General features: G+C 41.6%; 7 protein-coding genes across 22 annotated transcripts; 4 read left to right on the top strand and 3 right to left on the bottom strand.

Annotated features, from left to right (window-relative positions):
• The first annotated feature begins 4,719 nt into the window (after positions 1-4,719).
• On the top strand, positions 4,720-31,527 carry jakmip1 (janus kinase and microtubule interacting protein 1). 10 transcript variants are annotated; one of them, XM_049754743.2, is made up of 25 exons: positions 4,721-4,951; positions 10,264-10,569; positions 11,771-12,103; positions 12,320-12,481; positions 12,919-13,131; positions 13,365-13,478; positions 13,682-13,828; positions 14,046-14,210; positions 14,396-14,455; positions 15,223-15,351; positions 15,479-15,607; positions 15,956-16,039; positions 16,923-16,985; positions 18,074-18,172; positions 18,931-19,032; positions 19,111-19,164; positions 19,248-19,313; positions 19,442-19,510; positions 19,795-19,872; positions 20,478-20,687; positions 21,525-21,590; positions 21,724-21,800; positions 21,876-22,361; positions 22,660-22,861; positions 23,146-23,276. In XM_049754743.2, the coding sequence occupies exons 2-22, from the start codon at positions 10,483-10,485 to the stop codon at positions 21,772-21,774; spliced, it is 2,481 nt and encodes an 826-aa protein (XP_049610700.1). In that variant the 5' UTR covers positions 4,721-4,951; positions 10,264-10,482; the 3' UTR covers positions 21,775-21,800; positions 21,876-22,361; positions 22,660-22,861; positions 23,146-23,276. The 10 variants fall into 10 exon arrangements, with proteins under 10 accessions (XP_049610673.1, XP_049610694.1, XP_049610664.1 ...); XM_049754716.2 differs by lacking the exons at positions 21,724-21,800; positions 23,146-23,276 and adding an exon at positions 24,755-24,903 and having other exon boundaries at positions 4,720-4,951; XM_049754737.2 differs by lacking the exon at positions 21,724-21,800 and having other exon boundaries at positions 4,720-4,951; positions 10,379-10,569.
• LOC137840441 (uncharacterized) lies at positions 14,463-15,215 on the top strand. Its single transcript, XM_068651313.1, has one exon. It carries the CDS (start codon positions 14,953-14,955, stop codon positions 15,076-15,078), a length of 126 nt encoding a protein of 41 aa, XP_068507414.1. The 5' UTR covers positions 14,463-14,952; the 3' UTR covers positions 15,079-15,215.
• Positions 31,528-38,588: 7,061 nt separating the features above from the next.
• On the top strand, positions 38,589-72,345 carry LOC125988951 (A-type potassium channel modulatory protein KCNIP1). 5 transcript variants are annotated; one of them, XM_049754878.2, is made up of 9 exons: positions 38,610-38,815; positions 57,007-57,062; positions 67,297-67,421; positions 68,076-68,145; positions 68,232-68,302; positions 68,367-68,474; positions 69,238-69,342; positions 69,612-69,674; positions 70,935-72,345. In XM_049754878.2, the coding sequence occupies exons 3-9, from the start codon at positions 67,320-67,322 to the stop codon at positions 70,980-70,982; spliced, it is 567 nt and encodes a 188-aa protein (XP_049610835.1). In that variant the 5' UTR covers positions 38,610-38,815; positions 57,007-57,062; positions 67,297-67,319; the 3' UTR covers positions 70,983-72,345. The 5 variants fall into 5 exon arrangements, with proteins under 5 accessions (XP_049610820.1, XP_049610807.1, XP_049610835.1 ...); XM_049754872.2 differs by lacking the exon at positions 38,610-38,815 and adding an exon at positions 48,371-48,866; XM_049754850.2 differs by lacking the exon at positions 57,007-57,062 and having other exon boundaries at positions 38,592-38,815.
• Positions 72,346-72,540: 195 nt separating this feature from the next.
• Positions 72,541-75,951, bottom strand: tlx3b (T cell leukemia homeobox 3b). Its single transcript, XM_049754849.1, has 3 exons — positions 75,273-75,951; positions 74,228-74,465; positions 72,541-73,536 (listed from the first exon to the last, which is right to left on the bottom strand). Exons 1-3 carry the CDS (start codon positions 75,676-75,678, stop codon positions 73,353-73,355), a joined length of 828 nt encoding a protein of 275 aa, XP_049610806.1. The 5' UTR covers positions 75,679-75,951; the 3' UTR covers positions 72,541-73,352.
• A 12,657-nt stretch (positions 75,952-88,608) lies between these two features.
• On the bottom strand, positions 88,609-103,103 carry hrh2a (histamine receptor H2a). The gene is made up of 4 exons (XM_049754847.2): positions 102,978-103,103; positions 91,011-92,314; positions 90,106-90,278; positions 88,609-89,736 (listed from the first exon to the last, which is right to left on the bottom strand). Exons 2-3 carry the CDS (start codon positions 92,011-92,013, stop codon positions 90,109-90,111), a joined length of 1,173 nt encoding a protein of 390 aa, XP_049610804.1. The 5' UTR covers positions 92,014-92,314; positions 102,978-103,103; the 3' UTR covers positions 88,609-89,736; positions 90,106-90,108.
• Positions 103,104-108,485: 5,382 nt separating this feature from the next.
• On the top strand, positions 108,486-211,932 carry dock2-like (dedicator of cytokinesis protein 2). 3 transcript variants are annotated; one of them, XM_049754647.2, is made up of 51 exons: positions 108,486-108,670; positions 109,549-109,632; positions 109,860-109,900; positions 110,028-110,083; positions 111,029-111,125; positions 111,207-111,355; positions 112,599-112,734; positions 113,067-113,224; positions 114,677-114,758; positions 115,063-115,195; positions 116,042-116,117; positions 116,295-116,371; positions 117,921-118,171; positions 118,963-119,061; positions 119,191-119,263; positions 119,512-119,615; positions 121,914-122,115; positions 125,588-125,685; positions 125,935-126,024; positions 126,107-126,207; positions 129,577-129,711; positions 132,682-132,790; positions 133,700-133,770; positions 142,885-142,991; positions 160,342-160,484; positions 164,573-164,668; positions 191,679-191,777; positions 191,851-191,945; positions 192,117-192,195; positions 192,286-192,386; positions 192,637-192,695; positions 193,030-193,178; positions 193,415-193,500; positions 194,003-194,159; positions 196,451-196,491; positions 197,384-197,474; positions 198,303-198,410; positions 198,888-198,977; positions 199,501-199,605; positions 199,922-200,063; positions 200,797-200,878; positions 200,969-201,053; positions 201,218-201,304; positions 201,483-201,659; positions 208,604-208,687; positions 208,872-209,009; positions 209,240-209,367; positions 209,632-209,833; positions 209,912-210,017; positions 210,103-210,251; positions 211,389-211,932. In XM_049754647.2, exons 1-51 carry the CDS (start codon positions 108,613-108,615, stop codon positions 211,449-211,451), a joined length of 5,529 nt encoding a protein of 1,842 aa, XP_049610604.1. In that variant the 5' UTR covers positions 108,486-108,612; the 3' UTR covers positions 211,452-211,932. The 3 variants fall into 3 exon arrangements, with proteins under 3 accessions (XP_049610604.1, XP_049610614.1, XP_049610622.1); XM_049754657.2 differs by having other exon boundaries at positions 210,103-210,277; XM_049754665.2 differs by lacking the exons at positions 108,486-108,670; positions 109,549-109,632; positions 109,860-109,900; ... (3 more) ...; positions 112,599-112,734; positions 113,067-113,224 and having other exon boundaries at positions 114,691-114,758; positions 115,070-115,195.
• LOC125988933 (INSYN2B protein) lies at positions 166,010-186,868 on the bottom strand. Its single transcript, XM_049754789.1, has 4 exons — positions 186,704-186,868; positions 175,854-177,604; positions 172,648-172,722; positions 166,010-168,927 (listed from the first exon to the last, which is right to left on the bottom strand). The coding sequence occupies exons 2-4, from the start codon at positions 177,317-177,319 to the stop codon at positions 168,744-168,746; spliced, it is 1,725 nt and encodes a 574-aa protein (XP_049610746.1). The 5' UTR covers positions 177,320-177,604; positions 186,704-186,868; the 3' UTR covers positions 166,010-168,743.
• Positions 211,933-245,014: the final 33,082 nt, after the last annotated feature.

The following is a 245,014-nucleotide window of genomic DNA, read 5'->3' as shown; positions in this document are numbered from 1 at the left end:
TATGAAGGTCAGGGAGGCCTTCACTATTTTTTCTCAACAGAGGGGACGGTTTTATGGCAAGATTCTGTGTACTCGTGATGCATCCCAAAAGGCTCTATTAAGACACAAAATGAGCAAAGTTCCTGCAATATCACTTTACTGGCCCCAGAAGTGTGTTGTTTGTGCACATGTCAATGATCATGCAATATCATAATGAATCTTTTTTTTGTATTTGTATTATCTCCATGATTCAATAAATAGTATTTTATACGTATCTTAATCTTAATTGTATTACATTATGAAGTAATATTGCATTCAGTAGGTAAACAAACCTGGTTGTGAACTGAATAAATGCTGAAATTGTGACTCCCTTGAACTTTTGACATGACTAAAATCGTGGACCTATTGGCTTTATTTTTTTGAGTTTAGTCTACTCAAATCGGGAAACAAAACTGTAATTTGTTCCCGCTGAAGCTCGTTTGGACTTGACCCGGAGGACGTGTTGCAGCGGCGTCTTGCTGCTCTCTAGCGTCTATTTCGAGGCCTGCATTGAGTCGGTAAACAAAACTAATTTGTTCCCGCTGAAGCTCGTTTGGCCGTGACCCGGAGGACGTGTTGCAGCAGCGTCTTGCTGCCCTCTAGCGTCTATTTCGAGGCCTGCATTGGAGTAAAAAATAAAATAAAAAATAAGGTACTAACATGACATGGGTAGGCAACCGCCTGATGCAACTCACCTGATCAGGATTGTTATCCAGGTTCTGCAGACCTTGCTGGTTATCTGACCATTTGAATCAGGCGTGTTGCAACAGGGAGACATAGAAAACATGCAGGAATGATAGGTGCTCAACTTTTCTGGCCATGTTTTCTTCTTCTTAGCATTCTACAGCTTTTGCTAAGCATCCATTTGTTATTTTTGCAATTTCTTTGTGTGATTTTCTTTCTCCTTATGGAGTCAATGATCTTTCTTTCTGCACAACCGTAGTCTCTTCTTTCTGATTCTGAAACCTACTCAACCAGACTGAGACCATTTAAGGATGAGAAAACCCACCGCAGTTGTTTTGCGTTAATTAGCAATTAAAATTTGCTCAATGTCAAACTTTGTTATATGTATTCTAATTTTGTGAAACACTGGATTTTATTTTTTTTTGTAATTTTTATGTCATTCTACTACAATCAAAATTGAAAAAAAAAGATTGAACATTTTAAATATTTCAATTTGAGTGTGGTGACCAAATATAATATACAAGTTATACTTTTTTAAACAAACAACAACTGAAAAGAAGAACTTTCCCTTAGGAGCCAATTTAATTTTGGGGGAGCAAGCACCTGCATACATCACTAGGAATTAAACTAATGGGGGGGGGGTTAAGCAGAAATGAAAAGAAGGCAGAGAATTCCTTTAACAAACTGTGGACTCTGGGGAAAGAGAAAGATTAAAATCTCAAGATTTAAGTGTCAGTGGCATGCATAAAAATGAATTAGGGGCAGGCTTAACTGCAGCTGCCATGAGGCAGTTATGTAAATGTATATCCTTGATTAGTAGATTAGCACGATCCAGTTGAGAGGATAAGGAGAGTCCTTATACTGTTTGTTGGTCACACAGAGTCACTAAGGCAACCTAGCTTTCAAATGGACAATGCACTCCCCTCTAAAATGATTTAAAACTGAATATTTGTGACCATGATCTTATTCACAGTCCAAATATTGTGAATGTGATGATGCAAATATTGCTCACTGTGGCTCACACCTTCTTGTGTGTTTTTCTTCCCATCTACCGCTCACATTCCCAAAACATGCATGTTGGGCTATTATCTAATCTTCAATAAGTTTGATATGTGGTCATTGTCTCTCCATGGCTCTGAGTTTGTTTTTTTTTTTTTCTTTGCTTGTCCGCATTCTCATGTCTGTGTGTACATCTTGTGGTTATTGACAGACTCAATGTAATTATTGACAACAGATCATTGAAACTAAATTTGGCTCTTGACTGAGCATGACACTTGCTTTTGGTTTTTACTGTTATTGATTTTTGTGAATCATGTATGGTTTTGACTGTAGTATGATGTAATTCTTGCTCCATGTACAGCACTTTGTATGCTGTGGTGGTTGTTTTACGGTGCTCTACACAGTTGAGTTGAGTTGAGTTGGGAAACTAAGTTACATTTGGGATCCTTATACAGAGTGTACCTAAAGTCACTATACAGTATATACTTGGATTTTTCTGTTATATCACTACTTCAATGCATATTGCGTAACACAACTTACTCTGAAGGTCACTCAAAACTGGGTCTGTTCTCAAGACACCAAGCAACGGAAAGCATTCGACTACCACCACTGATTGAGACAAAAAAACTCCTGGAGCAGGTGTTTGCGCAAAGCCAGGAAGAGTCTACATGCAAAGGGCTGCTCTGGATTGCAGCATCAACAAAAGTTCAATTTAGTGAATGCTTTGGAGAGTAATAAAGCTTCACTCATATTGTCAAGGTGAAGATGATAGTACTTAAAAACCCAACCCTGGAATTGTTTTACCCTTTAGAGAAGTGCCATAAACCATCTCAAAATACCACTGAAATGCAGTCAGAACCTCATGCAACGCATCGATTATCCAATGCTGTTCAATCTGTGTATTCTGTTGAAATGAGTATTGAGGAAACATGTCACTTATATTTCTCTAAATTTACTTCACAAAAATGACTACACAGGAAATTAGACTCAAATAGGAAGAGGCATGGTCAGACAGTAACCATAGCAACCAGGGCTGTGTGAAATCAGACATACAGCACTGAATATGCTTGCAGCACTATGCTTAATCAATACATCTTCAGAGAGACCCTGAAGTTAGCACTTGGTCTTTTTTATGGTACAATTTCCAATTTTCATTGGCATGTGTCGGTTCTGATTTCAAGAGAAGTGTACAAAAATGAAAAGCAAGTGGAGCATTCGGCAGATTGTCATGCAGCTTTGTTTATATAATGCTTTCGGGAATGGACATGGAACATACTACTCAACGTTTTTGAGACTCACAGTCGTGACTCATGCACTGGATAATTATCCTCAGCTGTACAAGAATGTGGGTTTACACAGTAAACAAATGCATCTCTTTTAAATAATTTATGGGAGAAAGTCTTTTTTCAAGTTCCAAGTGTGTATGTTTTTCCTCCACTACGTGGTATGGATGACAGTATATATCATAATGCCTTCCTCGTTTGGTTTCCTGGTCCCCTCTGACTACCAAATGTCATTATGATACCTTTAATCTTCCAGACGTCATGAATATGTTAAGCTTATTATGGCCAGCTCTTATGGAATCGGTCCTCACAATCCAAGGAGCTGGAAAATAGGCTTAGTGACATTATACCAAAGAGAGAATCCAATTTTTTTTCCGCTGGCGACGTGTGTGTTCAAGGCCATCAATTTGATACTTGCTCCACATTTGGTTATTCTTTGCTTAATGACTGTGACACGCATGAATCGTAAAATGCCACAAAAGTGTTTGAAAGGGCAGGTTTGGCCGAGCCACAAAATAGCAGGAAACCGTAAAAATACCTTAGGCAAAACAATCAAGTGAGTTACTCATTACCGCTCTGACATACATTTGCTCTCTGAGTCAATACTTCACCAAAATTAAACCACCCCTCTCTGCTTTCCACCTCAGTGATTTTCACATCAGGTCTTCATGTGGGTTGACCTCAGCATGCATGAAAACAAAAACAAAACCCTCCAAGGTAACACGGTGATGCCAATTTATGAATGACACAAGTTGTGCAACCACGATGTCCCGCAGTTGATTAATCATCTTCCCCTCATTGGGCTCTTGCACTTTGTTTTCTGCCCAGCAGCCATCGGCCTCATATGCTTGTGAATGGTAGACATGTAGACACAGTGTTAGGGGAGGTGAGCAGCTGTGCGGAAGTAATGCAACCACCGGAATCTGGGTCACTCTCACTGCATGCATTTTCACGTTGTTACATTATTTCTACTATGCTACTTTCTACTCTTTTCAGTCATATGGTCTCGTAAAGAGAGGGTCTACTGGCTCTTGAAGTGCTGTCTTAGTGGGTGTATCATTGTCATGGTGAAGATGGTCTTAAAACCTTATGTCTGATGCTTAAAGCAATGTCTGATCTTATGTGATGACGATGATGATTATGTCTGATGTGATGCTGATTATGTCTGATGGCCACTTAGATGTCTGCCTAGATGTCTTACAACAGTCATCATAGAAATACAAAGTAGGAGTAGGAATGTGCACAATCTAATGAAAGTCAATAAAATAGACTGCATCAAATGTTGCTGTAAAGTGAATATGTATCAATTTTCTGATTTATGTAACTGGCACAGGCACAGAATCGGAGGATAAATTATTATTATTATTATTATATTATTATTGTTATTGTTATTGTTATTATTATTATTATTATTATTAGTAGTAGTAGTAGTATGAGTAGTAGTGATAGTAGTATTAGTAGAAGTGGTAGCTAGCAGTAGTTGTACTGCTATTAAAGTGTTGAAATAGACAAAATAAAGCGAGTTCTTGTCACGTGGTAGGGGAGGGTCAGGTTGGACACGGTGGTTTGAAACAAAGAAATTAAAATAGCTTTTTGACACACACAAACACAACAAACACGGCACGAACAGGATAGTGCATAGTTAATAATTTCAAAGTAAATCTAAAAATAATTACATCTTGGCCAAATCTGATGACGTCACCGTCTTCACCGGCGGTGTCATTCTTGAACACGCAGTCAGGTGTCGCGCTTCTATCGCGCGAGCGGCGACGCCCGCCCCGCTTCCCTTGCGCATCTTCTTCGCTGAGACACTTTTATTTTAATATCTCATGTACACGCGTGGATGTGGAAACGCACACTGGAGACTGCTGGCATTGCGTGTACTCTCTTCCGCCCGTAGTTGCAATCTCGATCCCCTTGTGGACGTGAAGCCTATGTACATCAGTGGACGTCTGTTTCAAATTCAGGTGAGCGTAGCCGCTGTGATGCTTGACAACTTGTTTGTGGACGCCGTATTGGTTTTTAGCTGCTAGCGGGCGCCGGTTTATAGTTGCCAAGGGAGGCTGCAGTTGGGGGCTCGCATAGCCGCCAAAGAGTGAACTTGACATGGACAGCCTATCAAATGCACACCGTTGCACCCTGGAGCTGCTGTTGTCCCGAGGCGGAAGAATCATGCTTGATGATGTTTCATTTTTAATATCCTGTCTGTCTACCGCTCTTTTCCTCGTCCACTTCCTGTGCGGTGCAGTGCAGTCATGCCACCCCCACGCATAGCGAGGGCACCATAAGACATGACGAGGTTCACGCAAAGGATTGCATGCATTTCATCAAAAGGAGACCTTGCAGGCTGCAACTGCAAGGACAGCCGACCTGTATAAAGGCTGTTTGGTTGATGCTGCAATTGCTGCAGACTCATGCATGTGTCTCCATGGGGTGTGGTTGATGTCAGCGACAGACTTTAATCCCCTAGTTTCACTGCCTTTCTGTCCTTTGCTATAGGAAGCCATTGAAAGAATGCATTTCATATCCTTGATATACATTTCAAGGTTTGTTTCCTAGTACCGCTTGTCCGTACTAGTAAAATGATCAAAGTTGTCCTGCTCATAAGGACAAGGAGCATTTGAGTATGTGAACCTTGAGATGGATATCAAGAATACAGGTGGAATAAAATCAATATATTTGTGTTGTCCATCTTGGGTCCATGTACATGTAGTAGTATGCTCTTATTGTGCAATAGGAGAATGAATGTTTCTTTCAGGTAATGTTTTTTTCCCCATGACTAGTGATACTTTTGGCTTACTAGTATGAGTACCTATAGTATAGTTACCTACTGAACTGCACTAGGAATATTACTAAGAACCTGCTTGAGCCTACGAGCACAAAATGTCCACTAGTTATTTTTCCTTACAAGTAAAATGTAGTTAGCATGCCAAAGTTGTCATACTACAAGTAGGCACTTTGTCATCATTGAACGCACCAGCAGAATGACTAGGGTAGACTAGTAGAATTTCAGTTTCTACACACTAACAGGAAAATTTGGCATTCTTGTAGCATGATGTTAAATGCTCTAACAGGCTTTATAGAAAGTGCGCCAAATTAATGCTTGATACCCATCTTAAGGTCCAGGTACGAGTATGGTCAAGTAATCCAACAAAAAATGAGTGCAAAACATTACTAGTTAAACACAGTCACTCTACTAGTGAGCCCCATTGTTCTACTAATGGACTGAACTGTCTCATTTGTGAGGTCAAACAGTAAGACCTTAAGATGTCCAAATTGCTTTGCATACTCTGAAATGCCTGGAGTCAGCCTGTCGTAGTGCTCCGGAGTGTTAGAACCTAGCCTAGCAGACAGTTAACATGTGCTCCACATCCATTTCCTGCTCAGGGCAATGCACTTGTTCTATCTGATCTGACAGCAAAGGCCACAATGAGCTAGGACGTGATTTTAGAAAGCAGCAGTGTCTAATTTTTGATATCATAGTTATGATTATGATGAGGAGACCTGTTGTAAGACGCAGATTCAGGCTGTCACTATTGAATATAGAATCAATTGTTCTATCAATTATCCCATCCATCCATCCATCCATCCATCCATCCATCCATCCATCCATCCATCCATCCATCCATCCATCCATCCATCCATCCATCCATCCATCCATCCATCCATCCATCCATCCATCCATCCATCCATCCATCCATCCATCCATCCATCCATCCATTCATTCATTATTTAGTAATTAAACAACTAAACAACAGTTAAGCAGGATTGATGGTGATTGACTTCTTTTAAAAATGAGATTATCATTAAAGTGAGTTTTTCATTGAGTTTAACAGTGGCTAATACTCAGAAGTTCCACTGTATACCTGCATAGGCTAAATGCAGACGTGATAAAAAATATTGATATTTCATTTTCTTTGATTGCAACCACACAGCTGAATAAGAGATACTTTGTGTTTACATCTTTAGGTTCACTTGTCATTGAGGTCACCGACATGCATCTTTCTCCTGGTAGAGTACTTTTAGACCTCATGCTCCACGAGCGTTGCACTCAGCTGTAGTACAGACTCTCAATGGGATTCAAATCATGTCTTTGGAATATCGCTGCATCAGTGTGTGTGTTCGTGTGTGTTTGTATATATGTGTGTGCACGAGTGCGTGTGTGTAGCTGGGTGGCTCTCTACTGGAGAGAGGCCAGACCTGTTCTGGCAGTCTCCACTATGCTGATAGGATTACAGTGACAACGCGTGTTCATGTGTGTCATGCTTGTAAGGAACGTGCAATATAAACAGGACTTCATCCTTGTCTATTATACACACCTCCCTATTGATTATATGACTCATTCAAACAATTTTCAGTTTTATCATTTTTATTATTTATTATTTTTATCAATTATCAAGATGATCATTTTAGCATTTTATATTTATACCTTATTATAATATACAATATAAAGATGTGATACACAGTACATTGTTCTTTGATTTGCAGCAAAATATGTATTAGGTTATTTGTCTGCATGTGCCACCCCTGCACTCGGTTAGTAATGAAGTCAGTGAGGGCTGAGTGTGCATAGTGGAGGTTGAAACAATGGTGACCTGAGTTGTTCAAATATGAAAGTATATATAAAAAAGAAAAACAAATGCCTTTAAGATTATTTTGTTGAAAAATCTAGTCTTTTCTGTTTTTCTGACCTTTACTTAGCAACATAGTGGTGCCTGGTACTATTTGTATTATTATTATGTCATCAGTATTCCGCAGAAGAAGTTAAATGATTTCAGTCAGCATAAGAAGGGTGCATTTTATCCATTCTGAATCCTGAGCTTGCCCTTTTCTGTGAGCAACTGATTACATTTAAAGGCTTTCTGGCTCTTCGTATTCTGGATAAGGTAATTGAAGCTTTGTGATGCTGCACTTTTTGTTTGTTTCCATGAACGTTGGATGTTTTTGTGGTGTGCCCCTATAAAATGTTCCAGTTTGCCTCATAACATTCCTGGATGTCCTTAAACCTCAACATTGTCAGTGTAAGCCTCTGGCTGTCATCTAGGCAGCATGTGGCTCTAGAAGTCTTTGATAAAGACCCTTGTTTTTTTAGTTTTGTGGTTTCCAACTTGAAAAAAATGTGAAAATGATACGTATTCTAGGATGGAAATCTGTGCCTCTTCCCCAATGTAGATTAAGCAGTGTTACCATCTGGCAGTCATTTCAACTAGCGTACCCTCTCTTTGCAGTTATTAGCAGTTTCCCCTGCACATGCTTGTAAGTCACATCTAACGAATCACTGTAAGTACTTTTAATGAGGATTAGTGCACAGAGCCGCTTCTGGTGCTGGAGTGAATGTGTGTTGCGCACCGATAATTCGCTGTAAAGATTCAAAGAATGTGCACTTGTGTCGTTGCCCGCTGTGTGACTGAATGAACGAACGCTCCACATCTCTGTGAACAAGCGTGAGATCCCCGGTTGTCTCTGCTTGCCTCTATTTGCCATGGCAGCGTGTGGGGGTCGCCGGAGATGCTTGAAGGTTTGTTTCTCTGCAGGCTTTTTCCACGTCTCTCTATTATTGATTTAAGGCATAACCTTTGTCTGTCTTGCTTCCATCTTGTATTGCTTGCCAAGGTTTGACCGTGCATACAGCGTGTGTAGACTTTCTCGCCCTCTAGCATCAGCACATTTTTGCCTCTCAGTCAACCTCAGCTCAGAGATTTGACAAGATAACAGCGCTTGGATGATTGGTCCTTAGATTTGCGCCCCGTGTTCTGTTTGTTTAAGAGTTTCACATCCAATCCGAAACTGTTTCGGCGAGTCACCCCCTGCTGTGAGAGCAAAGGACTTTGAAGGAGCAAGGGTTTCCGCGGCAACTGTTGCAGCCATCTGTTTGTGTTGTGCTCATGTTTGGCAATGCCAACATAGCTTAAAGATGGCGCCGCGTGTGGTTGTAAATGCTCACTTAGCTTAGATTTTTTTGCAAGGAAGGTATTAGAGAAGTCCACATTCAGCTTGGCAAGTCGACTGTTCTCATTAACATCCTGGAATCAACTTGGAATTGCCTCTGACTTTTCAACACCTTCTTAGACTGTCCTACTTGGTGATTTGCTTTATCAATTATTTATATGACTTTTACTCCAGATGAATTATTTCTCAACATTTGAGTCAAAGGTAACATTTTACATTAGAACAATCTCACGCAGTACTCAGTACTGTAAAACTTTGGCCTGTTTTGTGGAACACTGAAGTGTTAAGTTGCATGAATAGGCCAACAGGTGGGAAAGACGAGGTTAATTCTTTCTTCTGCCATTGAATGGAAGTAGCCTGACACTATAGGTCATGGGCATAGATACAGTAGATGAACAAAAATTCATTCTTTTCAGTTGGAAATGAACAAACCAACAAATCATCCATCCATCCATTTTCTGAACCGCTTAGTCCCCACGGGGGTCGCGGGCGTGCTGGAGCCTATCCCAGCCGTCATCGGGCAGTAGGCGGGGGACACCCTGAACTGGTTGCCAGCCAATCGCAGGGCACACAGAGACAGACAACCAATCGCACTCACACTCACACCTAGGGACAATTTGGAGTCTTCAATCGGCCTACCAAGCATGTTTTTGGAATGTGGGAGGAAACCGGAGTGCCCGGAGAAAACCCACGCGGGCCCGGGGAGAACATGCAAACTCCACACAGGGAGGGCCGGAGGTGGAATCGAACCCGCACCCTCCTAACTGTGAGGCGGACGTGCTACCCAGTGCGCCACCGAGCCGCCACCAACAAATCATTACATTGTAATTAACTAAGCATACGGAAATCAAAAAAACAATATGCATGCATGGTTAAAGGTGCAGCAAGTTCAAATTTCACAGTACAGCTCAGCTCACTTCTTAATCAGTTGTAATGCCTATAGTCCATGAAAGGGCCTTGTGGGGTAGCTTACTAGTACTTCAAGTATCTAAATCTTAATGTTTGGGGACTTTTTCCACTGCACTGGTAGGCAGATGTGTTTGTGGGGAGGAAACAAATAGGGTATATTACGTCCACCCATGATAGAAGATAAAAAACCAAGTAAATTAGGTCACCTAAATAGAAATGGTACAAATAAACTGCTCCTCTGCAAAAGCCTTTTTGAAATGTACACCAGGTACTATTTGAGTATCAGTACATCCTTTTAGTGAATTTAAATGCTTTTGGATTTACATTTTACCAACTTCTTACTTTAGTGCATATGAGTAGGTTAACTTACTGATAATATTATAATGCTTGTCTTTTTTGTGTTTTGTTTGCTCTTCAATAGACTCTCTTCCTCTGCATCCCCCTGCAATGATGTAGAGTCGCTGTAAAGATTATCATCATCATCGTCGTTGTCAGCAGCAGCAGCAGCAGCATCTGATTCTCTTCCGCTATTACAGCACGCCTGCCTCTCCATGTCTTCCCCGATTGGTTGGAAGTACTATGTTGTCCGCCACACCCCTCGTGGCCCCGCCCCTTAAGAACATTTGAGAAATTATAGGGGATGGCTGACCCGGTTCAGGCCACCAACGAGGAGCTTAGGAGCAAAATGATGGACATCCAGATTGAGCTGCAGCAGGAGCGTGGCAAGGTACGGAAGCACAGAGATGAATATTGAAAGGTTTTGGAATAAATATCATTGACTGGCAACTAGTCTAGTATTTGGTCTGCCTTTTGCCCAAAGTCAGATGGCTAGATGTTTAAATGATCTTTTATTAGATATTGCATGAACAATACTGTATGAATTCTTCTCTTGGCCACACAGAAGAAACCCAAATTATAAGGAAGTTCATCCTCGGAAACGAATACCAAGATGATACTGACAGAGCATAATAACATAATTTCTTTTCCTCATTACTGCTCATAAAATCAGAAGCTTAAGTCATTATTGACTGTTTGAGTTATTGTAATTGTGCAATAATGGTATTCTTTTGCACCCCATTTTATAGCCACACTGTCTCAAACCTTGCCTTTGCTTTGCAATATGAAAACGTATTGGTGAGTTTTCTTTTAAGAATACTCACCAAAATTTAATGGGTTCGTCATTACAAGGATTTGTAAAGTCGCAAAAAAGGGATAACTTTATACTAAATGCTGTCAACGGTGAGATGGAATTATTAAAAAGTGAATCGACTACAATTTTATTTCTGACATGGGAGAAAATATAATGGCTCAAAGGGCAATTATAATATATTCCACATTTATACTGATTCTCACAGAATGTAAACTAGTACATTGGCCGTATCTTCACAAATTTAGTGAATAATGGGCTTGTACTTTTTTCATAATCTTGCTAAAAAAATAACATTTGAATGTTTTTTTAAGCCAAAATTAATATTTTGAAGTTGCCAAGTCAGATCCAATTGAGATGTTGTGGTTTGACTTAGGCACAGTTTATACTCGGAAAAACACCTATATGATGTAATTTAAAATACTTCTGCAAAGATCCAGCCAAAATTCCTCCACAGCAATGTGAAAGACATGACACTAGTAGTCATTGCAAAACCTTCAAATCAGTTATTGCTGCCAAGGGTGGCACAACCACTTATTAGGTTCCGGGGGCAATTACTCTTTTATGTAGGGTCAGAAAAGTTAATAACTGAATAATCTTTAAGAAACTGCATTTTATATTAACTTAGGTTGTCTTGTGACATATTCAAATTGATGTTATGATCTGAAAGATTCAAGTGTGATAAATATGGAAATGCAAATAGCTTTTGCTGGGTCTGTATTGTGTACTAATGTTGTGGTGTATCTAGAATAATGGCTGACAGACTACGTTTGTTCTTTAGGTGTGTAAGCTGCGTGAGCGGCTCCAGGAGCAGCGTCAGGCTCGGGAGCTGGAGCAGCACAAGCATGCTGTGGCGCTCACTGATCTGCGCGCCAAACTCCATGAGGAGAAGCTCCGCGAGACCGCAGCCGCACGCGAAGCTCTGGCACGGCAGCATGAAGCGGAGCTGGCTAGAACTATTAAGATCCGCGACAATGAAGTACAGAGGCTCCAGGGACTTGTGCACGCCCTGAGAGACGGAGCCGCCGACAAGCTCAAAAATGCTCTTCTCGGCGAGGCCCGAGAAGAGGCCAGGAGAGCCTTTGATGGAGAGAGGCTAAAGCTACAACAAGAGGTACATTTCAGCACGTATACATGGCTACAAGTGCTCAGCTTTGTTGATGAGGAATGTGGCTTTCTATGCGTGCAATAAAAACAGGATGCTGCATGGAAAAGCCTGTTGCCAAGCTATTGTTTCACAGGTCGCCTTCCCAGAGAAACTATGCATGACAAAACATCAGTCAAATTGACCTGCTCTTTACAAATTTGTGACTCTTGACCTCCCTTTTAGATTCAGGAATTAAAGGCAGCCAAGAAGCAGGCTGACGAGGCCCTGGCCACTGCATTGCAAGCTGATAAAGCCAAAGCAGCTGATCTGAGGACAGCTTACCAGCAGCACCAGGATGAAGTGCACCGCATCAAACGTGACTGTGAGAAAGACATCCGACGACTGGTAAGGCCACAGTTGGCTGGAAAAAATAATAAAACTGCAATCGCTTGACAAATGCAACATGATAGTTTAATTTTTGTTGGAACATCACCAGTTGATGCTCTCTTTACCAACCAGCATCTGTTTTCCTGGTTCTGATTCAATTCAGGGCTTATCTCACTGATGAAGGTCAGAGGCCAAGTATTGCTGTCTGCCATGCTTTTGATTTTGCATCACTGTGTGGACTGTGTGGTTATATTCAGTCACAAAAGCTGCTGTGTCTCATTAACACAATAATATAGTCTTTGGTATAGAAAACATGTGTGGAAAAAGAATGGTTGAAGTTGTTGAGCCTTAATGTTCTTTTTTTAACAAATTAAAAATTCTGATTTTATTGAAGCTTATCATTCTGACTGATGAATATAAATCATTACCCTTTTCCTTCCCATCTTCTCCCATAGATGGATGAGCTCAAGGCCAAGGACCGTGTGGCATGTGCCTTGGAGAGAGAGCTGGGGATGCAGGCTGGCTATGCCCAGAAGCTCCAGCTCCAGAAGGAAGCCCTGGATGAGCAACTGGTTCACGTACGGGAGGCTGAAAGACACAACCATGGCAGCCCCAAGAGAGAGGTGGTGCCTGGCCTTGGGGACAACTCAGACCTCCTCAACAACCAGGTACCAACTCAATTCACATGTCCTTCAGGCAGTATTTGAAAGGGATGCATCTGTGCGACATTTCTAGTACCACAACTATACAAAGACTAAGTCTTGGTGACAGCTCTCATCTTCTATTTGGTCACGTCCTCCTTCCCGTGAACCTTCACCTGCCTGTCTGCCTGCATGCATGTTTTCCCCTTGTTCAGTTTTTGTACTCCTCCTCCTCCTCCCCTCTACCCCCTGCCTCCCAGGAGACAGAGGAGCGTGACACTAGGAGGTTCCAGCTGAAGATAGCAGAGCTCCACTCCATCATCAGGAAGCTGGAGGACAGAAATGCACTGCTGGCTGATGAGAGGAATGAACTTGTGAGGACTACTCATTCACATAGAGCCATTCTTAATACTCATACAGACACAGTGAGAGCAAAAAAAAAAAAAAAAGACAAACGGCTGACAATTAGGAATGAAGTACCAGTTTCAACATTTTATCTTGTGCTATGCATTTTGGAACACGCATGTCGTTGAGAGAACAACCATGAGTGTGTGTTTCGTTTCTGTTCACTTTCCAGCTGAAAAGAGTTCGAGAGGCAGAGAGCCAGATGAAGCCCATGTTTGAAAAGAACAAACGTCTGTCCAAGAAGAATGATGATGTCCTGCAAACATTGCAGCGAATGGAGGAGAAACTGAAAAACTTGAGTCGAGAGAACGCTGAGATGGTTAGAATCAAATTTGCCTTTTTTCCCCTCATTAGAAAAGATGAATTGGATGTTTATGCAACTGAATGGATCGTTATTTTTTTTGCCCTTAACAGGCGAAAGTTTGTAAGTTTTTTTGTGGTACATTTAGGGCACATAGATGGCCTCTAGTGGGCATTTTAGGAAACACATGAACTATTTGGTGAGCTTTCATTTTGCTGCCGTTTGCCTCTCTTAGAAAGAAAAAGCTTCCCGTCCTCCATTGCAGCACCAGACCCATCAAAACCAACTAAAGCGCCCCAGTTCCCTGACAGACTTAAGCCACGCCCACGAGGAGCAGGAAGTAGAGTTTCTCAAACTCCAGATTGCAGAACAACGCAGTATCATTGATGAACTCACGCAGGTCCACTTTTTTTTCTTTTTTACATAAATGAATAACCTGTTATCAAACCAAACCAAATATGTTTTTTTGATTTAAAGTAACAAATCAAAAAATTTTTAGATTTATTCGGCGAGCTCCGACTGTACAAGTGCAAACGACATGGCTTGAAAATGAACTCATATGTTCAACTACATGTTTGCCTTTAGGAACGTGAGCGTTTGGTGATGGGCAAAAAGACGAGGCGAAAACCTCTCAAACTAACCAAAGTAAGTACAGGCTGTCGATCAAGTCACCTCATCTGTGCCTACACCCGAGTACTGCTGTGTGCGTCTGTGTTTGCTTAATTGGGCTCAAGAGACATGATGACAATGCAAGCGTGTCATGTTTAAGAGTCAGAGCAAAATTATATACACTGAAAGTCTTTTTTGACATATTTGTTGTTGTCTTTAGTGTTAATACAGACTGGATGAATAAATGAGTGTTAACAAGTGTGCATGGTTGAGGAGATGAAGATGCTTGACTGGATGAATTGTTGTGATCGCACCCGACATGTTGATGCTAATGCATCGGGGATGTTGCTAGGAGGAGGAGTTAGTTGACGCAAAGGCTGTCCCAAACTCCCACCTGGAAATAATTGCTGCCTTGGCAATGTTTATATGGTATTGGGTGCTGTGACTTGGCTCTTTGACTTTCTTGGAAGAGACATATTTTGACGCAATCTCTAGTAACGTTCTGTGCAGTCTGTTTTTGATCCAATGGCAACATGACGGAGTACTTTCTTCTCATCCTCTACTTCTCCGCCTTTATTTGTCTTTGCGCACTGGTCTGCCTTTATTTCTCCGGTTGCCAGGAGATGACTTATAAACACGATGGTAAGGTCTCACTCTGAGCTTGACAGAACAAACAAAAAAATCCACAGACACAGTGACATAGCCTGATTTTGATAGTTTTTTGAAAGGTCAGCAAAAATAGAAGGGCATTTGTGGTAACATTTTAATGTATTTGATCTTTTTCTTCCATTTTCCTCCCATAGAGGCATGTTGTGGAGACATATTTTGGATTTGATGAGGAATCCGTTGAGTCTGAAACCTCCTCTCTGACCTCCTTTAACACGGACCTCACTGACCGTACGCCAGCCACTCCAGAGGAGGAATTAGAGGAGGTAATGAATTTGCTAAATTTCTTGATATTGCAAGAAATGGGGCTACTCCAGAGAGCTTTTGGTAATGGTGAACTGAGGGGAGATTATCTTTGTCAATTACGCTGAAGTAAATGCTCTTATTTCACAGAGCGTCTCTCGTGAGGAGTCGGAGCTTCGCTTTCGTCAGCTCACCAGAGAATACCAGGCTCTCCAGCGGGCCTATGCCCTCCTTCAAGAGCAGACTGGAGGTTCTCTCGATGCAGAGAGGGAAGCCAGGGTGTGTAATGTCAATTATCTGTTCAGTATATTAAATGTTTGGAATGTGGATGTTTGAAAATCAAAATCTGTGCTTAAGTAAAATGTATTACAAGTATTGTAAGTTAAATAAATGTTTAGACACAGAGTTAGGCAAAGTTAAATACAACTAACATATCCTTAACAAATGTACTGCACGAGATTAAAAAATGTCTAGGCCACTGTAACATTTAATTCAGTGTTTTTTCCCCACACCACAAGAGACAGCTCTTTGAGGGTCACTCATGTACTCAACACCCCAAAATAATCAGAAGATGTATTTTGAGCTCATACCTTTGTATCCTGTTCTAATTGGATCTTCAACTCTTAGACGCGTGAGCAGCTGCAGGCAGAGCTCAGCGGATGCCAGGCCAAGATCGTGGACCTAGAGAAGGTCCTGGTGGAGCGGGGGCAGGTAAAAAAGACAAGAAAGGGCGAGCGCAGCTCTTGGGTTCTTCTCTCACTGGCCCTCCTGCATGTTTGTCTGGCCGCCGTTCTCCTGGGCTGGCGCTATGCCGACCAGGTTTGCCGCATGTTCCTCTGATGTCACTTTTGTGCATGCGTTGTATCACAACTTGGCACCTGCATGCTGTCTGCTAGCCTTCCAGTTGTGGGTTCTCTTTTCTGTCAGTGTTGCACCCTGGAAAATTATTGGTTATAATTTTGAGTTGAATTATATTTTTGTCTTAATCGAAAGACTGCTTTTAGACATTTTAGTACTTGCAAAAAGTAAGACTGCTTTTATATGTTATTTCAAAACCAAAAGCATGTATAGTAAAGTTTTGGTTGTAATGTTGATGATTTTAGTGTGGACCTTTCATTTTGAATGAAATTCTCAAAGAACATTATCACAGGATTTTTTTTTTTTTTTTTTTGGGGGGGGGGGGTCATTATGCACTATTAGTAAAAGTCATCTCTTCTGTGTAATCTGTTTTGTGTTGCTGCATGCGTGGATGAGCCAGCTCTGTGTTGTGGTTTGATGCTCTGCTGTATTTCTCCTCCGATTGCCTTCTGTCACTGTAAATATCTTTACAAGTGTGGCTTTATCGGCATGCTTTCCCTCATTACCTGAGTAGAAGTCTTCCTTTCTCTGGATCAATAAACGTTTGCTACTGCCTCTCTGTTCTTTTGTCTTTCTGTCTATGTTGCCTTTGCATGGGTCATTAGGAATCGGAAGCCCCAGCCACTATCTGGGAGCTTTTTCTGATTCCTCTACATAATCTTACTTGGCCCAATTTCTCTGCTTACTCTGCCTGTGAGTGCCATTTATTTCTCATGTTGTCTGGTTGCTGTGGCAGGATTCAAAGTGGGTGGGAGAGAAGCAGCACTTGCTCAGGACGAACCAGGAACTTCACGAAAAGGTAGTTTAAATGCTGCTGTGGCATTTACACTTACCAGCCACGGTATTTTGCGCATCATAATGTAGTAATTGATGAAATGCGTTTGCTCTAGTTCAAGTGCTACATTATATCAGTAATTAAGCATTTACAAAGCTTTGTCTCTTTGCAAAGTATTTCAACAGCATCTTGATTATAATGTAGAATTGGAATGTGTAGTACAGTGCGACAATGTGTTGCTCAATTCCATCTGTCCATCAATCAATTTTTTTGTACATTGGCTGGTGTCTGTGCATATAGGACATCATACGCTGGTGATGAAACCTCACTTTGTACCGGTCCCTTTGTTTATTGTTGCATTGAAGCATTGGGATTGAACCTCTTACATCAGGGGTGTCAAACTCATTTTTTTCGCGGGCCGCATTGTTGTCATAGCTTCTTTCGGAGGGCCATTATGACGGTCAACCCAAATAAATGTATGAACACCTCATATTATATACAGTAAAAGCTGCAAACCAAACTGACAAATAACTTGTTTTCAAATCAGACGAGTAAAAACTGGTCAAATATTTAAAAAAAAAAAGATATTATTAAAAGTGAAGACAATTTGCAATTCTAGTAATGACACATGAATTTGATGCACAATTTGTCTTCGCGGTCCACATAAAATGATGTGGCGGGCTGTATCTGGCCCCCGGGCCTTGAGTTTGACACCTGTGTCTTACATCATTCAGCAGAGACTTGGAACCCTTAACAGGACAGTAGCGAGACCAACATTGGTGTATTTGCTGATATCGGACAGATATTAGTGACGTCATTATTCCCAAGCATTGGGCCGATAATTATCGGTCCCATAGTCATCTGGATTTCTTAGTATTAGGCTTATGCAATACTCTTCTAGACTATTACAAACTGATACCTTTCTGTCAGTGTGGTAGAAGTTTATGAAAATAAGGTAACGTGCTGTACTACTGTTGCATTTTTGTTGTTGTAACATCACTGTACCTGTGCTTCAACTAAACAGTTAAGAATGAATGAAATCTCGACTTGTACATTGAAAACATGACAAAAACACTTAGCAGCCTATACTAATGACCTACTCTTGTGTGCAGATGTGTGCAATGCAGCAGGCGGAGTCGCGGCTGCAGGCCGAGGTTCAGGATGCTCGAGACCAAAACGAGCTGCTGGAATTTCGGGTGCTGGAACTGGAAGTAAGAGAGTGCACCATCGTCAAACTGTCACCAGGAGGCGACAACAACAATCTCAGCTCCAGATATTTACATGCTTACATACAGTGACTCACCAGATTGATTGATGTACCACAGGAAATACTCCACACTTTGAAAGCCATGTTTTGTCCAAGTATGCACCCATGTCTCCTTGTTTTGCATGTCGGTTTTGTGCATCCGGAATATTTGATAAAGGATTGTTATAGACTGACTATAATTTTACTTGAATAAATTTTTTTAAGTGTCACCATCCAAACACCATCTTTGTTCACTTTTTCCTCTCGTTTGTGCATGTTTGTCTTAAATTTTCCTTACATATGTTCCTTGAAGCAGAGGTCAATGGATTATATCAATAATCTCAGATGGTTGGTATATTTCATTGAGAGTAATATTGCTTGTACCAACATTCATTTGTTGAGTGTGCAACTGTTTATGTTCCAGGTATTTTTCACTGAAAGCAGAGAGCCAGATGTCATTGTCAGTTTTGAGTTTCAGCATGCGTTTATACACTCCTTGTTGGTTTTATTTTTTATTTTTATTTTTTTTTGTCCCACCTCCCTCATTTTGGCCTCTCTAGATCATGTTTCAGTATCGTAAGTAAACCCGTCATACAGTCGACATACTATAGTCATAAGGTTCATGATTGTTTTTTTTTTTCCACAACATCACAAACAAAAATATGATGATGTCAATAATGCAATTTTATTATGCAAGTGTTGACCTTGAATGTACATCTGTAGGAAAGAGAGCGAAGGTCTCCGGCCCTCAATCTTCACATGTCTGCATTCCCTGAGAACAGTAGCAGTTCCCTGCAGGTCTATTGCCGCCAGGAGGGAGTCAAGGTCAGCCATACCCACTTAAACATCTACTAAGACCCACTAACGCACTCTAAATGTAACGTCTGGTTTTAATCTGCTCAGGATGTAGTCATTCCCGAACTAATGAAGAAACTGGATATCCTTGGAGATAACGGGGTGTGTGAGCATACTGTTGATTGAAGTGTGCTCCGGGGCTTGACCTTTTATGAATGAGTCATCCTTATTATTTGCCTTTACAGAACCTCCGAAATGAGGAGCAGGTTGCAGTGATCCAAGCTGGCACAGTTATATCTCTGTGTGAAAAGGTGAGAACAGGAAAAGCTGACAATTAAGTGTACTGTATGTACAGTTATTCTATACTGTTTTCATACAATTAAAATGCATTCATCAGCACCCAAGAAACTATTTTCCCTCACACTTCCTTGCTTTCCAGTGGTTAAAACAGGTTGACAACACAGAGGCAGCTCTCACGCAGAAAATGATTGACTTGGAAAACGACAAGGTGAAAAATGGTCCCATTGATTTTACTGGATAGTCTGTAGAATGGTTCTTTTAATTATTAAAAGTTTATTTGGAAGACTTAAGAATACTGCAATACTTAATTTATGAGGGCAAATATAATGCTGAAGGATCTTTAGGACAGATGGTTGAATGAATTATACCTAATTTATACTTTACACATATGTATATGAAATTAATTTGCAGTTGTCGTTTTTTTTTTTTTTGCAACATATTGTGTAAATGGCTCAATCAAACAATCAGTCATTCCGTGGCATTCTACCACAGGAGCTGTTTAGCAAGCAGAAGGGTTTCCTTGAGGAGGAGTTGGACTACAGAAAGCAGGCCTTGGACCAAGCCTACATGGTACGGAACCAGATCAGATATTTACGTGCAGCATATCTTGCATTTAGATTAAACATAGCAGATAGTTGACATTAATATTGAACATTTTCCCTGTTTAAGGTAGTAGTAATTCATTCAGGAATCCAGGGGTGCACCATTTTCATTTCAGCATGAGACATTTGAATGCAACGCTTTCCATGAAGGTTAAATTTATCACAATGTGTTGGGATACTGCATCTTTTACCACTGAATTCAAAATGATTGCAATAGCACAGAATTAGCTTAAGTTTCCTATCTAAGGTAAACAATTGTTTACCCTTTAACACTTTTGACATAAGTCATCCAAATATGAGTGTGACTGTGAGGTTGTACACATTGAAAATCAATAACACTGTTCAACAGCAAACAATTAGATATAGAATGTATTTTGTTGTTATTCATTACAGTTACTGTACATCAAGCATAACAAGTTATGGAAAACTTAGCCATATCTGTCATGATCACATTGGTGTATGTTTGTGTGCCTCATGTTGATTTCTTTCGCATGCCTTTGTGGGTTTTTTCATCTGCATGTGCATGCCGATATGTTTGCGTGCACGTGTGTTTGCGTGTGGCTGGCTGTGCAGAGGATCGAGGAGTTGGAGGCTACGCTGTATAGCGCTCTGCAGCAGGAGCAGCCGTCATGCCAGGCGGTGGCCGAGTCGCTGACAGACAGGCAGAGGGAGGAGCTGAGGCTTGCTGTGGACAAGCTGCGGCGTCACATTCTCCGGCAGAGCCGGCAGTATGACAGTCAGATCTTACAGGAGCGTATGGAGCTCCTACAGCAGGCCCAACAGGTAAGGCTGAAAACAAACTCCAGTGAGGTTACGGCCCTCCCTCAATCTGAACCATGTGACCTCTCAGACCACCAAACGTCTGGTGCTATGAAAAGATGCAGTATCCCTGTGCGTACGCAACCTGTAAATGTGTCCACAGTGAAACGGTGTCACAGAATGACTGCGTCTGTGGGTGTGAGTGTGTTTGTTCCATTGTGATGATCCCCCCCCCCTCCCCTTACAGTGTCGTCCGCCTCCTTCAGCATCTGTCCACTCGACAACTCACACAGTACTTTTACTCTGTTGCTCATCAAACACCACAGCACCTTAGACTTCATTTGAATCACTAACAGCAATCACCCTCCAATCACAAAACACATTAATAATTACCTTCTCATAATTAATCTGATGCATTTTGACTAACATTTAATAAGTCCACAATCAGCAGGTAAAACCTTAGTAAAAGGAGAGTAGCCTGAATGGAAGCGGTATTCACAATAAGAAAAGCAACTTTCACCTAAACTTTTTAAGCCAGCCGTTGAAAATTTGTAACAAAACATGCTAAATGTTAATCTTCATGTCTAATGAGTCATATAAGGTCAAAGGTAACTTCCATGGCTGTCCGATTACTGTATATTAATATTATATATACTGGACTTTGTCTGTTTTACATTATTTCACAGACCAGTGTGGGTTATATTATTTTATTTTTTTACATAAGACTACACACAATTTTTCCTAATAAATAGTTTTTTCATAATTCCATATTGTGAACTCACTCTGGAAAAACGTCAGTGGTTGTTGTGGTCAGTGCTAAAATGTTGACTATCTAACTATACATGTATTTTTGCCATGCAGAGAATTAGAGAACTGGAGGACAGGATCGACTTGCAAAAGAGGCAAATAAAGGAAATAGAAGAAAAGGTATTTCTTATGTCATAGTGAGGCAAACTGTATCGCCTCCAAAAGTACCATCTATTCAACATTTGTTCCTGACAGCTGCTTTTCTTCTCTCTCTTTCCTGACACGTTAATGTGCTCTCCTTTTGTTCTTTTAGTTTTTGTTCCTCTTTTTGTTCTTCTCTTTAGCCTTTATTCTTTGGCCTTAATGAACATGATAGTGGAACCACATCAGGTAGACATATTAATTGTCATATTATTTTTCACCCATGGCCTGTTATTTAAATCATCTTTTTGTTTTCATTTTCAGGAGTTAAGCTGTTGCAGAAGCAAGAAAGGACAAAATGACACAATTGTTTTTTATGCATTTGTAGTACAGCTCATGTTTACGCAATGGCCTTTTTGATAAATGCACTTTTTACAGAAGAAATTATCTGCAAAGACATGAAAAACTATTTATCCACAAGATTTATTTATGAATGACTACAAAATGACTGCTATGCTGATATTTGGACCTGGAACAAAAACATTAACGCTGCTGTCTGACACACACAACTTGGATTTATGGAGAAACACTATGGATCAGAATTCCTTCCAGAGGGGTTAAGAACAACGGGAGGAGAAGATTAAAGTGCAGTGACGGAGGGGGCAGCAAGGTAATGATTCTGGCAAAGTCTCACTTCAGTGGTGTTGCTAAGGAAACAGCAGGGCAACACACGTTTACAAATTCGCTCCAATGAATTTACTGGCTCAAACCCGCATGGAGAAGAGGAAACAGTACAGCGAGGCAAACAAGGTTAATACAGTTTCTTTACACTGAGTATAATTCTTGTGATATTTGGTGATTGTGCTATTTTTGTTTGCCTTTAGCTGCAGTTAGGGATGACTGGTGAAAAAAAATGTGTTAAGCCTAAAAGAGGAGAGTTGGAGTAACTTGATAGCGGTCCTGTCCAACTTGCTAGCAAGCTGTTAACAATATCAATAATAGATGAGTGTAATCAATATCCAAAGATGCACAACTGTCTACATTTCGTGAAGAGAATTTATTTTATGTTGTCTACATGGCATACATACTATTATCCCTTCTTTTACAGGGGAAAAAGATATTAAGGAAACACAAGCAAGCCAAAAGACTGTCACGTGAACCTGCGAGCTCTTGGTATAGAAGTGAAGAGAGTCTGTTACCATGTATACAGCTGGACGCAACTAGGACATGGACGTTATTAAGCGTTTGGCAAAGTCTCTGAGGAAGCTCCCAAGTTCAACCATCCAGTCAGAAGGCAACCTGAGTAACAGGTGAGAGGGGATCTGGTGACGTGGCACACGCACGTGCACACACACGCATACACACGCTGTCTCTTCGTATTTGAATGTTGGCACTCTGCCATTTACATCTCCCGAGGAACTAATGTGTCGGTTTAATTCACAGTCGCGCAATTTACATCTCCCGAGGAACTAATGTGTCGGTTTAATTCACAGTCGCGCAACCAATTTGCTCCCTTTTGCTAAGTACCAAAGGGAAAGGCTGGGGAGTTAGACGACAGACCCACTGACCTTTTCTGTGCCTTTGTGATGGTTAGATCAGAGAGTAAAAGAGTACAGGGAGGAGCCTTCAGCTAGAATCGCCTGGCTGTGACTCTAACCCAGCATGTAATACTCTCAGAGGCTTGGTCAGAAACACTTCACGCTGAGCTAAGAGCTTAGGACCATGGTGAGTCTGAGCTCTGCTTGTGTGTCATTTTCTTCTATTTTTACTGGTAGTTTTAGAATGTGGCAGATAAAATACAACAATCTCTAACATAAGATATTCCGTCCAGACTTGTTGTGACGAAGTGGAACGTGTATGGCGAGAGCGACTGCAGCGTTGTCAGAGGCAGCTGAAGTCCAAAGAGGATGAGATGGGTCGACAGTCCCACTACTTTGATAACTTGAAACACCAACTCCACCACAAGCTTAACCTGGCAAGGGACAGAGAGGAAAGCCTGCAGAGGCGCATTTACACTTTAGAGAAGCAGCTACTGGACATGACTGTGAGTGCGGCCACTGATGTCACAGCATTGAGCGCGGTCCGAATTGCGCCCAAGACCGAAAGTCACTGGCAGGAGCCAGGTGCTAGAGAAGAGTGTGAAGGAGAAGAAGAGAAAAATGAATGCAGAAGGAGGCAATGGCATTCAAACAATGGAGGAGAACAAGATGGAAGGCAGGAAGAGGACGAGGGAACTACTGAAAATAAAAGGAGTACAGACAACAAACAGAACTCAAATGGGGTCAGGTTGCAAAGTTTCATCGTGACCCTGCAGGAGGATCTCAGGGTGCTGCTGGAGAGAGAGGAAAGTGGCATGACAGAACATCGGAGGCTGGTAGAGCAGCTCCAGGAGGCAGAGGAGAACAGCCTTTTCCTATGCTGCAAGGTGGAGGAGATGAAGGTCGAGCTACAACAGCTGAATTTGTCTGAAAGTGTCCTGACTAAGGAGGTGGAAGACCTCAGAGTGGAAAACCACAGACTCAAACACGACCTGAAGGATTCCGCTCAACAAACTCCCAGCCAGTCATCTGCAATCTCTGCTGATGTTTGCTCTGATACCTCTGACGCTAGTACAATTGTACATTGTGCCAAGAGAAGCTCTGAAAAGGTGGGGTTTTTTTTGGGGTACGATTTTCTTTTTCATTACATGGGGGTTGAATGTTGTTATGGACAGTAAATACTTAATTGCCACGTTACATCTGTCCTTTGAGAGTCGCGGTACACCCGTGACTGGTCACCAGCCAATCAGGGCAGACACTGTATAAGCAACCAAGCATTCACACTCGCGCTGGACAACATAGTCAAACAAACATTTATGTTGACAGCTAAGGGCAATTTTGAGTCTTCGCAAAAATGCATGTTTTTGTTATGTACCAATAGTGGAGCAAGCACACTGAGATATATTCCGGATCTGAGTGTGAAGAGTTGTTAGTCTACTGTGTACCATGATTGAGCGGCGCCCAGTGCAGGGGTTCGCCACCTCACCCTAAGTCAATAGGCTCCAGTTCAATGGCAACCCTAAAGAAGACAAACACTATAGGAAGGATGGTTATTTAGAACAAACTTTTTTATTTTTTTTTATTTTATTTAGATCAAAGATTTTCATGTGATCATATTAAAGCAAATATTGCTCCACTAATTCTGTGCTCTTTTTGCCCTCCAAGGTATTGGGCTTGCATGATGCAGTTTCAGTTACCCACCACCTAGCTGCAGCAGCGACCTCCAAGAGTGCCACCAAAGCTCCTGCGATTACTGCCAAACATGGGCCTTTGTATACAGCTGAAAACCACACTCCAAGCATTTTTCCTCACCTGAGCCTCCAAACCCTCAAATTGGCTTCAGAGACCATTGGAGAGTGGGGCTCTCCTGGGGGCTTCAATGTGGAGGACACCCACAGCGAAGAATCTGAAGCCTTGCGGGAGGCATACAGGAGCTTAGGTTTAGGTGAGGACCTTGAGGGTCTCAGAGAGCAATGTGAACACCTGGAGGTCGCCCTTCAGCAATCAAAGCAGCAGCTGCAGGTAATGGCTCAGGAGAATGCACAACTGAAACTACAACTCAGAAACCAAAGAGAGGAGAAGCAAAAGGTATTATAGTGTGATATATTCCATGGATTGATTAAATGAACTGACATAAGTAACCGTGCGGATTTTTTTGTGTTCAGTTTGGCGCAACTTTAACCATTACTGAGGCTGAAGCTTGCCAATCTCCTGGTCAAGATGATGTCACCAACCACAACAGCCTTCTCCACGCCCTCAATCAGGAGAACCGAGCCTTGGCTCTCCGCATTGAGGAGCTGCTGGCTCACATTGAGCTCAATCAGGACGAAATGGAGAGAGAGCAATCTCAACTGAGGGCAAGTATTTTGCGTCTGCAGGAAGACAAAGCCAAGCTGGAGCAGGAGAAGCAAGAACACGGCTGTCTTATCAATGAACTCACCAGAAAAACGGAGGATGATCTCAATACAATCATGGAGCTGCAGCAAAAGTTAGAAGAGCGTGTGGATTGTTGTAAACAAAACCACGTGGGAAGGTTTCCAGAAAACCACCCAGAAGAGAGAGTGGCAATAGAGCAAGACGGAGCACAAAGTCATCTCCTGGTGAAGTCACTTAGTGATCAAGTGAAGCAGCTCAACAAGTCCATCCAGAGCCTAAAAGCTGAGCAAGGGCAGATACATGGCTGTGTGGTAACTCTTAGAAAGGAACATGGGGAAGTCTCTCTGTCAGTCCAAACACAGACTCAGGAGAAACAGCACTTAACTCGGACAATATGGGCACTCAAAGGGGAGAAGGACGGGATCGCTCGCTCTCTGGATGGTCTTAAGCAGGAGCGAGACCAAATAATCAGGGTGCTCAGCGGGCTGAAGGATGTGCAAGTTCGTCTTTCAAAGTCTGTGAGAGATTTGGAGGAAAAGAAAGCAAAGCTCGCCGAGTCTTGTTTGGTCCTTGAAAGAGAAAAAGAAAAACTGTTCGAGTCGCTGTCAGGTGGAAAAGACGAGGTCAAACAAATTGCACAGACAGTGCAAGATTTGGGGCGAGAGAAGGACCAATTAAGTCAGACAGCAAGCAAACAAAGAGATTCTCTTCAAGAGTCAACAGATAAGAATCAACCTCGCCAACATTTACAAGGGGACTATGACAGTCTGCTAAAGTCAATTAGCAGTTTGAAGAACGAAAAAGTAAAAACTGAACATTCAGTCCGATGTTTGAAAGAAGAGGAAGCGCAGATAATGAAATTACTTCAGTTTCGAAGAGAACAAATGAGTGGCCAACAAACTGATCCTCACAGTCAGACGCAATACAACAAGATGGAGACTGAAATAGAAAACAAACAAAATGTTGGAACCACTATACAGGTATGACACGGGAAGACTGCCTTGCATCTAACTATGATAACAGTAATTTATTCTCCCCAAAAATGTTGTTTAATGGATTAACAGGAATATAGTGAGCTGGTGAGAGTTGTTGAAGTTGTCAGAGAAGAACTAAAAATGTCACAGCAAGAACTGGACAAAAGACATGCAGAGGTCAGTTTAAACATTTTTTTTTGCCTTTACACACTTCTATATGACTATTAACTTGTGTTTTTGTGTACATTACATATGGGCAGAACACGGCGCTACAAATGCAGTTGAGTCAGTCGGAAGCCAGGAAGCAAATTGCAGAGAAGCAAGCATCCCAAGCAGGTGATGAGGTTAAGAGGCTGACAGATCTCATCAACCAAACAGATACAATCTGTAAGAAAAATGGATACCTTACCACGCAGGTAATTTCTGATCCTCAATAAGATAATTTCCTTCACAGCGTGTGGTGAACCTGATGCCCTGTCAGGCTCGCTTGGAGTGCAGTATTGTTTTTGGTTATTGAAAAGCATCTCCATTTACAAAGTTCTGTCAGCTGAAACTTGTGGTTGTGTCTGTTGCAGGTCAACGAGTTGCAAAGCAAAATCTCTGTCCTCATCAAGGAAAAGACTGCCACTCTGTCACTGAAGTCACAAATTGAAGACCAATACAACATGCTCACAGCTCAGCTTAAAGCCAAGGTGACCACGTGTTTGCTTTGAAGATTCATATTTGTGTACATTTGACAAAGCTGATGTGCGGCTGACCCCATAGACGGTGGCGCTAGAGGAGCTGAACTTTGAGTATATTACTCTGAAAAAAGAGCGGGACAACAACGATGACCTCAGCGCTCTCATGTCTCTCCGCACACGTTACAATGACGTCAAAGCCAAGGTGGGCAAATGTGTCTCATGACTTTAGTCTCAAACTACTGTCCGATTCAGTGTGCGACATACACGTTATAGTTTTTGCTTTTGTTTGTAGTATGACGCACTGCAGAAAACAAGGAGCCAGTCCAATGTGGATCTAGTAGTTCCCTTAAAGGTGAGGAAAATCGCACGAGGCTTTAACAGAATATGCGTCTGTCGTTACGCGATAGTGACTGACAGATGTATCATGATAGGCCAAGGTTTCCTGCCTGGTGCTAAAATGTCAAGAGAGAAACAACTTATTGGCACAGATGATGAGAGCCTTGCATAGGCACAACATTGTGGATTCCACGCTGACACGGCGGGCTGATGAGCTGCTCAGAGATACGGTACTGCTCGAGTACACTGCTGCATTCGCACCTGGAAGCTTTGCAAAGGAGCAAGAATGTGGGCTCACGCCGGGATTTGTCTCCAAATTCCACAACTACATAAATGGACACACTCGGACCGAATGCAGAGAACAGAAAGGAACAAAACACCCTTCTTTGGAGGAGTCGACGACAAACGTTCCCGATCGCAGTCGTGATGTCCTGTGTACGCCAATTGTGCAAAGGAAGCAAAATGCCAACTCACATGTGCCAAGTATGCAAGCGGACCACCAGGTGCCACCATCAGCTGAACCGCAGAATGCCGAACAAACCTTTGTAAGAAAGCTATGTCTTGTATAACAATATATCTTTGACTCCATCTTGTTGGGAACTTAGGAAAAATGTTTCGTTTCGTCAGTCATAACATTTGATGCTGACCTACGAACTCCATAGACAATTCTAAACACTTTTGGGTGGGTGTCAATTACTCGCCGATTTTTGCTATTTGTATTAAGAAACCAATGACATTTTATTTATTGTTACTCCACTCTGAGAAATAATATTACTGACCATTTTCTTTTAAGAAAATTATAATGTGTTTTCTTTTGTTTTTTACCACACAGCTTTCTCCCTCTGCCACTGGACACCAAAAAAGATCGCTGGATATTAGACCCAAGTCATGCCCTGGTCCATCTAACACGTGCGACTCAACACCTCCACTCTTTTTCGGTGTGAGCAGGAGGCTGAGCAGTCCTGAGAAGATCATCAACCTCCAAGAGCAGCTTCAACAGACTCTGCTGAGTAGCTGTAAGGTAAGTAAGTGGTCAAGCCAGTCGTCATCAGACTGAATTGACAAATATTGTCACTGTATGTCTAATATGTCTGTTTCATTCAAAGGCTGTGGTGGGCGGAGGAAGAGTAGACCATTCCAGAAGAATGTCATTCTCAGCTCCTGCATCCCCAAACCCGTCTTCTCAGAAAAAGTCGCAAAGGCTCTGTGTCCTTGCTCCATCTAGTGGTCCACTCCCTCTCTGCTCTCCAACAAGCATGGCCAAGCACCTTCCACCAGTGACAACCTCAGCAGTCACAAAAACTCAGCCAACAAAACTTTTCAATGCAGTCACCGCGAGATGTGCTGCTAATGTGTCATCCGCACCTCATTTGTTGGTGAATCGTCATTTTAAAGGAGCTATGTCTTCCTCAAGCTCTGTTACCAAGTCATCGGTTAGCACTGCTGCCTCAAGCAAAACCAACTCGACCTCAAGCAGTGACTCCAATGTACCAGCGCCCTTAAAACCGAAAAGCCAATTTTCTCCTGACGTGGCTGATGCTGAACATTCAGCTTCCTCTCCTTTGATGGCCTCTAAAACTCCTGACTCCGGTGTCTTCATGTGTTCTGACACAAATCTCCAAATCACTGCCTCGGACACAACTGCCCCGAGTAAAGCGACTGTCCACAAAGCTGATGTTTTCAGCGGGGTAATAAAACCCAATGGTGCTGATCATCCTGTGTGCGACGGCCTAGAATTCACTACATTCAATTCGCGTTTTTCTCAACACTCTCCCGAGGGATCGTCAAATAAGTTCCACGTTGATCCAGAGCAGATGAGACCTTCAAGACCCAAGCCAGGTAATATGACAATGCACGCAGAAGTAAAATAGAGTGTGCAGAGGGCTATATTTGTTCGGTGTTATGCTGTCGTTGACTGTGCAACGTGTGATCATCCTTGCTAGGCGCCCCAGCAGAGGTGTGCTCTGTGGAGGTCATCAAACAAGTGGGTCACAGTAGCCTCCTGATTGGCTGGGAAAGGCCTCCTCTGGATGAGCTGGGCTGCAGTCATGGCACCTTTGTGTATGGTTACAGGGTAGGCACAATATATTTAATTCTGACAATCAGATTTATCTTATGCAGTTTACACTGAAGTGTGTGCGGGCCCCCATTTGTTTTTTTAATCAAGGGCAGTTTCAGTTGTTATTACCTTTTAAAGTATCGCCGTGCAGGTGTATTTGTCTCTTAGAAGTCAGCTCTCAAATTCTTGTACTTTCAGGTGTTTGTGGATGGGGAATTCTACAAGTCTGTGATGAGCTCAGCATGCACCAAGGTACCTTTATTAAAGTGATGGCTACTGTCTTAGTGTTCTAAATTTTGCTACATCATCACTCTGTGTGTCAAAAACATCTCAGTAACATATAAGTAAATATTTGAACTGTATGTTTTACAGTGTGTCCTGGAAAACGTGGAACTGACTTACCCAGTTGAGATCGGCATCCAAACACTGGGCTCCAATGGGCTGAGATCAAACAGAGTACACACTGTGTATATGCCATCAGCTTTTGCAGGTCACCGCTGAATTGCATCAATTCATTTCAAATACTTCATTTCTGGACAATTTAAAATAAGTTTAAATGTAACTAAATACATCACGATAAAAAATAAGTGTCACAACTAATTAGCACGCAATGGGATATTCTAATTGAAACTTTAGTTAGCTGAACTGAATCAAATTAGAATATTACATAAATATTTAAAATTATCTTCATTTTCCATCCATTTTCTGAACCGTGTAGTCCCCACGGGGGTCGCGGGTGTGCTGGAGCCTATCCCAGCGGTCATCGGGCAGTAGGCGGGGGACACCCTGAACTGGTTGCCAGCCAATCACACAGGGATGAACAACAATCCACACTCGCATGCACACCTAGGGACAATTTGGAGTCTTCAATCGACCTACCAAGCATGTCTTTGGGATGTGGGAGGAAACCAGAGTGCCCGGAGAAAACCCACCCGGGCCCGGGGAGAACATGCAAACTCCACACAGGGAGGGCCGGAGGTAGAATCGAACCCTCACCCTCCTAACTGTGAGGCGGACGTGCTACCCAGTGCGCCACCGAGCTGCCAAAAATTTTAATATAGAAATTAGTCAGAAATTGGCCTTGTTGAATGTGTGGAATATTAGTTTTCCTTTCTGAGGTTTGAACATATACCAATTTATTGAGACTCACCTGTATTAGTTATTGTGGTGTGGAACTACAGAATGACTGTTTTATGGTTTCTCTACCTGCAGCCCTCTAACAGCATCCTCGCATCATAAGGATGATTGTCATCACGAGTGGACCAACTAAGGTCAACTCACCGCCAAGAAACATGCTCTTGACCATCCGTTGAGGATTTTGGGGACTTGTGCTAAACACTGGACCTTTAGGATTCCTGACATGGTTTGCGTAAACGCAGGTGACAGATGTCAGAAAAGTGTCTTTTTGCACGGCAGTGCCACTTACTGGATTTAACATCTTTTACAGCCAATTAGTTAAATCCTCAGAAAATGGATCCGTCCTTGTAAATTCTAAACGTGATCAGCTACCGGGAGATGTTGTTGTCTCCCGCGGATGTTTACACTGTGGTCAACACAGACGGGCATCGTGTGTCTTACTAATTCACAGAAGAGCTCTGCTGCTGCTGCCGCCTCTGGATGCTGTGACGCTCATGATGCATTTTTTTGTTTTCACTCGTAAGAAAGCAACACAATGCATCATGTGCCGCCGACAAGCTTCGACCAGAGGCTCTTACTTTCAAGCCAAATATGAGCTAGGAGGACATTGAACTACAAAGACTGTGTTCTGGTGGATATGAAACAATCTATTTGAGTTTTTCAGCATTTTGCACAGAATCCCGTAGAAAAGATTAATCATGTTTGCCCACTATCTTCTTTGTTTCCTAAAATTGACTTAACATGTTTTTAATATTTCTATACGGGTGTAGAGTAACAACGGTGCAACAAATGTATTTTTCTATAAGTGAATGATAATATTGATTAGCCATTGACACCTCACAGCTGTACAGAGAATAAATGTTTGTCACTCAAGTGTGTGCAGCTTTATGCGAAACCAACATTTATTGGACTGTGAACTCTACTCATCGCATAACGAAGCAATTTGGCAGATAGTGAATAATTAAAAAAAAAAAAACTGTTGAGATACACAGACAGTATTGCCATACTGACAGTCATCTAGTCTTTATCCAATGGACAGAACACCTAATCTTAGTGCAGTTTACTGAGATGCTGTGACCATCTTCACGTATATCCGACCAATTCATTTATTTTATATATAAATTTGTACCCACTTTCCACACTGCCTCCCTCCCTTGCCAAATGCTATTATGCTGATAAACAAAAGAGTGGACTGGTCTTAAATTGTTCCCCAGGTTTTAGTTTGGAAACCTAGATTAAGATTTTAGATATTAGCTCATTTGTGCAGTTACTATAGCAAAACACTGGATGGCAGTCCTGCAAAATCATGCGTGGGTTGCGCAGCAAACAATGGTGCAAATTTAGAATGGAAGAAAACAACAAAGAATTGTGGCTTCAGAATTGAGTGTAAAATTGGTCCAACATCATGAAAAGGGACAGAACCACCACCTTTGGAAAACAAAAAGCAAAAAAAACAAAAAACAAGGGAAAAGCCTGCTTATGAATCACCCGCTGTGCTCGACACTTTTGGCATGGTCAATGCTGATGCTCAGCAGGAATTGCTCTACTGGGTTTACTAAGTCAAGTTGAGGAGAAAGGTGCTTAGCTCATCTAAACTTCTTCTACCTGTGTGACCTTTCTCTTTCGCTGATGCTCTTTATCATTCCAATAATGTCTTGATTTTTATGATTTGGAAGCTTCATTTTAAAGCCTCAAAAAAAAAAAAAATCCATCATTCAAATGTGGCAGTGTTAACAAGTTTAGTTTGAGGTGTGTCAACATTTCAAGAGATTTTTATTTTCCCTTTAAAGGAATTGATGGAAGCTCCCTTTGCTGGCTACATACAGATTTAATGGTGTTATTAACAATGTAGAAACATTTCATTTTTGGAGTTGTTTTACGACATGCATATTTTGCAAGCAAACAGGAATTTGAATGTGTAAAAATATAAAAAAATAAATAGATATTTTATCATCACAAGAACAGATTTTTAGTTATACAGTAAAAGAAGGTAACGTTTCAAAAATAATCTTACAGACTGTGGCCATGAACAAAATGAAAGTAGTAACAAAATAACCAAGGTAGGTTCATTCTTGATCTGATAATCTAAAAATATGTAACTTGATGTTGTGGCCATTTGTCCTGTATCAGGCCAGAGTGGGTATTCGTCTGTTCGTCCTGCACTGTGCTAATTCAATAGGAGACTACAAATCTACTATACAGCTTCTCATCAGAACGTGGGCCCTTAAAACTCAGCTGAACCCTGCAGGACTCCTATTACACTCACCAGGGACACTCACTATCCATCCATCCATCCATCCATTTTCTGAACCGCTTAGTCCCCACAGGGGTCGCGGGCGTGCTGGAGCCTATCCCAGCCGTCATCGGGCAGTAGGCGGGGGACACCCTGAACTGGTTGCCAGCCAATCGCAGGGCACACAGAGACAGACAACCAATCGCACTCACACTCACACCTAGGGACAATTTGGAGTCTTCAATCGGCCTACCAAGCATGTTTTTGGAATGTGGGAGGAAACCGGAGTGCCCGGAGAAAACCCACGCTGGCCCGGGGAGAACATGCAAACTCCACACAGGGAGGGCCGGAGGTGGAATCGAACCCGCACCCTCCTAACTGTGAGGCGGACGTGCTACCCAGTGCGCCACCGAACCGCCACTCACTATCCTGCCCTCCAAATATGTTGAATATCCGAAGACAGTAAGCTCAACCACTTTCACTCATCAAGACTCTGAAGGCCAGGTGGAAGGTTGACTCCAGGTTTAATAACAAGGGAAAGGGTGAAACTGGGAGAACACAAACCTCATTGTATAATCATTCATACAAACCAAATGAACCAAATCGACACGAAATCTCAATCATGCTTTTATCCTATCGTCTAACATCACAGAAAACTATAATTTCAGAACTCAAAAGATCTATTTCGACCCATAATAACAAAAACACCAACGATGCCTTGTATAACACAAAATGTAGGTAGAGGTAGGTAGAGAATAGAACAAGCAGCGTTCTCTTTCAACACTGCAGAAACATGCCCTTACTTCCTGATTCTCGTCACGTAACCTACTCAATCTTAACACTGATCACAGACTACAATGACAATCACCTTCATTATAACACACACTCCATGCAATTCATGACACATGGCTCCGCCCTGCATGTGTGTGTGTGTGTGTGTTTACATAAATTTATGCCTGCGGGCAATTAAGCTTTCATACTGGGTGTTAATAATGCCATCATGGGAGACGAAGAGTAGTGCAGGCAAGATCTTGATGATGGAAGGAAAACAGGTCATGATAAAGTGTGCATGTGTATGTGTGTATGTGTCGAGATGTTTGATGGACAGTTGTAATCAGCAGGGTTCGTCTAGGGTGGGTAAAATGATGTTCTGGAAAAGCACAAGAGAAAGAGGAGACGAGAGGTAAACAAAGAGAGAGGAGGTTTTAATTTCGGCTAAAGAGGATGTTAGCAGTCCTCCACTCCCGCTGACACCTACAGCTCGTAGGTCAGGAGGCATATGGAGTGGACTCCCCGGACCCCTCCAGGGCACAGCCTCACTTCTATAAGTGGATTTTCGCCAATGTACCCGAGCAGTGGATTTCTGTATGCTCCTGAAAAGCTTCAAACATTAAAGAATAGCCTACTGCATGTACACACCGTGAGACCCTTGGGCTTCCACCTCAGGAGACCAAACAATGTATGTTGCAGAGATTTGTGCTTGACTGCCAGTGTAAACAAGAATGTCAGCTGCACTACTTCGCATTAATTACAAGACATTGGTGAAAAATCATATAGAAAGAAATGAAAAGCAATACTGCTGAAACTTACAAGTAAGTGGAGTTACCTACAACAGTTTCATTCGACTCACAAACAGATGCAAATTAGTTCCAAGTGAGAAAAGAGCAATTTCGTCAAGAAAATATCACTTTAAAGTTGTGGCTTGCTAATGTTCCCTACATATTAAGTTTATGAAGTCATCGCTGAGATTTATGCAGTTTTGAATGTTTGCAGAGCTCCTTGATCTCTGTCAGTAAACGTTATGTTAATACAGGTATGCGTCCCCAAAGAACAATCTCTTTTCTGACAATCCTCTTTGTGTATATTCTCTTACAAATGATAATTAAAGTCCGGTGCGGCTTATATGGACAAAACAAGATTTTCCCCTAATTTTAGCTGGTGCGGTTTATAATCAGGTGCGGTAGTTCACCACTATAGATGGCAAGTGGATTTTACATGCAGAATCCAGACATTTCTTTTAATGCTGTATTGTTAACAAGAGTAAAAAAAATGCTAGCAGCGACCCAACATTTCTGCAAAGTGCAATATTTTCAGGCTACGTTTTAAATTCACATGGTGATAAGTGGTTGTTATCTTCCCTGCAACGATAAAGTGGCACCAATTTATATTCCCCCTATCTTTGCATGGCGTAGCTATATCAATCCATCTTGAGGAGAGCGCCTTCTATTTAGGGGCAAAGCACTATCTAAGCTTACAGCTGGTCGCCTGGTGATTTAAGTCTGACATCTCCACAGTGTTACCACCATATTTCTCTCTCCACGTCTCCCCAATCCCTCCTCCTCATCCATATATCTCCCTCATTGTTAAATGCCCCCCCCCCCCTTTTTTGCAGCATTGCTATTATTTGAACAGCTTTAACCTAATCGCAAGCAATGCACTGCATTCAACATGTTTTTTTTTATGTGACATTCATTACAAACACTACTTTTACAAAAATAACAATGTTCACTTTTATCAGAGGTACCCATTTAACAATTTTAAAGCTTTGCAGTGGTGTCATACTCCACTTCATCACCCTGATATTTGTAACGTTTGTGTTATTTTCTATATTTATTGCAAAAAACAGTCATTCAGTATAATGAGCTCAGTTCTACACCATTTAAACTGCATCACTACCACATTGATGGGCATATTGTTTAATGAATGCCTTGTATTTAATATCATTAACAGGTGTCCCTAATGTTTCGCTTTAATTATTTTCCCATTTTACCTTGTGCATTGATGGCTTGAGTAACCCAAATTACACCTCACATTTTTTTAGATGTGATTATTTTTGCTTTGATTTGAAAAAAAAAAACAACAACAATCCTCACTTAACTACATGCAACACTTTGGTAGATTTGATGAATTCTTTGTAAAGAGGCTCCAAGCTGTCTATTTGCATTCCTAGTTACGTAACTGTCTAAATAAGTGAAGAGAATTTCGCCATATCCCAAAAAAACCCCCACACAAAGTTGTTTGTTAAGTCCATTAAACGTGATGCTAACAAACGTTGCAAAGCACCATTACACGCATCTGTGTCACGACTCAATTATCATTTAAACAAGGATATTTCAACACAAACTGGAGCAGCACATGTCAACAGACACTGTAACACTTGCAGGCATATATACTTTATCATCTAGGAAGAACATTACGAAGCACCAATCAGTTTAATGGGGAAGTATGATTTTACAGTGCTTTGACTTATGAACGTGGCCACGGAGCAAATTAAATGTGTTTTTTCAAGGCACCGGTCCTGCTCAAAATAATGAAAATAAAAGAGTAATTGATGCCTCGCCAAATATTTAAAATAAGCACTAAATGCCACAAGAAGGTGGTGAAGCATTTCTTATATTTATTAAGCTCCCCAACTCACGTCGCCATAATTCATTGGCACCAAGATGCCATTGAGTTCCTATCCACCTCTCACACATGTCCTAAGCAAATGTACTTGAAACCAACTGTGAGACGTTTCTAATTTAAGAGGACCCTAGCGATTAGCAGTTACAGCTTTGAATCCACGCGCCTAGGCGACCCTAATCTCATTAATCATAAACAATAGGGGGGTGATAGAGTTGCATGTTTATGCAAATCACTTACATACAGACACACACACACACGCACGCACACACACACACGCACACACACACACACACACACACACACACACACACACACACACACACACACACGCACACACACACACACACACACACACACACACGCTCATATCATCATCTATTCTGTGAAAGCAATCTTTTCCACCACTTTTTCCTCCTCCACTTCTTTCATGTGCTGTTTTGGCCCCACTCTAATGATTGTCCACATGAAGTGTGAGCGTTCACAAGTATTGATCCCAGTTCCTTGCCAAGCCTCATTCTTACAACCAAACGCCGTGTCAAATTGTATTGGACAGTGGGTTTACTTTCCCTCCTCACCTCTACCAACTCTGTGTTTTTAGGGTTTGTTCTCTCCACTTTCATCTGCATTCATATTGTTTCATTGCTTCTTCCCAGCCCTCGAGTGCCTGTGTTAATCTACAGCTCCATTCTTCTTTCTATTACCTTTAGCTGCTCTTTTTTCTTGCATTTTTCTGCTTCAGGAAAGGCGGTGATTTCCGAACTAAGAATAGAATGGAAGAACATTATGAGATGATCTTACTTTTCTGTCCCTCATCACATGGCCTCCTCTCATTTTGTCTTTCTCCTTTCGATGTCACCTCTCTCGAGTTATGTGCCACTTTCCCCTGAATGAGTGCTCTGGTCAAGGTCAATGGCATGCGAGCCATTGCAAGATGCATCTAATGTGTGAAGATGCATTGATTGGTATCCTCACTACAGCGTGTTGTTATATTGATGAGCTGGGATGAAGGCCAATGCAATCAATGTGTCACGTCTCGTCCCCAACTGCTCCACTATGTGTCTGTTGTCTTGGTTTCTGTCTGTGTGCTCGCCCCTCCCCTCCTGTGTGCCCATGATCAGTGTGATTATTCCCACCTGCCTCTCGTTACCTGTCGTGTATATAAGTCCTGTCTGCCCCTCACTCCCGGTCAGATCATTGGTTGTGGTCGTTCGGTGTTGGATTTATGTTATGTGTTAACGTCATGATGTCATTGGTAATGTCACCCTGTCATTTTGTTTCACGTCTTTTTCGGTCAGTCTTGTTGTTAGGTTTTGTTAATGAGTTATGTCAGTTGCCGAGTCTGTTAGTTTGCCTTTTTTGAGTTCACCAATAAACCCTGGTCCAAGCTGCACTTGGTCGTCCTGCTCCATGCTCCACCCGACCGTGACACATTGAGGTCAAGATGTCGAATGAACATTAACGTGTATAGTAAATAGCTGCATTTTGTTGAGCACTTACTATTTGAGGTGAGCGTACCTACATTTTTCCTCTGCTTTTAGTCTTAAAAATAAAAAAAATTCTGAAATATGGAGCCTGATAACTGCAACTTCAGGGGAGTCCAAACTTGGACCTCAAGGGGCACGTCTTGCTTGTTTTCCATGTCTCCTTTCTAAAATAAACCTGATTCAAGTGATCAGCCTCTTCATTAAATTTCATCAAAGTTTGCTGATGTGCTTTATCATTTCAATCAAGTGTGTTAGTTTAGGGAAATATCTAAAACATGCAAGATGGTGGTCCTCGAGGACCAGAGCTGAACATGCCCTGCCAACCATCTCATACATTTTGATTTCAATTATGTTCTGACTACATATTTGTGTGTTCACCATTGGGAATCACAGGATAAAACATGTGATTTTCCCGTGCTGTGCCTTGTGCGGAGCTGTCCATTTCCACTGGTGCTGAAAGTAGATAATTGCCTTGTTTTCAAGGGGGTGGCAGCAGAAGGAGGAAAAAATGCGAAAAGAGAGCAAGAAAACATTTTATGACTTCACCCTGAAGCAGACTGCAGGCTGACTATTGTAAGTTTCTAACAGTACTTTTATCTCCCCTAATCGTACTGCTCTTATGTTTCTGTGGCACACTCACTTACTCTGCATTTAAATTCCTGCATTTTTTGATCACTTTTTTTTTTTCTCTCACCACTGACATACAGTTTCTCTAATGTTATCACATTCATGCTAGAGGAGGAGTGGAGGGGAGGAGGCAGGGAAACAGAGGAAGATCACTCTCTCTTTTTCTTTTTTTAACTTCCATTCAGTAGTGCGGTAGGACTCATACAGAGAAGAACACCATCCTCTTTATATTCTTCATCCTCCACAATAAGTTAATTTCTATATACCACGACTACTTTTACTACTTTTCCACTGCAAGGTGAGGCTGGTTCTGCTCCGATCAGCATGTCTGGATGTGCCAAGCGCTGCAAACGGGCTGTTGTCAAGTTTGTTTTGTCCCTTCACAAACTGCTCACGGGGACACTCATCAAAGGTAAGTGCTTAAATTATTTTTTTTTTGAACCAATGTTTTATGACCTGTGCACATAGTTTCAAACTGTGAAAAATGTTAAACGTGGCTTGGTTGCATGGCATTAGAGAACTGGGCTATTTAAAAGCTGGACTCCTGCAATCCTTTTATCCTTTTTTTCCATGCACACCACATGTAAAAAAATTTTTTTTGGGGGGAGGGGGGGGGGGGGCGTGCTTGACGTCAACCTCCTCTTGTGCATGGTTGACCTTCTTTCTTCCTTTGTACGTTGTTCAGTGATGAAAGCGGCCAACTAATAGAGGAGCAGCGATACGATAAAGTTGATATAGGACACACTTTTGATAAATGTGTGTAATAAAAAAGGAGCCGCACATACGAGATGCTAAGGAAGATGTGAGGCTGCTTTTATTCATTAGTGTGTGGCTTGCGCAGTTGTACATATGTATGTGTGCGCACGCGTGTAGTGTGTGTCGTTAACAGTGGGCTTTCATTTATCGCATTATGGGGTTTTTATTGTGGAAGCAGCAAAAGAGCACACAAAAAGAGTTGCCTTGAGGCACACACACACACACACACACACACACACACACACACACACACACACACACGCACACACACACACACACACACACACACACACACACACACAGGCGCACACACACACACACACACTGGACAATGTGGGGATGGGAACATCAAAGATGTGGCACACATGGTATACACGTGCACATATACACAAACGTGATATTTCGACAAGCCGTATTGAAAGCAGCTCTGCTGTTACTTACATTACATTGCATAGACATGCAGTTGCCCTCAAGCTCTCTTGACATCTGTTACTCTCAAGTATGCACGCATGTAAGCACATACAGTGGATATGAAAAGTCTACACATGCTGGTCCAAATTCCAGTGTTATAAAGAAATGAGAACAAGATAAATCATTAAAAAAGAATTTTATCTGGGGCCTATTTAAGGCAGAAAGAACTATGAAGTTTCAGTAACAGTTAGTGTTAGTACAAAACATTCAGGTTGTGCTAGAAGAAAATATATAAAATATACATAAAAGTCTCTATTTTTTATTTGTATTTTTTAGAGGTTACTAGATAGCTGACCTCCATTTTGTAATGAACAGAGGAAATTTAAAGGTTGGCCGGAGTGTGGTGACTAGCATGTAACATCACTTTGAAAGTGATTAGTTAATTCTGAGCACAGCCAAGTTCTAAGAGAGTGTGCACACTCTATTGTTCATTGTCACCACCCTTTACAAAAAGATTAAAAATAATATATCAGGTTAAGCCTGGTGGAACATGTTTTGTCATGATTAACCATGACATGACCAAAATATTACTTGGCATGTATTCAACCTTTTAATGCCAGTGGTGAGAAGATTGTGCTTTTTAAAGGCAGTGTTACAGTGATTTACTTTGAGATGTCGTCTCCGGAGGGACTAATGAAAGGAGTTAGGTCACATACAATTGATAGATGTGAAGACATCCCCAAAGAAAAGTTCTAACTTGAGTCACACGTTTAAAAAGATGAACAGCTTTCTAACACGACCCTGCGGTCTTCTCAAGCCAATCAATCAAGCCAGTATGAGTAAATTACTTAAAATAGTTAACATTTCTGTAAAGTAAAAATGTCGGCAAAAAAAATATTCCACGGAATGCGTTTCACAGTAATCGACAACAGCAAGAGCTAGTGTGTGATTTGAAAGTGGCTTTGAATTGTCAAAAAAATCCAATGTATGCAAATTAGATGCACTGTTATGTTACAATCAGGCAAATTCTGGATGGCTCGCGCACTTGTTTTCTACATGGGAACATAATTTAACAAGATTAACTTGGTTGCTTGATTTCATAAGTGAAGGGTGGGCAGGTACTATTGAGACCCAAGTATTTGTATACAAACAATTCAAGTCAGTTTTTCATCATATGTCCCCCTTCGAATTCATTTATTTTTTAGTGCCCCCCCTAGTTGCTGAGTCTTGTCTTCACACAAGGCACCCAAACAGTTGGTTGATTAAACAATGCTGACCTCTGCTGTTTCTTTTTAGAACATGCAGTTATTTGCAAGAAAAATCATAGCAATTCTTCATTTGAGGAAAAATCTTCTTGAGGATTATTTTCTAACAAGTGAAATATCTCAACTACATATGACGGAGTTTACCATTTCAAACACTTTAATACTCACATCCGAGCATTAACGGTGTCACTCACACTTCATTCCTTCTGCATTCTCCTCGATTCGTTGAAACCTTTGCAAGTTTTGATAGAAATGTTTTTTTGGCCCTTCTCCTCTTCTTTGGTCCACTGGCACAAGTCTGCTTTCTTTTGCCCACAGTGAGTTTGTTTTGCTACCCGCTTCCTGAATCAAGTTAAAAAAGAAGGCAATAATTTTCATCTTTTGGTAAAGTAAAGAGTGTAAAGAGCAAAGAAAGTACGATAAAATATTCTGTTCTTTCGATTTCATATACTATACATGTCTGTTCAATTGCATATCCTACAAAGCTCAACATAATATATACTGTAGATTTACATAGAAGCTAAAAACAGAATGTTACCAACTCTTAAGGCCCAAACCAACCAAGAAATTAAATTTCAAACCTCCTAGATAGATAGACCAACCAAGCGTTGACACATTATTACAATTTCCACTTCATTTATAGAGTTTTTTAAAAAAAAAAAAAACAGTTTTGAACAAAGAAAGGGAACCACATGTTTTCATTTTAGTTTCATAATTATTCCATTGATGAACACCTCTAAAGAAGGTAAAATAGCCATGAGAATAGAGGGAAGCGCTCAAAACGATCATGATTAAATGATGATTTTAATGTTTTCAAGCATGTGGCTAAAACAATAATAATCAAAGAAAACTTAATTAGTGAGGTTTTCATGAGCCATTTGCAAGTCCCTGAAAATCGCGAGGCCTGAGGCAATTGCTTAATACTAAGTCCGCCCCTTGGTTATTAGACGCATTATACATATTCCTCTCATTATATTCAACATATTATCATGACCCATTTTTCTCCTTGGACACCGCACCCATGTGGGGAATTTGTCGAACTATTGCGGTTATCCAGTTTGTGTCTTCTTATAAATGTCATCGATACATTACCTCCAATTGATTCTGTTCCAGAGATGACCTCCACTATATTACTTGGCCCACCCTTTTTATAAGAGCCGTCAAAACCAGAAAACACCATATTGCAGCAGAAACCGCTTAGGTTGACTTTAGAGCATGGAGGGTATTTTTTTTCCTTAACTTTGCTCATGGTTTCATCAAGCTGCAAGCACCAATTAGACCTAATCCCCATCAACACCCGCTCGGCTTTTTAGTGTCTGTCACACTCCTCATTTCTCTCCCCAAAACCTTTCAGCCCTGAGTGTGTCAACTTCCAGCCTGTTCTCCCATCTGAAAACACTCTTCTTCAATCCTCCGGTCTGGCTGTTATCACTCAACACTTATTTTTTCTACAAAAATGCATCATTTTTGTCTGCAGGTGGCTTCAGAATGTCCTTGAAATTATTTTGTCATTCTCCTACAAGGATTGCCAATTCCAATTGATCATTTTATCAGCAAGTTATGCAGACATTGGATAATGAGCCTGATCATTTGAATCAGATTGGTGGAGTCTCAAAGCTCTCTCTCTCTCTCTCTCTCTCTCTCTCTCTCTCTCTCTCTCTCTCTCACTCTCACACTCACACTCACACTCACACCCACACCCACACCCACACCCACACCCACACCCACACCCACACCCACACCCACACCCACACCCACACCCACACCGACACCGACACCGACACCGACACTCACACTCACACTCACACTCACACTCACACTCACACTCACACTCACACTCACACTCACATGCACGCACGCACGCACACACACAAACATACACACACACAAAACAGTTCACCCTTATCTGTTGGAAAGCAGTGTAAACACTCATGGAGGTTCTTGAGACGTGATTAAAAACCGGTCCATGATCGAGATATCCTATCCTGAAAGTCATCAAAGGGCTTTTTCATGGAATAAGCCGGAGCCGACGAGTCACTGCCTGGACGATAACAGGATAGCGGCCGGCGGCGCGGACTTGTGGGTCTAACTGACAAGACGTGTGTCTCATAAGTGCCACATCAAATATTCATCAGTGTCTTTCTTCATCATTTATTCTCTTGCGCTCCCCCCAGTCCTGTGGGACTGAATTGCACTTTTCGTATTCGGCTAAGAAGGGAAAGTGTGATGAATGTGGCTAAATGAGCATGCGGAGGCAAACAAAGACAAATGAGAGGATTTAAACTGTGTGTTGCATTGCTAATGTGTGTTGTTGCTTTTATGTGGCTATTAGTATGCATGTGTGTACATCTACTGGCGTGTGCTTGGTTTAGGAATGCTGTCATATCACTTAACAGGCTCATGCTCATGTTAAAACCTAACGCGCAATAATGCATTCAGAAAAGCCAGCGAGGTCAAGATGCGTATAAACTAGTACAACTACCGTAATTTTCGGACTATAAGTCGCACCGGAGTATAAGTCGCACCAGCCATAAAATGCACAATACAGTGAAAAAAAACATATATAAGTCGCACCGGAGTATAAGCTGCACTTTTGGGGCAAATTTATTTGTCAAAATCCAACACCAAGAACAGACATGAACCAGCAACAACAGGCTAAACGATACGGTATGCTAACGTGACATACACACAAATGAGGAGCTGAGAACGGGCCTGAGTAACATTCAGAGTTATTCAAACAAGTATTACATAAATAACACGTTTATCAAACCATCTGTGTCACTCCAATTCATTAAATCCATCGATCGTCCTTTATGTAAACAATGCCGGGTATGCGCCACATATGCGCCGCTGACGTCGGACTCGTAAGTTGCATTTCAAACTATTCCACAGACCCATATAACGATATATAAAGTATATTTCAAATAACTATCATATAACAACAATATTATCAAACCATCTGTGTCACTCCTAATCATTAAATCCATCGATCAAATTCCTCGTCCCTTATGTCAACAACGCCGCGTGCCCGCCGCACAGATCTAGTATACAACTATATTGTAGCGTTAACAAAGTACCAGGAAACACGTGGGTTTGGTAAACGGCTCGTTATTTAATAAAACAAGAGTTCAACGAGCCAACAACTACTGAACTGTAACGATAAAAACATATACAAGTTGCTACACGAAATAAAATATATCAAATAACTATAACATAAATACGTTTTTCAAACCTTGTGTCACTCCAAATCATTAAATCCTTCAAACGTGGGGCCCTTCGTCATCTTCGTCATCCCGTGATAGAATCCGTTGTCCTTATGTAAACAACCACCGCGCTGCTGACGTCACTTGCAGGTCAAATGACAGTAATCCCTTGCTAGATCGTGGTTCGTTTATCGCGGTTTCACTACATCACGGATTTTTTAATTTTGAAAATTTGCGAAAAAATTCACATATAAGTCGCTCCTGAGAATAAGTCGCCCCCACATGCAGCCCAGAACCAACACCCGAGTGGCCCAGCCTGTGGTCCAGCTTGTCGCCTGAATTGAATTGCATTCAAGAGATGTAGAGGCTTTCTTGGTTTGCAAGATTTCCATAATTCCGACAGTGTTTGATAGCGTGAATGCAAAACTCGTAGTTATTTTGAAGCAGCGTGCATTTTTGTATTAGTATTACCCGTGCACAACATTTGTTTACTAGTAAATAATAAAAAAACAAGAATAGTTTGACAATGTGTTTCATTCTTGTACGAGTGCACTAGTGTGTACTATAGTGAGGAGAAAGCGTGAACTCGTTCCTGAAGTTCAGGCTGGATGGCTTCCCATCTATGCAGTGATTATCACCTCCATCACTCAGCAAGCGACACGGCCACCAGTCAATGGCGGTGTTTATATTCGCTCCACAGAACACAACACAATACTTCACCTGGAAGGATAATGACTTTGTGCCACCTTAACTAAATTGAGCATTTGTTGAAACAGCGGGACTGCAGGAATAACACAAGCAAGGTGATGCTGTGTTTAAATCATTGAGAGCAGGAAACCAAGTGTCACATAAATACGTAAATATTCGTCTGCAACAGGTTCAACTTCTTCCTTTTTTGCTAGTGATGTTGTTGTACCCTCAGCAAAATGACCTTAAATCAACTTCTAAACTCACACTTTTACGGCGATACTTGATGGTGCGCATGAAGTTGAGTTATTTTTTTTCTTTTTCCATTTCCCTGACAGGCGGCATAAAGTATGTAGAAAGTTAATCTGTGTGAAGATTCATTGCCGGACAAAGAGACAGCAGCTGTAGCCTTGATGAGACGAATGAGGCGTTGTTAGCGACGGAGCCCTCAATCAATTTAATAATGTTGGAACCTGTTAAAAGGCTGCTTGCATGCCACTTGTTTTAGTTGATCACGGGGAATGCAGATATTTTCCTTAATTTAATTTTATTTTTTACTAATAATTCCCAACACTAAAGTACAGTCAAATAATAATAATAATAATGGCGGCTCGGTGGGGCACTGGGTAGCACGTCCGCCTCACAGTTAGGAGGGTGCGGGTTCGATTCCACCTCCGGCCCTCCCTGTGCGGAGTTTGCATGTTCTCCCCGAGCCCGCGTGGGTTTTCTCCGGGCACTCCGGTTTCCTCCCACATCCCGAAAACATGCTTGGTAGGCCGATTGATCACTCCAAATTGTCCCTAGGTGTGAGTGCGAGTGCGAATGGTTGTTTGTCTCTGTGTGCCCTGCAATTGGCTGGCAACCGGTTCAGGGTGTCCCCCGCCTACTGCCCGATGACGGCTGGGATAGGCTCCAGCACGCCCGCGACCCCCGTGGGGACTAAGCGGTTCAGAAAATGGATGGATAATAATAATAATAAGACAAAGACTTACGTAAATTGTCTCCCAAGGCGGGAATTTGACTTTGAGCTTACATTTTTACATTGATTGCGGTCTCTCTACTGGGAGCTTGTGCAGGAGGCATGAGATGGATTCTTTGCAGACTTGGCAGGTCTCCGAGTCACCTTCTTCCTGAGTCGTGTCAGGATCACTAAGCTCGCTCCCTCCTCCGTCAACGAATCAATCTGCTGGTTATGATGACTCAGACGACACAGCAGATTCTTGTTCTTGTCTCTGGATGTTCTCCATCTTCATCTCCTTCCTTTTATCTTTCCCCTCCATTCTCTTCACTCATCCCCCACCTTCAATTTGCCCCCCACGCCTTCCTTGTCTCACCCCTCCCATCATTTCTCTCCTCACCTCTATGTGCTCATCAATATGACTGATTACATCCCCACCTTCGTTTGATAGAATTTGGCAGCAACTAAGCAGACAGATTTATTATTCACTGCCTCCTCTGCATTTCCCCCTCTAGTCATCCACCTACCACACTCTCACATGTTCTCCTACATTTAAAGTTTATTGTGTTGTAAGTATGATGAAAGTGCAAAAGCAAAAACTTCACTCAACGTAGCAAAGATGTGCAGTAAATCAAGAAAGCTAAAGTGAATTGTGGTTGAGATTTTAAATTAAACCAGGAAGCATTGACACTGACGAAGCAACATATTTGGAAAAGCAAGCTATACCCCATCCGTGGCCTTATTATAGAATTGTTGTCGGCTCCAACAATAGTTTGTGACAAAATGTTGCTTCTGCCGTTAAAAATCATTGTTTAGTCTGAAAAGAAAGGCTTTTCACAGTAATGTTAGCACAAATTATAGGAACATTTTGTTTGGATGGCAGAAAAAAACGCTCGCTAGTTTTTTTCTTCTCAGCATGAACACTGAAATTTAATAAAACCAGTAAACTATTTCTGTACAGAGATTTGTTTGGTTGCACCAAGTTGTCAAAATGGATAGTGTATATTCACTTTTACTATTTCCCCACCTCTGGACATGCCTCATCCGACAGTCGCAAAACATTTCCGTCGTTCATCCGTGCTGGTGGATAGCATGAAATTATTGATTCAGCATGTCAGAAGATGAATACGTTTTCCCTTTATAAAGCAACTGTGATCTCTTGCTCACCCTAATGAAACCCCAGGCCATCAGAACCTTCCATTGAACTCAACTGTGGATGTGCAAGACTTGAGTCACATGAGATTATACTCAATTTATATTTAAGTCAAATTTAGGATTTTGGACATTCTTGGCTAAAACCTAAGGAAAATTGGATTTGACTTTAATTTAGTATTCATGAGACTTGGCTTGACCTAGTTTTGAACGACATGCCTTATATTTAAAAATATGCACTTTTAGCAACAACGGCATTTAACTTCAGATGTATGTATAGTACCAACTTAGAAGGATAACTTTACACATTAGCAAATTGATACCTGCTCAAACATTAACTATGAATCATGTCGGTTATACATTTATGAGAATTAAACAAAGCGAGAGAGACTAGTTTGTGCATGTTAGTACGGATTCTGGTATGTACTTGCTTGAGACTTGTCTATGTGACTTTCTTCCACCTCTTGGTGTCTGTATGGAGGACTTCAGAGGAGAAGCTTTGACGTGTTTGCAATCTTCAGTGACTCTCAGAGAACAATGATTTGGACATCCCAAGTAAAGTTTTAGTACAGTATAAAATAAATGCTACAAGAAGGAGTCTGATGAAAGGGATCCGCCTGCAATGACTGTTACACAAGTTTCCTTATCTCAATTCTTCAGCTTATATTTGGAATTGAATCTGTTTATCTGTGTCTCTGCAAGAGTGCAGAAAAGTAGCAAAGTGAATTAAAAAAAGGGTGCGTTTGCAATGACCTGCTGCAAATGGCTGTCGATATGAAGGCTTTCACTTGTTTATCTCCTTGCTTTCCTGCATGCCTTTTTCTCATTTGCATGTAGATGGTCAGCAGCAGCAGCTGCAGCCAATAACGTCTCATATATGGCCCCGGGACGTTATGGCTCCATTACTGGCCTTGATGACCCCTACCTGAATTGGATTTTTAACGACAGCCACGTACGTGATTGAGTTTTGATTGTGGGCTGCGTCCGAGTGTTAGTTTTTCTTTAGGGTGGGGATATTGTTTGCTTGTGCATACAAGGTTTGTTTCTTCATCGTAGTGAAAGGTCCATCAAATGTGTCTTATTTCCTCAACTCCATGAGATTTTATAGAGTTATGGGCAAAATACTTGTTGGACAGTGACAAAGAAGAGATTGTCTGGTGTGGAACAGCACGTCGACCAGGTGCGTCCATGTCATCCTTGCTTTGTTATCATCTACAAAGGAGCAATTTTAGTAGAACAACTTGATCCCCCATTCCACCTCTTTGCTGCCTGTGCAGTCATTCAAACCTTGACCCTTCCCAAGTCCTTACAGATGAGCTGCTTGTGCCTTTTGTAATTCCAAAACACTGTCACTCTGCCACCTTATTATCTCCATTTTTTGGCACACTTAACATTTGAATCCTCCTTTCTGCCTTCCTCTTATTTAAAAAGCCCCCCACCTGCACGCGCACACACACCTTTCGACTAGTCCCCCACCATGTCTCAGTCTGTGCAACAGTGTGCAATGCTTCGTTTTTCACCAGACAGAGCGACTGAGAGCAATAGGAGAGCGAAACGCAGACAGGGAGGGGAAGATGCATAAAGAGGCACTGAGGAATTGAAGATGAATGACAGAGAGAGAGGGAAAGCGAGTGAGCGGGGCATGTAAAAGAGGCAGCTTCAGTCACAGCATAGACAAAGGTAGCTTCAGAGTGCATGTGCGGGTGCGCCTCCCATATATTTGACCATCTTACTCACACAAACTCTCATATGCACACGCACGCACGGAGCCCGGAGCGGAAGATCCCAAGCTGTGTGGGTGCGAGGAGGCGGTATGAGAAGTGATAGCTGTACTTACACACATGCAGCTGGCTAATGGACTAACTTAATTAGAGCGCACACAACCACTGTAGATTCACACTTTGATTACAGACACACAAACACACACTCTTGCAGACACACACAGCGCAACCTCTCTGTGACCAGCTGTCACCATGGGTCTTGTGATGGGGACCTTCTCCATGCAGTCCAAGCAAGTCAGCTACCACAGAGGTAAGATTCGATTGGAAGATTTCAATGTCCCATCGAGCTTGTGTTTGTATTAAATGTGCCAGGTTGTGTATTTGTGGCTGTATGCTTAAAGTTGTTATGTGTCTTTGTGCTCATGCATTTTGCACAAGCGGTGCATTATGGGGAATGACTTAGATGTGTCGTGGTAAAGTTGGCATAAAATAGTCATTTATTATTGGTTTATGACGAACCCCTCATGAGACCATCTGTCCTCTGTTTGAACTGTGGATTTGGGAGTCTGCGCCTGTGTGTTTTTCAGTGTATGTGTGTGAAGTGGAAGAGCCATGCCATTGGGCATGTCTATAAAAGGTGATAGTATTTACTTCCGTCTGCTCTCCAAGCCAACCTGTTTCCTATCGCCTTTGCTTCTGTTTGACAAGTGAAAACTGGCAGTGGCTCTTGCTACATTTCAATGCGGTGACTTCATACTCTGATGATGTGAAAATATTTTAAAAGCGTGGCAGTTTTAGTTGGTGTGCTGTGAATGCGCACGTGATCGGCTGGCATTTGTTGACCTTGAACCTCATGTTTGTCACTTGGCAGTTTATGTTTCATCAAGCGTATCCTAAAATGCAGTTCAGGAACACGGCTGTGTGACAGGCTGTGAATGTTATGGAAGTCCCTTATGAGATTTCTTTTCATGTGATCCATATTTACTGTTGTGACTGTCAAACAGTGGAAGACCACATGCACACAAAGTGAGACAGAAGGGGGGAAAGACACTTTTATAGACCTTATAAATGCTTGAGTGAAATACAGGCATGTATACTAGCTTCCTGCGTGGGTTGTTTATTTTAATTTCCATCCTGCGCCTCATTTCATTGCATGGCAACAGCTCTCAGCAGATGCTTCAGATGGCTGTCGAATGAGCCACTCGAGGCTCATTTTCAAGGTGGATGTTTTCTCTCCGAAAAAAAATAAAAATAAGCGAGAGCCACAAGAAGATAAATGAAGCAACACGGCAGTTGGATGGAAAGTGGGCCGTGTTTTTCCGTGCTGCACTCATGCTTGCAAAGTAAAATAGAGATGTATTTTGGGTGTTTGTGTGTGCATTTGCGGGGAATCTCTCCACTGGCTGTGTCAACCTCCAAACAGCATGTACTTTGAAGTTGCCACTGTGTGCTGGATCAAGGCAATGGATGAGTCAAGGAGGCAAAAATGGAGAAAAGTTGAGAGAGGAAGGTTGCTTCTCGGGGGCTGTGCGTGTGTGTATGTATCTGTGTGTATGTGTGTGTTTCACCATCTGCTGCGCTGTTACAAAAAAAGGAGGCCAACACTCATTTTGCATGCCTGGACCCTTCTTGATCAGAACCCAACAACCAGCTGGGATAGACACAAAAGTAAACTTTTAAACTTATTTCTGGGCGTTAAGAATAATAATTGTGACACATGTGTGTACTCGCATGATCTGCATTGCTCTAAAACCCAATGGAATGACATCCCTTTACTCGTGTTGAGATGCATTGTGAGTTTAATAAACCATTTATTCCTACTGGCATGGCATGCTTTGTCTCACAGTCGAAAGTCTCTGGGTTCGGATATTGAGTTTGCAAATTCCCCCTGCGCGTGTGTGCGTGGGTTTTTCCAGGTGCTGTAGCTTCCTCCCACATACCAAAATATGCACGATAGGTTAACTAAAGGTTCTAAATAGCCCATAGATGTGAGTGTGAGTCTGGAAGCTTGTTTATCTATGGTATATGTGCCCTGTGGTCGCCTGGTAACCAGTCCGGGGTGTAACTTGCCTCTTGCCCAAACAATCTGTGATGGGCTCTCGCCCTCTTGCAAGACTAAAAGGGAAAATAGATGGGTGTATAATAAATGAGTGTACAGGTAAAGTAACCGGGAATGTACAACTGGAGGCAAAGCTGCTAATGACAAATTTGAATGCTCTTAGAACCCACTGCACTGATTTATAGATGTCATGTTGTCAACCAGGGATTCCAATGTGGCCATTGCCTTTCATTAGCCTTGGTCAGTTTTGCTTTTCTCAGTGTTTATTTGGGGTGATTTTTGACAAAATTCTTGATACGCTGCTGGCTGTTAACTTATCACAGAAAAGGTGTGCAGACGCATCATCTCCCCCAAAATCCAGAAAGATGACACTTGCCGGAGGGAACCTGTATTTTAATCAAATTAAGCAAAATTTGCATTAGTATAAACAGATAATTTTTTATGTAAAAAAATAATGCTTTTGAAAAGCAAAGTACGATCGCCACTGCATGTGTCATAAAGTTTTTGGTCTTGTTCTTTTGTGGTTTATTAATTTACCATGGTGAAAACCTCAGATTAACATACCAGTTATTTAGTGTGAGGTTTCTGTGGGGAAATAACATAACAGTAAATTTTGAAATACATAGTCAGTTGTGTTGTATTGCATACTGATGAGCTCGGTGACAATTTGGTGCCAGCACAAGCCATGTCAGCACACACAAACACATTTCTCAACACGTAGCTGTGCTGTAAACAATAAAATCTGCTGCTAGTCGACACCTTCGCCCCCTGCCCCTTTGTTCCTTTTTTCGTAACCATCCTCTCTTGTTTCCATCTGTCTGTCAAGTGGATTTTTCATGCTCTCACTTTGTCTCGCTTACACTCACAAGAGACTCTTCCCTACAAGGTTTTGCATTTATCTTCCCTGAGCTGCTCCTGGCTTGATCTTTGATGATTCCATTTTCTTTTGGGCTCTGTTTATCTCATGTCTCATTCTCTCGGATTCCTCTCTCGCTCAAGTGCAGAGAATCTAATCTAGGATCTTTCTGTTTGAAGCCTCAGCCTGAACGTAATCATGTGCAGTTTGCGACTCATATTTTGGGTGAGTGTTGGAGTGTATTGGACTGCTGCAGGGCTAAAGAGTTGAAATTATGTATTGTTAATGGTGCTTTATAGTATCTGCCCTTCTCTCTCACCCCTGAACATCAAAAGAAGTGCACCAAAAGGACCAATTAAGGCAGCAAAGGACTTTTAGTAGATGCATGACAACATTAGAAGCGTGTCTCTTTGGATAATCCCATCAGCACTGCGCGTGTGTGCGCGTTTGTGTCATGCTTTCGGAAGCATCGATTGGATTTAATTATTCGAGATCAAATGTCAGTATTTCATCTTTTATCCGTTACCAATGCAATATGGAACTCACATTTAAATTTAACGGGGTGAAGAAAAAAAAAATCAATTCTCAACCCACTCCATGTTTGCGTAACATTTTCAGACAAAAATCTTTGCTCTGTTTAAATAAACAGCATTTTTCACTTGATTTATTTCTGTAGACAGCTGAGCCCGCGCTTTCCTTCAGGCTCCTTTGTTCAACTGGAGCTGATGACAGAAAAGCAGATGAGTTTCGGCTTTTTTTTTGTTTGCTTAAAACCTGTGTGCACATTAAGAGAACTGCCAACAAATCCAGTAGGACAGTTGAAGTGAGTCATACACTGCAATGTATTGCATGCGTTCACGGAAAAAGCAACTGAAAATTTTGGGAGTTGAGGGGTGGAAAGATTTCAAGCAAATAGGGGAACCAGTAATTTAATGAAATATTTTTTAGCCACACTTAAAGGGGCAGTCCAGAAATGCTGGTCAGTTTTCCACCAACACCACAAAATATGATGGAAGAAAACAAATGCGTGGTTTCGTAAACATACATACAGAAATATATTGAGATGTTCCGATCGAACCTGTGCTCGGTGCTTTTATCTTTCATGCTCGCTATATTATACTCACAGCTATTCCATGGAAACCAGACAGATCGAGCGAGACACATTTGTGGAATAGTGTTCCAAGCGTATCATCAATAAGAAGATGCCGAGCCAGGAGGAAAGGTCACAGCGACACGTCTAATTATTGAGAGGCCCAATCTGACAATATGACAAAACAGGCCATGTAAATGAAACATCTTATCTAGAGAAATAAAGGAGTGGGAAGTAGGGAGACAGCAACCTAAGATGAGCAGATTCAAATCCTCATTCTAGTTGTATAATTGCACTCATTCAGCTTATTATGAGGTTAAAAAAAACAACAACAACTGTGTTATCCAATTGGCAGTCCACATTAGTTTGCGCACAGCAAGCCTCCCAGTGGGGAACATCACTCCACTTATTTTTCTGTGTTTTCTCAAGCTGCTGCGTGTCCCCCGGAATCCCCGGAAGCCCCTGAGGGTTGGCAAACCTTTTATAGCTGTCAGATTTCTAGCTGGTGGGTAATGAGAAAGAGGAGGATGATTTCCTTTGTCCTATAATGTAGCTTGTATAACACACTCACTCCTATCACAAGCTCCACTCTTACACATCACCCTTTATGATTTCCATTTCATGCTAATCATATTTTATAAAAACTTATACTGAGTCTACAAATTTACGTTTCTCAGTAATGTGAAGGATTTTCAAACGAATCCCTGCTCCAGAATGGAATGAGTCCACAGAAACAGTTTAGCTGAAAATGTTACAGTTATAGTGAGCCCAAAAGACTCAGTAATTTCCATATTCCAATCGCCGTCTGTGGCTTGGGCTGTATTTATTCATAATACTCAATAATTAAAACCGTACCATTGGTGTGGGTTTTTTTTTTTTGGTACTGATTGGACTTTAGTGCAAGCTTTTTAAATGGAAAGATAGCAGTCACTCGTCTGCTCAGACATAAGTTTTCACCGCCTTCATGTCTGTCTCGCCATTCTCCCACTACACTTTTTTGTGTGATGAAAGATCAATAGCGGCGCTGCCATTAATTATTCCCTTTTTAATATGATGGGTGCAAGAAGCACATCCTAATAAAGATAGAGACGTGAGGAAGGAGTCATTTGAAGCAGAGCGGATATTGATATTCCTGCCAGAGACAGATGAGTGACTGATTATATGGGCACGAATGGAAGCGAAACATGTACAAGTGTTAGCTCCACATGTTAGCTGAGAGGTGCTTAGAAGCTAATAAATCTGTGTAAAGCGTTTTTAAACTTTAATTTTCTCGCTCTCCCACTTTCCCTCATTCTGTATGTGCTCTTACCCTAGAGATCCAATAATGACATGTCCCACTTGCTCTCTATTTTGACTTCATTCTGGCTCTTTTCATACATTTCTTTTTCATCATCACACTCTAATCTCCCCCTGGAAGCTTTCCTGGCCTCTTTCCTCCTCCTTTCTTCTTGCGCTTCTTCTTTTGCCAAAAAAAAGACTTTCCTCATCCTCCATATGTTCCACGTGTCTTCCCACTCTCCTCGTTGTCCCATTTTCTGATTCTTTCCTTAAATCTGCCGTTCACACTTCTACACCAACGCCTCTCAACAACCAGATTATTAAAGAGGAGCGACATGGACACAGGCCTGTCACCGAGTGACGATACCACGACAGAAATGGATTAAGACGTGAGATTGGCTCGCGGATTTCAAACGGCAGTAACATCGTGCGGCATGATTTATAGGTGGAGATGGTGAAAATATAAGGGGCTAGCAGTGCTGGAATGCCTGAAGACAAATTCCCAGTTAAGGGAGTGGGGAGAGAGATGGATGGAGGCTCAGGATGAAGTCAGGAACATTGACGATGGGTTACAAATCACTTTGATGGCCTGTAAATTCCTTGAGGTATAATTCTTTTCTATAGAAAGAAGAAACGCGTGTCCACGTGTTTGTGCATGCATGTGTAAGCTGCTCAGATAATGAGCCTAAGCATTCTCCTCCTACTTTGTAGGTAAATGTACAATAACAGACCTCCACATTAGGTATGTCTTCCAGTGCAAGAGTTCGATGGAACGTTCTACCTTTACAAAGACAGTAACGCTTACTTTTGATTGACAATCTATAAGTGTCTTTATCATTATGATTTTATTGTACAGTGGCATTGAACAGCGAAGTGAAACACTTGGTCTAATATCTTAGTGAGTGTTCATCTATTTAAGGGCCAGAATGTTATTGCAAAGTCCAACCACATTAATGATAAGGTCAGTATCACCGTTAAAAGTGCCTTTGGTGTTCTCGTCAGAATCAGTCGCACAGTCAGTCGTCATGAAAATGGAGCAGAATGATGAAACCCTGAGGTCTCATTGGAAGTGGCTAAGCATTTTTCCCACATAATCCACTAGTACAATAACGAGCTTCTTGAAATGTGTTCCCATGATTTTAAACATAATTTAATGCTACCATTAGATGAAAGAAGTCAACTCTGTTCACGACCACAAAGTTTAATTTAAAAAATAAAAATAAAGAGTCAATTTAATACAATGACGATTCAATTCAATGATACATCTTGTAGAGTTGCGATCTAACCACCTACTTATTGATATATGAATTCGTGGGTCGAACCGGCGGCAAAATCTCCCTTTATGCTTCCTGGTCAGCTGCTACGTCACCCCTTCCAAATATGGGCATGCTGGAAACCGTCAATTTTGCATTGCTGCACGATTCCTTCACACTGAGCAACTTTGATGTGTTGTTAATCTGTTTACATAGATTAATAATGTTCCTGGTCTTTTGGTTTTTCCTGTCTCGATGTGAATGTCATTCCAATGATGTCATTTTATTGCATTAAGTATTATTACTACCTCAATTTGACGACTGTATTCATTTCAGTGTAAACCTTTCATGCCGCTTGGTGTCCATATCAACCACTATTCAGTCAGCATTGAGTTTTGATAAAAGCTACTCGTAAAAAAAGTGGCAAAATAGGCATTGACATCATATCAAATCCCTGTTTATTTATATATGTATGCAATGAAATGCCGACCAGTCCAAGGTATAGACCAGGGGCGTCAAACAAATTTTTTTCGTGGGCCACAGTGTAGTAATGGTTTCCCTTGTGGGGCCAATAATGACTTAAATAGAAATGGATGGCCCCTCATACTATCACATATACACAACAGAATCCAGTGATAAACCGTTCAACAATTGGAAGTGGAATTGTGACAAAAAATATTGCAATATCTCACAGTTATGAAAAGGAAGACAATTTACAGTTTTGATAGTTTAATAACAAACATTGAGTTCACACAGACTTTGCGGGCCACATAAAATAATGTGACGGGCCGGATTTGGCCCCCGAGCCTTGGGTTTGACACCAGTGGTACAGACAGACAGATCGCCCCGACGTGAATTTATAACATTCATACTTGTCCTTATTTATACCAACAGTAAAAACGTCAGATTGGATATTATTTTTTGATTATTATGGACACAGGTGGCTTGACATTAACAGCACACTCTTCTCCTAATCTCGTCAATCTTTGGAGCGGCATAGCCGACATTTTGCTTACCAAAGCTGTTCCGAGTCTATTAAACTGTCCATTTTGTTGCAGAGTGTTGAGGGATGCTTCAACATGTTTACTTCCTGTGGTTGATTTGAACCAGATGATTCCTATTTGCTACCTGTTGTAAATTGGATCATGTCTGCAGGCTGCCTGATACAGAAAATGCCAGCAAGTCACTTTCAACATAGATTCCATACCGCTCAGCAAGTCTTGAGACTTTAGCTCACAGAATACCAAACTGTTAAGTGTGCATGCATTTTGCTTTGCTTTTCCTTTTTTTTTTTTAGGAAGGGGTGTGTGTGGGGTGTGTGTGTGTGTGTGTGGGGGGGGGGGGGGGGGTTTGATGATATTGTTGAATTACGTATTCTTAACAGTTTCATGACAAACAAAAAGGTACACACATTCCTTTTTCAGTAAACCTTTGCCTTTCCATCAGTAAATTTAGGATGTATGTTTTCTGTTTTTACATACCTTTTTACCAGCTTTTCCATTTTTAGAGTGAGACAACTTTTAAGATACAAGTGTGCGTTAGTTGCCCAAAGCTCGCAGGTAGCATCAAGCTTCATCATATTGGTTTGTGGCGGCAATAAACTTTTATGCTGGTTTGCAACGAGTACTTCGCTTTATATCACAGTTTGTCATCATGATGGTAATTGGATAGCAAAATGTTTATGAGGTAGTTCTTGATGAAAAAATCTTGCAACTCCAACCCTCCCTTATTTGTTTTGCGTCGGACCTGCAGTGATTTAAGTTGTCTTGCCCCACTAGACGATATTAGCATTAGCTTTGATATTAACACTTTTTATTCATACAAAACTTTATGGATGTAAACATTTGAAACATACAGTATAGTTAATATTGTCAATATTCTAATGAATACTTTCTTTGACCTGTTTAAATTAAGGTTGAAATGAGAGGGGGAATTCCGAATCGGACCTGCAGAGGTTCCACGATTCAAAGGTGAGCCCGAGTATGATTTTGAAACTGCTATGGAAGTTCTGCATTTTATGCCCGTTGTATTGGAGTGGTTCTGTATCATTTAACCACCCTCCCTCCACCCAATTTATCTCCCTCAATGTAGGACCTTGTTTGTATTGATTTGGTTGTAAATGACTTGCACTTTCATCTGCACAGAGAGGAGCACACCCCTTCCGCACACTTTACACTTTTATCTGACACTTGTCTTCATGCCTCTATTACTACTCCATTAAATATTTCACTCCTTCTCAATCTTAATCTCTCCCAGTCGCCTTTCCTTGACTCAAAGCTGCCGTCTTTATGCTCTCTTATACTGGCTGACAATCTTCCATCCGTCCTTTATTCCTACCATGAGGGCTAATCTTGAAAACTCTCCATTTCTTTTTTTCCACTATGGGTGTGTGATGGATGGCTCGAAGGGACATGTTGATGGATGCACGTGGCTTTTCCTTGAAGAAAAAGTGTTGTTGAGACGAAACAGGAAGTGATGCATGGGGCTGTTCCTACTTATTGTCACTGACACGCACTGCATAATTCATGTGTTCTTTTAAGTCATTACTCAAGTCTTTACTCATCTGCATATTTGTCGTATTAGAGTGAAACTAAACTTTTTCCCTTCCGGTGATTCATGGAGTGTTATCTTCCAAGCACCAAATACACTGCAATTAAATAATTCAGTGAATACAAATCCTGATGATTTCAGTCTGAATCACCAATGCTGTGCTCTGGCTTGTTGTGATGGGAGCGGAGTGAGGGGAGAGACCCCCAAATAGGGGTGCATGAGAATGAGGGGGGGGGGGGGGGGGCGGCAAAGTGGTGAGAGAGGAAAAAGAGGAGGAGCGTGGGGAAATGGAGTGAGAAAGCATGATGGGAAGGAGGAGTTTGAAAAGAGGAAAGAGATTTGTGCCGAGAGCAACCAACAACGGAGAGATACTGTATGAAGAAAGCGCAAAGGGGGAGATAAGATGAGAGCATGAGGGACTGCGTGTGTTTTGTCTGTGCATGTGATGCGCGCGTGCTCTAGTCGTCCAAACACGTGACGAAACACATCCAGACTTCGGCACAGGGACAGACACACTTGTTTCCACGACGACGTTGCAAACATGGGGGCTGTGGTGGGCACGCTGACCATGCAGCAGACCAAGACGAGGAGGCCATCCAGAGGTGAGGGACCACACACACACACACACACACACACACACACACGCACGCATACACACGCACACACACATAAACAAACACACACACGCGCGCATTCCCTACCTCATACTTTTTTTTAAAGAAATGTAGACTATAGTGTATTTTAATTGCTGACATGCCATGCACTCAGTCACACAAGACTCACACATACATATTATTGCATTTCCTCTATACTATTGAAAGAAGGCAAGCATCATCTACAAGACAAGACAAACTTTTCTGTGTATTTTAATTGCCCACATGCTACTCTGGGTGGCTACCTATAACACAAAGATGAACATGCATGGTTTCAATTAATATCTATGGATGTTTCAATTGGTTCTTGCTGATGGAATAAGTGTGTGTGTGTGTGTGTGTGTGTGTGTGTGTGTGTGTGTGTGTGTGTGTGTGTGTGCGTGCGTGCGTGTGTGTGTGTGTGTGACTGTGAGAGAGAGCGAGAGAGAGAGAGAGAAAGAAAGAGAGAGAAAAAGAGAGAAAATAGACCAACAGGTTTTTCAAATGACAAATAGTCGTTCTTATCATACCATAAAGTTTTACAACTGTGTCTGTGCGTGTTGTCTGCTGTGAGTGCATGCGCGCGTGCATTTAGCTTCAGCAGGGGCGTTTTTGTCTTTTGGTCCGCCTGGTGGCTGCGTGCGGCGTCGGCGGCGCGGGTAAACACGCGCACGTCGAAGGTATTTGTCACTCCACTCACACACCACTTTTCCGTCTTGCAGTTACCTTGGAAGCACGGTCGCCATGGCAACAAAAGATGTCCATTTTGGAGGGGTGGGAGGGGTCGGGTCAGGCGATTTTGATGAGATGGGGGTATTCCTGTTGTGCTGACGTGAGGCTGAAATGTGGTTAAAACAACTTGTTGCCTGAAGGGAATGTGTTGCACTGCAGTCAAGTATAGTGAGCAAGGAAATACTGTCCATTAATTGCATTTAGTTATTTAACAATATTTGCCAGGTTGGGCAGTCAGTTTTTTTCCATGTGCAAATTAGAACAGGCAGGACATTTTCCAAGTGGAGTGCATATGGCTGCTTCCGTTTTTGGGAATATTCTCACTCCTACTTGCGCAAACACCTTTCCCAAGGGTGTTAACAAAGGCAGGGCATAAATGTGTTGCTGTGTGGAATAATGAGGTGGCAGTAAGGTGCAAACATATTGTGGAAACATCTGACTCGCCTTTCAATGTGATAACAAGCATTTTACCTGTGAAAGAATTGCTTCATATAGACAAATAGATTGGGTCATTAATCAAAGGAACTGAAAATGGACAAAAAATAAATTTCGCTTCCATGCCATGGGAAGACTTTCTTTCTGCAAAAGGCTGGGGCACATCTGTGGGACGTTTTGTCCCAATTCTACACTCATGTGTTCCTCCCCTAAACTGTTGCTGCAAAGTTGAGAGCATAGATGCATAGAGTTGACCAAAAACTGAGAGAAACACATTGCACTGCCTGTGAGTGGTTAATTGATTTCTTGATTCTGACATGTTTCCCATGGGATACTTTTGTCTATATACTGTATCTTAAACTTTGTGCTTGGATTGTTGCAATGTTTTACATAAGCACTTGTGGCAAGTTCATGAAAGGAGGACCAAGTTATGAGATGAATTAAATACGTATTTGTAAATATAATATAGGCCAATTTCCAGGGTGTTGTCTGGGCACTCAGGCTTCCTTCTTCAATAAAAAGAGGGACCACATGCAAGTTAGGTTAAGTCAAGATTATGAATTGTCCATAGGTGTGAATGTGAATAAGAATTTATATGGATATGTGCCCTGCTTTTGGTTGGTGACTATAATCCAGGGTGTCACCCACTTCTCACCCAAAAGTCAAATGGGAACTACTCCAATTCTCCAGTAACCTGACTAATGAGGGCGAGGGGCAAAGAAAATGGATTAATGGATAAAAGAAGGTCATAACTGTCAAAGAAAATAGTGCGTATGAATACTGTGCAATACTGCACAATCACAATTACAGCTCGACGTCACTTAATTGACATTCATGTCCTTTGGCTTTACCAGCAGGTGGTCGGCCGGCACAGCAAGCTAGTGTGGAAATAGTTTACTATAAATGCAACCGTTACAACTATTTTCAAAATATGTGAGTAAATTGAGATGAAGTCATCCACTGTTTCAAATAAATAAATAAATAAATAAATAAATAAATAAATAAATAAATAATAATAATTAAGAAAAAAAATTCGAGATATATATATATATATGCACACACACACACACATATATATCACAAGACACACATCATAGGCAAACAACCATTTGGTCCACCATGCATGTTTTTGGAATTTAGAGGAACCCCCAAATAGTGCTGGGTAACCCACGCAAACACAGCGAAAACATGCAAACTCCACACAGGAACGCCAGAGGCGGAATCGAACCATCACACTGTGAGGCAGACATACTAACCTGTGCCGCCCACCCCTGAACAGTTTACAACACAGTGCCATTTCCTTGATTAGAAACAAAATAACAGATTTTTTTTTGTAATGGATTGAATACAAAGTACAACAACTGTATTTGTAATTGCTAGCATGATTGTTTCTGGCTGCAGTGGTGCATGCTGTCTGGAGAAAACCGGTGATCCAGCTTTACAACAAACAGAACACAGCTGTAATGTTGTGAGATTAGATTCCTCCATGATGGATCCTCTGCTAGAGGATCATTGTGCTCTGAACTACAGTGTGTCATCATCCTCTTTGTGACTTGTTGTTCCTGCTTGTCTGACAAACCAATTTTCTTCTACCAGCTTCTTATCTGCCATCTATTTGAGCAGTCTTGTAATGCTTCATGTCTCCTTGGTAAAATGTTTCCCCCCCACTTCTCTCCCTGCAGCTCCTCTCTCTTTCTTGTCACACCTTTCTTTCTGTTACTCTATTTCCTCCCCGAACTTTCAACTCTGTGCACTGAAGGCTTCACACACTATGCACACTTCACTCCACTCTTTTCTTTCTTTCAAAACCCATTTCCTCTCATATCCACCTTTCCTCTCATATGAAAACTCCATAATCAGCCATCATCACATTCATACCTCTTTATCGACTCCTCATATTAGCCTTTCTTTCTTTCTTTCTCTCATTTGCTCCCTTTCTCGATCACCCACGCTCCCATTAGCTGCTTTGAGTGCTGATTAAGTCATCACGTCATTCCCCTTCCCGTTGGCCTCCAGCCATCGTGTTCCTATGTGAAAATGCCTCCAACTTTTTGGGGGATTTTTATGAATACATTTTAATGTATGCCCTTATGGACACAAATCTCAGTCATGGATGGAATTGATTGTTGCTGGAGGCATTTGGTATAAGAATACACCCATACCTTTCAATTTTCCACCCTTAGATGTGACGATGAATTGCTGTTGGTCCTTGTGTGACCTGATATTGCCACTCCAGTGTGTACCCCACCTTTCGCCCGATGGCAGGTAGGATGGACTCAGATTGTTTGGAACGCTACCAAAACATCATTTTACTTGACAAAATTGTGCACAGTAGGAGTTTTCATGCAAGAATATGCAAGATAAATGGAGTTAAACTTTACGATGAAGTGCTCACCTTGAGACTTGACTAACTATAACCCCCTACCATCAGAGTTGAAAGTATGGCCGGCCAGACCTGTTGCTGAGCGTACAGGCTTTTGGCTCAGCAGGGATGTGATTCTTCACCTCTGAATGCCTTTCTTCCACTGTACCCACATCAATCATATTAGTCTAAAAGAAGGTCGCACAGAGTCATGCTGAGCACAGATGTGCAGCGCTTCAGTCATTAGTCGTTTTGACTTCCCCCTCATTAACTGCCTGTAACAGTGACAATCAGTTGCAGTAGTAACTTACCTTACGAGTGACCTTACAAGTTTTTCGAGATTTGATTTGATGCAACAGTTGAAGTTTACTGTCAAACTAATCATAAAGCAAAGAGAATTACACTTTTCAATTTAAAGGCTGCTATATCTTAATGCTAACAAATAATTCAAAACATCATAGACAGGCTTAAAATATAATCATTGTCATGGTGTTATAACCCTCTATGCAATAGAGATTTGAATATAAATGGTACGGCAACATATGTAGACAGATGATATAACAGTATACACAGGCATGAATGAATTCATTATACTATCTGAAAAACAGGACTGTACACAAAAAAGAACCACATTTAGGGCATTAACGGCATTTCCATTCATTTCAACAGGAAAATATGACTTGAGGTATCAATGTTTTGAGCGAAAACCTGGTCAACGAAATAAACTCAGAAGTGCCTGTTTGAGGGAAGATGCAGCAGATACTGGCTCAACAATGTACCCGTTGAATATTACGACCGCTCTAAAAGCTCTTTGTGTGGATCAAACCACGATTAGCAACAGCTCTCAGTACGATACGTTGCACTTCTACAGAATGTTGTGGTGCACTTTTGATGACGTCACTGCTTGCACTCTTTAACTCACTTTGCTGCTAGGGCGGTTTGCCTTCCTGTAGACTCATTATTTCAGCATCCTATCTTGTATAATTTTGCCCATTGTGTCCTACGACTGTACAATACAATGTACTTGGCAGCCTTTGGAAATGGAAATTCAATCACTGGGGAATCAGTGAAAGTTGTGAGGTATCAGGCCTTGGTCTTAAACTTGGCCTGAAATTGCATACAATTTTATTTGCCTGGCTGCTTTATTTGATGTTTTTATGACCCTTGAAATAATGTACTTGGTCACCTTTGAGGATGAGTGGAAGTGGCTTTGTTACCTACACAATGGCCTGCCCTCAATTAGGCTCCTTGCAACAGTGAAATTGTTAACGTCCAAATTGTGGATGAGATCCTAAACTCACGCTGTAAAACGTTATTGCGTTTGCAGCTTTTACATGCTGTAATTAGGGCTGTGGCAGCTGAAGTCTATTTTTAAGATACACTTCTCCTTTCTTGGAGATCAACCTCCAACATTGCGAGTCAGCGCAAACCATCTCCGTCTCTGCTTGTGCTGCAGATTACGCTATTTCTCTTCATGCTAGTATCATAAAACGTAAGTGAGAAGTAAAGGGAGAAAATGGAAAGCAATTTTGGGCATGCAATAGATAATGGAGAAAATAAGGAGATCAATCTAGATTGTAGCACGTTGTTATAGTGGATAGTATGTCTGCTTCACTGTTGAGAGGCTCTGGGTTTGAATCTCAGCTCCGGCCTTCCTGTGTGGCGTTGAAATGTTAATTCCGTGCTTTCATGCCCCCCCCCCCCCCCCCCATCTTCCACACACAAACTTTGGCTCCCTCTCACACTGCAAAGACATGCATATTAGGTTGATTAATGATTATCTTTTGAGCGTGAAGGGGTGATTTTCTTGTGCCAGGCCATCGACCGTGACCAGTCCGTCAGCTGGGATTCGCTGCAGCTCCTCATAACCCCGATGAGGGCAAGTGGTATAGAAAATGGATCTGGCGGCTGAGATTGAAAAAAAAATTGTTGCTCTTCTTTGGTGAAATGACTGGCGTTATTTTTCTCCGCTGACATTCAAGACGCTACTTTAATCCTTTTGACGAGTGCCAGATGAAATGAGTTCAGAATTTCACTCATAGTGTAAACTCAACATCTTATATTGTCTTTGGCATCAAATAATGGAACACCTTTGGCTTCCGAGTTTATTGTGGAAGTTGGATTCAGAAAGATGGACCAGAGGCCTGTGGAACATGTTTGCTTTAATGTCCCTGATGACAAGATACTCGAGTAGCAAAAGCTTCATCACATTCCAAATTATTCACAATTTGTAATGCTACATTTGGTCCTCAGTACTCATGAATGAGTTAGTGATTGCACTGACACTCATTGCAATCAATGATTCATCTCAGACTGTCGAAAGAAGATAAATGGCTAATGTGCTGCTTTCGCCATATTACATCATAGCCCATTGAATTTGAAATTGACAGTCAAAGTCTCAAAGTTTGTAGCATTTTCAAGTCTGCATTCATCAGCCACTTCATAGGTTCACCTGCACATTTCAATGATAACTGCAAAATCTTTACAAATAAAAGTAGGCTCAGTGTTTTTGTTGTTGTATTTTGTAGTGATCGAGGGCTGTTTCTATTTGTCTCACCAAGCTAACCAAAAATAATACACACACAGTATGATGCATTGCAGTTCCTTTGCAGATTGTCAAATCGTTCTACCCTGCCTGGAGAATACTTCACCTTTTCATTTCCGTTCCATTTTTCCATTCACCTTAATCCCCCTATGTACTCTCCATTCATTCAGTCCAGCGCCTCGCTTAATGCACATTACCACCCCCCACCTCAAATTGATTCACATTCACTCGTCCAAACTGAAGCAATTCCACTGTTTTCTAAGGATTGTGCATTAGAGCAGTCATGCCACACACTGTTCATGAATTCAGCAGAGAGATGCTACACAGTGGTCACAACAAGCAAATGATTATTGGCGCTAAACCTGAATGCATTTAACCATCCTTATTAAAAGGTATTTATATGGCTGAGCATAGTTTGAATGCCGGTCAAATTAAATTAAATTAAATGTTGCCCTTGATGCAACATTAAACTGTGGACAGTGCCGCCAGTATAAATGAAGTAAAGCATCCATTGACAATACTTTTTCTTGATACAATAGCGCCCTCTGTTGACTCTACTTAGACACACTGAATCTTGTCGATGCCAGTGTTTCCCAACCTCCAGTAAGCCAAACAAAAAAATGTCACAAAGTGTAGGTACGTGGTACTTGAAAATGATGTTTAGTCTCTGACAGGATATTTGTATCTTCTGTCAATAGTAGTAAATAAAACCATCCATCCATTACTCGGACCGTACTGCTTTATCCTCACCAAATATTTTTAATTAAGTGAAATACTGTATGTTAAGTTTACGAGGAGTACCTGACGAGCGCTACACTGGTGATCACGGTGCTGTCTTTCATGCAGTTGGCGTGGATTCAATAATCATACAGATAATGAATGAATGAATGAATGAATGAATGAATGAATGAATGAATGAATGAAGATGGATTCAGTGAATTTACGTTAAGGCTAGGAATGAGCATAGCTTGGCATTGCAGGATTTTGCTGACAATGGAATAAGAAAAAAGATTGTTTGCCTTGCGGCATGACAGTTTGTTGGAAAAGTGCTCACCATTTTCTTAGTTATTAGTCAGAATGATATTAAACCCACAATATTTTATTTTGTGTGCAGGATACAACAATTTCATTGTCACAAAGTATTTTTAGTATTTTATTTGTGTCATAAATATATTGAACACAAGGCTCCAAGAGCTTTCCTAATGTTTGGGAGGATTTATGTTGCGTTTTGCCGCCCTCTACCGGCATTTGATGGTTTTAGCAGACTGCATAGTTCTACACTGCAAGACTACAGTTTTGAAAGCGGTCATGCTGTCTCACTGGGTACATTCTTGGTTACTGGTCAGTATGCAGCAAAGGAGTCACTTTGTGGTAAATTCAGCCCCATGTTGTTCAGGGATAAACATAAGGCTTAATGGGACAATTTATCAAACAGTGAGCTTTCCTCCAACACACACCTGCACATTTGCACACACATCTCAGTACAAGGTGATTTTGTTATTGTTACACTTTATTCAGCCCGGACCCTCGAGTTACTGCCTTGCTCCCAAAGAGTGAAGGACACCTGGACCGAAATAAAGAGAGGAGGGGGGACATGGAATGGGATTCGCCAGGATAGAACCAAGGTCGGCATATAGGAGTGGGACATGCCCTGGGGAGTGGTGTCATGGGAGCTGGGTGATTCCACCTCATGAGAGAGGAGGGGAACAATTTAATCAAGTCCAAAAAAAGTCACGTAGTGAGAAGTAGGTGTGAGGTTGAAAGAAGAAGTCACGTAGTAGACGTGAGGTTGGACATCGAGAGTCTTACGGCTTGTGACAGATGGAGAAGACGGTGTAGGCAAAAGGGACAGACATGGAGAAAGGGGAGCAGCGTGAGAACAGTTTACAAGCCATAGCAATCATTCTGCTATGCTGTGGGCTAATCAAGATGTTGCACCTATTAGGAGTCATCTCAGTAGAAGGTGAGTCAACATAGACCACTTTTAGTCAATGTTTAGCAACGCATGCACTTCTTAAAACTTTCTCAGTGCAGAGTTTCTGTTATTTTTTTTTACTGGAGGATTTGCATTTATTTATCACGGTTCATACAGATATTTCCTATTATCCTAAAAGATTGTAATCATTCCTGTTTTCTTGCTTTATTCAGTTTACTTAACCTCTACTGACCTACACATGGCGATCAGATTGTTTTGAAAAAAAAAAAATACATATATATATATATAAATATATTACATATACACACACACACACACACACACACACACACACAAGTACAAGCATTTGTGGTCATGCACATACGCTTATTGCATACTAGTGTACTTTAGTTGAGGGCATGTCACCTTGTATTGTGCGTGAATTAGAGCATCTCTGTGTGTGGCAATAATTTTGTTGATTCTATACATTTTACATTAAGAGATTATTTGGGTCTTTCAATGAGATGATTACAAGCTCAACATTGACCTTCAAGAGTTACATTGAAAATGCTCAAATCAGCATGTTGTGATGACCCGAAATAAAAAATGTACGATTATAACGACATTTGACAGGCTTTTTAATAGACCTGCTGCACAGATGAAATTGTCTCTGGAGCGGAAAGTGCACAATGAACTTTGTCCTCTCGTGACCCTCAAATGAAGCTGAACAGGGATCTGCTTCAACAACTAAATTTTGTAAACTGCTGAACAATGTGACTCAAAATACTGTGCACTGGCAAAAGAACAGTCAGTGTTGTCTTTGATAGCCTGATCGATGGATATAACTCTGCATTCAACATGAATTACCACATCACTGTGTGCTTCGTCAAATTCAGTCGTGGTTTGTCCTCTCTCATCTACCCCTGCAGCGATGAGTGTATAATGGCGGGTTAAAAATAGGAGGAGCCATTCAACTGACCTTAGCCTATAGAAAATTGATGCAACCAAACTCCTTTTGTTTGTGTGTCACCAGACAAGGCTGATGACGACCTGGAAATGACCATGGTGTGCCATCGACCAGAGGGCCTTGATCAGCTTGAGGCTCAGTCCAACTTCAGTAAAAGAGAACTCCAAGTGCTGTACAGGGGGTTCAAGAATGTACGTCATTTCACATCAAGTATTAATCACACTGAAAGTAGCAGTATTTGTCATACATTAGCCGATTCAACACTTTTCAGTATGACGCAGTTCACTGCAAACTCCAACCACAATAATAAACATTGTAAATTTAAATCAGCCCATTAGTGTCCAACATGCCTGATCATTTTCTCTCATTTAATCATGAAAGTGTACCTAATGATGGAGATCAGTGACAATGCTATGAAACCATTTTGCATAAGAGCGAAATCCCTCTAATAGTTAAGTATTGCTTAGAAATTAAAGTTTAATCCTGTCAGTTTATTAAAGTTATTGTTGCAGCCAGAGGCTATGTAGAATAAAACACGCATGAGTGTGCATTTCTCTCCATGTGTAAAGCATTTAAATTGCGTTTCTGCATAATAAGTTTATTGAAGTAAGCCTAATGTCTTTTTATTTTATTGTCTCTTTGCAAAATGCATGTGAAATTCGCTATGTGGTTTCAGTAAACAATCTGATTTCAACTACATAATTAAACAGCAGCCACAGCGTCTTGCCATTTGTTTATATATGCCATGCTTTAGTTACCTCACATTATTTACCGTGCCACACTCAAGTGCATTCTCTCATGTTTTCCTCATTTGTGACAGGTCATTATTGCTTGTGCTTTTCCAGGAGTGCCCGAGTGGAATTGTCAATGAGGAAACCTTCAAGCAAATATACTCCCAATTTTTCCCGCATGGAGGTCAAGCTTTTTCCGTTGTTGTTGTTTGACCAGCATATTTGTCCAATGACGAATGCACTCTTTTATCCTTGCACTCACTCCTGTAGACGCCAGCACCTACGCACACTACCTGTTTAACGCCTTTGACACGGCACAATCGGGCACCATCAAGTTTGAGGTAAAGCTCAGGCTTTCTTTAGCGGGATTTCCAGCTTGTCTGATGCTTTTTTGTCCTTCATCAGGATTTTGTAACAGCTCTGTCAATCCTGCTGAGGGGCACCATTACAGAGAAGCTCCAGTGGACTTTCAACCTCTACGACATCAACCGAGATGGATACATTAACAAAGAGGTGATGACACAGGCTGCTCACATCTGTGGTTGGTTTGCTACAAGGACATGATGTCACATTTTCTTACCATTTCGTACATGAATCGGAAATATTAGAGAGTGACACGGTAAAATAATGGTTAGCACTTCTTTTCTTTGGGTACTCCCACAATATCGAAACATGCTTGTTATGTAATTGAACGCTCCACTAGTGTGAGTGTGAATACTTGTTTATATGTTCTATGTGAATTTCATACCATACACTGCAAACTGCAACCGAAATTTACAACATCATCCAAAACTGTTTTTGCTTCATTGTAATTTCATTGGGAATACAGCTCAGGAGCTTTAGTCTACTGACATATTTGCATTATGTGTTGCAAAATTTTAAATGATGTGCTCACACTTAAAGTCAAGGTCAAGCAGCACCCGAAACGAATTCAATGTGCACCTACCGACCTGGAACATGTTTGCCAAGCTTAAAGACAAGCAGATAAAAATTGCAAGAACAAAGCAATATGTTTTCCTTTGATGGTTCTCTGGTATAATGGCAACATACTTTTTAAAAACTGGATGAGAGGGAAGTTGGGAATGTTGCCTCCCTCCGACCTGACCCCAATGATGGATGGATGAATTAATATCTACGGCATTTAACTCAATACTGAGCACCCATCATTTTGATACAGCTCTTGTAATCACTTTGCGGATGTGTACCTAAGGAAGTGTCCAACTTCAATTTTTGTGTTGAAAGTGTTATTTTTTTTGTCTTGGTGTGTCCTTTACAGGAGATGACAGACATAGTCAGAGCCATTTATGACATGATGGGCAAGTACACTTACCCTGCCTTGAAAACAGATGCACACAAGCAGCACGTGGATGCCTTCTTTCAGGTAACAAAATTAACTCTTCCAAAAAGAATACACTCAATCACTTTTATCAAAAACCACTTTTCCCAATATGGTCGGAAAGCCTCCTGCAGAAGGCCCACACAATCCAACCCAGAACTTCAGAGCTGTAAGGCAAATATGTTAACGAAGACCACACATTTTTCTTTCGTGCAAAAAAACAAAAAAACAATGTTATGTATGGGAATGTTTTGCAAACTGCATTTATATATTTGAAAAGTTAACCTGGCAGCTAGTGTGCTTTTTTTCCACAGAAAATGGATAAGAACAGAGACGGTGTGGTCACCATTGATGAATTCATCTATTCTTGTCAAGAGGTACTCTACATTTGATTTTTTTCTCAGCAACCTGAGAATATTGCTAACTTGGTTAAAGAGTGTTATTGTTGTTGGTTTGCACTCAGTGCAGGTGTGAGTGGAACAATCGCATAGCGGAATTCTATTTGGCTTCTTCATTGTTTGTATGTGCCTCGCTCACTGGTACAGAGGGACCATCTTGCATGTTATTAGAACACCTGTGCCATTCCTCTTATAATGCATTATCTAGTTTTTATCAGACAAACAGTTGCGATCCAATCTAAAAGATGCATTAAAAAAGATGCACAAAATATAATCATGTTTAGTTTGAGCAATCCTGTCAGATTTTATTTTATGTTGGGGATGGATCTTAACCGATAAGGAGACATTTGCATTTTGTTCCACACTTTGCAGCAGGTTGAAGATGTCTAAAAAAAAATTAACGAAATTGATCAGGGGCAGAGTTATGAAATACATTTTAAATTATTAGTTCAATAATCTTGCAAAAATCAGATTGCCAAAACAATTGTTCCTCCATCCATCCCCTCAGGTTAAGAGTCTGGCTGTCATCCTTGACAGAACATTTGGTCTGCACACTTCCATTTACAAAACATCAGATTGTACAGTCAATCCCTCATACCCATCAGCATCGCCATCCTTGTCAATAGCCCTTTCACATCCCACCTGAATTGTTGGAACGCTTCTTGCGGCTCTACCATTCAGACTTCTTGCATAAACATCAGCTGCTCCAGAATGTTAACTGGCTCCCAGTCAAGCACATAATTGTCTCTCCAATTTTAAATTGCATCCAGGTCTCATTTTTCTAGTATGTACATGTCGCCTGATTTTTACAGATTTGATTAGGTCCTTTTTGGTTTGCTGTAGGGTGAACTAGTGGTATAAACTAGAACCACGGTATAATAAATACTTTGTTAAAGTAATCCTTAATTGTAGAAATAAACTTGTTCAAATAATATTGGATCGGACCTCATTTTGCACTGCGTTTGGTGCCTCCAATATTTCTATCTTCCCTTGTGTCAAAGTATCCATTTCTTTTCAGCTATTCTGATTGTTTCTAACTATAAATGACCGCAAATGTCAACAGAAAATGTGGCAACATTTATAGCCTCAATCTTTCTATACAGTTAGATTCTAACTGTATAGAAGGATTGAGGCTTGTATATAATTACGTTTTACACACTGCTCTCTAGCGGCCAGTCAACTAAATGACTTGTCAGATGAACTGCCCTCATCCCTTCTCTATCCTCTTGTTTTACACAGGACGAAAACATCATGAGGTCTCTTCAACTCTTTGAAAATGTCATCTAGAGATCAAGTGGAAGAAGGCCGTGGCCAAGTGGAGTGGAACGAAGCGAAGAAAAAGTATACTTAAAACAAAGTGACTTTCCACTTTCACTAAACAACATGGAAGGTATTTCACTGAAACAGGGTGAAGACATCAATAGAGCTCAAAAAAGTCCCGCAGAATTGTACCTGCTTTGTTTGTTTCCGTCACATTGTTAAGTGTTCATTTGTGTAAAGCCTCTGACTTTTTAATGAGCGGACATGTGGACAGTCACTAAGCAGGACTCAAGTGGTTGATAATAATTGTGCTCTTTGTGAATCTCTGTCAGTTCCCCCCCAAAAAATGGAGGAATATTGTCATGCATGCAGGGAGGAGCATCTATTTAAGTAAGTGTGCCATACAATAGGGCAATCATGGGGGCTCACACGTTACCCAATTTCTGCCACAGCCATCAATGAAGAGAGAGCAACTTGCGTGTTCCCGCTGGTGTCCGTTAAGAGTCTCACTGTTGTAACAATATTGGATTAAATGTTCTATTTGTTGCTTCTGCTTCAAGAAAGGGATCGTTGTTGCTCGTCTGTGTCTTTTTGTCTCATTCAGCGTAGGTGGAAATATAATACCTGCAGTTATGCTTTGGCCGGTCAGCAAGAGGACGTTCACTTTGGCACATAGTCGGAGAAGGACTCTGAAAGGTGCATGTGTGTCTTATGTGACGTTTTTGTTTTCCTGAATAATAAAACGACATTTGTTGGAGCATGTAATATCATATTATGTGCAGCGAAACAGACAGATTAGTATGGAAAAACAGTTCAGATTGGAATTTCCAACCGTTGACCAAAACTTTCACTGTGAGGGAGCGGCAACTGTGTGGGAGGATGTCAAAAATGTGACTTTTTGAAGAAAAATGAGACTGATTTGTTATTTCAGAAGCCATTTTGTTTGAGCCATTGTTTGAGAGAACAGTGGGGACGTAATGGAACCTCTGCTCTCGGTGCTTTACCACAGCGGCCACTGTGTTCTCAGTAGAATTTGATAGAAAATCATGCAAAAGTTTACAACTGGACTTTTCCAGATGGATTTTTCAGTAACACTATACACCACATTTCAGCACAAAATTACTTTACACAAAATGAGGAAGAGGGCTTTTTTTTTAATTATTATCATTTTTGTCTTAATAAAAATGATGCTTTAAGCACCCATTCCATTTGTAATTCACTCCACCACAAATCCTATTAAATTCTCACGAGAACAGGCTCCGGTGTGGCAGCTCATCCAGACATGTGGGCAGAAGTACAGATTGATGGACAACATCAAACCTGTTGGAATGAACTTCTGTGTGCTGAATTGTTGTAAAAAATGGATATATTTATCAATAAACTTTTTTTTTAAGAAACAACCACGGGTTACCTTGTGGCTTTTGTTGGTGTCACGATACTTGAAAGAATTTGCTCACAAAACATTTGTATTTGTACTGTTGTCCACACAATAAAAGTACAAAAAAAGAATACTTTACATCCTTTCATGGCCCACAAACAAACCATATTAACATACTTATGAGGACAAATACACACTGAACATGCATCACCCTTATTATCCAGCATTTAGCCTGTTCTTTTCTTAATTTCTTTATTTGTATTTATTGTGTAACATTTTAGGTGCACCGAATGTTATATATATGTACAAGTGATTGTGCCAGTGCAGCGTAAATAAATGGGATAAATCCTTGTATAAATTTGCCCAAGTGAGGCTTTAAGTGCAGTATAATTAAAAACCTTTATGTGAATAATATTTTTGTTTGGTTTAGCAGGACACAGTCAATTTTAGTGCATGTGTCCACCTTATTTGCCGTTACCCTTTTCATATATGAGCCTAATGGCTCATAAAACCTTTAAATGTAGTATCCTTTAAATTTTCGGGATTTAATGAGATATTGACTTATGATACCTCAGTGTACACACTTGGCTGGCTGGTACCTGCTGCCACGCAATCTCCCGAATGAACAGGACAAATACAAGCAGATTGGAAGACGATTTGTGACGTGATTAGACGTTTTGAGGTTTTTGCCCCTTTCGGTCCTTTTATTTTTTATTTTTTTGGGTGCGCGGGGAGGGGTAGGGTGGTGGTGGTGGTGGTGGGGGGGGGGATATGAAAAAGTCTCAGAGGTGAAAATTGAAGTCCCATTCGCTTCATGATTGACGTCACTCACCCCCAAAAATGTGCAAGGTCTAATTTCACCGCTCAGACGTCTTCTATTTGTCTTGCAATTTCCCATCCATCAAAGTTCACTCGCAAATTTACTGTTCTCACATGGCCCCCGCACCGAAAAGTGGATCTCGTCATCCTATTGGGAATAACAGATGACGTCCATCGATTCGAAGTCTGGTGTCACGTCTCTACTCTCTGTCCTCGGCCCATGGCTGCAGGTTCTGCAGGGCATAAAGGGAGGAGTTGTGCGCACACAGCGGGTCAGACACAGCGGATTCGCCCAGGGACTTGTGCAGGGCGGACTGCTGCAGCTGCAGGATAAGCCGATTGGCCTGCTGGCGCTCCGCCTCCCGCTCCTCCGCTGTCTGCCTCCTGACGCGAGCGCAAATCAAATATTAAAATAAGTTCATAATAAGACAGGCGATAAAAAAAGTTTCACATTCAAAGCCAACATGATAAATTTATGCGAGTGTTAAGAGAATTATTGTTAACATTTGGTAAAACTGTTTGAGTTATTCTTTTCAAATAAAAATCAATTTCTCTCAAGAGTATTTGATGCACGCATTTAAGCATGAAACTCCAACTTCATTCATTAAATTATATGTTCATTAAGGCGTTTTGATAAACAAAAATACATGTATTTGTTATATCTTTCAATATTTTTTTCACTTGACACACTTTTAAGTTTTAAAATGTGCGTTTGTCGATACTCAAGTTATGAGGGCACTTATACACTCCCGGAAATGAGCAAGGGGGGTGGGGGTGCGTATTTGTTAGTTTATATAATTTAAAATAAATCTTTTCTTGTGCAACGTTTATCTGAAAATTGTGGATAGCTGAGAGGTTTGCCCCTTTGTTCTTATTTTTTATTTTTAACACACTTAAAAACCCCTGTGTTTTTGTTCCGTGTCACCGAGGTCAATGAACAGAAAATTGTACAATTTACCTGGTGATTGTAACGTGGCTCACGTTGCTCGTTTTCAATTTAAAACGCGTTTTTTTTTTTTTTTTTAAAGTTAACATCAAGACACGGTTGGGGGAAAAAAGAGTTAACAATAGACACCTCCACTTGGTTCTGCGGTTCTGGAACCAGGTTTTGACCTGCGCGTCGGTCATTTTGAGGCTCTTGGCAAGGGCGGCCCTCTCGGCGCTGGCCAAGTACTTCTGGCGGTGGAAACGTTTCTCCAACTCGCAGATCTGCACTCTTGAAAAGGACGTGCGCGGCTTTTTCCTTTTGGGGGGCGTCCGGTTCTGGTACGGGTGCCCTATCCGCCGCGTCACCGAGAATGGAACCAGAGCCGCTGGATGAGGACAGAGAAAGGACACGGTGAGTGTAAGCACCCACACAATTCAGCGTAGAAAATATTTAGGTCCTAACATTGACAAGTTATAACACGGCGCACATTGCATACTTGTAGCCGCACTGACTAAACTACTACGCAACTCCAACACACTGTCTTTTTAAAATTGCCCTACAAATTTGCTCTTATTAAATTGAGTATATATTTCTTAGTTAGAACCCTGCTTTTTTTTTTTTTTTTAAGTCGAGCGAAAGTAGAAATTATTTGAATGTGTTACCATGGTCTTCATTATTTACATGACAAATTGAATATTAAATCTTGACATTGTATTTTGAATGCTTTAACTAAGTCAGATACAAGTAAGACTTATATATCTTATATCTTATAAATAACACTACGAAATATTAAGGTATTTTAATGCACACACTCACCCCCCACCCTTTTTTTAAACAAAAGGAAATATTTGCGTTCATTTACTTTGTATCGTGAAAAACATTTCGTTGTTTATGAAGCTCTCTGAGTTTCCATTTTAGTTCATTATGAAATAGCTTACATTTCAATGCATTTGTGCAGATTTAAAATCTATTACAAAAAGAAATCAAGATTGAAATGTAGCAACGTTGGATGAGTGACGTGCTGTTCTTTCACTAATAAAAAAAATAGAAAGTGGATGATTGAGCAGGCCCTCGTTTATGATGTTTGTGGAGCCATCAATTCAGTAGTAGTCGCTAAAATTATATATAAATATCTACATTTTGTCTCTACAACATATTTTATATCTATCAGATAGTGGAACGGCTGGCCTACCGGATATTCTTTCCTTAGCGAAGCGGTTTCCTATCCAGGGGAAACACAGACCCCCAAATCCCGGCACGGCGCTCTGAACCGGGGCTTGCGGTCCCGGCGCTGCCATAGGTCTGTGGGCTGGTACTCGAATCACTCCTCGGCTTCCCACACTCCTGCTCTCCCCATACGAGACCGACGCCTCCGCCGGGGGCATGACACCGGACAGGGAGATGGACAAAGCCGTGTAGGAAGGCGCGCTGCTCCCGGTCGGGCTCCCTAAGCTGTAGTAACCGTCCCCGCCGCTTACATTGCGATGTCTTCCGGGCCCGTTGTCTGACTCCGTCCCGGCTCCCAAGATCTGATCGATACCGAAGCTGATAGGTTCGTGCTGGGTCGATTTAGGAGGAGGGCTCGGTGCTTGGTCCATCTCGGCGGTTCGAGTTGAAAGTGGATCTTTTTTCTTGTTGTTCTGGAAGACTCACAGCTGGGTCAAACTGGTCCTAAAGTGGGATAAGTCTCCATGTCTATCCGACGCATCCAAGCTTTCTGGGTTAAACAGGCCGTTTTGGAGGGACCGAGCCGTCTTGTGGTGGCGTTTGTTAAACTTTGATGGACATTTGTGGCGCTCCATCCTCCCGATCCTCCTCCCCCCCAAAACGCAGCGTCTGACAGCTCCATCCTCCTCCTCCTCTCGCTTTCCTCACCTTTCATTGGCTGGCAGCGGGATGACTGATTGAATGTTAATGTAAGTAGGACGTCAATTTGGCACGATGAGCGAATTATAACCTACAAAACTAGGCGCATTTTGAGGGATTGTCATGTTGTGGAAGCAGCGAGTTGCAGCTAATACTTTAAAAAGTATTTTATTAATGATGTAAAAGTGCATTTAATTGCATGCAGTCCATTTTTTTAATTCAAACAACTTTTTGCTTAAATTTGACTGTCGATATTTCGTTTTCCACTATTATAACAGTGCAACATGCAAAATAGTATTCCAGTGTCATTTCAGGTTATTTTATTATAAACCAGGCATCACCTGATTCATTTTAATAAGAGCTGCCATTCAATATAATCATACTTGGAGGTGTTTCTAATAATTCTTTCTGCTAATTATCCAATACCAAGTGTTCAAATCTCTTTTTTTGTTAAATGCAGAACAATTATAGCTATCTTCTTCGATGTCAATATAAACTGGGGAGATTTTCCATGTGCAGCTCTTATATACGTACTATATATGTACATTCAATTCTGCTGGCATGGACTACCAAATGAAGTGCAGCATTTTTCTTACACAAATTTATTTCTAAGGTAAAAAATATTCTTGTTTGATTTGGTATAGAGAAAAATCCTATGGTGCCAAATTGTTTATTTGAGTTAATGTCACTCACACCATTATTATTATTAAATATGTTAATGACTTTATATGTGGTTGATTGTGCACAGAAGATGTTGAAAGCCATTAATTTAAAAGGCAAGCTCTCGCCAGCATGCCCATTGCGCTTGGCAGAGTGCTCGAATGCTTGCCTTGTGCCACATTGAGTGAGCTGACAAGGCACGGCCATGGGCTACTTCAGATAAAGTGCTCGCGCCTCTGGAAGCTGCTTGAGCTCTCACATCCAATGGAACACGTGCCCAAATTGGCCCCATAATCAGATTTCCACCAACTTGTCTCTAGGACAGACTAATGCGCTTGCCCCTTGGCTGCGGCAGGGGCCTTTTTAGGAGATCACATTACTTCACTCTAACAAAGCACAAGGTTCAATTATTGACAAGGTGGGTTTATTTGGTACCTGTTGTAAAGAGTTGGCCACTAATGGATTTTTATTTTGTGGAGTTTAATAGCTCAGTGCGCATTTGCTGGCCAAAACTTAAAGAACAAAAAACGCATCTACATGCCTATAGCTCTATTTGTAAGAACATACATTTCCATGATTGTTCTGAGAAATCCATATCTTATATACATATATATATATATATATATATATATATATATATATATATATATATATATATATATATATATATATATATTTAAAAGCAGTGGCGTGCAGCTTCACATACATCATACTGTGTGTTGACTTAATATTGCTTTATTTAGCTATAGAGGAATAAAACATTGTACAGACAATACTGTGAGTTAAAAAGGCTTCTTTGAAATTAATTTAACAGTACAGTATATGCATTATTGCGGTTAGAGTTTGCATTGAACTGTAATTCATTGAAGGTGTTAGATAAAAAAAAAAATTGTCTACTTTATTTTACTAGATGAGAGGACAACATTTTTGTAACATTTGCAGTGCAGTCACCATGATACAAACTAAATTTGCAGGTATGACTGCAATAGTGATATAGGTTTTTAGCTTTATGAAAGTAGTTTACTTTTTTAAAAATGTAATTAAAGTATTATGCTAGTGCACCTAATGAAGTGGCAATTTGTTGGTTTGGCTAATGCAATCCTGCGGGATCATAACGGTATAATACTTTGAATGCCTCTTTTGACATGTTAAAAAAACCCATCATATATATAATAATGTTCACGGTCTTACGATAAAACGCATGCTAATGGTCAATATCGTTTTATTCATTTTATACCGCGAAAGACCCGAATAGAAAGTTTGCATTCAGTGGAAAAATAATAAATAAAGAGGCATCTTCTTTAATATCCAGTCTAGTGAAGCAAATAAGAGCTGGGACGAGGCCTGGGGTGTTCGTTTGGCAATATGGACAGACTGACTGGAGTGAATGAATGAGTGAGTGAGTGAGTGCGGGTTGGCTGCCTCTCGCTGCCATATGTGAACTCACCAGTGGCTTTTGATGGGGAGAATTGGTCTGTTAAAAGCTGTCATCAGTTTGTTTTTATGTTTCTCTTGGTGACATTTAACAAAGCTAATTCCATCCCTAAACAGTGACACACATGCCTGACTAAAAGATCAAATGAAGTCGATTTTAATCCAAAGCATTTGCACTGCTGCTTTTTTTGTAGACGTATAGCGCAGAACATGAACGGAATGGTGATGAACCGTGTGATAAAAATGATAAATCGGAACATTTAGCCATGACTGCTTTATTGAAAGGGCGCTAAACCTGCACAGAGTGGCCGTGCACCTACTGTTCGAAGATGTAGCTAATCCGTTGTAATCTGGGATTAAGAGATTATAGCACATTAATTGACACCACTATATTCATAAATCTGCATACGACCTACAGTGCTGTTTTACGCTTAGCCGTCTTAATTTCAGAAATAACCACATAGTAGTAGTACTTGCTTTTAGGACGCAACCTGGAGGGCAGGAGGCCAAAATATTAAGTACGGTATTGCTCTTTTGACAGGCGGCAATTAAGTCTTGCACGCATACATTAATCCTCCTTTTTCCCACTGCGGGCAATATAAAAGCTGACAGGATGACGCCAAACGTCCCCAAAAGAAACGACAACAAAAGAGTGAAAGAGTACGATTTGTTTGAGAAATTACCACTTGATCTGCATAATCGGGGTGTGCATGGTCTGCAGCTCGGTACCCGGGGGCTGCGTTTTTATTGCTTGTCTCCTCAACGTTATCAATTTCAGCGGCGCGCCTCACTCTTTTTTTTTTCTTTCTTATTCTTTAAAGGGGGGGGGGCACGCCGGCTGCTTGTGAATAATGAATGACACGCTTTTATATTGTCGCTAAAGTGCCCGTGATGTTCGAATATGAAAAGGCAGCGGTAAGTAATAGTGCATTTAAAGGGGATGTAGTGTGTTATTATGATGTAAAGGAGAAGCGGAGAGTGAGATAGGAGAGAGAGAGAGAGAGAGATTGTTTTATTACAATAAGAGGAGATGAGTTTGCCTCACAGCCAAACGGGGGAGCAGTTAATGAAACTTTACCGCAGCTAACGATTTCCCCTCCCTCGCTCTTAAAACCGCCCTTATGAAATATTTAAACTCTTTAATATAGGTAGTATTAGGACCAAAGACAGTGCATGGCATGGGCCATCTGACAACATTTACAAGGCTGATGATTCCTTTTTTTTTTTTTTTTTTTTTTTTTTTAAGTGGGGTAAACAAAGCTTTACGGCCCCAGCAGCATTGAGGAAAAGTCGTGGAATAAATCACATCATATTGAGTGCAATAAAGCCACAATGTGTTTTACTGTTGCAGGGACTTGATTTAGTCGAATTTACACATCTCCCCCCCATCCCCTGCACGCATAGAGATGCAGCATGGAGTTTCATGCTCTCAGCCCAAGAGGAGGGAGTACAAGGGTGGGGGGAGGGGGGGCTTCATGCTTGTTGGTATAGTGTTTCATATTGACATGCTCAGTGGGATTGTTGCTTGAGATGAGAGATATGGATCCCCCATTGGGGAGCGTGCAGGCCAGGACCACTAACAGCAGCATCCTCCTTGTTGTGGTCTTTGAACTCTGTGTGGACATTATTTATCTGCTGACACTTGTGCTAGCACATTTAGGGAAAATGTCCGGTGGATATACCAATTAAAGATGACACAGGACAAGACATTTCATCAGGTACATCTGTACAGCCAAATTAAAGGCACTGCAACATTTCTGCATTTTAATTTGATCACAGGATTATTCTTGTGTTTGTCTGCAGTGGCGTAGAACTGCACTGCATCACATAAAGGGCGCAGCAATAGTTTCATTGAATTATATTTGAGGAAATTCGTCTTAATCTATTCCTACAGTTAGATCAAATGACTTAATCATGATAAAATTCTCCGGCCACAGAAACCTTAAATCAGAATAATTCTAAAGCCATCTCAGCTTTTTTTTGTACTGATAAACATCATTGAAGTACAACAGCTGCAGTCACACTATTTTTTTTCTCAGTGTGGTCAAAATACTGTATACACGTCAGAGCAGTTGTAAAACACGCCTATCTACAACCATGAGAATGTTAAATGAACATATACCTGATAATGTCAGTCAAAACTGAGCATCATCATTCTCTCGCTCGCTCTCGCTCTCTCTCGCTCTCGCTCTCTCGCTCTCTTTCTCTCTCTTTCTCTCTCTCTTTCTCTCTCTCTTGCTCTCTCTCTCTCTCTCTCTCTCTCTCTCTCTCTCTCTCTCGCATAAATAATCAAATTGTTTAAATAGATTGAATAGATTAGTCAGACTTTTCAATTCTTTTTTTTAATAAATAACTTGGTGATCAGCTAAAAAATCTTGACTGTAAATCCGACATTCTATTAGAACAAAATGCATTCTCATCAAAATTGCAATACATAATGGCATTGCCAAGGATAAGTATGTTCTGTGAGTACGCAAATGAAAGTCAGCACAGTAAGGCAGAAGTTGTCCCCCCCATTGCAGCAGTAAACTGAAGAATAATACACTGTAAAAGAAAACAACAAAAAAGATCAACTTTAAACATGCATACTGCACACAAATCAGAAAAAAAGGACACCAGGATGCTTATTCAACCACAAAGGATACACTGATATGTCACGTGAAGGAACAATATGCCTGGGCAGCAAGCGCATGTGCGTGTGTGATGGGCATGAAGCACGTTTGGCCTGTCTGATGGTTGAACGCATGGCTGCCTCTTCACGCTAGTTAAGAAGGAGGGAGTGGAGGATGAGAGGGAAGGATGTAACCACACTGGTCAGAATTAAAAGGGATGCGCCGGGAGAGGAAGATGGATGGTCATGTGAGAGAAAGAGTTAAAGCATTAAAGGACATCATTTTGGGCCTGATGATAATTGAACACATGTTTGGACAAGAGGGTTCTCGTATCCTTTTCAATGTCTTTGGATTTTATTTTCTAATCTTTTTTTTTTTTTTTTTTTAGTATATTTTCACTTAGAGGATTAAATGAGATACGTTTCAAGACGGACCCAATGGAGAGAATATGACTAATGTAATGAATAAACTCCCGGTCCCGCTGTAACGACCTTTGAGTGATTTATACGTGCGTGGGACGGGAGTGTGCCAGCCAGCGTGTTGTTAAGAGCAGCTGAGTTGTCTCGAACGCCCCTGGTCTGGGGCTAATGCGCTAATTCATTACTGCTTGTAGTCAAGTCGCCTTGTGTCAGAGGCGCGCGCCCCTTCTCTCTATCTGCGCTCTCTCCGCTTCATAAAAGCCGATTATCCCGTGTGTCGCCACTGTTCCACCAATTCTCCCCTGCCTCTTGACCTCCTCACCCCTCCTGTTGACTGCCCACGGGGCGCTCATGCAGGGGAGTAGTGGGGCAGAGGAGGGAGGGGAGGTGACAGAGGACCAGCTGCCACCAGTCATAGTGCACTGGTGCCTGGCAGAGGGAGCTGCACTTCAGCCTCCTGCTTTGCTGGGCCTTCTGGACCCTCGGGGTTGTAAGGCTTGGAGTGTCGGGGGGGCACCAGCCTCATGCCACCAGCCGCACCTGTCTTGCTCCAGGCGTAAGAGTGTGAATGATTGAGGACACGCGCGTTAACTCAAATGTACCCAAATGTACTTAAATGCGCACACGCACGCACGCACGCACGCACGCACACATGCGTACACGCCCCCCCCCCCGAAATGTCCATCTGCCTCTGTATGGTGTGAATGCTGCTGAGTCAAGCCTACACATTGTGCCAAAAATAGTACATTTATATTTTATGGGTGCATAATCATATTTATTCTTAAAAAGTGCTATTTCTTCTAGAAGCTATGTTGATTATTTTACAGTTCACTCAGCTTTGTTTGTAGCAACTACATTCTTCCGATTCACAATTGCCATTTCAGATATCTGCAACATATAAATTGTCACTGTGCTGTTCATTTGTTTGGGGTTTTCTCACATCAAAGCTTCACAGATACACACAAACGTGAATCAAGTAAAACTGGGAACGACTTGAAGACATCTGTAATTGAACCTCCGTACACATGAAGAGCAAAAGTGATGTGATTTCTCAAGCGATATGAAATCCCGATAGCACTAGTAGTCAGAAAGCATTTGCTGATATTTACAGTCTTAACTCCGAATAGTCAAACGTAACTTTCAAATGTTAAATTCGCTCGCTGTATAAGTGATACCATGGAATTGCCCGCAAGATCGTAGCATTTACCTCAGAATCCAATCAGATTGCTCAAAAGCCCCAGAGGACATACCTGGGTGATAGCGAGAATTTCTTTGAAAATAATGTAACCTTTTGTGTACATTTCACTAACTAGCATCTCTTAGCATTCTTACATAATTTCTGGAGGCAACGTAGATACATTAATTTGCTTAATAGTCTTAATTTTTTGTACTCTACACAGATCTAAAACTTTAGTTGTGCATCTTAAAGATGATTTTTAATCACCGAACATGATGTTAAATTTTAGTTGTACTGTCTAAAGAAGATGAATTAGAACTGGCAAAAGATTTTAATACAGCAATGGAAAATCATGAGGGAGTACATGCACTTTAAATATAGCTGTGCAGACACACACACACACACACACACGCGCACGCGCACACACACGCACACACGCGCGCACACGCACACACGCACACGGAGGCACTTTGCTGTGAGGCGTGAAAGAGCGAGAGCTAAGTGAGGCCACTCCTGAGCGCTGTCCTCTATATTGATTTCCCATTATCAATGCTCCCTCCCAGTGGAGTCATTAGTGGCGGGATCAAACAGACAGACAGAGATGCAGACGAATACCAGTTACTTACACCAGCACAGGGAGATCACCTTACCTCCCCCAGGGTAGGAAGGCCAAAGTGGAGCAGAGGAAACGAGGGGAAAAGAGGATGGATGGTGAGGAGGGGGTACAGTGGACGGACGAGTGCAATGGGGGAACAGATGGAGATGGCAGGGAGGAAGAGGAAGGAGGTGTGGTTTCACAGTGGAATGTTCACATGGAAGATGCCCTGTGATTACTTTATTTGGGTCCCTTGTCTTTTGAAGCCCAGGCTTTGTCACCTCCTCGAAAAACTTTTTGCTTTCACATGAAAGTGGCAACTTATTTGTCAAGGCTCGAATGGTCACTCATTTTGGGTAAGGATGCAATGATGAATGGTAGGCATGAAGCCCCAGTGAGTGAATGGAATATGAAACACGAGACGCTCATTGTGCCGCCGCCACACTTTATCATGTTTTTATTCTCCATGGATTTAATGAACTTATACTTTGAATCAGCTCCATCCGTCTTATTCACGTCTGCCTGCAGGCCAGCCTTGGGGGTAGTGGTCAGAAACACACACACATGCACACACACGCCACTCAGACGGGGGTGACCCTGGTCTGCCCCCCTGCTGACCCCCAATCTGTTCCCCAAACTCACACCATGAGAGTCAGGGGCACTCTGGGATGGACATGCGCACACACACATGCTGGCTGGCATTTAGTTCAATGTGTGATGTGACGAATATCTCCTCAGACAGTGCCATGTGTAGGCAACGTGCGTACGGACACTGTGTGTATGTCTTAGTGTGTGCGCTGCCGTACCCTCTGCCCCCTCCCACTGGTGTTAATTGATTCTTGGTGAACTTTCCTGATTGGTGTGAGGACCCCCAGAGGCTGGCCTTGTCTTTGCTGATGCCCCACCACTTCTCATTTGTGTGGCACCTTTACACACACACACACATGCTTGCAGTAGGCCACACACCGTATAAATATACAATCTATGGTATATCTCTATCGCTCTATATATGTGTGTGTGTGTGTGTGTGTGTGTGTGTGTGTGTATGCCAGACACACGCACGTGCACGCACACACGCACACACGCACACACACATGCACGTATGCACACCCACATATGTCTATCAGGGGGATTTCACACCCTGGTAAAGAGGAAGCTGGCTAGCTGACACGAGCAGATTGCAGATCATGAGACGCTTCATAGGAAGAAAAAAGTGTGTTTTTGAGGTGTGTGATGAACAATATAGGTGTGTGTAGGTGTGTGTGGTTGTGTACGTGGGAGGAGGATGAGGAGCCAGAAAGACAGTAAGAGAGATGAATCTCCGCTTATTAATTTCCAGCCGCGGCCCCTCTGTGAGATGTTAATATAGGGCTGATTGTGGCTAATTTCTTATTAATTGCCATCAGCGAGTACACAGTGGCCGGTAATGTGGCTAATTTGTTTAAATGAATTTGGTTATCTGCGGCATGTTAATTGCTGCAGGTGGCCAGCAATATACCCCTCTGCCACACACACACACACATACGCACACACACTTTGTTTATGGCAAGATATTTTACCTCTATTTTAAACCTCAGATTTACCAAACATCACAATGCAGTAGGAATTTTTGATCAATTATATACGTACATACTACGTCTTTGGCTTTTTTGAAGAAGTTATGTTGTTGCAGTTTGGTTGAGCTTGGAGGCTCCACTGTTGAGATAAACCTTGGTGTCCAAATATTGGGACAATACTTTGGTTACCTTTAAAGCTACATGAGTGGTGAAAATGATTGAAAAACACATAATTGTGCAAAATTTGATGGGCACACCAATTGATTATTTGAATAATTATTTAAATTGTTGATTTTCCTGGAAATGATTGTTGATTTGTGAATGAATCAAACGAGACACAATGGAATGCAGTTCTTGGTTGCACCGATGGCATTGAGTCAGTCTCAACCAGTTTGTCATCTGAAGAACAATAACACCTTTAGATACGCAATGCTTCTCGCACAATGCACTGAGCATCCAACAGTTCCTGTCTGAGATATTATGTACTGGAGCAATCTCGCTACATACCACACCTGGCCGTGTGTGATAATTTTTTCCCACTTTTCCAAGCTCACGGGAGTCATGTTGTGGTATGTGTTTGTTTCTGTGCGAGTAGATATGGTAGTTTGATCTGAAAATAAAAGCTTACATGCCAAAGTCTACCTGTAAGTCTAGAAAGCCCGTTGTTGCACTATTAATAAATTCGTCATCAGCTTCATTACGCCTCCACCTCCCCCGTCCGTCTCCATGTCCACACAAAGGGGACAGAGGGACGCATAACTCCTTTCCTTTTGTTTGAGTGTTTATGGCTTCCGTAAGAGGCTTCAACGACCACTGAGGAACCGGAAGATACACAATCCAAATCCCTCTATAAAAGAGGAGATACCCTCTGGGCAGCTATAGCTCATAGTTGGCCTGATTTAGTGGCAGCCATGGAATCCGGGCTTGAATAAAGACAGAGCGAAAGAGAGAGAGGGAGAGAGAAAGAGAGAGAGAGAGAGAGAAGGAACCATAGCTCCCCATGTGATAAATAGCCCAGGCTCCCTCTATTACATTAGCCGTCCGGGCCGATAGATTGCGAGCCCAATAGACCCGGACGTATGCGATTGGTTTCTCATATAAAAGTTGCATATTAAATTCCTTCACAGGACTGTGTCCCCCAAGCAGGAAGGAGGGAAGAGTTGGAGAGAAGCTGAAAAAGAAAAAGAAAAAGAGTTTTCCGTGGCAAAGAATAAAATATGGCAGGCTAGGGGATGTATAGCTGCGTGGTAGGAAAGACAAATTGTGATGTCATGTATTTAATAAGTTCATGGATATTGGGTGAAGAGTGCTTCTCTCCATCCATTTAATCAGTATCGCTTCCCAATGAAGATTTCTTCCTTTCACTCCCGCCCTTCGCTTGCCATCCGTGCTGCAGCTGCTCTCGTATGCTAACAGCCCATCTAATTGTTTCTCAGCTCATTAGCATGCGGATGCTTTAATAGTAATTAATCCGTCATTTGTCGACAAGCAAACACGGGCCGTTGAGGTTTCTCTCGAGGTGTACGCTCATAATGTACTCGTCAATGGAGAGTGTACCCTGCTAATTTAGCTCATCACAGTTAATTGGTTGTTAAGTGCCGTTAATTACCAAGCAGGCAGGGGGATTTAGGTCATCAGAAAGAAAGGGGACAACAATGACTGGCCCCTCGCCTGCCTTAATGGCTTTTATATGAACTTTTGAAAAGTGGGATAAATGACTAAACACTGACCCGCTTCGCTTTTCTGTCTGATCACTTCTCCTTGCTTCCCTCCATTTGCTGTCCCTTCCGCCGTTGCTGCCTCACTGTCTCTTTCTCCAGATATTAACTCATTAAGTTTTTTTCATTATTTTTAATAAAAGATGAGTTATGGCTTCAGCCTCACTGAGGCAACATCCCCCAACCTCCTCCTCCTCCTCCTCCTCCTCCTCTCGCTCCCTCCTCCTTCATCCATTCTTCAGCGCCCCACCGCACATCTCTCCTTCCTCGTTGGTCATATTGTGCCTCCGCCAAATCCGTTTGACCCCCAAACTGCAGCCAGTGACCCCTGCGTTGCTGGTTTCAACCTTCTGTCCATCTTCTTTGCTTTCGCCCCCCTCGACCGCATCGATCAATCATCTCTATTCCTCATAGCTCTGAAAAGTGTTTATATGGCATTCATAAGATTTATGATTCATGATGCTCTTCCTGTGTGTGTGTGTGTGTGTGTGTGTGTGTGTGTGTGTGTGTGTGTGTGTGTGTGTGTGTGTGTGTGTGTGTACAAAGGGAGAAAGAAGAGAAGAAAAGGAGGAGGGCTTGTCGATGACACCGTTGAATAATGACAATATTTATGATTGATAGCTTCGATAGAGATACTTATATATGAGTGTGTGATTCTGACTGCAAGCCTTTTTTTTTCTAAAACCCTCCCTCACATAAATGTTTTGTCTAGGAAGTAATGATGAATGGTTTTCATGTAGCGTGAGCAGTCCGTATGGTCATCGTTCCAAACGAGACAGAGGGATGGATGCCTTGAGTGACCAACAGAGCGAAGCGTGATGTACGGCAGTGGACCTACAGGCGCTCTTAAAGATGAAAGCATCATAAATAAAATTGTAATTGCTGTCCATTGAAGAATTTGTGAAACTTTCTGAACACGTCAACCACACAGGTTTTTAAGACATGATAGCAGCGTTTAAAGCGATTTCTGCTGAGTGTTTGCCATTTTCCCCACGTAAACCCTTTCCAAGGCACTTGGATTGCTGGATTCGTAGTGGTTACTTTTTATTGTGGTTGTAAAATATCTTCTGTTTTGCTCGCCACTTGATAGGGTACAACATTGCAACCAAATGGTCGACAACAATATTGTTTTGGAGAGTTTTGTCAAAGAGAGTAGTGAGTTCTTCTTCATCATTGGTCTGAGCCACATTTGTGGTCCAGGACTACTTTGGTGTTTTTTTTTTTTTTTTTTTTAAATATAAATATTGTTTAAAAATATACAGTACTGTACGATGTGGATCGACATTGTCCCAGCTATGCCTCCTGTAAAACCTGCTTTTGCCGTCGCTGGTAAATGTGATTTAAAATGTAACTGTGGATAAAGTGGTTGTAATTTGAGCATTTTTATGAGTAAATATTATCCGGTGGCTGATTTCTAGACGATGTGAACTGAATCGAGTAAAATTGAAGAGATTGATGGGTTTAAAAGTCTTTCTACAATCTGGTTAATAAATGAAGTTGTAATTTCTAATAATTAAACAGCCTGGAGGAGGATGTACCGTGGAGAAAAGAAAAATATAGTTATAGTTAACTTTAGTAGCACACGAGAAAAGACTAAATAAACAGCACGTCCCAAAAGTCAACGCCTTTTCAGTTTTTTGATTATACTAATTCAGCCTTCATAAAAAAATTGGAAATAGTTGAAGATCTATTCTGGAAGGAAGGAAGGAAGGAAGGAAGGAAGGAAGGAAGGAAGGAAGGAAGGAAGGAAGGAAGGAAGGAAGGAAGGAAGGAAGGAAGGAAGGAAGGAAGGAAGGAAGGAAGGAAGAAAGGAAGAAAGGAAGAAAGGAAGAAAGGAAGAAAGGAAGAAAGGAAGGAAGGAAGAAAGGAAGGAAGGAAGGAAGGATTCTCATATGGACACAGTTGTGTAGACTTTACACTCCAGAAATGTTTCCTTTCATTTCTCTTTAGCGTTTGACTGGAGACCACCTCCCACCCTGTTAAGTGCCATTAAACAAAAAACACTCTCACAGGGTCTTCAAGGAAAGCTCAGATGGGATTGTTTGGTAAGCCTACACATGTTTTTCTTCCCTACTTACTGTCCCCAAGAGCACAATGACCTCTGTAAGTGTTTAAACGACTTTTCATATGGCTTGGTGCTGCGGGTGAGTAGACCAACCTGGGTAGAAGATCCTGGGTGAGCGATGTGAACTAAGAAATTGAGATCCAGTGTGACATCCATCCTGTGAGAAAACCTCTAGTCTGATGAAAACAATATTAAAGTCCCATGGGCATCTGTACAGTTATTGCTCATCATCTGTCCAAAACATCGTGGTTCTTTTTCCAGAACTTTATCTCATATCCTCAGAGTACTTTTGGTTCTCAGCCAGAATGACCATCAGGTTCTTGTTTACTTCTCTCACCATGGTACTTTGCACCCGATTACTTTGTTTGACCCACAGCCAGCTCGAGGAAGACCTTAATGCCTTTATTACATTTCTTGTTCATTAGATTTAACACAGATTTGAACGCCAGTTAAACGTATGTAGAAACATACAGACAAGACAAATGGGGCACCTGTTACATTTTAAGCGTGACAACAGGTCATGAATATTTGTCATATTTCATTTTAATCCATTTACACTTGTATCTAAAAAGTATTAGCTTTTTGCATGAAACTAACATAACCTACAGTCTGTGAGAATATTTGCAATGGTTTGGAAAGCACTTTAGCATGTATTCAAAGCTGTAAATAGAGCAACTATATGAAGTAAAAAGTAGTAATATACTGTATTTCTGATACGATAAATTGATAGAGTACATTTGCCAACATTCTCGCCAAAGAGTCATTGGAAATAAATGTACTCATGCATTTGCAGTACATTCCATGCTACAAATTCCAATAACACAGACTTCTGACAATACATCAAGTGATAATGAGGTCACTTTAATAGCAATGCTTTGTTTTAGACCAGTATAGTACGCTGACCATATAGTCACAGTTCATCTTGTGGTACTTGATGCTACCACAAGAGGACGCACTTGTCTTAAACGTCCAGCTGCACTGTTTGTGCTAAAGGGCCAGTATGTTGGTGAACATATTAAGTCCTTCAGGGATCTGCCAGGATGACTCTATTTGCTCTCAGTTGCCATAGTCCGTGTCCATTGATGTTTCTTGTGTGTGAAGAGAGGTGGTGCTGTAGAGGTCTTTCGTTTCCACTCTTAGATTAAGACTAGTGTGTGACAACAGGCGTTAACGTGAGACTGAAATTCGGGCCTCTCATTTTTTGTCATTACATGAGGAACCCACAAAAGCCAAGTCAAGTCAAGTTGATTTGTATAGCCCTAAATCACAAGCAGTCTCAAAGGGCTTCACATAGACAAACAATTGACAATTATTCTCAAATCATCCCCTGATCTTAAGCTCCCAAAAGGGCAAGGAAAAACTAAAAAAAAAAACCTTCCAGAGGAAAAATGAGAAACCTTGAGAAGGGACCCCAGATGGAAGGATCTCTCCTTTCAGGATCACCAGGCTGCAATTGGATGCAGAGAGGGCACATAAAATACGTAATGTGAAAATCAATGAAAAAGTGGATGTGCAAGTCAAAGCGAAGAGCTGCCGGAGGTGCCCTCGATTGTCCTGGCAAAAGCAAAAATGAAAATGAATCTCCTCAATTTACAATAGCTTTTATTGCTGTTTAGTGCAATGCAATTATTAATGTGGTAATCCTGGTAATTCTCAAGCATTCTAAATTGTTTTATTATTATTTTTTCGGCCGCAGATTTAGTACACGGACTAACATAGCATCGAAAACATCTCTGTGTGTCATCACTGATGCTGGAGTGGTTCATTTTTTTGACATGCATGTAGGCAGCGCGTGTTCAGTTTTCACTCAGTGACTGTGGGTGCCTTCTATAATGTGCCCTGTAACTGACTAGAGGTTGAGTCAGCTCACATAGGTGGTGACTATCAACGATCGTCCGCATTGCAGAGAGCATATTAGTTTACCTTTTAAGTGCCATCAACATTGCTGTCAGTTGTGCCCTTTACAAATTGGGTCAAGCTTGTGTTAGTCCTGCTATTTGTCTCTTGTGGCATGAAGTTGTGAACAGTTTGACCCGCTCTGCAGCTGGCAGATGCGTGTCCACACAGCAGCGTGACCTCCATGAGCTGTTCTCTGCCTAAAGTAGAGGAACATCAAACAAAGGCAACAATTGCCAATTAACATTTTATTGTCGAAAAGTAAACAAAATCCACGATCAAACTCAAAGCTATGAGATTTCATCAAGTGAACTTTCTTTCAGCGTGACTTTTCTCATTCATAAATACTTTTGGAGAATTTCAACTAGAACCATATAACATAAGAACCCACTTGATTTTGGATGGTACCCAACAAGACATAGATGGTAGACGGTAGAGTTGTCCCAATCATGTGATCTGCAATCAGGGTCACTCACACTTTTCAGCTGATTGATATTGGCTAAAAAGGTCATTTTTTTTGTTCCCCACTAGTCTTCAAAGTTTTAAGGATCATTTACCATTACTGCAGAAAAGCTATTGATCTTGAATATCCTCCAAAGTCATATGATCAACGTCTTAGCATGATCTGTCAGCAAATTTATAATAATGTTGGCATTGGCAATTTGGCTAAGTTGCTGTTATTTTAAATGTTGGCTTGTACATCCTTTATCTCAGAATTCTGAAGCTGAAATACTTATTTCGCCAAAGAATGTTAGGATGAATCTTCTTGAGTTGGAACAATATTTGATCCAAGAAGCTAAGGTGAACATTCATAAAGGTACATGTAGGAGAACTGTTCTCAGGCTGCAATTCAGAGCCTACGCTCATTGATTGTGCTTTATTAAAGAAATGCTTCTCCGAAATAACCTTTCACATAACATGTGTATGTATACCTGCTATTGTTTCGGTGGCAGAAGTATGTCTGCTCCTCCACCCACTGTATGTCGGCCAACGACATCTTAGTAGGTGCGTGTAGGCGGACCTGAAGTCCCTGTTAAGAGCTCCGTAGAGGATGGGATTGAGGGCTGAGTTGGCATAACCCAGCCACAGCACGATGGAAAATTCTGGCACTTTGTTAGGGTCGGGATTTTCCTGTAGGCCAAGCGCCGTGAACAGGATGAAGTAAGGCAGCCAGCACACTACAAAGGCTCCTATCACTGCGGCGAGCGTCACTGTGGCCTTGTGCTCCCGCAGTGCCGATGCCGGGACACTGGAGAGGACAGTTGTGACAGCCGATTGGTGGCTCGTGTAGGTGGTGATGCACGTGGGCCGAGCACTGATGATGCGCTTGATCTGTGCCCGTGCGATGCGAAGTATTCTCAGGTAAGTGCAGCACATGACCAGCAAGGGCAGATAGAATGTGAGAAGCGAGTCGGTCAGCACGTATGGCCTGTTGAGCTCAAAGCGACATGTCCTCTCGGGAGTCTGCTGATCGTAGTTTTGCACTGTCCCATTGACGGTGTTCCAGCCCATGTAGATGGGCAAGAAGGACACCCCCACCGACACAGTCCAGACGCTCGCCATGGCCACAAATACTCTCCAAGGCAGAACCAGGGAGCTATATCTGAGCGGCATTGTAACGGCCAAATAGCGGTCCATACTTATGGCCAGCAGCGTAAGAATGGAGGCGGTGCAGAGCATGACGTCCATGGAGATGTAGAAGTTGCAGAAGACCGGGCCCAACGGCCAGTCGTCGGTGAGTTGCAGGTGGGCCGAGAAGGGCAGCACGGCCAGGCCGAGCAGAAGGTCGGTCACCGCCAGTGACACGATGAAGCAGTTGGTCAGACAGCGAAGGCGTCGTGAAGCGCACACCGCCAGGCACACCAGCACATTGCCGATGATGGTCAGAAGGATTAGAAGGGTCAGGATGAGACCCACTGCTATTTTGGACAGCATGGCTGCTTGGCTTGCACCGGATTCAGCCTAGTAACATCCTGATTTTTTACCCTTCAATTAACCAATACATAAAATCTATCAAAGATACATCTTATTCCATGTACAGTAAGTGTGCTTCCAATGATCAGGCTTCTTGCAGTCTCATCCAAGTGACTCCATGTCTCTCTGTACTCTCAGTGTAAGATAACTGTAGAGGTGGAATCCATTGTTCCATGTTGTGGTCCTGAAGGCAGAGATCTTCACCGGTGTTGAATCTAGTGAATGGCTTCAAGCACACCGTCTTCCATGGCTTTACTACCATCTAGTGGGCAGAAAGTGACAAAACAATCAAGTGAGACATTATTTTCATCCAGTTGAGCATTTGACAATAAGGATATTTTGGTGTTCATTTCTATGTTGTGTGAAGTTTTTAATACTTCTGATGGAGGACCAAAACCTCCACTTAGCGCAAATGAAGAAAATAATCACTGAATCTTGAAATCAAAAGTGAGCATAATTGAACAGGCAGAAAGGTAATGTGGAGTATCTATCTGTGAATTGTTTTAGACTTTCAGCTGAATTTTCAAATTAAATTATTTGATTTGCCAAACCATTAGGGCGAATATGTGTTATTTGAAGATAACTGCTCAAAAGTACTAAAACTGCTTGAAAGAACTTAAAGATAAAAAAGATAGTCACTGACGTATCTTAAACCAATACATGATTGCAAGTAATTCTATTTTATTAATTTCCACAATGTAAAGTTTGTGTTTAAATGCTTTAATTCCTTCATCTTTCTGTACTCTCAATCCACCAGAGCTGCATCAAATGAAAACTGTCATTCCATTTTGCAAGATAACATTTGCTCAGTAATTTGCTTGTGCTACATTTATCAACCACTGGGATTAATTCAGCTGGTTTGTATGTTGACACAGTCTACTGCAAAACCGTTTGCCCGCTTTCCTGTTTAATTCACTGACTGGCCTCCAAAGTGTAGGTATCTATGCAATCTAATGAGATCAATACCAAAGCTGTTGAGTACCATCCCTTTGCAACAAATTTAAAGCTATGTCTCAGTTATTAGAGTGCTGTAAAGTCTGGTTAATTGTGTTTTAGCGCACTTGCGGCCATTCATGACAATGTAGAATACATTAATGTTATGGATTGGCTTTGTATTAGTGTGTAAGGGCACACAGAGATAGTTGTAGTATTTTTCTGCTCTAGTACAGCATTAATAATAATAATAATAATTCATTAAATTTGTATAGCGCTTTTCAAAAACCCAAAGACGCTTACAGGGAAGAAGGCAAAGACAAACAGGAGGGGAGGGGTAGGGGGACGGGGAAGAGACAATGGGATAAAATTAAGACGAGGAAACCAGTTATGGGTAGGGGAGGTCATAGGTTTGAGAGAAGAGGTAAGTTTTTAGACGAGACTTAAATATGGGGAGTGTGGGTGAGTCACAGATAGACTGAGGGAGAGAGTTCCAGAGTCGGGGTGAAGTGCAGGAGAAGGCTCTGTCCCCAAAGGATTTGAGTTTAGATTTTGGGACTGTCAGACGTGAGGTGTTGGAGGATCGGAGGGGGCGGTTGGGACAGTAGGGGACAAGGAGGTCGGATAGGTAAGTGGGAGCCAGGTTGTGGAGGGCTTTGAAGGTGAGGAGGAGTATCTTGAAGATGATGCACTCCTCAATGGGGAGCCAGTGAAGAGAGCGGAGAACAGGAGTGATATGTTCACGGGACCGGGTGTGGGTAAGGAGACGGGCAGCAGAGTTTTGGACTAGTTGCAGTCTATGGAGTGAGTGAGCAGTGATTCCAGTGAAAAGGAAGTTGCAGTAGTCAAGCCGGGATGAGATGAAGGCGTGGATGAGGGATTCAGCGGCAGGGAGAGAGAGGCAGTGCCGGATTTTGGCAATGCATCGGAGGTGGAAGTAGGAGGTCTTGACAACTGAGCTAACGTGAGGGTGAAAGGACAGTGTGGGGTCAAAAATAACGCCAAGGTTGCGTGCCAGGGGGGGAGGGAGTGATGTTTGTGGAGTCGATGATGAGTGTGATGGATCCAGTTTTATTAAGGGAGGATTTAGTGCCTATGAGGAGGAGCTCTGTTTTATCACTGTTGAGTTTGAGAAAGTTGTGGGACAGCCATGTTTTTATTGTAGAGATGCAGGTTTCAAAGTGGGTGAGGGAAGGGTTATGGGTTGGTGTGGTGCGTATATAGATCTGGGTGTCATCAGCATAGCAGTGGAAGTCCAGATTAAGTTTGTGGATGACATTACCAAGAGGAAAGAGGTAACAGATGACTAGGAGGGGGCCAAGAACTGAGCCTTGGGGGACCCCTTGTGTAACTGGGGAGAGGATGGATGTGTGACCGGAGAGAGAAATGAACTGGTTTCTGTTGGTGAGATAGGAGGTGAGCCAGTCAAGTGCAGTGCCCTCAACACCTAGTTGGCGCAGCCTTTGGAGGAGGATGGAATGGTTCACAGTGTCAAAGGCTGCGCTAAGGTCAAGTAGTAGTAGGATGTTGAGGGCACCAGAGTCAGCGGAAATGAGGAGATCATTGGTGACTTTAACAAGAGCTCTTTCAGTGCTGTGAAGTGGGCGGAATCCGGACTGGAAGGGTTCATAGAGGTTGTTGCACTGGAGATGGGTGTGGAGTTGGGCGGAGACAATGCGTTCAAGGATTTTGGAAAAGAATGAAAGGTTGGAGATGGGACGGTAGTTGGAGAGGTTGAGTGGGTCCAAGGTGGGCTTTTTGAGGACGGGGGTGATGGCTGCAAGCTTATAGACAGTGGGAAAGTGGCCGAGGGATAGAGACTGATTAAAAAGGGTGGTGAGGTAAGGAAGGAGGACAGGGAGGCAGGCCTTAGTTAAGGTCGTTGGAAGGGGGTCGAGAGAGCAGGTGGTTGTCTTGGATGCGGTGATGATGTCTAGGATGGTGGAGAAGTCGACAAGGGAGAAGGCAGTGAGAGAGGGGAAGGGCGGGAGATCGGGAAGGGGGGGCAGGAGAGGAGGGGAGGTGGGGTAGGAGGAGTTGTTGATGGTGACGGTCAGAGAACTGTTGATTTGGGCAATTTTGTTGTTAAAGCTGACAAGGAAGGAGTTACAGAGGGCGGGTGAGGAGGGTGGCTTGGTAGCCGGTGGCTGGAGCAATTTGTTGACGGTGGAGAACAGTATGCGGGGGTTCTGGTTGGTGTTATTAATGAGAGATGAGAAGTAAGCAGATTTGGCAGCAAGAAGAGCATCACGATAGGAGGAGATGTGTTGTTTAAAGGTTTCAGCATGAACGGTGAGGCGGGTTCTTTGTAGAGGCGTTCGAGTTGACGGCCAGTTTGTTTCATGGAGCGGAGTTGCGGGGTGTACTAAGGGGCAGAGTTAGTGAATGTAACAGAGGAAGTTTTCCAGGGGGCTAGGGAGTCAAGGGAGTCGGAAAGGATGTTGTTGAGCATGGTGGCAAGGTCATCAGGGGAGGAAAAAGTGGGGTTGGAGGGAAGGGCAGATGATAAGAGCTGGCAAAGCGTGTACGGGTTTATAGTCTTGATGTTACGGTAGGAGATGGTGCGCTTTGTGGAATTATGAGGCGAGGGTAGAGGGGCGGAGAAGAGGATGCAGAGATGATCAGACAGTGGAAAGGTGAGAGGACGGGGTTTGGATGTGAGTGGAAAGGAGGAGCATACTATATCCAGGGTGTGGCCTTTGGTGTGGTTGGGGAAGTTGATGTGCTGGGTGAGATGAAAGCAGTCCAGAAGGGAGATGAAGTCAGACGTCAGTGGAGCAGTTGGCTGGTCGATGTGGATATTGAAGTCACCGATGAGCAGGAGGCGATAGGAGACTGAGGATACAATGGTGAGGAGTTCAGAGAGTTCAGAAAGAAAACACGGATGTGACTTTGGGGGGCGGTAGATAAGAACAGCAGTAGTGGAGTTGGGGAGGGAAAAAGCGAGATATTCAAAGGATGAAATAGATGGGAGGTTCAGGTCCAACTCAGTGATGTGTAGGGACTGCTTGTGGAGGACAGCAACACCACCTCCTCGCCCAGCGAGGCGGGGTTTAAAACAACAACAAAGTGATATTAAAAGGCATCTATAGATATCTTTTAAGAATGGCATTGTTAACTTTTTTTTGTTACCAATTATAGCAAGGACGCCAAATTGGACTCGCAAAAGCACTGCTAACAGTACTGTTCTGTGAGATGGAGTTTAAGGTTTTTGCTCCCATCTTGTCAGCAAAAACCCTGTCACAGGAAAATTATTTAAGATTTAGCCTGAATTTGTACAAGTAGGTTAGAACACATTATAGAGCAAGTCAAGCACTATTCACAATATAATAAAAAAAAGATAAAACATTAGTAGATACATAAAATGCATTATAATCTTCCCAAGTGATCTAATTTGACTTTCCCCCAACCTTTTGACTACAAATCAGTGTTTGACTACTTTTGGCACAACTGAGTGTCCAATTACCATAGGCCGGCCTACAAGGAGCTGAATAGCAAATTTCACAAGTGCTTGCGCTATGATTTTCATCAATTTCTTTTAAACAGTTTCCCTTTATCTAGCTATCTTTATCTTTATATGGTTACAATTTGACATCATGAGAACTAGACAGCGCCAACTCCCTCCTCATTGAGAGGTTTTAAACAGGATCAGGGTCTCAGAGTGAAGCAGCCCCTGGTCTTAGTACGGATATCACCGTATCATCTGCAGGTTGCAAAAAAAACCCCAACCTTTTTGCCATTGAGCTCCTGTTTAAAGAATATCAAGATGTGCAGAAAGTATTTAAACATGTAACAGTTGAACAAGAAGTTTAGAGTAGATCAAATTAAGTTCATCTATAAGTTGCCACGCATTTTCAGTTTGTCTTGAAATCTCACCCATAGGCCAAATATTAACACTTTTTTTGTGAGTAGTGTAATTACATTAGGTGTTTGTATGAAAAACACGTCGAGGCCATCATCTATTCAGGTGTGTGTGTGTGTGTGTGTGTGCGTGTGTGTGTGAGCGTGCGGGTGCGTGCGGGTGTTTGTGTGCTGTCCAGATTAAACATTTTAGAATGACGAAATAGTAAATTTGTTTCCATGCCTTCCGTCATTCAGCTCAAGCGCTTTGCAAAGGAGCCTTTAGGGTCCAATTTGCAGCATCTAGAATTCCCATCACTTCGTCGATTATTTATGGGAAAAAGATGAAGAGCAGCCACAAAGAACTTGTCAACGTGCCGCTTTACCAGACATGATGTGACTTAGTGACGACGAGTAATGACGACTTCTCAGCTGCAAGGCAGCTTTTGATTTTTGAGATTCTCCAAATACCAAGTGCTCATTTGCAACCTTTTTTGAAATCTTTTTATTTATTTATTTATTTTATATCAGCCAGATGTGTCTTTTCGGAATATCCTCTCTTCCTCTGGCTAATAAGCAAAAAACATCATGGAAATTGTCCAACGTGTGGTGTGAAGTAAATTGCTTCAATGCTTATTGGGATGAATTGGATTGCTTCTTTGTAGCAGCAAGAATTCGTCTAATACTTACTTTGAAAATGTCGACAGAGCATCAAATTTGGCTTCATTCCCATTTCCTTTCCCTCTTTCATTAATTTACAGTATGTCATCACATTAAGGACATCCGCAATCCAAATGGCTGTGACGAAGGCAAGTGCCTTGAAATTACAAGCAAAAGCAACTTACATTTCTAAAATTTGATCAGCACAATAAAACGATGCTTCGTTTTAGGTTTCTGGGTAAGAATGTACTATTTTACTTCTTTTTGTGACCTTTTTAGTATGCCAAGCATGAAAGCAAAAGGTATTGTTCAATTGCCAAGTTGATGTGATAAGTTTTAATTATTGTAAATATGTGTTAGAAAAATACTTCCCGGTCTTACATAAAAAGCAATCAGATGAACTTTGATAATAATGTGTCAGTAACCAGACCTCATAACTTCATGTTAAAACCATTCTAATTGTAGGCTACCTGATGTATTTTGGGGTTTAATTGCAGTTGGCAGATCACCTCAACTGTGCATTCCCGGCCGACAGCTGATATTGTCCTTGCACTACTCAGCAACCTATGTGACTTGATGTTAGCTGGATGTTGTCAAGTTTTCTGTTTCCTTCTAGCAGTGGGGAACTCAAGTACACTCGTATCTCAATTTTATGCACACATCAATTGTCCCAAAGCTTGTATGGCATGCATATCTCAGGGTGCCACTGTGGTTCCTTGGCACCAAGGCACAAGATGCTACTTTCACAATAGACTTGGCCTGAGCACAGAAACAGCAAAGAAATGAGTTCATATCAAAGATGAGCGAGCTGTGAATTGCAAATATTTGGAGGAATACTGACACTGAGGTCTACGCTCTATTGTGGGCTTTTCTATTATTGAACATGTATGGATGACTACAGTATGGATGTGTGAGCCCTCGAGAGAAAAAGCGACACAGAGTTTGTGCCTCTGTAGCACACAGACTGTGTGCATCTTAGGTGTGAAAATGAACATAGCTCCAGAAAGAAGCACCATAGGGGACATAAAACACATGAAATATATATGTGCGCGAACAAATGGCACTCATAAGGGGATCAAGCTCATTATGTTGCCACTGACCTTAGCACACCTTTTGTTACGACAACATTGAAAGTTCCTTGTGGATTTTCTGCGCATTACGAATACAATGCCATTGTGAGGTTGAACCACATACTTTCTTTCTAGCTGGACCTAAAGATAAAGAACCTTCCGATGAACTGCAGTTACTTCCAGTAATATGTGTATAATATCACTATACAAGGAACATGTGTAGACATAGTTATTAACAACCTCAACCTTGACATTATCATTTCATCTCTTCTGTTTCCTCAAGCTATCCTCATTTGACCCATTTTACTTCGCAGTCTGTGAAACCATCTTCCTTTTCCCTCTTTATTTCATTGGTTTTGCTATCTTTTCTTCATTGTCTGTTTTAGAATTATTTTTATTCCTGCTAGATCTTCCTCAATGCCTTGAACCCTCCTCAGCATTCCGAATATGCACAGCCCGCATCAACCTTTCATCGAACCATGAACCTGAAAACTCATTTAAGCCCTTCCCCTACCCCACCCGCACTTCCAATAATCATCTTTGAAAATAGCAAAGAACTGATCCCACTTCCTATGAGTGGACCATTTTCTTTTCAAACTTTTCTTGAACATGCCATTCTAGACTCGACAATATAAGATACATATTGCCGTTAATTCCCCATCTCCTCTCCAATCGTAAATCATAAACCTTCTTTATATCAAAAAATACCGCCTCCACACACTTTTTATTCACCTGTGCCTGCCTAATTTCATGCTCCACACACAACACTGGGTTCATTGTACTCCTCCACTCTTTAAAGTCACTTTGGTATTGTCAAACATATCCTCTTATTTCACTTATTTCACACCAAGCTTGATCCATACTTGGTGCCAACCGTTAATTACCTTCTTCTATCAAGTTTTGCTTTTGTAAATGGTCCACGCTGAAGAGCTGCATTGTAATGTCCTCCAAATCGTCCCTTTTTGTATATTTTAGAATTTTCCTAACCTTGCATCCTTTTTATAGGAAAATCAAATTCTGGCCATCATGATTGAAATTCCCAATCTAAAAGCCTTATTCCAACCTATAATTACTTGTTTACATTCACAATGGCACAATCTTTCTTTATTTTAAAAGTAGGTACTTTTCTCCTGCTTATCATCCTCCAATATTGTTTGACACACATCCCAATTTATTTAATCTTTTCATTTCCTTTCAAATCCACTTCCTGTTATCTGTGATAACTAATACAGTTGGGCTATACCAAGCCCAGCTTTCAACTAACCCTACATCTACTTCCACGCCTACTTTGATCACAACAGGATAGTGGTTTCTTCCAATTGTTATTCCTGCCCATGCAACCAGAGTTAGGTCCATGGCTGACTCTGTAGCGCTCTAGTAACATTAAGGCTTATACCCGTTCCATCATTTCAACATCCTAGGTTACTGTCTTCCATGAATTCTTCCATTACCCTTCCGTTGTCACTTTCTCTTGTATATAAGGACTCCATTGACAATTTATTACCGTAATTTTTGGACTATAAGTCGCATTTGTTTTCATAGTTTGGGTGGGGGGGCTACTTATACTCAGGAGCGACTTATATGTGAATTTTTTCACAAATTTTCAAAATTCAAAAATCCGTGATGTAGTGAAACCACGGTAAACGAACCGCGATCTAGCAAGGGATTACTGTCATTTGACCTGCAAGTGACGTCAGCAGCGCGGCGGTTGTTTACATAAGGACAAAGGATTCTATCACGGGATGACGAAGATGACGAAGGGCCCCACGTTTGAAGGATTTAATGATTTGGAGTGACACAAGGTTTGAAAAACGTATTTATGTTATAGTTATTTGATATATTTTATTTCGTGTAGCAACTTGTATATGTTTTTATCGTTGCAGTTCAGTAGTTGTTGGCTCGTTGAACTCTTGTTTTGTTTACTAAAGAGCCGTTTACCAAACCCACGTGTTTCCTGGTACTTTGTTAACACTACAATATAGTTGTATACTAGATCTGTGTGGCGCGCACGCGCCGTTGTTGACATAAAGGACGAGGAATTTGATCGATGGATTTAATGATTAGGAGTGACACAGATGGTTTGATAATATTGTTGTTATATGATAGTTATTTGAAATATACTTTATGTATCGTTATATGGGTCTGTGGAATAATTAGAAATGCAACTTACGAGTCCGACGTCAGCGGCGCATATGTGGCGCATACCCGGCATTGTTTACATAAAGGACGATCGATGGATTTAATGAATTGGAGTGACACAGATGGTTTGATAAACGTGTTATTTATGTAATACTTATTTGAATAACTCTGAATGTTACTCAGGCCCGTTCTCAGCCCCTCGTTTGTGTATATGTCACGTTGGCATACCGTATCGTTTAGCCTGTTGTTGCTGGTTCATGTCTGTTCTCGGTGTTGGATTTTGACAAATAAATTTGCCCCAAAGGTGCGACTTATACTCGGTGCGACTTATATATGTTTTTTTCACTGTATTGTGCATTTTATGGCTGGTGCGACTTATACTCCGGTGCGACTTATAGTCCGAAAATTACGGTACATAGATTGTAGTAAATTATTATCTTTATGTTTACATTTCTCAACCAACTCTTAACTGCCAAAAACTCCACACCTCTACCTTTCCCCACAACTCTGTATAGCATTCCCTGTTTAAAAAAGATGTAGCATACAACCACCTCTGTTCCAGATCTTGCCATATACCGTAATTTCCGGACTATAAGTCGCGTTTTTTTTCATAGTTTGGGTGGGGGGGCGACTTATACTCAGGAGCGACTTATATATGTTTTTTTCACAAATTTTTACTTGATTATTAAGACATCACTTATAAGTATAGTTGACCACTTCCCATGTTATTTTTAGCATAGTTGATCACTTCACATTCTTTTATATCTTTATCTTGAACATATTCAAAACATAAAAAATAGAGAAAACATCAAATAAACCAATTAACACTTTAAAGCACCATATCCAAGTCCACTGTCTGCTGTATGTACACTTGCTCCATTTTTGGTCCTCTTATATTTATTATTATTATTTATTATTATTTGTTTATTTATCATTTATTCAACACTCTTATTTATTCATTGTTTGTTGTCCTTCATGTAATAGTTGTCCTTAATCACTCTATATGTTACGTCAGGCCCTTTCTCAGCTCTTTGTTTGTGTTTGTCACGTTAGCATACCTATCGTTTAGCCTGTTGTTGCTATCGTTTAGCCTGTTGTTGCTCGTTCATGACTGTTTTTGGTGTGGGATTTTGTCGAATAAATTGCCCCCAAAATGCGACTTATACTCCGGAGCGACTTATATATGTTTTTTTTCACTTTTTGGGGCATTTTATGGCTGGTGCGACTTATACTCCGGAGCGACTTATAGTCCGGAAAATACGGTAGTGTAATAATATCCTCGTCTAACAAAAGCCATGGCTGCCATGTTTATGACTAGATATAATTTCAGATTTTTCTTCCATACGGTCAATAAAGCCTTTAAATTCTTGCCCATGTGAAATTTAACCAGAATTCCATTGAAGGACATATTACATCACCTCACCCAGAAAAACTAGCTTCCTAACTTTCCTCTTGCAGATATTAAGAGGAATTTTTATTTCCAGGTTCATCTGTCTGTCATATTACCAACAGGTTTCTCTCCCTCAGTCTTCTGCACCTCCATATTCTCTGCCCCTGACTAGGCATTGAGAACCAATTCACATACATGTCCATGCCAACCACCGTTGTGACCATGCAGTGTGAGATTGTCGAAACTCTTGCCAAGACAGAAGCGGTAAAGGCTTGTTAACCCATGAGCACAGTAATTTATAGAAAACTAATCTAAAAGCCACTTGTACTGTTATTGTTTTGTGTGCACTATTTTGCACTAGGGAGGGCTAACATTTAATTCTGATTTATACTATTCTTCTTTGTTTCATCACTATTTATCAATTTAGCTTCTCTAGTTGAGGATATAATTGATCCCCTAGTCCTGTTTTATTTTGTACACTGGGTTACATTTACATAAGGTTCAACACTGACTCACATCACAGGTCAATGCTTCGCCCTTCGCCATTGATCCCAAATGCTATGTATACAATGAATTTGTTTCAACTCCATGCGCTGGTGGAGGAGACTCAGCTGGTATATCACTCCCACACACATGCATGCATGCATACACAGACAAACACTGGCGCTGCAAGATGTTTTTATGACTATCTTTGCATGAAATATACAATGAATATGGATGACAAACTATCGTGGTTTTAAAACAAAACCAGACAAGCTGATTAGTCTACATCTACAGAAAATATGGAGTAAATAAAGCCACATGTAATATCACACTGCAACTACCAATACAGTTAAAAATGTTTGCTTTAGCTAAAATATTAAAGAGAAGCAAGTAGAGATCGATCAACTCACCACACGGACCACGTCATCTCATATTGGCTCCTAGAAGGAAGCAAATAAAACCACAGGCATGCTCATGATGTGTGTGTGTGTGTGTGTGCGTGTGTGTGTGTGTGTTTGTGTGTGTGTGAGCGCATATGTGTACATGGGTGTTTGAGCGAGTGTGTTTGGACACCTAATGAGTCCGCGTGTGGGGAAGAAACTAAAGAGACAGAGGGAGCGCCATACACACTCTCTCTCTCTTTGTCTCTTCCTATTGCTCCTCTCCACTCAATCTCACGATAATTTGCATTCAAAGTGATTCCAATAACTGCTCCACTGTATGCTTCAGTGCAACAACCATTTGTGGCAGTTAAGCACTAACAAAGTCTCACCTTTTCTTGGTGGGTTGCTTTAAGGTCACAACATGATTTACAATGCAATGACGTCAATGATCCAATAGCGTTTGTAGTACTTCTTTCTTTTTCTTCTTTTTTTTTTTTTTTTTACTCACTGCTGCAAAAGCATCCATGTACTTCTCCATTGGCACCAAATTGTCAACATTGATGTTTGTAAAACGTAAGCAGAATACGCTAAAAATGATGGCTGCCATTGGGCAAAAGTGTTGACCCTACAGCTGCGCTACGAAGCTGCTTGGCTATGTGTGCTTTTTGTTGTCCCAATTTCAGAGGATCTTGGTATATTGGCCTATGCCAGTTTTTTCTGGAGCTCATTAGTGGAATATACTGCTACGTTTGTGGTTGCCAAGTTCTTCATCGAGCTCCTGCAATTTTCATTCATTCGTCTTCCTCTTTATAATTTTTTTGGCCGCCATTTCTTTGACAGTCTAAAAATTACACCAAAGTTGAGCCAAATGCAAAATCAATATTTAAATAGTAAGTAAATTAAAGATCAATTACATTTAAGGGACCTGAACCCCTCACTTTCAACAACGACATGGGGTTGACAGTCCTTAATAATAAAATTCTGAACAGACCGGACGGTGCATGCTTCAGAGAAGCTTCATGGTTAAAAATGGAATAATCAAGTATGTATTCGTTATGAATAAAGTGATTAATAAAGAAATTCTATCACAGAGGCTTGAAGAGAAGAATTATTTTGAAATAGAAGTTTTTTTTTTTATTTCAGAGACGCATCCCTGTTGACAGATGGCGGATGCGCTTCCATATAAAAACAGGTTGGCGCCTCAGTGACAGGCAAACCGTCAGCTGTCGGTCACAGGACTTTCTTAAAGCGATACATGCACCGGCAAGGGCCCACCCCGATGGTGTTCACATAATAGCAGGAGACTTTAATAGGAACAATCTGAAGACTGTACTCCCACAGTTTCACCAGCACGTTAAGTGCCCAACAAGGACTTTGGACCACGCGTGCTCCAACATCAAGCACGGGTACGGAGCCATGCCCGTCCCCCACCTCGGACAGTCAGACCATCTCTCCTTGCGACTCATCCCCGCATACACTCCTCTCAGACGCAGATCCAGGCCCACCATAAGGACTGTAACAACTTGGCCTGGAAATGCACACAGTCAATTCCAGGACTGCCTTCAAAACACGGACTGGGACCTATTTCACCACCAAGACCTGGCCATGTTCACGGAGTCAGTCCTGGACTACATCAAATTCTGCATGGGAACCGTATGTGTGGACAAAACCATTCGGGTCTTTCCCAACCAGAAACCCTGGATGACCAACCAGGTTTGCTCACTCCTCAGGGCCTGTGACTCTGCCTTCAGGTCAGGCGACAGAGCCCTTTACAGCTCAACTCGGGCTGACCTGAAGAAAGGGATTAAAAAAGCCAAAGCTGAGTACATGAGGAAGATAGAGTCCCACCTCGCCAGCAACAGACCACGAGAGATGTGGCAGGGCATCCAGACCATCACCAACTTCAGGGGCTTTGAGGTGACGTCAGACCCAAGTGAGTCGCTGGCAGAGGATCTCAACTGCTTCTTTGCCCGCTCACTCACTTTGCAGCCTCACTCACCTGCTGTAGCCCTCCCCCCACTGTAAAGCTGCAGGAGGTGAGGCGTGTGCTCCAGGCAGTAAACCCCAGGAAGGCTCCTGGTCCAGATTCAGTACCTGGCAAAGTGCTCAGAGCCTGCGCCCACCAGCTGTCCCTGATTTTCTGCAGGATCTTTAACCTCTCGCTGGCACAAGCAGTCATTCCTACCTGCCTGATGTCAGCCACAATAATCCCCATACCAAAACATTCACCCCCAACCAGCCTCAACGACTACCACCCTGTTGCCTTCACCCCAGTAATAATGAAATGCTGCGAGAGACTGGTTCAACAACACATCAAGGACTGCCTCCTCCCACACTCGACCCTCATCAGTTCGCATACCGGGCGAACAGATCCACGGAGGATGCCATCACCAAAGCTCTGCATGCTCTGTTGAGACACCTGGAACAGCAGCAGAGCTATGCGAGAATGCTCTTTGTGGACTACAGCTCGGCTTTCAATACAATCATCCCAAACGTTCTGGTCACAAAGCTGGACACTCTGGGCCTCCCCCCTCTCACTTGCACCTGGATCAAAGACGTCTTGACCAACAGGCCCCAGACTGTGAGACTTGGCCCCCACCTTTCCTCTACACGCACATTGAGCACTGGTTCACCACAAGGCTGCGTGCTGAGCCCTCTCCTCTACTGTCTTTATACCCATGACTGCAGTCCGGCCCACGGCAACAACATGATTGTAAAATATGCTGATGACACCACAGTGGTCGGGCTGATCTTGAATGGTGACGAGATAGCCCATAGGGAGGAGGTCCAGAAGCTCACGAACTGGTGCTCTGCAAATAACCTGGCTCTGAACACCAAGAAACCAAAGGAAATCATTGTGGATCCCCCTCCCCCATGCATTAACAGCGAGATTGTGGAGAGGGTCCACGACATCAGATTCTTGGGAGTCCAGATCTCTGATGACCTCTCCTGGACACGCAACACCTCAGCTGTCATCAAGAAGGCTCAGCAGCGTCTACACTTCTTAAGAGTCCTCAGGAAGAGCAGTATGGATCGGAAGCTTCTGCTCGCCTTCTACCATTCCTCCATTGAGAGCCTGCTGACGTACTGCCTCACCACCTGGTACAGGAGCTGCACTGCTGCAGATAGAGGGAGGCTACAGAGGACAGTCAAAGCAGCGCAAAGGATCATCGGCTGCCCTCTCCCTTCCCTGACGGACATATACAACACCAGGTGCGTCAGCAGAGCTCACAACATCATCAAAGACAACACGCATCCCGCCTCCCAGCTGTTTGAACTGCTTCCTTCAGGGCGGCGCTACAGAGGCATTCGAACAAGGACTACCAGACTGAAAAACAGTTTCTTCCCAAGCCATCACCGCTCTGAACTCTGAGACAAAACAACACCAGCTATAATACAACACCGATACTCCTTTAAAACTACGTGTAATAACTATTTATTCTCTACCTTCTGTACAAACCTCATTCATGTTAATACATATACCCACATTGAACATACTGTAAATAAGATTTTCTTAACCTTCATTCTTAGACTAATAGCTATACTGTAAATAAGATCTTTCACTTTTATTCTAGATTTCCTTTTATACTTTAAAATTTTGTAATGTTTGCACTAGATAGGGAGGAGCTATCCGAACATAAATAAAGGGCATTCTATTCTATTCTATTCTATTCTATTCTATTCTATTCTATTCTATTCTATTCTATTCTATTCTATTCTATTCTATTCTAAAATCCAAGAAAACACATCTGTCAGCAAGCGCATGGGAAATGATTAACAGTTTGTCGGTTTCTGATTGGTTGCTTTTCCTCTGGTGCAATAGTTTTAAAAAAAAAAAATCAAGATAAAGGTACAAGATGGGACCAGAAAGAGATGACTTTTTTCACAGACTTCTTTCGTAGAGTTTGCATGTTCTGGGTGGATGAAATGACAAAGAACTACATGCATGTTGAATTCCAATACACTTTTGTATTTCATCATAGTCAAAAATAAGAGAATTTCCGTCGATTCCCTATTCATCCTTCTCAATTCTTGTTGAGAGGGGCACACGGCATGCTTGTGTTTGTTTCTCCTGTGGGAATTTTAATGGCCATCATCACTTTTGCCACCTCTGGCCTTTTCCTTCGTCCGAGTCATGTTCCATCTATAGCTCTATCATTGGGTAATTATCAACATCACACTTAAATCCATGGTGCCTTAACAATAAACATATCTCGTGTTTGTTTCCATAACAACAGATTCACATTATACTCTTTAACTTGAATGTCAGTGCTGTAGAAAGATACAGGTCAGCAAAACCTTTTATCACCAACTAGTTAAATATTTATCTAAGAATGCAACCAAGAGTTTGTTCAAAAGCAGAAATGGCCTTTTATTGTTATGAAGATGTATGAATCATGTGTTTTGTCACCACAACAATACCATGATGAGCTACGACAATAAAGCACAGTTGACATTCAAAGGTGGGCTCCTTGGTAAGAAAGAGGGCCTTACGTTGTTTTTGTCTCATGACTTATACAGAGGTACCTTGTAGGGATCGACCGATATGGATTTTTCTATAACCGATGCCGATATTTAACCGATTACTGATATGAGATGCCGATTTTATGGCTGATTGTTAGGGCCGATATCTCGAATTTTGTGCTTTATTTACACACTAAAATGTCACACTAATAATAACAAGTGGGTGCAAAACATTTCTGAACTTAACATCGTTTATTGAACATACAAATCAATAAATTGATCAAGTATAAAATATATAAAACAAGTAATATAAATCAATCATATACAAAAAATCTTTTTTTTCAAGTTTGTTGGAACATATAAGCGTTAACTACACATGGACATAAAATAAATTGTTTATTACACGTTTTCAATTTTCATTACATGACATGTTTTCAACCCGAGTCATGAGAACAAATGTAGTGTTGGAGGTGTGCTTTTAAATGGGCTAGTGCTTAGCTTGTCGCACTAAGCAGGAAGTCAAAGTATCGAGCATCTTTTTTTATGTAATTTACTAAAGCAATGTACCAGTTGAAATGATCTCTGTAGTCTATTGACTGGTTTTGTCAAGAGTTCTTATAGTAGATATCTCCCACACTAGCAGTCAAGCACATTCTCAAAATCTTCCTCTGTAAAAGTGGCCTTTCTCATAAAGAGTCCAGCTGAGTGAGGTGAGCTGAGGCCACCTTCTCAACCCATGCACTGTATGTTCTGTCAGTTTGAACTTGAAACACTTGTTCAACCTTCAGCAAAGAGAAGATGTGATTGTCCAGAACTCATAAAATGAAAGACATGCAAATTCATGGCCCGTTGTGTACAAAGTCACATTACATCATCGATAAAACGGCAGCACTAAGACACTATTGAACTGAAGACACAACTGGGTTTTTCATTGTTGAATGGCTCCAAGTCATATTCCTGCAGAATGTATTATACAGTTTTGTTAATCCAAAATAAGCATGCTAGAAATGTAACACTACATACTCGGCAGGACTCCACCTTGCGGTACCCACTTCCTGTTAAGAGCCTGAAGGCAGGAAGAGAAGAGAAAAGAGGAAGAGGCAAAGAGGGGAGGAGAGCTGCTTTCAGTTTGGATTAAAAAAAAAAAAAGTGAAACGTTTAGCAGACAACTTAAAAATAACCTAAGTGAGCAGTGTAAATGACACAAGAGAACATGACTCCTTGGGCAACCACCACCATGGAGCGATATGGTGTAGGTGAGTCATTTTGTGGCGATTTATTCATAGATATTTGTACACTAGGAGACGTGTATATTGTCCAAAGTGTGATGACGTACTATAAATGCAAAGAGTCTCAATAAGACAAGGAGACAACTCTATTACTACTTTACAGGATATGAGTAGGTGCAAAAGGGCCCCTCGGTGAACAATTACACATTTTTATTTTAACTGCAATGCAACAAAATGTCATAATGCTGCCGGTTGAATGAATTTACAAACGGTAACAGTCAACAATAGAAGCAGAGCAGATGAGGAAACATCGTAGTAGCGATTGGTCATGCCATTTTGATGATAAAGCAGAGGGTCTCTGACATATTTTAGACAAAGCAATGATTATATGACTTTATTTTACCTTCTGTGTGGAAATAATACATGTTCATGTGTAAAGCTAATAATATTCAAGGACAATTTTGTTATTTTTTTTGTCAGCACTGACTGTTACACTCATGCAGGTATACATGTCAGGAAGTGAAAGAAGGAAGGAAGTCTAATAGCTACATGCTGTAACCAGTGATGTTTGATATGTAAAGAGAAGATCTGCAGTAGTTAAGCGCTGTGTAAACCCATTAAAACTTCCTTTGGGATGTGTAATAAAACCGTAGGCAAAGGTCAGTGCCTCCTTTGCAGCAGATGGCATTATTTAATGCATTTTGTTCAAACCATTTTCTATCATTCAACTTCCCACGCAATCAACTGAAAGTTGAATGCACATATAGTATGAGCTGAGCTTTTGACTTTTCATCTCAAGGATTTACTTCACAACTGCAAGGGCTTCATGTTCATCCATGTGCACACTGCAAGAGGTTGCTCTGGTGTAATCCTATGGGTGTTTTGCAAATGTCATCTTTTTTCAGCCAAGTGGAACTTTACTGGCTGTGGAGAAAATCAACTTTCTCTGGAGGTTGGAGATGCTGTCTACATCCAAGAGACCTGCGATGGTATCATACAATATCTGACATATGTCATCATTTTTTGTGAAAGATTTCATACTGATTGTGTTTTCCAATATAGTTCAAAAAAGCAATGCCAAACAACATACGAAATATATCAATTTTCTCTCCTGACATCGCAGTTGTTAAGCAGGGTACACCATACTTATGTATTCAGATTGATATTCCAAATTTTAATCGTGTGTGTGTGTTGTATGTATAATGTATTCTTTTAGGTTGGTACAAAGGCTACTTGGCCAGAAACAAAGCCCATCAGGTAACAACTGATAGACTGGCTCTTGAATAATGAATCGCATAATGATATATTGATGTTTGAGCGATGTTATGCTCTAGTTCTGTGCTGACTCATTTTTTAACCAATCACCAACCATTTTGCACTTTAGGGCGTGTTTCCTGCCAGCTTTGTACACCTAAAGGAGGCAATTGTTGCACATCGAGGGTAAGTAAAGGTTCTATATCAAACATAGTAGTTGTTGTAGTTACTGGGTAGCATTAATTTAGATTGGGAATCAATCTGCTCTATTTGCACGGAATGCAGTATGTACCATTAGACCGATATATGTTCTACTATTTACTGCTTTTTAGACTATATGAATTCATTGTTTGCAGTATAAAGAACCGTGCAATGTTTTTAGGCCATCTATTCTCAATCTGTATAATGGTGTGTATAGACTTTTGCCCCAGTACTGTGTCGCTTTGGTTTTTAAGCAAATATGTATTCATTTCTGCATATACTACATGCACACATACACATCATCACTGTAAGTAGAAAACAATTTCCAAATTTGGTGAATTTGTTAAATTTTCCACAAACTTCAAACTCAGTCCCCATGTCGGTCTGTTATTTAAAAAAGGGCCAATCTTAAGTCTAGAAAATGGCTTACTGACTTTGACGATGTTCGTTGCTCACAGGGTTCCCTGAAAAGTCATAGTTGTGATGATATAAGGATTCGCAATGACGTCACTGATAGATACCATGCATTGACAATGCATAGCTTCTACTTAGAAGTAAGCACCCTGCTTGAGAAAACACAACCCATCAGAGACAGAAGATGTGACTTTGGAGGTGTCAATCATTTGTTGCATACTAATTATAAGCACACATTTTTGACCTTGCAAAAAATCCAACTTTCTCTGGTAACAGTGTTATATTAGTAACACTTCATTATAAATAATGCTCCTTCTGGGTAACAGGGTAACTGGTCAGCACGAAGCTGCAGGGATGCATCCAACATTTATGACATACTACTCTAAGTCAAAATAACTGGGGTGGTTTTTTTTAAGTGCAAATTAAAATGGTTTTATTCACCATATGTTGTTAATTGCTGGTTAAAGGGTTAACTTATCGCAGACACAATACATATAATGTGCTTCCCCCATACAGAGATGAGGAGGTGGTGCTTTCTGCAGAGATGCCTCTGGTGAAGGAGGTGACCATGACGCTGAGAGAGTGGGGAAGCATTTGGAAGCAGCTTTTTGTGGTATACATCAATACACACATTCGCAGTGTATTAATGAGGGTGAATAAAGTTGTGCTGAGTGTCTTGCGTTCGCTTGTACAGGCCAACAAGGAAGCACGTGTAAGGCAGGTACAGAGGCTGATGTGGGAGCTGATGGAGTGGCGTTCCCAGCTCCTCTCCGGAACGCTGCCCACTGATGAATTCAAGGAACTCAAGCAGAAGGTTATCTCCAAGATTGATTATGGCAACAAGTATGTCAAAAAGCATCACTAAATTCAAATGTATTCATGTGTAAAATATTCATCTCTCTCACTTGCACATCTTATGATATCCCATAATTACCAGAACTGTAATTTGTGCCTTTTTAAAGACAGTGCTGATCATTTGTGATTGACACTGTCAGACTTGGTGGCACTGAAGACAGCAATTCTTCAAAAATAGGGGCATCAACTTTACTCCGTATCTCAGTTATCTTCATTAAAAAAATAGTGATTTTATTTGAAAAATAAGGACATTTCTTAGTGACCCCAAAGTTTTGAACAGTAGTGTATCTTCATCACATTTGTTGGAGAATGCATGGTCAGCCTACATGCAATTAGCAAAAATCTTTCTTGGATCCTCTGTGACATTTTAATTTCAAAACGTAATCTTTGACGGCAGTTGATGAGGATATTCGGACAGTATCTGTACAACGCATAAATCACACAGACTACACATTGATTAATAAAATATTAGATTTTCTGACATGCTGACCAACACTGAAACCTTTCCATAAATCTTAATGCTTATTGTCAGTCAAAGATGAGAATTCTTCATTTTATTAAACTTGGATATTATTTATTCAAGCCCTTCAACCTTATACTCTGTGTTTGCAATTAACTGGAGTCACCTACAATATGAAACACTCACCAATGGAATATTATAGTAATGTGTCTGTGAGAACTCTGAGGCACATTTAAACAAAGTAAAACTATTTTTTTTCCTTACTGCAACTTCAAATAAATTATGCATCTTAATTTTACATTTTATATACATTGAAAATTGCTTTTAAGAGCAAAGTCTCCTTAACGCGTCCCATATGGGCACTGTTACAGTTTTCCTTACATTTTATTGCTGTGTTCCTACTTACAACAATCGCCATATGTTTTTAACTGGTGCAATACAAATAGAAACTATCAAAGGTCAAAAACCACAGTTCAAGATAAACCTGCCTCTACTAAGATAATGTGGCTATTTGTTTATTTATTTGGCATTTGGAATATTTGCCTTGCAATTTCAGACACCAACTGAAATATTAAACATTATTACATTCATACTTTTCTGTCTGTAATGACAGAAGTTCTCATTACACCATGTAAGCTTATTTAGTCAGACGTACTTATGCACTGTGTATATTTTAATGCATAAAGCTATTTTAACATTTTACACAATAAAACAAATGAGCAAGAATACACGCGTTAATGGTTCCATCTTTCCTGATTTGGACATTTGCAGAATACTGGAGTTGGATCAAGTAGTTCGAGATGACGATGGGAATATTTTGGACCCAGAGCAGGCCAGTGTCATTAGTCTCTTCCGAGCCCACGAAGAGGCCTCTGCTAAGATCAATGAACGCATTAAAGAAGAGCAGGTAAAGGAAAGTTAAGAAAGAACCGTCTCTGTTCTTTTATATGAGAAGTTCTTACAAAGGCATGTTTAAATTAAAATGCATGAAAATGCTTATATCTGCATTTTACTTGCTAATCACGTCTGAGTTCCTAAGTATTCACATCATTATAAATCGGATGGGGTTAAATTGAGATCCTTGTAGCCTATTTTATATTTCTGCAGCAATTCATTGGCTGTATAAGGTGAATTCTTCAGCTTTTATTGTGGCCATCTGTGTCAGTAACTGCTATTGGTGAATGTGACAGGCATCATTATCAATGGCTCAAGTTAACCTTGAAATGTTTCACTTTACAGTCCAACATTCAAACAGAACACAGTGGCATCTCAGCACGCATCCAGTCATCACCCACACACAGCCTCTATGTCTTTGTCAGGAACTTTGTGTGTCGTGTGGGAGAGGATTCAGAACTCTTCATGTCCCTCTACGACCCTAACCAACAAGCAATCATCAGGTATCATACGGTGACATTTTTTCTAATTGTCGATAACTGATTTGGGCATTGGAGGCATTGTTTTTGGGGTGCATCATCATCTCAGACTAGTATTTTCTGAACCAGTAAGTAAAGTTAAGTAAAGATAACAAAATCGTTTAAATTAGTGTTTGTAATATAACTAAATGGATAAAAAGCTAAGGGTGGTAGTGAATACATTTGCAAATCTTTGTAATGGAAATAGAGTTATTGTTTTTTTTTCTGTCCATACAATTTCATGTTAACGAGGCATTTTTAAGACCTTTGGAGAGCATAGCACCACCACACCAAAATTAAGGCTATTATTTTGTATGCTTGTGTTTATGGTTGAAAGGAGCAAAGACACCCACAGGCCCGCACAGTGCATATCCATTCATACATCAAATCTGCCTTCCTGTGCCTCGTTCATGATGAAAAACACTAAATGAAAAACACTGCTATGCCAGAAATAAGAACGTGAAAAAGACAAATTACAGTGCTGCACATCTTGACTGGCACCACGTGGCGGGTGCTGACAGTGTTGATGTTAAGCCTTGTCATTCACTATCATGCTGGCAAGATCTGCCTCATCCTATAGACTGCATTCACAAATCTGCTACTTGTCTTAAACTCTGATTTCACCCAAGAACATGCAGTAAATATTCGGGTCACCATCCATCTAATTTCAAGTGTGTTTTAATATTACACTACTTTGATGTAATATCCATTTTATCTGTGCCAGAGTGCATACAACATTGCAGGGAGTGGCTGTGAATTCAGTAAAAATCAAGCACACATAGCACTTAAAGTGTCTGACAGTTGTTGTTTCAATAATACTTTGGCTAATGGAATTAAACAAGGTCAAACTTAGTTATTTAAAAGGACATAAGAATGCATGGTTGTCGATGACCCCCTCAATGTATCCCACGTTTCATCCCCCAGTGCAGGGAAGTGGAAGGACAAGCATCAAACTGTGTCATGGCTCAGCCTAGTGGGAAAGTTGGAAAATTACACTGTCAGCAACCACACAAATTGCAAATATCGAAATAAGTTTCCTTTTTTATGCTATCCCAAGTTTGATTTCACTTGTTCATTTCTGAATGTAGGAAGATTGAAATTAGTGACTCAATATGGTAAGATGGTAAGGTGGAATCTTTTAGCACTACTTCATAACACTATTCTCTGTCGTAAATCCAGCTGAAATTCACCCTGAATTATTCATTGTAATAATTTATATAGGGAAATGTAGCCTTACTTCACTGTTAATGTCAGGTATTTTTAAATGTACGTCAACAGATATCACTAGTAGTGATTAATCTAATTTATTTGAAAACATCCTTTTTATTATTCCAACTGTATACTTCGTTTAGAATAACCCAAGTGGAACACACACTTTGATTGGTTGGCTTTTTTTGTCCATGTGTTTATTTCATAAGCTGTTTTTCTCTTCTGCAGTGAGAACTATCTAATTCGGTGGGGCAGCAAAGGCTTCCCTAAAGAAATTGACATGCTCAACAACCTGAAGGTTGTCTTTACGGTAAGTGACCACAGGGGGACAATGGTGCTCTACTTAATCCTCAAATATTTTTCATTTTAACTTAAATTGCACTCAGACTACCTTTTATCTGACTTGTTTGTTGATTATTGCACACTCTTGCACTTAAAGGGCCTGCACTCTGTGTGTGTGTCTTTGTGTTTGTGTTTGTGTTTGTGTTTGTGTGTGTGTGTGTGTGTGTGTGTGTGTGTGTGTGTGTGTGTGTGTGTGTGTGTGTGTGTGTGTGTGTGTGTGTGTGTGTGTGTGTGTGTGTGTGTGTGTGTGTGTGTGTGTGTTTTTCTGGTAGGATTTAGGGAATAAGGACCTGAGCAGGGAGAAGATTTACCTCATCTGTCAGATAGTCCGAGTGGGCAGAATGGACCTGAAAGATAGCAACAAAAAGTGTACTCAGGGTCTCAGACGTCCTTTTGGAGTGGCAGGTATGCAAAACAACATACAAATATGAAAATATACAAATTGGATTAAAAAGAGGAGGAATATAGCGTTTAACACACTAGACTCATAGTGTTATGGATCAACGTTTGGATCTCAGCTACTAGGAGGAGCTTGCATGCTAGCTTCAGTAAAAACTCAGGGATGTGAAACATTTTGGTCATAGGCTACTTTGGTTATCCTCGAAGGACCGCCATCACTGTGAAACCTATGAATGGATTTATCATTTTATTACATATGTAAACCAAATGGATGGATAACTACTTTGGAAATCAGAAGTGAAAGGAAATAATTTATATCAGCTATTGTGCAATATTGATTTTTTTTCCACAACAAAAATTGCACTCAACAGTACTATACCGTATAATAATAAAGTAAATTGACACCTGTGCCCTGCAATTGGATGGTGACAAGTCTGTTGCCTCTCTTTTAACTTGAATAGACCCAACCGTCAGTGGCAGTGATAAGTAAAAAGCAGTAAAGAAAATGGCTGAATGAATGGTCCCAATATATGTAAATGTAAGTGTAAATAGTTTAGTCTATTTTAGTCCTGCCATTTCACTCTAGAGTGTGCCCCACCTTTTGGCCTAAGGTAGCTGGGATAAGCTCCAGCTAAGTACTAGAAATTTATAGAAATAAAAATGGTGCAGCCTCTTTTCATTTTTACTGTTGACCTTAAAGTTCATCTCTTGCATTAAGAACATTTACAGCATGTACTGTAAACTGACACTGTGTAACTGAGAGTTGCCAAGTCATAAGAGTCAGTACATACAAGTCAGTCATGTAAGGCACATACATAAAAAGTATAGCTTATAGTTTTTTTGTTTTCCCAGTAATGGACATCAGTGACCTCATCAAAGGAAAGGTTGAATGCGACGAGGAGAAGCAGTTTTTCATCCCATTCTTTCCGTATGTGCTCCTTCTTCCTTTTTGTGAATCTTTGGTCTTTTTGAAAGTCAAATGTCATTTTGTATGCCGAAAGACCTCTGCGTCAGTGCGCTTCATCGGTAATGTATTCATGCTTGTGCGTGTGTGTGCGTGCGTGCGTGTGCATGTGTGTGTGTGTGTGCATGTGTGTATGTGCAGAGTTGTGGCTGAGAACGACTTTCTCCACACCTTTCTGAACAAAGTGACCACGTCCCGGGGAGACAGTGGCGGCCAAGGTACAGTTTTCTACTAGCACTACACTTACTAGCACAGTTTTCTACGAGCACTTTCTGTCTTGCTGTGAGCACTCATGCCATCCATGTGAAATACTGAGATTTTTTCAGATATTTTTTTTTCCTTACAAAGTGGTTGTATTTCAACATACAATGAACTTGACCCTGTATAATATATATATATATATATATATATATATATATATATATATATATATATATATATATATATATATATATATATATATATATTTTTTTTTTTTTTTTTTTGACTGTCACTTCAATAGTGTGGAATTGGCAGAAGTATTAATTAAAAACTTTGAAAAATAAGTTTCAATGAAGTTCCAAACTGAAATAAGTACTACAGGCTAATCTTCAGTTTGGGTTATGCAGAGCAGTTAGTTCTTCACAAGTCACAAGCCTCACCGCACGTCACCCTAATGAGGACTGGTGCTATAATCCCTAATTAAGACACAGAATGGACATTAGAGGTTCCACTGCATTGGTTATCTTTGAGATATCAGTTTATACAAGGAGGTTGCCCAAAATCCGTCTTTCATCCTTACTTTGGAATTTTTCACCAGCGTAACCACTTTTTTTTGTTTTCATTCACTTTTAAAATATTTTATAGAATATTATATTTACAGATATTAGATTTAAAATATAACAATTTTACAATATTCAAACATACCGCTCATAATACTTGCAATTCTTTACCATGATGTTATCATCCTTCAAATGTGGTAAATTGCCACTTAACTTTGTGTGATTATGGGGATCTGAAATGTTTAACTTCAGAAGGAATAATATTGTCTTACTTTGAACTTACAATTTTGTCAAATATAATTTATAAATAATTCTATAAATAAAATGAAGATAAAACTGGACCAGTATAATCTGTCTCATTGTGGTTGGTTTGTATTGTTTAAAACCTCCCACAGCACATAACCCAGATGCTGTGTGTGCATAAAGGTTGTTTCCAAGATATGTATACTAACTGTAAGATTTCAACTCAGAATTAATCTTGTCACCGAACCACAGCAAATCAGTACGAATAATAAGAAAATAATTCTTCAGATTCATGAATTTTTCAGTTTTATATTTTGTCTTGTCGCATCAATAAACATTATAAAATGTGGAAATTGCTCTTCTTCTATTTGGTGCAACCATTATGGCAAACCATTGCTAGAAGAAAAACTAAACTGATAGTACAGTTATACACAAACCAATTTAAAGCTGCAGTTGTATTATTCATAGCATCCACTGATCTATCCATTATCTTTTAATGACAAATATTCTTTCACTCTACTGCAAATGTGTAAAGTGTTCAATTTTTTCTTCTGCCTGTTTAGGCGTTATGATTGAGAGGGCAATGTGAGATAAGAGGAGAAAAACACTGACACATTTTTTTTCTTAGCTAGTGAAAATACATGATCAAAAGGCTATAATGCACCAGGACTTGATTGACTTAATCAACTGTATGATTTCCTGTCTCAATTACGTATGTACACAGTAAAATAGTGACCACACATTTAAAATGTGGTCTTTCCAGGACTCTGGGTGACCATGAAGGCCCTGGTTGGTGACATCGTCCAAATTCGCAAAGAATATCCTCACCTGGTGGACCGCAGCACTGTGGTTGCACGCAAGCTGGGCTTTCCTGAGATCATCATGCCGGGAGATGTGCGCAATGACATCTACCTCACGCTGCAAGGTGGCGACTTCGACAAATACAACAAGACCACGCAGAAAAACGTGGAGGTCATCATGTGCGTGTGTGATGAGAAGGGCAAGGTCGTACAGGTGAGCAGCACGAGACGTAATAAGAAAGTGATGGAGCCTCTACACCCACCTTCATTCATCCTAATTCAATAACCACGCAAAAGACCTGACTTTACAAGATACTAATGCACAATTTTGCTTGACATTGAAATTTCACTTGCAAATAATCAAGTATTTCTTCCATTGAGACCACTCTCAATGGTCACTTTAGGAAGTACACTTGCCTAGTGAAATTTTGTGTTAGAACTGTATTGAAAAAAAACATCATCCTTTCAAAGTACAGTGGATCCCTGCAATTCGCAGGGAATAAAAACCGGGCTGTCTCTGAATAGCGAACATCGTCATTTAGTCTCATTTAAATTCCTAATCATTTATCACACATCACTGAAAACAGGTTGAGAATCACTGCTTTAAATAACTAATATTTGAAGACAAATGGTGCAGCAACACAGGCAGAGAGAGCATATAACAATGATCACAGGTAATTATAATTATTATATTAACACTGAGTGGTATTACTGTAGCCGTCTTTGTTTATTAAGCATGTTCCTATTATACTGCTGCTTGTTTAAGGACCAGAAGAAGGAGCAGTACAATTTTGATGGAATAAAATCACTGAATCGGAATTTACAAATACTTCCTTCACATTGAATTTGGAACTGATTATTATGTATCATTTCCATTCATTTCAGTGGGGAAAGCTGATTTGAGATATGAATGATTCAGGTTATGAGTGTCGTCACAGTGTCGTCGTACTGTGCACTTGACATCAATCATCTGAATATGACATCTCCTTTTATCTACACTTCTAGAACTCCATCTGTCTCGGAGCAGGGGATAAGCCAACGAGTGAATACAAATCAGTCATCTATTACCAAGTCAAACAACCCCGCTGGATGGAGACATTCAAGGTGTGTTGTTGTTGCAGTTGTACCATTATTTAATTTGCCTTTCACTTCTGAAAGCTTTGTCATGAAAAGTATGAGCACAATGAGCAGGCTACAACTTTTTGAAAGATGATGTATTTTCCTGTCCTCCAGGTGGCCGTCCCTCTGGAGGAAATGCACAGAATCCATCTTCGCTTCATGTTCAGACACCGCTCCTCTCAAGAGTGTGAGTTTGACAGTCGTCTGCTTACAGTACACGTCCCCCCCCTGCATCTTCTCCTTCCTCCCCCTTCCCCTGAGCATAATGTGACATGGTAAAGGACAAAAAGATTGGAAGTAATTTGCAAATGACCCAAGGAGTCATTACACACACACTTGATTATACAGGAAGCTGTCATGTCCCTCTCGGCCACTCATTCCTTTATTTCCCCGATGTGCTCTCTTGCCATGTCCGTCCTCTACGTGGTGCTGCAGCCAAGGACAAGAGTGAAAAAAAGTTTGCCATGGCCTTTGTCCGCCTGATGAAGAATGACGGGACGGTTCTACAGGATGGACTCCATGACCTTGTGGTCTTCAAGGTTAGGATTTAATAGTATTTTGAAAATGACTTTAAATTGGAAGAGCAAAGAGCAGTCACCTATGCCTCTCGTATAAAAGTAGGTCAGACTTGATGCGCAGTGAATACTTTAAGAAATGATGTATCATCAGTTCAATCATAATAAATGTTGACTATCATTGGCCAAATAACAGTGATTTTTTAAATAATTTTACTGGCGCATAACGGGCAAGCATGGTATGGCGGGCGCATGGTGGCCTCACAGTTCAGCAGTTGGGGGTTCAAATTCGTGTTCTGGCCTTTTTGTGTTAGACTTGCTTATGTGTTCTGTGGGTGGTTGTCTGTTTTCTGACAGCACGTTGGCACTCTCCCGTTTTCTAAAGACAGGTTCAATGAAGCCTGTAAATTATCCAGCATAGCGAATGGCAAGTGGATGTTCTTTTGCCTTTGTGTAACCTGTGATTGGCTGGCAATCATTCAATCGCCTCTTGTTCGAGAGTCAAACAAGACAAATTGAATAATCGATGGACTGGTAATGGGCTGCATGGCCTGCCTACAGATCTCCTTTAATTCCCTATGTTCAAGTTCCTTAATGTGGTGGAAAACATCTATAGTTTTTAATGCTGTTTCTCTATACTTTTTAATGCACAGTTTGACTCTGGTGCGATCATGTTTTGTCCTTGTTCTCTTTTTCGTACCAGTTGATTGAAAACTTAAAGTATTTGCAAAAAGTCACAACCAAACTGGGAACAGTTTGCGACATATTTCATAACTTTCAAACTGTCACAACAATGTCACCCTCTTCTGAGGTACATTATATGTATGCCATTTTTACTAACCGATTGAGAGATAGGGGAAAGACAGCATTTCTGAAGCATTTGCTGATCTTTACTGTGCAATAATTGTGGTTTCATTTTTAGCATGGATCCATGTCTTTGGTCCGGCGAGTGCAGAAGTGGGCAAAGTATGGCTTAGGGACCCACTGAGCATTTACATTATGAAAACTGCTGTAATATATGTTGCATTAATTTAGGCTTTTGTGAAATATCCAATTGTATATGAACAGTTAACATTTCATTTAATTATTGCAAGTAAAAGTTATTATTCTAAAAAAATTAAAGGATTTTGTTTAGGGGACACTATGTGGCATCAGAGCATTTGGGAAGCACAACACAAGTCTCAACTACTCCAAACATGCCATTTCTGTGTCTCAAATAGGTCCTTCAAAAATTGTCATTTTGCCACAGCTAGTTGAAACTAGAATTAATTTGCGTCAGACGTGTGCAGAAGGTTTCCAGATACTTCTGTACCAAAAAGTATTTATTTTTTTAACATGATGTCCACACAAGACAAGAAAATTAGCTAGCCAGGCTTGTCCATACTACCATACCCAAGTTAAGACAGAGATTCTAGAAATGATGCTAGAAAATAGTTTAGAAGTTTAATCGGTTTTGTCTTCAGCATTAATTAAAAAAAATATTCATAGGATTCTCCTCCACAAAAAGTTTATATTATAAAAAGTGTCCTAATCCAAAAAGTCTGCATTTTACACTGACTTTTTACCTGGTAAAAGAAGCAGGTGTATAGTAGCCTATGTCTGAATGTGACACTTGGCTTACCCAAACAGGCTGAGAGAAGCTAAATAGATTTCCTGGTTAATGAGCGCTGGTAAACTGAGTCCACTTATTGATTAAATGTCAACTGAAGTGAAGATTAATTACTCGTGATGTACTCTGCGACCAAATGGATGGTCTCTCTGTTCCCTGTTGCTCAATATTATCAAAGCACTCTTTTCAATCTCTGTACCACTTCAAGCCCTCACACACGCGCACGCACGCGCACGCACGCACGCACGCACGCACACACGCACACACACACACATTTAATAGACCCCATTGGTTTAGCATTAAAGTGGTCACTAAGAGCTGAAGTTAATCTTAAACTATCAGAGGGCGTGCAAATTAAATTGGAAATCCACCCATTATTTATAGCGCTTGCCCTCATTAGAGTTAGCTGCAGCCTCCCCTCGCTGATTTTAGGTGTGAGGGAGAGACTGGTCACCAGCCAATCGCAGGGCTCATATGTTGGATACAAAAAGTCTGCACACCATTGGTCGAGTGCCAGATTTTTGTGGAATATAAAATCCATACAGGAAGTCTGCAACTGTGATTCAAAACATAAACCTCAGAAGTGTAAGGGAAGTGTGCTAATCACTTGTTCACCATGCTGCTCAATGTTGAACAAATAAATAAATAAATAAAAACAAGACTAGATTGTGTTTAGAACATTTAATTATAATATATGCACATTGGTGTCATAGGGTGACAGCAAGCGCATGGAGGATGTGAACTGCTACTTGTCCTTGCCCTCCACCCGCCACCACTATGGAGACCTCCACAAGGGGGCTGTACTGAGCCGCAGCACCAGCAATGTGAGTGGGGTCAGTGGGGGCCTGTCTGTCAGCTCGAGAGATGGCTTCACCATTTCCACCCTGGTCTGCTCCACCAAGCTTACTCAGAATGGTAACTGTGTGTGTATGGGTGTGTGCGTGCGTGCGTGTGTCTTGTCTTGCTCGTCTGGCCACAAAAGAGTAACAAAATCTGGAAAAATGTGATATGCTGTAAATCCAAACTACAGTGAACCCCTATTTATTGCGGTTGATCTGTTCCCGACCTACGTGTGATGGATGTAGATCCAGGATTTGAAGCGACCATAATATTTAATTAACCCTCCCACATGTTTTAAAGGGCAAGTGAAATAAAAAAAATAATTATAAAAATAAAATAAAATTTCTCTGCGGCCCTACCTGTTTTATGAGTTTGGTCATGTAAGCTGAGCCGTGATTGGCTATTATCTGAGCCCTGAGCAACTGTGATGTCATTTTCAGTCAACAGCAAGTGGCAAAATGTTTGCTGAGATCGATAAAAATGTGTGGTCTTTGACGCTTACTTTGTATTTCACACATGCCAGAGTTCAGACAAGTGGGACCGCATAGAACATATTGTACACAACATTTTACAATTGACTTCCTCTTTAAGCGCATTTAAACATATTGAAACATGCTTTTAAACTATTTTTTAGCATATTTTCTCACTCACCCTGTCAAGAAATTGGAGACTATCATACAGCATAACTTGGTGGAAATTTATATGCAAATCTAGACCACAGTTCTCCAAATAAGTGGCAAACTGACACATTAAACAAAAGAGAATTCCACATTTTATTTCGACAACATTGACAGTGTGAATTGCTCAATTCATATTTTCTCAATTAATTTATTAGTTTTTTTTAATCCAACCACACTGATTTTCCTATTCGGTTCTAGATGGGATACATGGCAGATGGCAGCCAGGTCGCATATCCAAACTAAATGTTCAAAGCCCCGGATGTGTAGGAGACAGTGTTTCGTGGGAGTTCCAAATTGTCCGTGAATCTGTAAAATTGTTTTGACTGACAGTAATTACTTATTTTTAATCTTTTAATCCCACTGAAAAATATGAATAATTAAGTGGACATTCAAGTAGAACAAAGTAATTCAGTCACATGGATGTTTTATTTATTATGCATGGCAATGACGCGACATGATCTTTAGTAGACATCTTGGGCAATTGAAAAGCTTCGCCTCATTTTCTAACAATTTTTATTCCTCTTCTCACATCGCTCCTCTGCTGATAAAAAGATGAGCCCCTCCATAGTCAACCACATTTACTTCCATAAAGACATATACTTCTCCTGCACGTGTGAGTCTCTGCGGGACGCATTTGGGTCACACACTAGGCTGGCTGAGGTCGCATTTAATATGTAAGCTGAAGTCTTACACACAAAAAAATCCAAATTGAGCATTAAAACGTGCAGTATGGACCTAGCCTACTTGCTAACGTCACCTCGCTGCACTATTCCTTTCAATCACAAAAATAACCATATCTGTCTGCCATTAATCCAAGCAACAGAAGAGTCAATTAGCCAGTCCCTCAGTTAACGGTTTGGTTTTCCATGGCATTTACTTTTTAATCAATTTACCTATTGAAATGCAAATTACGCCCAGTGTTCAGTTTCGTTTCTAAGCAATTAACCTTGTGTGACGTGCTCTTTTTGACTGACACTTCACAGAGTCAAACTAAGGCAGTAGAGAAGGTTAAAATCATCAGTCAACATAATCATTATCGCAAACCTCTGTTTTCCCATGTAAAGGTTTGTTTACTGTAATTTCTTGAGAATAACACAGACTCGAAAATCATTCACAGTCCGAAAGTAGCCTTTCAGTGCTGATTTTCCTTTGCACTCATGCATTCATGAGTACAACCAGCAAATAAGTGGGCCACTGATTTTTACTCTGTGTGTACAGCTGGGAAAAAGTAATATAGGTTAGTGAAGATGGGAAAAAACAGTTCGGCCCAGAATCTCTTCACCATATTCTTGGCCATTTTCCACACAGACATTTTCAGTCTACATGAAAATTTTAATTGTATTCAAACTCCCCCAAAACGTCTGAAATTGTATTAGCCTCCTCTACTGTTGGAAAGTTATTAGTGCAGTTACGCATGGATATGGGAATTATTATTGAAAGGTGTCCCGCCCAGCTCCAAGGATTTGAACAAAGAAGCAATCCGCAAATCTGGCATAAAAGTTAAACACATGTGGGACGTACTAATCAGTCCTTACTTCCATTGGGGAATTATGTCAAAACCACCACAATGCGACAGTATATCGACATTTGTAAAATGACATATTAAATATCACAGCGTAATGAAAGTACACCTTTTTTCACAATCCCCAAGCACTGGTAAATTTCTCTACATTGGAAAATTTAAATTTTAGTCATTTACTTAAATCTACCGATAGTATCACCCCGATTTTGGCTTTTCTTTCCCACAAAAACGTGTGATATTCCCAATAAGAAGATAGTGTGATGTCACGGCGAAATGTCCTTTAACAGTTTCAGAGAACATATTGTGTCCCTCGGTGTGTCATGCAGCATTCTGAAAGTTATTATGATATGAGCTGAGGGGAAGGTCTTGTTCTGTAATTGTGATCTTGTCTGCCTGTTTCATAATTAGAATGACTCCAGGTACATTGTTGTTGTTTTAAACCACTGCATGATTGTATTTTATGATGTGACACTATTAGTGTCCTGTGCTGTCCTACGCAGGCTGGCTGCCGACTGATATAGTTCACCACATATCCACCAATGTATTGTATACACACACTTTCTCGCATGCCAGCCAGTCAAGCAAATCTGACATAGGTGTCAAGCAACAGCTGTTACCGGGGAAGCAAGTCCATCACCATAATGAACATTAACCTTTGTTTCAATCACCTACACCGCAGGCATTTCTCTCTCTCTCTCTCTCTCTCTCTCTCTCTCTCTCTCTCTCTCTCTCTCTCTCTCTCTCTCTCTCTCTCTCTCTCTCTCTCTCTCTCTCTCTCTCTTTCCCTTTCCCTTTCCCTTTCCCTTTGCCTTTCTCTCTCTGTCTCTTTCTGTCGGTGTCTCTTTCTCTCTCTGTCTGTCTCTCTGTCTCTGTCGCTGTCTCTGTCTCTCTCTGTCCCTCTCTCTCTCTTTTTCTCTCTTTCTTTTTCTCTCTCTCTTTCTCTCTCTGAGCATATCACCAGGGTTGTTTAAGGTCATCCACCAGATGTGGTTTGATACATGTATGTCTTTAAATATTGTCAATGTACCTCCTTCTAGTAAGCTCCTTTTGTTTTCTCTGCTATGCTTCTAAATATCGTTAGTGTTTGTCTTTTGTGATTTCTTTGTGGTGAGATGTCACTGAGGTTTAATTCATTATACAGCACACTGCAAAGTCACCAAGTGAGGAAGTCAAGCGAAACAAAACTTAACATGCCTCACCAAATCCCCACAAAGTTGCCAGCAAACAATACAAAACAAATAAATAGAAGGTCCTGGAAGTCATTGACATTTCCAAAGTTTTATTCAATATTTATTCTGAAACGAGAAAAAGCTTACAGTTGAGCGATAAACTGCTCTCGTTCCAGTGGGTCTGCTGGGGCTTCTTAAATGGAGGACTCGCCCTGAACTCCTGCGAGAAAACCTGGAAAAACTGAAATTCATCGATGGAGAGGAGGTAGTCAAGGTCAGTAACACTCTTTGCTTGGCACAGTGCCAGGATTTCCTCATCCCCGTGCTTAACCAATAAATGACAGATGGGGAGAAAAATAATCGATTCTTCTGACTTCAGTTACTTCATATTTAAATATTGGAGAGGCCGAATTAGGCACACCAATTTCTGTGGGGCAGTAGCAGCCCGTTAGCATTGGTGTAGCGCCATGTGTGACGTTTCCGTGCATGTTTCTACTCAACAACTTTTCTACCTTGTATGTAGTTCCTGCAGGACACCTTGGATGCTTTGTTCAACATCATGATGGAGCACTCTCAGACCGATGACTACGACATTCTCGTGTTTGACGCCTTGGTGAGCCAAGTCCAAAGTGTCATCCATCTGACTAGTTCACATGGATTCTCATGCTTCTTTTTTTTTGTTTGTTTTCCACAAGATCTATATAATCAGTCTGATCGCAGACAGAAAATTTCAGCATTTTAACACTGTGTTGGAGGCCTACATCAAGCAGCATTTCAGTGCCACATTAGCCTACAAGTAGGTTAAATCTTGATTCATGATCCTTTTTCTTTTGTTGGTATTCCTTTTCTGAATGGTGGACACACTGATTGAGAAAAAAAAAAAACTTAAAACAAAAGAACAAAACTAGGGCTGTCACTATTGTATTGTTTTTAATCGATTATTTTTAATAATTTAAACGAATAATCTTATTTGCAATAAAGCACACAATTTTTTTCCCGATTACTGTTTATTATCCAATTACTTTTGTTTATTTGTTACTAGTAGAAGTAATTAGAAATAATTAAACAACTGCTAAGTAATATTGCACAAAAAGGATTGATGGTCATTGTTTACTAAAGTAAAAGCAAATGTTTATTTTGCATCTTTTTTCTGTATGTACTATGTACCGTAATTTCCGGTGTATAAGCCGCACCGGACTATAAACCGCACCAGCTAAAATCCGGGGATATTTTCGTTTTTTTCTTACATTAGCCGCACCGGACTATAAGCCGCACGTGCACACGAGTTTTTTTTTTTACAAAGAAAGACGGTACACAGAAAGCCTTTTTGAAGTTTGAATAACATGCTTTAACATGTCTTTCTAAACATTGCCTGTGACGCAGCAGTAGTACCGCAGCAACACAGAAGTGTGCACGCGAGTTATTAACAAAGAAATACTGGACACAGAAAGCTTTTTTTAAAGTTTTAATAACATACCTTAACATTTCTTTCCAAACACTGCCTGTGACGCGGCAGTAATACCGCAGCAACACGGAAGTAACACAGCACTAACAGGGCTGGTTAAAGTAAAAGTAAAAAAAAAAGCTTCATCGTCTTCATCTTCCTCCTGTGCACTGAAACCGTCGAAGTTTTCCTCCTCAATTTCCGATTGGAATAGCGTTAGATATCCTTCGCCACACACTTTCTCAGTATCTCTTTCGTCGTCGTTTTTATCCATTTCTTCTAGCATTTTCCATGATGAGGGTCTGTTCATGCTAATCTTATTCATGCACGAAGCGCTAAATTACATTAAACTAGCGAGCGACACGTATAGCTCCAGAGTAGACGGGACCACGAAATAAAGAAAAGGGTGCCGCAACACAATGTCATCAACATCGACTGCCTTTAGCTTAAAAGCGGCATCATATGCATTTCTTTTGTCCCCTATAATGACGGTTTGTGTATAAAAGCTTCCTTTCAGTAATGTCCGTCTTGATCGCGTTCTGCGTGATGCGGGAAATGTTGTAAACACAAACTAGCACGTCTTCTTCGGCGCATTATCTCTTCTTCGCCTGTCTTGCGCTTGCTTCCTGCTAGAGCGCTTCCTGGAGCCGCCGTTTAAGCCTCAGGGTTCAAAGTAACCTTCTGAATAAAATGCATTAAACGTTCACATTCATTCCAACTTGTTTTTGGTGAGCAAAATATCAGAAGAATTGAATTTAAATGCTGATTGATTGGGTTTTAATACAATGCAGATGGTCCAAACAGCGCCACTGCTTTGTGTAATCTCTGAGTCACATGGCAGAGTAAGAGAAAGGATTTAGAGCACAGGTGTCAAACTCAAGGCCCGGGGGCCAGATACGGCCCGCCACATCATTCTATGTGGCCCGCGAAGACAAATTGTGCGTCAAATTCGTATGTCATTACTAGAATTGCAAATTGTCTTCACTTTTAATAATATCTTTTTTTTAAAATATTTAACCAGTTTTTACTCGTCTGATTTGAAAACGAGTTATTTGTCAGTTTGTTTTGTAGCTTTTACTGTATATAATAGTGTTAAGAGTAAAAGGGATCAAGTCATCACAAAAATCACGAAAAAAATCTTATATAAGCCGCACCTGACTATAAGCCGCAGGGTTCAAAATTTTGGAAAAAAGTCGCGGCTTATAGTCCGGAATTTATTGTATGTACTATGTACGGATACATATATGTATGTACACATTATTGGAAAGCATATTTAAAACAACAGGTAGCACACGGGATGAAAAAAAAACCCTAAGTGCATTAACAAATTCTCATTTGACCTACTTCCTATAAGAAGCAAGGACACCTTCTCGTTGAATCTGATTCTTCATCAATTAGAACTCTCAAATTAGTTGTCCTTTAAAATTATGTGCGCTCCATTAAAACATCAATTTAATTTTGGCATTGCCTGCGAAGATGTTTAAGGTCATGTCTATACTTCTTGTCAACAAACAAGAAACTAAATCTTGTTCTTAATTATATTTATCCTGACAGTTTAGTATAATGATTGTAGATTAGTTTTGGGGGGATTCTTTGCAATCGGAGCGAGTGACTCAATTTCGGCTCCAGTTGTAACATTACAATCTAAAGGAAAACAAAACAAAACAAAGACATTTTTTTTTTTAGTACAATAAATTAAATAAACTCCTGGGAATTTCTTGTGTTTCATAAAATAAACTATTTTTATTTGACTGCTTTTAACATTGTTGCTTCTGATGAACTACTAATAGCGTTTTTGATGAGGTACAAAAAACATTAATTGATCTTTGGTTTATGGTTTTCACTGAGTAAACATGGATAAATCATTTTGATGAATTGTTGTTGGTATTTTTTTTGTGTGGAGGGGTATGGTGTAAAGCTGTTGTAGAGCTCCTTGCTGTCTCATCATCTGTTCTGGCCCTCTATTCCTCTCTTGCCAGTGTGCTGATGTTCACTCTCTTTAAGAGGGTCACTGCTGCTTGGAACCCACCATCTTGCAGGATGTTATGCAAAACTCCCCCTTGCTACATTCTAAATTCCCCATCTTGGTTTCATAGACAGGAAAAAGGAAAGCATAAAAACCTGTCCGGTGCGCCTTTCAGTCATGTGGCAGAGACAAAACTGGGGAAGACTTAATGGTAATAAAGCTGGTCATATATTTAACTGCAGCCGGATCGCTGTTAGGCAAGATTAGAGTCGATTTAGGGAGGCTTTTATTGTTTAAGAGGATTAAATATAGTTTGTGGCATTCCTCGTTGGCATCACAAAGCCATAAGTCGCAGACCTCTGAAGCCCATGTTTTTATTTATGAGTTTGGTTTGACAGCTAGCTGGAGGATAAAGACCATTTCATTAGGTACACTTGCAGAAACCAGAAAGAAACTTTACCTAATATGTTGACAAGTGTTTATTATTGTGATTGAAATTAGCGCTGAGGGGTCTTGAATGCTGTATTGTATGTGTTATTGATGTATGCGTTATGCACTGTATATTTTTTTCAACTATACCCATCACAAATGCTGTGAACTATGTGAGAGGGACTCAGCTCAGGTGTGAAAACTATTTTCCCCTCGACTAGTCTCTCCTTCCCTTTTACACTTCTTCCCTGTGCTATAAAAGTGAAAATGGAGTTATTGAAAAGTACAAGTATCATTTGCGCTTTTCTTTTTCTTGTCTCTTGCAGGAAGTTGATGTCTGTGCTGAAGAGGTACCTGGACATCTCCAGTCGAGAGGAGCAATGTGAGGCCATTCTGCGAACTCTCAAAGCTCTGGAGTACATCTTCAAGTTCATCGTTCGTTCCCGCATGCTCTACTCCCAGTAAGTGTGTTGTGTGCTTTTTATTCACTGATCACCCTAATGAGTTGTAAATTATTTGAGCGTGCCACCTAGATGCCAATAATCCTGCATCACTCTAATCAACTTTGACAAACAAACCAAGGGTGTTGCTAACAGTGTCCTTGAGGTTAATATGCATTGAGGGCAATGACAAGGGTCAAAATTAGAGTGCACGGCTGCAGTGTCCCACCATAAGTAAGTAACCCTGGGTCATAAAATCAATAAGTACATCATATTTAAGTAAGTACTCCTAAATCTAGGTTTGACTGAGATATCATTTTTTTATGTGCCCTACAACCAGGCCTTGTGTACTCTGTCTCTTGTCCTCTGGTTTAGATGGTTTGGATGGATGTAAAAGTATGGCTAAACATATGTCCTTGCCTGGATGTGACATCACTTTCAATTCAGTTTGTGGTTTATTCAAATATCTGTCTATGACACTGAAATCCGTTGATTCATCTTCCAAAGCGCGTATCTGCTTATTGGCGTGCTGGAGCGGGGTACACCCAGCACTTGTTGCCAGCCAATCACAGGAAACATATGGAGGAACAACCATTTACACTCACAATCACACCTATGGGCAATTTGGAACGGTCAATCGGCCTAATATGCATGTTTCTCGAATGTGGGAGGAAACTGGAGTTACCGGGGGAAACCCGCGCAGGCACGGGGGAACATGCAAACTCCAGCCGGAATCGAACCATGCACATCTGAACTGTGAGGTGGACGTGCTAACTAGTGCTCCACCGTTTATGAAACTTGTGTAGTGCTATTAGATAGTCCACACATATATTTAGACAAGCAATTGTTAATATCTTTGTCCTTGGAATTACCTATCATTCGAAGTTCCGAAAGCCCGCCTCCCCAGGGCGTCTATGAGCCGATAAATGTGCTCCTATCTGTCGCTCGGCGACCACCTCAAAGTCGATAAGGCGCTGCTCCTTCTGCATTGAAACTTTTCATCTCTTTTTTTTTTTTTTACCCCTTCCGTCCTCCATGACCTGCAGCTTTCATGGCTTTGTTGGATCTTGTTCTTTTTGTTTCTTTTTCCTCTTCTGAACCCCCGCCCTGTTTCTCCTTGATGTCCTCCAACATCTATCGCTCTCGCCGTCTCGCAAGCAGGTTTCTCTTAGCACGTCAGTTCAGTCATCTCGAACTGATGTGGTCATAACTCATAGTTTGGTGTTGCTTTGTTGCTGCTTCCCTCTCACTTCTGCTAACTTTTTGTTCAGTCACCCCATCTTGTGTGTTCATTGTCCCCTTTTCATCATACTTCCCTCTTATCCATCTGTCGCTACCAATTTGTTTTTCAGCTTTTGGCAGGGTGTTGACTTTCAGTATGTGTCTGTGGAAAGCAATAGCCTGAGGTCACACAGACTCACACACACTGAGATGTTTTATTTATTAGAGACAAAGAGGCCAGTTCCTAACCAGAACCATTTATTGCTGCAGTTTTACTTTCATTTCATCATGTATTTTGTATTTTATACAGAATTTCGATTCAGTTTGGGAGCAACCTGCCTCATTAGCCATACTGGGTGACTTTGAGCCAGGAAGCCGAGTCAATGAATTGAATCCCACTGTAGGCAGAAAAGGAATACTTGGCATTAGTAAAGTTGTCTATTTGCATCTTTAAAAACCAAAACAAAATAGAATAACACTTTTTTTTATTTGAACGTTATACGCTGAAATACTGTTTTTACTCAGACCAAAGCCACAACTAATAGAGGAATATTTATTTGCACCTTCTTGTGGCATTATGGGGCGAATGAGACGTTCTAGAAAGTTTATGATTTAATCATAGAAGAAAGTGCTTTGGCACCATCTTTTTCCTTTGTAAATACATCTTATTCAGTAAATTACAACTCATTGGAAAGATGCGAGTCTTCTTCTTGAGCACTGCCGGGATGCCAGTAGGCAAGGCACCAAAACTTCACTTCCTACCACCCATGTGTTTACGTTATGATGTTTTCAAATCAATTACAGACAAAATTTTTGCTTTATGTGAGTTTTATTCATTTGATGCTGTCCTGTTTGGCGGCTTAGGTATGCAGTGTGGGGTGGATATTTATGCCTTATCTTTCCAGAGAGCAGTTGCTGTGCAACAGGAGAGACTGATGTACACCGTCTGTTGCATTTTGTATTGAGATGAATATTTATTGGAAATGCAGGTGGGCAGACCAAGATTTGAGAGGGGGTTACAGATGGAAAAAAGAGAATCCAGAGCAGAAGAACCAAAACGACAAAAAAGTTGTATTTTAGAGAAAAGAAGAACGTCATTAGATTGTGTTATAATTTTCTTGATTCATATTATACTCTCAAATCTAAACTCCACTTGTGCATGCAGCATGAAACACCAAGATTATACAAGTGCGTGTAATGAAAGCATGAGCCGACTTCACACTACCACACACACCATGTCGCCATCATGCCAACACCTGCAGCACACCTGAATGGATTAAGCAGGACAATGCGTCTCTATGCAGCCGAGTGACAATACTGCTGTGTGTTACCGCCTAATCCCTCCCACACATAAACACCCGAGTTTGCAGTGTTAATCCCCCACCTCCCCAGGCCCTCATAATTTTTATTGTAATTAACAGCCGCAGAGCTCCAATGAATCACAAAGAATTGTAGATGGGCAGCAGAAGGAAGAGGGCAGAGATGCATGTCAGAATTTAGAAGGTTTTATCATTTGTTTGTTTATTTAATCATCTGCTATCTTACATCTAAATGTCAGTCAGTATGTCCAAGTTCAAGATGAGGCCTTCATTGTCCATATGAATGAGTGTATAAAATGAATGGCTATACTAAAGGACTATAACATTGTGAGTAAATTTTCAAGTGATCATTTAATAGGATTTTTTACTCCAAGTCAAAGGCCATACCATGATGCGATCTGGTTTTCAAGTGATACAGTACATTCACATTGTGACTGCATTGTCTCCACAGGCTTTATGTGGGCAATGAGCAGGCAGAGTTTGAAGAGTCGCTGAGGAAGCTTTTCGAGTCAATCAACAACCTGATGAGGACAGACTACAACACCACTCTGCTGCGGCGGGTAATTGCTTGCACTTTTCACCACACCACTAACTCTTCATCCTCATCATAACCATCATCATCATTGTAACCATTATCATCCTCCATACATGGTTTTCTCCCCACTTATTCGCTTCAGAGATTGAAGCTTCTCTGGTGTTTGTTTGTTTCTACTTTAATCCATTTCTACAAACTTTTTATAGGTTTATAAGTCTGTTGCTGCATTTGACAAGTACTAAGATCTTGGCTTCATTTGCAATAACAAGGCATCTTATAGGTTTGTAAATGGTAAATGTGAATGGTGATGGCTAATGCACCACCTATCCTCCGGATAAAATGGCATCCTTTCAAACATTCCTAAGAGACTCAGATGGTTTTGCCTCTGACAATCTCAATTCAATGTCCTGAGAAAGAAATGACGTGGATGAATAAGAATATACACAAACAGCTTGTACACCATGACAATTCAGTGTTTCGATACATTTTCAACATTGCCTATCATGCTTAGGATCAGTAGAAGCTGAAGTCTATCCCAGACTTTGGGTGAAAGATTCTAAGATTGGAAATGGGTGAATGCACGTGTTAATTGCACTTTCTGCCATAGTGAAAGATAAATGAATTATGTTTATCACTATATGTTACCGGTATAATAGATTAAATTCATTTATTAGTTGTGTGTGAAAGCATTAATTTCTTTCGAGGTGAAATTGGGAAATTTCTTGTGGCATCATCGATGATCTCTTAGTGTATACTGCCGCAGCACAGTGATGGGTAATCACTGCTCTACTGAGGGCCGTTTCTTTTTTACGGTAATATTTCTTTTCTTGGTGTAAATGCCTCTAGATATCTCCACACATAATAAAAAACACAAAGGTAAAAGTATAGAAAAATACCATTATCTGAAAATTTTAACTCTTTTGTGGATGTTCAGGTTGCAGCCCTGAAGTACCTGCCAGCAGTACTACATGATGTTGAGAAAGTATTTGATGTCAAATTACTAAGGTATGCTGTCAGAATGTACACAAACACCACACACACACGCACACGCACACGCACACACAGGTGCGCGCGCGCAAGCGCACGCAAACACTCCAAGTCTTATCTTGACTCCCTCTCCGTGAGACAATATGGAATCTTTTGTCCCACCAGCCCACCAACCCGTCTTTTTGTCCAACACACTTTTCTCCCCCTGAGGGAGCATCTTTTTCATCAGGTGATAAAAATCTCATTAAGATGACATATACACAAGGACATGCGCTTTAGCACTCTGCGGCTCCTCCATTTTCCCACTAAATTGACAATTCCAGCAAAAGTATCACGTTGAAACCATACAAGCATCCTCTTTTAACCCCATTTTCCATTTCCGTGGCCTTCGGCTCACAATCACACTTTCCTCTTCAGTATCATTGCGGGGTATTAAAAGTATTAAAAGCACATCTTAATGTGAGGAAAAATGCTGCTTGTGCCGAGCCCGAGACACCAATGATTATTTTCATATCGTCTGTTTGAAGCTTTGATTGTAATGCACAACGACCTGATGTCTTATGCGTCGCATGTATTCCTTTTAAAATGGCTCTAACTCAGACCTCTGCCACTCATCCATCATGTCGCAGATGTTTGGTGATAGTAAAACACACAGCCGTGTATTTATTACCACTGGTGCAAAGATTTGATGATTCTCATCATTATATTTAATTGAAAATATATCAAGCGGCAGTCATGTGTGCCTCACAGTCAAGAGGGTCCGTGTTCTGTGCAGACTTTGCATGTGGTCACTCTGCTTGGCTGTGTTTTATGTGGTTGCTTCATCCCACATTTGAAAAACATGCCCATCAGAGTGAACAGTTGTCTGTCTGAAAGTCCTCTGGCCCAATTGAGGACAGCACTTTTAGAAATGGATGGATGCATATGATTCATTTATAATTCTATCAACATATTCATGGACCACTAGGGGTTCCTCGTAGACCACGGTTAGTGCGGAGATCACACTGCTCCAGCAGCGCCACGGGAAAATGTATTGTCTTGACATTCATATTTCATATAAATATGACATTAAAGTGGTGAGTTGTTATCCTTCAAGTTTCAATTCCATCACCCTCATTACCATAATGCCCCCCTCCACATCTGTTTGCGACGTTTCGTGAAAATAATGCTTGTGTATTAGCACCCCTGCCAGTTCAGTACTCCTGAGTATTTCGTGTCAACGCAGTGTCCAAAGGTGCTAGATCTGCCTTTAACCACAGGCAGCAAAACACAGCAAGTTAAAATCAAAGTCACACAAGATTGCCACTTTTTTCTTACCTTCATTCTTATTTTGTTTCATTTCATTTCTGCTCCCCAAAGTTAGTTTGGTGCACATGTGTGCTGGGTGCATAATGCAGCCATGTAAACTTGCATGAAATTCCCAAAGTATACAATAACCCAGGTCAGTGTTGCCTCAGGCTTTTTTCAAAGCAAGCAGTATAAATTCCAATCGCAATGCATGAGGCAGACCTCAAAGCTTGGTCTCATCTCTTATATATACTCACACTTTACATTCTCATAATCCTGTCAGCTTGTGTGGTGTGATTCATAGAGCGATGCGTGCACTTTGGATGCAGTCTCTGCCCTTTGCTTGTCCGTGGAGCACCGAATGACATTCTGAAGTTTTAATTAGTTTAATCTCAGATGATTAGCTTGCTTGATAAATCTATCGTGAACTCTTGTGTGTGTGTCAGAAAGTCTTTGTTATGCACATCTGAAGTTCCATAATCGTGTTGAGGTTAGGTGTGGACTGGTCTTTTTGTGTTACATTACTGTAGCAAGTCAGTATTATTTCTTTTAATTCTTATACAAAAGAACCGGCGATCATAGTCTTATATATATATATTGAACCGAAATGTACTTAGTGAAACATGTTAAAACTGCGGCTGAATGTGTATTGTAGCAAATCAGTATTATATCTTTTAATTATTATACAAAAGAAACTGTGATCATAGTCTTGTATATACTGAACCTAAATGTACTTAGTGAACCATGTTAAAATTGCGGCTGAATGTGTAATCATGAGCATGCATAATAATCATGATAATCATAATAATCATAATAATCATAATAATCATAATAATCATAATAATAATACCAGCGGCACGATGGCGCATTGGTTAGCACGTCCAACCAGTTCAGGGTGTCCCCCGGCTACTGCCCGATGACGGCTGGGATAGGCTCCAGCATGCCAGCGACCCCCGTGGGGACAAAGTGGTACAGAAAATGGTTGGATAATAATAATCCATCCATCCATCCATCCATCCATCCATCCATCCATCCATCCATCCATCCATCCATCCATCCATCCATCCATCCATCCATCCATCCATCCATCCATCCATCCATCCATCCATCCATCCATCCATCCATCCATCCATCCATCCATCTTCTTCGGGGTTGGGTCGCGGGGGCAGCAGCTTCAGGAGGGACTCCCAGACTTCCCACTCCCCAGCCACTTCATCCAGCTCATCCCGGGGGATCCCAAGGCGTTCCCAGGCCAGCTGAGAGACATAGTCTCTCCAGTGCATCCTGGGTCGTCCCCGGGGTCTCCTAACGGTGGGACATGCCCGGAACACCTCCCCAGGGAGGCGTCCAGGAAGCATCCTGATGAGATGCCTGAGCCACCTCATCTGGCTCCTCTCAACGTGGAGGAGTAGCGACTCTACTCCGAGTCTCTCCCGGGTGACCGAGCTTCTCACCCTATCTCTAAGGGAGAGCCCGGACATCCTGCGGAGAAACCTCATTTCGGCCGCTTGTATCCGGGATCTCCTTCTTTCGGTCACGACCCATAGCTCGTGACCATAGGTGAGGGTAGGAGCGTAAATCGACCGGTAAATTGAGAGCTTTGCCTTTTGTCTCAGTTCTCTCTTTACCACGACGGACCGGTACAGAGTCCGCATTACTGCCGACGCTGCACCGATCCGCCTGTCGATCTCGCGCTTCATCCTCCCCTCACTCGTGAACAAGACCCCGAGATACTTAAACTCCTCCACTTGGGGAAGGATCTCATCCCCGATCCGGAGAGGGCATTCCACCCTTTTCCGATTGAGGACCATGGACTCTGATTTGGAGGTGCTGACCCTCATTCCGACCGCTTCAAACTCGGCTGCGAACCGCTCCAGCGAGAGCTGGAGATCACGGCCTGAAGAAGCCAACAGCATCACGTCATCTGCAAAAAGCAGAGAAGCAATGCTGAGGTCCCCAAACCGGACCACCTCAACGCCTCGGCTGCGCCTAGAAATTCTGTCCATAAAAATTAGGAACAGAATCGGTGACAAAGGGTAGCCTTGGCGGAGTCCAACTCTCACTGGGAGCGAATCCGACTTACTGCCGGAAATGCGGACCAAACTCTGGCATCGGTGATACAGGGACTGAACCGCCCTTATCAGCTGGCTCGGCACCCTGTACTCCCGAAGCACCCTCCACAGAACCTCCGGAGGGACACGGTCGAACGCCTTCTCCAAGTCCACAAAACACATGTGGACTGGTTGGACGAACTCCCATGCATCCTCAAGGATCCTGCTGAGGGTGTAGAGCTGGTCCACTGTTCCACTGCCAGGACGAAAGCCACACTGCTCCTCCTGAATCCGAGGTTCGACCTCCCGACGGACCCTCCCCTCCAGCACCCCTGAATAGACCTTACCAGGGAGGCTGAGGAGTGTGATTCCCCTGTAATTGGAACACACCCTCCGGTCCCACTTCTTAAAGAGGGGAACCACCACCCTAGTCTGCCAATCCAGAGGTACTGTCCCCAATGTCCACGCAATGTTGTAGAGGCGTGTCAGCCATGACAGCCCCACAACATCCAGAGCCCATAAGAACTCTGGGCGGGTCTCATCCACCCCCGGGGCCTTGCCACCGAGGAGTTTTTTAACTACCTCAGTGACTTCGACCCCAGAGATTGGAGAGTCCGCCTCAGAGTCCCCAGGCCCTGCTTCCACAATGGAAGGCGTGTAGGTGGAATTGAGGAGGTCTTCGAAGTATTCTCCCCACCGACTCACGACGTCCCGAGTCGAGGTCAGCAGCACGCCATCCCTACTGTAAACAGTGTTGACGTTGCACTGCTTCCCCCTCCCGAGACGCCGGATTGTGGACCAGAATTTCCTCGAAGCCGTCCGGAAGTCATTCTCCATGGTCTCGCCAAACTTCTCCCATGCCTGGGTTTTTGCCTCAGCAACCGCCGAAGCCGCGTTCCGCTTGGCCATCCGGTACCTGTCAGCTGTCTCCGGAGTCCCGCAGGCCAAAACGGCCTGATAGGACTCCTTCTTCAGCTTGACGGCATCCCTTACCGCCGGTGTCCACCAGCGGGTTCGGGGATTGCCGCCACAACAGGCACCAACGACCTTACGGCCACAGCTCCGGTCGGCCGCCTCAACAATGGAGGCGTGGAACATGGTCCACTCGGACTCAATGTCCCCCGCCTCCCCCGGGACGTGGGAAAAGCTCTGCCGGAGGTGGGAGTTGAAGCTCCTCCTGACAGGGGATTCTGCCAGACGTTCCCAGCAGACATTCCCAGCAGACCCTCACAGAGCGTTTGGGTGTGCCAGGTCAGACCGACATCTTCCCCCACCATCGGAGCCAACCCACCACCAGGTGGTGATCAGTTGACAGCTCCGCCCCTCTCTTCGCCCGAGTGTCCGAATTATGCGGCCGCAAATCCGATGACACGACTACAAAGTCGATCATCGAACGGTGGCCTAGGGTGTCCTGGTGCCAACCTCACACATGGACACCCTTATGTTTGAACATGGTGTTCATTATAGAAAATCCGTGTCGAGCACAGGAGTCCAATAATAGAACACCGCTCGAGTTCAGATCGGGGGGACCGTTCCTCCCAATCACGCCCTTCCAGGTCTCACTGTCATTGCCCACGTGAGCATTGAAGTCACCCAGTAGAACGATGGAGTCCCCAGAAGGAGCCCTCTCCAGCACTTCCTCCAGGGACTCCAAAAAGGGTGGGTACTCTGAGCTGCTGTTTGGTGCATAGACACAAACAACAGTCAGGATCCGTCCCCCCACCCGAAGGCGGAGGGAGGCTACCCTCTCGTTCACCGGGGTGAACCCCAATGTGCAGGCGCCCAGCAATAAGTATACCCACACCTGCTCGACACCTCTCACCGTGGGCAACTCCAGAGTGGAAGAAAGTCCAGCCCCTCTCAAGAGGGCATGTACCGGAACCCAAACTATGCATGGAGGCTAGTCCGACTATATCTAGTCGGAATTTTTCTGCCTCGCACACCAGCTCGGGCTCCTTTCCAGCCAGAGAGGTGACATTCCATGTCCCAAGCGCCAGCTTCTGCAGCCGGGGATCAGACCGCCAAGGTCCCGGCCTTTGGCCGCCGCCCAGCTTACACTGCACCCGACCCCTTTGGCCCCTCCCACAGGTGGTGACCCCATGGGAAGGGGGACCCATGTTTACTTTTCGGGCTGTGCCCGGCCGGGCCCCATGGGCGAAGGCCCGGCCACCAGACGCTCGCCATCGAGCCCCGCCTCCAGGCCTGGCTCCAGAGGGGGGGCCCGGTGACCCGCGTCCAGGCGAGGCAAAACTAGATCTAATTTTCTTAATCGTCATAAGAGGTTTTGTGAGCCGTGCTTTGTCTGGCCCCTCACTTAGGACCCGTTTGCCATGGGTGACCCTACCAGGGGCATGAAGCCCCCGACAACATGGCTCCTAGGATCATAGGGGCACGCAAACCCCTCCACCACGATAAGGTGACGACTCACGGAGGGGATAATAATAATAATGATAATAATAATAATACCGTATTTGCCGGTGTACAGGTCGACTCGGTGTATAAGTCGACCCCCTAAAATTCGACGGAAATTTACGATTTTATGATATATCCTTTGTATAAGTCGAGCTCAATTGTTGCATTATATTAAACTTCAAAATTCAATATGCGAAATTTATTGACGAAATGTGTTCAAATTCCGGGAGGCCGTGCGCATGCGGCTGTTTATAAGCACCGCGGAGGAGATCGTGGCCGGCGAGCTCGCGCACGCCGCCCGGCACCAACGGGAGGCCGGAAATAGCTCCAAGCCGAGCGGATCGGCACTTTATAAGCACCGCGGAGGAGATCGCGGCCGGCGAGCTCGCGCACGCCGCCCGGCACCAACGGGAGGTCGGAAATAGCTCCAAGCCGAGCGGATCGGCACTTTATAAGCACCGCGGAGGAGATCGCGGCCGGCGAGCTCGCGCACGCCGCCCGGCACCAACGGGATGTCGGAAATAGCTCCAAGCCGAGCGGATCGGCACTTTATAAGCACCGCGCAGGAGATCGCGGCCGGCGAGCTCGCGCACGCCGCCCGGCACCAACGGGAGGTCGGAAATAGCTCCAAGCCGAGCGGATCGGCACTTTATAAGCACCGCGCAGGAGATCGCGGCCGGCGAGCTCGCGCACGCCGCCCGGCACCAACGGGAGGTCGGAAATAGCTCCAAGCCGAGCGGATCGGCACTTTATAAGCACCGCGCAGGAGATCGCGGCCGGCGAGCTCGCGCACGCCGCCCGGCACCAACGGGAGGTCGGAAATAGCTCCAAGCCGAGCGGATGGGCACTTTATAAGCACCGCGCAGGAGATCGCGGCGCCTCATTGGACTTCCAGCGGGCCGCGCACGCCGCACGGTTCAAATTTTCTAAGTGCAACGCACAATGAGATGCATGAGAAACGGCCTTGGTTACCATCACATTTGAAGCGATGAATACGAAGTTAAATTTTATGACTCGGTGTATAAGTCGAGGTCGATTTTTTTCGGTCGATTTTGGATCGAAAAAGGTCGACCAATACACCGGCAAATACGGTAAAAATAATTGTAATTGAGGCGGCTCGGTGGGGCACTGGGTAGCACGTCCGCCTCACAGGTGCGGGTTTGATTCCACCTCCGGCCCTCCCTGTGTGGAGTTTGCATGTTCTCCCCGGGCCCGCGTGGGCTTTCTGCGGGCACTCCGGTCTCCTCCCACGTCCCAAAAACATGCTTGGTAGGCCGATTGAGGACTCCAAATTGTCCCTAGGTGTGAGTGCGAGTGCTAATGGTTGTTTGTCTCTGTGTGCCCTGGCTGGCAACCGGTTCGGGGTGTCCCCCGCCTACTGCCCGATGACGGCTGGGATAGGCTCCAGCACACCCACGACCCCCGTGGGGACTAAGCGGTTCAGAAAATGGATGAATGGATAATTGTAATCATTCTTCCCAGGCTGTAAAAAAAAAAAAGTGTTTGCTCAACGTGAACGAGCAACAATTTTCAGTTGATGTGTCTCGGTATAAAGAAGTTTGGATAATGGATAAATGGATGTTTGTAACTTTTTCTACTCCTTACTTAAATAAGTTTTTTGTTTATGTTTGTATTTTAATGAAGAACTCATTTAGTACAGTGTTATGTTTGCAGCCAACGTGAAGTAGCTGTGCAGGGAGAAAATGAGGAATCCTAAGTATAATCACAGCGTTTTCAACAAACATCATGCCCGTTGCCGAGATGTGGCAGTTAATTCTTCTGTAATGTTGTGAATAGTCATAGTAATAAAAGCTTGAGTAGCTACTTTAAAATGTAGATTTTATGTACATTGTACATAATTATTTTTATTCTTATGAATGTGTCATTGTCTATACTTGAGTTGATACACAAATGTTAACATAGGTTTTACTCACTGGAACACACACACGTACACCCTAAATTATTGACACCTTGTAGGTCACTTAGTCAGTGTTTTTGTTTGGGGGAGGGGGGGTGGGGGTATGTCAGAGGCATGGGGCCAGAGAGGGGCCGATTTTTTCCACTGATAATATAATAAAAATTGTGGAAATTTAAAACTCCGCTTCAGGCAATCTGGCAAAAGTTTTGTTAAACCGAACCTTGTAAATGCCCTTAAGCCCATATAATTCTAAATTCAGTCAATATTTTAGGGCGGAAAATACACCTTCCCAGTAAACTGACACAAAACGTCCCTTTACTTGCATTTTCAACACCGGTTATCTGTTGAAAGGCACACAACAACCTGAACTGGTCGCCATCAAGTCGCAGGGCATGGCAGTAAAATGAGTGTTTCAAATTATAAGACTCAGAGCATCCCTCAGTGTATGTTATTCAGTTTATTTTTGTCTTTTTTGCAAAAGACATTCATTCACCATAATAAACGGAACATTGCTCTCTTTAGAATGAGTCCATGCCCAAGTATATTCCTACTGTTTTTTTATTCAAAATCACTACACTGAAACAAACAAACAAACAAACAAACAAACAAACAAACAAACAAACAAACAAACAAACAAACAAACAAACAAACATTTTCAGATGCGCATTATAAAGGACTTCATTAATTACTCTAAGATTGAATCTGGGAGAAGCATGATTTAAAATGCCATCCTCATTAAAGTTGGATCTCATTTGTTTTCATGGGGGCGTAAAGGGCCAAGCTCATGCCTGTGCCACCACATAGTGACTGCACGCTAAAGTGAAGAATTCATGTTTTCAAATGTATGCTAATATCTTACTGCGATATGATGGTTTTCCATTATCACTGTTGCAAATTCCCAACTCTGCAATATGCTAATGTTACCAAGAAAAGCCTGTTGTTGGCGAATGTGTTGATGAACATAAACAAACAAGAAATACTGTACAGCATAAACTGTCTTGGTTACAGTTGTACTTGCCTAGAAAATAAATTAGTCGCAATTATTGCTGACGTGAGGCTTTTGTGTTATTTATTATATGTATTATATTTTCATACAAACCATTAGAAATGTAAAAACTAAAAAATAAACCCAACATTTGAATGAAGCATACAAAGCCCCCCCCACACACACACACACGCACACACGCACACACGCACACACACACACACACACACGCACACACGCACACACGCACGCACAGGCACGCACGCACGCACGCACACACACACACACACACACACACACACGCGCACACACACACACACACACACACACACACACACACACACACACACACACACACACACACACACACACACACACACACACACACACACACACACACACACTGATATATATATATATAGACACATAGTAACTGCAACCGATATATCTATACATTTTGTCTTTCTTTCTCCCTCCAGTCAGTTGCTGCATGACTTTTATGCCTGCATCCCGCCTGAGAAACTCCAAAATCAGAAAGTGGCTTCTATGACTGAAATTGTCAGCAGTCATCTTTTCCAGCAACCAGGTTAGTCGGTTACTTCATTCCACATAACGACAGCACTCAACTTGACTGTAAAAAGAGAAAGAAAACCACGTACCAAAGCACACTACTGTAGCAGATCATTAGCAAATCCTCCTGAGCATGAGTTGCTTCTCACTTAATGTTTAGATCCTAACACTGGCAGATATATGTGGAGTGAATACTTTGTGCCTTGGACGGACAGCTGTGCAGGTTGCTCTTTATGACCAGTAAGGGAGTTCTTAGCACTCAAAGTTTTATCTTTATCCAGCTCAGTGCTTAATGCTAATACTGTTAGACAATGTTCCTTTTCTTCCACCACAATTCACTAAAGTGTTCTGTAGAACGATACCACCAAATGGCGAAGCAGGATGTGCAGTTTGTACAGCAGCAAATCTCGCACACCCCCACCCAACATAAGGTTTAAGCCCTGTCTGCCCTAAAACAACACTATATCCGCAGGGTTGTTGAAGGTCAACCACCAGATGTGCAGTTTGATATGTCCCATATGTCTTTAGATGTTGTCAATATACCTCCTTCTAGTAAGCTACTTTTGTTTTCTCTGCTATGCTTCTAAATATCGTTAGTTGTTGTCTTTTGTGGTTTGTTTTGCGGTGAGATGACACTGAGGTTTAATTCATTATACAACAAACTGCAAAATGGTCAGACTTCAAGAGTTCGGAGGAATAGAGTCTATTCATGCTTTTTGAATATGACACCTGTAATGTGTTTCATTTAAAGATGGCACAGAAGCATGTTTAGCACTGTGTTACTCAACCCTTCCTTTTAACAACACTTATGACAAGACATGAATTAATGTTAAAGCTTGTTCATAGAATTTTTTTCCCGTTCTTGCTTGATGTACGTACTTCAGTGGCTCAACAGCCCGGGGGCTCTGTTGATGTATTTTGCACTTCATAATGCTGCCATTCAACTTAAGCCCTGAGGACTCGACGTTCACGAGTTCCCAAAACAATTTGAACTGTTTACTCATCTGACCACAATACAATTTTCTACTTTGGATCAGCCCATCTCAGATGTATCTGGGCCCAGAGAGGCCAGTGGCGTTTTTGTGTGTTGTTAATATATTGCTTTTAATTTTCACGGTATAGATTTAACTTGCATTTGTAGATGAAACAACACACTGTTAACTGACAATGATTTTCTGAAGTGTTTTACACAACTATACCAATGTTTATTGCAGTGTTGCTTGGGGCATCAAAGGGAATCAGCATTCATTATTGGATTTACAATAACAATACGATACATCTTTATTTATGTAGCACATTAACAACAGCTGTAGCTGCAATAAAGTGCCACAGAACATATAACAATAACAATACCAAGTAGTATTTCTACATATGCTGCGTAGAACCTGCTGCTTAATCAATAAGCACTTCCAAATGTTCTTTAAACATTCAGGACATTCAAGGTCCTCCATTATAAGTACCGTAATTCAGCAATGTGTTATGGGGAAGAGAGACAAAAAAGTCAATGCTTTTAATGAAGGGAGCCTTATCCCCATGAATTTTGAGTGGCACCTCAAAAAATACTTTAATTTTGTTGTTTTTATTTTGTGCAGTCCTCCATCAATGCTTAATTCTTGACAGTACGAGCCAACATAATTACAAAAAAAGACCATCCCATTTGTTTTTTACTTAATTAGGTAGCAGTATACTTGTGTAATAGAAGTTTTTTTTTAAATATAGTTTTGTTTTATTTAATTATTCAAAATCGACACTAACTATAAAACAATAACTATTAAAATACAGTTCGTAATAGGGTCACAGAAAAGCATTAAGCACAGTCAATATACATTTGTCTGAGTTAACTATTTGAATTGAAAAAGTAACAGGCTGTTAATGGTTGCTCAATGACAACAAAGAACATATTTGGCTTCTGTTAGTAACGCAGAGAGTTACTGGTGTCATAGGTAGACTTTGTCCTTTAATCTGACACGTGCACGCAGACAGAGAATGTCAGAAAGTCTAATGCAAGAGGAACATTTTCCGTGTTTCAGTAGTTGCTATGTGGTGCATATGAATGTTGCAGTGCCAAAGGCCAGCAGGTATTAACGTTTCAGATAAACACGACAGCAAGTGTTTTCAGAGCACTTTATTTTGATATATTTATGTGACACTTTTCACAGTGCACAACCTCCGCATTTGAATAATTCACCGGGTATGAAATGATACCACAAGTACCTTTTTGAAAGTGCAAAACATAGATGATCATGTTCACCCACCCTTTGCTCGTACAACCCCATTACATCCGACTAATTTGGACCCAGTGGGCTGATAAGTGTTGGTTTGTCTGCTCAAGACTGCAATGTGACAGCTAATGTGCTGCTTTAATGCTGACGTGATGAGTGTGCACATAATGAGGCCCTGGCAGAGGAAGGGGAGGAGGACAGTAAGAATTTAGAGTAGATTGTAAGGCTAAATTGGGTTAAAAGCAGTGACTCTGGTGTCTGTGTACTTCAATATGACACATTCCATAAGCTTGCGTGTGTATTTCTGAGCAGTTGTGAATGCCTATGCATGTGCACAAGCTTGTGATTCCGGCCATCAATCAGCCTGCAGCCAAGTCCGGGAAGCCAGTTCCGTATTTGGCCCCTTTGTATTGATCGCGACTCGGATGATTGATTCCCCTGGGGTCGAGACGACAGGCTGTCCTCTTGGGCCAGCTGTCAGCGCCCTCACACTCTGTCACCTGAAGAGGAGAGAGGTGGGGGTGGGTGAGAGGGAGGAAAAAGGTGCACACGAGAGGTAAAGAGCAGGGTAATAAAAGAGTCTGAGAGAAGGGAGGGCATGGCATGTTCTCAAATTGATCAATTTGACCTATTTGTGAACAAACATTAATCCTGGAATGGGTTTATTTTTTACCAAATGCTTTGAACCCAGGATCCCCCTTGAAGATGAACTCCTCATATGTTGGACGGCGATGGCGTTAGACAGAGGTGAAGGTGATAAGACCTAGTGAGTCAAGGGTGAACAGCAATAGCTGATGGAAGTGGTTCAAACATTGGAAAGATATATATCTTTTTCCCAAATAATTGGAGCAGCGAAAAGAGTGGTGACACGATGATTGGTAAACACAGAGGAAATTGCAGGGATAAGTGAGGCGATGACAACGACTGGTGCTAGGCGAATGAGGAGGAGACAACAGCTGTTTGTAGAAGAAAGGCAGCGGATATACAGCTGATTAATGAACGTGAGCACAGTTGTATGTTGAGCCAAAAGGACAGATATGCTTCAAAATAGGTTTTTGAAGACTTCAAACTGCAGTATTTATTCAGCAAAAGCAGGCAGATAGGTTCATACTGTTGGATAGATGCATGCTTCCTAAAGTACTGATAAAATGTAACAAAAAGATTAAGCAGTTGTGTAATGACCTGTGAGCAAATAAATGAACTTGTGAGCCCTAAATCATGATAACTACCCTCACAAAAAGCAATAGATAGTGAACAATTCAACAAGGCCAATGCTGATTCTGGGGGGGTCAGCCTCACCCCTGGTCCCCTTGTCCCTCCTCGGACAGCGATGGAACTCCGTGATGAGCGAACTGTTGAGTATCCAGCGGCTCGGAACCCAGGAACGCTGCGCGTCGTCATAACCCTCCCAATCCACGAGGTATTGGAGGCCACGACCGCGCCGCCGCGATCAGAGCAAGGAGCGGACAGCGTAAGCCGGACCCCCATCGACGAGCTGGGGCAGTGGCGGCGGAACAGCCATCTGGTGGCTGCCTTCCGGCACACCCGATGGCAGCGTTCACTCCACTGCCGAACAACCCCCACTTCCCAGTCCAGCGCCGGGTTGTGCTGCCGCAAACAAGGGTGCCCCAGTATGAGCTGCTGTCCTGGGAGGGAAAGAAGAAAAAACTGGATGGTCTTGTGGTGATTGCCGGAGAGCAGTAACTTAACTGGTTCCGTCACGAAAGCCACCTCGCCGATCAGACGGCCATCAATGGCACGTATGGGAATGGACGGGCTCAGAGGCAGGAAGCCGACACCCCACTGACGAGCCAGGCTAATGTCCATGATGTTCCCCTCCGCCCCGGAATCCACCAAGGCTGCCACGTTCTGGTCGCCCGCCGCAAGCTGAACACGTGCCTGTAGCGTGAGCGTGCTGGGACTGGGAGAGCCGGTGCTGGTCGAGCTCACGCGGATCCCCCGACGCCGCGTGAGCTCCGGCCTTTTAACGGGAACCCCGCCACCCGATGACCCCCCTCCTCACAGTAAAAACACAAGCCCAGCGAGAGGCGTCGACGGTGCTCCTCCGATGGAACCCGAGCCCCTCCCAGATCCATGGTTGGCGGGTCCCCAGAAGACGGAGGAAGGTGACCACGCGGGTTCCGCGGGGACCTCCGCTCCCGATCGCGCCGCCGCGTCCGGATCCGCCAGTCTACTCGGGCCGCCAAGTCCATCGCGCCCTTCAGGGTTCACGGGCGATCGTAAGAAACTTTCATGTACTCAGCGAGGCCGTTGAGGAATGTGCTAACGAGCGCCGGCGTGTTCCATCCGCTGCTGCCGGCCAACGTCTGGAACTTAAGTGCGTACTCCGCGTACTACCTTGACGCAGCATCGCCAGTTCCTCGGCGGCGTCTTCGGCGGCGGAGCCCAGGTCGAACAGGCAGAACAATTCCTCCGCGAAGGCGTCGAACGAATCGCAAGCCGGGGCCAGCTGGGACCAGCCGGGGCCATCCTTTCGTATTCGGCCAGACCCCACAGCCACGCCTCGCCTGTGAGGTGGGTTAGGACGAACCCGACCTCGGCAGATTCCGACGCAAACGTGACGCGCTGGAGGCTGAACATTATACGGCAGTTAGTCACGAATGCCCTCACGTGCTTGGGATCTCCGTTAAACTTCTCGATGTTGCCAAGGCGGGGCTCCGGGACGTCCACGAGCCTCCTGGCCTCGGCAGACGGGCAGTGCGGGGGTGCCGTGACAGCCGGGGACGCAGCCACCGACAGTCTCTGGAGGGCTTGGGCCATCTCCTGCTGCTGTAGCTGTTGTTGTTGACCAACCTCGATCAGATTCCGGATGTTGGCGGACAGGCTGCTGATGGCGGTCTCAGCTCGCTCCAGTCGGCTCAATGCCGTATGGTCGTTTGCTGGCTGCATAGCATTGGTCAGTCTGTACTGTAAGGGATCAGACAGTACAGCCAAGTGCGCAGCAACAGAGACTTTATTGATGGAGGGGATGATGGGAATAGCTGGCGCTGGAGCGGTGATCTGGCTGGGGTGGACAAGCAGCTCTGCGGATTTCCGAATTGTAAAGTTAGTTTCTCAGGGACTGATGAGCTAAGCATCACAGGACAGACTGACACTCGGGTCTGCGTTGGCGGCGCTGATATAGCGCTGTCCATGAGCCTGTGGCAGGTGACGGCGATTCCACTGACAGGGGGGCGTGCTCCTGTCGCAGGTGGCGCCAGCACGTGACATCATTGACATACGTACAGAGAGTTAGTCTTAATTTAAATATGAGAGAATGGAGATGGATGTAATTCACATAGAGCAAAATCACATCATTATCATAACACCCACATTTAATTACTAAATGTATACATTTCCATAACACCACACTAATATTGTACTCTACGCATGAATATAAGTGATATCGTGAAAAGGTGTCACGTAGGCCGGTATTATCAACCAGCTGATGAATTGATCTACAATTCAATATACACCGCTTGCTTCAGGCTGTTTATTGCCACTTCCAATTGAAATTTATCCATGAAAGGAATTACACATAACTTACCAAGGCTAGCTTTCCTAATGCTAACACATTATGCAAAATCCTTTTGTTTAACTCTTCACATTCTACAATCTACTGAAGAGGATTAGGGCCGTAACAATCAAATAGGGGTGCCCGATTTTACAGTTAAAAAAAAACATCAGAAATGAGCTAAAAAAAAATAAAAAAGGGCAGTGGAGCTAAATGTGGACTCGGTCAAATGATGAACCAATTAGTATAAAATTCAATGGTTACCCAAATCTGTACGTTGTGGGTCAACAACATCTTGTCAACCCTCTACTCTCTCCTTCCTATCCCATGCTCCTTATTTATTAATTCGTTCATGCATTGCCAAATAAGGCATGACGCAAAGTGTAATTGAGATGGATTCTAGCATTGCAATGATAATCAGACGGCTTGTATGCAAGGATTGCTATCAACCAGGGGGCGAAAATATGCAGCAGAGCTAAATTAGATATTCATAGTCATTAATAGCCCCTGGTGTGCTATCACCATACTGCAGGTACATATATCATAGCTCCACCTGCTTGTCTGAGCTGCCCTGCCAAGCAGCCTCACCAGGGACAAATGTCAAAACCACTGACAGTGGTTTGGAGAGGCTCTGTGATCAAGTATGATACTCACCGTAAATTTTCAAATTATTATGCAAAAATAAAGCTCAGCAGCAGCAACATGAGTTTCACAGACATATTGTTTGTGGTTTGCAGTGCTGTATGACCGCACTCAATCACACTTGATGTACAGTGACCGAACACAGAATTTTGCCCACTTGCGCAATCCAAGATTCATTACAAACACTGTAAAACAAATATAATTATGATAGTCGTGTTTAGTTTTGATGACTGTCCCTTTCTGAAGTATTACGTGTGTGGATTAGAAATTTCAAATGTGCATTGGTTAGAATGTTAATTAAAGTTAGATCAAATGAATAAAAAAAAAAATATGGGTATTAAACAAGGTTAAACGGAAACAGCAGTTTACAGTCACTGGACGAGCAATTTAGTCTTTAGGCCAGTCGCAGAATCCTTGTAGGCAACATTGTCGAAAAGGTATTCATCCAGTAGCGAATGAAGTTAAACGCCTGTGAGTATGCATAAAATGTAAAACAGTATTTACAACCGTGTTCACTCAGGTTTGTATAAAATGAGATGAAGACGAATGGACCCCAACTAGATTTCCACTCTTCTGTCAGGTTCACCCACAAGCTGTAGAATTACTCTCTGACTCAATAGTTGTCTAGATACACTTCCACATGCAATCCATACACACATAAACACGTGCATATGTGCATACTGAATGCATCAATATGACAAGCCTGGTTTTGAAATGAATTCCCTTATGAGACAAAGTATAATTTGTAATTTGAACAATGGGTGCGTAAAAGAGGAGAAACAGATCATGAGAATGCAGAGGGGAGACACAGAGAAAACCTAAAAAAAGTTTAACTGCTATTAGTCTAAAAGCAAGTCGAATCCAGATTGCTTCAGCCTGCAGTTGACTATGCATTCTAATCATGTGCTATTGGTATCACTATATTGTGACCCCCTCCCAAATAACCTTTAAATAAGAAATGATGCACTGCGTGTAAATAGAAAATATGATTCCCACTCCCTCTTTGAAAACAGAAGCAATGCCATTATCCAAATTGCCTGCATCACTTGTTGACATTGTTCACACCTCCGCTCTATATATTTCTTGTTGAGAATGCTGAACAGACGCATGTGAGTGCTTAATGAATATGGAAGTGTGATGCGCTGTTACCTCATTATTGTCTGGATTTAATCAGCACAGAGTGGGCACTCTCTAGTTCCTCCAATCTGCATTATTGACATTAAGGTCCAGATTTAATGAGCTGTGCTTTTCCACATGAGAGAACTTTGGATGTCAAAGCAAATCACCAAATACCCAAAGAGAATGTGGCGAAAGGCCTATTGTCGGTGGACATAGGGAAATTAGATTCATATACACATACGTTTAACACACCAACGATGATCAATTTATGCTCAACTTGCTTATTTTATAGCCATCCACTTTTATAGACCCAAGATGTAATGCTACCATACACTTGTGATATTCTCAGTCGTATAAATCGAGACAACTCTAAGTCTTTATAGTTCACAAAATGAACAGTCTCCGTCATCTGATTACCATTGCATAAGTTCTATAAAGTTGATGTCACACTTGGCTTCTGTCAAGGTCCACAAACGTCCAGTGAAATACTGCTGAATTATGAATCTAAATTGTGTCCATAAAAGTATGTTTGCCTCCAAATGACGCATTGGTTATATTTAAAACATATTTCATTGGTTAACTACTTGATTGTTCCGAGTTCAATAAAGTTGTCTACCTCATTTACAGTTTAGAAATAAAACGATCAAGGAAAAGATCATATCAAATTCCATCCTAGTCTTATTTTTATAATTGTTGTGTTTGTGGCAAACTCAAAACTCATTATCTTGTAAGAATGCAGAAACGGTATTATCAAATTTGTTTGCTTGTGATGCTAATATCTTATTTTCAACTGCAGGTTTTTTTTTTCAGCTAAATCATTATATCAGTGACTGTTGAAAGGATAAGGACCTGGGTTCTTTGAGTCGATATCATAAATGGTTTGAAGGTATCGTCATCAAAGGTTAGGAGTAACAAAGACATTGTCCTGGTGAACTGAATGGATATTTATCAGCAGTGTCATTAATTCCAGGCAAATACATAGCAGGAAATAATGAGGCTCCGTCTGAGCGGTATTTTTTAAATTGCTACTGTGCTTACAGCATAAGGTTAATAATAAGAAAAAAATGAGATATGACTCTTCGAAATACACCTATTTATTTTTAATAGGCCCATGAGATTGAGCTCCAGTTTAAAATAGTGCAACTATTGCCCACACCTTCAAAATTGAGAATAATAAAAAAAAAAAAACGTACAGTGATATGGATAATGTGTGTCTCTTTGGGAATGGGGTGGGGGTCTCTCAAACACATAAATCAGACAAAAAAAGCCCTCAATATTAAAAACAGGCTTTTATTTGTTTGTTTTTTGGACTAGCCAGCTGCATGGATTCGTAAATGACGTTGGACATTGACAACAGACGTTATGAGACATTTCCATTTTTAATGCCAGCGAGACTACAATGGTTCCCTAAAACAGCGGAAATGGAAAATAAGTTGTCCTTATTAGTTTGGATTGTTTGCTAGCAGCTAATCAATTCGCTAACATTTAGAAGCAGGGGGCACAGTTACATCCATCAATCCATCTATTTTCTAAACTGGTTTTCCTCACGAGGATCGCGGCGTGGTGCTGCCTATTCCAGCCAATTGCAGGGCACACAAAGATGAACAACCATTCACAGTCACATCTACGGGCAATTTGAAGTAGTCATTGAGACTGAAAAAAATAAAAGTGCTTACAAATAATTGAACAAATAAATAAACACACAAACAAACAAATAAGTAAGTAAATAAATAGTACTGCGATATGAGGAATAAAAAAAAATCACTAAACCTTTTGGATTTTTTTCTGTTGGTGCAACTCCAAAGTTTTGATTCCCTCTTGTTGTAGATATTATTAACTTGTGCAGTGCACCTCATGTTGCTGGCGAGATGTGTACTGTGTACACAGTCAAATGAGGACGTTAATGGCTGAGAGGATTAAAAGGTGACATGGTTGAAAGACACATTGCAGCCCCCTCAGCTAAAATAAATGCAAGTGTAAATGCTGCTCCTTCTGCCAGACAGAATACTGGTGGCACATGATGTGAAATTAATGCCAGCTTTCTGTATGCAATCCTTGTTGTGGTGGACTGCTGCAGTAAGTGCATCAAACTGCCATCTCTCCCTCAGCTCCACTCGGGGCAAATACAAACTAATGTCCTCGCTTATACACAACTTACTTTCAGACACACTCTGATGGCCTCGATTTATGTAATTCCCCAAACACTTCTGTGATTAAGTAAGAGCCCCTTTGTGCCTCAACTTCTGCCCACACAGTTTGACTAGCAAAAGCAGATTCAAATACACTTGAGCCGTATGTCCGTGACGACAATAAATCATACAAACCGGGTTTAAGTCTGTGAAGTGGAAAGTATTTCGTCTTCTTCCAGTAATCGTAAAAGTAATTGACTTTCAGGCATTTGCTATCTCTAAAACTCAAATATAGTGTGTATATATATATATATGTGTGTGTGTGTATGTATATATATGTGTGTGTGTGTGTGTGTGTGTGTGTGCGTGTGTGTATGTGTGTGCGTGCGTGCGTGCGTGCGTGCAGGTAGGTGTACCTACCTACCTACCTACCTACCTACCTACCTACCTACCTACCTACCTACCTACCTACCTACCTACCTACCTACCTACCTACCTACCTACCTACCTACCTACCTACCTACCTACCTACCTACCTACCTACCTACCTACCTACCTACCAAAAAAAAAGGAAAATCAACCATGCGCCAATTGTTGTGTTTGTGGGAGCTCAAAATCTTTACATGTGTGGTTTTCTCCAACTGATCGATGACTGTAAAGCTCTACTACTCTATCCTGTTGCATATTTTCCCCACTTCTAAACTGTGCCTTAATGTCATCTGCAGCAGTACAAGATTTATTGATGTATTGATGCACCAAAGGCATCTACGTAGATGGCAGATCCTTCCGTCAGCCTTAGAGTGTATCATAATGTCTATGAATTCATACAACTGCTGAAACAATAATCTAATATAATAAGAATATTAGTGCATACATTATCCAAACATGTAGGCATTCAACAGGGTGGCTGCTGGCTCTAGATTTTGTCCTTTGAGTCTGCTAGCCTGTTAATAGAAGCTGTATTTTTAGTCTTGTTCTGTGACTTGCCTGGAGCGACTGTCAGTTGGAAGACCTGTAAAAAGTTTGTTTTGTGGTGTGGTGTGTTCTGATAATGCTCTGTGACCTCTTTGTGGCACAGCTGTCATAAATGTGATGTCGTGGTGTGAGTGCTACTCCACGGATGTGCTTTGCACTTTTAATGACATGCTTGGAGAGTTTTCCTGTCCTGAGTGTTTATAAACTGTTTCTCTGTGGAAATTGCTGAAATGTTTGGGTGTATGCTGAGTTATCTCACTGTGCTAACAATTAAAGTTGATCCTCCCTGATGATATCCTGGGTGTTGTGGGTCTATGTAAGGTTATCACTAATTGGGAAGTACCGAGGAGTTTGAAGTCACTCTCGCCTGACTCCCATTGATGGCAAGGGGTGCAATCTGTTTTTCCTCTGCCTTAGGTCGATAATGATTTCTTTAGTCTAGTCTGCATTTAGAGACTATATTCATGGCAAAAGGACACCAGCTGAGTCATGGGTATTCAAGAGAGAGCTAAGCACATAGCTTAAGGGGGTTCCCGTGCTCACTGTCCTTTTGCCTGAGCTAAGATTCTGGTGCCAACTCTGACTTTTGGAGATCTCTGTGAGAAAATCCAGCACTCATTTGCAGTGGAGAGATGTCAGTCAGAGGATAAGCAGCTCCACAGCCCGTCTGCTTGGGATGACCGTGCCGAAGGCTGAGTTGTAGTCAATAAACAGCATTCCAACATACTGTATTGTGCTTTATGTATGAGGGCTGCATGGATAATGATTGTCACAGGTCCAGCACTGTTTTCTGTATGCATGTTGTGACTAATTTCCCAAAGCACTTAGTCACAACTGTTCTGAGTGCAGTGGGGGGAGGTGGGTATTCGGACAATTTATTTTTTCCTCTCTTGGGGTGTGGCACTTTGGTGAGTATTTGAAAGAGGTGGGCACAGACCAATGAACAAATGTTATCCAAGAGGGACAGGTTAAATATGTTTGTGTGTAAAGGATCTGATCATGTAGTTTGAAATCAGGAATCTCCTTTGGCTGGCAAAGATCACAAACAACATAATACTCATCAAGTGCAATGGATTTTACAAATTGGACACATCCTTCACTTTACATTATACTTAGTCCAGTACGACTTTTTTCTTTGTTGGAATTAAGATGTGATGGTGGTTCATTGGGAGAATATTTTTAAATGTGCATCACCGTCCACACACCATCTGTAATAGCACATGCGCCACCTTTGTTACCTGAGGCATGCTGTGCACTCTCAGCAGTAGACTGAGAGGGTCGCTGACTTTAATGCACTGTTAGTGATCCAATTTTGAATAAAAATCCAAGCACAGCATCCCTGATTTCATACTGAGGTGTTTCCTTGGCTCTCAGCTCATCCATATTATTGTTGAGTGACCACACATTGGCTAGCAGCAAACTAGGTAGTGTGGTCAGGTAACTGTAGCCCTTACATTGGGATATGTCTGCTGACAGCTACTTTGTAATATTTTGCTTGGTTCTTCAGCAGGATACTAGTTTTGGTTGCAGGAGTTCCGGGCACAGCAGAAAGCTAAAGTTCAGGAAGTCCAAAGAAAGCTTATAGTGCACTTTTCCAATATCCAGAAGCACTTCTATATCATAAGTTATCTTGAAGTACTAGTACCAAAATATAGATGGACATAATAGATGAAAAACCAGAACAAAGGTTCATGAAAATATGTTCCTCCTATATCATATCTTTATGTTAACATGTTTAGAGATTTTTACACTAGGATACCTTGTTAAACTGCTTGGGAAGGATGAACTATTAGTTATTATATATATATTATTAATACAACTCAGCAAGCGTTTGTGCAGTACATTATGCTGTGGTTGGTCAATGGAACGAACAGTGCAAGTATTTACAAGGCAGCTTAAAGACTAATATAAAGGCAATGGTAAGGTATTGCAAAGCCAGTTGATAGTCATTTGGAGTGGATTGGACCAAGAATAAGTTTTTATTTAGTGACATGTTTCCAGGATTGCCAGTGTACATTATATGGTCAGCTGCAGTGGCACTCTACTTGAAAGCGCAATCACTTCAAAACGATCGCTTTAACTATGTGACCTTGAAGGAGCACACCAGTGTAGGTGGTGTTCCTACCCAACCGAGTAAAAGCCCCTAAGGCCACCGTGTAGCTCAAGCAAGCCAATGTGACAGCATTTTTTGTGTAAAGCAGCACACACTCTTTGTGTAAGGCTGAAATATGCCTTAAAATCAAGATGTTGAACTCTATTAATTGATCATTACAAATTTAAGAGTAACTGTTCAAATTAAATTATTGATTTATAATGTATGAATGATGACATCACGGTGGAAAACTGGTTAGCACGTCCGCCTCAAGGACCTGAGGTGCAGGGTTGAATTTTGGCTCCGGCCATCCTGTTTGGAGTTTGCCTGTTCTCCCTGTGTGTGCGTGGACTTCCTCCGGACACTCCGGAGTGGGAGGGCGCGCCAATCTTGTCAGACAAAGCTCTCTGGTTACATACACACACCATTTATTTGACGTTAAACCACACGTGTAATTAGATGCCCTCGAGTGACGTGTGGAAACTTTTTTTTTGTCTCAGAAAGTTCTTTGGGACACCAAAATGGGAAAGTGGAAATTAAAATTTTGAATAATTTTAGGAGAACTGACGTAACACAGTTCCAGAACATTCAGAGATATTCTCCTCTTTTATAAAGATTTTATCCTCGTTTGGGTTATGTATAAATTTGCCCCAATCCCAGCTGTCTTTGGTCACACGCGCTTTCAATTTCGTGTGTTTAAGAGGCATGTTTTTGGGGTGTATGTGGGTTATTTAAGTTGCTCAGTAAATGTAAGCAGAGTGTTCTAAACTATGCAAGGCTTTAAAGTAGATAGAGAGACAGTCTAACAAGAGAAGCGATTGGCCCTGAATCAGAATTAGGTGCTTCGACCTGCAGTGAAAAGTAAAAATAGCCCATGACAGGCTGCTCTCGTTGTATTATGAAAGGAACTTTTAGAAACTCCACCCATTATCTTACTGTATTTTTGTGCTTTCTAGCCCTGCATCAGATTGTGTCGAGCATATTTTGCAGGCATTTATGCCATGCCTGCATTAGGCAAGCCGCCTCTTTGAACCACTATTTTATCAATCACTCAAAAGACTACAGAAAACATTGAAGGAGATTTCTGTCAAAGATGGACTTGGTCATCTACAGTTGGACTTGAAATTATGAGATGTCCTTTGATGGGAACATCTGCAATGGAATAGGAAGAACAATTCTCTGTTAACTTGTGACTGGACGGACTACTACACCCCTACTCAAATGTGCTCTTTCACTTTTGCTTGTCCTCCTTTTGCACATTGGAAGCTCTTTTATGTATGCTGACTGACAGAGTTATTAGTTTTTCGTCAGATCACACAAAAAGAAGCCCAAGTAATACTTGAAATGTACTGCAGTTACAAAACCAGAAGTGTCAAGACCTTTCAGAAACACTTTGTTCCTCACACCATTCTGATTAATATTTCTAAAGTGTAACTTTTGCAAATGCACTCGTCAATCCTCTAGCACTTTAACACTTCAGTCCAGATTTTATTTATGTTTTCAGTGTGGCTCATGAACCAATAAAAAACAAAAAGCTTTCGTGGCGTCAAATTGTGAGCAAATCCTCTCAGCTAAATCCAGACCTAAACTGGTTCTGTCATTTAGGAAATATCACCTGAGTTTATTTTGTTGAATTATGAACATGTCGCAAGGGTGGCTCTAGATTTCACCAGGGAAAGAAATTCTCAAGTGAGTTGATTAATGAAGAATCTATAGCTCTTCCCCAGAAGGTAGATGGATTAATTGTCATGCTTGCACAAAAAATTCCGCTGTGCCATACAAGCCTTTATCTCCATCACAAGTGCAAGAAAGATGATTTGTTCCTTTCTTTTTGACAGATTAATCAAGTGTGTCCCTAATAAAACAAAGACTGCCCTCTACCCTTATTGATCAGAAAGAATGGAGTGGGCATGCTCCTTTTGAGCATCACTATATTTATTTTCATCTCATCAAACTATGATTTCTGCCCTTTTTATCTTTCTGCTCTGGAGGCTATCGATCAGATAATGTTCCCCATCTTCAAATTTGATCATATTATAATTGTGTTCATGGATTGCACCCTTTTAATCGGCTGTACAGTGTTGCCTCAGATCAGATAAATTAACATATAATTGTTTTTTATAAGATAAATGGAATTAATTACCATTGGCTAGTGACCAGTCCAGGGTTAGGGTTAGCGTTAGATTATAAAGCAGCTTTAACAACATGATAAAAAAGAATACATAAATGAATAACATTTATCTCCAGGTTGGACTCATGCCTTTGGCCTGTCTGAGTGCAGTTTGCATGGCTTTTCGACGAGTGCTCCAGTTTCCTTCCAACATTCTACAAACATGCATGGTAGTTCAAATAAAAACTCCAAATCGCCCATAGGTATGGATATGCGCCCGAGCGGCTGTTTGTCTACACTAGTCCATAAATGATGCGCCTTTGACTTGGGACCCTTCCAGGATGTAGTTCTACTCTTGCCTAAAGCCAGCAGGACTTGGCTTCTGCTCTTCCACAGCCTGAATGAGGACCAACACTATATATAGAAAGTGGAAGAATGAATCAACAATTTATAAAGCAGAAATTTGATGTATTTAAGTGTTTGTGTATCTTTATATCAATGTAATTGTTTTGCAATTCAGCAGATTACTATAGGCCAGTGCTTATTTTCTGCAGGAAGAATAAAATATTTCGCTCTTATCGATTTTAGTAAACTTAAACTGTTCTCAAGAAGGATTTCCAAGTAATCACGCCCTATAGTATTTAATTTTTACTCTCTCGGTCCTTTTTCTTGCTTTTAATGTTAGATGTGATTGTTGCTGGGAGGCATAGAGGGCCTCTTGTGACGCAGACTCTCTGCTCCCAAGGGGTGGGAAACAAGCAGTCTCAGCTCGGTTAAAAATGGACCTAACATGCATTAGCCTAGATGGGCTTTTAATGGCTATACATATGTATCAAGATTCTATACCTGCGTCTACAAGGAGAAGATGAAGGGGTCTGCGTGGGTGGCTCCATTTTGTAGAGAGCAGCAACTTGGATGAGAGAGATCATTTTGCAGTTAGATATGTTGAATGCGACTGTGGATTTTTGTCCAAATTCATCATTTTTATTTGGGCATTTCATTGTAATTAATATTAGTAGTAGGAATATTACTGGTGTTTTGAGAAGATATCTGAAGATTGTGTTGTCGTTGTTGCGAATGACTTTCATGAAAGCTGAAATTGTGCTCAAAATGTTGCATTTTCAAATCAGCTTCATAGGTAGACTGATTTTGTGGGATCATGTATGAAACACAATTAACTCCAATGACCATAAAGCTAAAATATATTTGAATTTGCTGGAAGATAAGTTTTTGATTTTTACTTTTCTATAGTAAATATTGTTGTTTCATATGCAAATGTTCTGTTGTAAATTATATTTGCATGTTTTGCATTTCATATATTTAAGTTCATAAAATGCAACACAATTTTTGTTGAGTCAGGTCTGGCAGCTGTTTTTATCTATATTTTAGGTGTGGAGTCCAAAATTATAAGTATATGTGTCTGTATCTAAATAAAACACTCAGATGGAATACTCATAAGCTTTGAAGAGTAAAAAAAACACAAAGTCCTTCTGTGCTAGCTTTGTGTTTGCAGATATTGATAGTACTAAAATTGTGGAAGCTGTACACACCTCTCACCACATTCTCAGTTGTAATTCATGCTAACACCCAACCCTGGCGGAGCTGGATCATGAGATATTTGTATCAAATTAAATATGAGTGATTTATGACCCCTTCCAAAATGGATTAAAACAACAATGGTTAATCCTTTAATTGGCTTCATCTGCTTCCAGCTCATTTCTGACTTAACTACCATAAAGCTTCAAATGCTGTTTATTAATGATTTGGAAGCATTTCCTTGGAACATCTTCAAACCAGACACCGTGTTCATTTACATAAACACTGTAGAGTGGCTCAGCAGCTGGTGTAAACTGTAAGAAGAAAAATGAGCTCAAGTCCTTTTAAAGTAAGTAGAGTAAATGTCCTGTCAATTCAAAAACAATGCTTTCATCTCATAAACTTGAAAAATTATGCTTTTATGTGAGGACAGTGAGATTGAAACATGAATAATTTTAAATCAATTCATGGCAATCTGTCTTCGCCGGCTCACATATTTGCTACAAATATCAGAAAAACAATATCAATGCATCTTTTAAACGTCAATGAGGTCTGTAAAAGGGCTCTAATTAGATGCTTCCTCACTTTTTTAATGGACTTAATTGTGATGATGAAGTGTGTTGGAAGCCAAGGTAACAAATGAACAAATGAAAGATTTGGATTAATCAGTGCAAAGGAGAAGGCAGCGACATTATCGTGATTGATGTGATGGCTGTGTGTATGACAGCAGCAGACATGCATGGAACCGCAATAGACGTTTGATTAATATCATGCATTCTCAGGCGAGGGTTAAATAAGAAATTTAAGATGGTTGTATCATTTCTCATTGGTTTCCCTTCTATCTATGCCCTCAGGTTGAGCACAGGTGTCAGTTGAAGCATTATTTAACCTAAAAAGAACATTTAGACGTGTCTTGAGGATCTTTGCTAAAAGAGCTTTTGTGTTTTATATGTTTGCCCAAAGTTAGTAAATGTACTTTTTCAGTAATTTGTAATTAGACCTTCCGTTTGGATGTGTTTTCTCTCAGAATGTCGAGACATCTTGTTGCCAATGATGCTGCGTGAGCTGAGCAGAACTTTGGTCACCATGGCGGACGGGCCTCATGATGAGAGGAGAAAGAGTCTAGAGTTGCTCAACAACATTCTGGAGGTCCTGAGCAAAGACAATGTGGTGAGCCACCTACACAAACACTGCAAACATATAATTTGATGAGATCCAGCACCCGGGCGACAAAGTTGTCAAAGTCATTATGTTGTATTGTCCTGTAACTTGATTTTTAACACCTTCACAATGTTAGTGATCCCGCATGTGACTTAAGAGAAAAATGTGTGTATGCATTGCTCTTAGAGTGTATACTGTGTACTGTATTGAGATGACGTGCACTATTCTGATGTCGACACCGACCATTTTTAGTCTCCTTCCCCAAAACAGAGTCTGTGGCTTCGTCGAAGTCAAGCGCACACATCAGGATTTACAAACACGATATATGCTGCTTTTGGGTAAAATGTTAATTCAAACCAAAAATGCAGGTAAAATCAGATGAATCTCTAAAATTGAATGCCCGTGTCCACCTATTGAATGATTTAGTACACTTCTAAATCTAAGAGGGACAAGAAATATTTGGTCCATGAATTGATCAGTAAATAAGCTTCTCCAATTACGATTTAAAATTTCCTCTTCATGATGCTTCTCTCATTTTGAGACCAAAACGACACCTAACAACTGATCAAACTGGATGTTCTCAGAAGGAAGTAGCCACTGAGGTTAGAGTAAAAATGTACAATAGCACTACAGACTGGAATAGTCACAGAAAAACATTCAAGGGACATTCTTGAACACCTGTTAACTTCACCTATAGTTTATAGTCCATTTTTGGGTCTTGACATTTCACCTGAAAGAGTTATTGTTGGAGAAGAACATTTAAAATGTTTTACAATCAACCCTTTGAGTGCCAAAGTAGCAAAACTGCACCTTTTGGATTACAGTGACATCAAAACTGAGTATTTTATTTGAACACTCTGATGCCTAAAGGGTTAAGTCAATCAACCCCAATAATTTTCTTAATACAATCGGGATGAAAATCACTCTTACCACACCTAACGCCACAGAAGCCTATAATTGGTCATGATAATATTTTAAAGACATACAATAATCTGGCCTTTGCTGACTTTAATTGGGAAGGCAATTCAGACTCAAACAAAATTGTGTGATCATCAGAATGTTTGTGCGTAAAAGGAATAAAAAGTTTATGTTCATAGTTGGAGAGGTGGTCGTTTAGTCGGTTATCAGGTTCACACCAATATGACAACTGATTAACCCTATACTTTTTTGTAGAGAGTTTATGTGTCCACCAAGAAAGACACCATTAACGAACACACACATATGAAGGTGGATTTTATTTTCACATTTGGATGGTAACATTTGCTTGAAATTGAAGTCACTGCATGAGCACCCGGAACTAGCAAAACACTTCTTGTCCTTGGTTCGTCAGCATCATTAGCTCAGTTTAACCTCACCGCTCAGCAATGCATCCGAGGACTTTCTGTCCTTAATCATCGCGTCACTCAGTGCAGCAGAGCCCATTAGAATTATATGTTTTGCGGCAACCTCATACACATTGCATCGTTTATTTTTAATTGCTCTGGTGATTTTTTGACTACCTGTCGAGTCTTTCAAGAAGGAAAGGTTTTGCTTCTCCAGTTCTATTCATGTGCATTGCACTAATGAAGCAAACATACACTGAAGGGGAAGAAAAGACATGTAATTAATGGTGATGAGGATTTTTATTGGCTTGAGGGTAAAGTGAAAGTGGAGGGTGGCACAGTGTGAAAATGTACAAATTCACTCATATTTGTTTACTATAAAAGCTACAACTCATGGTTTTCATTAATTTTGGGGAAGGTCAAAATGAAAAACAGTGCCGTTAAGCAGCAAACTTTTATTGGCCCCTTGATTAGAACACCTATTCCATATCGTACAATAAAAGATGTATAAACATATTGTTTTGAAACACAAACTCCAATTCCTTTGAAATTGGGCCGTGTATAAAACAGATTGCAGCTGTTCTTTGAAAAGTGGTCTCAACCTGTTAAAATATTTGCAGGCCTATTTGTTCATTGAAGGACGGCCATCATTCTGAACATCTAAGCCTTTTGGGGATGCTCCTTTTACACCCAGTTATGAAACTCACGTGTTGAATATTCCAAACTGGTGTTTTTCCATTCCTCAAATTTACCAGTTGTTCAAATTTGCTAATTGTTGAAAATGATTTTCAAATCCTTGCATTCTGTTTGTATTTACATTTTCTACAATGTCCAACTTCATTGACATTGGGGTTTGTTCATGCTAATGTGTTTATCATAGAGTGTGCATCCTGCTGTGTTTTGGCCTCTTTTGTCTCACTAACCAAAGAGGTAGAAGCAAGACTCATTAAGAAGTGTCTCAGTTCTACAAATAATTTGTTGAATGAACACGTTTCTGTAGTTTTTGACCAACAGTGTGCATTATCTTTGTTAAGGCGGTATGATCCCAAGCGTGTGTTGGTATTAAAAATCCGCACTACAATGTGTGCCGGGAAAAAAAAAGAATTAATATAATCAGTCAAGCAAATAATTGTTTGTTGTTCTTCAATGTTTACTTTGGTGCTCCTTGTTGGAATTACTAAATCCTTGGTCTCCAGCTGTATATTAGTTCTGGACTGTTAAACAAGGACGAGATGACACGATAAACAATAATTCTTGCTCTTGTTTGAAGCAATTATTCATGACAGATAATTGGTTGGTTTAACTTAATCCTTAGATTAAGACAGCAGAGTGCAATCAAATCAAAGGCACATCCATGTTCGGATTGATGTTGTTGTTTTTCCTCGAATACTTGTGTTTTTAAAAGCACCAAGTTGCTGTTTGTTTCCACTCATCCATTTTCTGTGCCTCATCCATTTTCTTACCCTGTTTTGGTTTATTAGCATAATAACCATGGCAACCAGGAGGAAAAGGCAAAGAGGCGATGGGAGTGATGTTGCTTCGGAACCCCTTATGTTGCACCCCTGCGTCGTTCTTTTTTTCCCCCCCTCCCCTCTCCGCCTCTGTGGGTGGTGCGTGTATAAGATGCTTTGCCAACCCACAGAGAGATCAAGAGTGAGTGAGATATATTGATAGAAGGAATGAAATTCACTGCTTGATGTATGTGTGTGTGGGGGGGGGGGGGGGGCGGGGGGGGGGGGGGGGTGTTATGAGCAACCTTTTAAGAAAAAGGACCATTTCCATATTTCGTTGTTGTGTCTTGCTTTAAACTTTGCAAGATAGCATCTGTTATTTTGGGACCTTGGCACTTGTTTCTGTTTGGTCCTCCCTCCAGTTTTTCAGCATGGCTGATCAGCAAAGGCACAGATTATGACAACATGGTTTTATAAAAATCATACATGCTTAGAAATGTTGAATTTCTCCACTTGTGAAACGACCAATGGATTATTTGATCACATATTTGCACTTTTTAAATGAAGACAAAAGTTGTCTTAATTCCTGCAAATGCAAAATTACCTCACAGCCGATGAACTATTCTTTGAAGTTTCCTTGAGTTTGTTTTTAAAAGATGAATCATTTCTATCATCGTATCACTCATTTTTTTTTCCTTCGATGCAATGATGTTGCCTTTTAAGCAATGCCTCGAGCAGTACCAAGAGGAAAAGGCAAACTTTGCCCCAGTTCTTCCAATTTCATACTTCAGTATTTAAATAACATTTCAGTTTCAGGTTTGGGAATGACACTTCAGGAATGTAGAATGTGAATTTGAAAGCCTTGAATAGGCCTCAACCTCTTTCAAATAAGAAAAGTATCCTCAAAGGAATCAAAAAAGAAGAAATTTGTTTTTCACACACATGCATGCATCCAATGAGACACACGCGCACGCACACACACACACACACACACACACACACACACACACACACACACACACACACACACGCACACGCACACGCACACGCACACGCACACACACGCAGACGCACTCACACACACACAAACACGCGCGTGCACATGCACACATTCTGTAGAAAAGTCCACTTGAAAAATGATGTTAAATTTCACTGAGGCTCATTTTCTGTATGGTGAAGACTATCATGTTTTTAATTGACCTTTGAGAACTTTGTGTGGCTGCATTTTTATTATTTTGCAAAATTTTAATGTGCACCTGAGCTCCTTGTTTCTTGTTTATCCTCTTCTGCTTTTGTACTTTCTTTTGCCTGGCTCTTTTCTCAGGGGGAAACATTTCAGCACGTCCAAGACATTGTGGTTTCTTTGCTGGGAATTATCAACCAGACAGTCATCACAATGGGCAGAGAACACGCGCTAATTGTAAGTACCGTATATGCTACAATGTACAAATTAAGTGTAATACTTATTGATTAGATACCCTTCAGTAATCTAATGGTATTCAGTACAAGAGCTATATAAAAATATACATTTCACAAAGATTATAATGCACAATTTTGATCGACACTGTGGCAGAAGTGTTATTTCTTTTACCACTGGACAAGGTGGCTTAGACAGTGGATTTGTCAAAATTCATTTTCCAGAATTTGATTAGTGAGTGTTTTTTAGGACTAAATGTGCACTCATCAATGGCATCTGATTTCCTGGAAAAATGTTTAGGCCAATTAAGTATCAAAGCAATGACAAACCCTGTTTGGAGCCATGTTGGGCATTTAGGGCCGCTTCATGTAATCCCTGTGATGTTACACACACTGTTCATTTCAGACTGGTTCACCGGTCTATTGTGCTATAATCATGCCGGATGGCTTAGTCAAGATTTCCCATAGTTTAGATATCGCAACTACTGTCAGGTTTCATGTTCTTCCTTGAGCAAAGGAGGAGAGGGGAATAGACATTACCAGTTCAATGACAATGCAGCCTGCCCGTAAACCTCCTGTGTGACTTCTATGACAACTCTACTTTTGTAAAACATAATCCATTATCACCAAATACGTACATGTGCTCAAATGTAGGCATGTGGTAATCCTTTAAAAATCTTAGAATGAGACTCGTAATATTTTGGATGATAGTCACGTCAAAAGGGTTGCCTCATTAATATACATATGCATATTAACGCTTCCTGAATAGAGCACGGTCTTGTGAACTCACTTAATACAGTCTTCCTAAGAACGTACACAGGAATGTAAACGTAAATGGAACATAATGATAGCTTGATAACGATACAATAACAATATTACTCTTCGTTCAGTGACGACTCCTTGCGAATATAGTAGTTTATACTAGTTATATTGCTTGTCTACATGGATTGTTGCACAGTCTGTCTTGACTGTAAACCTCATCTGAAAGTGGCATCAAACAAGCCACTATGAAGCCTATTTTCTTAAGACTTATTGTGCTGAACTTCTTTTTGTTGTCAAGTGAGCTAAATTGAGTTCACTGCCCAAGTCAGGGTCACTTGTGTCTCAAAGCACCACTTCATTTTATTGTGTTTGTAGTTTGCAGTGGTGCACAACAGTTTGGTGCCACTGCAAACTACAAACACAATAAAAATGGTGCCTTTCTGAAAGTTTCAATCAAAACTTAGACTTGATATATTTGGAAAATTCCTTGTATAGGATTTCATTACATGAAGCAAGCATAACTAATTTTGTGGCCAGTGAGTGAGTTTAGCTGTTGCTAAGTGTTATACCCGTGCAAACAGTATGGCAGTATATCAGATAAATTTATTGACTCTTTGGGTGTTGTTTTGGAACAGCAGCATGCTCGCAATTTACACAGTTGACTTCATGTTGAGTCAGCAATAGACGCGCCTTGTGGAAAATAAACTAGTTTATTGTACACATGGGAGAAATATGAGGAGATGCATGGACACTATTATAGGACAACTTTGGGGCAAATACCCAAAACATTTGTAATAGACTGCTGCATTTTTAAGTATAAGAACATCCAGGGTTGTAATTGTTAGCTACTTGTCAGCAATTAGTAGTTGAATGAGGCTTACAAGGTTAGAGTTTGTATTGCTTAGAACTGGAACTGAATTGTCTTTATTTGTGGGTGACTGTTACTGTTTTTGGTGACAGTCGTGTGTGTGTGTGTGTGTGTGTGTGTGTGTGTGTGTGTGTGTGTGTGTGTGCGCGCGCGTGTGTGTGCGTGCGTGTGTGTGCGTGTGTGTGTGGTATTCGTTTTATTGCACAAGCATTTCACTTCTAAAAAGAAAATATCTGCATCTATAGATCATAAATCGTTTACCTGTCAACTTACTTGAATTGAATTCACTGTGTCAACCTGAAAAACAGACTTGTTTAACATTTTGATAAGTTTGGGGGTTTATTTTGTCTGTTGTAGGAGTATCTTTATTGTATCATGAATACCTAGGCAGCAGCTTTAAGACTGTCAAATTTATACTCGATGTATCAAAATATCTTGCGTAGTGCACACTGGCCACAACATTATTACCATGTACTAGCTACTGAGATCACCCCCAAATTTCTGTAGCCATTAAGCAAAGAATGTTAATTTTCGATCGATTCCGTCAGATAGGTGTTAATTTGGCATTGCATCTTCATCATTGGCATCTTGGACAAGGTCTTCAAGGTTGCATGGGAGTTCCCCCAACCAATCTACATGTGCTTTGCAAACTTGGAGAAGGTGTTTGACCCTTTGGGTCTCATTCACGAGTGAGGGGAGGATGGAGCAGGAGATCGACAGGCCGGTTGGTGCAATGTCTGCAGTAATCGATCTGTCGTGGTGAAGAGGTAGCTGAGCAAAAAGGCAAAGCTTTCTGTACTGTACCAGCTGATCTACAATCCCACCCTCACCTATAATCAGAAGCTGTGGGTCGTGGCCCAAAGAACAAGTGGCTGCAATAACTTTAAGAAGATAGAAAATATAAGCTCGGTCATCTGGGTGGTGCTCAGAGTAGAGTTTCTGCTCCTCTGCAATTGGGGCTTCTGCTCAGGACCTCCACGACACCTCCCTGGTGAGGTGTTCTGGGCATATTCTCTTAGGTGGTTGCCACAGGGATGACATGCTATGTCTCCTGGTTGGCCTTGGAATGCCACAGAAGAGCTAGATGACATGGCTGGGAAGAGGGAAAGTCTTGGCTTCCATGCCTCCTTTCCCTGTCAAATCTAATACAATGTATCCTACCAGACCATCACATGTTTTCCATGTAGTGACAACATTAAAGCGGCCACCAAAAGCAATACCCTTGTCCACATGCTGGCTATTACATTGACATTTTTAACCTCTTCTTCCATTTTCTCCCCATGATGTACAGTATGCTCACACATGGTCGATGGGACGGTAACTGTATATTGCAATTGTTCTCAATAACTAAAGATGAGAATGGAAGTGCTCAAATGGGCTATACTACTAATTCTTAGTCTGTCTGTTTTCAGAAATTATCTTAAACATTTTTTATTTCAATCAATACCTCTCTGAGTGTGCCAAATAGAAATGGGCTTCAATAGTGCTGTGGCCTTTGTGTGGACAGAATGTTGAAATGATGTGTCACAAAAATTTGCCCAATCCAGACTGCATTAGTTTGTAACCAACTGTTTATATTAAAAGGATATTTTTCGCTCTATGTTGCTACTTTGGGCTCAGATTGGCCTAAACCCGGCACATTTGGGAACATTTCATACAAACCAATTACTAACAATGATTACATTGCTGGTGTATGCACATTTTGCAACAGATTTTCTTTTGTTGCATGTGTATGAGTCCTGAATGAATATACTCTAAGAGAGAACAGTTGTAGAAAGTTTGAGCCGAAAGTGGAATGGAAATGCTGTATAGAATCCATCAGTGAGTGGGTCAGCGGTGACACAAATGTTAATACCACGAGACAGGTTGTCAGTCTGTCATCAGCTGCTCCATCATGTCTCTTAATGTATTCGCCGTTAACATTTCAAACACTTTGCTGACTCCACCCAAACAGGCTGTCCCTTTATTGCCCTGTTGAGTTCCTCAGATTGAGTTCCTCCACATGTCCTTATTGGTGCTTCACTTAGTGCTACATCCAACATCAGGCTGTTCAATTCCAGGGATTTTTTTAAAATATATATGCTATTTTGGTTCTCAGTTTTTGCCATTGTAATTTAGCAAAATTGTGATTCATTTTCATCTGTATTGATGAAATCATTTATCCATGAGTCCTTTGAAAAACACTTTGCCAAGTGGCAATATGTCTTACTTCTCCATCTGTATGCTACAGGCTATATACTGGTAAGATAGGCTCCCCACTTGGACCACAAAATAAAAATATCGGTCTGGTTATACCGTACATTGGACGTTTTGCAGCTCCTATGAACTTCATATGTTTGTCCCATTTCCACTTATTTTCCAAAGCCACTGTACCACAGTAAAATTCCCTTGCAGTGGAACATTCTGGACTCAACCACATTTGTATCCCTTAGAGGCTGCTGTGCTACTATCAGAGCCACCAGAAACACTTCTTGCGGAGTTTCTTGACACGGGCTTTGGCGCTGGGCCGGTTGGCCTGGGATGTGGCCACTGCGGCTTTGGTCAGAAGGGGTGCAGGCACATCGTACTCTCCTTCCAGGTACTCCATCACCCCCTGGAAGCGTCCCTCCTGCTGGCGGAAGTCGTGCTCCACACTGCAGAGAGGGAGGATGAGAGATGTGGTTAATGTGGACACGCAGCAATGGCTGAAATTTAGACGCTGGTTTAATGTCACACGTCAAGTCGCAGTTTTTTTTTTTTTTTATTATTATGCAGCTCATTTTTAGACAGTCATGAAGAACATTAAACAACTTTTTGCATAAGAGAAAGATGGATGGAGGAAATATCGATTTGAAGAGCAAAATCCACTAACTAAACACCTCAGAATTTTAAGAAAACACTTTAAAATCAAGATGTTAACACATGCATCTGGCCGTAGCCTTCCTCATTTGTCAACATCTCTTGAGACGAGAGAAGAAGGAATTGGTGTGCTAGAAATAAAACCACCAGAGTGAAGTACATAAGCAAAGAATGTGGAAAGGCTGGATGGTCTGTGTGATGTGTTCAAAGTAAAACTCTCTCACCACCACCCCCACAAAAAACACCCCCCCACCCTCCAATCATACCGAGCTCCCCCACCGCCCAATCCTTCCAACCCAATCTCTCTGAAGTGTCCACCGCTGCAGGTCATTTTTTTATTTTTTTTTAGAAGATACTCACTCCTTTACTTATGATGTAGTTTTAGTGCGTGCATGTGTGCCTGCGTGTTTGTGTGAGCACAATTGTGTGTCAATTGAATTTCCCTATTCAGCCATTAATAGTACAGGATGGATGGATGGATGGATGGATGGATGGATGGATGGATGGATGGATGGATGGATGGATGGATGGATGGATGGATGGATGGATGGATGGATGGATGGATGGATGGATGGATGGATGGATGGATGGATGGATGGATGGATGGATGGATGGATGGATGGATGGATGGATGGATGGATGGATGGATGGATGGATGGATGGATGGATGGATGGATGGATGGATGGATGGATGGATGGATGTCAAACGCAGAATACAGTGATAAAGACGTGAAGTATATTCGATTGATCATCGATATTTCACATGTCTTTATCACTGTATTCTGAGTTTGACTCTCTTATACATGCATAACTGCTTAAAGAAAACAGTCATGGATGTGTCTGTACTGTAGATGAAGTGTGTCAGAACAGTTTCAGGACCGGTGTCTCCAACATAGTACATATATTGCCTATCATTTCCCCCATCTAAGGTATCATCCTCAAATCTAATGCACTTGCTCAGTCTGCCACACCTTCATCTACTCCTCATTCTGAGTTTTCTCGCCTCTTGGGTTCAAAATCAATATTTTTTGACAAAAGTTTTAAAACTTTTCTCACATACATTTGTGTTGAAAGGAAAAGTATACTATGAATAGAAAAAATAAGTCATGTGATGCGAGCAGAGAGAAAATACTCTCAGAGAGATGGAATTTTGAAAGCCCTCTGCTTTCATGAATCTGAGGTCAGCGCAGAGTGAACGAGGAAGGGAAGAGCCTCAAAAGAGCAGTTAGATGAGCTGCATAAGAGGCTGAGTAAGGACCTCATATGCTGCGACAATGGAGAGTTCTCTGTGCACAGAATAACAGATCAAGGATGAAGCTAGGCAGAGAAGGAGGCTGGGAGGTTTACAACTCTAATGGGTAGAGATTTCATCAAAAAATCATGTCAGGAAGATGCACCAGACGAGACATCCACGTCCACTTACTGTACTGCATTGTAGAACATTACACTTTATACCTTGACTCTATTTTAGTTGCGGGTGCAAGTCTAGTGCAAAGTGCAGTCTAAGTGTGCGCATGGGTGGAGTTTTCTTTCTACTGTTGCATGGGTGCAGTATTCTTTCTTCTGGTATTTTGCTAGACTCAGACAAGACCTTTCTACAAGTATCGGTCTATTCCAGCAAAATCTGAAATCTGCAGATGCGTTGGTGGGCAAGGGAGGGATGCCCAGTCTGTCGTGGTGCGTCTGTCAAATTCACAAACTCGCCTAAGTAAATGACCCTGCAGAAAAGTGACGATCCACCAGCTTTTACACGAATTGAGACTACAAGGTAATCAAATAAGCTGGTACGTCATGTGCGAGGCTGCTATGTACACTGGCAACATGGCCCCAAACATGTTAGACTAGACTTGTGTTGTCACGAAAATGACAATAAGCACCAGTCTACCAAAATTGGCACACTTGTCTTTGGTCATGGTCTACCTCCATTTGAAATTAAAATACAAAAGAAACTCTTATTGTGGTCATTTATGCAAATATATTAGACCAGGGGTCACCAAACTTTCTTAAACCGAGAGCTACTTCCTGGGTACTGATTAAGGCAAAGGGCTACCAGTTTGACACACACTTCTGAGATAGCCAATTTGCTCAATTTGGCTTTCACTATGTGTTATTATTGTCATTTCCAGTTCACATGTAAGTGTGATTTGAACAGTAATAGCAAAAATACATTCAAATCCGTTCCAGAAGGCGGTTCGAGAAGCGTATAGGTTGAATTCCGAATCTATTTTTCCCATTACAAATAATGGAAAAATATGTAATCCGTTTCGAGACAAAAAAACCCTGCCTTTTTTAAGCATTTTTTCATTTGCGCATATTTGTCCGATCGCGCAACTGCAGCGCACTGCCGAACGCGCAACCGTAGCGCGTCACCCACCGCGCAACTGGACCGCGCTGGTCGCATTATTGTGACAGAGCCGTCGCTGAAATTTAGAAAATATTTTTAAAGTCCTGATGAACTTTCCAAAATTTAAGTGGACCTTTGTGTGCAGGTAGCTTAATTTTGTCCGATCGCGCAACTGCAGCGCACCGCCGACCGCGCAACTGCACCGCGCTGGTCGCATTATTGTTTTTTGTCATTACAAAAAATAATTGAGGAACAATGCATCAAGAGATGGATGAATACATTATTTTACAATGGCAAAAGCACGAATTGTCTATGACTCTTTTTTGTATATTTGTCATTCAGCATGCAAAAATCCCTCTGAGGGTTGCATGATTCTGCGTGCTTTTATAGGTCATCGTGGATTGCATGCACAAATGAAACTGATAAATGGGAAATCTTTGACAAACAAAACAAAGTGCTTGTGATTTGTTTGATTAATTAGCACCTGTCTACCCGAGGATACTGTATTTGCATTTGTGCAGGGAATATTGCATTTTATTGCAGCTAAGTGTGTGCAGTCAGTGTGGTAGGAATGTTAAAGGCTTTTGGCAATGCACGCATGGATCCAGGCTACAACACACAACATGAAATGCAAATTAGGCTGCTTTCACGAGATGAGAACCTGCTGATTTGCATAATGACTGGAGGATTAAACTGGTATACAGTGTGTTGTATCAGACTGTGACTGTAACAACACACACCCCTAAACTGCACAGGATCCCCAAACGACGACTATGACTTACCAAGGTATTACACTCTGGCCACAAAGACAAGCACGACAGATCAATTGTGATGTGCTTGCATCCACAGAAAGTTGCTTTGAGTATACAACTTTCTGAGGGAGCACATCACATTACTCACATATTGATTTTAAACAATGAGAGATGAGTTCATACATTTCATACATCAAAACTGTGATAAATTAAATAAGTACTGTCTATAATATCAGGAGGAGCAGGAAGGGCAAACTCGGCAGGAGACCAGACTGAAGAGGTAGTGAAAAATGAAACAAATATAATTATTTGATGAATGTTTTGAAGCAGGGAAAGTAGAGAAGGAAAAAAAAAAACTTCACCATCAAAACAAATATTGTACAGTCCTATCCACACATCATATTAGCTTCTCTTTTTACCTGTAGATGATGCAGGCTGTCTTTTGGCAGGTGGGACAGTTGTTAATGTCCTGACCCGTTCTGTATGAGCTTCGGCTGCAGAAATGATAAACAAGTGCTTTACATATCACACAGTATCTGATTGTGTTCTTATTTCCTACTGAATTGCTTTATGTTCTTATTGAAAAATAACTTTCTTGCAAATAAATAGATGCATACAATTTGATATAAAACAACTACATGGGGGGATTGAGAAAATACACATGGAATTTCCATCAAAAGGAATTTTATACAAATAAATACACACTTTTTATAATGAATACTACCAATATAAATGAATTACTAATTAAAGTATTTGCTTCTATCAGTGTGTACAGGCCCAGTAATCCCTTCCACTTGAGTGAAATATGATCAACCATATTCATTATTATTTTGTGACCTTGAACTTCTTTTTGTAATAGAAGAAACAATGACAACACTGTGTGTAATTGTGCAAGTTAGAAGTCATTTTTCTTACTTTTAGTTGTACTTGTCATGTCACAACCTTCCTTGCTCTCTCCACCCACTTATACTGCACACAGCTGGGTCTCTTTGTTGTAGAGACCAAAATAGCACGTGAGGTTTACCGATACAATTTATCTCACAACGTTGAAAAGGATCTTTGTCCTGAGTGTTTTCTTGAAGCCAGAGAAGACGTACATGTTTTGATCGTATTCTTTGAAGACATGATGTGCAAATTCAATAGGTGTTACTTTTTCCTAAAGAAAGATGCCACAGCAGCTGTATTAAAATTCTCAACTGAAATTTGTAGGGAAAACGATACAAAAAAAAAAAATCAAATTGTTTTGGTTACTGTTGACTCGTGGGGTTGGTTCGTTTGTCGGTGAGTTGCAATTATAGAAAACATTCCCTCTTTTGAATCATGAATCAGGCGGTATCCCTAAATTAAAAATAGATATAAAGGCAGTATTGTTCGTGGGACTGTTCAGATTTTGCATGGCAGGTGATGTCCCACTGAGCAGCGACCAATTGCGAGTTTTTGAAAGCAGCGAATGGTGCGTTCTCGACAGGGTTCGTTCAAGATGCCAAATGTTCGCCAATCTAACGGCAGACATTCACCTGTACTGTCTGTGTAGGATAATTGTGAGAAATTAAAACAGAGGGCTGGCCACAATGTACGACCACTTTGTTTTCTCTTTCAACATGAAGACAACTGATGCCTGCCTGTAAAATAGCTGTTTTAATTCATTAAGATAGACCGCGTGACTCCTATTGTATTTACCATTAACAAAAGCAAGCCTTGATTGTTTATTTTAGCTGAGCACAGCAGTAGACGTCTCTTTGCTTTATCGCAGTTTCCTTCTGTGAGCTGAAATTATACTCTTCCTCACCCATTCAAATCGTCTTTTCCATCCTCAGTTTTTCAACTATTTAAGATGAGATATAAATGTCCCCAACACTCAGCTACTAACGCACAGTGCTGTAGTGCCTGCACACTTAGTTTAGGAGCCTTAAACATTTAATTGCATTTCACAAATGTAATCTGATAGGGATTATCCTGCTGTGCGGGACATCTGTCTACCCTGAGAGGGGACGAGGGCACTCCTGTGTTTAAAAGGAATCGAGCTGGACACGCTAAATGATATAACCTGGCAATGGTCGCATGTCTTAAACAGACGTGCCAATGTAACGATTAGGTCCCTTTTTTTCTTGAAGGGAGATTAATTACCTGCTCAATACAGTTGGGATGTTACACTTACCGGCCCTCATCAGATGAAACTCCAATGAAAATATAACGCCATGAGAAAAAAAGAGGGGTGCTTTTATTGTTCATATTCATGAGCGAGGCAGAGAATTAGGAACATCTTTTTAGTTTGATGGTGAAGTAGGATGTATCTTAAGTTTCCATAGAGGATATTCAACAGCACCTATTCTGGCTGCAATTTACAAGTCAACTCCATTACGATTCAAATGCTTTAAGACATAATGAATCGTCTTCGAGACTCAATTTTTTGACAATCAATCCAACACCATCTACATGCACTATATTAGCGAGGTTTTGAGTGCCATCCCAGAGACAGCAATGCTGATCTCACGTTATACAACACACATGTGGTCGTGCCATTAAGCTCCCATCCCACTGAGGGGCAAACAATTGCGAGTCTCAATGAATGTTGCATTCTCATCAGAATTCGTCGGGGTCGCAAATGTTTACAAGACTTTCACTAACTGTTTTAGTGATTCTTGTCGTAAGGAAAATTTGAATATTTGCCACCTTGAACAAACCCTGCAGAGAACACAACTTTCGCTGTATTTGAAAACCCTCACAAGTGATCACCTCTCAGTGGGACAGAGGCTTAATGGCATGACGACATATGTGTAGTATCATGTGAGATCAGCATTCGTCAAGAAAGTGTGCTTGAAAGAAAGTTAAATGTAAAGCTTAAACATTGTGTAGGCTGCAGGAGATAAATGAGGTGAAAATGAGAGTGCAGATAGCAAGATGAATCAAAGCACATAACGATGTACTTGAGTGTTAGACAGGTTGTCAGGGTGGAAGCAGATGCCAGAAGGTGAAAAAAAGAAACATGGTGGTTGTTAGTCAGAAATGTGTTTAGGTTTGCGGGAAGGAATATGAAGCAGGGGAAAGGGGTACAGTACTGCGGTTCATCTGAAGGTTTAAGTGGTACATAACTGGGAGCTGGTTCAAAGAGAGAAATGTGAACAGCGTTTGGTCAATTAGGTGAGGGCATTGGCCAATTTAGATGTATCGGGAATAAAATAAATAACTGGAGAGTGCTTGGGGAACTGATTTTTTTTTTCCCCCCTCTCCGGGTCAATACCTTCTCATTTGGTAGGAATGGTGTTACCATGGTGACTAGTCACCTTATAAGGTTGATGAGATATGAGTGTTGGATTTGCAAGGAATTGACTCGATGCCCTCAGGAATTGGGATAGGATTACACATACTTACACACTTTACATTAAATCTCCACAGGCATGGCATTTGGAATGTATTACATTACACCAACGAGCCAGTGGGTGCACCAGGTTTTTATATCGGAGATAAGGGTTGTCTCAAGTGGACAACACACCGAGCAATCAATGGGACCTGAGTCATCACAGTGAAGGCCACCGTTTTATGAATCCCTGAGAAAACTATTCAAAATGAGCTCCTCAAATCTCTTTCATTGTGTAAACATGTAATAATCAGCATATTGCCTCACCCTTCGCTGAGGGCCTTACTCTTCTCCAGGTCCAGGATGACATTGAGGAGCACCTTGATCTTCTCTTGATTAGACACAAGGTTCTCTTCTACACTCTGCAACTTGCACTCCAGGCCACGAGGGGCACTCCCAGCCAGTAGTCCTGGTGGAGCGCCATTACATTGTGCTGTGTTGTGCGTCTTGCAAGACTGAGTGTGGTCATCCAAAGATTTGCTCTTTTGTTTTGGAAAGTCCTTTAGTTTTGTCTCTTTAGAGCAGTTTTGTTTGGGACTGTTTGTCTGTTGTATATTTTTGTTGGAATCTATGAGACTGGATGGTTTGGAGACAGTAATTTTGGAGGATTTCTTTGCAGGGAGAGATGGAGGGGTGCTACATTTTGTATTTGTTTGACCAGGAGGTTCTGGAGGTTTGGAGTTTAAATTTGCATACTGACTTTTATCATGCTTGTGTTTGTCTGATAAAAGTGGTTCTGTTTTAGTGGATGAGTTTGTTGGTGGTGCCTGTGAGACAGTCCTGCTAGGGTGTGTGTCAGCTGTTTGTGTGGCGGTGTCCTTGCAGTGTGTAAACTCTGCAGAATGCGGCCTTGTCTGCTGATTCTTTGTTTTATTCCGAGTGGGTGCTGCACTACTGGAGTTAGAATTGTGTCTTTTTGGTATTGTGTGTGACAACTGCGGGATTTTACTGGTTTTAACTGATGTGTCTTGGTTTTTGGGGTTCAGGGCCGACTCTTTTCTTGAGTAGTTCGGCACTGTACCCTGCTTCCATGCGGGGTGTGGTAAAGTCTGGCTTGATGATATTTGAGGTGCTCCCCTCCTGCGACATGCGCCCGTGCATTGGGTAAGCTGCGACCGTCTCCTCCCGCACGTTCCGCACAGCTGGGGCGAGGAGGTTGCCGCCATCCGACAGGGCCGCGGTGGGGTAGCATGAACTGTCGTGCAAATGACCCCAGTCTTTAACACAGAACGATGTTGCTCCCCACGTAGAGACTGCACCTTTCTTTTCTCTTGGCTCTGCTGCTTTTCCTCTGGGACCTCAGTGCAAACGCCTCCGACCATGTCTGAACCCACCACGCTGCCATTGGTGTACTTTGATGCCCTTTTCCCCTTTGAGTCTGTTGGATTCGTCCGTATCATTTTTATCTGGCAGTAAACGCCACTGCCCGACCCTTGTGACCCCATGTCATCCTGTGTTTGGTTGTTGATTTCGTTCTGAGACGCCTCCTTGGACAGCGACAGACCGTTGCCGTCACTCCTGATAACTCCTCCTGTCTCCACTGCACTTGTTGCCATGGTGAGGGCTTGCTGCGGGTTGGCCGCTTCGCTGACATGTCGTTTGATGGAAGGAAGCGTTCGCAATCCAGGAGAGGTCTGTACTCCAACACTGCATAGTGGGCCCCATCGTCCCACTGCTAAGGGTACTCCCAGCGCGGGCACGGGATTCGTCGGGTCGGACACCCTCCTGCCCATACTCCTTGGCAGGTTGCCTCAGCCCCCTGGGGAGCTGAAGAGGGATGGAGCGATCAGGGACATCAGTCAGAGTCAGCCGGATTACGTCCAATCAAAAGTTGGTCAGAAAAGTGGTAGTGTGCTGGCAGAGGAGAGCTCAGCATTCAATACCCACTCTACAACCAAAGGCTCAATGCCCTTTCATTAATGATCCCCTCAGTAGTTTAGCAATTTCCCATTGTCAAGGTTTTTCCCAGCTTCTGACCAACGGCCCGAAGATGATGAGTTGGCAGAGACTCTTTGCATCTGGGGAAAAAGAAAAAGACAGTGACTGAAAGAAAAAGCGGTAGAGTACAAGACTAATCATCCAGACTGCCATGAAGATACCGACATTAGCACCATCCGTGAGCCTCAAACCGGATCAATATGACTCGATCAAGCTCTTATTAGATCAGCAGGTGGGTGATAGAAACAGATCTTTACGTGCTGCAGGAACTAAAAAAGACCAGTTCATTAGCTACACTTCCAACAGGAGTTGTATTTAAAATAATGTACCCTTTCTAAGATAATAGTGCTCACTTTACATTCACGCTTTGTATTCAGTAAAGCTAGACAATTAGAAATACTGTTGAAAATAGATTGAGGTTGGGGGTGAGCTACAGTCCCTACCAGCTTACTTTGGGAGAGAGGTGGGGTACACTCGGACTCGACGTCACTCTGTTGCATGGCGAATTTAGACAACCATTCATAGTTGCTCACTTGCACACTTGTCATAGGCGGCCCGAGGCCAGACGCTTTAGACGAGACAGGCAGGCAGACGTGCTAACCACTACGTCAACATGCTGCCAAAACTTTTTATATTGTTAAATTAAAACATAAGATAATGTGAATTATTGTACGAATTAAAAAAATATTTTTAGCTGTCTTTCCTGACCGTCTAAAAAAAAAAAAAAAAACACGTTTATTTTATTTTGGGGCCAGTTAACATTACATTAGATTAAGGTTTTGTCAGTGGTGATTTCCTCCAAGTTCTGATTTGTTCACAAATAGAAGTGATTCGATTTAAGTTTGATGAACCAGCTCTGACAACAGTGAGTGTTTTGTACCATTGTGGTTTTTATCAAATGTACAACTCAAAGGTGTTGCTGACTTTGGCAAGTGGCATCGTTGTGGGAGTCAGCATCACACAAAGCCTCCAACCTCAGCAACATTCCTGCATTTTCTCTTAATAAATTAATAACATTAATGTGTTTGGCTCAAGCACTTCTCAATATCCTACCATTATTAACTTTGTTTAAAAAGGTTCACTGTACTAGCCTTGGTTCTGAAATCTACAAACAGGTTTTGACCAATGAGTTTTGCATCATCTGTGCGTGTGTAGCCTTGGTTCTGAAATGTGCAAACAGGTTTTGACCAGTAATGCTTTCATCATCTGTGTGTTTGTGTGTGATGATTGCATGATAAATCTAAATTTGAGACAAACCTCAGTGTATAGAGGAAAGAGAAGTGGAAAATAAATTGCAGGTGATCATCTTCCTGCAAGTGAGACAAGTGAGCCAGACAATGTTTGTGTATGAGATTTTGAGTGTATTGACAGCAGGTGTCTGCATATTTAAGAATGTATACTCCAGTGTTTGCTTTGTGATTCCGGCATAGTCTTTTGAAGGCAATTTCATTTCATCTCATTTCCGACAATTTGGTTCTCCAAACTGCAGCCACACCAGATTCAATGTCACCAGCTGTTTATATACTACACCCGATATGTGTGTAAGTGAGCATTGCATCTCCCCCTCCTCCTTAGCAGTTGCATGTCAGCACCATTTAGTCACGCAAATATGATTCAAATTACTCACCCACCCATCCATTTTCTATGCATTCATCCTTCCTCACTTAGGACCAGCCCTTGCTAACTTTGGGCCAGTAGCTGAGTTCACCATGGACTGGTTGCCAGTCCCATTTCAACTAGCAGCTGCATATTTTTAAACCACGCATAAGTAGGTCACAAATTGGCAAATCTGCACAATCTTATTAGTCCCACTACAAAACTTGATTCAAAACTGTTGGCTTTAGCTACAGTACGTAGTGGTAACATTGAATTCATGTCTGCAGAAGTAATACTTGTTTTTCTTTTCATGTGCACAGATCTCATTGAAATTTTGCGTGTAAAGTGGACGAGATACATTCCAATTTGTAACATTTTATCCAGTTTTTAAAATGTGAGAGACCTCACACATGGGGGATATAAATGGCCAGGACTCATGTCAATATCTCCACCAACAAGTAAAAGTCTCCTCTGACTCAGATGTCTGCTGTACTACCAAGACCAGTCTGTGTTACAAGCAAAAAAAAAAAAAAAAAATAGTAGTAATTTGAGGAAGTAATAGAGACTTGGCTAACTGCTAGCGTTTTGGTAACTTTTAATTGTTGCTATCGTGCCTCGTCATTTTTAATTGAAAATCAGTGTCTTGCTGACTCTATTACTGTTATGTGTGTAGGCTCCCCTTTTCAGAAACTGAGATCTCAACAGGGACAGATGTTTGTATATCTGCTTGCAATTTTGACTAACGGCAAACTGTTGCCTTTGTGGTATGTATTTATTTTTCCCTGCTCGCCAGCCACTTTTCCAAATCTTTGTCATGCTTTCAATTGTCGTTCACATACATGCTCTGATCCTCTGCTTGTAGTTCACCCGCATCCATACCCCTGATGTTGAAAAATGAGCGTGGAGGAGAAGGGGAGGTAACGTTGTTGCCCGAAGGGGATGGGGGGGCCGAATGAGGAGGCGACAAATGAGGAGCGCAAGGGTAACAGCTATATAGGGTGTCACAAAGAAGTTGTGAGCAGCATAAGAGGCGAGAGAACAGAGGAAGAAGGATTGATTGTCCACGAGATGAGAGTAATGTACGGATGTCAGGGTAAGAGATGGAAAGGCCAATATTCCCAAGTTGAAATCTCTAAAAGTGACAGGAAGAATTGTCTGAAGACGAAAGACAGAAAAGGGGTAAAATAAGGGAGATTTGTAAAGCCGCACTTGCGAGTAATCAATACACAATGCAAGTATATGCTTGCATCTGTTATTAAAGACACACATGCATGAACACACACATAACCTTTAAACACACCACCGAGTTTTGAGCAGCGTCTTTTTCGATTTACTGAAATCCGTTTCTACATGCTGTGAATTTAATTTTCCAGTTGCTATGTTTGTGCTTCTCGCCAATTGTCTGCCGTGCACAGGCCAGAGGTCTGTGTGAGCATATGCACGTGCATGTGCATGTGGATGTGCATGTGCATATGCTTGTGCTTGTGCTTGTGCTTGTGCTTGTGCGTGTGCGTGTGCGCGCACGCGCATGTTTGCGAGTGCGTGTGTGTGTGTGTGTGTGTGTGTGTGTGTGTGTGTGTGTCTTACGGTACATGCAAAGACCTCCTGAGTCCTTCCTTTGTGTGTGTGTGTGTGCGTGTGCGTGCGTGTGTGTGTGTGTGTGTGTGTGTGTGTGTGTGTGTGTGTGTGTGTGTGTGTGTGCGTGTGTGTGTGTGTGTGTGTGTGTGTGCGTGTGTGTGTGTGTGTGCGTGTGTGCGTTTGTATGTGTGTGTGTGTGCGTTTGTGTGTGTGCGTGTGTGCGTGCATGTGTGGTGGGGCTGGGAGTGTCTCTGCATTCTTGTGTGGCACTTAGGTTGTATAAACATTTTGGCTTCTGGCAAAGATGACATATATTAGGATGAGCTTCTTTCGACCCATTAAGCTGCCGCACGCTGAGCGATGCAACCACTGAACAAATTATTAGAGTTGGACAGAAATCTGAATGTGTTTGTTCTTTCCATTTTCAATTGGCAATCAAAAAAACAAAACAGTGAGTGATTATTTTGTTTTGCTAATTAATGTACAGAAATTGTAGAAAAGCTAGAAAAAGCTAAAAAACTAAAAGTTCACAAATCTGGTCTAACTGAAAGCATGTCTTCTGTGTCAAACTCGATGAATGAAGCCAATGCCAATAACATTCCGAACATCTTTGTCCTTGATGTAACTGATCACTTGGTTTAATAAATATTTCTGGCCAGAACATTCCATAATTTTTACTGCTCATCAGCAAAACAACACCATACCCAAAGTGAAGTATGATGGTTGCATCATCATTCTTTTGGGCTGTTTTTCCTGGGGCTTTAGTCGATGTTGAGGTCGAAAAGGTTTCAAATAACAGAATTAGCATAACAGCTTCACAGAACATATTTGCGTCTAATCCGAAGCACAAGAAACTAGTAGTAAACATTGTGGCTACAGAAGCCAGAGCAATCTGTGTTCCCCTCGAATTAAACGTTATAATTTGTACTTTAAAACTTCGTTTTCCACTAGAAATGAAATATTTCAGGTCACATTTTCTTGTGGTAGTAAGTTAGTGGTTGTGTGAGAGACAGTCAACCACTGTAATTTGTTTGCGATTGTTAAATTCTGTCTTATTCAGTTCATCTTCATGGCTTGGTATGCCGCTGGTTTTTTAGATTAAGTGGGGAAGAGGGGGGGGTGTTTTTAAGTGCATGGCCACACACTCTGCTACACTTGTAACAGAGTGCTAGCTGCACCAACGAATCATGTTCCATGTCGTCTCAAGGTGAGGTCAATTATTCAACAGGCGATTGACGCGCGTGTGTACGTATGTGTGTGTGTTTGTGTGTGCTTGCGTGCACGTGTATGTGCGTGAATATGTAAGTGTGCGCTGGATTGAGACTCGCATTAGTGCCCTGTAATTACACTTTTGGCTCCTTCATCCTCAAAGCCTCACATTTAGAAGACAGTAAATACTTTATGACTTTGTTGAGGCTCATCGCCTTTTGGGTGGTGTAGTCACGTTGATATATTTTCTTCCAAAACACAACACGCATTTCATGTTATGGATCATTTCACTTTGATGATATTGATGCGATCTTAATACAGGCGGTTCCTACTACACATTTGGGTGACTTTGCAACTGTGAGAACGTCACTTGAAACCGAGAACTGCAGATTGAATGCCTCTTGATTCAAATCAGCGCACTTGTTTCTAAAATTTGAAGATTGTAGAAACAGAAAATTAAGATACAGCCCCATTGGCAATAGCCTTGAGGGTCTTCTTCAAATAAATCCAAATAAAACTGCAAGATTCTCACCAGAGATTTCTTTGCATATTCATGAAAGCCAGCAACACAAAGTGAGACTTGATCCCTGCAGAAGATCCTTGTCTGACATAACTCTTTTCAAACACATTCAAGAGGGACGTGATGACAGTCCTGTCGCCAAAGAAAGACCAAGCTTATTGTTGACAACACATGCATAACTTAATATGATAATGGATGTTCTAGCATGAGTACTAAGAAGTTGTATCTGTGTTATTTCTGGTATTTTCTGCAGTTCTCATCATTTTCCCATTCAATTGTATACATTTCTGCTGAGAATTGAAAAATTACAATTCTGCAGATATAGGTCTTCTGCCTGATCCCAACTTTATCTTTTTCAACATTTCATCAAAAGTGTCATGATGCTGGCACCTCAGAAAAAGTAACTAGCAAAAACAAAGCGAGCAGAACACCAACCCAGCTGTTTTCTTCCTCGCTCCTTTTTGCTGTTAACTTTAATTGGACGCATCTGTAATTTTAAGGGACAATGTGCTTCAATCAGCTTCTCAGCTAAAGAGCCAGATGTCACCAAAGCTAATCTACAAATCATGCAAAAAGTCAAACATGTCAGCCGACCTAATTAAACCCAAAAGCAGCGTGTGACAAAATGAGCTATTTTCTCTTTTTTCAAGTTAGCTAGAAAAACATCATCGCTACACATTCAAAATCCATTGCAGTAATAGAAAATGTAATTTGGAGTTTCATGGTGAATTTACATTCCAATTTTGCTTCGTCTCTTTGTTTCACTTGCTGTGATTAATTGATGTTTTTTCCCAGGTAGTAGCTTCTCATTGTAGCTGCGGCTGTTTTTTTTTTTTTTTCTCTCTCAATAGTTTTTGGTTTCCGTGTAAATTACTGTACAACACAACTCTGACTGATGTTTGATTTTTGTGGTGGGTCGCGGCATGATGTAAACAACAAATTCAATTTTAGGATTCTTGTCAAGGTGGGGTTCCACAATATAATAAAGTGCATCCAACCATTTTATACAGTGCTTATCCTCCTCACAGTCACGGGTGAGCAGAATTCTACCCCAGTTGACTTCGGACGTGCGGAAGGGTGTACATTGGACTGTCGCCAGCCAATCACAGGGCTATTATTAAGCGTGAAATATCATGTGTATAGTGCATTTGCAATTTCAGTAGGACTAGGCTACTATGTAAAAAAATATTAATCATCATCATTATTTTGTTTGATTTTGAGATCACAATTAATTAAAAAAAATTACCGCTTATCCATGTGGAGAATAAACACGTGAAGATAAAATTAGTAGGAGAAGAAAATTGCAATTGGATTTTGCGAATGTACATAAGTCAGTATTCACAAATTAGGAATACATGCTTATGGGTATTTTGTATTACTTCAGCATTTGCTTGCGAAAATTGTAGATCGCAAAGTTCTCTTTTCTTTTCCCATTTGACAGTAGAATTCAACTGGCTGAACATTGTGTTGCCAACGTGATTGTGTATCCATATATGGCCAGAAATTGATTGGTCACCGGTCAGTCCAAGGTGTACCCTGGCCCCAGTTCACCCGTGACCCTAATGAAGACGAGAGCCATAGATAATGAATAAAATTGATCCCTTACACTATTTCAATTTTCAGTGGGTACTCGCTCTTGTCATCTCTTTCATCAAGGGAATTCAGTCAGCCTTTTTGCAGCTTTTTGTTCTCATGCTAAACGGGATGTAATTCATAGTGACATGTCGATCGAGTCAAGGCCCACACAGGAAGAAAAAGTATGTCTTCTTCTGATTTATGAGTGACACTTTTTTATGAGTCATTAGCAACCTATACAAGCAGAGAAGGAGTGATATATTAAAGCAATGCAAGTTTTTGACAAATCCATCTACCAATGGAATTGATTTGTTGCTTGGGGTGTGCTGGTTTAGTGAGGACAATTCAGACTTGGAGTTTACCTCTCTTGCGCCAACAATTTTGCTTACTTCAACTCAATTCTTACAGCTGGAGCTCACACACGTCCATGTACATCCATTGCTCGCTGCTCTTTTCTCTCACTCCATCTTCTTATCTTTGCACTGACTTATCACTCATCCTGTCTGCATGTTGTCTTCAACCTGTCTGTCATCAACCTGGCTGTCTTCCTCATACATCTTCACCCTCGTTCCCATACAAAGTCAGAAGTTCAATTCCCGTGATGTTGTATATTGACATCAAATGATTAACTCTTCCTGTTTTTTGGCATTAGAGTATCGTCAATGATTATTCAGTGGTGCGGGATATATTATATATTGATAGATTGATGGATCGAGATATAGATTGAGTGATTGCCTATTCGTGAGAGTTAGTACATTGTCAAAGCAGCAATCTTCTAAATTACATCAAATTAGCTGCAACCGACAAAGTTTGTGAGTGTTTGTTTGTTTGTTTGTTTGTGAGTCTGAATGATAAGAATGTTGATGACGGACTGCAGTATCCCAATCTTTACATTCTGCGTTATTATTAGAGCGTTTTTGATGGGCAACTATATTGTTGAAGAAATACCTAATTGCATATACTGTATTCAATGTTAATTCACTTTTTACTGATTATTTTTGTATTTTATTTTGCATAAATACATTGCGGGTTTAGTGGCCCGATTGGTATTTTCTAGATAAAAAAAAAGTTATTGAAGAAAGCAAAGAATTTATCTTTATACAGTCTCATTAGAAAAAGCTCGAAAGTAGGTTCCACACATATTGACAATCACGCCAAATGTTAATTAAAACATTCCTTATCTTGTCCCCAAAATCAGCCTAGGCCTATTTCTTTATATTTAAAAGATTATCCTGGTTGATTAAAGTATGAGTGTGTTGAGTGAGTTTTACATTATCCTGGTTGATTAAAGTATGAGTGTGTTGAGTGAGTTTTACATGATAACACAGATTGGCATTATCTGAGCTGTTGGGGCTGATAATTGTAAATGTTGAACCTATTCAGTATTTACCATCGCAAACCCTCATGTGTGGTCGCTCAAGCCTCGATTTAACCACAGACTCCATGATTGTGACATGAAACAGAATGATAGCCAAGATGGAAGCAACCTGAAACTTGGTCCGTTACCTGACACAAAAAGAGAAGCAAGTGGAATTATAATTATAGGATACACAATAAGATAACTGTTAGCTTCTTCTGCTCATTCCCCTTTGTATTTTCCAGCAGTCTGAATACCCTGTGGTGCTATACTGCGTGCGTGTGTGCGTGCGTGCGTGCGTGCGTGCGTGCGTGCGTGCGTTCACTCACATTTTTCAAGTCAGTGAATAAATCACGTTTCGTTTGTGTTTCACATTTTTAACCTTATTTAACTTATTTTTACAGTTGTGTGACATGAAAATTGAGTCTGCCACAGCATTCATCTTGGCACAACATTTTTGTGGCTCAATAAAACTTTCATCATGGTTGCAGTTAAACTCTCAAACTAATTATTTCCATTTTCACTATTTCCCATGGTAAAACTCAACAAATGAGTGTGTTGAAAAAACTAATTAGATTCAATTTCAGAGATTCCACCATGGTACTCAAGCAAGGCTGTTACCCTCATTGGTACGTTTGCACCCTTGACATCTATTAGGACCTGCAGGTCGACACAGCTTCCAATAATTAGCCCCACAGGAGTTACAGGAGTGCAGAGTGTAACTTGAGCGACAGAAATGAACTGCTTTGGTTCTCTTATTCCTGAAAATGCGTGCAAGCTGACTTTGTGACTCTCATCTTTCCGCCTGCAACACAGGCCCAGCATTAGTGTATGAGAGGAGGGTTATTGCCCTGCAATATAATCCCATATTAGAACGATTGGCACATGGGCTTTTAATAGCAATCAGCTGAGCCGCTCTGCCTCTTTGACTCACACACGTAGTCGGTCGGGAACATCTGGAACTGCAGGGTGTAAAAGTGTTAATTGTCACGAATACAGAAAGGCACAGAAGGTTACTTGGGTGGATGCATTTTGTCCCCGTGCCTGTGTAGTTACTATTACTTGAAGAAAATTACGCAAAGATGCACAGCTGTCACATCTGAAGAGCTGTGCGGCAAAATGCGCTCTCGATAGAGTTTCACGTTGTTTGATTGTTTTTGTTTGTTTTAGTGGTCTCATTGGTTCTGTCGTGCCTGTTAACGCATCATCTCCTTTCAAATACCTGCTTGTATGTCCACAATGAGCTCACTGTGGACTGGAAAGGGCTCCACAGAGGGTTGTTAGACTCTTTGATTCTATTTGCACATAAACACACGTACAATGCACACACACACGCAGACTTACTTGATGTTTTCCTCGTCTTTTCCAGTCCCTTGATTGTCCTCTCGTCTGTTTGCTCACATCTCTAATAATCCTTTAGTCCTCTGTGAGTCTTTGCCGCTCTCTTTGCTCTCTCCTTTGCGTTCTGTTCCTCACATGCTTGCAGTGATCCTCCCTCCCCTCCCGCTCCATCTCACTCTCTCTCTTTCTCTGTCTCTCTCTCTCTACCTCTCTCTATCCACTCTATCGTCATCTTCATCTGTTTTTGCTACAAATGCAGTCATCGCTGCCTGCTTATCCATCACCTTCGTCTCATGGATCATTACCCTAAGTGTTTCATCTCCTTTAACAATTACATTTCCTCGTTTCCCATTCTAATACCATGTCACGTCACCTTTTGTGCGTGTGCGTGTGTGTGTGCGTGTGTGCGTGTGTGCGTGTGTGTGTGTGTGTGCGCGCGCGCGTGCGTGTGTGTGTGTGCGTGCGTGTGTGCGCGTGCGTGTGTGTGCGCGTTTGTGTTTTGACCCTGGCATGGATTGAGTAAAAGTTTGGCAGCATAAACGTTCCTTCGGCTGGGACTAATGCCAATGCTTGTAACAAACACAAACACACTAGTACACACATTAATAACACACGCTCTGGCTTTACTCACTTTATTTCTATCTTAGTCTTCTCTGCATCCACGTTCGCCTTTCTCGCTTTCTGCCTCGGACCCATTTAAGCTTCTTTCCTTTCCCCTCTCAATGCCAAATGTAGTCATTTTTTTTGTTACCCTGGTGCACCCAAGCCAGGTGACGTGCTCTTAGCCAAGGCAAATGAAGCAATTAGAAAGAGACATTTTAAATGAAGTTTAAATATAAATGCTTCATCTGTTGTGCCTATCTGGTTCGTTGGGGAAGTTAATTTCCTCGATTGTCAAGAAGGATTCTCTTTTACTGGAAAACAGGATTAAGGGCTTTAACTTGGGTACATTGTTGACCTCATGATTACGAGTTTTGAAACAGATGCACCTGTTACATTCTCATAAATACATGTAACAACTGCATCCTGGAATCCAAACATAAAGTGTTTGGTTCTGGGCATGACTGGGGCACCATCTGGACCAGTGTATTCATCACATCAAAAATCCTGCACGTCAGATTATACACGATAAAGCTGTTGGTGGAGCCAGTGCAGCTTAAAAACAAGACCAGAATGTACAAAATGTACACACATATTGCCTGTGTACATTCCAGGGATGTCGCTTGCTGTTGTTAAACTGCAGGTCGTGTTTCCATTTGCAAAACAGATTTGCCTCATTTATTTTTAACTTCCCATGACTTTGTCTGTTGTGAAAGGTCCCTGCATAGTTAACTACCACAAACAGACAAGTGTACGCATCTAGTTTCCTTGCAGCCCCGAGCTTTCCTCTGCAGCCTGAAACTTGTGTCACCATGACTCACAATTTGCAATTCTATTTGTGTTCATATTTGCAAGTTATTAGTCCCCCACTCTTGTAGATCATTTGGTACAAAGAAGTATAAAGACCACACAACAAAATTATGAAAAGTCAAATTATTATTATGAAACTACAGGAGGAATATTGTTGTTTCCCTTGATTGTTTGCTTAAATTTATTTTTGTAACACTTGAAAAGTGCAAACGTTAAAAAAAAAAAAAAAAAAAAAAACAGGAACTGCTCTGTATCACATCTACCAAGAACAACAAAAACAATCACTGTTTCTCCCCACATCGGGCTAACAAAAAGGCTTTTGATGGGGTCTTATTTATGCATTGAAGATCATGAAAAAATGTATTCAAAATAAATGTAATAAAATGTTGTTAAACAGACAAAAATGTAACTATGACTCATTGTCGATAAGTTTGCTTTTTGCTTTTTGTCATCTCTTCTGTCCTTGTGTGCTTTAATAACCGAGAAATTGTAGCTTGAGGACATAATGATTTTTTATGAACAGATGGCACGTGCGTGAACACAACAACTCTAATTACACCTTTGACAATCCATCCCTCTTAAACCCTCCACAAGCCTCCATCAGTACTCTACAGTAAGTGCATGTTGTGTACATGAAAGATGAGGCTAAGACTAGTGTCCAGTCTTTTGAGGGTATTACCAAGAAAAGCTGCAGGCTTCCAGCAGTGTTGCCGCAGTTACCTTGAAAAATAATCTATAGTTGCTTTACTGATGGATTGATTTTAAATATAACTTATTTTATCAATGAGTTGACTGTAAATGTAACTTATGTCATTTACAGTTTTGATTTAGCCTGTGAATACTGTAATAGTAGCACAAAATGAATAGTATTTATACATAGACGTAGAAAAATGTGTGGACTTCCTGCATTAGTCACAGCTCTGCTTCAGACAACCTGTTGGTACTTTGTAAGTTTGAATTTACCGTGCTGTGACCCCAAATGTGTTCTTTAAATTTGATGTACATTTTATGTAGGTATAAATACTGTCAAGGTGTTGAAAACATGACTCGGCATATGTGTGATGCCTCTCCCCCAAACAATGGAGCGTATCTCATCCTATTATGATTCACAGTGTAATCTTTCCCTTTATTGCTTTTATGTTCCATAAAGTTCAGTTGTGTGTTGGTTTAGTAAACGGGTTTGTTTTACCTCCTTTATTTTTATTGTTCATTAACTATAATTTTTTATCCATATGCAAACTACTCTACCAGACCGTGGCTGAATTTGGTGTGGTCATCAGTAACTTAATTGCGCCTCATGTTACGCATATCTGCAGCCTAGTGGCAATTGTCAGCTATTATCTTCACAGAAGGGTACAAAGTCTTCAGTTGTATAACTAGCAAATTTCATTTGCCGCAAAGTAATTTACTAAGTCTAGGAATTTCTTTAACAGTTATTTTTTTGTGCAGCTGTTGCATCCTGTCAACACATAAAACCTTCCATCTTTGAATCTTTGAAATATCTGCTGCAGGTTTCTTTCTCAAGTTAAATGTAATGATCGTTGTTAGTCATATTTAATTGCATTAGTGTTATATAACTATTCCCACACCGTTGGGCACCTCAATGGGGGTGGTAATGAATAATTATAATTTGCATCCGTTTTAAAGGGAAAAGGAGATGCATTTGATATTTTCTCAACCAGTGAATACGATAAGTGATCAAATCAGCGTTTGATATAATCACAACACTTTAATTTTTAATCAAAACACTTTAATGGCATAATTTGTCTGGTTAATTCTCTGTTGCTGTATGGATACACGTGGCCCATACTAGATATGTATGCATTATGTACACGAGAGATAAGTGAGGAGGAAAAGTGAGAAAAATTAAGAGTGAAAAGGAGTAGGGGGAGGGCAAATCCCAGGACTCACCAGCTAGCTCCCTAGCATCTGTGTCCTGTTTTGTCACTAATCTCCTCAGTGTTGCATAAGACCACACACACACACACACACACACATAAACAAACACTTCATAATATATTCAGCGTTGTAATGCAGCATTGTAAACATTCTTCACCCAGGCGTGCATATGTGCGTTTGATGTTTAAGAAAATTGAGGATATACTGTACATAGTGTAGGTCCTTAGACTAATTACTGTAAAACAAAGTGGGGCAACAGGTCATGTGACCAGCTGCTGTCGGGCTGACGAGTTTGTGTTCTCCTGTGCATGTTTGTATGTAGGCCCATGCAGTGTTATATTAGTACTCTAAAATCCAACCATATTAATCAGTTTATGTTATGGTAATCTTATTTACCTGTATGAGAGAGTGTTGTTATTAGAAACACCTCTCAGTGCAGATATCTTATCTTTGTGAGGGAAAAATACTTAAACAGTCGTCATTAAATATGCAAGTGAGTTTCCCTTCAGTTGACCTTGAAGTTATTTCTGTGCCATTATTTTTCATTTATTGTAAGTCATGTCTCACTTAAATTTAAAACTGCCCAAGTGAAAAGAAGAATGCAGACCACAAGCTTGACCATTACCATAAAGGAATGGCCGGCACTCCCACGTTAGTCAGTAACAATGCGGACTGAACCACTTTGCTCGAAAGCACGATGAAAGTCCTCCTACTGTTGTCCTGTGTTTCTGTTTTTTCTAATGGAGAGTAAACTAATTGGTCGGGGGGAGGCAAGTCGCGACATCGTTAGTAACCTTGTCTGTGTTTTTTTTTTTTTTTTTTGCACAGAATTGAATGAAAGTGTATTAGGGTCTGTATCGGGTTCCTATACTCATTCATAAAATCTGTTCTGTTTTTACCTTCATATCATTGCGTGTTTGTGTTCTCCCAGTTCATTGCTGGTTTGCTTTTTGCCCTTGTGAAGGTCCTGCTCGATGCAGGCTGACTTTAACGGTGAATGGATTTGTGCTTAAGTTTGTTGTTTTCTATAGTAGTAGTTTTCAGAGAGTCATATCCATTTTCCGTAGCACACTCTTTCTGGATGTCATATTTGTGAAGTGGAACAAAAGCGAAGCATAGTTTTCAAAATTTTAGTCTGATAGAAATCTGATAAATGTGATAAATTTGCATGCAGCCCCTCCTTTACCCAAATCTCATAAATGAATGTGTCCTTCCTCAACAAGTAGGCACATCTCTCAAAAGGTTAAGTAGAAACTGCTTTTATTGTATTAATCTTTCTCTGACCTATTGTTTGCTGCCCATGATGTCAAAGTGTTGACTGTGGAACAAGGTAATTATGTCAACAAACCAGTGGTGGGCTAAAACTTTTACTAGCGTCTTGTCAGCTCTCTTACGGTGACAAGTTCTCTAAATTGTTCCTTTAAGCTGAAATATATGACACTGACATTTAGATATTACTCAAGAAAAAAGACACAATGTGTCTGTTTTTTGCGGGTCAGCCTTTTTGTTGTGGTCGTTTGATGTGTAGCACTCAATTGAAGAGCAGCTGCACACAACTGATAGGTAACTGCAGCTCTCTCTCTCTCTCTCTCTCTCTCTCTCTCTCTCTCTCTCTCTCTCTCTCTCTCTCTCTCTCCTTGTCTTCTCTACATAAAAATGACCTGAATAGTCCCGGGTGGTGGCCTGCATGACAGCTATCCTAAGTCAAATGAATGACCGTCATTACTCTACATACATAGAAACCTTCACTAAGGCCTCAGATCTAGTGGTAAGTGTCCATGCATGCGCGTACAATAATTGACTACACTTTCGATAAGAACACCTTGTTCTCTTCAATCCAGGACTTTCTGATGGAGTCTTTCTTACTTTTTAAAGACCTGATCGGCAAACATGTGTACCCCTCTGACTGGATGGCCATGATCATGGTTCAGAACAGGTATTCTTCTTTTTATAGTAAATCTTTCAATTGAATTCAAATGGCAAAGTGTAGTTAAAAAGATACAGCAGGTTTTAAAGCAACTTCTTTATGGCGTGATCAATCCCAATGACAGACAAGCTTGTGCTGATTCATTATGCTGCATATGAGGCTATATTTGTTGTGATTTAGGGTGTTCCTGAGAGCCATCAATACTTATGCTGACACAATGAACAAAAAGTTTCTCAGCAATGATGATTTTGAAGTACAGGTGAGTATAGCCGTGCAAGCAATGTCATTGGATGATGCTGCTTTTTTACATCAATGTGCGTCATAGCTCCTCTTTTTTTCCACTGTCTAGTTGTGGAATAACTACTTCCACCTGGCTGTTGCATTCATTACTCAGGAATCTCTGCAGCTACAACATTTCTCGCAAACAAAGAGGAACAAGATTCTCGCCAAGTGAGAGAAAGGCCACATCACTCACACACCTTCTCCCTTTGCTCTAATGAAGCACATTTATTTCAGGATCTGCATCACTGTTTATACTGCTGCGCCCGAGTTGGACCGCATGTGGAAAGATAATTCAATTAGGTTCATGTTAAGGCAATTTAGCGCAGTTACTTTTGGCAGCAGGATGGTCTTTTTTTTTTTTTTTAATTGTAGAAAATGAGTTTTGAGATTGGAACGGTTGACTGGCTTCCTATTTCAGATATGGAGATATGAGACGACTCATTGGCTTTGCGATTCGAGACATTTGGTTCAAATTGGGTAAGAAAGTCCTACATGCAATCTTTCAATTACAACATATACTATATGGCATGGTATCAAGTAATAAAATACATCATCGTAAAATAACACTATACAATCCTAAATCAAGCAGGATGTAGTTTTCATGTTAATCAGAGTTGTCGGTATCTGCTAAATGTAACTCAAAAACAAGTAATCAGTAAAGTAACCAAGTTTTTTTTAAGGGAACTGTGGCAATATTGTTTCCTGTTTGAATGATCAGAGCTGATGTTGAAGTGGTATACTGGAGTAGTGGTAAGTACATCTATCCTGCTGGGCCGAGAATTAACTTTGTGCCCCTTTTCATTTCCTGCAGGCACCCATAAGATCTGTTTCATCCCTGGTATGGTGGGTCCTATCCTCGAGATGACTTTGATCCCAGAGGAGGAGTTGAGGAGGGCGACCATTCCTATTTTCTTTGACATGATCACGTGTGAATATGCACACTGTGGGAATTTCAACAAGGTGCATGCACATTGCACAGCAAGTGTCTTTAATCAAGTGCATATAAAAATGACACGTACAAATGCCTTCGGGTTTACGGACGCATGTGGGCTGCACTGTATCATCGATTTTCTTTGACACTGTGCAATAAAGTAAAACAGACACCTTCATTCTACATGGATAATTAATTCCTATACAGTAGTATATGCTCCTGCTGTCTTTTTTCTAATCATTCTTTTGTCTTGCTTCACCTGCAGTTTGAGAACGAGATCATTCTAAAGTTGGACCACGAGGTGGAGGGTGGAGGCGGAGATGAGCGATACATGCAACTACTGGAAACCATGTAGGACTAGCTACAGCCGCAATGGAAAAAAAAAGGACACATGTATTGTGATTCTCCTCTCACGCCATTAAATGGCTTAGGGATTGAATTGTTGCACTTGTTGCACATTTTGTACATTTTGTAATATGCACAAAAGACCCTTCTAAAAATGCACTATAAATGTTAAAACCATCATTGGCCATTGGCATCACAAAATTTCTTCTGGGGCAACTGCTTCCATTTTCTTCAATGTTCACTTCGTATTTGTGTAATGCCATACTTCCAATACTTTTGTCCACAACATTTTTCTTTTGTTATATTGTTGTAAAAACTGCATCATTGTACTTTTGGGGTATTACCTTTTCGACCTAGAAAAGTTCCAAACAGGTACCTTGAAGTCCAGTGTTTTTTGTGTGTGTGTGGCCCCACCAGCTTATCAAAAAGCTGAGAATGGTGTTTTTTTGTTGTTGTTGTTTTGCTCATGTTTAAGGACATAACAAAGTTTTGGCAATTCTCTTGGCAGACTGTTGGACTGTTCTGCAGCGAACCCCACTTTGAGGCCTCAAGTGCAGCATTTTGTCGCCTTGGTGAAGGGACTCCTCATCCGTCTGCTGGACTACCGCACCGTGATAAGGGATGACAGCCGCAACAATCGCATGAGCTGCACGGTCAATCTCCTCGTAAGTCCCTTTCATCAAATGTTTGCTGGCGGGGTTGTGCTGTGGTCCTCAAAAACTTGACAGGTTGGTCCAGCTTGGAAATGCATGTCTGTGCTCAGGACATCTAAAAGTCATTTCAAACCTTGGACATGCCATAAGGCAGTATATTATAGTGTATATAATAGAACAGGGGTGTCCAAGGTATTTCCTGTTGCCCCATGACCTATTCTGGTACATTGGTGCCTTGTGATCCAAGTTTAATTTGCAAAGCAGAAGGAAAATGTCCCAATAACAATTAGGACCTGAAGAAGGTTGCAGTGGAGGCCTGTCTATGCATCATGTCTATGCAACTTCAGGCTATAATTGACTGCAAAGGATTTGCAAACAAGTAGTAAAATGTTTAAATTTGAATTATGATTGTTAATCCCTCACATTAATTTTGGTTAACAAAATTTTGGCTTTTAAAAAAAAAAAAAAAATACAAAAATGCATGCAGATGCGGTTGCAAACCAACATGACCACGAAGTCGTGCCCAGCTGTATGCTAGTGGCCTCCCCAGGCACTCACCTGCTGACGTCACAGTAGTGCTGGTTAGATTCTGTCTACAGCCCCCACTTTGGTGCATCATCACTTAATGAGAGCTTGACTCACTTGGCTATGAGGCACCATGGAGCATATGACCTTCGTGTAGATGGGCATTCTCCTGCGGGATACGAGCCCACTGATACTATTCCGCATCGATATTGTGTCTGACCTTTGCAAGGAAGAGAAAATAGTGGAAAAACTCACAATAGAGCAACCTTTGCCCCTCAGTGACTGTGTGTTTACACTCTGGTGTTATTGGATACACCCACAGAATCTAATGAGATCCAAAATAAGTGGTGGGTTAAAAAGATCCCCTTTTACAAAGATACTAAATGTTTAATCACCCAGGTCATTCAATGGATTCATAGCCACCTGTCCACCGCCAAAGCCATTGTTGATATTTACCAGGGGCCACACTGTAGTTTTATTGGGTTTAAACTGAAATGTATTTTTTACTAAAAGTGCTCGACATCTCAACATGGAATTTAATAGTTTTATCGGCCAATACTATTCATGAACAATAATTGAGCTCATGAGTTTGAATTTTCTCTAATGTATGCTGGATCCTTAAATTTGATAAGCTTACTTTCACCTAAATCTTTGATTGTGTTTTAAGGTTCTAGAATTTATTCTAGTTTAATTTGACGAGGCCAAGCCGCATTAACTTGTTAGTGATCACGATTGGCTAGAGCTGGTAGTTTGTCTTTCGAAATCGCTTCAAGCTCGGCTGTAATTTGCAGCTGGAGAAGCTAAATGCCTTCTGGACATTATTTTCTATGTTCCAACAAGACAGCAATCGAACTATTTAGCCACCAGATATGCTTTTGTTGGAGTTGGGGTGATGCTTTCAAGCCCAAGAACACAATATTGTTTGTCAATCATGATGGCGGGAGCATAATACTCTGCAGCTCTTTATGCTGCCAGTGGTACACAAAAGAAGGCCTAACCTCCAAAGTCTTTTAATACAGCTCAACGAAACATCTAGACAGCTAAAATATGGCTGTTCCTACTAATATTCATTCATTTGTTCATGCATTCATTCATTTGTTCATGCATTCATTCATTTATTGACAAGTCGACTAATATTTATTTTATGTAATACCTAAGAGCTGGAGAGACACCAAAAGAGCTGCCTGCATTCAAAAAATAGAATTATACTGTAAAATGCAGCCAGTTTTGGTACTTATTGTAAGTCTACATATACAGTAGATAAAATATTTGAAAAAAAGAAAAATTGTGGTTGTGCATCTTGCGATAAGTTTATGATCATTGGGTTGCGATGGTGTCGCTCTACAGCACGAGATTTTTCTCATATTTTAGTAAATTAGTCTGCAACAGGAGTGGGACCTGTCCATTTATACGTCACTACAAACAACCACCATAGGGTTTATTTGTAAATTCAGTTGAACAGATCCTGTAATGAAGTGGCTGGTGACTCCACATTGAGAATTCCTGTCGGAAGGTTCATAATGCTAAAGGATTGCATCACTAGTCTCCTGCTTTCTGTTGAAGTCATTCAACATTAATAACCTGAGATTGTATGTGACACTTCAAATGATCATGGAAAACAATATATGAACCAACATATTAGCACACACACACACACGCGCACACACACACACACACACACACACACACACAGATAAATGCAACCTATTCTTATTAAAACATTGTATGCAATGGTTTGAGGGACATTGTCACTAACCATTATTGTTTTGCTCTTACAGAACTTTTACAAGGACATCAATCGTGAAGGAATGTATATCAGGTATGTCCATGCTACAGCCGACATATGTTGCCTTTGAGTTCAGTGAGGATATGTGTGTGTTTGCCTGTGCAAATAAGTGTGTGAGGCTCCATAATCTCACAAGGGATTATACATGTCCCACTGAATTAATGTCACAATCCACTGGATCAGCACTTGGTCTGACTGAGGGAGAGTGGTATGAGAAAGAAAGGCCTAGTGGGTGGGAAATGGAAGACTGGCTCACAAGAGGAGATTATGCATTTTGTCAGGTCCCATTGTGTATTTCCGATGACCATTTATGCTGTACACCCAATCAAAGTGTATTTGTGAACATCACACCCAGTCCCTAGTAGATTATCTGCATCATTGCTTGCCATCTGCTTGGCCTGTTTTTTTTTTTTTTTTCAAATGGAGGAGATTGTATTAAGATTTTTGTTCTAGGGAATGTACACTTGCAAGACACAGCAGTAGGGTACACCTGCACCTAAATAGTGGAAGAACAAAAGTTGTTCTTTACAACGCCCAAAATCCCCCCCCCCCCATACACACACTCGTTCAATTACTGTATTACTTCCCTAATAAAGTTCACAATCACCAACCATTAATATAATTGTAAAGACGGCTTTTTTTGCGCCTCATACGTCTGCGTGCCCTACAATTGATGGACATGTGATGAATACATCAGGTTGTCCAACAGTGTCATCTAGTGGAATGATACATGACTCACATACTGTTTGCGTTTGACCTCTTCATGTGTGTGTGCGTGTGTGTGCGTGTGTGTGCGTGCATGTGTGTGTGCGTGTGTACGTGCGCGTGTGTACGTGCACGCGAGCTCGTGTGTATGTGTGCGTGCGTGCGTGCGTGCGTGCGTGCGTGTGCGCGCGCCCGCTCGGTGGTGTTTATGTGTGTTCAGGTATCTTTACAAGCTGCGAGACCTTCACCTGGAGTGTGAAAACTACACTGAGGCGGCGTACACATTGCTGCTGCACTCGCGCCTGCTCAAGGTAGCCAGAACACGTGAACACATAAAGTGGAATTGAGTTTATAGCCGGTCTTGCTGTCTAATCACATGTCTGCCTGCCTTGAGAGAGACCGTTATATAGGCACGGATAAATGCTTGTCACATAGCTGGCCTGGCCTCTGTATGATAAAACGCAAAGGTCAGTTTATGGCACGACTTGGGCCATTAAGGCTACATTGCGATAGTGATGAATGCAGTGCACACGCACACACACACACAAATGAGACCTTTTGTGCCTTATCTTGGGCACTTGAGAGATTGCTGAGAAGAACGTACGGATGCATTTTGGAGAGCGTATTCTGGTTAAAATTTGTTATTTGCTCATGCACACATCACAAAGAACCAAGTCACTCACATGCAGGGAAGGTAGCAAATGTTTTGGATATTCTGGTAGCAGACTAGCATCAGACCGCTCCCAATTTCCATATTTTCCCATCCGCAGCTTTGACCAAAGCACTGAGTCCGTACGAACTGAGTTGTAAAGAGCTGATTTGAAAAGTGTAGTAGTGTGTTTTCTTCTACTTCTTTTTGGAGGAATTTTCAGGACTCAAACAATGATTTATGATTATAATTTGATGATATAGTTTCTTGAATGACATTTGTCATTCATTAGAGCACAATGCATTCCTTTATGCAGTGCTGTCTAAAGTGGGGGCTGTGGCCTTTATAAACAACTTTTTATATCACTGGAAAAATAACTGGGCTAAATGACATTTTTGCTTTTGAAAGAACAATATGTTTCAAAAATATACACCTATATTCTATTGTAAAAAGAAAAGGACATGTCCTCTGTTTGTGTTTTCTCTTCCAGTGGTCAGATGATTTGTGTAGCCACTTTGAGTTTCGTGGCTCTCAAACCCAGCGGCAGCTCAAAGAAACGCTCTCGGACACCATCATCGACTATTTTGACATGGGCAAGGTCTGAATTGTGCCATAACGCACTTGTACGATGTAGTTTTGTTTATAGTGGTTATGTTCATAGATTCCATTCCCTCAAATCAATAGTTGTGAAAGTGGTCTTTCCATCCAGTTGAATTGTATTTTCTAAAAAGTTAAAAATGCATCACACTAGCAGCAAAAGTATGATGAGACATTTTATAGCCAATTTTTCATGTCTTGGTGGCACTTTCATTTTCAATCTCCACTGAGTCCTTTATGTTCCCTCAAACAGTGATTGAGTTCCTTCATTTGTCACAGAGATTTCCATAAAATGCATGACCTGGAGGCCAGACGGTGGCTGTTTGTCAGCAGATGGTATAATGAAGGACACTGCTGTCTTTTTTTATTTCTTTTGACGAGCGTGCGTGCGTGTGCGTGTGTGTGCGTGTGTGCGTGTGTGCGTGTGTGTGTGTGTGTGTGTGTGTGTGTGCGCGTGTGTGTGTGTGTGTGTGTTTAGATGTGGGAAGAGGCCATCACTCTGTGCAAGGAACTTGCTGATCAGTACGAGAACGAGATCTTTGACTACGAGCTACTCGGCAAGCGACTGGTAACGTGTGCCTCAATCAACAAATCAACAGATGGAGTAGCGTGCTCTGAATTGAAAAAAGAGTACTGATAAGTCTACCGCTTGTGTATTTAAAGATTAAAGCTACTTTTGCTCTTCAGGAAAAAAAAAAGGCATATGTCGTTGCAATATACGTATTCACTGACATTACTGAACATTTCATAACCCCCCGATTTTTTATTTAATGCCCCTCATGCTGTTATTTAATTTCCCTTTAGGCTAGTACTCTTATGATCTATCCTTCTTTGGTTAGACTACTCTTATTCTCAACATTGGAGGGGGAAAAAAATCTCATTCCCTTATGCGACTCCTGCAGTTGCTCTCTCAGTGAATTTATTTGGTTGTAGAAATAACCTTGTAAGGTTTGCCCTTTATTTTCACCTAATTCCCTGCATTCTGCTGAGTGCAGCTTTGAGAGCAGATAACATGTGGGGAGGGGGGAACGCCCATTCAAGCCCTGTGCATGGACGCAATGAAGGATGCATTCATCTTTTCCTTTCTGCAGGAGAAACAAGCAAAGTTCTATGAGAACATCATGAAGATTCTGAGGCCCAAACCAGACTACTTTGCAGTGGGCTACTACGGGCAGGGATACCCCCCATTCCTCAGGGTGTGTGTTCATGTTGTATAGTTCCCCCATTTGTAAAGTGAAACTTTGATATTCTCAACAAATTGAACTATATAACTCAATAATACACAGAGGAGCTTAAGAAAGTAGAAAATGGTGCCCTAACTTTTTACAATTACAATGAATCTGCTGTGCCAAGGAATTTTCAGAAAAATCAATTTCAGCTTTTACAAGAGCAGGGTAGAATGTAAAAGTGTGAAAAAGCGCTAGAGCTAAATTAAGGTGGTTAAAAAAAACAATAGTAATTCTGAGCAAATGCAAGTTATAAGAATTTTTACAGCCGTATATTGTCCAACAGAACAAGGTGTTCATTCACCGAGGTAAGGAGTATGAGCGCAGAGAGGACTTCCAAAACCAACTGATGAGCCAATTCCCCAGTGCCGTGCGCCTCAATACCACCACAATGCCTGGGGACGACATCCGCAACTCTTCTCTCCAGTGTATCCTTGTGACAGAATAAATCAATGTTCATAAATATTTGGCACCTCAATTATTAATGCAATGTCTTGGTTCGTCACTGTTAGGTTAGGCCGATTCCTTGCATTTTCCACAATCACTAATTCTGGGGATTTAAAAAACACATCCTTCTTGCTTGACTTATCAAAAGCCTTATTGTTTCATTCAAATTGGTATTATTGCTGATACTACTTTGATTGATGCAATACATAAAACAACGTGATGGCTGAGTATTGTAATAATCAGAAAATAATCTTCTGTTTGTTTGCACCAAAGCATGCCAGCTCTCCATTTTTAACAGCCTTACTCAAATATACCTGATTTAATTATTCTACCATTATAATTATTGTCTAGACACACAAACAACTTCCAGAAGTTTAAGCTTGAGGCAACGTTGTACGGCTCCCATGGAGTGAGGCAGAGGTAGACTTTTACGACAATTCTCAGACAGATCAAGTGTCCGTGAAAGTTCGATAGTTTATCAAGTTCATTTTAACATTTGAAATTGGTACTGATGGTAGAAAAAATAAATGACATGGGGACATACTACCGGTATTACCAATTTATGGGAAAAAAATATGAAATAGACCATATGAGACAGCAGTTAAATTACTGATTTTAGAATTTCAAACAACACAATATTGGTGGCATTGGACTTAGGCAGTTCCATCCTATTTCCGATTATGTAATATTTAAATTCTCAGTGACTTGGTGCAGATATCCAGTGTTTCACTGTCCAGCCTGTCCTTGAAATCCCTCCTCGTCTGAAGAATAAACCAGTCCCGGACCAGATCATCAAGTCAGTGCTGTTTGAAGATGTGCAGTGAGACAAAAACTGCAAGAGAGTTTAGAATTTCAATGACACTGACCTTTGTTTGACTCTGTCTAGCTTCTACAAGTCCAACTACGTGCAACGTTTTCATTATTCCAGACCTGTGAGGAAAGGACCAGTGGACCCAAACAATGAGTTTGCTGTGAGTAGACTTTTATGACCATAGAGGAGTGAATGTTGTTACCATCAAGTATGAAATGGTGCCCTCGCAGTCCATGTAATATTAGAATCTGTCCACTGTTGGGTATGTGATTTTTTTTAACACTGCTTGGCCTTACAAATCTCATAATTTCTCTTCTTCTAAAGTCTATGTGGATCGAGCGTACAACCTTTACCACTGTGTACAAGTTGCCCGGTATCCTGCGTTGGTTCGAGGCTACTGACATGAAACATGTAAGGATGTATTGATGCCCCACCCCAAGATTTGACTACCTCTTGTTTCTTGGGGGGTTTTTTTTTGCATAATTTTATTCCTCAAAACCCTACATTGCCACATCAGGCTCAATCTCTTTTTATTATTTGTGTCTTTTGCATCTTTCGTCCCTCTATGCCTGGGCCACTGCGTCTTCAGACAACCTTGTCTCCTTTGGAGAATGCCATTGAAACCATGGAGTCCACCAATGAGAAAATTCTAGCTCTGATCAACCAGTACCAGGCAGACTGGAGCCTTGCCATCAACCCTCTCTCAATGCTGCTCAATGGTATCGTGGACCCAGCAGTCATGGGTGGCTTTGCCAAATATGAAAAGGTGATTAAAATACCTGAGTAGGAACACACAACCAGATTGCAAATGAGTGGCGCATGCATGAAGTCACCACTAATTATCAACCCAGCGACACCAGAGTATGGCAGTAGCTGGACTAGCAGATCGAGATCTAGTAGATTAGCTGCCCAATCACGGGTTGTGGAACTGTGTGAGGCTGGCCATAATTATGTAAAAATGTGCACACCGTCTCCTAACTGAAAACGTCACTGTTCAGGATTAAACAGTCACATAAAAAATTACACATGGGAGTCAGCACACATCTACTTTAATTGAAAGTGCCTCTGATTAAACCAAATTAAAGTTCAAATCTTCTAGTACCCTGTCTAAAAGATGTTTTTTTCCATTCAATTACACTTTTAGGATATAGGTCAAATTAATGGTGTTGAAGGTACTTGTTAGAGATTTGCTCACTCCAACTTATTTTGCAAGAACGAAACAGGAGACAAGGAAGTTCTTTTAGACACCTGCAGGTGGAGAGTCCATTCGTCGCTGTCTGAACAGCGATTATCGAATGAAGTCTGAACTCTCCTTCCTGCAAGGGCATATTTATTAGGAGGAACAGAGTGGGGGTGAGAGTGGGGGTCAGAGTAGACAAATGGCCGAAGCCCCTGGCTGATCAAAGCACAGCAGGGGGTCCTTCACGATGTTGTGTGAACTAAACAACTTTGATTGCTTCCTCTGCAGCTAGTCACTTTGTTCTACTACTTTTGTTAAGACAGGACAGGCGAGTTTAAGTATTACAGGTTACATTCCAACATAATCATAGGATCAAGATAACCTGGAAAACCCTAACATCTCCCTCCTGTTTTATCATATGATTATGTCACCCCAAACAACAAAGACAAGTAAGAAAAAAACACATATATATGTATAATGAAGAAAGAAGAATAGGAAAAATAAAAACAACAAACAATGATAGCAACACTTTCCAGTGAAGATGAGGCATTACCTTAATACCCCAGATCAAACTTATTGTGTAAGCGAAAAACCTGCTGGCCAGATGTTATTAGCAGGAAAATTCTTACACGGTCCCTTTGCCTTAAGGCGACCAGAATGCTATCAATAAAAAATAAAAAGAAAAACACAGAAACAGTACATCATTGTATCCATCACTTGTGAAGCTTTTCGATGGTCAAATCAACAAGTTTCCGTAATACATGCTCAACAGAACAGCATCTACGCAATCCACGTCTCATTATCATTATCACATCTGTCACGTCTAAGAAGTTGTATATGTGCTCGCATTTTCGTCAGCTGCTGATGTTCTAGTCTGTAGGTGAGGTCTGTCACACACACTGGCGCACACACTCCTGTCCAGTTGGCGGGCAGCATCGGATAAACCTTGTGACCACAAAGCCATGATCCGTACTGAACAGGCACGTGCACTCATAGGATGCAGGTGAGGCAGTGCCTCTGAACTTCTGAATGAAGTAGGTCCCGTCCGATGGTGCAGCCATGTTGGTAGTAGAGCCCTTACACCTTGAAAACGGCTCTCTCATCCTGGCACACAGCGGTGATGTCCAAAGCTCCCATCCAGTTTCCTCCTGGAGAGCAGTCATCGTTAATGCATTTGTGGGTCCTGCAACCTTGGGTGCAACATGTGTAGTCAGCAAGACTTGGAATGGTCCCTCCCGTCGTGGCTGGCCCAGTTCCTTCCTTTGATGACCTCGATGTAGACCCAGTCTACTGGATTGATGGGGTTGTCGACCTGTGAGGAGGAAAGATCAAGCGGCAGTAAATTTGTCTTTGACACAGTTTGAGCGTCCTGATCATATAATCTGCCAAGGACTGCTCTTCATCTGTTGTTTGCAACTCTCGTAGTCAATTGTAGTGCCCATTTAACTGGCAAATAGGAATGTTTGCGGGAAGAGTTTGAACACTTCCTAATGATTCCCTTTAACCAAAAACTATTTATGACAGGGGCGTTCCCATTTATTGCCTCCTGGTTTAAAAGAGATTGTCTTACCCATGCCTTCTTTCTCCTCACACGCTCGCATCCACACAGGGTGTGAACACACACACACACACACACGCACCCACGCAGACAAAGAGATTCTAATCCATCTCTCATGTAGCTTCTCTTGATAGAATCTCCTATCGGTAACTGTATAGCAGACGTTTTAGCATATAATCCCATACTCTGCTCTCTCACTTCTACTTTTTCATGTCGGTGCAGTCGTAGGTGGCCCCTATTGCAGTCATTGTCTTGTTAACTGTCGCCGTGTGGCTCCTATGCATGATTGTGTGAATGTCAAAAATTGAACGTACCCAACCTTCTGACCATCCAACCTCCACTGTGGTATAAAAAACCTTACTATTGTATTGAGTAGGTACATTGAGCAACCTAGCTTCCTCCTGACTGCCAAATGTCCTGTTCTAAAATTTATATAACTCGACCTCTACGTCTTAAGCTTGATGAGCCAAAATATAAGATCTTGCTCTTGTTTCCTACCGTTTTAGCCTATTTGTTTTATCCAAATCCGTTCAATCTCTGATTATAATCTGTAGCCCTACGTATTTTTCAAATTTTTATTTATTTATTTATCAAATCTCCTCAGTTCTGTCAAACTCAGTGCACAATGAACCTCCCTTCCACTTTGAACCAAGCTTCACCAAATTTGGGAACGCCGTAGCAAGGAGTGCGATTTGGTTGTCAGACACTCCAAGTCCATATCTTTTTGCCGCACTTCACCCTATCAAGTTGGTGTTCTTTTGTTGTTGCTTCAGAGTGACCCCATCCATCACTCTTGAATGAGTCCATTGTTCAAATGAGTCAATTTTCATCATTGTGAGTTCCTCCGCTTTTCACTGTCTTTTCCCGTCCCCGAGGATGTTGTATTTCCTCTGGAGTGTACTTGTCCTCCTCCAAGCACAACAGCAGTCTTTTCTTGTCCTTCGCCAAAGGTCAAAGGTGCTTCAGAGCCAGGCACCATTTTGTGGTTGTTCACGGCTGCAGGCGAAGTCTCGGATTGGGTTTCAGGGACTCTGACACTGAGAATGACAGACTGGTTTGAACACTTGTAAGACTATCTCCAAATGTAGCTGCTTCCATCAATTTGCTGGTAATGTTTGTTTACCAAACTTCAAATTCTCCTAATAACAGCGGTCTCGTTTTTATATCGTAAATCCTGCAACTCATCCTATTTTTGAGCTACATTTTATCTATAGTTCCAATTTAATCAGACAGTATGTTGTCTTCTGTATCATTATTGAAGATCAACTCATCGAGGTCTGCTTTCCACATCAAGCCCTGATCTGTATGTCTTGACCTCTCACATGTTATTGTCATGCTTGCTCAAAAATGTGATTTAGAGTATGGTGCTGTGAATTCTCAATCTCCCCAATGAAATTGGATCCCACCTCGTAGTTCTTATCTTTCTCATGTTCCTGTTAGCCTGCAATTGTCCAAATCAAAAATGTTTTCTTTTAACTGTCTTTCTTTTGAACCTCTAAATCTCTCGTGTTGCTAAACTATCTACACCAGAACAAAAAAAATTACCACAATATAACACCAAATGTATTCGAAAATTCATTGTCATAAAGTGTTGTATTATTACTATCTTCCACTATCTGTCCTACTCACTCCCCCCCTTTTTGAGGCCTGGCAACGCCCATGCCTCACACCTTGACAAACTTTTTGGGAGAATGTGTTCTTTACTACATACGATTCCATCATCATTTAATTTGACTTTCTTTCCAAAACGCTTCTCAATTTCTCAGTTCACACATCTTCTACATGTGTTACTGGTTCTCCATTTTTTTTTTCTAGTTAATTATCAATCCAAAAGCTACGCGTTTCTTTCTAACATTCAACCTGCTCAAAATCACTCATCAAAGTCGCTCTACTAATTTTCTATAGTAGTCGCCAACAACTTCAACCATTCAACCTTTCATTCAGGCAATCATTCATCAATGCTCATCATATGCATCTCACACAGTCTCCAAAAAGGAGTCTTTCTATCACATTGGTCCCAATTCATCCAAGCTCACCACACAACATTCATATATCATTTCCAACTCAGGTTTCCTGGTAGAACAATCCACCAATTCAAAAAAAACCTAACTAAAACAAACAATTGGCAAATTAATCTGAATTTTTTTTTTTTTTTTCTTTGTTTTTAAATTTGAAGAACTCAATCTCTCAGATTTAGCTTGCATTTAGAATTTTGTATAATCTTATAACACAACCAATCAATTATTCCTATTAAATGTAGCATTGCAAAATCTTAAATTCACAATTTAGCTTCTTCCAATTCCTGAAAGCATGTTCTGTCTTTTTTTTTTTTTTTTTTTTTTTTTTTTTCTCTTCGAATTTCTCATGTGGGCTCGACACTTAACATGCACTAGTGTGGATTAGTTTCTGCTTGCAAACAGATTTCTTTTTCCTCTCATTTTTATCTTTCAAAATCATTTCTGTTCTGCGGTGCAAATTGGATAGACCACAGTCTAGCAAATTTTTTTTATACTAAAACTTTAGCCAATGTTCATCATTTTAACATATACGCACACACATGCACAGCTCTCGCATGCAAAAGGTAGTTCCCAGCAACAATGATCCGTCACAGGCTGGCCATTTCCTGTGGTCGATCATGAGCTGGTCCCTCCCATGCACACGAGGACAGCACATTCTAATTTTATTTATTTATCTTCTAGAAGCAAGTTGCATTTCTTTACCACTTGATTTGCATATTTTAACTTCAGTGTAACACAATTTGAGCTCTAGTCATTTGTAATTTGGGCATACAAACAGCATTGTCATACTTCTTGGATGGACAGGATTTCTAATAATCTAAAAAAATTCTAATAATCTGACAATGACATGTTTTGCTGTCATATGGGCATCTATTCTTTCTTTCTCTGTATGAGCATAAGCGGTCAAAGAGGAGGAAGCTTGTCATGCTAAACATTTGGCTTCTCCTCTGCTCTTTCCTCCACCCTTTGATTGATATTGTTTTGCAAAACGACACTCTCGTGCGAAGTGTCCTCGTCTCCCACAGTTCCAACAGTTGTCAGAATCTCGTGGGGGTTTTGAATTATATGGCGGCCTGCGACCTTGTTGGTATCTAACTCTTCCTCTGCCCCTTTGGGAACTTTGGAAGAAGATCGTTGTATCTTCATTTAGATCATTATCATCATCTAGATGAAATACATCAGAACTTTTGCCTATCTCAATCCCTTTATCAGCGTCTCCGGGCCACTGCATGTTTTTTGTAAACCAAGCAGTGTCCGCTTCCACCAAGTGTTTCCTCACCCAACTGCCCATTTCAGGGCGGAAATTAGTGAGGAGCGCATTTTTAAGCTGTTGTTGATAAGCACTCTCAGCTGTATCATTGAATGGGATGCCACTATGCACCCTGAATTCTTTTTCAAATCTCAATTGAATGGCGGCCTCATCACTTTTCAACTTTCTATCTTTTGTCTTTTGGATTTGTTCTCTTCTTTCTTGTGAAGCCTTCAACCACATTTTAGCACAATCCAATTCACTCTCTTTTCTTTTCTTTTTCAGTCCATTTTTCTTTTTATCCACACTCTCTTCCAAAACATCAACAACTATCTTCCACACTTCAACTCTCAACTTCCCTTCTACTCCATACTTTTTCTTCCACTTCGGCATATATTGCATGCAATTAAGAAATCTACTCGCCATGTACTTCTCATCTCCGTCAAGAGGTAGAGATTTACCGTTTTTATTTCCCATCTTAATTCTAGTAGTTCTAGGTTATACAATTTATTTTTCTCAAAAATATTATTATTATTATTATTATTACTATTTATTTATTTATTTATGTCTTTGAGGATCCTCAATGCAGGTTTAAATTGACCTTTCAACAAATCACTAGCCTGTATCAATGCTAGAACTGCTTCTTAGTCAACTTATCCTACCAGTCACACACTCAATCACACAAACTCCAGCGCTTTTTTAGGCCTCATGGCTCGGACAAACCAAAGCCGTATCTCATAGCTCGGACAAACCAAAGCCGTATCTCATAGCTCGGACAAACCAAAGCCGAATCTCATAGCTCGGACAAACCAAAGCCGAATCTCATAGCCCGGACAAACCAAAGCCGTATCTCATAGCCCGGACAAACCAAAGCCGTATCTCATAGCCCGGACAAACCAAAGCCGTATCTTTAGCGCTTTAACTTACTTGTCCCCTGGTTCGTTGCACCGCCGGATCCCGTCAATCCACCTCTGTCAGACGAAGGCAGACCTAAGATGCTGGCCCAGCGAAGAATTCTCTTCCCAGGACTTTCTTTTCCAGGTCCTCCTAATGGACGCTGGCTTGTCGACAATGCAGCACGTCCTCCTTCGCCGGTCAGATGGTGGGTATGAGGATCCCGGGTTTCGGCACCAAAATGTTAGAGATTTGCTCACTCCAACTTATTTTGCAAGAACGAAACAGGAGACAAGGAAGTTCTTTTAGACACCTGCAGGTGGAGAGTCCATTCGTCGCTGTCTGAACAGCGATTATCGAATGAAGTCTGAACTCTCCTTCCTGCAAGGGCATATTTATTAGGAGGAACAGAGTGGGGGTGAGAGTGGGGGTCAGAGTAGACAAATGGCCGAAGCCCCTGGCTGATCAAAGCACAGCAGGGGGTCCTTCACGATGTTGTGTGAACTAAACAACTTTGATTGCTTCCTCTGCAGCTAGTCACTTTGTTCTACTACTTTTGTTAAGACAGGACAGGCGAGTTTAAGTATTACAGGTTACATTCCAACATAATCATAGGATCAAGATAACCTGGAAAACCCTAACAGTACTTTATCTTGGTCGAAATGTTTTACTAAACCACAAATTCCTGACATTTGAACAGTGTCGACATATAGTATGCTATTTACTTGTAGTACTTATGTTTTATTATATCGCAATCACTTATGAATCATTCAATCTTTCTATAATTGTGTTTGGCTTGTTTTGCTGCCAGGCTTTCTTTACAGACGATTACAATCAGCAGCACCCAGATGATGAAGAGAAATTACTGCGACTTAAGGACCTCATTGCATGGCAGGTAGCCTACGTGACAAAATTACATTTCACATCCTTAAACTAGTTAACCATTTGTAAAACTTGTAAAAATTGTTGTCACTTTGAATGTACAGAACCCTAACAGATTTTGAAAGCTCTAGCCCAGATCTATTTGCTTCCTTGTCACGATCAGTTTTAACTTCCTACACTGTTGAATCTGTTTGTAGATTCCATTGCTGGGTGGAGGCATTGCTCTCCATGGGAAGAGAGTCACAGATGACCTGCGTCCCTTTCACGAGCGCATGGAAGAATGTTTCAAACAGCTGAAAAAGAAAGTGGAGAAGGAGTATGGCGTGAGAGAGTTGGTAAGAACCCCAAAGCTGATAAAAATTCAGTTCACTTGGTTCGGAAGTCGAAAATTTGTTCGTAAGTAGATGCAAAAAAATCGCGAGGCTCCGGTTCGTATCTCGAAAAGTTCCTCACAAATGCACTGACTCTGCCCTGTGATTGGCTGATGACCAGTCCAAGGTATACACGTATCCACGTGAGCGTAAGATGACTAGTGTTACATAATTCTGCCTCACTGTTTTTCCAGTTGGACTTGGATGACAGAAAGTCTACTCGACCTTGCTCCATGCTGCGATCTGTTCGTCATTCCATAATCTCCATTTCCTCACTGCAAGGCTCTGAATGTGCAACACCAACCAAACTCACCGTCGACAGGTAGTTCAAGTAATATTATCAGGAAAAATAGGGAGTATAAACTGTGAGGGACTGATGTGGTTTGTGCATGCAAAAAACCTAAGAACCCAAAATTCGTATCGAGTCCACCAGACCCAGGAACACTGGCTGAGTAGCAAAAATACTGGCACCATACAAGCGCACATGCACTAACTGTCTTGGCATTATTAGCATAACATTCATTTAACTGCCTGCTTTTTGGGATCTGAGTGAATGACACCCGAACCTTCTTTCTCCTCTTTGCAGGGACTTCCCCCCTGAGCCATTCTTGAGCAGCACACTGCCTCGCTCCAGCGGCAGCCTCAGCACCAGCGGGCAAGATGGCGATCTTGTGACCGTGGGTGACTCTGAGGTGAAACTGAGAAAGACTAAGAAGAAGAGGAAGAGGAGTAGCATGATCTTCATCACGGAGGAGAAAGAGCAAACAAACACTCTGGACTGCAAACGGGTGAGCATTACTTATTACTGTTAGAGTTCTGTGCATGTGTGTGGATGGGTCATGATGATCTCTGTCACCCGCCCCCAGATGTCCAAGAAGCAGGAGTTCCATAGTGACACCAACTTGTCAGAGCCGAATAATGGAAACGTATCTCTGAGCGGCACCAATTCCAGGTCCCTGCCTACCATTACAGGTAAACTACAAAACAATCCACACTTGACTAATTTCTTTCGGAACATAGTATTGGTGTAATTTAGCTGATTGCGCTCATAATGTAGGGTTATCACTGGCGGTGGTGGGTGGGTCCGAAGAGGTGGAGACCACGCGAGCCAGGAGAGACAGCAAGTCCATGTCCCTCTGCATCCCCTCGGACCGAACAGCAGACAGACGCTCCAAAGGCGTCATCGGCCTCTTCTTCAAGTCCAAGGTAGACATGAAGAAGCAGAATAACAGGTGTTCTTTTTCATCCGGGTACCACAAGTGTTTGATTGCATTCATGATTTCATGGGGGGACTGGTGGACTCACCACAATGTTTCTGTTTGAAATTAATACAACCAAAAACATTGCAGTAAATAAACTCTTTTCTTCTTGCTGTAAGGAATTCATACATTTGCAGCATTCACTGCTATGGGCAGATATTCAAGACATGACCATAACAGCTCAGAATTGACCCTTGTGGCCTAACAGCACCCGTCTGGCTGTTCAAACTGCAGTTTTCCATGGAGCTTTTTACCTAGTTCAGCCCTACTATTCTAATCACGTAGCTCTCTAGTTTCCGTAGTCGTGATTTGTTTCTAAGTGTACCTCATCTTAGAACAAAATCAAACTGGCCTTAGAAAAGAAAATCTGCACAGAAAACTGGTGAGGAAAGCTAAAGCTACTAATGCAACATTAATGGCTTACTGTGACGTACTCGCCTAGAGGACTCTGAATATAAATTCATATCACACTCTTGAAAATATGGCCAAAAGACAGCTATAAAATGCTGCTTGCTCTAGTACAACGACCCCTACATTTTTATAAATACATGAATATATAGTGAATTATGCAAAAACTGTAAATTTGTGCAAGGAAAAAAATTGAAGCCCCGATGACATGAATATCTGGAATATGTGTAAAGTAAGAGGAGGTGAATTGGATGAATGATGTGGAAAAAAAAAAAGAGAAATGTTGATTGTGCCATAAATGGTGACTTTTTGGATCAAAATTTCTCGAAAACGGTAAATATTTGGAATGCAAAAAAATACACGCACACTTGGTGTGAATATTTGGTATAAGCAAAAAGTGGAACGAGGCGAATCGGATAAATTATGTGGTACCTGTAGTAGTTAAGCGTCAAAAATGTGGGTGGAATAGCAATAACATATGTTATGCAAGGCGAAGGCCTTCACACAGTAATAATAATAATAATAATTTATAAATAGTTACTCTTATTTTGTTGAAGGTAGAATATTTGATTGGTACTGTAGCTCTTTATATCATTATATCGTATTTTGAACATGTTTCTTAATACCTCAATCATGTCAGCGGCATTTATGTTTTTTTTTGTTTTTTTTTTTACAGAGCTCAAAGACAGAAGATGTAATGAACAGTGATGCAGGCAAAGACAGTAACAATCATTTCTGACATCCGTTAGGTATTTCAGCTTCTGAATGTTTTGCCTCAAGCTCTGCTTTTACACACTCACTGATTGTCCTTTTACTTTAGTGATGTCACCTCAAAGTAACATCGATTGCTACGTTTGAAGGATGACCTTTTGTCAGTAAGCTTAATGATTGCTTGTAACGCTGAATGCCATCTCAGAGCTCTTTGGTCAAGTTGGCTTGAAATCGCCACACAGTTGTGCTTGATTAAAAAAGACAGAAAAACAAAAACTATTGTACAGCTTTTAACATTGTTGTGGAAATAATGATTTACATTCAGAAAAGTTGCCATGTCTTTCTAAAGTTACTCTGAGTAAAACATTTCAATTAGAGTTCCGTGTTGAAATGTGACCCTGTGCAGTGGCTAATTGTTATTCTCCAGAGAGACAAATATTTTGTATTTTTTTTTCCAAACACAGGTTGAAAAGGGCTATTTTGTTGCTTTATAAATGTTATTATTACCATTTGCCTCAGAGACGTCATTTAGACTTTTTTTTTTTTTTTACTTGTTTTTAAGAAGTTCGATTTATGGGTCAAAGAAAATAAATATAAAATGTATTACAATCCAACGGCAACGATATTCAGCAAGTTCAGTGGCGTTTCCCCCCCCCCCCCCCCCCCCCAAAAGTAGGCCTACTGTATGTACCAAATCCAAAACACAAAATATCATTTAAATTACATGCGAACATCAAAATGTTTTTTAAGATGTTGGAAGTTTGACGCAAAAGAATGAAATCTTATTTTTTTTGTATTGCTTGTAATGATTATTATACGTGAAGCAACATTTCCTTAGTTCCAACAGTAATTTTATAATTTCTATTATTTTCTCCATATAATGAGGGTAATAAAATAAGAAGATAATTTAAAATTGCATATAGTTTGCATTTTAACTCTTATTTCATTAATAATGCAACAATGTGGTGCAACATTCGCTTTCAGATTTGTGTGGCACAGACTGCAACAATCGTTTGTAACAATAGCACTACTGAGAAAGGTTTATTTTTCATTAGCCCCTTTTGTGTCAATATATGAGGCAATAAAAATAGTAACGTTTCCAGACCACTACAAAATAAGAACAACAACTGTAAGTATAAGTAGAAATGGAAAATGTTCATCTTGTTAGATTGCATCTGAATACTTAGTATAGGATGTTCAAAGCTACGTTTTTGTTGATTAGGTCAATACAAAGCCAACTGAATGAAAGTATGTCAAACAGTTACTTACGAATACTGATGAACTGATGATAAAAGCTGTGGAATTAATTGAATCGTTAAAATGAATAATGTGAGCCTCACAGTGGGACTTCTTTGAATTGCTCAAAATGTAATTGGAGGATGTAAAAGTGTCATTTGGACATTGTATTGTAAAAGAAATTAGCCATTTGAGGAATGTCATAAACAGTTCCCAAGATGTCCGAAATGAGCTGAATAGTTTGAAGGTGGTTTCAAACGGGCAAAAAGTCTGCAGCAACTAACATAAATGATTTGAAAACTTTTTTTCCAACAGTTTGGCGACCTACTGTGTAATCTGTAAAAGTAAATGATGAGATAATGTGGTTGCACAAGTGTGCATACCCTCTAATATCTGGGGATGTGACTGTTCAGAACTAAAGTGCTTGATGGTGTAGATAAAATCTTATACTCCATAACATTTTTGTGTTTGGGAAATTTCAAGATTCAGAACCAAGGTTACATTTTTCTTCCGTAATGAAAATATCATCATTATCATTATCTGTTTCATTCTTGAGAAAATTATGGAATTTGCATCATTTTAGCTGCAAATGTGGATACAGAAAATTGCACTTTAGGAGAGAAGACATTTGCACATTATACAAAGTTGAAACTCAAACTATTGTCCATTTATAAAATATCCAAATATCCAATCCAAAGTTATCTTAATTCCAAAAGCAATTTGGAATGCAAGATTGGGAAAGTTGCTTGGGATTGCCCCTTTCAGTTGATTGGGTTTTTGTATTGGGAAACTTTCGAAAGAGTGTGAATATACACATTCACAGATTAATCCTCAGCTTCCAGCAGACATGATATATGTGCTGCTCTCACCAAATACGATAATGAGCAAGTGGTGGAAAACTAATAAGGCCTTAACATAAACCGGTGATGCTCAAATTAAATTGCCTGCTCATTTGCAGACAGTTCTAATTCAATCAAAAATGATAAGTGCAGCGTTTTCTTTTCAAGCTTTTGGTTCATATAAATGAATTAAACTATCAGTCGATTTTCAGTAGTGAACACTCGTGTCCACTAGAGAGCAGTAAATCACTAGTGGTCGTGTCCACTAGAGAGCAGTAAATCACTAGTGGGTATTTTTTTGTAGTATCAATATAGTTGGCCTACAGAGGGCAGTGTTGAAATGTTCCCTCGTCTTAAGCAGATGAAGATTGTTCAGGTGTTGCCGTCATACATCATGGCTGATAACATGCATGTAATCAGCCATCCCTCTTCAATGCCCCTTGCCACTTGTCGACGACTGTCACTTCACATTCCACCCGCTTCCTCCTCTGCCTTTTCACTCCATCCGTTCTCCTCTTGTGTTTCCAGCCCCACTCCATCCGTTCTCCTCTTGTGTTTCCAGCCCATTTGGCCTCTTGCAAGAACCGCCTTGAGCTTATCCATCTTTCTTGCTTGCTTTCTCTCTCCATCTTTCTGACAGGGTGTACAAACAGTTGATGGCAGAGCGGCAAGTGGAACAGTGCTGCTGTGGGTCTTAACAGCACAGCTTTAGTGATCCTGCATTTGACAGCTCGTCAAGGCAAGACGGCTCTCATTGGTTGTTTTTTCACCTCTACATCTGTAGTGCGTTGTCATAAAACACAAAAATGGGAGGAAACCAAATACTTCCTGCCCATTGTTCTCAAGGCTTATATATCTTGTGAAATCTAATGTGCTTCATGTTGGTATGTACCCACAAGAGTCTTCCCAACAGTGACTTTAAGGTTTTGTGACTATATATATATATATATATATATATATATCTCTATATATATATAGAGATATAGATAGATAGGTAGGTAGGTAGGTAGGTAGGTAGGTAGGTAGGTAGGTAGGTAGGTAGGTAGGTAGATAGATAGATAGATAGATAGATAGATAGATAGATAGATAGATAGATAGATAGATAGATAGATAGATAGATAGATAGATAGATAGATAGATAGATAGATAGATAGATAGATAGATAGATAGATAGATAGATAGATAGATAGATATCTGTTTCTTCTGGGTGCAATTTCCAGACAATGATCACACTCCGAGATCATTTCCTCTTTTCAAAGAGATGATTCTATTATTTTTAACATATAGCTCGGAGCGCACAATTTCAGGAGAGAGGGGGGAAAGACAATGATGAGAGTTGTAGTGGTCATGAGGTTAAAAATCCTACATTTCAGTGTGACAATGGGTAAAAGAAATTAAGTGTCACATGCCTTGCGGCCCCCTCCTCTGAAATACTCTTCTTTCTTTGTTTAAGACTTACGTACAAAAGGCAGTGAGCTACAAAGACTCCAAGATCATTTTTTACCGGACAACTGTAAAGCTTTGTGATGTGGCTCATGTAGTGTTACGTGCACGCTCTAATTTGTTTTGGTCCACTTGCTGGCTCTGGAGGGACAAAATTGGCAGTAGGAGGACTGTAACAATCTCTGAAGTACTTAATGTGTGTTATCTACAAAGCTGAAATCAACTAGATTGAATCAATACCTCGTAAGACTTCCTGCCCATCTCCCTTCCCTTCGAAAACAATCTTCAAAATGTCAGTGATACTAATAAAGGAATATCTTATCTCATAATTTAGAATAACTGCTGTTGATGTTTAAGGATATCCGAAACAAAAATGCTCCTTCTTGCCGATGGTTTAGTCAGTCAGTCAGTCAGTCAGTCAGTCAGTCAGTCAGTCAGTCAGTCAGTCAGTCAGTCAGTCAGTCAGTCAGTCAGTCAGTCAGTCAGTCAGTCAAACAACTTCTGGTATTATTTTGCTATATCATTACAATATCAGGTTACTTTTAGAAGAATGTTTGAAAATGCTCACGTCTTCCATCTGATCTTTCTTTAAACTTTCAGGGATTATTTTACTTTGGACAAAAAGGAGCTCTATTAACTGTCCGTGATGCTGCTGATGGTAACAGGCTTCAAAGAAGAATTTCCATTTGCTTGTCGAAAGAGCATTTAAACCGTCATTTAGACATACTGTGGATCTCTTTGTAAAGTGGTTGTTTTGAGCATACGAAGATCAATACATCTTTTTACGTATTTTGTTTTCAAGTAGTGTGCCACTTGATGCTCCGAAGAATGGTTTGATGGGCTTTTATCAGAGCGAAACGGAGAAGACGGGCATTAAGGGTGGGTGTGTCATCTTTAATTGATAATTAATGGCTGATGCCCATATTGTATATCTGCTTATGCAATGTGTCAAGCACTCACGAGCTTCCTGGTGTTCTTGGTGTGGCTCAGTGGCAGCAAATTAGCAATCAGTTATCTGCAAGCCCTAACGTCACTGTGCTTGCATGACACAAAGACGACCCAAAAGAGGAAATGGAGAGAGACTGAAATATGAGTATTTTATCTACGGGTGGTATCCTGTGTGGTCCGGGCTTAGATTACATATTGAGAATAAAGACCAAGCTGAAAATAACCCACAGTTAAAATGTCGTGTTTTGTGATACACTTTAAGCAAAGAGACCAAGATACATAATTTTTAAACAAAAAATGTTCAAATCTATTAACAAAAAAAAAAAAAACGTTTCGCAATTGGGATAATCTGATTCCACAAGCGTCCACCGCCTAACTGGGAGGTGACAATGGTCAGAATTGATCAATCACAATCAAATCCATGTTAGTTGGGAGTCAGCACACACTTGCCACCACATAAAGCGCCCCAAATAAGCATTGATGTTTCAGTAGGTTTTTCATGACTTTCTTATGTTCTACATTAAAGCCAGCTTGTGTAGCTTTGGCCACCGCCCAGCTCTGCATTACACCTGCCCCCTTGGCTCCTCCCACAGGTATTAAGCCTATGGGAATGCACCTTGTGTCTTTGGGCTGTGCTCCATCTTCAGGCACCTTGAAGCAGTTTGCCCTGGCTCACCCTACCAAGACCATAAAAGCCCTGACATCTTATTTCTTAGAAACCTTGGGTATACAAACCCATTCACGTCGGATGAAGGTGCTAAAAGTTAGCCCGGCTATTTATTATGATCCTACTCCAGTTTATTGTTCTTAAAAACACAAATGAAATGACCATTGTTGAGGAATCACCCAGGGTATTTTACTGTCCGCCCACTGATCAGTTTGTCGTCACCAGAGGCCTTGTTGCCACGGCAACTGCCCTCTGCTCCTGTGGGGATTTGCTTCACGCTGCTTTCCATCCTTGCAGTGCAATTGTCTTACTGCTGTCTACTTTCATATCCAGAGGGCAAGGGCTCACAAACTTTTTTGTGTATATGTGTGACAATTAAGGCGCCATATTTATGTGTGAATGCACAATCTGTTATCCGTTATGCACGCTGCCCCTCTGGTGAGCTGTTGCATCAGCTCAAAACAAGTCATGTCAGTGCTCAGTTGCAAAGACACATTTCACACTTTTGCTACTTCTTCCTTGCTCTTATCGCATTCATTGATTTTTGTTTAAAATCTTCTCTACAGTATATCCACCTTGTTTGGTTTCCACTACAAGTGAGGGTTTTATCCTGAATGGCATCCTTTGTGGCTCTACATATTCCTCATACCAGAAACTAGAAATTAGAGTTAGAAACAGTGTGTAAATTGTGATGACAGCGTCAATCAAAATGCGTCAGTGTCTCTGTGAAGACCACATTTGTAATACACATCTTATATTGAACCTTATTAGATTAAAAAACTGTTCCAAATATGTTGTCCAGAGAACACAAAATTTTAAATGAGCCGTGAAAACAAAAAAATATATATCTTTGTGGCAGTTGTTTAACTTATAGTTGCACTGTGCAGTCAAAATGGTAGTGAGATCAAATTTAGTCACACTGCTGGAGAAAGAGATCAACACTCTCAGTATTGCAGCTTCAGTTCACAGTCACACCTTTACAAAGTGCTCCATGACACCTTGATTTTCAAGGTGATGGTCACTGAGCCTCAGACACACTTCCCTCTGCCTGCCAGATGGATGTTCAGGTCTATTTGTGATACGTATAAGAACTCGTACAAGCTTTTACACCCATTTAACCACCTGGAACTGTGTGTTTATCAAACTGTATTAGACTGACCTTGTGTAAGGTTTATGCCCAAGCTGCACTCAATTAATTTTACCTCACCGGTGAAACATTTTTGGGGGAATCGTTACTACGCTTGCCAAATAGTAGCTCTTTAACGGAATCAATAATTTTGGTGCAAAAATATAGTATTGCTTTTCATAAATCAAACAAATGTAAGCATATTGCTTCTTAACAAATTGTCAAATCATTATTCCTCTATTCCTTATCAGGAAAAGAAAATGGTTTACCGTAATTTCCGGTGTATAAGCCGCGACTTTTTTCCAAAATTTTGAACCCTGCGGCTTATAGTCAGGTGCCGCTTATATAAGATTTTTTTTGTGATTTTTGTGATGACTTGATCACTTTTACTCTTAACACTATTATATACAGTAAAAGCTACAAAACAAACTGACAACTCGTTTTCAAATCAGACGAGTAAAAACTGGTCAAATATTTAAAAAAAAAGATATTAAAAGTGAAGACAATTTGCAATTCTAGTAATGACACGAATTTGATGCACAATTTGTCTTCGTGGGCCACATAGAATGATGTGGCGGGCCGTATCTGGCCCCGGGCCTTGAGTTTGACACCTGTGCTCTAAACCCTTTCTCTTACCACAAAGCAGTGGCGCTGTTTGGACCATCTGCATTGTATTAAAACCCAATCAATCAGCATTTAAATTCAATTCTTCTGACATTTTGCTCACCAAAAACAAGTCGTAATGAATGTGAACTTTTAATGCATTTTATTCAGAAGGTTACTTTGAACCCTGAGGCTTAAATGGCGGCGCGGCGTACTTATCGATTTTTACGGCCTCCGGCCTCCAGGGGGCGCTCTAGCAGGAAGCAAGAGCGAGACAGGCGAAGAAGAGATAATGCGCCGAAGAAGACGTGCTAGTTTGTGTTTACAACATTTCGCGCATCACGCAGAACGCGATCAAGACGGATATTACTGAAAGGAAGCTTTTATACACAAACCGTCATTATGGGGGACAAAAGAAACGCATATGATGCCGCTTTTAAGCTAGAGGCAGTCGATGTTGATGACATTGTGTTGCGGCACCCTTTTCTTTATTTCGTGGTCCAGTCTACTCTGGAGCTATACGTGTCGCTCGCTAGTTTAATGTAATTTAGCGCTTCGTGCATGAATAAGATTAGCATGAACAGACCCTCATCATGGAAAATGCTAGAAGAAATGGATAAAAATGACGACGAAAGAGATACTGAGAAAGTGTGTGGTGAAGGATATCTAACGCTATTCCAATCGGAAATTGAGGAGGAAGACTTCGACGGTTTCAGTGCACAGGAGGAAGATGAAGACGATGAAGCTCTTTTTTTTACTTTTACTTTAACCAGCCCTGTTAGTGCTGTGCTACCGTGTTGCTGCTGTGTTACCGCCGCGTGTCAGTGACTTTTACCGGTATGTTTTATTTAATCAAACCCTATTAGTGCTGTGTTACTTCCATGTTGCTGCGGTATTACTGCCGCGTCACAGACAATGTTTGGAAATAAATGTTAAGGTATGTTATTAAAACTTAAAAAAAGCTTTCTGTGTCCAGCATTTCCTTGTTAATAACTTGCGTGCACACTTCCGTGTTGCTGCGGTACTACTGCTGCATCACAGGCAATGTTTTGAAAGACATGTTAAAGCATGTTATTCAAACTTCAAAAAGGCTTTCTGTGTACTGTCTTTCTTTGTAAAAAACTCGTGTGCACGTGCGGCTTATAGTCCGGTGCGGCTTATGTAAGAAAAAAACTAAAATATCCCCGAATTTTAGCTGGTGCGGTTTATAGTCCGGTGCGGCTTATACACCGGAAATTGCGGTAGTTGTTAAATATCCATGCTTGATTAAATTCGGACTCGTCAAAGAAGCCCGAAGACTGCCCTCGAATTGTATAGAAAAAGGTTAATTCAGTTTGAAATTCCCTAATTCCTGTTCAAAATGGTAAAATATTGACAACTCATTTAGACTAAATAAGAACTTCATGATCTTGGATATTCTTGATAATCATTTCCCCTGCCATCATAATATGCATGATTTTCCTTTCATTTTATTCCTAGCCCATTATTTCGTCGTCTCTTCTTGCAAGCACATGTTAACGGTAACTGGTGTGTGGAAGAGTTCATGTTGGACTGGCCAGTCCCGGATGACCGGCCGTACTCTGTATGAGTCTAATTATAAACACAGCTTTCTCATTTGCACCCCTGCTTCTTTTTCTCAGCCCTTGTTCATCAACTCCTCCCCCTCCGTGCACACTGGGCTCATTAATTACTCTAGAGTTTAGAGCTCTATCTCAATGTCATCCAAGCTACAGTAAGTCCAGCAGAAACTGCTATTGCTCAAGTTGTTTGTGATGTTTTGAATTTATAAGCTACTAAGTGAGCCAGTGCAAATGTTCTGTTTAAAACCTCTATAAACGGTGTGTCTTTCTTTCTGGTGCTAACGATGTACCATTCATTTCCTCACCCATGAGAATGTAACACAATGATACAGATGTGAAAGGAAAAGAAAAAGTGTTCAATCAGCAGGCGTCGAGTCCTTCCTTTGAATTAAAACCATACAGTGATGCCTTGAGATCCAAGTGATCTGAGTGGAGTTAACTGTCAAACTAAACAAGGAGGGGATTTTGTTATGTAAGAACCTCAAGGTACGGGGTAAGGTAATTTTTAGGGCTATCAACAGTATTCAACCATAGCAAAAAGAAACAAAAACAAGTTACTATTTGGACCATTTCAATTGCTGGAAAGTTGATGTTTTTTTATTTCATCCATTTTAAGCATTCATACCCTGTCGTTTAACACTCAGTCCACTGACTACCCTCAGCTGAGACATGACAGTTAAGCTTTTTTAAGTGATTAATGACATTTGACTTAAGTACTGGGGCTGAGGAGTGACACCGGGACTTGAGGAAGAGACAGGTAGGACATTTTTGCAATTAGTGCAGGGGCTGGAAGAAAATTCGAAATGATCAGAGGTGCAGACCCAAAGCACCTCTGTCTGTTCCCTCTGTCCCAAGGTATTGCCAAAATAAATGTGTTCAAGAAATTACAAATTTTAATCCCTCTTTGAATCTTTATTTTCTGTCAAAAATTTGCGGCGAATGCATGCAGGTGTAAAATCACATTTCTACTTTACTTCCTTGGGTGAACTTGCTGGAGCTTTGCAATGATGTTTTTCCCCTGTCAATGTTCAAGCCTATAAATTCCATTAGCACAGTAAAACATGGCACAAAGTGCACCTGTGGTTTGTTACTTAAGGCTTATGCCTATTTAACAATACTTGGCAATTTCAAGGTGTACAATTAGGCGTACTATACACATTTCTATGCAAAATTTCAACGACTGATGGTTTGGGAGCCAATTTTTATTTTAACTCAATTCTCGCACATGCAAGAGCTGTGTGAGGCCGATCAAAGAGGATATAGTATCTATGTTGAAGATTGTTTTGTACTTGTAAGAAGATACAAAAATGTAATTATGAGGTTATCTGGCGTACAAGGTAATCCAACAAGTCCTTGTGCGTGTGTGTGCGCGATGTTATGATGGGGAGGATGAGTGAAGCAAGACACCAGCCACTTTCCAAGCAATTATCCTCAGATTAGGTGTCATCCAATGCATGACGAGGTTTGTAGGCCCTTGCAACATCCCTACGAAGAGGGGATCAGAAATCTGATCAAAAACTGTTCTTCAATTTCAGGCCTTTTTAGTTACACAAATATGCATGTTTATGCATGCAGATGTGGGCTCTTTGACAATAATTTATTAATTTGGAAAGTATAAGTATTTAAAAGCAACATTTATAATTGTTGGGTGGAATCAATACTTGAAAAGTGGCTGAATCTATCAGCCTAACATAATCAATAAGTAATTAGAGTTGGGAATGCCCTGCTTCTAGATGCAAATAATTTGCTGTATCTTGAACATGCTTCAAAGAACAACAGATGTGGTGGGATACGCTATTAAATGCAGCTGGTTAGGTCACATGAACCCTGGGGAGACACAATGGTCACAAGTGAATCGAATCACACATTTGTTTTTGGTGAGCAAACCTAAAATGCGGAACCTGTTAAATACCCTTTAAAAGCGTGATGACCATCTGGTTGAAGAACTTGAAGTAGTGGTTTGAGATTGTAGGGACATATTTGTTAAGAAAGTGCCCTTGATTGCCAGTCATGTTGAACATGTATAGATGTATAGAAATGTATAGAACTCTATTTTTTTTCACCAGCCACTGGATGAAGACCAGTCCAGGGTGTATAGGGAAACTCCACACCAAAGAATTTAGACCTGAAAAAGTCTTGTGGTGCATCAAAAGTTAAATGTTTTCAACTAAAATAAATCCAGTTCCTTCTATTGGGTCTTTAGAGTTTACCGTGACCTGGATGACTGAGAATCATGATTTCAAATGCTTTTTTTATACTGGGACATGAGGGGCTAATGTTTGTTTGTCTCCAATTACCTGGGGTGACCTGGACAATGGAGCCCCTACCTCCCGAAAAAAAAAAAAAAAAAAAAAAAAATTTACAAGACCTTTGCAAAATCGCATTGATCCTCTCTAAACACTGCCATTTAGACAATGGATTTCAGTGTCCTAAGAAAGATGTTTTTGTGAAGGTCAGGCGGGACACGGAATAAAAGGACCAAAGGAGTGTGTGCATGTGCGTATTTCATTACTTTTCAAAGGCTCTGGGACTGTTGTCTGATATACACAGGATGAACGTAAAAAGTGCATGTCATGTGTAAAACAATGTCAATATCGGATACTAGTCACTCACTGGCCACCTCAATATGTGCACTTATGCAGTCAAAGTGACAATAAAAGACCTGCATTTAAACTCGCTGTACAGTGAAAGTTAGTCTTCCAAATTTGTCACACCACACAAACTTTTTAAAGGCTGTTGTCTTAAAGTCACAGGATGAAGGTTTAGTGTGTGAGAAGAATGTTAATAGTAGACACTAGTCACTGGCCACCTCATTACGTACGCCTGTGCAATTGAAGAGACAAAAAAAGAACTGAGGCTTCAAAATCATAATAAATGAAAACGTTGTTCCTGCTCAATGGTCAGTTACCTCTACTTCAACCTGCAAAAATGAAATCTACTGCGTCTATCGTCTTCTTTATGCCATATAGTTGTATGTTTGAGCCATGCTTGAATTGTATATCCGCTTAAACCCTCCTGCTGTAATATACCCTACCAGGTCAACATTTTAACTATTCCTTAGCTGGGCACTGGAAAAGGAAAGATGACCATGTCTCAAGCAGTTTACTTCAATGAAAGGTGAACAATTTTTGCCAGTATAAGTGTAGTGGTATACACACTGCTGTTACATTTAGCTGCGATTTTAGTGTTTATTCAGCGGCTGGCTTGTCCAATATGTAATGTATGTAATATACCTTCAAGAAGCCATACAAGTCTTCTGTGTCTTGTCGCATGGCCCCGTCTCAAGAAAACAATACAAAAATAATGTGTTGCCTGCGGCAAGTGCATAAAATGTAATAAACAATAGAAATACACTGTTACACTTTCAAGCCAAACATTTTATTATAGCTTGAAATGATGACTGTAAACCCCAAAATATAATGACTTTTTAAATGTTTTTATTATTATTATTACCACCACTATACCATAGATGCCTTGGGTATTGTCAATTATATTATGACAGTTAAGTTATATTGAACTAAGGATGATTCTGTTTCTGTCCTGGTATTAGGCTTAGTGTGTCCTTTTAATTGGCTAGAAAAGTTTTTTGTTATTATTATTACCACCACTATACCATAGATGCCTTGGGTATTGTTAATTATATTATGACAGTTAAGTTATATTGAACTAAGGATGATTCTGTTTCTGTCCTGGTATTAGGCTTAGTGTGTCCTTTTAATTGGCTAGAAAAGTTCACACTTGTCTTGTCAAGGTAGAAGTCTAACAAATAATAGAAAAATTGCTACTACTCATTGTATTGTATTGTATTGTACGTTATTGTATGGAACAGCGTTGTTATGCAAATGACATGTTGGTACTAATTTTGAAATTCTGATACTTGCATAAAGTTCCTCGATACCGGTACCGAAACTGCACCTCTGCAAAAATCTACAAATCAGCAAAAGTTGTATGCAGCAAAAGCGAATGCATGAACATGATTTGTGTGTGTGCGTGTGTGTGTGTGTGTGTGTACATGTGTGCATGTGTGTGCACGTGCAGAGTGTGCAGGGTGTGTTAATGTGTGTGTGTGAGTATGCGTGTTTCATACATCTTTTTCAAGAATGCAGGTAACTGGAGCCTATCCCATCGGGCTTGAGACAAAAATCGTACTACATCCTAGACTGCTTGCTAATCAGTCACAGGGCACAGACAAACATTTTCACTCACATTCACGCTGTTACTGGGTTAAACCTAAGCGTCCTGGACTAAAGTCAGGTAAATGTACCACTTCACCATCTGTGACTCTCTGTTGTGCTTGTCTAGCCTAAATTGGAAGCCAAAAATAAAGATGGAGATGCAGGACAGAGCAGCTGGTAATCTCACGAAAGGTTATTCTGCCCTCACAATCATGTATGAGGAGGCATGAGAGGCTGCTGCCTATGAATTGCCAAGCTTATCTGCAGTATGTCACTGATGTCTCCTTTTCATCATTGATATTTCTTCTCGTTCTGTCAGCGATGCAAACTCATTGATACATCAAGAAGAAATGCCAGCTGTGTTTCTTCTTGATTTTGGCAGGAATTGTGGTCACTTTATGATTAATTTATATTAAATTAAATTATTGTTGAAAACTATTGTGAGAAATCAATAACATGATCAATGGCTAGACACATTGATTTTTTTAAAGGGAAAAAAAATAATAAAGATAAAAAAGGTAATTCAAGCAAATTTGTTATTTCAAAAGTGTATATAAAACTAGAAGCCCTTTGCATCAATCATAGTTCAAGAAGTAGTTTTCCGTTTCCAAAAGGTTGGTGACCCCTGACCTAGATGATATATCAAACTTGCTCAGAAGATTTAAACACCTTTTTAAGATACAATTTGGTCATTGTATTTGTAGAGAGCATGGCAGCAAAATCAATGTAACAAGTAGTGCTTTCTTAATGACATATTAACCACAATAGCGCACACACAATTCAAATCAAATTTTCTTCAAGTTCAAGTTCACTGGCCTAAAAAGGACTAAAAGAGTTCATTAAAATATCAGACAAATACACTACAATGAGCTCATCCATCCATCCATCTTCTTCCGCTTATCCGGGGTCGGGTCGCGGGGGCAGCAGCTTTAGGAGGGACTCCCAGACTTCCCTCTCCCCAGCCACTTCATCCAGCTCATCCCGGGGGATCCCAAGGCGTTCCCAGGCCAGCTGAGAGACATAGTCTCTCCAGCGCGTCCTGGGTCGTCCCCGGGGTCTCCTACCGGTGGGACATGCCCGGAACACCTCCCCAGGGAGGCGTCCAGGAGGCAACCTGATAAGATGCCCGAGCCACCTCATCTGGCTCCTCTCAACGTGGAGGAGTAGCGACTCTACTCCGAGTCTCTCCCGGATGACCGAGCTTCTCACCCTATCTCTAAGGGAGAGCCCTGACATCCTGCGGAGAAAACTCATTTCGGCCGCTTGTATCCGAGATCTCGTTCTTTCGGTCACGACCCATAGCTCGTGACCATAGGTGAGGGTAGGAGCGTAAATCGACCGGTAAATTGAGAGCTTTGCCTTTTGGCTCGTGAACAAGACTCCAAGATACTTGAACTCCTCCACTTGGGGCAGGATCTCATCCCCGATCCGGAGAGGGCATTCCACCCTTTTCCGATCGAGGACCATGGACTCGGATTTGGAGGTGCTGACCCTCATCCCGACCGCTTCACACTCGGCTGCGAACCGTTCCAGCGAGAGCTGGAGATCACGGCCTGAAGAAGCCAACAGCACCACGTCATCTGCAAAAAGCAGGGATGCGATGCTGAGGTCCCCAAACCGGACCCCCTCAACGCCTCGGCTGCGCCTAGAAATTCTGTCCATAAAAATTGTGAACAGAATCGGTGACAAAGGGCAGCCTTGGCGGAGTCCAACCCTCACTGGGAACGAATCCGACTTACTGCCGGAAATGCGGACCAGACTCTGGCATCGGTGATACAGGGACCGAACCGCCCTTATCAGTTGGCTCGGCACCCCGTACTCCCGAAGCACCCTCCACAGAACCTCCCGAGGGACACGGTCGAACGCCTTCTCCAAGTCCACAAAACACATGTGGACTGGTTGGGCGAACTCCCATGCACCCTCGAGGATCCTGCCGAGGGTGTAGAGCTGGTCCACTGTTCCACGGCCAGGACGAAAGCCACACTGCTCCTCCTGAATCCGAGGTTCGACCTCCCGACGGACCCTCCTCTCCAGCACCCCTGAATAGACCTTACCAGGGAGGCTGAGGAGTGTGATTCCCCTGTAATTGGAACACACCCTCCGGTCCCCCTTCTTAAAGAGGGGAACCACCACCCCAGTCTGCCAATCCAGAAGCACTGTCCCCGATGTCCACGCAACGTTGTAGAGGTGTGTCAGCCATGACAGCCCCACAACATCCAGAGCCTTTAGGAACTCTGGGCGGATCTCATCCACCCCCGGGGCCTTGCCACCGAGGAGTTTTTTAACTACCTCAGTGACTTCGACCCCAGAGATTGGAGAATCCGCCTCAGAGTCTCCAGGCCCTGCTTCCTCAATGGAAGGCGTGTAGGTGGAATTGAGGAGGTCTTCGAAGTATTCTCCCCACCGACTCACGACGTCCCGAGTCGAGGTCAGCAGCACGCCATCCCCACTGTAAACAGTGTTGACGTTGCACTGCTTCCCCCTCCTGAGACGCCGGATTGTGGACCAGAATTTCCTCGAAGCCGTCCGAAAGTCATTCTCCATGGCCTCACCGAACTCCTCCCACGCCCGGGTTTTTGCCTCAGCAACCGTTCCGCTTGGCCATCCGGTACCTGTCAGCTGCCTCCGGAGTCCCGCAGGCCAAAACGGCCCGATAGGACTCCTTCTTCAGCTTGACGGCATCCCTTACCGCCGGTGTCCACCAGCGGGTTCGGGGATTGCCGCCACGACAGGCACCAACGACCTTACGGCCACAGCTCCAGTCGGCCGCCTCAACAATGGAGGCGCGGAACATGGTCCACTCAGACTCAATGTCCCCCGCCTCCCCCGGGACGTGGGAAAAGCTCTGCCGGAGGTGGGAGTTGAAACTCTTCCTGACAGGAGATTCTGCCAGACGTTCCCAGCAGACCCTCACAGAGCGTTTGGGTCTGCCAGGTCGGACCCGCATCTTCCCCCACCATCGGAGCCAACCCACCACCAGGTGGTGATCAGTTGACAGCTCCGCCCCTCTCTTCACCCGAGTGTCCAAAACATGCGGCCGCAAATCTGATGACACGACTACAAAGTCGATCATCGAACTGCGGCCTAGGGTGTCCTGGTGCCAAGTGCACACATGGACACCCTTATGCTTGAACATGGTGTTCATTATTGAAAATCCATGTCGAGCACAGAAGTCCAACAATAGAACACCGCTCGGGTTCAGATCGGGGGGGCCGTTCCTCCCAATCACGCCCTTCCAGGTCTCACTGTCATTGCCCACGTGAGCATTGAAGTCACCCAGTAGAACGATGGAGTCCCCAGAAGGAGCGCTCTCCAGCACTTCCTCCAGGGACCCCAAGAAGGGTGGGTACTCTGAGCTGCTGTTTGGTGCATAGACACAAACAACAGTCAGGACCCGTCCCCCCACCCGAAGGCGGAGGGAGGCTACCCTCTCGTTCACCGGGGTGAACCCCAATGTGCAGGCGCCCAGCCGGGGGGCAATAAGTATACCCACACCTGCTCGACGCCTCTCACCGTGGGCAACTCCAGAGTGGAAGAGAGTCCAGCCCCTCTCGAGAGGGCTTGTACCGGAACCCAAACTGTGCGTGGAGGCTAGTCCGACTATATCTAGTCGGAATTTTTCTGCCTCGCACACCAGCTCGGGCTCCTTTCCAGCCAGAGAGGTGACATTCCATGTCCCAAGAGCCAGCTTCTGCAGCCGGGGATCAGACCGCCAAGGTCCCTGCCTTTGGCTGCCGCCCAGCACACATTGCACCCGACCCCTTTGGCCCCTCCCACAGGTGGTGAGCCCATGGGAAGGGGGACCCACGTTTCCTTTTCGGGCTATGCCCGGCCGGGCCCCATGGGCGAAGGCCCGGCCACCAGACGCTCGCCTTCGAGCCCCGCCTCCAGGCCTGGCTCCAGAGGGAGGCCCCGGTGACCCGCGTCCGGGCGAGGGAAAACGAAGTCCATTTATTTCAATCGTCATAAGGGGCTTCTGTGAGCCGTGCTTTGTCTGGCCCCTCACCTAGGACCCGTTTGCCATGGGTGACCCTACCAGGGGCATGAAGCCCCCGACAACATGGCTCCTAGGATCATAAGGGCACGCAAACCCCTCCACCACGATAAGGTGACGACTCACGGAGGGGACAATGAGCTCAGTATACTTAATTTTATTTCATTCTTGGACCAAGTGATTTGAGGTCCAAGTGGACTCGAGCTTCCCATTACAGCAGAGTTAATGTATTTCTATATTCCATAATCCTCCGCCCACCCACCACTGCTAATTAAATTACTCAAGCATGGTTCTCTATTCCTGAAAGATATAACACGTATTCCTCATTTCTCGCTTGCCTCTACTTTGCACATTATCTTCTTATGGCCTTCAAAGCAAAACAAAAAGAAATGTGAGGAAGGACAAGTGAGGGAGACGAGGTAGGAATGACAATTCCTATTAGGATAAGACAGTGCTTCGACTTGTTTTTCCGCAAGAGAATTGTAACATATGTGCTTGTCACAGATATTTGATTTACAGAACTTAAGGAAACGTAACATTAAATCGACAAATCAAGTAGAGTTCACCTAGTCTGAATGAAGAACAGAAAGTGAACAATGAGCTTTTGACATCATTAGCCTTGCAATTTTTTGTATGAATGCTTTGCCTATGGCTCCCCAATTTAAGTTTTTCTCTACCCGACTGTGATTTTGTCCTGTGCATCTCTCCAGATCAACTTTCACAGTCTTTGCACAAAGGCCTGCTCTCAGAGTTGTATTTCCATCACTGGTGGTAGTAGCAGGCCTTCCAGAACAGCTCCTGCTTTGACAAACTTGCCAATGTTGGCATAAACTCTTCTACAAGTATGAGCAATGTGCCATCTCAGACTAGTGCTGAACTTCTTGCCATGTCGCAACGTTGCAACACTGCTCCAGTCTCAATTGGCAAGCCTTGGGCAGGAGAATGTTATGCTTCCAAAAACTGAAAAGCCTAGTTGTCAAATATTATGAACTCACGTCTGTCTGAGTAGTACTTTTTCTGGGGGAAAAATATTACATTTTAGGACAACCTGTGCATTAAAACAATCATCATAATCATTGAATTGGAGGCAAAATCTTGTATCAAATTTAAAAAAAAAATGGGTGTATTGTTGTTGTCTGATGACAACCTAAGCCCAGTTCCTGTACTATTTACATTGACTAGCGGATTTATGCTTGCAAGTCAAAATTAGGAGGTGAGCATCGTCATTCATCTCTACATTTTAATATGATATACCTCATTTATTGAAATTGTAAAGCTTGTGGAAATGTTTTACCTTGCTAACTAGAGGTAGGTCGAGGTTTATACGTATTTGTTCGTCATTTGCAAGACCCAATGAAGGCTTCACATTGTAGTGAATTAGATTTGTCAATCATGTCTTTTTGCTTGCGGGGATGAACAACAATGACAGAGCTGAAGATGAAGTCAAAGCTGACATTGCAATTAACTTCATAATTTAGGCACAGAGTCATTACATGAAAGGGAAATTGTGGCGGCTCTGTACAAACAAAGAAATGACTTGGTCATATTAAAAACATGTTTGTAGATAATAAAGCAGACTGTTGGCCCGGGGGATTCACAAGTGGAGAACAAACGGCCGCAGACTGTGCACTCAAACTGTGTTGAAAGTACTTTGTCGCTCTATGCCAGATGAATGGCCCTTGCCTGGTCATTTATTCCCATTTGAATGAAGTTAATTTAGTTCCTAAAACCTCCATGGGCACACTGGGGGCTAAACACTCAATTCAGCGCTCTTCAGTTGAGACAGATGGCTTCCATGAGAGACCAAAATTGCATGGCCTGATGTGTTTTTTTTTTTTTGTGTAGTCCAAATTCATGAATGATAGAAATCCATGGTTGAGAGATAATCAAGTCAAATACACAAGTCTATCATCTGCTTGAATTCATATGGAGATAATCCAGTCTATGATTACTATGTGGGTACCTGCATCTTCCCCAAAATATAAGTGGATAAAAAAAATATTTAAATGATTGAGATGAGTTCCTTTTTTTTGAGATCCCTGAAAGGAGCAGGGCCATTTCGGCAGATTTTAGGGACACTAGCAGAGAATACTGTGGAGGTGCATTTCGTTATTTTAAATAGACAGTTAACATCAGACAGCGGGATTTTTATTGCTAATAACACCCCAAGGCTTCATTTCCTAACCACAACACTAATGAAGATGAATGTCTGTTGTCTGTATTTAGGCGCATTTGTGCATGTATCAAGGCATCCACTTTGCATTTAATGAGTCGAAGCCTTCACAAACAGATTCTGTCATATAAGCAACAGCCAGCCAGTGACTTTTTAAATACTGTAAATGCATGCATTTTCCTGCTATCATTTCAAATTTCATGTTAAAAGCATGCTTTTGTGTGCTGGTAGATTGAGCAACTGGGAAATCTCAATGTGAGCCAAATGACTTATTGCTTAGGTATCAGCTGACTATTAGAAGTCTTTCCTTCTCTAACTTAACGTGTTTAAATGTTGAACATCTAAGGTTGATTGCATCTATGGTCATATAAATACAAATTTAATTAAACGTTTAATGGACAAAATGCATCTCCTGTCTCCTCCTATAATATGGTGACAATAATAAACACACAAATACACACACATTTATACAATATAATAGCATGCTGCAGGTGCTCATAAAGCCTTTGAGTGAGAGTAAAACAGTTGATTAACCAGCTATCAAACGCTTTGAATACCCACTGATTATGGATGGATAGACGGATGGATGCACTGGGAAATCCCATTTGGTTTATTTTAAAGTATTGCCTGTGTCAAGGATGAGAGCTCCGTGTTGACCAGGGTGGTGAAAAGATTGAGGGCAAAGAGGAGTGGACTAATATGTTTTCAGATGACATTGTCATCTGGAGTGAGAGTAGAGAGCAAGTGTGTAAAAAAACAAGAGAGGGGGAGATATGCACTTGAAACAGTCACAGCAAGACTGTATATCAGCGTGAATGAAAGGGATGGCAGTGGAATGGCAAACCTATAAGACCTATACTTGGGATCAACAGAACCTCTAACTGAATTAACTCAATTTTTATTGTTATGCAGGAAAGCAATTTAAAGTTTTATGGCCACAATAAAAAGCGGCTGAGTTGTATGTTGGTGATTTATAAGGCAATGACGACTATGTTTGGATACTGGTGACAAGGATGCAAAAAAAAAAAAAATACCCAAAAGCATGATTCATGGGTTTAAAAAATATCAACAGATCGCTTGAAAATCAACAGGGACCTCTGAAGCGAAAACAAAAATCATTGTAATACTCAAAACATAGTTGATTAAGAAAGTTTAAACATCCAGAGCCAGAGAGAGTGAAGAAAACAGGGAGAGATGGAAGTCAGTGACTTGGTGTAGGAAACCTAGATCAGGGTGAAACCAAATGAGAAAGAAGAATCGTTGGCATAAGAGGAATCTGTCTTTTTCCTACAGCTCTACTTTCATTACCCAAACCTGAGCCAACAACAGACCTATGATAAATGGCTCAATAGAATTGTTGCATTTGTTTTCTCCCGTTTTCTCTTCTTGGTCGTCTTCCTGACTTGACAGAGCTCAGAAAGTTTAAAACTATCATTATTCTCTTAGTTCAACCCAACATCCCCTACTATGAAGGGGAAAAAAGGCTCTATCTGTAGAGTCACATATTAATAAATGATCTAATATGAATGTTTAAATTGTCAGATTTTATTTCGCATTTGTCTTTGTCAATGCCACCTGAGTCCAATTACTTGGACAACTGCCACTTCCTGTTCGGCTGTTAAAGTATACAACAGGCACGCACACTGTGAAACTAACATCCCTGCAGATACTAGGTGATGCAAAACAATGCTGAACAATCTTGACACTGAAACACACTTGGTCCACCCCCCCTTAGATCGATCATTTGACTTGTTTGCAGCCTCTTGTCTACTGCACTATGTGAAAGCAAATGACAGCCATGGAGAGATGTTTACAGTGTCAGCGCTGATATTTATTTATTTCATTCACAATGGGCATCCCAACTGACAGAGCCTTGAACTCAACAATAGAGAGATAAAAGTGGATGACAAAATATAGAGGCCTCTGAAGCCTCCATGCACAAGTACTTATTCATTTAATTTCTTTACTTGCCACCACCCTTATCTTGGGCATATTCTTTATAGCGATCAGTTTCACTTTTATTTTGATAAGTTTTAACAACTTCTAGTTCCTGAAAGTGTCCTTTGCTGCGACCAGCCTCAAGATCTTAAAAACCATCAGCTTCTCGTCGACTCTGACATTCATCTGACCTTTATCTGTTTTAATCTTTCATTTTTTGTCATTAGTATTGTTTACATACAACCTTTTTTTGTCTTTCCAACTCACTCTCAGAATCGAACTGTAAAGTATTGAATTTGCATACTGTACAATGGAATAGAATTTGCATTTGATTGCCTATTGACCTCTACATCACCTGCAGCTGTAAAATGGCTCCAGTCAGCCTGCAGTTTGCTGCAATTTTTTTAGATAAGCTCCAGTCTTCTATGGCCGCTACTTGTTTTTTGTTAGACACAAAATTATGCATTTGCTTTTTAGATACGTTGGGCAATTTCTCAATGGCACTCAACACTTACGTATTAAAGTGCCTCTCACATTTTCTCATTTTAATACAGTGAAAAATTTAGACCTCTCATTTCAATTACAGCCTTATCTGACCAATAGTGTATTTACAAATTCTTGGTTTATTCAACTGATAATTATTTAGTGACATTAACATCACTGTAGCTTCATGTCACGATACTTGGAGATTAGCTAGTTGATATAATAGCTGCGAGCAAGTGAGCCGAATCATTTGTCATCAGGGGTTTGATCTTTACAATTTAGTTTCATCTTGACGGTATGTTTATATGCGCCTTGAGCGAGTGATTGACGCGCATGACTGAGAAAAGTGGTACTCGAAAGCACGTGTTTTATATGCTAATTTCACAGATTCGAATTCCAAGTCAGGACAGACAAGGCGTGAAATGATGAATTAGCAGCCTGAAACCTTTCAGACAAATTTAAACTCACTGGCCAGTGGAAATATTAGTTTTACTTGTTCAATCCAATAAAAGAGCAGGATCTACAATTCTAACTTGACAGAGATAATTAACACCACAAGCACAACGAGCAACACCGTTCATTGAAACTTTTCTGACAGTCTACAGCAAAACTGAGCATTATTACCGGCTTTGTAAATGTGCTATGAGCTTTGACAGATCTCTCGTATCTCCTTGCTGGTAGTCCATCCATCCATCCATCCATCCATCCATCCATCCATCCATCCATCCATCCATCCATCCATCCATCCATCCATCCATCCATCCATCCATCCATCCATCCATCCATCCATCCATCCATCTTCTTCCGCTTATCCAGGGTCGGGTCACGGGGGCAGCAGCTTTAGGAGGGACTCCCAGACTTCCCACTCCCCAGCCACTTCATCCAGCTCATCCCGAGGGATCCCAAGGCGTTCCCAGGCCAGCTGAGAGACATAGTCTCTCCAGCGCGTCCTGGGTCGTCCCCGGGGTCTCCTACCGGTGGGACATGCCCGGAACACCTCCCCAGGGAGGCGTCCAGGAGGCATCCTGATAAGATGCCCGAGCCCCCTCATCTGGCTCCTCTCAACGTGGAGGAGTAGCGACTCTACTCCGAGTCTCTCCCGGATGACCGAGCTTCTCACCCTATCGCTAAGGGAGAGCCCGGACATCCTGCGGAGAAAACTCATTTCGGCCGCTTGTATCCGGGATCTCGTTCTTTCGGTCACGACCCATAGCTCGTGACCATCCCGAGCCATCCCGAGCCTTTAAGAACTCCGGGCGGATCTCATCCACCCCCGGGGCCTTGCCACCGAGGAGTTTTTTAACTACCTCAGTGACTTCGACCCCAGAGATTGGAGAATCCGCCTCAGAGTCTCCAGGCCCTGCTTCCTCAATAGAAGGCTTGTAGGTGGAATTGAGGAGGTCTTCGAAGTATTCTCCCCACCGACTCACGACGTCCCGAGTCGAGGTCAGCAGCACACCATCCCCACTGTAAACAGTGTTGACGTTGCACTGCTTCCCCCTCCTGAGACGCCGGATGATGGACCAGAATTTCCTCGAAGCCGTCCGGAAGTCATTCTCCATGGCCTCACCAAACTCCTCCCACGCCCGGGTTTTTGCCTCAGCAACCGCCGAAGCCGCGTTCCGCTTGGCCATCTGGTACCTGTCAGCTGCCTCCGGAGTCCCGCAGGCCAAAACGGCCCGATAGGACTCCTTCTTCAGCTCGACGGCATCCCTTACCGCCGGTGTCCACCAGCGGGTTCGGGGATTGCCGCCACAACAGGCACCAACGACCTTACGGCCACAGCTCCAGTCGGCCGCCTCAACAATGGAGGCGTGGAACATGGTCCACTCAGACTCAATGTCCCCCGCCTCCCCCGGGACGTGAGAAAAGCTCTGCCGGAGGTGAGAGTTGAAGCGCTTCCTGACAGGAGATTCTGCCAGACGTTCCCAGCAGACCCTCACAGAGCGTTTGGGTGTGCCAGGTTGGACCGGCATCTTCCCCCACCATCGTAGCCAACCCACCACCAGGTGGTGATCAGTTGACAGCTCCGCCCCTCTCTTCACCCGAGTGTCCAAAACATGCGGCCGCAAATCCGATGACACGACTACAAAGTCGATCATCGAACTGCGGCCTAGGGTGTCCTGGTGCCAAGTGCACACATGGACACCCTTATGTTTGAACATGGTGTTCATTATTGAAAATCCGTGTCGAGCACAGAAGTCCAATAATAGAACACCGCTCGGGTTCAGATCGGGAGGGCCGTTCCTCCCAATCACGTCATTGCCCACGTGAGCATTGAAGTCACCCAGTAGAACGATGGAGTCCCCAGAAGGAGCGCTCTCCAGCACTTCCTCCAGGGACCCCAAGAAGGGTGGGTACTCTGAGCTGCCGTTTGGTGCATAGACACAAACAACAGTCAGGACCCGTCCCCCCACCCGAAGGCGGAGGGAGGCTACCCTTTCGTTCACCGGGGTGAACCCCAATGTGCAGGCTCCCAGCCGGGGGGCAATAAGTATACCCACACCTGCTCGACGCCTCTCACCGTGTGCAACTCCAGAGTGGAAGAGAGTCCAGCCCCTCTCGAGAGGGCTTGTACCGGAACCCAAACTGTGCGTGGAGGCTAGTCCGACTATATCTAGTCGGAATTTTTCTGCCTCGCACACCAGCTCGGGCTTCTTTCCAGCCAGAGAGGTGACATTCCATGTCCCAAGACCCCGCTTCTGCAGCCGGGGATGAGACCGCCAAGGTCCCTGACTTTGGCCGCCGCCCAGCTCACATTGCACCCGACCCCTTTGGCCCCTCCCACAGGTGGTGAGCCCATGGGAAGAGGGACCCACGTTTCCTTTTCGGGCTGTGCCTGGCCGGGCCCCATGGGCGACGGCCCGGCCACCAGACGCTCGCCTTCGAGCCCCGCCTCCAGGCCTGGCTCCAGAGGTAGGCCCCGGTGACCCGCGTCCGGGCGAGGGAAAACGAAGTCCATTTATTTTAATCATCATAAGGGGCTTCTGTGAGCCGTGCTTCGTCTGGCCCCTCACCTAGGACCCGTTTGCCATGGGTGACCCTACCAGGGGCATGAAGCCCCCGAAAACATGGCTCAAGGATCATAGGGGCACGCAAACCCCTCCACCACGATAAGGTGATGACTCACGACTTGCTGGTAGTGCACATTAAATCTTTTGAAAGAAAGACAACTGCAAATTTACTTCACCTAGTAAATCCAAAAAGAGAGAGGTAATTGTTTTGAGCAATTTAGAAAAGTAAATTGCTGTTAGAAAACATCTGGAGTGACTTTCTATAGACACCAAAGACCCAGAGACCTGACCTGACTTTCAGCAATCACATCAAATCATACACTAAAACAGCCTTTTACAATCTGAAAAACATCCAAACTTGAGGCTTTCACTGGTCCAAAAATGCCAAGGAGAACCATGCTTGTATCTCCTGTAGACTTGATTACTCTGACTTGAGAGCATCAAACAGCTGCAGTTCACCCCAGCTCTGGTTCTGGATCAGAACATACGTACTTTTCAGGCTTACCAATTAAAGAGCCTTTTGACCTCTATAGGACCACAGCAGCTATTTACATTTTATTAAATCACAACTGGGTTTTTCGGGGAGGCGCAGTGTATTAACGCTGGTATCATTTTTACACACAGACCTATTACATAATTGCAAATGTACAGCCCACTCGACAGTCGTTTTAGTAGTCTTGTAAACCCAATGCAATATGGGGCTTTAAAGTCCGTCCCCTCTGCGTCATTGAGGGTAAGCCATCTGTTGCAACAGCCGCTAGTCCAATTAAACCACCATATGCGTTTGTGACACTATTAAATATATCTACGTTTTAGAGGGCACACTATTTGGTGACTCCGTGCACTGTAAATGAACTGTCAGTGGTGCTTGTGACCCAAAAAAATGTGCTGTTTTACATGGGTTTGAGATCGGCTAGTATTGGCAACTTGGTGTAAATAGGGAGATAACTTTGTGTATAAATTCGATGATCATAAAATCTGCTGATTATTTTACCAGGAAGACACAATTTTCTTGACTTAATTTGCTCCTGACTGCTGCCAGACGCGATATTTTCTTCTCTGGTGAATGAGTAAAGTCTTGGTTGCGGGTTGGATGCGTTCTGCGGCGATGTATGCTATCTAGTAGAGAACACATTACCGCTAGAGTACATAATTTTCATTTTCAAGAAATTACTCGAGGTCATACAAGCAGCCCGTTGCCTGTCCCTAATTTAGGTTTATTGTTGAAGATCGACCAATGTGACGAGAATCTCTAAAATTAGTCCCTTGTTGAGAACTTTTTTTTCTCCTTATTTTTGAGCATTGCTCAAGTTGCTTGGCTGCGAGGACAGTTCCACAACCAGGGACACCATTTGCTTCTTTTGTGGCCCACTGAGGAGAGTAATTAATGGTTTGATCTGACTCTGTGGGCGTTCCGGCACATGGATTTGCCTTTAAGCTGTCTTCTGAAAGACTATTAAAGAACCAGTCCACCCATTTCTTTTTAATAACTCTCTTTCCTAAATCAACTTTCCACATTTTGGAACATGTTATTCTTGATCTTGAGGTAAACAAATGGTTGAATTGGCTCATTACAATCAAATGATCACAACAATAGCAAGCATAATAGTCAATATAGCTGCGTACAAAGTCAGCAACAGCGGCCTCGGTAAGAAAATGCATTTAATAGCAATTTGCCATGCGTCAAGATGAGAGCTTGAATTTCCAGGACCCGGATTACAGTCTGCCATATGAAGATACTCACCCTAACATTTTGAGATTGATTGTCTTTGGTCTTCTTGGTGTGGTATGCTCTACTGAGAAAAATCAAATCAAGACAAAGTCAGTGTGGCCTTATGGAACCTAGTTTCATTTTCACCATTTAACCCATTGCTGTATTTTCAGTGAACCCTCTTCATTGTTCTTTTACCTTCCAGATTGCCTTATTCAAGCGAGAGAACTCTCCCCTGATGCGGGCACACACGAGCGCAGAAATCACTCAACCAATTTGCCATGACTTTCCATGTGGGCTTTGAGTCATATGTCAAGGTGTTGCAATATTACATGCTGTGTTGAGGAGATAACATTTTTTTCCACACATCCCAGTAAAGGACTGTCTGCTGGTTGGGGTAACTGAACTGGATACTGAACACTCAGTTGTTCCTGAAGCGATTTCATTGGGGATTTTGAAATAGTAGTATATACAGTGCTTCAAATGATTAGACCAAACGTTATTAAAAGACCATCCAGTACCATAAAAACCTTTCAATTTCAGTGAGCATTTGATGTTTTACTATTTTACACAGTTATGGGGGAGTTCAAATTGAATCCGGCTGCTTGCTGGGCTTCTCTGAGAAATCAGAAATGAATTATAAAACATTCAAATCCTAAAAATACTGAAAACAATATATTGTAGATAAACACTAACTGCTACTAACTTGACTCCTTTTTTGTAAAACAATAAAGTTTAAATAAATAAGGATAAATACAATGATATTTGAAGGTTATTGATCTAATTTTGGTTGAAAAGCTTCTGTATGCTGCCAAATCAACCCTCACAAAAACATAATACCATTTTGGCATTTACCAATTCATATAGGACAGTTGTGGTGCAAACCAAACAAATTATGGCCTAAAAAATGTTAACGCCTCGTGTATGCCTATGAACCTCGCTACTAGAATGATTAAACTTATGAACAACCTGCTATCTAAAATGTTTTAGTCATTAATCGTGATCACATCTACATTACCCCAGTTAGTATTGTTAACTACATTTCTATCCATATACGTAATTGGCACTTGGGGAAGTAGGTCCAAGATACATTTGTTTACAGTTGTTTGGGCCGTCATTCTTGGCATCAGCACATGAAACAAAAAGGAAAACTGTAATTACATTAGCTGACCCTAATCACTCGTGACGGTGGCCGTAATGCTCAAGGGGCCATTTGGAATGCGCCTCCAAGTGTTTTGGGAAAAAAAGAAAGGCGACACAGCCTGGCTTTTCATTCTATTGACTTCAACAGGCCAATCAGTGTCATGTGGGCCAGAGAATAAAGGGCACAAAAGCAAATCACTCACGTCCTCCATCGACCTGACGATAATTTTACTGGTCACTTGATCAATGATGCATTATGTCCTCACTGAGGGTAGACATCCCCGATGAGGACAGCATGTGCCAATGCTGATGTATCCCTCTTGTTATATTGTTAAATTCACTCAGTTGACATCGCATCTCTTCCTTTTTCCATCATCAAGGCGATTATACGAACATAAAGCCAAGACATGCATATTTTCTATTCAGCGGTACAGCAAGAATGTGGAGTAAATACATATTACACTTATTTGATTTGATAAACAACACTTGATTTGTGTGGGCGCACCATATAATCATATAAAATGCATTACAGGATTTATTATATCAGGATAGAAGTAAAAGGTAATGTCTTTCATGTTAAGTAATCCATAGTGTGTCTATTCTTTAATGCTGTGCTTGCAAATATGACTTGTATTTGGAAACTGGTCTTGGACTCCAGTCTTCAAAATTGTTTGAACAGCCACCTATCCACCTAAGGTTAAATTCTAACTCAATGCTGACCCCGCATATACCGACATCACTGTTTACATTGACGTTTGTTTGAATGGAAGTCTTTGAAAAAGCACAATTGTCTTTGAGAAATCAAATATTACTCTATTCTGCATAAATAGACTACATTGACTATATGTAGTAGATAACATATTCTCGCGTTTTCTACTTTCACTGTCATTTTGAAACATTTATGGATACACTCACTGCAAGGTCAAACTCAGAATACAAAACTATAACATCTGGACGCATTACTAATATTTGAACCGAAATTAATATTTTACCCAGGCGACACGGTTGGCATGCTATTTAGCACGTCCGCCTCACAGTTCAGAGGTCCATCCATCCATCCATCTTCTTCCGCTTATCCGGGGTCGGGTCGCGGGGGCAACAGCTTTAGGAGGGACTCCCAGACTTCCCTCTCCCCAGCCACTTCATCCAGCTCATCCCGGGGGATCCCAAGGCGTTCCCAGGCCAGCTGAGAGACATAGTCTCTCCAGCGCATCCTGGGTCGTCCCCGGGGTCTCCTACCGGTGGGACATGCCCGGAACACCTCCCCAGGGAGGCGTCCAAGAGCCATCCTGATAAGATGCCCGAGCCACCTCATCTGGCTCCTCTCAACGTGGAGGAGTAGCGACTCTACTCCAAGTCTCTCCCGGATGACCGAGCTTCTCACCCTATCTCTAAGGTAGAGCCCGGACATCCTGCGGAGAAAACTCATTTCGGCCGCTTGTATCCGGGATCTCGTTCTTTCGGTCACGACCCATAGCTCGTGACCATAGGTGAGGGTAGGAGCGTAAATCGACCGGTAAATTGAGAGCTTTGCCTTTTGGCTCAGCTCTCTCTTCACCACAACGGACCGGTACAGGGTCCGCATTACTGCCGACGCTGCACCGATCCGCCTGTCGATCTCGCGCTCCATCCTCCCCTCACTCGTGAACAAGACTCCAAGATACTTGAACTCCTCCACTTGGGGCAGGATCTCATCCCCGATCCGGAGAGGGCATTCCACCCTTTTCCGATCGAGGACCATGGACTCGGATTTGGAGGTGCTGACCCTCATCCCGACCGCTTCACACTCGGCTGCGAACCGTTCCAGAGAGAACTGGAGATCACGGCCTGAAGAAGCCAACAGCACCACGTCATCTGCAAAAAGCAGAGACGCGATGCTGAGGTCCCCAAACTGAACCCCCTCAACGCCTTGGCTGCGCCTAGAAATTCTGTCCATAAAAATTATGAACAGAATCGGTGACAAAGGGCAGCCTTGGCGGAATCCAACCCTCACTGGGAACAAATCCGACTTACTGCCGGAAATGCGGACCAGACTCTGGCATCGGTGATACAGGGACCGAACCGCCCTTATCAGTTGGCTCGGCACCCCGTACTCCCGAAGCACCCTCCACAGAACCTCCCGAGGGACAGGGTCGAACGCCTTCTCCAAATCCACAAAACACATGTGGACTGGTTGGGCGAACTCCCATGCACCCTCGAGGATCCTGCCGAGGGTGTAGAGCTGGTCCACTGTTCCACGGCCAGGACGAAAGCCACACTGCTCCTCCTGAATCCGAGGTTCGACCTCCCGACGGACCCTCCTCTCCAGCACCCCTGAATAGACCTTACCAGGGAGGCAGAGGAGTGTGATTCCCCTGTAATTGGAACACACCCTCCGGTCCCCCTTCTTAAAGAGGGGAACCACCACCCCAGTCTGCCAATCCAGAGGCACTGTCCCCGATGTCCACGCAACGTTATAGAGGCGTGTCAGCCATGACAGCCCCACAACATCCAGAGCCTTTAAGAACTCGGGGCGGATCTCATCCACCCCCGGGGCCTTGCCACCGAGGAGTTTTTTAACTACCTCAGTGACTTCGACCCCAGAGATTGGAGAATCCGCCTCAGAGTCTCCAGGCCCTGCTTCCTCAATGGAAGGCGTGTAGGTGGAATTGAGGAGGTCTTCGAAGTATTCTCCCCACCGACTCACGACGTCCCGAGTCAGCAGCACGCCATCCCCACTGTAAACAGTGTTGACGTTGCACTGCTTCCCCCTCCTGAGACGCCGGATGGTGGACCAGAATTTCCTCGAAGCCGTCCGAAAGTCATTCTCCATGGCCTTACCAAACTCCTCCCACGCCCGGGTTTTTGCCTCAGCAACCGCCGAAGCCGCGTTCCGCTTGGCCATCCGGTACCTGTCAGCTGCCTCCGGAGTCCCGCAGGCCAAAATGGCCCGATAGGACTCCTTCTTCAGCTTGACGGCATCCCTTACCACCGGTGTCCACCAGCGGGTTCGGGGATTGCCGCCACGACAGGCACCAACGACCTTACGGCCACAGCTCCGGTCGGCCGCCTCAACAATGGAGGCGCGGAACATGGTCCACTCAGACTCAATGTCCGCCGCCTCTCCCGGGACGTGGGAAAAGCTCTGCCGGAGGTGGGAGTTGAAGCTCTTCCTGACAGGAGATTCTGCCAGACGTTCCCAGCAGACCCTCACAGAGCGTTTGGGTCTGCCAGGTCGGACCGGCATCTTCCCCCACCATCGGAGCCAGCCCACCACCAGGTGGTGATCAGTTGACAGCTCCGCCCCTCTCTTCACCCGAGTGTCCAAAACATGCGTGCAAGTTCAGAGGTGCAGGGTTTAATTCTGGCTCAAGTCTTCCTGGGCGGAGTTTGCAGGTTCTCCCCGTGTCTTCATGGGTTTCATCCGGCTACTCCGGTTTTCTCCCACATTACAAAAACATGCATGATAGGCTGATTGGCGACGCCAAATTCTCCATAGGTGTTATTGTGAGTCTGAATGGATGTCTGTCTGTGTGCCCTGGCAACCAGTTCAGGTTTTACCCTGCCTACCGCCTGAAGTCAGCTGGGATAGGCTCCAGGACGGCCCCAGACCTTGTGAGGATAAAATGGTTTGGAAGATGAATGAATTAACACAATTCAACCCTCAAACAATGACGGTCATGAAAAATACACCAAATGTGCCAGTTATAAAAAAGAGTAATTAGAACAGAAAAAGTAAGCTGCCTATAACAGCCCAATTACCAGTGCAGCTCTGACACTATAAACACAATGACAATTTGAAGCCTAATAACAATATCATTCTTTTAATGACTCTCAAATGTATCAACTCTAGTTGTGGAGTTACGTCCCGACCGCCCTAGCAATAAAGAGATTACACAACTTGCATAAGGGCCAATTAAGAGAGCGCCCCAGCAGAAACCACAAACAAATTTACCCTCTCCTACTTTTTCAATTCTTGTGCTTCTCTCTGTGTAACCTGCATAATTTTACCTCTCTCATAAACACATGTTGATGGAGGGAAATCACAATTGCATATGGCACTATGAATAAGTGCAGCTGTTATCACCACTATCATGCAAAACAAATTACAGTCATTATGTTGTTTTATACTCAATGGGCTTCACCATGCCGGACATATCCATCCATCTCCCATCCATTTTCTTTACCTTCATCGTTTATCCTCATTACGGTAGCAGGTGTGCTGGAGCTGGGAAGGTGTGCTGGAGCCTTTCCCAGCTGATCCTGGGCGAGAGGCGGAGTGCATCCTGGGCTGGTCACTCGCCAGTCACAGGGCACGTGCTAAGCCATTCTTCGTAGCACCATATTGCACCTGCAATTTCTTCATAAACTGCTTACAATTGGCAATGACTACACCACTAGAGGTACGCCGGCTCCCTCTAGTGGTATATACAAGGATAACTGTTCAGTTTTTTTTAGCTTTTGTTGGCCATTAATGTGCAATATCTTTTCATTAGATCATTATTTAAGAGGAGTTTTTAGTACGTTTATTGAGATTTTTGTTAATGCTCAAACAGGATCATGATGAATGATACAGTGGTTTACAATAATATTAAATATACCTTTTTACCTACTACACTACTGTATTTTTATGTTGCCCAATTTTTTAGGTGGTGCTTGGTGTCTACATTATGATAACCACTGCCCCATAGTCCATGAATTGTTGAACAAATACTTCTAAATTGTTGTCAGGGCAAGGGCAGTCTCTAAACGAGAATTGTGCAAGACGGGTTAAACACTCAGTTAACCTCCAAATTGCCTTTGTCACAATCAATATTAGAGGCAATTAGGACGTGTGATTGACTTGATATGTTCGCATTACATTGCTTGTCATTAAGGCAAAATAATTAGGAGCAACCTTTGTCCATGTGTGTCTTTTCCCAAGCATTTTCACATCATATTATACTGTCTCATTTACAAGCAACGGTCTTGGTCAGTCACCAGTTATTTTCATGAGACAGAAGATTTTGATGGCCACTCATTATCACTTTGTTTACTAATCCACTATCATGCTTTAGCAAATAATATACAACCACCCTTCGCTGTACATGGTTGCTTTTTGTGAGAGATTTCATGAGTCACTTATTTTGTAGCACTGCTGAACACCAGCCGTGTTTGTGGCGCAAAGTGTTGTAGGAAATACATGAAATATGATTATTTGCTCTCATTCGCAGTCACAACCTCAGTGGCTTAGTAGAGGAAGCCGTCCAAAAGTTTATAGTACTGAGTGTGTAATGTTTTGTAAGCGTAATGTTTTCATTGCTTCAGGGCTTCTTCACTGTGGGACTGTGTCACATTTTTTTTTTTATTGATATGCAGAGGCAAGATGTCTCAATGTGGACAGCTGGATAAGCGTTTATTCAGTGGGTCATTTAGTCACACTAACTGAGGCTGAGTTTGCCTAGGCCACAATCACAAGCTTTGTGCGTGCGTGTGTGCATATCAGAATCAAAATCAGAATCAGCTTGAAAAGAGTAAGCTATTTTCTGTTCTGATGTTTAAAGCAGATTGTTGAACTCCGGCATTTGCCTTCCTGGGTTGATAAAAATTTTGTTTTGATTGTTTGTCCAGTTTTGAGAGATGTTGATAAGTCTGATCATGTTCTGTGTTTTGCTGTCTGTCATATGGAGCAACATTTTGGAATGAATGAAGTGAATGCTCTCATACGCCTCCTGTAGTAAGCCAGAGTATGGTCTGCTTCAACTTGTACTTTCAGCTGTGGTTTTACGCAATTTGCAAAACTACATATGTAGTACAAGTTCAAGTGCAAAAGGCGACATGTGCCATTTATTATATATATATATATTCCTAGCATTGCAAGACCAAACAATTCCTTTTTAAAACTGATCTAAAATACAGGATTTATTCCAGAAATTGGCAACTGCCATATGCACTTTACAGCAGCTATCATCAAATGAAGTCAATCATGAGCTAATACATAATTACTTTACATCATATATTTCTTACGCACCACGTGTGTGTCCTCAAACATGTGCACCTAGATTCCACTGTCTAATTTTGCAATGTATTGCAAGTCTTCTGTGAACGACTTTTCAATAACAGTTTCCGAATTAGCCTTTTAATTGCTTATTTATAGTCAGTTAAACCAGAAACCTGAAATCAACAAACGGGAAGCCTGAGCTTACGTTTGTGAGTGCAGGAAATGTGCAAAGCCCACGAATAGGTAAGAGGTGAGGTGAGGCAGCAAGAAACCCAGCCTCCCCTCAAATTGCACAATCCTTCACTCACTGGCTTGAATAGACTTGTACTTGGCAAGCAATGTTGGGTAAATTACTTCCAAAATGCAGTTAGTTACAATTAATAGTAACCTTTCCCAAAAAGTAATTGAAGTAGTAATTGAATTACTCCTTTAGAAATGTAAGTCGTTACTAAGGAAATTAATTATTGGATTATTTTTTCAATGATGTAAAAGACTTTTGAGCATATTTCACTATAATTGCATAGAGTAGAACAGCATAGGCCAGTACTATATTTAACTT

The sequence above is a fragment of the Syngnathus scovelli genome, chromosome 1 (assembly GCF_024217435.2).
Source record: "Syngnathus scovelli strain Florida chromosome 1, RoL_Ssco_1.2, whole genome shotgun sequence".
Lineage (NCBI taxonomy): Eukaryota > Metazoa > Chordata > Actinopteri > Syngnathiformes > Syngnathidae > Syngnathus > Syngnathus scovelli.
Note: the sequence above shows the minus strand (reverse complement) of the source record. Positions and strands in the feature narration are given on the sequence as shown.

What these genes read in the sequence shown, in the direction of transcription:
- LOC137840441 (XM_068651313.1), top strand. Translation starts at nt 14,953, where the DNA reads ATGACGGAGTACTTTCTTCTCATCCTCTACTTCTCCGCCTTTATTTGT.
- jakmip1 (XM_049754689.2), top strand. An exon ending in TGGACAAAAGACATGCAGAG is followed by an intron (nt 26,617 to 26,699) that starts GTCAGTTTAAAC and finishes ACATATGGGCAG; the next exon opens with AACACGGCGCTACAAATGCA. An exon ending in ACCTTCAAGACCCAAGCCAG is followed by an intron (nt 29,298 to 29,401) that starts GTAATATGACAA and finishes CATCCTTGCTAG; the next exon opens with GCGCCCCAGCAGAGGTGTGC.
- LOC125988951 (XM_049754850.2), top strand. Translation starts at nt 38,728, where the DNA reads ATGTCTGGATGTGCCAAGCGCTGCAAACGGGCTGTTGTCAAGTTTGTT. An exon ending in CCAATTTTTCCCGCATGGAG is followed by an intron (nt 68,146 to 68,231) that starts GTCAAGCTTTTT and finishes TCACTCCTGTAG; the next exon opens with ACGCCAGCACCTACGCACAC. An exon ending in ATGGATACATTAACAAAGAG is followed by an intron (nt 68,475 to 69,237) that starts GTGATGACACAG and finishes TGTCCTTTACAG; the next exon opens with GAGATGACAGACATAGTCAG.
- tlx3b (XM_049754849.1), bottom strand. Translation starts at nt 75,678, where the DNA reads ATGGACCAAGCACCGAGCCCTCCTCCTAAATCGACCCAGCACGAACCT. An exon ending in CGCTAAGGAAAGAATATCCG is followed by an intron (nt 74,466 to 75,272) that starts GTAGGCCAGCCG and finishes GTCCTCATCCAG; the next exon opens with CGGCTCTGGTTCCATTCTCG. An exon ending in AACCGCAGAACCAAGTGGAG is followed by an intron (nt 73,537 to 74,227) that starts GTGTCTATTGTT and finishes CGCTCGCGTCAG; the next exon opens with GAGGCAGACAGCGGAGGAGC.
- hrh2a (XM_049754847.2), bottom strand. Translation starts at nt 92,013, where the DNA reads ATGCTGTCCAAAATAGCAGTGGGTCTCATCCTGACCCTTCTAATCCTT. An exon ending in TGCCACCGAAACAATAGCAG is followed by an intron (nt 90,279 to 91,010) that starts GTATACATACAC and finishes CCTCTACTTTAG; the next exon opens with GCAGAGAACAGCTCATGGAG.
- dock2-like (XM_049754647.2), top strand. Translation starts at nt 108,613, where the DNA reads ATGACACAAGAGAACATGACTCCTTGGGCAACCACCACCATGGAGCGA. An exon ending in TTTTTCATCCCATTCTTTCC is followed by an intron (nt 116,118 to 116,294) that starts GTATGTGCTCCT and finishes GTGTATGTGCAG; the next exon opens with AGTTGTGGCTGAGAACGACT. An exon ending in GCTGGATGGAGACATTCAAG is followed by an intron (nt 119,062 to 119,190) that starts GTGTGTTGTTGT and finishes CCTGTCCTCCAG; the next exon opens with GTGGCCGTCCCTCTGGAGGA.
- LOC125988933 (XM_049754789.1), bottom strand. Translation starts at nt 177,319, where the DNA reads ATGGGCAGGAGGGTGTCCGACCCGACGAATCCCGTGCCCGCGCTGGGA. An exon ending in AGTAAGGCCCTCAGCGAAGG is followed by an intron (nt 172,723 to 175,853) that starts GTGAGGCAATAT and finishes TCATTTCTGCAG; the next exon opens with CCGAAGCTCATACAGAACGG. An exon ending in ACAGCCTGCATCATCTACAG is followed by an intron (nt 168,928 to 172,647) that starts GTAAAAAGAGAA and finishes CCCTCTCTGCAG; the next exon opens with TGTGGAGCACGACTTCCGCC.